General features: G+C 32.7%; 2 protein-coding genes across 5 annotated transcripts; both read left to right on the forward strand.

The window, feature by feature from the left end:
* The first annotated feature begins 20,908 nt into the window (after positions 1 to 20,908).
* Positions 20,909 to 222,459, forward strand: LOC143255389 (cell adhesion molecule Dscam1-like). 4 transcript variants are annotated; one of them, XR_013030583.1, is made up of 37 exons: positions 20,909 to 21,709; positions 86,634 to 86,972; positions 97,788 to 98,111; positions 100,683 to 100,844; positions 102,008 to 102,154; positions 105,200 to 105,320; positions 106,478 to 106,662; positions 108,917 to 109,189; positions 110,345 to 110,752; positions 113,932 to 114,093; positions 118,633 to 118,914; positions 126,015 to 126,134; positions 129,720 to 129,893; positions 133,337 to 133,484; positions 136,930 to 137,078; positions 137,820 to 137,951; positions 138,379 to 138,546; positions 139,141 to 139,211; positions 139,898 to 140,135; positions 141,108 to 141,245; positions 143,698 to 143,859; positions 148,055 to 148,194; positions 148,637 to 148,790; positions 149,596 to 149,710; positions 149,946 to 150,100; positions 153,733 to 153,828; positions 158,296 to 158,478; positions 158,882 to 159,181; positions 160,879 to 161,082; positions 167,923 to 168,123; positions 169,682 to 169,806; positions 172,881 to 172,950; positions 175,634 to 175,873; positions 177,142 to 177,334; positions 181,086 to 181,225; positions 195,737 to 195,863; positions 220,383 to 222,459. XR_013030583.1 is itself a non-coding variant. In XM_076510968.1 (36 exons), the coding sequence occupies exons 2-36, from the start codon at positions 86,909 to 86,911 to the stop codon at positions 220,409 to 220,411; spliced, it is 5,973 nt and encodes a 1,990-aa protein (XP_076367083.1). In that variant the 5' UTR covers positions 20,909 to 21,709; positions 86,634 to 86,908; the 3' UTR covers positions 220,412 to 222,459. The 4 variants fall into 4 exon arrangements, 3 of the variants coding, with proteins under 3 accessions (XP_076367083.1, XP_076367082.1, XP_076367085.1); XM_076510968.1 differs by lacking the exon at positions 195,737 to 195,863; XM_076510967.1 differs by lacking the exon at positions 220,383 to 222,459 and having other exon boundaries at positions 195,737 to 206,450.
* A 14,358-nt stretch (positions 222,460 to 236,817) lies between these two features.
* Positions 236,818 to 243,523, forward strand: LOC143257963 (serine protease HTRA1B-like). Its single transcript, XM_076517023.1, has 3 exons — positions 236,818 to 236,976; positions 240,403 to 240,523; positions 243,195 to 243,523. The coding sequence occupies exons 1-3, from the start codon at positions 236,912 to 236,914 to the stop codon at positions 243,357 to 243,359; spliced, it is 351 nt and encodes a 116-aa protein (XP_076373138.1). The 5' UTR covers positions 236,818 to 236,911; the 3' UTR covers positions 243,360 to 243,523.
* Positions 243,524 to 243,793: the final 270 nt, after the last annotated feature.

Below are 243,793 nucleotides of genomic sequence, written 5' to 3' on the forward strand. Positions count from 1 at the left end.
GAAAAGGGCTTTTCACCAAAACAAACTCAAATTAAATTAAACGAGAACGAAAAACAAAGAAACAAAACAAAAACTCGGCAAATATTTCGCTACATAAACAGTAATAAAAAGGTGATTTTAAGGGGATAGGAACAACATAGAAAACATGAAATAGTATCCAAAGAGCTTAAATGCCAAGTAAGATCAGCATTCCGTGTATGTGGATGAGTATTGCAAAAAGAACGTCAAATATAAGACACGAAAAACGTTTCGAACATTTTTAACAACTGACAGTTAGTTGTACCATATACTGTTGAGTGTTATTATTTTTTTGTTTTAATGAACTTGTAAGAATATTGGTGGCAAAGAACACGGGATATATTACTATTTTGTAATGCGTCTTTGTGATATGATATTAAAATAGGAATTACTGTTATTAAATATACTTTTATAAATAGTTGGTTCGGTTTGTATCTTCGTCTTTTTCTTTGCAATATTAAAAAAATTTAATATACAATAATGTAAAACACTACTAAAGATTGGGCTTTCTTGTCCTTCAGTGGCACACGTTGTTTACGCACTTACAATGATAGAATCCGGGTTTCGATACCTGTGGTGGGTAGAGCACAGATAGCCTATTGTGTACCTTTGTGCTTAACGTCAACCTAAGGCTTTCTTTAAAAAAGTTTATTTGTTTGTTTTAGAGCAAAGTCACGTTGCTCTACCTATACACAGCCTATACATCCGTCTTACTCTCCATCTGCTTGAGATATGCAACGGTTGAACGACAAGTATGAATTGAAACCGTATCTTGTTGGCCACGTTTTCTTACAGACAATCATTACTGATAATGTTACGTATTGTAACTTTGATAGCTTTTGTCACTTTAGTTCATGTTCGTGGATTCTAACGTATTATGAAATGTAGCATTTGACTTAACATGGCGAAGATATTATTTTCCCGATTGTCCTGATTCATCAAATTATTCCACATTCCTTTGTTTTCCAATGCCAATAAGAATAAGAGATATTAACGTCTTGAAAATTTTAAATTTACGATCTGAACACATTTTTATGACCCGATAATATGAATATTTTGCGTCGGAGAGGGATGCTACATACTCCTCCCCCCAAAAAAAGCGATTAGTATATGGTAGCATCAGACTACCTAATTAACACAAAACAATTTAAAATGAGGTTCTGATACATTCCATTCCCCTAATACTTTATTTTAGCTGCGGTTGTTACATAACTTACCGATATGAATATTAAAAATTGTTTGAGCAGAAAGTGCTCAAACTTCAACAGGTGTGTAAAATTCACAAGCTTAATAATAAGTAAAACAATAAAAAAACTGCAGATGACACTTGAAAGATGACTTTGTGGAAAATATACACGTACTTTGGGATATTAAATTTGTCGTCTAAGCCTACTCATCAGTTCGAAACTATTACGTCTGTATCAAGAATATAAAATCTGACATTTCATTCTGGTAATCAGCACGAAGCTATTATATTTATTACTGTATGAAGAACTATGAAATTTAACACATAAATCTGCTCATCAGTACAAAGCTGTTATGTTCATTTCTTTATAACGAGATACGAAGTTTGACGCCTAAACCTGTTCATCAGTCCGAGGCTATTATTATTATCTATATTTTTGTATAAAAAATGTGAATATATTACCTAATCCGTCTTGTCCATCAGTCGAAACTTAATTTTTTTTTGTCTTACTGTCACTTGATATGGTACACTTCTTCATTATTTTATATATCTGTTCTGAATAAACATACAAAGGCAAAGCGTTTTTTGATATAAATTTCCAATCTGGGCTTTTGCTTTTAACTTTTAGTTCAATAAACATTTACGTTTAATGCACGTTTGTATGATATGATTAAACAATACTTATTATTTCTACTCTTAATGGTCCCCAGTAGAATATCGGTATGTTTACGGCCTAACAATTCTAAAATGCGGGGTTTAACTCTCCACTGTGGACACAGCAACTAGCCAATCGTGGTTTTGCTCTAAAACGAACAAGAACAACAATCTACATTTAATAACTTAAATTTTTTTAATTTTAAAATTATTTTAATACAATATTTACTTAAAAACCGATATATCGTTTTATGAAAACTATCCGTCAGAAAGTTATTAAACACAAAGCTACACAAAAGGTTATCTATTTTGCGCCCAGCAAGGTATTTAAAACATATTTATACAGTTATACACCCTCGGTCTAATTAATGAGCAAATGAGAGCCCATTAAAAAGGAAGGATATTACAATTACTCTATCTGACGTGTTTCCCAGACTGCCAGAAAGGCAATAAGTTTGACTTGTCTTGGTTTGTTTTGAATTTCTCGCAAAGCAACATGGGGGCTATCTGCGCTAGTCGTCCCTAATTTAGCAGTGTAAGACTAGAAGAAAGGCAGCTTGTCACCACCACCCACCGCCAACTCTTGGGCTATTTTACCAACGAATAGTGAGATTGACCTGTCACATTATAACGCCTTCACGTCTGAAAGGGCGAACATGTTTAGTGTGACGAGGATTCGAAGCAGCGACCCTCAGATTACGAAATTGAGTGCCTTAACCACCTGGCCATGCCGGAACTAAGCCGATAGGAGTATCGTGTCGTAAAGCCATGTTACAATTGTATGAATACATCGTCCGTTACGATACAGTTTATGTATCTTCATGAAATTTGGCAAGCTTTCTTTGAACAATATAAGCCTTTTGTGCAGAAAAAACACAATTTTTTAAATAAATTATTTTGCTCAAAAGGAATGTTTTAATATATGAAGTTGTTGTTGTTTTGAATTAAGCACAAAGCTACACAATGGGTTATCTGTGCTCTGCCCACCACAGGTATCAAAAACCGGTTTTTAGCGTTGAATTTCCGCAGATATACCGCTGAACTACTGGGGGCAATATATGAAGTAAAAGCAGTTACTGCTCCGATTATATAACAATTTTCACGCAAAGATTAAAAATAATTTTTTCCATCTAAAAATTAACAAATTTACGTATATAATCTCCAAAACCTTCGAAATAAGTTTCCAATTTTTCTTCGATAAATGTTTATATTTTTTTGCTAAATTCATAACCATAATTTTGTACGAAGTTGGTCAATTTAACCAGCTTCGTAACCACTGTAAAATTCAAAGTAAATCAAAAGTATCCTCCTTTTTCTTTATAGAATTACTTCATATTGTAGCAATACTCTACATTTGTTTACATTAAATAACTTAAAGCTCTTAACATTATACATCTATTATATTGTCAAGTCTGTTAAATCTTGTAACAAAATGTTGGAAAATTTCTTTATCTAGATACATATCGTAACGACTACTATCGCATCGTATCAGCCCTATTATTTGAGTAGGTTTTCGCTAAAACAAATGCACAAAACATATGATAAACATCAATAAAATAATGATTTATGCTAGAAATTAAAATATGACAAACGATATGGTATTAAAAAATTAGCAAACACACGGTACAAGTACAATGTTTTAAAATTTCCACTAAAGTTCGTTATATATGAAAATTCTAAAACAATGGTTAACTTTTGTAGGTCAAATCTCAAAATGTTTAAATGCACAAACTTTGAAGAATATTTTTACTTACACATATAAGTTGGTAAAACTGTTCTAAACATTTAATATGGTCATTGGCAAGTGTTAAGCTTTGAATGACCTAAACAATAACAAAACCCTTATATATATGTGTGTGTGCATGTGTATTATTCCTGATTCTTACAACAGCCGGAAATTTGTGGACATAGGATGTAGAATAGCAGTTATAGATAAGAGAAAAAGTAAAAGAGACACGAATTTCAATAACAACAAACAAACAAACGCGTTATTGATTTGATTAAATAGAAAATAATGTATGGACTGGCTGATCATTTAAAGAGCTTTGGTGACAGGGATATTTTTAAATAACTCAATACAAACAAAAACACTATCATACCTAAACACTGACAAGTTTTATCGTATTTTGGTTTGCAATATACACTCAGTGGCTACCTTATTAGGTACATCTGCTCTTTGAAGCAAATAGCCAAACAACGAATCTTGTGACTGTAACTCAGTATATGAAGCACGCAAACATGGTCAAGAGGTTCAGATGTTATTCGACCAAATACTAGAGTGGGGAAGATGCGTGATCTAAGCGACTTTCACCGTGGAACGATTGTTGGTGCCAGACTGTTGACCTGAATTTTTACGCTCTATAGTCTTCAAAGTTTACAAAGAATGGTGCGAAAAACAAAAAACTTCCAGTGAGCGGTAGTTCTGTGAGCGAAAACACCTTGTTAATGAGACAGGTCAGAGAAGAATGGTTAGACTCGTCCAAGCTGACAAGAAGGCCACAAATACTCAACTAATCACTCTTTGTAACAGTGATGAGCAAAAGAGCATCTCTGAACGCATAAGACGTCGAATATTGTAATGGATGAGCTAAATCTAAGAACAGGAAGATGAAGCTACTGTGAGATCACCAAAACTGAATGATTGAAGATTATAAAAACGTCACTTGGTCTGATGAATCTCGATTTCTTCTGCAACATGCACATGGTCATGTCAGAATTTGGCATACATAGCATGAATATATGGATATATCCTGCCTTGTGTCAACGGTACAGCCTGTTGGTAGCGATGTAATGGTGTGGAGAATGTTTTCTTGGTACACATTAGGCCCCTTAATACAAATTGAACATCATTTGAATGCTACAGTGTACTTGAACGTTGATTCTAACCATCTGCACCTCTTTGTGGCACAGTCTATTCATTTTTCAATGACTACTTCCAGCAGAATTATGCGCCATGTCACAAAGCACATATCATCTCAAGCTGGTACCACTAACATGACAGTGACTTCAGTGTACTGAAATGGCATACACAGTCCCCAGATCTCAATCCAATAGAGCACTTTTGGGATGAAGTGAAACGGGAGGTTCGCAGCATGAATATGTGGCCCACAAATCTGCATGAACTGCGTGACCCTAATGTTTTCAGCACCTTGTTGAATCCATGTCGCAAATAATTCAGGCTGTACTGGATAGATATACCTGATAAAGTGACCATTGAGTATACATTAACTTTATTTAAATAAACGAAAGTGTGAATCAGTTTTGCTCGAAATGAAAACAAATTACTCACAATCACCATATACTGGGAGAAACACTGAAAATATTAAATCAAGACTTAAACAGTGAGTTCTGGTTCTCTCAAGATCAAAAACGAATATTGTCGAAACACAGAAGCCAAAACTGCTTTTACAATTCACTTTCTCCCTAAAAGTTGACAAATTAGAATATATGTGAAATAAGAATGTGAAAGAAGCAGTGCTGCCCCACTTACATAAGGTATACAGAAGATTGAGTAGTTATTTTAAAGTGATTTTAAATAAGCAAATCTTTAAGTAACGTGACAGCAACGCCGATATAAATTAGCAGTGTGACGTCATGTTGAGAACTACATTTTGACATATATTGGCGTTCCTAAGCAGTGTAATGCCATGAAACATTGGTCACTTTCTGGGAAGGGTATATAATGTCTTTTTCTAAGCAAAATGACCCCCTCCCAGTCGCACAATCTGCGGACTCACACCGCTAAAAACTGGGTTTTGATATCCTTGATGGGCAGAGCACAGATAAACCATTGTGTAACTTTGTGTTTAATTCCAATCAATAAAGCAAACTTAAACAAAATGTTTTTACACTCAGGTCGTATATACGATTGTGAATTTGTAATTTCAAAAACGGAGAAACCTCTTTTATTTAATGACATTTGATAAAAAGGAAATATGGGTTAACTTGGAGTATCAGAACCACTCAGAAAGAGACCTATGAGCTGTACACTACTTGTTGTACGCAAAGTGTAGGTTCTTATAACATGCAAGAATTCATGAATACAAAGCTGAGTGACAAATACCGTCTAAATGCCCCAGTCAACAGTACATAACATAATTCAGAAGGAACTCCACCCGGTATAAAAATAGAAATAACATATTTACAAATCGCTTCCAAGGTACACGTGTTCAACCATCGCGTATCTCAAATAGCTGGAGGATGAAATGACAATTCATGCTAATTCGTTGTAAGACATATCAGTCAAGTCACTGGATTCAGCGTTTATGGTTTCTGTGTGATTGGACAGGAGCTGATAAACTCGTCCTTGTACTCCGTATTTTTCACGGAAGGCACTCAAGGAATAGTAGAGTGCTCTTGACATGGCAGTTTTATGACGAAGCTTTTTTGCAAAGGAAACTACTTTGTTGGGGCATGGCAACGTTTCTGGATATTCAATATAACACTGCAATTACCAATAAATGTAAAAAGAAAATTAAATTTATGAAGAGACTCAGTATTATTTTTTTGCTTAGTTTTACTAGGTTGATTCTGGTTTGATGTAACTATTAAAAAGCAAAGGCTATCATAAAGTAATGGTTACTGCATATAATATAGTTACCATAAAGTAATGGTTACTGCATAAAATATAGTTACCATAAAGTAATGGTTACTGCATATAATATAGTTACCATAAAGTAATGGTTACTGCATATAATATAGTTACCATAAAGTAATGGTTACTGCATATAATATAGTTACCATAAAGTAATGGTTACTACACTTACTAGAGCTACCATACAGTAACAATTAAAAATTATAAAAAAAATTATTTAAACAAGAAGACGTGTAATGGGTTTAAATCGCTAATCTTTCCGATAAATAGTCCAAGGAAGGGGGGATTACTAAATGGAGTTAGTCTAACTTTATGGATGAAAGTAAAATGCAACTATTTACGATGAAAATTATTTTCTTGTTAAATTGCAAATGCGCACAATGGGCTATCTACACTAACTCCGATTTATAGATTCTCAATATTTTCTATTTCCCTTGAGTTAAAGGAAATCAAGAAGTAGGCTCGTATGAAAACTATGTTTTTAAAACCACGGATTACAAACGAAAACAGACTATAAAAAGTGAAAAACTCATAAAATATAACTATAATCAGTTTAGTATTTATATATTACTAAAACAATTTTAAGATTTATGGAGGTATGTAGAAATATAGTAATTCAAAACTTATGAAGGGTTGAGAATGAACATATTTAAACGAATTTATGATAAATATAATAATATAATTTTATAAATAGGCTTATTAATAAAGTAGTTATGAAACTAATTATACCAAGCTCCATTAAGGACGTACAAGAAGGAGAAAATGAGGTTTTTTAGAATTTTTTCGAATACGTTTAATGCCTATTTTATAAATTTCGAAGAAATTATCATAAACGAGAGTAAAAAGGAAACCAGCAAAGTATTCAATATAAGTAATAAGGAAACTAGCAAAGTATTCAATATAAGTAATAAGGAAACTAGCAAAGTATTCAATATAAGTAATAAAGAAATTAGCAAAGTATTCAATATAAGTAATAAGGAAACCAGCAAAGTATTCAATATACGTAATAAGGAAACTAGCAAAGAATTCAATATAAGTAATAAGGAAACCAGCAAAGTATTCAATATAAGTAATAAGGAAACTAGCAAAGTATTCAATATAAGTAATAAAGAAATTAGCAAAGTATTCAATATAAGTAATAAGGAAACCAGCAAAGTATTCAATATAAGTAATAACGAAACTATCAAAGTGTTCAATATAAATAACAAGGAAACTAGCAAAGTATTCAATATATGTAATAAGGAAACTAGCAAAGTATTCAATATAAATTGTTTGTTTGTTTTGGAATTTCGCACAAAGCTACTCGAGGGCTGTCTGTGCTAGCCGTCCCTAATTTAGCAGTGTAAGACTAGAGGGAAGGCAGCTAGTCATCACCACCCACCGCCAACTCTTGGGCTACTCTTTTACCAACGAATAGTGGGATTGACCGCACATTATAACGCCCCCACGGCTGAAAGGGCGAGCATGTTTGGCGCGACTGGGATGCGAACCCGCGACCCTCGGATTACGAGTCGCACGCCTTAACACGCTTGGCCATGCCGGGCCGATAGGAAACTCGCAAAGTATTCAATATAAGTAATAAGGAAACCAGCAAAGTATTCAATATAAGTAATAAGTAAACAAGCAAAGTATTCAATATAAATAATAACAAAACTAGCAAAGTATTTAATAGAAACAGGAGTACCTATTGTAATGATGAGTTTGGAAAAAAAAAGGAGAAAATCCAGGATATGATGGAAGATATATTAGTAAATATTCAGGACAATTAGAATTATGATATAAGTTTATTGGTACATTTATTTACAACCTCTGCAGTTAAAATGGTAAATTTCCAAATGATTAAAAAAGCAGTAGTAATTCCTATTTGTGTATATACACTGTATATGAAGATAGGAATAATGATACAAATTACTAAATAATTTGTTTTGTTATATTATCATATTTTATTTAAAAGTAAAATGGGTTGTTAAATAACTTGAATATCCAAAAACGTTTCTGACCATCAACTGGATTTAGAGTTAAACACTGACCAATTATTATTAAACTTTATCTATAAATATATAATTCATAAAATAACAATACAGCAACATAGCTGTTTTGTAGATTTAGAAATAAACGCTTTTGAAATGTTGTGATATTAAATATTAGTAGCTCAAATAAAAAATTCAAGAGTAAGAGGTATTGTACTTACATGATTCAAGAGCTATTTGTTAAAACATTATTTCATGTGGTTAAAATATATAAGCACTTTAATAATAAAAAGTTAACTAAGCATGGATTACCTTCAAGTCTTGTGCTTCGATCTGTGTTACTTACAATTTATATAATTTTTTTGAGTTAATGATAAATAGTAGATTTAATACATTTGCTGATAACAGGTCACTGACCTCCAACTTTACTCCTATTCAAGAATCACAAAATATAAATTCTCACCTACAAATAGCAAGTAACTGTTTAGTGAAAATAAGTTATGAATCAACGTTTCTAAAACAAAATGTATATTTTTAAGTTTAAAATTAAAATAATCTTCACTAAAAATGAATGTCGAAATTATACCAAATGGGATAGTTAAAGCTATAACCAAATTTGGCTTAAAAACTGGTAAAAGAATTTGGAAACAGGGCGTGGAAAGGATTAGTAGATAATTAATACATTTGTTAAACAGTATCAACTTTAATATCAAATGACATTCTTTGCAGGATAAATTGGTAAAAAAGTTACTTTGAGTAAACACAAATATGAAACAGCTTTTAATAACTATATTTTATTCAATATATATATTTTAATGAGACATTTATTTGTTTGTAAAGCACTATTATTCCTAAACCAGAAAAATAATAAAGTATATTTTAAAAAATAAACTTAGCTTAAACAAATCTCAGCATTCTGATATATAGTTAAATTAGTTAGTAATTAAATAATGTGTGTGTGTCTTTCTTATAGGAAAGCCACATCGAGATACCTGCTCTGTCCAATGAGGGGAATTGAACCCCTATTTTTTAGCGTTGTAAACCCGAAGACTTACTGTTGTTCCAGAGAGAGACTTAAATAATGAATGATCATTTTTTTGTTACTTAGCTTCAAAGAATTTTTTACTATTAAGCTTAAGAAATGGAAGCAATATAGATAAATTCAGTAACAGTTCTAATGTTGTACATTGAAAGGTAGGAAAATATAAGATTTATTTATTTCAGTAAAATAATCACTTGTATTGTTTAATACATAAAATCATAACTAATTAAAATATTAATATGTTCAAGTTATTCTTTAAATGTATCTTATTTTAACAAATGGTCTCGATGGATAGACCGTAAACTTATGAACTTATAACAGTAAAATAAAAAGTTCCATTATACGTAACAGATACAGCAGATAACCTGTTATGTAGTTATATACTGAAACAACTTTTCTAACCCAAATGGGTATTTCTGTTCTGGGGTTACTTATACTTCTATATTTTAAATTACTAAAATACTTAAGCCTATTTTGTAAATTTAGTATGTTTTTTACATTTTATTGTATTTTGATTGTCTGAAATTATGAAGTAAAATTATGCCTTTAATGCTTATAAATTTTTAATAACATTATATGTTTATGTAGATTTACAAAGATACGATAAAGAAAGTGCAGTTGTTAAGGTTTCTATTTATTCCAGTTCAGTTTTTTAGCAATTTCAAAAAAAGGTGAAATTTCACTTGGTTAATTTAGTTTTTAGCTGCCTACGCCATCTCTGTGTTAAGAATTTCTTATATGCGTGCTTGTTTCACAATCCAACCAGACACAAAGTTTGCTCTAATAGTTTTGTTACAACGTCTGCTTTGTTGCTACGAGCAGTGCTCTCTCTCTCGGGTTTCGGTATCACATGTACCCAAGAGAGTCGGGTGCTCTTTGACCTCTTCCTCCTTCCTTTACTTATGTAGTCTGCAATGTTTGGTGTTAGTTATTGCTTTTTGGGTCAGAGTGGGCTTAATAACTCCGACCCTTTTTCAGGACAATGTACATGTACTGGTATACATATATAGATGTTCTTTTGCGCTATCAGTAAGATGTCTAGTTTGTTGGTGGCCCTTTTTTATTTTTAAATAAAAGAAAGAGTTCCGACGAATTTTATTATTTTTATTTATATTTTTGTTATTATATATATATATATAATTTATTTATTTATTTTTATGTTTAAAATATATGTTGATTGAGGAGAGGTGTTTAGGATTATCTTCATCATATATGAGGTACCTGTCTAGTTTGCATAGTAATTCATTTCTCATCCACTTTTAATCAAAATACGTTATTGTGCTATGTAGGAGTCTATCTGGTACGGTTGGTATGTTTGAATATTTATGTATAAAAACTGAAGTGATGTTGCTCTGGGAATTCTATATGGTTTTGTAAGGAGTGTGTTTTGGATTGTTTGTAGTTTGGTTTTAGTTGTTTTGTCACTTACAGTTATCCATGCTGGAGCTGCATAGTCGATTGCTAGTCTAAAGCATGTTTTGTCAATTTTTAGTATGTTATCTATTGTTGCTCTACTATTCTTGCCAGTTAGACTCCCAGTACAGTTGATTCTTCGTCAGACTTTACTTTTAATTTCGTTTACGCGGTTAATCCATGTTCATTTTGAATCAAAGATAAGACCAAGAAATTTTGCTGATGTGGCAGTCTGAAGTAGTGTTTCATTCATACATATTTTAGGCTGTATTTTTTTGTATTTTGTCAATTTTGTAAAGACGACAAGTTGTGTTTTTGCTGTATTTATTTTATTCTGTATTTTTGACAGTATTCGCTTATTCTGTTTAGTTGCGGTTGTATGTTTGTGGCTGCTATTGTTGGTGTTGTGGCACTTTTCCAGGCCATCACATCATCAGCGAACTGTGAGGAGAATCCATGATTAGGATCCTTCAATGGCATATTATTTACATACATGATGAATAGAAAAGGGCTAACCACCCGTACTTGAGGGACACTAGCTTCTGGAGTAAATTACTCAGTAAAGGTACCTTCTACATTTATTCTACATTTTCTATTTTCCAAAAAGTTAGATAACCAGCGAATAATTCCACGCGGTAGTCCCATTTCATTCATACGGAACCGTAGACCATTGTGCCATACAGTGTCGAATGCTTTCTCAATGTCAAGAAAGCAGGCTACAGTGCATTGTTTTTTGTTAAAGCCACCTATTATTTCTTCAGTTAGTCTGACTAAGTGGTCAGTTGTTTGTCTAAATTTCCTGAATCCATTTTGTTCTTCTGGTAATTTTGATGTTATCTCCAAGAATGTGAAGAGTCTATTACTGATTATTATCTCAAAAATTTTACCTACGCAGCTGGTCAGGCTAATTGGTCGGTAACTATTAGATTTATTTGCTGGCTTTCCTTCCTTATAGAACATTAATATATTAGCAAGCTTCCAAAAAAACTGGTATGCATTACGAGCAGTTAGTGGCGCATCTATACTTTCTTTGATTTCACGCTTAAGGTGAATTTCGTTGTGATTAGTCGGTTCAGTAGACACGTTGTAGTGCTGTGTAAAGCTCTCTCTCGACGTGTGGGCTGTGTAACTCATAATCCCCTTCCCCCAAAAAAAACACAGTAACAGACTATGTTGTATATGTCAAAAGGACGCACAGTTAATTATAAAGAATGCCCAAAATATAAGGACATCGAAACTAAAATCTACAGTATACACAATAACTCAATACATACTGAAACAAACACAAACAATACGGTAGAAAACTCTGACAGAAAATCATCACAATTACTTACACCACAAATACACAACACACCCGTACAGACAAAAATATACACTTACACTGAGGCAACACGATCACAACCACTGAATCAATAAACACTATAACACTAATAAATAATAAATATTATTACACCACAAATACACAACACACCCGTACAGACAAAAATATACACTTACACTGAGGCAGCACGATCACAACCACTGAATCAATAAACACTAATACCAACTAAACAAATCCAGAAACAATTTAACGGTTCAAGTGTACAGCAATACAAAAATGAAATCACAGAAATTCAACCAACAAACATACTTGAAATCGAAGCAAATCCCATCTTTGAAGCAATTAAAAATACATTCTTAGATTTCATACAGCAGAACAGAACCACAAAAATAGTACAGATATCTTCCATTTTAAATAGAAAAGCTAAAACCAAGTGTAGAAAATAAAAGTCACCCCATTCTAGAGCCTCGTCTACACTGGCCATAGGATAACTTTCATAGACATGAACTTGAAAAGGAAAGAATAAATGGAAAATAAAATAAAATAAAATAAAATAAAAAGGCTATAAGCTTCAATTAAAATAATAGTCGAAGAGGGAAGATGAGGTCAGATATGCACCTAATCCTTTCAGGTCCACAGAGAACCTAAATTCCAATGATGATTGGACGACAGTTTCTACTTTCTTGCTGTGATTAGCTAGGGAAACGAGTATATTTTATCGAATCTCAAGACAATTTTGTACTTATAAATTTAAGGTCCAAATATATTACTCTTTCGTCTTCTATGGCTTCTGTATTGGATACCGTCCAGCTACAGTGGTTAAGTGGCGCCCTATTGAGCTATCATGTAGGAGAGTTTAAGTTCATTACAATTAAATAACCTGGTAGGACAACGGTAAGTTTATGGACTTAGAACGTTAAAATCTAGGGTTTGATGGTGGACATAGCCCAATGTTCTAAAATAAACAATTATTATTAAACAAAATATTACAGTGCTACTCACAGTACTGTAAACATTTACAACCATTAGTTCATTTACTATAAACATTAACAACCATTGGTTCATTTAATATAAATATTTACAAATATTATTTCATTTAATATAAATGTATACAATAATTGGTTCATCTAATTTTTTTTGTTCATGTAATGTATGCATTATGGTAATTCACGCTTTTATTGCAAGTTCAGTGTTAAGATAACATTTTCATTAAGAAACAAAGTAAGGTTTCCTACATTAACAAATTTAGTATTTATTCGGTATATATGGCTGTGAAATACTGTAAAGGCAAAAGGTTGTTGAATATAAAGTCTGCCGTTATATGATGGGCCACGATAAATTTACAAACTTACTACATTGAAATTTGGAGGTTCGATTCTATTCGATGGAAGAAATGCATACAGCCCATTAATCGTGTACCCTTGCGCTTAAAAGAACAACCTTTAAGTTTTTAAGATTCATGTTCTGTCAAAAGCTGAGGTTATAGATTTTCTCTGAGCAGAGTGAATTGTTCTTGTTTAAGCCTATTTAGTTACTCGAACCAACAGCTTTTGTCAGAACAGATCCGATAATCCGTAGTGAATATATATATACATGTACTTTTATTTCTTCTCTACGTCTATGTAATAGGACTAACAAAGAAAAATAACTTTGACAGGTTTACTAGTGAATATTTCATTACGTTTCAGGTGTCGTGTTTGTTTGTTTGTTTGTTGAATTTTGCGCAAAATTAAACGAGAGCTATCTACCCTAGTCGCCCCTAACTTAGCAGTGTAAGACTAAGGGGAAAGCAGCTAGTTACCACCACTCACCATCGACTCTTGGGCTACTCTTTTACCAACGAATAATGAGATTTACCATCACATCATAACACTCCAACCCCACAGCTGAAAGGGCGAACATATTTTGGTGAGACGGGAATTCGAAACCGCGACTCTCAGATTACGATCCAAGCACCGACATCACCTGGTGGTGCCGAGTCGTTAGGTATCGAGAGTTGCCAGTGTTGCTAATATTACACTAATGAGATGCTCTGTGTATCTTTGTTTATGTGGGTTTTCTAGTTGATGTTTTCGCCCTTTTAACGTCACTTAGAAAAAGATTACGCGAGAATAAAAATAAAAAAGAAATATTCGAGTTGTCAAGTTCCAACGTTTCACTGTGCTGTTATTCATCGCAAATGTTAATTATCCGAGATAATGAAAATATTTTTAAATTACTAGCATGTGCCATTCTGCTCATTCACACAAACTGTTTCTCTTCTTTTACATCTCAAATTCTAATTTCTCAAATTTCATTCACTACGATAGTGTTCTGTATCATGTTGTGCAGACCACGATCTCGACTATTTTCAGGATATAAATAAATAGTGTAGTTGTGGGTGTCATGTTGGTTACAAAGTAATGTACAAACAAGGTTGATTATTTTCAGGATACAGATAAATACAGTTTTTATGCTTGCCATGTCGATTATAAGGTCATATTTAACCATGTTGATTATTTTCAAGATATAGCATTGTAAAGGATGCCACTTTTTCAGTAAATTTAAGACCCGAAATGCAGAGTGCGTTTATTGTGTCAGTGGAATCCTTGATTAAGAGTCTGGATACATTGGTTGTAGGATATAGATAAACTGCGTTATTGTAGGTGTCATGTTGGCTACTAGGTAATACATATTTTTACACATATACAGGAGTTACACACACACACGTATATATACATAGATAAATATTCCTTCTTAAGAAAGAGAGACCAATAAAAGCATATATTTCATCAAATGTTTTAAAGTTGTAATACTTGACTGATAGCTATCATTAAGGCCTGGATTTGTTTGCCTAGATTTCTAATTAAAATAATCATGTGCAGTGTTATTACTGCACCTTCTGTAAGGCATTCAGGAAAAAGAAATGCTGCTAAACTGCGGGTCTGTGTTTTAAAAGTGTCACTTTAATTTCCCGAGTTAGATTAGTAACGAGGACTCAGTCACGGTCACTGGGCGATCAAACAAAGGGCTCTAGTTTAGTCACTAAGGGCTAATTAGACATAAATGTCGTGAGAGTTAGAATTTATGTGAGGTTATGAGACATTTAATTGTTTTTCTAGCATCACAACACTGAATACCGTATTATCATCTAAATGAACCGAGCAAACTTCTCACAATTTATTCAGTTTAAAGAATATAAAATTAATTTCTTTGCCTAGAAGCATATCTTTTTGAAATGCCCAATCTTAAGAGAGAATGCCACAATTATCACTTTATTCCCAATTTATTTGTCTTCAGTTGTCCTCTAGTCACCCCCTGGCACCAACATTGTATGTGTGTTATTGTATTTTCCACAGGTTCTAAGTAGAGTTTTTTTTTTTAAATTGATTCTCCAATCATTGATATTGGGTTGGTTTATTAATTAAATTTGATTATATATTCTTTCATCTCTAGTCTAATGTTCATCTTTCATTTTAATATGTAGATCAAATTTCTCCAATTTGTCCCCTTTTTGAGCATTTAGTTTTTTTATTGCCCAACGAGTTCTATGGGGTGACTTGGATTGTAGTACCTAATAGACTTTAGCTAAATGTTAGGGACAAAAGTCTCTGTATGAAGTCGAAAAAAGAAGCCACGTTTTTTGTTTTTTTTCTCTTGCTGTCTTCCGCATTTTTAAGATTGTGTAAGCTATTTTCATAATACTTAAGGCTTTGGAATGCAGATGTCTTTGCTTCTAGTTTTAGATTTATTTTCTATCGCTTCAGTTAAATTTCAGTCTTATCTTTAGTTTTCAAGTGTTTCTGATTTTAAAGTAAAATATTTCCATTTTTATTCACAATCATTGGTATTTGCTAGATTTATTGATATTACAGCTTATGTGGCTTCAAATGTAATATTATTAATTCTGAATAAGTTTCATTAGTTAAATTTCTTGTATTGTAGTTAGCAAAGACCAGTTTATCTTTGACTCTTCATTTAACATGTAGTCATCCAACAAGTGATAACAAGTTTATAAAATTACAGAACTGAACCATATGCAGTTTTAATTTTTAAACTGCCACCATAGATTTCATCCATGGATATATATACATGTATATATGCTAAAAATCAAAGAATTATTATAGAAGTATCAGCCTACTCTTTTAAGATTTACTTTCCACAGATGTAAAAGAGGATCCTTCCAGTTTGGTTATTGCCACCCTAAGTCCCCCAAGTAAGAAAACTACAAGCACATGAGCGGAATTAATTAAGCGTAGTTTATCCGTAATACATTACAACTTGCTTGTAAAGCGCTTTTTTAAATCTTCTAATTGTATATATGTATATATACATATATAAAGCTGCTTAATTCTATTCAGAATTCGCAATGTCCCTTGCCGAGCTATGGGTTTGATAACATGGAAGCAAGTAAGAAGAACACATAATTTAGTAGAAGTAGGCCAGGAGTTTAAAAATTAGGCAGTTGTTAATGAACATGCAATATGATGTTCACGTGTAAGTAACAGCGATCACTCAGTTATACGTTGTTAAAAAAATCGAGAAATGAAGTAAAAGTTTCTTTTTTATGGATTATATATAAATATATCATAAATTTCATTTTTTTAGTTCAAAACAGATTCAAAACTGTAATCGATTTTCGTACTATACTTAGGTCAATATCACATTCCCTTTACGTGTGTAAAAATAGTCATTTGAAAAGAAATTTATATCAAGGTTGTGACTGAACGTGTATAAGCGTCAAAACAGACCTCAAACATGGAGTTTCGACCTTCTTATAAAAAATATAACAAGGATAAAATGACTCATCCTTTGAAAATGTGTCCATACACGTTTTTATTTTAAGGGCCAGGCGTAGTTTAATGGTTAAAATGCTCTGATTGCAAATCTGATGATTTATGGCTCACAATTGGTTACAGCAAACTTACATTCTGCACTTTTGGGCCGTGGATGTGACATAAGAATGAGAGTCAAATTTCACCATTATGTCAGGCAAGGAAACCACAAAGTTAGCGGTGGATAATCTTTACTATCTGTGTTACCTCTAGCCTATCAGGTGAAAATTAAATATGACTAACGCAGAGATGCCTTGTGTAGATTTGGTCGAAATTTTAAAACAAACAAAAAACTTGCTTTCTAAGTTGTTTTTTCCTTTATTCATAGTCAAAATCGAACCATTTGAAGTTGTTTCGTAATGTTAACATGATTATAATGCTCTGAGAACACCCTTACAATGTCTCATCAACAGATAACTTTTGATATAAATCGTAAACAAAAGAAGAAAAATGTCTATATAAATAGACGTTATTACGCAAGTTGATTTGATGCTCGTGTTATTTGATAGTTCATTTTACTCAGCGTTGTTTCCCATATTATTCTTGAGCGAAGTAGTGGACTAGCTGAATTAAATCAAACACAGTAAAACAAATCAAGAGAACCTTAGTGCGGAACGTTTTCACTTCAATAGGTTATAGCATTGGATCTGAAAAAGAAATGTACACTCTGAAACCAAAGGGCGCTTTTATGTTAAACTACTGCGAACATCACAGAGTCAAAGCAAATTTTACATTAATTATTCGTGTATTAGGGTTAGAGTATTCTTTGTCTTGGTTGGTTCCCGACCTATCCACTTTTAGCACGCTCGTTATGTTTAATCATTTTTATATAACATCAGAAGGTTGGTATTTAAGCTGTATTTCAGCTTTCTTTAAATTCAAAACTAATTACTTTACAGTGACGTTCATTCCTTAAAAAAAACGGTACATTTAGGAGCAGCGTATGTGAAGATTTGCGAAAGACTAACCACCCTAAATAAGTGATTGTTAATTTCTGACTGCGGGAGGGGCAACTCCCCCTTGAATACCTATCGTGAACAAACAAATATCCTTCCCAAATAAAATGTCCCCTACAGAGCATTATTCTAACAAACCTTAAACTATTATACAGTATATTCTACAGAATAACTTATCCAAACAAAATACTCACGAGCCACCTATGATGGTACTGATAAATATTGTTAACTGTTCGTAATACTACTACAGCCTCTGTCTATGTTAATATTGTATTAATGGTTCATGTTACGATTCACATTACATCACATGTCTACACATTCTGTCTATGGTAATACATTGTATTAATGGCTAATGTCAGGATTCACCTGGTAAGCTTATATATTCGGTGTATGGTAATAATATATTGATGGTCCATGTTGGAATTCACCTTACATCACGTTTAAACATTCCATCTATGATGACAACTTGCTATTTAAGTCAGAAAAAACCTATAACTTTAAAAACTTCCTTGCTCAGAAAGGCACGATTTGTCAAATTCTACATACGTTAATATAAATCCGTTTTTACTAGTCCTATAACTGTGTAAATGCAAAACATTTTGTGTATTACCCTGGGTTCACTTGTATGACTTGCAACAGTTCAATTTCCTTTGCACGTGATGTTAACCATATTTTTTACAATAGCCGAAGATAAATAAACCCTCATCTAGTGTACATTGTACTTTAACTAGCCTCCCCAGCTAGGCAAAAAGACAAGTTGGTTGAGAAATGATCGATACGCCAATCTGCATCACGCGAGGCACGTGTACTGGACAGTTGTTGTACTTGTGAGCCCCTGTACATCGCCCTTCACCTCTTGACTAGAAGCTATTGAGAGAAACCATTTTTGAGAGTTAAGAATCATCAGGATTGAATCGTAAATTAACCGCTTATTATAAAGAAAAACTAATCGCTGTCAAACCAGTTAAGAGATTCGCTAATGACTGTATAAGGTCATCAATAATCTGTGAACGCCACCTGATGGTCTTTAACATAAAAGTGCTTATTAATATTTTAAAACTGATCGGAATGTACTTGTGGTGGCACTATGTATGCTTTCAACTTTTAGAGCCGCATAGCAATAAGTATCAATGAGCCACCTAGCACCATAAAACAATATAAACAATGAAGTCACCTAGTACCATAGAAAAAGAAAAATTAACACCATAAAACAAGATATGCTTTGAAGCCATCCAACATCATAGAACAAGATATGGCAGGAAAACAACTAGCACCATAAAACAAAATAAACCACGAAGCCACATAGCACCATAGAACAAAATAAACCAACACCATAAAACAAGAAATGTCATGAAGCCACCTAGCACCATAGGACAAGACATGCCACGAAGCTATCCAGCACCGCAGAACAAGATATGTCAAGAAGACAAATGGCACCACAAAATAAGATAAACCATGAAGCCACCTAGTACCATTGAACAAGATATACCACAAAGCCATCTACAGCCAGAGGCGGATTATTTATTAGGTACAATAGGGAGAGTGCCTAGGGCCTACAAAAATTATGGGTCCTTGAAAATTTTCCTTAAAAGCAAATCTTTCGTTTAACTTATATAGCTGGTAGGGCCTAAGAACAGAAAGGGCCTAGACCCTATGATCGTCTTGATTTAGCACTGTCTACAGCCACATTGCAAGAAATCTTTTTTTTTTGTAGTGTTAGGTGGTTCTAGATATTTGTTAATTACCAAGTTACCGGAGGGCACATGTTTATCACCACGTTGCTTTGGTTAGTGGATATCTAGCTAAGTGGTCTCTGGTTGTTTCTTGATACTTCTTGATTACATGGATAAATTATTTAACATCTAGGTTTCTTTTTTTTTGTAAATTAAACCACTTAGGTTTAAAGTGTTTCTATAAAACTTAAAGCTTCTTTTATAATGTTTGTCACCAAACGTCTGAGGTACTTCTTTATAACACCATCCTTAACATTGTAAAATATTAAGTGTTGAACGCTAGGGTCTCCGATTTTTTAAAATCACTTAATAGGCTTTGTTTGTTTGTTTTTTAGCCCAAAGCTACGTTTCATTATTTATATTCTTCTTTGTAAAAGTCAACACTTAATAGCAAAACTCTCTTTTATAAAGATAATGTTACACCAAAACCAACATTGTTCTTTGAAAAATTAACTGTTTAACAGCAATGTTATTCTTTTATGAAATTAACTAACATTAACATTCAGCACCTGCTTCTATATCAATGTATATTAACCACAAACGGAAGACCTGGTGTACGGTTAAGAGGTAACTAAGAACATGATTTTTAATGTGATATTAATATAGATATTTTAGTCACAGCGTAAAACTGAATGTTCAAAGGTCAACGCACATATTCAATCCTTATTATGTATAGCTAATTTTAGTGTAATTGATAAGTATCTAGAATCGGTTCAGATGGTTATCACCTCCTTACTCCATAGCAGTCAAGTTATAATTTTAACCACAAGGTTATTCTGCATGGTCAAGGCTTAGTTAAAACCTAGCAAAACTTCAACGGCAAGTCACTAAGCTCCAATAGAAAAATTAAATACGACGATTTTCTTCTACAATGCCACATAAATCTTTATGACCAAGCTTGATTTGTCTATAACTAACTCTTTGAAGACAGATTATAGGGGTAGCTTAGTTCTATTATTATTACCGAGTTTTCACACGGTGGGCTTGAATAATCAGAATGCTTAGGTAAATTTGTTTTGTAATTTGTAGCAATATGAATGGTGAAATGTAACTGTGGTCTTGTGTAATGTTGACTGTGTTCCACGACCGTGTTATACTTTAATAACTGAGATTTTCAACCACACAGTGAACAATCGATTAATTCTGGATACTTGCCAAGCGGCTTGTTTGCAGAATAATGACGTAGAAATGCCACATCTGAGCTTTCAACGCATACCAACTGTCCACCACGTCGTCTATGATGTCATCAAAGGTTGTTAACTCGTGTTAACTCTTCTGTGTCTTTTGTCTATTTTGGGTGCGTGTGCGCGTTAAACGACGCTTTACAACGAGTGGCTGGCGCCATATCTATTTTATATAGAATCAATGATGACGAAACGTTCTCCATACGGGTGTTTCCTTTCTCAGCACTGTAAGAAAAACGGGATTAGAAGCGTCCGCCGTATAGATTCTCCAACCCTGGAGAGTATTGATTTATCTTGTAGCTCGTTGTCATGGCGCATGACAGTGAGCGAACTATAGACCGTTGCCAGCAACCACCAGACAGTCTCAGAAACTGGAAGCAGAGAGACTTTCAAAAACTACAACTTCTGCATCTGACGAACTTGCTGAATAAAAGCGCAGAGACTTTAGGATCTAAAGAAATCGGTTTCTATTATTCTTCAGCGAGGATCGTAGTCAACCCAACTGCACAGCTCTGGTCTGTTGCGTATTGCTTTCACGAACCCTGCTCAAGTTACATTTGCGCATGTGCAGATCCCGGAGCTAGCCGAAGCTGCGACGGGCGTGTGAGTATGTGTGGGGGTAGAGAGTTGTAGGTCAAGCGAGACGACGTGCAGACTCCGGCCTTTTTGCCGTAAGTTTTTCCCTGACCATTGGCTACAGTTGCTCCTAGATATTTTTTTTTATTATTATATGGAGTAACAGGAGAAATGTTTCATCAAGGCGACTGAATGTCTTGACGTGGTCTGGAGACAAGGTGGTTGTGGCAAGTAGCGAGTCTAACAAGGTAAGCTTTACCGGGTAACATATTGCAGTTGGGTGAATTGGTGACTACCTCAATATGGTAGAACCTGCCGTAGATTCTTAACATTTAATACGGTATGATGCCCTCAAAGAACGATACCTGAAGATGTTAAACATAAGGCATAGACAACATACATATTTCTGCATATATAACTGTTTGGTGTTTATTGCAAAGCGGACGGGTTTTTTTTCCTTCCACAAGGTCTTAAAACATCTTAAATGCGCGAATAAAAATAAAAATAGTTGAATCTTATCAAAATTCCTGTTTAATTACTATTGGAATGTGTACTCTAACGATGAAATCATTATTACACAATAATTATTTACTACATTTCCTGGTTTTCCATTGGTGCACTAAGGTTTACCTCGTAATAATAGCGTAGTGCAGACGTTTCTGAACGGATGGTAACACTGTTACATTCTGACTTCACCTGGTAACAACAGCGTAGTGCACATGTTTCTGATCGGATGGTAACACTGCTATATTCCTTATTTCACTTTGTAACAATAACGTAGCACACACGTATATTATCCAATGGTAACATTGTTATATTCTAAATTCACCTGGTAAAAATAGCGTAGTGCGGACGTTTCTGATCCGATGGTAACACTGTTACATTCTAACTTTACCTGATAACAATAGCGTAGTGCAGACGTTTCTGATCCGAGGGTAATACTGCTACATTCTAACTTTACCTGGTGACAATAACGTAATGCAGAGAGTTTTGATCGGGTGGTATATTTTAAATAGAAGGTAACACGAGTGTAGTTCATACGTTTTAATCAAGTTATAAAAATAATCGTTTAATGTGTAGATAATAACATTAATGTGGTGTAATGTGTTTTAGTCACATTATAACATTAGTATAGCTCAATGTGTTTTACCCAGTTGGTAACACTAATGTAGTTTAATGTGTTTTAATCATTTGGTAACACTAGAGTCGTTTAATGAGTTTCAATCAGATGATAACACTATTGTGGTTTAGTATATTTTAATTAGTTGATAATACTAGAGACATTTAATGTGTTTTAACCAGTTAATAACGCGAGTGCGGTTTCATGTTAACGTGTTTTATTCAGATGATGGCATTATTATAGTTTATTGTGTTTTAGTTGGGTCATAACACTGGTTTCATGTTAACGTGTTTTATTCAGATGATGGCATTATTATAGTTTAATGTGTTTTAGTTGGGTCATAACACTGGTTTAATGTTAACGTGTTTTATTTAGATGATGGCATTATTATAGTTTAATGTGTTTTAGTTGGGTCATAACACTGGTTTCATGTTAACGTGTTTTATTCAGATGATGGCATTATTATAGTTTAATGTGTTTTAGTTGGGTCATAACACTGGTTTCATGTTAACGTGTTTTATTCAGATGATGGCATTATTATAGTTTAATGTGTTTTAGTTGGGTCATAACACAGGTTTAATGTTAACGTGTTTTATTCAGATGATGGCATTATTATAGTTTAATGTGTTTTAGTTGGGTCATAATACTGGTTTAATGTTAACGTGTTTTATTCAGATGATGGCATTGCTGTAATTTAATGTGGTTTAATAAAATAATTCTAGAGCATTTTAGTAGATGGTAAAATTGGTTTATCCTAGCTTTTAACCACAATTTAAATATGAGTTAGTTCATGGATCAAACTTATATAAGTACAATATCGCATTTTAACTAGTGTTTTTGAACTGGTAACATTAATTCTGTCTACCTGACATTTAACAGAAAAATAATGCTAGTGATAAGGATCACACAGAAGTTTAGAAATAGCACTAAACGGTATTGTTTATCTTGTTCTGACTATTATCTTAGAACAGGTACAATTTAAATAAATTAAAGAGGATGATATGGGATACGAGGAAGTTTAAAACTACAGTGAATTCGAAACGGTGATATCGCTAATGTTTAATAAATTTTAATAGAAAACTTATATTAGTGAAACGTATTACTCTGAAGTTTAGAAGCAAGACTACAGTGCCGTGTACTTATTTCTAGTGAGACTACTCGATCGGGTAACACAAGCATTTGTCACAATGTTCACAGAAAAAAAAATTCTACTTTTACTGTATGTTGAAAGACTATGATTCTGTGCGATGGTGTATCGATTTTTAGCTACTTTTACAATGGTATATGGTTTCCTTGTTATCTTGAACGTTCACGTCGAATATAGACTGTAAAATGCGAGTTTTGCTTTTTCGTTATTGTTGTTTAAAAGATACCTGTTATCTGAATTAAGTAGTCTCCATTAGCTTGTGATGACGTGAAATTTGACCCCAACGAATTACTTAGTCCATACACTATTAATATAGAAACTGTGGCTGTAGTAGCGTATGGACTTAACGAGACTGTGTCAAATAAATTAATTCCCATGAAAAATAAAACATTCACTAGTGAACGTACCAATTATTTTAGGCCTTAAATATATATCTGTCTTGTGAGGAAAAGTAATTAACAGTGAACGTCAATTTTTTTGTAGTGCATCATCAGGGGGCGCTTTTAAGTACGAAGTTATCTTAAATAAATAAAAATAAAATAAATGATAGAGATTGTTTGTGCTTTGCCCACCACGGATATCGAAACTCATTTTCTAGCGTTATAAGCCCGCAGACATGCCGCTGTGCCACTGGAGAGCAAACGATAGAAAATCGAACTAATGTGTATAGTGTTTGTCTAGGTGTCGTGCCATATCGTGGTTAATATTTGTAGAAATGTTTTAAAGATCTTTACGGGCATATTAAAGTGTATGACGTATTGCTCACGGAATCATGTTACATTAAAATCAACTTTGACATCTTTATCCTATGTCTAGATAACTTGGTCAAAATACGGTAATTATTTCTCCTGTGGCTGTATGAATAAATGGAACTCATTGTTACATAATAAACATTTCTAGAGCTCGAATCATAAGTTTCTTTTAATGAAATCCATAAAACATTTCTAGGTTCTAATATCAGCATAACATCGGTACTAGTGTTTCTTGCTTACACGATGTTTACTAGTGTGTTACAATGTGTTTATTTTTAAAAAAAGTGATAACATAAGAACACAGGAGATTGAAAGAGATAACTGATAAATCTTTGAGACAAATGATTAATAAAAGGTAACACGAGAGATGACCGATAAAAACTAAGCTAAGAGAAAACTGCTAAGGTAACACGGCAAATTACTAATAAAAATCAACATGAGAGGTGGTTAATAAAAGTAGCCTCAAAGAAAATTAATCAAATAACACGACAAATGGCTGAAAATGTGTTGTAAGAGATGACTGCTAAAAACGAAACTCAAAGAAAAGTGATAAAGTATCGTGACAAGTTACTGATATAAATTAACATAAGAGATTGGTTATAAAAGTAAACTCAGAGAAATCAGATAAAGTATTGTGATAAATGACTGATAAATGTAACAAAAATATGGCTAATAAAAAATAACATGGAATGATTGATAAAAATTAAATGAGAGCTGACTGGAGAAAATATCTGTTTGTTTCGAATACCTTGGGTAACCGTCTCTAATTTAGAGCTGATACACTAACTAGGGAAGAAAGAGCACCTTTTGAGATACTTTTAATTGTCTCTAATTTCGAACTGAAAGTTCAGCACACTAACCATTACGAAAAGTAAAACTGAAAGGCAACTGATGTGAAATAAGATGAGAGATCAATAATAAACAGTAACGTGAGAGGTGGTTGACAAGGCTAACATCAGAGATAACTAGTAGTAGGGTTTATAAAAGAGTGGCATAAAAGATAATTGATAAACAGAAATGTAGGAGATGGTTGATAAAAAGTAACGTGAGAGATAACTTATAAACAGTAACGTGATGAATTATTGATTAAAAGTAAAGGACAGATAACACTGCACAACAACTGTTTTGAAAAGTTTTTGCTGATTGTGACAGGCACCTGATGGGTATGCACAAATATAGTTTTGGTTTTGCTTCATCACGTAGGAACTCTGAGAAATAGTTAACTGTTTACCGGCAATAACGTATTTAATTGCGTTTATGTTTCTAATACGCTATTAAGTTCAACATAATTAAAAGTGTTTTGCTCCTGATTTTTGTTTGTATTCAATGTCCGGTGCATCACGTTGCAGTGTCCAACAGTAGTCAGCAAGCATTGACGGATTCCAGTTGCCTTGATATCGTTTTTCCATTGTAGCAATGTCCTGGTGAAACTGAAGATTTCGATGAAACAGTACGTGAGCAGCAGTCAAAAATCTACAAGGAACACTCAACAGTGTTCAAGAAGCAAAAACTTTGTTGTGCAGTGTAATTGATGATGGTTATATGATAGATTATTGATTAAAAGTAACAGAGAGATGGGTGATTATGGGTAATGTGATAGATTATTGATTAAAAAGTAACAAAGAGATGGTTCATAAAGAATAACTGGAAAAATGGTTGGTTAGATGTAACAAAGAGATGGTTGATAAAGAGTGACACGAGAGATAGTTGCTAAATGGTAGCACAGAGAGGGCTGATGAAGAATAACTTCAGAGATAACTAATAAGCAATAATGTAACAGATGGTTGATAGAGTAACATGATAAAGTATTATAAAGAAACATCAACGTTTAGCTGTTTTTTGTTTGGCTTGTAGTTAAGCACGAAGCTACACAATGGACTATCTTGACCGTGCCCACCACGGGTATCGAATGCAAACAAAAATGGAACTTGGAAGAGGTTTAGTTTAGAGAGAGAAAAGTTTGAAGAATTCTCTCCCCAACAGGGGTGGATAGGAACGTTGTGGTTCCTCTTCGTCCCCTCTCGTGAAAGATTATTCAACTTTACTTGGGAGTTTGCCTTTATTTTATTTTAACCTGTTAAAGGTGAAAAAGTGAGGTGGGGAGTTTGAAGTAACGCGTGAGAAGGAAGATCTGGGCAAAAGCGGCATAAGGAAAGTAAGCCAGGCCAGAGCCTGTGACGGGTATCAAATTTCGATACACTTACATAATCTGTACACTTACCGCTGTGTCACTTGGTAGCATCTAAACCAAACGTTTAAATGGTGAGGTGATGTTTACTCAGGTTTTGTACCCATAAGGTCCTGGCCCTGTTTAAAACACATGCTTTTACTTATTTTCTAAGCTTTATAATGATTAGAAACTAAGCTAATATTATATATTTTTTGTTCGATAGTTGATATGATTTATGAATGTGACACATTAAATTAGCCTACATACTTTTAAACATAAGCGATGACAAGATATTCTCATCACAACCATAGCCTTCAAACCCGGAAAAGTTTTTCTCATATTGCTGCCTGAGCAAGAGAAGCTAAAAATTGCGTGAATAAACACATTTTTTCAAGTAATGAGAGAAGGAGGGAAACTGTATACGCAATATGTTTGGATTAAAAGGCAAACGGTCTAGTAATTTAAAATTGGCAGCAATGTTGGTATAAGTCTTTCATATTCTATTTCAGAAGTCAGCAAATTAACTTAGTAAAAAATGTATTCATTATTTAAGCCACTACTTGTTTTCATAACTCACTTTATAGTTTGTTATGCATGCGCAAGCGGAAACCAGATATTGTTGAATTTGAGAAAATTGACCATTTTATCACACAGTAATTCTATCCTATTCGAAAATCGTTTAACGTGCAGTGATAAAAATTAGTATGAGTTATACTTTTATGATTTATGATGGGAAACTTGACTTAAAAATCGCGCACTGTTGAAAATGAACTGGTGATTTAGGTGATTAATACAGCCTTATCACTATTTTCTCGTTTTAAAACTTTAACAACTAAAGAAAAAAACATTGTATTTTGGCGAACGCCGTTGTTTCGTGTATTTTTTTTTTAATGAAGCACAAAACTACAGAACGGGTTATCTGTGCTCTGTCCACTACGAGTATCGAAACCAAAGTTTATAGCGTTATAAGTCCGTGAAATTACTGCTGTTGTTTCAAAAACTGTCGCAAAATTAAAATTATTTGTGAGAAAGCAAATTATTGTTTGAATGGTTCGGACTATTCGGTTTGTTGAAGAAAGGTTAGAACTGCAGGGAACATTTCATAAGATTTGTTTCTTTTAACGCTAAGTCATATTGAACTATCTGCTTTATGTCCGTCGCGGACAATGAAATCCTGGATTTTAGAGTTGCAAATTCGTAAACTTAACGCTGATCCGCTTGGGGGTCCGTTTTATAAGAGCGTTTCGGAATAAATGTGTTGTTTATCAACGATGTAATTTTTATAATTAAACATGTACTTTATCGAAAGGATTTTTACATTGTGCAAATTTCTTACTTTCAGTTTTTTCATTACAAATCGTGAGATCTATTTTAAAAATTCTTAAACGACTTTTTCATACTGACAGAAACACTTCAAACTGGAAAAACCTTCATTAAGTGCAAACCTTATGGTACAAAGTTGTTTGTTTTTACTTTTTCCATAAAATGTATACCACAATATTTTTACATAAAATGTATACCACAATATTTTTACATAAAATGTATACCACAATATTTTTACATAAAATTATACCACAATATTTCCTATCCTCAAATATGCAGATTTAAGTGCCAAGATCACCCTCTTTCTACCTCATTTTGTTATCAAATTTTAACTTTTTTTGAAAATCTTAGTTTGTTACCATTGAGACAAAAGAGCTTGACTTTCAATGTGATTTTAACCTTTATACCATACTGACAATAATCTAATATATGACCCTTGAGGATACTCTATTTTTATGACAAAGTTGATCAAAAAAGTGGAAAACTTTTTGAGTTATACTGTTGATACACGAACAGGAATGAAATATATATATATTTAGCCATATATAATATAATATATATCTTATATAAAATATATATTAACCATATAAATATGTATATATATATATGTTTCTTATATCTTAAAAACAAGCTGAAAAAAATTAAACAAGAAACGCTGCACTAATTGAAAAGATTCCAGGGTTTGTTTGTTTGTTTGTTTTTTTTTCAATTTCGCACAAAGCTACTCGAGGGCTATCTGTGCTAGCCGTCCCTAATTTAGCAGTGCAAGACTAGAGGGAAGGCATCACCACTCACCGCCAACTCTTGGGCTACTCTTTTACCAACGAACAGTGGGATTGACTGTCACATTATAACGCCCCCACGGCTGGGAGGGCGAGCATGTTTGGCGCGACCGGGATGCGAACCCGTGACCACCAGATTACGAGTCGTACGTCTTAACACGCTTGGCCATGCCGGGCCCGATCCCAGGGTAAAAGCTATAATGTGGGATTATGAAATGTATCCTAGATTTTGGAGGTGACTGCAAGTAGAACCCACTTTGCGGTGGGCATACACCGTCTGTCAGTCTTAATCTCTTTTCGAAAACTTTTCAAATCTTATTTCACATCGAATTTTATATATTTATCCAAGTTATTTATTTATATTATATATTATTTAACTTATTTATGTATATTATATGGTTAAATATAAATATATGTTATATTTTAGTGAAAATAAATACATTTTAATGAAGTTAAGTAAGCAAAATCACAAGGAAGGATTGCGTTAAAAACAGAAAATCCAAACCTTTGAATAATTATATTAATTTGTTATAACTTAAAAACAAGCCGAAACAAAAATAAATTAAACAAAATACGCTGCACTAATTGAAAGATCCCAGGTTAAAAGTTATAATGTGGGATTATGAAATGTAGCCTAGGTTTTGGAGGTGACTTCAAGTAGAACTCACATTGCAATGAGGATACACCGTCTATCAGTCTTAACCTCCATTCGCTAGTCTGACATAAGAAATTAAAAAGTAACAATAAATACAGAAATAGAAATTAGGAAAGATAGATGTGAGTGCTTAAGCCTGCAACGTCCCACATCTATATCACCATTCAGTGTCTGCAAACAGTTGTAGAAAGGTGACTGCTCTCTGAAGTGAAGAAGAAAATTAATTGAAATAAAAAATAAGAATAATAAAATAAGGTACTACCATTTGGGGATAAGTAAGTTAAAAACTTAACTCTTGAAATTAGTATTCCAGCCCCCAGTATAGTAGAAAGGCACTAATTGACAGTACAGTAAACGAACTATACCACTATGAAGTGTCCCATCAAGCTATCCAAACAAACTTGTATAACTCCCAACCACCACCAAGTCTACTGTAGCTGTCATGTTCTAAACAAGTTTTTGTATGCAGCAAGGTATACATCCGCATAAAGTAGTGCCAAAATGGGTTATTTTTAGTTACAAATAAGATAATTTAACAACTTGGCTCTACTTTATGCGGATGTATACATTGCTGCATATAAAACTTGCTTAGAACATGACAGCTACAGTATACTTGGTGAATGGGTGGTGGTTGGGAGTTACACTATCAGGTTATCCCGTAAGTAATGTCCGAAAATTTGATACAGAAAGTGCATCATCATTTCGTCTTTGTAAAAGGCTTTAATGACTAAAATATGTAGTAGAACGTGTATAGAAATGTTCAGATAATTAAAATAAACTAACCCAACTCCACTTTTTCAGATCATTAATCAGATAAACCCTTATGAAGATGGATGTGTCTGAGGAGCACATTTGGCATATAATGCTTTATGTGTTTCAAAAAGGCAATAGTGCAACAGAAAGTACACGAAACTTTCAAGGTATTTAAGGTGCGGAGTCTTTCAGTGAAAGAAAATGATGAAGGTGGTTTCAGAAGTTCAGGTCAGGTGACTACAATTTAAGTGATGCGCCAAGTTCAGGTCGTCCTGTTGAATTTAATAATGACTTACTGCTGGCTGCACTTGATGAAGATTGTGCTGTAATAGTTGAAGAACTAGCACAGAAGGTTAATTCAACCCATTCAACAGTTCACCGTCATCTGCAACAGCTTGGAAAGGTGTCAAAGCTTGGAAAATGAATCCCCCATGATTTGACAGAAGCCAACCTTAGAGCAAGAGTGGACATTTGCACTTCTCTGCACTGTCATGAACGTAACTCACCTTTTTTGGACAGGTTAGTGACTGGAGATGAAAAATAGATACTTTATAAAAATGTTAAGAGCTGCAGACAATGGCTCAGTGCAGATAAACTGACTAAAGCACAATCCAAAATGGACATCCACTCTAGGAAAGTCTTGTTAAACGTTTTGTGGAATATTGTTCGTATGATCCACTTTGAGTTACTACCACTCAGTCTAACGATTACATCAGACTTCTATTGTCAACAATAGAATGTTGCACTGAAAGAAAAAAGGCCGATTTTGATTAATCGTAAAGGTGTTGCGTTACATCAGGATAATGTGCGGCCCCATACAGTAAAGATCTCATCTGCAAAGATTGAAGAACTAAAGTAGGAAAAACGTCCACATCCTCCCTATTCTGCAGACCTTGCCCCATCTGATTATCATCTATTCCGAAGTTTGCAGAACTATCTTGATGGAAAATAGCTTGGGACATATGAAGATGTCAAAACTACCCTCTATACATTCTTTTCCTCCAAATCCCAAGAATTTTATAGAAGTGGCATTCAAAAGCTTGTGAATCGTTGGCAGGAAGTAATTAATGTTAATAGAACATACATTATTGATTAAATAACATTAAAAACGTTTGAATTTTTTTTCACTTTTTCTGAACCTAAAATCGGACATTACATTAGGGATGACCTGATAGTTTTTCTTTCATAGATTGTTTTGGCAGAATATTCATGATGAAACTTTGTAGAATGGACGGTAACTGCCTGTTGTGGAGACACAAGTATAGAGGACGACGTTTCGAAAGTCTTCCGCCTTTCGTCTTCAAGTCCATAATTTGTTTGGATAGCTGGATGGGACGCTTCTTGGTTGTATAGTTCGTTCACTGTACTGTCAATTAGTGCTTTTCTACCATACTGGGGGCTGGAATGCTAATTTAAAGAGTTAAGTTTTTAACTTACTTACCCCCAAATGGTAGTACCTTATTTTATTATTCTTATTTTTTATTTCAATTAATTTTTTTCTTCACTTCAGAGAGCAGTCACCTTTCTACAACTGTCTGCAGGCAGTGAATGGTGATATAGATGTGGGACGTTGCAGGCTTAAGCACCCACATCTAGCTTTCCTAATTTCTATTTCTGTATTTGTTGTTACTTTTTAATTTCTTATGTGAGACTAGCGAATGGAGGTTAAGACTGATAGACGGTGTATCCTCACTGCAATGTGAGTTCTACTTGAAGTCACCTCCAAAACCTAGGCTAATTTCATAATCCCACATTATAACTTTTAACCTGGGATCTTTCAATTAGTGCAGCGTATTTTGTTTAATTTATTTTTGTTTCGGCTTGTTTTTAAGTTATAACAAATTAATATAATTATTCAAAGGTTTGGATTTTCTGTTTTTAACGCAATCCTTCCTTGTGATTTTGCTTACTTAACTTCATTAAAATGTATTCATTTTCACTAAAATATAACATATATTTATATTTAACCATATAATATACATAAATAAGTTAAATAATATATAATATAAATAAATAACTTGGATAAATATATAAAATTCGATGTGAAATAAGATTTGAAAAGTTTTTGCTGAATTCGAACTATAGGCTGAGCATGGCCTAATTGTAGCCTATGTGGATAATGAATCAAAGGATTTATGATTTGTGTCCCGTTGCATGAACGTCCTTCGAACTTTAGGGTCGTGACGCATTATGAGAGTGAGGCTCAAATTCCGCAGACAATGTTGTCCCAAGGGTTGGCGATGGCTTTTGTTGACCAACTGTTTTCTCTCTACTAGCCTGTAAGTTCAAAATTAGGAACGACTAGCACAGACAACCCTTGTATAGTTTTCCGCGAATATTTAAAACAAACATTTCTTATGTTTAGAGTTTAGTCAGTCACTAATATTAACAAAAGTCAATTAACCTTTAAATTACCGAGTTGTTTTTACGCAGTTCACTACCAAAGGATGTCACATGTTATGTTCTATTAAATAATCTTACGCTTCAACTTCTTTTGTTTTGAAACACACAAGTGAACTGCACGATGGGCTATCTGTTATGTTTTCATCACATGAATCAAACAAGTTTTAGCGTTAGAATATTTCACGTTTATCGCTGAGCTACGGGTGGGTATGCTACAACGCCCAGTGTAAAGAACTGACCAAAATATTAGGTTTGATAACTCGTTTCTTGTATAAAACACAAAAGTTATTAGTGTGTTTAGTTATAATGTTGATGATATTTTTATTCAAGTCTTTTTGTGTGATTCATATGCTGTTAAGGACCCTGTAGTAAACAAAATACAAACCGAAAGCAGTCCGATGCATAATTAGTTGAGAAAAATGTATGTAAAAAGCGATGAAATCTGTATTGGCCCATTGCCCATTCGTTCATTTTGTTTATTCTACGAAATAGCTTTGACATTTGGTCAACCTCTTATATTAATAAACTGAGTGTTGTAGTTTCGGTAGAACTTGTTGACAGCTTGTGAGACGACTCTTATGAGGACAGTTTGTTTGTTTTGAATTTTATGTAAAACTACATGAGAGCTACCTGTGACAGTCGTCCCTAATTTAGTAGTGTAAAACTAGAGGGAAAGCAGGTAGTTCTGCCGGTTCTCAGGTTACTCTTTTACCAACGAATAGCATCATATTGTAACGCTCCCCATGACTGAAAGGGCATGTTTGGTGTGACGGGGATTCGAACTCGCGACCCTCATATCACGAGTCAAGCACCCTAATGAGCCGTTTTGAGCAGATAAATTATATGAAACATATGTTATAAAATCATTTATTGTATTTGTTTGATTCAGATACAAGAGGAACACTACAATCTAACAGTGTGATATGACTGTCACTTTTATAACATATTTATGGCCACAAAGCTGTAGAATGCATATTTTAAGCAACGGGATACAAACAATTAATCCTTCTACTCAATCCAAACACGCTACAAGTTTCAAAAATAAAATTAATTCAACGGCAATGTAAGTTGAAATAATTAAGTACACGGAGAAGTGTATGAATTAACATATTCTATCCCAGACTTAGAACCATTCTCAGTTATGTTAGCAATCACCCACAACCTAAAATGTCAGCCTCAGGCTCATCTCGCCGTTCTTAACAATGCCTTAAGCATTTAGTAAAATGAAATATTTTAAACGTGTATTTATTTCTTAGCTGGTGGCCCGGCGTTTGACTCGTAATCCGAGGGTCGCGGGTTCGAATCCCGGTCGCACCAAATATGCTCGCCCTTTCAGCCGTGGGGGCATTATATGTGACGGTCAATCCTACTATTCGTTGGTAAAAGAGTAGCACAAGAGTTGGCGGTGGGTGGTGATGACTAGCTGCCTTCCCTTTAGTCTTACACTGCTAAATTAGGGACGGGTAGCACAGATAGCCCTCGATTAGCTTTGTGCGAAATTCAAAACAAACAAACAAATTTCTTAGCTGTGCCTTGCGTTACGTAAGTCTCCCAATGACACAGCGACATGTCTGCAGATTTACAGCACTAAAATCCGGGTTTTAGTATCTGTAGTGGGCAATGTACTGATAGTCCATTGTGCAGCCTTGTGCACAATTACAAACAAACAAGGTTTTTGTATGCTTATTTCTTAACTGTGCTTTGCTTTACGTTTATTTTAGATACAGTTGTGTGTTTATATCGCTCATCTGCTAATTTATTTATTAATCTGTTCCTCCATTTATCTTTCTATTGGTCTGCTTAGTTATCCATCTATCCATATAAAGCCCTAAAGAACACAGTGGACTATCTGTACTGTGTCCTCCACAGGGCTTGAATACTGAAGTTCAGTATCATAAGTCATCAGCGGAATGCTACACTGTGTGTATAATTTTTATATCTTATTAAAAGAACCAACACATTTAGGTCTTTTTTATTATTATTATTAAAAATGTCCAGTTCGTGTTATTTATGTTTGGTATACTACGTACCCATTTCATTTGATTTGCCTGCACACAGAAAGATTTGATGTTATCGCTTCTAATATTTAAGTTATATCAAAATACAAATTCTAAGCTAGGAAATAGTGTTATCTTTCTTTAGAATAAGCTATTATAGCTCGGTGTCGCACTTCGTTTCAACATACAAGACCAGGGTGCTCCTGTTAAACTGTTCCGTTTCAGTAACCTCACAATGCGTCTAATCATGACACAGGATGCACCTCTTATATAATTAGAATAGAAAATCCTATTTGTAGGGTGTAACCATTCAACAGAAACAAATGTTCATCACCCAGAATGTACTGTCCGTGATGTATCATCGCGCTTCGATTATTATATTTGAGCAAAATATTCATCCTATCTCACACAAACTGCTTCCATTTGCTCAGCGGTAGGGTTGCTGCCTTTAACACCAAGAATCGAAGTTGACTACTCATGGTGGGTACAGCGTAGAGACATTTTATAGTTTTGCGCTTAAAAATAATATACAAACTCAGCTTTAAGTTAAGACATTCAAATATTAAACCATTAAAACTTCAGACGTGGAAAATGTGAAATTACCAGAAACGTTTGTTTGTTTGGAATTTTACGTAAAGCTACACTAGGGCTAGCCGTCCCTAATTTAGCAGTGTAAGGCTAGAGGGAAGACAGTTAGTGATCATCACCCACCGCCAACTCTTGGTCTACTCTTTTACCAACGAATAATGGGATTAACAACAATATTACAATGCCTTACGACTAAAAGGGCGAGCATATTTGGCGTGACGGGAATTCAAACCTGCGGCCCTCAGATTACATGTCGAACGCCGGGCCTACCAAAAGAGTACATGATTGCATAGAACCAGTCCTCTTCGTATAAAAGCTTTTTTTTCTTTTTTTTGTAAAATGTAGAAGCAGTTTTTAACATTTCCTCAGTTGAATTCTTAACTCATAAGTGAAGCTTAAAACAAAGACGTTTCAATGAGATATGTATGACCTATGAAAAAGACATTGAACGAATGTTCTAAATATCCTCATAATAATGCATGGTATGATATAGCAGTATAGATGTCATCATCTAACAAGTACGTGAGTTTATTAATAATATTATATTTGTATAACACGAAGAACAAAAAAAATATTTCTTACCCAAATATACAATTGCAGGTAGCTATTCAATGAAGGATAAAAAAAATTAGTCCCGTAGAAAAATAAATAAATAAAAGCTTTCTTTCGATCTAGGTGCATCACTATCAAAAAGTAAGAAATATGTATTTAGGGATACAGTTAAAAGTTTCTCTGTAGTGTATTGTAACAAGTTACCTTGCCTAACTTTACAAAAAAAATTTTTTCATTTCGCGCAAAGCTACATGAGGGCTATATGCGGTAGCCGTCCCTAATTTTGCAGTGTAAGACTAGAGAGTAGGCAGCTAGTCACCACCACCAACTATTGGGCTACTCTTTTTAAAAACGAATAGTGGAATTGACCGTCACATTTTAATGACGTCACGGCTGAAAGGGCGAGCATGTTTGGAGCGACGGGGATTCGAACCTGTGACCCTCGGATTATAAGTCAAACGTCTTAACCCACCTGGCCATGCCGGGCCCGCCACGAAAAGAAACAAATCTTGGAGAATGTGTTGATATGTTTACGTTTATCACTTTCTATTTTGCACACACAAACATATACAAAAAGTTCATAGTTGAGATAGAAGCTGGTGGGTTTAATCTTAATATTTTACATCCAGGTTCCATCCTCATTATTTCGTCTTTTTTAAGTACACATTTTAAAGTATTTGGCCTTGCCCAGAAGCAATAACAGAAAATGTCTCTGAATTGTAAAACATACTATCAAACCTATAGTACCTGCTCGACATTTTTATGATGTATATTATAATAATCTGTTATAATAAAATAGCTTGTCTGTATGTGTATGACAGCCATATCTCAAAGACAAATTAACCTGGAAACGTGAGTTTTTTCACGCATGCTAAGATAATCCCTGGGTATTACTTTATATTTGAGTAAACATATCTGGCCCATATTTAGCCCTAATAATTTTGCCCAATAGCGCTTAATCACCACAATACTGCTTCCTGAAAGTCTATAGAAAAGTATCATATTTTTCCTAATTTTCGCTTGCTGAATGAACAATATTCGTAGGTTTTCTATCAAATACTGTTTTATAACACAAACATGGGAAGACAAATAAAATACAAATGTTAGAATGTAAAAGGTTTAATTGAACAAAGGTTTAGAAACGACAATAGAGAACAGGATGAAAAATATTAACCAGAGAATATTGGAGAACGAAAATAGAGAGCAACACAGGGATAAAAGAAACAAATCTGAGAAGATAAATTAAAACAATAGTTGAATTGAACTGAGACTGGAAGTGGCAACAGAGAAATCAGTTAAAGAATTGGCACATTGGGTTAACTACAGAAGTTTGTTTTTGAATTTTCCGCAAAGCAACACGAGGACTATCTGCGCTAGCCATCCCTAATTTAGCAGTGTAATGGACGGCAGTTAATCATTATCACCCACTGTCAACTCTTGGACTACTTTTTTATCACGGAATAGTGGGATCGATCGTCACATTATAATGCCCTCTCGGCTGAAAGAGCGAGCATGTTTGGTACGACGGGGATACGAAACCCGCAACCTTCAGATTAGGAGTCGAGCGCCCTTACCACCTGACCATGGTGGGTTTACTACAGAACTAATTAAGATAATGGAGACGTTTGACTGGTACATTGAGACCTCTGTGAATCATGAAGTGACGTTAGAAACACGCAGTGTCGCGTATGTATTTTATGCTTGAAAAAAAGAAGTATTAAAAATAAAATAAATAGTTTTGAGTTATTAAAACTTACGCTAAAATTTGTAAATGACATAAGTGAAATTAATAAGAAGAACAATTTACTTAATTTAATTCTCACCATAACGATTGTTGTCCATAAAAACTTATCGTCCAGACCACTACTATATCTCTTGCATTCCAGCCGGCCTGATGAACCCTGATATTGTTGAAAGCCCTATCCTGTATAGGATATGATAGATGTAATGTGATTTACATATTATAACTTATTTTCCTTTGCTTTCAGTCATAGGTGTCTTGAAACATTAAACATCATTATATGACCACAACTGAAGGTGTTACACTGTTTAATTTAATAGAAAGTAGACTTGAAGATGTCTTTTAGGTTCTTATAATCCATCAAGAGCTTTCCCTGAATCTACTAATCTTGTGTATTATAAAGGTACGGAGTTAGTTGTGTAAGGCGAGAGTTAGCTGTGTAAGGCTAGAGTTAGTTGTGTAAGGCTAGAGTTAGATGTGTAAGGCTAGAGTTAGATGTGTAAGGCTAGAGTTAGCTGTGTAAGGAAGGCTAGAGTTAGCTGTGTAAGGCTAGAGGGAAGACATCATCACCTACCGCCAACTCTTGATCTACTCTTTTACCAACGAATAGTGGGATTGACCATAGCATTATAATTCCCTACGGCTGAAAGAGTGAGCATATTTGGTGTGACGAGAATTCTAACCTGCGACCCTCAGTATTGATGATGACGAGAAATCCACTTGAAGTAAAAATGTATTCTAAAGACGGATGGTAAGGGTATTAAACTTTAATTAAAGTAAAGTACAGAACAACGTTTCGATCTTATTAGGTCATCTTCAGGTTAAAAAAGAGAGTTTGCAATCGTTTTTGTTAAACTGAAGATGACCTAAGAAGGTCGAAACGTTGATCTGTACTTTACTTTAATTAAAGTGTTAATACGCATACCAGCCGTCTTAAGAATACATCTCAGTATTCAGTTTCTATACCTTAACACAATGTTCAACTTAAAGGTTTGTTGTTGTTTTTCTAGTGCATAATCACGGGAAATCGAATCCCGGACTTTCGCGTTTTATAAGTCCACAAATTTGCTGCTACTTTAAAAAATATATTTTTGTTAAAAACAGTTCCCTAGGTTTAAAGATTCCTCCCTTAACGACCATTGTTATTAAAATTATACATAGTACCTAAATAAGATTCATACTACATTTAACTTCAAGTAATCAGTGATGACGAGAAAACCCACTTGTAGAGAAAAATATATGTGTGAAAACGGCTTGTTTGGGTCGAGAAATTTTGTATGTAGAGGAGCGAACAATGACGATGACCGAAGAAGGTCGAAACGTTATTTGCTCCTCTACATAAAAATTTTATCGACCCAAACCAGCCGTTTTTACATATATATTTAACTTCTAAAATACCGAACATTGATTTGCCTCTTAAGATGTTTTGGGATCATAACCTTATGGCAAATCTACTAAGGCCGGCCGTCCCTAATTTTGAACTACTTGTAATAGGGCAAGCAGTCCTATCAGTCAGAAGCGCCCTCTCACCCACTGACTATGATAAGGGATAAAATATCATTATTATAATGCACCCACACATTATTAAAATTGGGGAACATTTTGTGTTATTAACAGTAACTTCTTAGAACAGAAAATAAATCAAATCTATCGACATTATTCAGCGAGATTAATGACACATGGCACTACAACATACTAGCTCCACGTTTATTTCGCTTAACAGATTCAACAACTGCGGAGTATTAATAGTTATTATATATAAACGCGAGAGTGAGCTAAACAGCTTTACTTGTTATTATACATTTAGATTAACAGCTGCTTAAACTGTTCTTGAATTTCTTATAACATTTTATTACATTCTGCTGCACATAGGTGGCGCAGCAATATTTGTAATCACCTTCATTCGTGTGTCCATTTTTTCGATGGTGCCATGTATTCCGGTGTACAAGACGATACTTTTTACTCTTAAAACAATTCTTGATTTTACCTTTCGTCTTAAACACAGGTCAAAGACAGAATTCCAATTAGAACTCTCCGGTTAACAGCACATTTAACCAAAACTATATTGTTTGCTTTATTGAGTATGTTAACATCATGCCACCAACATGGTTACAATAACATATTTATATTTGTATTATTTATCTTGCTTCTTCATAACTAGAAGTTACCTCATGTACTGGTTACAATTAATCAGGCGATGGTTATTTAAATGTATTTATCTCACCCGTCATACTAAAATATTGATACTATTGCATCAAAAAATGTTAGTTTCTGTAAAATATTCTAATTTTGTTAACGTACTTTTATAGTAGATCACTGTATCCTAAGGTTTCATATTTTTTGTAATAGAAAAGTAGTTCAACTGTGATGAAAACTTTGTAAACTTGTTTATTACATGCTTGTGACTCAAGTTATACTGTAGCATTTGAACATGAAGAACCACATTTGTGGTAGTATTGATTACCCTAGAGCGCAGGTTAGAACATTTTTTACAATAATTTCCTAGGATTTCTTTATAATAGTAACATCTTAGACTGATTTGACGATAGAGACCGTCCTTCAAAGAAATACACTTAATTTACTCGAAAAATCCAGGGTTGCCTGAAACGTGGTATTGTCTCATGTATACTGGGAAATACGGTATGCTAATAAAAGAGAGTAGGAGCAAGTAATTCTACTTTTGGAATAATATTGTGAGGCGTTATGTTTCATATTATTCAAGTCTAAAGCATCAACGAGAAGTCATTCTTCATGAAATTATTCTATCTGGTAACACATGAAATCTAGAGTAATTTCATTTTCATCTGATTGAAAACTCATACAATTATGTGTTGTAGCAGATCAAGTTTATAAGATTTACATCTTGTAGGTGCCAGCACTTCTATGTATATTCTAGGCAAAAGTAATAATATAAAAATCCTAAGTAAATATTGCTGAATGCAAAATCTAAAATATCATAAATTTATCCCTTTACTCTCCAACTAGATCATTCCATATCAGTAATGTTAATAATGTAAGTAAAGCAAGTTATCAAATTTAACTGTACAAGATTTCTAAGCTGTACTACCACAGATGTTTTTACTATTACTTACTGACATTTTTCAAGTCGTTTTAATAAACCTAGGAGGAGGAAGAGAGCCAAAATATGTTAAATATATTAAATCTCGTACAGGTGTATAGTAGTATAATTAAAAGTGGGGTTTCGCCCATCCCACTTCCTACACCATTGTTATACTTTCCTTAAAATTGGGGGCCCGGCATTTTTCTATTTCACCCAACTTCATAATCTTATATCGTTTTCTGTTATCTTATTGGTATTTGTTTCTTTGTCTAAATATATTAAAATGATTCAATTATATGTACTTCCGCAAAACGTACATCTTTGTATAAGACGCACTTATATTTTCAAGGCTATCTTCAGGGAAATAATATTTTTTACAGTTATCATTTATTTATTTGTTCAATATCAGCATAATCTTTTATTATTCTTTAGAATACTTAAAAGGTAGCGTCCATAATAAAATAAAATATGGTTGTTTCATAAAGTTACATCAAAACATTGTTCATTCATTATGAAAACTTTCAAAATCTTCTTTTGCATTACTGAATTCACTGAAAACACGTTCTGAAAGTTCACTGTCACTTGTCCTCAATCAGTATCATCTTTGCTGTCATTAAGACAATTGTTCGCGTTAGCTGCCATATATAGTTTTGTGCTGACAATTACTGTCAGTTTCCAAACTTGTATGTTTTTATTGTGATCTTTATGGATATGACATTCTAGTACTGTTAGTACAATGTCTAATTTAAGTTAAAGAAAGAACCTTGTAACGGAACACTGTCCTACAGTCGTTTTCCATAATAACCCATTTTCTTTAGCCTATGAGAGAAAGAAAACAAGCCCAGGGAAGTGTAAAGGTTGATTGCGCTAGTTTCTAGTCCTTGCTGTACAAGGTACGGTATGCCAAAGGAGGCTTAAAATTTTTGATCTTCGATGTACAGGACGCAGGGGTTTTTGAGAACCCTTATTTTTGGAAAAAAAAAACTGCGTCTTATACAACGAAAAATACGGTACGTGAAACGCTCGTACTTATTCTGTTCAACTGTTCTAGTTTAGCCGAACGCGTTTACAGCCGAATTTTTCTCTCTTTTATGGAATTACCATGTTGCTAGTGCTGCATAATTTTTATATCTCTATAAAAGTTATAGTTAACATACAGTACACGTTTGTAGTCTTTTACAATTTCCATTTGTTTTCAGTATGTTAGAAATACTTTCACGACTGTAATATAATTGGACAATATAACTTCCCTTCATTGTGAAGTATTATTTCGTAAAGTAGCTAATTTATTATTATATTTTAGTTCTGATCTATATAGTTAGTTGTTTTTATCAGAAGCTATTAAAGTAAGTAATTTTAAAATATTTTATTTATTTTATTTGAATATGGCTTTCTGTGTCATGACGAGCATAATACAGCCTATCTACTTACTTTGTTTCATCCCATTAGGCATTTTAGTAATATTCATTAATTGGAAATTTACTCACCGCTGAAGCACTTAATAATAATTATTTCATATCTACTAAATTGAATGACTGAAACAAACAATCATATCAATATCTTAATATATTAGTCAATCATTTAAATGACCCAAAATAATTAATAGTATGAATTATAGTCGTAATTAGTCAAACAAATAAACGAATTAATGAATTTTTATAAATTAATAAATTGTGAAGTAATTAAACATTGAATCACAGTACTAAATATATATTCACATTTATTACTGGATGAATTATATCGTTTGTGAGCTTAATGATTAATCAAATTAACGAAAACATTACTAGAAACAAAGCAATCAAATGAAGACATATCAGATAAATATAATAGAAACTTTTTTTCATTATGAAACTACTACCACAAAATCATGATTACAAATAAGTTAATAAACTACATAATTAATCATAGTATCAATACATAAATGAATTATTTAAATGAATATCAATCAAATAAATTATTTCTTAATTAATGAAACAAGGAAATAATTTTACCAAATAACCATGTAAGTAATTTCATAAATCAATAGAATATGGGATACTTTAGTCAGTAGCTTAAATAGTAATCACACAATGAAATAAATATATCAGTCAGTGATATAAATCGGTTAGTGAGGTGAATAAACGAACGATTCAATGTAACATATGAAATAATTAGAGAAATAAGGAAACAGATTAAACTTGTATACTGTTAAAATATTAAGGAATAAAAGCTTCAATGAATTATTAAGAAATTTATTATTTATTATTTAAATAGAATCAATTGGTTAAAATGAATATATCCAGCACTCTATATCAATTACAATGGTAAAATACTCAGTTAATGAATTAGTTAGTCCATGAATTTGATAAATAAACTGAAACTCACATAGTCGATCAAATTAATGAAAATATCATTTAATATAGAATAAATTTAAAACATACAAAAAATCAACAATTCAATTTATCAAACACTGCCATAAATAATCTAAATAAGTCCCTTAAAATAATAATTAATATATTGAATAAAAATCTTGATGTTCATGCTTAATTTGTTATTCTTTTAACTAGTGAATTAAAATAAGAATGAATAAAAATTAATTAAAAAATCATAGAATCAGAGGCAACGATATATATTATCTGGATATGTTTATTGATTATTTGAATAATCCGTATTAATTATTATCTTACGCATAATTAATCAAATAATAAAATGTATTTCATGTTAAAGTAATTCATTCGCTGTTTTACATAATAGTTGCGTTTGGTGAGTTATTTATTACGTTAGCTAAATTATTTATTTATTGAATGAGTTTTTGTGCAGCTTCCCTTTATCAGTTGATCTTCTTATTTCGCCTGCATGACTTGTCACCTTTATAAATTGATTTGGTTTTATTTTCAAATGTTTCCACGCAACTGATTTTATATGTATTCTCTCTGATTATCTGTATGGCTTAATGACAAATTCAACTTGTACGAGCCATTCAGTAAACAATGTTACAATCATTTCATTTAATATTTCTGTGACTGCTTCTTGTTAATAAGTTAGTGATTGGATTGAATCCTCAATAGGTTTGTTTGCATGAAATTCTTAATTTATTCGATACATTGATGATATTTTTCTTACTTACCGTTCATTTTAGATAAAATTGATAAATAATTTATTCGTTAATATTTGGAATGGATTTATTATTTTCCATCACTTGTAATTCATCATATAATTTGAAACATTAGTAAAATGTGTTTCATATTCTATGTATCGAATTAATGATATGGTATATCTAAAATTTGTTTTGATAAACAGTACAATACCAAGCAGTTATGTTTAATGTCTAGGAGATTATTATGATAAGCTTAATAGTTGATAACTTACAGATACGAAATGATGAGTTTAATATCAACTATCTTGAAGTTATTGTTTTGTTGACGTTGTCTTGTACATTTCCTTGATTTTTTTCCTGAGGAATGAAAACTGGACAATTTCGTTTTAGTTGTGTTATGATTATAGTGAAGCTACGTAATCGTAAAATGGCTGGTAATGCTTCTAATCTACATGTCTTCTTCTGAGACTGACTAAACGTGATATTGCAGATTTTGTGCTTAACGTCACAAAAGTTATGTATTACATACAAAAAATCTCCACACTGATACAAAAGATAACAAATCACTAAAGCATTTTTTTTTTCAAGTGCAGAAATGTCTGGAAATTTTGATTGATTAGAAATATTTTAATTATTATGTTACCAAACAAAATAGACAATTTTATTGTCTGTCAGCTGCAAATACCTGTAAAGTATGGCCGGCATGGCCAGGTGGTTAAGGCGCCCAACTCGTAATCTGAAGGTCGGGAGTTCGAATCTCCGCCACAACAAACATGCTCGCCCTCCCAGCCGTGGGGGCGTATAATGTGACGGTCAATCCCACTATTCGTTGGTAAAAGAGTAGCCCAAGAGTTGGCGGTGGGTGGTGATGACTAGCTGCCTTCCCTCTAGTCTTACACTGCTAAATTAGGGACAGCTAGCGCAGATAGCCCTTGTGTTGCTTTGTGCGAAATTCAAAAACAAAGAAACATGTAAAGTAAGATTTTTTAAGCCAATGAGAATAATTTAAATAGCTGTAAAGTAAGATTAATAAAGACTGTAAAACAATGAGAACTGTTTGAGGAAGTGAGCACCACTGACATTTAGAGATTAAAAAGACCTGACAAGATTTTGGAAACCACACCGAATTTGAAGAAAGGTTTGAAAAATTAATAAAACTCCATTGACAGACTTTCAGACAAATAGGTAAATGAACAGCAAACTATACTAATATAAACAGACTAAGAGACTGATAAACTGAACAACCAGTTATAACAATACCAACGTACAACAGCAACACTAGTCATATTTAAATATACAGATAGTTTCAACAACAATAAGGACTGGATTCCATCTCTGGTATCTGTAGACATCACAAGTCTACATGGAAAACATTTCTAAGTTTTTCTTACGTTACAGGCTGATTGTATTAAACTTACACTTAACGGCATAAAATTAGTTCTAAAAACAACTGTGAAACAGAAGATTTAAAATGTTTTGATAAAAGCCAAATTATATTTTCTAAAAAGGCTTAATTACGGTCATGTGACTGTGGAGACGGAACGCAATTCTATGAGCTTCTTTGTTTTTAAGTATAAAACTATAACAATGTGCTACTTTTGCCATACCCACAAAGGGCATTGGAGCTTGATTTTTGGCGTTATGAGTCGTCAAATTTACCGCCCAGCCACCGGGGAACGTTTTTGTGAGAGTTGATATAATTATGCCTCTTAATAAGTGTGGAAACCTAAAATGACGTTTAAATTGCATCATTTTTACGAATCTGTTTTGTTAAAAATATATGTGTAATTAAAGAAGGTAGAGGAGATAATGAGAATTGCTATTGCCACTGGTACAAATAGTGTTAACAAACTACTCCGTGCACGCATATCAATGATATTTCTACACATATATAAAACCATAGCTGCGATAATGTGAATAATACACTTTTTTAAAACAGTCATACAACTAAGTTACGTTATGGACTATAGCATTAGAAAAAAATTAACTGTTTCAAACTGCATTACCGAACAGTATTTAATTTTTAATTTCCTATGATCACCAATCGAGAGTGGACTAAAATATTTTCACACTAGGTGATAACTCTGGCCATCGTAATCTTAAATAAAACACTTCTATCATTGTTACATTTTCGATGGTGCGAGACTATTTTAATTGATTTTATTTATAATTTGGCGCATCTTACTGTCTTAACGAACAGATTCTATAAAATAAACGTTAAGAAAGTTAATCGTGCATTTTATTCTCTACATTGACGATTTCTCTCTCTCTCTTGTTTCCCGATTACACAATCATCATGAAACAGATTTTATCAAAGTTTAAATATTTATTCTGGACATTTGATGAAATAAGGAACAAGATTGTGAATTATGCCCCTTATTTGATTTTTTTTTTGTAATTACATTGTGTTTACGATACATTATTTCACAACACATAATTCCAGATAGAGTTCTTTAAGATAATCCAGACCTTACATATTTCTAGAAGATAGTTCATGAAACTCAGTTCAGTCGAACTACATATATTTACCATCAGTTAGTTACTGAAATTTGTCTTTGTCTACTCCTTCTGGTTGCATGTGTGTTCTACAAAAGTTCGGTCATGTTTATTCATTCAGAGTTGAGATGGTTTTTCATTTTTGCATCTAGGACCTGGCATGAGTTTGGGAACAAACTACTTTATATTCATGTCATCTGGGCAGCACCAGCAAGGTTGGAACTAACATGCAAAGCAGATACTTGAGTCAAATGTTGGTTGCCAACTAAATTAATTGTTGGAGACATCAACCAGGATTGGAATGTGGAGTATCAGTTTCGTTTTTATCAGTTGTTCAATTAAATAGTTTTACTAATGACATTTGATACAAATTACGTTACTTTCTGCAGGAGTTTTCTTCTCACCTTGAAGCCATCTTCTTACTTTTTAACTCTAATACGCGCATCTTCTCTTTATGTACTCTGAGAAAGACCTAAAGACAAAATCAGCGAATTGAACATGCAATACATCTGCTTCTGGATTATGTATCGTTAACAATTTACATTGTGAGTTTTTAAAAAAATCATTTAGTGAACTGTGTTTTAATGTAGTTTCATTTTATTGGATAGCCTAATTTTTAGTGCGTAAACTACAGGATAGGTCCAGTTAAACAACTTATGATTTCATTGGCTGACACAAAGGGTGTACATAAAGTTAGTACAGATTCAGTCACTGGTTAATTTTTTGCATTTTGTACACTTTTCGTACAATTAAAAGGCCGAAACACTTATAAGTATGATTGATCTTGACACTTTAGCACAAACTATATTTTTTATGTAAACAGTATATTTAATTATCGCATTTCTTAATGGCATGTTGAAAATGGATGTTGGTTAAAAATGGTGCTTACATTAAAATATGACTGCAAAAGATGAAAAATGTAGCCTTCGTAGGATCCAAGTAAGAATATCGTGATAGACAAGTTTATTTGTGTAAATATGGTTAAAAAAACAGAAAGTCTGTAATCAGAGTGCTTTAGACATTTCTTTATCAGGGGACAAACTGGGAATGACAAGTTAAATAAAGTGTGAAAAAGGTGGAGTGAAATCATGTCTTTAATTGATTTTTTGAACTTACAGTTTAACAGGCATCATGAATATACTCTGTGACAGTTTCCTTACAGATGAAACAGATTCCAAAGCTACTGTTTATTTTTTGGTCGTCACTTGTACGCAAAATTCCCATTTGATCGACCCTTGACGTATTTATATAGTACTGTAGATGAAACAACGATAAATTGTTCTTAGTACGATCTTGCACAAAACCACTACTAAGCCTTTTCATAAACGTTTTTAATGTTTTCTAACCCTTTACCGTTGAACAGGATGTAACGATGAGGATATGTACTTCTATCAATACCAACAACTATTCTCAATGAACTAAATGTTTGAATTAGAAAATTAGTTGTCAAACGTCATTATATAATCGCTATTTGTACGCAGTGGTAGATATCTGGTTGTAAGTTGAAGCAAAAACATTTGTTTTTTACAGGAACATAAGTTTATCTTAATAAACAAAACAACAAACTTAAAGTTATTTATATTATATATAGAAATATATGCGTACGTCAGTTTAATATGTACAGTAGGCTATTTTCGTTGTACTCTCATAGTGATAAAACCCCTCATTTTAGGTTTATAAGTCCTTAAGATTACCGCTGAGCCATTGAGAGGAGTTAATGAAGGAACAACGCTCTAGAAACAGATATATTTATTTATTTATTTGTTGTTAAACACAAAGCTACAAGGGGGCTATCTATACCCTCACACTGCAGGTATCGAAATTCGCTTATAAACTTACCGCTGAGTCAACATGTCTACATCAAAGTAACAACATAAAGTTTTGCAATTTTCTGTACAGTCCATTTGCATTAATCCATGTAGAAATAAAGACTTAACAGTATAAATAAGCACACTCGTATATGGTGCAAATTTAAAATAGTTTCTGAAACTTCTAACGAAACGTGCAGCAATTCGAGTACCTTATGACTGTGTGATTCTGAACAGTTTACGTTTTGTGTTAGTAACATCTAAGAAACTATTCTCACTAGTTCTGGTTTCCAGAGTTTAGCTTTTGAGTTACAAATGTTGTGGATTACACGCAGGCAGGTGACAAGATCCATATAACACAGTTAGCAAAAGTCACGAGCATCGAACTGTGAATTATTTTCAAAACCGAATGTAATGTTGAAAATGGCATGAATTCCAATTGGTCCACTATTATATAATTATAAAAGCTTTTTTCACTAAGTTAAATGTAGATGAAGTTAATGACCTACCTTGTGAGTGTGAACATAGTTTATTTATTGAAACTTTTCAATAACATATTGTTACTGGTAACTTCGAAATTATAAAACATAAAATATTAAGTGAACTACTAAAAAAAAAATCTAAATATAGACTAGCCAAAGAAGGTAATAAGAATAATATTCTAAAATCTATTGGAAACAATATTGATGAATATATTTTAAAACTTAACTATATTACATTTTATCCACCTAGACGGTTTCTGATAAAAGAAATGACAGTGCACAAACATTTGAACTTATTAACCAATCTAAGGATATAGTAATTAATAATTTCATATAAAGCTTATAAAAACTTTATCCTAAGCAAAATTCTTATACGGTTTTAAATTTTCTATATGTTATTTCCAAGTTCTATAAATCTCCGATTAAATTTAGATTTATTTCTAGTTCAATAAGAACAATTATTAAACAACCGGCCATTTTATTAAATAAATTATTTATTATTTTATTTGATAAAATTAAAAATACAAGTGCTAGTAATAAAAAACATATTTTTCGGAAAATAAAAAACCAAGTTTAGAATATTTAAGAAATTTTGAACAAATAAATAATATTCAAACATTTGATTTCACCACATTGTACACCAAAATTCCATCAAAATTGTCATAAGTTCATTAATAGAACAATTCTGTTATTGTTTCATAGAACTGGAAGAAAGAAAATTTAGCTCCGAAAACATAAAGGATATATTAATATTCAGCATTTGCAATAATTATATATTATTCAATAATCAAATTTGTCAACAAGTAATAGCAGTTCCAATGGGAGCTAACTATTCTGCTTCTATTGGAAATGTATATATTTACTTTTATAAGAACAAATTTATCAAAAACTACATGAGCACAGGTATTTTTGCTTTAACTTACAGATACATAGATAGTTTAATTAGCATAAATAATCCTGAAATAAATAATGTTATTAACACTATTTATCCGTTAGAATTAGAAATTGGAAATACTTCAATATCTAACATAGAAGCACATTATTTAGATTTAGAACTTAAAGTAATTGATAAGGATAGCAATATAAATATTTTTATAACAGAAAATAAGTTGCTTTTCCAATATATATGTACCCTCTTTTAATAGTAATGTACCACCATACCTTTCTATTACAAGCATTATAACTTCACAATTATTCAGATTCTGTAAAATTTGTAATAAATTACAATATTTTATTATTGATGTTGGAATATTGGTACAAAAATTAATATTCAATGGATTTAATAAAGAAACTTTAAATAAATTATTAGTATATTCTGTAATAAATATAAGAATGTATTAAATAACTATAAAAAATAAAAATTAAAAAGATTTTACTAAAAGTTTCTAGTTTTTAGTTGTGAATAAGGGCATTGAACAGCTTGGCACTACTTTACGCATCTTACGACATATAAAGACTTGTTTAGAGTATGAAAATAGATAGTTTCAGTAGACTTAATGAATGGTGGTTAGGAGTTATAATAGTTAGTTTAAATAACTGGTTAGGTTTGTTTGGGAATTTCGCACAAAGCAACTCGAGGGCTATCTGTGCGAGCCGTCCCTAACTTAGCAGTGTAAGACTAGAGGGAAGGCAGCTAGTCATCACCACCCACCGCCAACTCTTGGGCTACTCTTTTACCAACGAATAGTGGGATTGACCCCAACATTATAACACCCCCACGGCTGGGAGGGCGAGCATGTTTTGGTGCGACTCGGGCGCGAACCCGCGACCTTCAGATTACGAAGCGCACGCCTTAACGCGCTGGGCCATGTCAGGCCAACTGGTTAGGCCCCTTCATACTAGTATAATTCATTTGCTGGTCTACTTTAGTGCCTTACCACCATAATAGGGGCTGGAATGCTAACTTCATAAACTTTTTGTTTAGTGCAGCGTTTTTTATTTTTGTTTTGGATTGTTTATATATATATGGATGGATGGATATTATTACAGATTTATAAATTTTCGAGTATCAATCTAAATCTATATAGATAGCCATCTCCGTATACGAGGGCTGTTCAAAAAATACGCGGACTGACGTCATAAAACAAAATGTACTTTATTTAAAAGTTACAGGTCTGGAACCCCTTCAAAGTACTCTCCTCCCCAACGCACACATTTATCTCAACGGTGTTTCCACTTGTTGAAACAGTCCTGGTACGCTTCTTTTGTAATGTCCTCCAGCTCCTTCGTCGCATTTGCCTTAATCTCGGGAATCGTCTCAAATCTTCTTCTTTTCAAAGGTCTTTTGAGTTTGGGGAACAAGAAAAAATCGCAAGGAGCAAGGTCAGGTGAGTAGGGGGGTTGGGAAGAACAGTGATCGAGTGTTTGGCCAAAACCTCACGAGTTCTGAGGCACAAATTTCGCAGCAACGCGGTGCATCTTCAATTTTTCGGTCAAAATCTCGTAACAAGATCCAACTGATATCCCACACTCTTCAGCAAGCTCCCTGACAATCAGACGTCGATTTGCCCACACCAGGGTGTTGATTTTGTCGACGTGTGGGTCATCAGTTGACGTGGAAGGACGTCCAGGACGCTCATCATCTTCAATGGACTGTCGACCATCCTTAAAACGTTCATGCCACTTGAAACATGCCGTACGCTTCATCACCGTAAGCCGTGTTAAGCATAGCAAAAGTTTCAGTTGCAGATTTTCCAAGTTTAACACAAAATTTTACAGCAAATCGTTGCTCCTTCAGGTCATTCATTCTGAAATCCGCCAAACGAAAAAATCGCACTTTACTTAAAACCGCGTAGCTAATACACAAATGAAGATATCTGCAATCGGGAAATGGCGTCGTAATCAGCTGATCTGTACGAACCTAGCGTCACCAAGCGGATTCCCCTGGAACCAACTGGAGCCGCGCAATTCAAACAGTCCGTGTATTTTTTTAACAAACCTCGTATCTTGAGTAACCTATAATACACTGCATATTTAAATGCATTATTCACCATTTTTAATTAACTTTTCTTAACTTTAATGTGTAATTAAAAAGGTTTTTGTGAATTTTGACTGTCTGCTTCTTAATGTTTCATCATCTAATCTATTAATTGTATTTGTGTAAAACTGCTCAATTTTTTCCAACAATAAGTTAACAGAGCAACATGAAATAAAGTAGTTTAAAGCAAAACAATTAAGTTGGCCAACTCAGTTTATTGACATTTGTAATTACTCGAGTTTTGAAGATAATATTTAATTAATCAAAGAATGTATTATTAATAAAATAATTAAAGCTACAAAATGTCGAAGATAATTATATCTACATTTTCTAAACAGTATATTAATTTTCTACAACATTAAAAAGACTGACATTTACAGTAAATGTAGATTTACATTTAGGATATAGTTTTAGTTGTGAGTACTTTACCTAGTTTGGTTGAAATTTCACGCAAAGCTGCACAAAGGCTGTCTGAGTTAATCGTCTTCAACTTAACAATGTTAGGCAACTAGTCAACACTAATTTTATCGACGAATAGTGGGATTGACCATTAAATTGAGATACCAGAATCAATTAATTCACTAATTAATGAAGAACAATATTTAAATACTACGAAACTGAAAGCATGAATAAATAAATAGGGAACATGTATACAAGTTTTCATGAAAATATATACTAAATATTTGAAGATTAAGTTTCTTGCATATCGATGAATATAAAACCTACAGTTCGTAGATAAAGATGTGTAATAATATGAACTCGAGGGAAAATATATAAACAACATATAAAATTAAAATAATACTTTTCAAAACTTAAAGTAATTTATTAATTATAACATTCCTAAAATGAAGAATGATATAGCAGGTTCCTGATTACTTGGAACTGTGTTTCCCTGGTTTCTGGTTTAAAGATAATTTCTCATGAAGTTGGATAAATTTAATTGAATATAAGATTTTTCACTGACATGTTGAAGTAAAAAAAATAAATCGGGGACTTAAAAATGACTCGAATATCGTTTTGCAAATTGTTGTTTTTTGTTTGTTAGTTATAAGTGAAGAGATCAAGACAACTTTTGAAAATTCCTTACAATAAAATATGATACTATGTCTTTCAAAGGCATAAATTCCTAAAACGTTTAAGAAAAAATGATATTTTCACAGTCTGAATTTTAAACCTTGTAATTAATATGTATGTTCATCATTTTTTTATAAGTAAAATTTTCCTTTTTTATGAAATATTTGATATTTTTCTCCAATTGGTAGTATAATAACTAAAAGATCTGTGCAAAGCCAATATCTCAATTTTCAGCTGATCGAAGTTTTGGTTACTAAAAGTATGGTGTGAACAACAAAGGTTTATTTAACTCTAAGACTGAAAGATGTTCATATTTATTGACAGAATCGTGTAAATTTGTTAAGGTTGAAAGTAGGATATTATCTTTAAAAATACTATTTGTCACTCGCTCAACTACGTGACAAATTACCTTCGTCAAAATTACCTCTAGAATAATGACCTTAAACTATTTATAAATGTCTAAAAGTATCATAAATATAAACGTTTTTAATAGTTGTTCTATCACAATAACAAATTGAAAGGTTTTAATGTCTGATAAATGTGATTTAGCGCGTTAGGTACTTTCAAGTGTACGTTTCTGTTCCTTCAAAATATATTGGTCTTTTCTTTAGTCTTTGTTTACAATAGTTTGCTCCGGTAGATGGCGTTGTTCATTATTCTTTGAAAAGGCGTATGATAATAGATTAAATCACTGAGATTAATAAGTCATATGAGAATAACCTTTCTAGCCACATGTACTTATACTTACTTCAAAACTGGTTTGAAATTAATCGTATTTGTTGTTTTGGTAAATAGTAATTATGTTGATGTCCAACATTAGAGTGATAAAGGTTACGGAAGAGCAGTGCTCAATAACTAGACAATATGTATATTAAAATTAATTGAAATATCTTCTCTACAGCTTTATACAGGGTGAGCCAAAAGTAGGTGGACAGTAAAAAAAACATTTATTTAGAGATCACGTATACGTACAACTATATGTAATAAGACAATTATATTAATGAAAATAAAATGTTATTTATTAACGCAAATGCTCAAATTGTTTTCCTTCTTGATTTACACAGCTTTGAAGTCTACCTCCTACGCTTCGACAACCATTTTTGCACAAGTCACTCTGGGCATTAATTTCTTGAAATGCATCTCTTATGTAATTTTTTAAATCACCGACACTTCTTGGTTTTTGACTATAAACCTTTTCCTTGAGTACTCCCCAAAAGAAAAAATCCATAGGGGTCAAGTCCGGTGAACGTGCCGGCCAATCGATTGGACCTCTTCGACCAATCCATTTCAATGGAAATGTTTCATCAAGATACTCACGAACTCCTTTGGAAAAATGTGGAGGGGCCCCATCTTGTTGAAAATAAAAGTCATGTAAATTAGGTTGTTGCTGTAACTGGGGAACAACTTGATTCCTTATAATTTCGAGATACTTATCTCCTGTAATTGTTCCGTCCAAAAAAAAATGGTCCATAAACACCAGAACTTGAAATACCACCCCAAACATTGACACCAGGCTGATTTAGCTGTTGTTCTAATGTTAAATGCATGTTCTCACTATACCAGTAAACACAATTATGTCTATTGACATGACCGGATAATTTAAAAGAAGCTTCATCACTCCACACAATGTTATCTAAAATTCCTGGGTTTTCTTCAATCTTGTTCAGCATAATTTCACTAAATTGCAGTCGCCTGTCTGGATCATCCTCAATAAGCCATGAATTAGTTGTGGTCGATAGGGTTTCAACCCAATTTGCGTTATAATTCGCCTAATAGAGGTTTGTGGTATGTTCAATTCCATAGAAGCTCTTCTGGTGGATTTGTTTGGACTTTGAACAAATGCATCGGCAACACGTTGCTTATTATTCTCTGTACAGACTGTTTTGGGTCGACCAGTTTTCGCAGCATTAAGGATTGAGCCAGTGGCGTCGAATTTGTCAAGGATACGGTAAATGGTTTGTCTTTTTGGAGCTGGAGTATCAAATGTTTCAACCCACTTTCTCCTTACGGTTTCAGTATTTTGAGATTTCCAATACTCTTTTAACACCCATATTCTTTTATCTGTATTTAAAGTATTTGACATTATGGGTTCTATTAACAATCTAAAAAAAAAGAAAACAGATTAAATTAAAACAAATGTAATTATAAAATTGTAATTATATAACACAAATAATATAGTTGCAACATAGTTATAATATACAATTGCATTAATATAACCGATACATAAACCTATTCCAAATGCTGTCCATCTACTTTTGGCTCACCCTGTATTAATCACTGCACTTATTATACTTTGTATCTACATTCTTATTTCATTTCAAAGAACGATGTGTATACTTTTGGACTACACTATTTATAGCTACACTATAGGAACTATACAGTATTAATTATTTAAAGTTATAAACTATACTATGCAACATTAATTATTTTACAATATAAAGTATACCACATTACAATACGCAAACCATTCCTCACTACATCACATCTATTTCAACTCTATATTAATTACATTGCATTATACATATCACAAAACACTATGTTAACTACACTACATCGTGCATACTAGAACATACCATATTAACTGCAATGCATCACAAATATTACAAAACAGTAGTATACTACATCACATCATACATATTATAAAACACCATTAACTACATTACAATACTATGTTAACTATACACCATATCACACACATATTATTAATCACTATATTTACTGTGTTTCAATACATCACCAATACACTATATTAACTACAATACATATATTCATAACATATATTACAACATACTATATTAGCTGCATCACATGTATTACAACATACTATATTAGCTACATCACATATATTACAATTCACTATATTAGCTACATCTCATTACATGTGCACATATAAATATATTGTAAAACATGTTAACATATTGTGTTTGTTAAAACGGAACATAAAACTATTACGATTTATAAGGAAAAACCGTTTTATTACCATTTGAAACAGCATTTGCACGTGTAAGAAATTATACTCATAGTCCAGCAATGTTCATAGTGACAGCTAACAGAGCAAATACCAAATCGCCTTTGGTTATGATGATGATAAACTGACTGAATGATAAATGTCGGTTAATTAATAAATTCATATGAGAGTTACAGAACACCGAAAGAGTGCTATCTTTGTTTTTGTATTGGTAAGTTAGAATGGAGGAAACTACTCAAGAGCACGTGCCGTGAACTTTTGAGCAACTTATGTTTAATGGAGTTGTGGGATTCCATTATCTCTGTTATAATACATCCACAGTTACAAAGTACGAGTCGTGTTTTTGTGGCAAAAGATTACAAACCATGAACCCTCGGACTTACAGGTGGACTATGCTAACCATTAAGCTACGCCTGCTCCTCCCATTAAAACAATGATTTACATGTTACAACTTCTTTCAAATTTCAACAAAGTTGAAAGTGTGCCATTCTGTTTACTTGTAAAATAAATCAATTTTTACAAAGATATTTTATAAAAGTTTGTGAGATGTTATTGATTGTGTACAATAAAACTAATTCATTCTAACACTGAGTAAAAATGACAGATATGATTTTGAATTTTCCATATGTAATTTTGTTTAAATATCGTTGGCTGCAAAAGTAGATAACTTCTCTGATTGGTAGTTCAAAGAAATAATATAACTGATACCCAATTGTACTAGGCATATAAATACTCGACAAAACTGTAAATACCAATGGCTGTTATTATTTATATACATAAAAACTAAGTATTTTAATACGTCATTAAACGGAGGTTACAAAACATACAGCAAAAAAGCAGTAATTCACTTAATATACTCTATGGCCATTCTTATACATAGCTTTAATAAATAGATAAAAACTTCAATGTTTAAAAATGCACAATAATTTATCATATAAAGTTAAAAGTAAAGCATGCAATTAAAAACTTAACTTTTTTGGTGGAAAAAATCCACAATCTGTTTGTTTGTTTTGTTTTGGAATTTCGCACAAAGCTACTGGAGGGCTATCTGTGCTAGCCGTCCCTAATTTAGTAGTGTAAGACTAGAGGGAAGGCAGCTAGTCATCACCACCCACCGCAAACTCTTGGGCTACTCTTTTACCAACGAATAGTGGGATTGACCGTAACATTATAACGCCCACACGGCTGAAAGGGCGAGCATGTTTGGCCCGACTGGGATGCGAACCCGCGACCCTCGGATTACAAGTCGCACGCTTTAACACGTTTGGCCATGCCGGGTCACCCCACAATCTTCAGGAGACAGCTTGCTTGTATAAAAATTAAATTTTCTCTATTCTTTTCTGGCATCCTCAAGATGGTGGAACTTGTTCCCTACCAAAACGTGTAGTTTTAGTTGTATACAGTTTTTAAATGTATATTTTGCTTTTAACTTTATACAATAAACGATTATGTATTTTTAAACGTTGAATTTCCTACTTAATTTTATGAGATATTTTACCCGATTACTTTCTTGTTTATATTTAATAAACTCAATCAACTTGATGCTCTCAGTCTACTCCTTTGTACCGTTTTGTAGACATTCATCACAGAACCAGTGACTGGCTCACTGGTACAATAAAGTGATTTTGTTCTGTTTTAAAGAAATATTTAAGATAACATGTTTTTTGGTTTTTCCTTTCTTCACAATTTTGTCGTTTATTCGTTTCACTTGTTAGAAACTAAGGGGTTTTACTCTACGAAGGAGGGACCTCTAGTGACAAAGATTTATCAATAAAAAGGAAATGACTTTGATTCATGGTACACCTGGATAGGATTTTACTGCAACAAAAATAGAATAACTTTTCGAATTAATAAGCCTAGGAAACTGCATTAAAACTCAGTGTTATCTGCTAGGAAATGGAAACAGAATAAATACAAACAAAACAAACTGTGTATTCTGGAATATCAGATAGGCTTATAATTGACATTTTGTTTGCTTTTTTTAATTAGTCGTTTTTACGGACTTTTAATTACAGTTGCGCGTAAAAACAAGAATATTTCAGATCTGTCTTTTGTACACAAACTCATTAGTTGAACTGGACCTACGGTAACTAAAGCAATACTATAATATTATTGAAGGAGGTCGAACACATCTAGGGAAAAATATTTTTTAACAAATAGGTATGCCATATATTATCTGAGTGTGGCTTAAAACATAGCTGCCCACACTGTAGATTCCAGGGCCTCATTACTGGCGTCCTGTTGTTGCAAAGGTATGCTTGCAATTTGGGGCTTAGGTGTGAGAGAAGGGTGACAGTAAAATCTTACTATTCGGTCAGAAAAGAGTAGTCCAGTAAGTGTTGATGGCTTTCTTTCATTTCAAAGTGAGAGATGGATACGCATACACAGGCCTCGAGTAGCTTTCCACTGAAATTCTAAAAAAACAAACAAACTTATGTAGCACAAACATCCGTTTCTAAAACCTTATGAATGTTTGATTTGATGAAAACGTTTGTTTTAAACGAACAAAAAGCTAACAAAATTTGTGACTGAAACTAAGCTTCATAAGAAGCTGTTCAAGCTTCTTATAGTTTGTTAATATCTGTGTTGTTTTCTCGTTATAAACTATAGTATATTCTGGTTATATCACTTCCAGGGTTAAGTATAATCAACTTGCTTTAGTTATGAACACTTGGTTTATGTATCTCTTTCGAATGACTGGCTGTTAAGAGAACTTTGTCGATTCTGTTGCGATAGTTGTTGGTGTGTTAGTACCTTACAAAACGACGAGAGTCTTGCCAAATCAACGATTACGTTACGTTCCGAGTGTAAAGTTGTGGCGAGTGAAAAACGCCATGCTGGCAACAATTGGTCTCAGTGGTGCGATATCCTGACTTAGTAAAGTCGCAATCATTGCACAATTCATTGACTAAATGGTTTAATCCGATCGTTTGAACTTTTGCTGGAATGTACACGTTTGAACACGTAATCACATAGATTGGTAACCAGTGGTGCAGAAGGGTACTTTGAATATTTTTTACCAAAAATATTCTCGCTTCGTGCATCGTTATACTTACTCCCATTCCTCAAATTAAGTGCACGAAATTCTCTAGTTTTGTATTCGAAGGATTAACTTATACAAGTAAATAATGTTCTTGGTACAGTAGGATAACGTTAACACTATAGTTTATTGCAAAGAAAAATGGGAAGTCGGATAAACAAAACTTACTAGAGTATAAGTTTGTTTGTGGATAAGTACAAAGCTACATAATGGGCTATCTGTACTGTGTCCCATTTTTAGCGTTATAAGCCTTCAGACTTAACTCTGTGCTAGAGTATAAGAATGTAACCAGAGTAAAGAAACTCTACTTCTTATGATAATGAATCTAACTGAAAGATCTGAACTAAAAAAGTGATTGAAAGTTTTATCATTACAAATATTTCCATAAAAAATATAATGAGTGCAGTATATATCAGATCGATATATAAAATACTATAACACTCATTCGCTATACGGAAATATTACATGACCCCTGCCCTAGAGTGGTAGAGGGTCACATTGTCGTAATACATGTTAGTAATATTGTAGTGTAATCATAAATCACTTTATCACGTGCCCCCTGCTCAAGAGTGGTAAGGGGTCATATTTGTTGTAATACATGTTTGTAATATAGTAGTGTAATTATAAGTCATTTTAAAATCATCTTTATGTTTTATGATGTGTGGTTGTGCTACCCACGCTTCGGAATTACTGCTATTGAGGAGTTAGTAACTTTGAAGAAGCTCTTATCGTTTCTAGCATTGGTGGTTAAGATACTCAATTCTTAAGCTGAGGGTCCCGAGTTTAATCCCTTTTAGCCAAGGGGCGTTATAATTTAATAAAACAAAAATGAAACACAAAGAAGCCACAAATTCTAACCAAAGGGAGCACAACGAAACAGCAGTCTAAGCACATTATATAGAGAGGAAAGACTTACAAACCCCAATATTATTCAATAATTAGTATACATAAGTCTTTAGTTTTTATTCTTTTTTTGTTTTTCTTGTTCAGAACTTGTGTAAAGCCACACAAGAACTATTTATTTATAGTAGATGAAAAGCAACCGGCCAACAGCAACGATATTCAATTCTAAGATCATTCATATGTTATCGTGTAGTGTGATTTGACAGTCATCTTCATCGTGCCTCTCTCCTCCAAGACCTGGAAGTGAGAAAGATGTGTTTTTTTTATTGCAACGGGTCGCGAATAATAAATTATCAGATTTACGTCCCCAGAGGAGATGGTGTGTTTTAGTCATTTCTGCCCTTCCGCAACAAGAATTACGACCGTTATAACATAAGTTTTAAACCTGGTTTTATTACGTTAGAAAGTGTTATAATAATTTTTCCGAATGTAGGAAAAAAGGATAATATACGTGTTTTTATATTTAATCAGATAAATAAGGACTTAAATTTTGAAGAACGATTTTCAAATTGTTTACCAAATATTTATAATAATTTAGTTTTGAATGAAACGTTTGGAATGCATGAAGTTCAATAAACGTAGTTTTTAATCGACTCATCAGGAACGTTGATTAAACAGGACGCTAATAACAACTTGATACAAAGTTCTCTCTTTGTTTAAAGAACACTTAATACGGGTGCAAAACATTAAACATGCGGCGTTAAGCCTAATATTCTAAGTTATTGCACGTTACTCAACTCAACCTGTACGTCTATCAACTTGTTGTTTATCATTGGTACTTACAACCTGAACACCACTTTATGTTAAAATGGTCAGGTAAAAAGCCATTACGATTCAGGTACCAATGCTACATATCAAACCGAATAATGAGATTGACTTTTACATTTATAACGTTTCTAAGCAGTTTGCAGTGGCTCGATCCTTTGACCTTCCAATCTACAGCTGACACTTTAGATAATCAACAGCACAAATCGTCAGCTCTTGGGCCACTCTTATCTTATAGGAAAGTGGCATGTGATTTATTAAACATTGTTTAACACGCTACATCCCCTCTCATTATTATTCGGACATCCCTTGCACATGTAATTTGGCTCAATACTGCGATTTAGATATAAAATCTATACGTGTTGAATTTTATTCACAAGTAAAACGGAAAAACTATGACGGGTTATCAAAAGAGTAGCATCAATTTCCGTATTGTTTTGTTAACATAAGTTAAACGGATACATGCGTAATCAATTAAATGCTAATAGAAATAGTAGACACAGCTACAAGATTGTTATATAACGTTATCGAACCCCTTACAATGAAATAATTTTGTTGTACAGAAGGGTGTATTTATATCTGAGTCTAAATAACTATTGGTAATTCATACACACGCTTACTCGTATTTCAAACTCAAAAATAATAAAATAACTAAACGCGACAAAAGATTCAGCCGAGAAACCGAATAAAATTACACTTATCTTCTGTAGATACCACTAGAGTTTGATACAGACAGAGCCGAAGACACAAGTCTCGGAGCTTATGGGTGAAATAAGACACCAGATCAATAAGTGTAAAGTCTCAGATGGCATGAGCCTCTACGGAAAACACAAGAGAAACATGTGTAGAGCAACAGGGCTCAGATTAAATTGGTTTACCAACACTTTTAATGGTAACAAAGGAAACTCTCAACAACTATTACTTGTCTCACATTTAAAAAAAGAAAAATCAATTCAAGTTGTGTCACTGGGACTGGCTGTAACCATATAATGTGTCCGTGTTCTGTTGGCGTGCTCTCTGTATTCTGTCGACAGCCTGTCTGTGTTTTGTTGAAGACCTGTCTGTATTCCGTTGACGGTCTATCTGCGTTCCACTAATAGCCTGTTTGTTTTCTGTTGACGACATGATTGTCTTCTGTTGATGGCATGTCTGTGCTCTGTTGATAGCCTGGGTTGTTGTTTTTTTCTGTTGGTGGTCTCTGTTCAGTTGAAGGCCTGTCTGTATTCTGTTGACGGTCTGTCTGCGTTCTAATGAAGGCCTGTCTGTGTTCTTCGTGATGACGAGAAACCCACTTGAAGTAAAAGTCTATTCTCAAGACGGTTGGTTTGGATATTAAAACTTTAATTAAAATACAGAAACGACGTTTCGACCTTCTTAGATTTGAAACATTTTTCTGTATTTTAATTAAAGTTTTAATACCCATACCAGCCGTCTTGAGAATACTGTGTGTGTTCTGTTGACAATTCGTCTCTGTTCTGTTGCGAAATACGAAAGGAATGTAATATGTATTTGACAATGATGAAAATTGAATGGAAGTTTTGATTGACTCAAATATTACTTTTGTAATCAAGCAATGTTGGATTCGCATCATTTACAGTTTCACCAGAACGCAAATCCTTAGATCGGCTGTTAAAATCTGCAAGATGTTAAAAAGAAACAAAATAGTTTCAGGAGACGAACGATGACAACAACAGGAAACACCAAGAAGGTCACAACGTAGGGTTGTTTGTGTACTATCATCTTTTATTCTTAAATATTCTGAAAGGGAATTAATTAAATGAACTATTTTCACAAAGACAACGTTCACATATTTTCATTTATTGCCTTTTTAGTCCAGCGATTTCAAATATATAAAAAAAAATGTTACTATTTTTATTGTACGGCAAAACCATGAAGTTCGGATAAATTTGTTTAACTTTTTCCTTCGTGGAGGAATTGTATGAGTTTTGATTAATATACTTTTTAATTTTTTTTCGTTGCATATGTACATTCGTTTGATGAAATTGAACATTTGATTCAACGTTTCATGTTTTAGAAATAATAGCAATAAGCAGTCAACGCAAACATTTGTTTCAGAAATATCTGACTAAATTTGTTACCACTGTACACGTTCCTTTTGCAATTGTATTCGGACACCACTTGAACGTGCAGCATGGCTCAATAAACATTTTAGAAAGCACACTCCCTTGTATTAGTAATAGGGGTTCTCTTAAGCACATGAACTACCTCACTAAATGTGCTTTTGTAAGCCCACTGCATTCACAGTATTCAAACATCCCTTGAACATGCGACATCTTTCACTAAACGTTTCAAAGGCATTTAATGTTGTTTGTTAAATTTCGTGCAGTGGGCGATGTACGCAATTCGTCTCTAATTTTGAAGCGATAAACTATATAGAAAAGGCAACTACTCAATATAGCCTACCGCCAACTCGTGATCAATTACTTAATCTCGCCAAAGTGAGGAGCGAGATTTTTTAGGTAGTAAAAGGAAGACGAACAACAGAACCTCGAATCCACAGTCCAGGACGCCAATGAATGGGCCACGCTCGACCTGGGAGCTCAATGCGTATTCCTGTATAGATACACCAATAAGATACGTTGATAAGAAAGAAGTATGCGTGGTTAGAAGAGCATACCAAAACGAGAAAGGCATCTCGACAACAAATTCATTTCGAGTTCACTGCAAACAGTGTAGTACGTGTGACTGGAGACACCTGTGAGGTTTTGACACCAGCATAACAATTTTCCCGAATCAACTATATTGTTAGATACTTAGAAATAATTTCTGGAGTGATGACAGCCACTTCAACGTGATAATCGAAAATGAGATTGAAGTAGAAGACTCTTTTAGTCACTACCACGTGGACATTTTGTCCTTTTTGTAGTTGCAGTGATAATGCATTGCTCTTACCCAATATATCCAACACAGAATGCGTGTATGTGTTTTCTTATAGCAAAACCACATCAGGCTATCCGCTGAACCCACCGAGGGAAATCGAGCTCCTGATTTTACCGTTGTAAATCCGTAGACTTACCGCTGTACTAGCGGTAGGAACACAGAATGGTGTATTTGATTCATTTCGCTATTCAAGAGTTATATTCGCTAGCTGCTTATAATTTTAAGTGATAAACACCACAAACTCTTGGGCTACGCTTTACTAATGAATAACAGAACTCAAGGTGACTTCATAATCCACCCATAATTAGAAATGCGGGATTTTTACACCACCAGACTATGTGAGGCACAATAGAAGATGTAAAATTGCAATTTGTTGTAAGAATTTAGGATTTTTCTTTTGCTTGAAAAATCTTAGGCATTTGAGAAGGAAGATTTCTTAGTACACTGATAATACTTAATAGTATCTGAAAAAGTTTAAATGTTATTTATTTTGTTAATGCCCTCTTTCTTTTGAGCTCATCACCCACGTAAAGTATTGTTTGCTTGTTTTTGAATTTCGCACAAAGCTACTCGAGGGCTATCTGTGCTAGCCGTCCCTAATTTAGTAGTGTAAGACTAGAGGGAAGGTAACTAGTCATCACCACCCACCGCCAACTCTTGGGCTACTCTTTTACCAACGAATAGTGGGATTGACCGTCACATTATAATGCCCCCACGGCTGAAAGGGCGAACATGTTTGAAAGGATGCGAACCCACGATCGTCAGATTACGAGTCGCACGCCTTAACACACTTGGCCATGCTGGGCCACCCACGTAAAGTATAATGACTGCCATTCTTATAACGCACCCAGTACTTTTAAACACACATTTAACGGTTTTGCTGAGGTAAAGAACATCTTTGCATTTCTTATTTTATTATTAATGATAAAAAACGGCAAAATTGGTCTTGTAAGAACGTCTTAAGTAATCAACTCTAAAGGAAAATACCTATTAAAAATTATTAAATTATAAAATAAGTACCGTTTGAAGAGTGAAGGAACAGAGCATGATAGGTGATGGTTACTTTTAAATAATTATGTAGGGTAACAAAAGTAAAGGATGGATAAAACAAAAAATGGCTTCGTATTGTAGTAATACATCTAAAGCTACTAATATATCTTATTAAGAGGATGAGCTCAGTAATACACACATAATATGCATTCCTAAAATAGCGAGTGTATCTGATTGTGGATCTCAGATACCATGGTTCGAACCCACTCGCCGCAAGAAATCACTCCAAATTTTGGGCTGTGAGAGATTTCAAAGAGTGACGATCAAAAGCCACTTATAAATTAGAATAGCCCCAAAATTATCGCGTGATGCTGTTGACTGGATGTCTTCCTTCTTATCTAGCGATTCAAAATTTGGAACAGAACCACAAATAGCCATTGTGTAATTACGAAAATTACGAAACAAAGAAAGCAGAAATTCAAACATCTTCTTGAAACTTAATACAGCGGAATAGTTTAATTAAGATAAGTGTAAGTTTTATTGAGCCCGCTATACCTATATGGGGGCCTGGCATGGCCAAGCGCGTAAGGCGTGCGACTCGTAATCCGAGAGTCGCGCTCGCGTCGCGCCAAACATGCTCGCCCTCCCAGCCGTGGGGGTGTTATAATTTGACGGTCAATTCCACTATTCGTTGGTACAAGAGTAGCCCAAGAGTTGGCGGTGGGTGGTGATGACTAGCTGCCTTCCCTCTAGTCTTACACTACTAAATTAGGGACGGCTCGGTGCAGTGGGCTAACAACCTACTCACTTATATACCTGTTGAAGAATCCGCAAGCGATTGCGGCCCTATGTTCCTTGATGGAATCTAATGGTGATAACTAACTAACTAACTATACTTATATGGCCGGAATGCTTTTGATACGTATTGTGTAAAGAATAATAACCTTCACCCTTGTTATACACTAGACTAACACACTGTTTATAACGTATGTGGCGACGTAAACAATAGATTCACCTTCTAAAATTTAGTGTGCAAAAAATTACTTGTTCTTGTTTCGTATAGTTATTAACGGACCAAATACGCTATGGTATTTTCTCCCTTCGAAATGACCAGTTTCCTGAGGTGCTGCTCACGTCTGCATATATTGATTTTGACGTAAAAATCAGTTACTTAAATGGGTTTTATACTAGAATCACTGCTCTGACCTCAGCTGCTTACATCTATGTGATGATGAGTTTTATTCTAGAATCGGTGCTTCGAATTTAGCTGCTTACATCTAGGTAGTAATGAATTTGATGGCTGTTGGGCTTATATGCTACGACATGGGCTTGTGTATTAATACTGTTTATCTTAATTGTAGATTATTCACTTGCTACTTTTTACTCTGTGTATTAATACAGTTTATCGTAACTGTAGGTTGTTCACTTGCTACTATTTACCCTGTGTATATCACTGTAATATGCTAATAACACGCTTTGCCATGATGGTGTTCTTGAATCAGTAGTATTGAAAAACCTAGTTAAAGTCACAAACTTCAAGAATTGAAATTCCCTTCAAGCAACATTTATAGGTGTTGATTAGTGTCCTTTACAGGCTTGAGGCTTGGTCTTCTCCTGTGGTACATTTCGTAATAATCAAAACATTCAATACCTGAGACTTCGGTCTTCCTATACTGTTTTACATTATTCTTTTGTCCAGTTTTCTTCATCGTTTCATTTATATACATATTTAAAAATATCTTGTATTCTAACTTAAGATTTTTACATTAACGATTCGTATTCACAATGTATTACCGGATGCGAATCGTGCACCCGTAGGTTCACATTCCGGCTCGTTAATCACTTGACAAAACCGACTTCTTTCAATAATCATAATACTCATTACTCAAACTATTCAGATATGTAACAGGTTAAACTTTACCAACCTTCCTCGTCTTTGTTTCAATTAACCACCCCAGTTTCTGCTCGAACCTTCTGTCTGGTAGTTTTGTATGGACAGAGAAATGTTTCCGTCACACAATTACGTTTTGTAATATCTGATGCGTTACCACTAATATTCCTTATGATTTTAATAAGTCGGGGAAATTACTGATTTGTTCACGTTTTTGCTAGTTCTGATCTCTGACTCCTTTACTCAATTATTCCTGGTAATATCAGATATATAACTACTTCTAGTAATTTCTGATTTATTTACACAACTACTCCCGCTGATCTCTTTTATTTATTAACACAAATACTCCTGCTGATCTCTGATTTATTTATTAACACAAATACTCCTGCTGATCTCTGATTTATTTTCACAACTACTTCTGGTGGTTTGTGATTCGTTCGCACAGGTAGTCTTGATTTTTTATTCTTTTACATAGTTATTTTTCATCGTCTCTGGTTCATTCACATGTCTATTGGTGATCTCTAGTTCGTTCACTTACCTGCCCCTAATGACCTCTGAGATATTCACACAACTGCTGCTGGTGACCTATGATTCAGTCACACAAGTACTTATGGTAATCTATTATTCACTTTCTCATCTACTACTAGTAATAAAAAAGAATGTTTCTTTTCGCGCATGTTGGTGATTTGAAGAAGTGAAAGAATAATTCATAATCTCGATGTAACATTCTCATCTATTAAAGTTTCTCTCAGAACACGTAACACCTTCACAAACGTTCTCTCTTTAATAATATGATATGCATTCTCGATTTAGCCTCTTCTCAATGTGTGAAAGAAATCGGTATCTGGCAGACCTTCTGCTACTACGCCAGAAAGCTTATTTCTATCCATTACAACCATGGATCCAAATCGTTAATCGTTTCTTGCCGTAACAGAGCAGGTAATTCAAATGGAGCGTTCACCATTGTTCTAAACAATCATATCGAACAACTAGCGGAACAACGTTCAGTCGAAAATATAAAACGTTCCTAATCTACCCGTAATGTGTTTGTATGCAGTAATCTAGCAAAACAAACGTTTGAGTCCTCCCAGTGGAAATCGGTATTTCCAGTACTGAAGATCAGATGTAGTAATTGTACTTTATTAGAAGCTGCTGGCGATCTACATCAAGAGCCTGACTGCTGTCCTGTTGGCTTGACTTCATTCGGTGTAAGTCTTAAAACTATGTGCACACCTTGAGGCGGAATGAAATTTTTGAGGCTTGTCACCGAATTCAGACATGACACACAGTCTCTCAAACATAGCAATCTTCGGGTCAAAGCTCACAAGTCTATTCGTTTAATTTCCAAATAATGTTCAGATTAAAACACTGTTATTGAGGAAGACAGGAGTTAAATAAGTAGTATTATTACCCAGGGTTCTTTGATGAACTTGGCAATCCAGATAAATGTTTTTCTGATCTCCTTGCTGTACACTGGACATTTTAAAGTATGTTTTTATTATCCTATACACTAATCATAAAAGCCATTACCTGTTCGTAACTCTCCCTTTTTTGGGTGTGTGCGTGTTTTCTTATAGCAAAGCCACATCAGGCTATCTGCTGAGTCCATCGAGGGGAATCGATCTCCTGATTTTAGCACTGTAAATCCGTAGACTTACCGCTGCACCAGCGGGAGATTCCTTTTGTTGGTAATGCATGATTTTCTGTTGGTAACGTTCAAACTGGGTCAGTGGTTTCTATCAAGTGGAAGTTTTGTCTACATTTGGAATAACAATTGTGTAAAACATATTTTACGTTTAATTTCTTATTCTTTCTAAGTAAATAAAATCGACAAATTGAAACTCCCAGTCAAATGGGAATTGGTATAAGTTTAGTTTAATTATTAACTTTCATGTTTATATAAAGATATTACAACATTAGGAAAAATACATTAACATGGTATTCTACATAACAATTTGAATTATCTGTTAATACTCAGTTAGAAAGATGCTTTAGTAACACTAATTGGTTGAGTGAAATTGGTTTGTGAATGACTGATTGATTTTGTACTTATTAACAATTTTAATAAGTAAAAATATATTAAATTAGTTACTATTTCTTGGAAATACAGTTAAATTACTTTTCAAACGAATTAACGCAGGAATAGGAGTTTTATAATGACTTCTACAAATCCACGTTTAGACTAGTAGTTAAGAAGCCTGGAAACGGTCAAATTAAGTTCATGTGAGATATTATTATAATGCAGGGAAGCGAATCAAATGCAAAATAGGAAGGCTTCCGTTGTTCTTAAGGTAAACAAGAAGACTTATAAAACTTATAAGTAAAATCTCGAATGCATTAGCTCGAACGGTTTGGTTTAAATTAAAACTTTCAATTTGGTATATATATATATATGTATATATTAGATACAGGAGAATAAATTAAATTAATTGGCGTTCAATGTATAAATCACGTGCTTTAAGTTTTAGTGAATACAACTTGTTGAAATTGTTTATGGTCTTTTCATATTCTTGTACATTCTGTAGAGTGACTCGACACTCTCTATCCTACTTATATTGTAGGATAAATTGTATAACATGCAATGAATGAAATGCTATGTGAGGCTGGAGTTATATTCATGACATTGTCAACAGAGGCAAAATGTGTATTTAACAATGAAACGTCGTTTTATGATTACAATGTATCTAAGCTTTATAATACCTGTTACATATAGTGCTGTTCAAATGTACTGAACTATCCGATTTCTTTAACACTTCTCTTCAGAGTCATCATCTGTTTTAGAGTCGTAATGCTTGTAGGTACGAATGAGTTTCATGGACGATGCCATACTGTCCGATTATTATATAAACGGCTTTACAGACGGTCTGGATATTACATCAGTTGTTTTTTGTCTATAAATACAAATTCATACTGAGAGTCAGTTCAGAAGCCTATCTGTTACAATGTGTGTGCCATGCTACAATGGCCAAGGATTGCGAGTTAACTTTTGACAAGGCAGTTTGCGGGAAGACTAAATTTAACCAGTCTACTGTGAGCTGCTACGTGCAGAAATATAGAGAGAAACTTGCTGTGTGGAGTGGCGAGAAGAAAGTTTTCACACCAACTGACGATCGTTTTGTGAAAATTATAAGTCTGCAGAATCGTCGACTGTTCTCAGATCTCAAAAGAACATGACAGAAAACTTCAGAGGTCACTCTCACTGCGTGTACCATCTGGTCTCGCCTGTGTTCTGCTAATCTTCCAACAAAACGACCAAAAAAGACCCCCCCTCCGACTAACAGTGTGAGGAAAATGAGGTTCAACTAATTAAAGAACATGCTGATTGGACTGAAGTGACCTTCTCAGACGAGCCAAAGTTCAACTTGCACGGATCTGATGGGAAGCACTTGATACAATGTCCATGTGGAGAAGAGTTTCATCCAGTGTGATTTAATGCAGCTATGAAGCATTTCTAGGGGCAGATGATATAGGGATGCAACTTTAACCAAGGTGTCAGATCCCTGCATTTTGTTCCGATTAAAGTCAACAGTTTAAGATCACTTGGTGGAGCTGAAAAGTGCACATTCCAGGATGACTCTGTTCCATACCACAGGACTAAAAAGGTTGTTAATATTCATGCACTAAATGAAATAGACGTGAAATACAGAAGAAACTTCACCTTATCTGTATTGAAAGCACATTTTTGGTTTTATTTCACTGCTGCAGTTGAAGAACTTTCTTGGTAGGGAGAGAATAAATATGTAACACTGGGTAGGCAACAGCCCAGATATGGATCCAATTGAAAACTACTGGAAGATAATGGGTAACAAAGCGAAAGAAAAGAAATCCAGAAGCAACATGTAACTGCAGGAAGCTCTAATACGAGCGTGGCATCAGATACTCACCTCTGCCTACATTCAATCCCTTTTGTACTCTATGCCACGGCCATATACAGTTATCAAGACCAACGGGGGGCACAACCAAATATTAATATAAGAAACAGTTTCTGTGATTACTTTCATCAGTTATATTAGTGGCTGGCTTTATTTTTATATGTAGGTTTTCTTACTCGAAGAATATTTTCGTATTTATTGATGATCTCTGTAATAAGTTCGTCGTAGTTGGTTTGTTAACAATGCGTTTGAATGACTGAAATATGAATTAATTTACACCAGATAATGTCCACAAGTGTTTTAAACTAGCTCTCACACTTCCACAGTAAACAATATCGTAAACAATCACGGGAACCAAGAAAAGTGTAAAAACATTGGATGGTTCAATAATTTCATCCACCACTGTAACTGTTACCTAATGCTCACAAAAAGGAATGTATTATATATTTAACGATGATGTTATAATATTACATATTATAAGCAAAAAAAAACAACACAAATGCTTATGTTGTTTCTCAAAACAGTGGGAAAGTATCATAGAAATAGGCTTTATTTGGTTACGTCCAGATAAAACAGTTTTGATATAAAAGACAAAAGGCGGAAATCACATTCAATGACCTTTCTCTGTTTGTCATGGTAGTAGTTAACAAGCATACGTTCTGTGTTAAAATGGTGTACAGAAATAAAACATGTAATAGCTATCTTCATCATTCATTCCTTCTCGTTATAGTAGGCTGTGCGTTGTTATTGTACTAGTAACGCAAACCCAAAGATTACTGGGTCGCAGTCTGTTTTAACAAAAACACGCTCTCGATTTTGATGTCGCTATAAGAGTGACTGCCAAAACCAAGTATTTGATCAGACAAGAGTAACTCAGGCGCTAATATCATTCATTAGTTGCCTTTTGTCTAGTCTCTTTGTGCAAAATAAGGGAAAGTTATGTTTGTGTGTGTATTTTTCTTATAGCAAAGCCACATCGGGGTATCTGCTCAGCCCACCGAGGGGAATCGAACCCCTGATTTTAGCGTTGTAAATCCGGAAACATACCGGTGTACTAGTGGGGGCGAAAGTTATGTTAAGATAGCCATTTCTGCAGCTTTTCAAGAAATTAAAAAAAAACACAAAATCTCTTGTCTTCTCTCCTTATTTTATATCAACTTGTCCCTCAATGTTTATCTCGTTTCTCCTTTATACAGGTTTTTTCTTTCTCTCCTTCTTCCATCATGCCGTACCATACTCTAATAGTTTTTATGAATAATAGTAAAGTTGCTCAAAATAATAAGTAAATAAATAATGTGGTGTTTAACTTGCCATCTTTAAATATGATTTGTAATTACTTATATGAAATTGATCATAATTATAATTCACTTGCTTAATCTGTCACACACCCTAACAGCTGTTGTTCACGAAAAATGGTGTTACCCCTGGCATGAAACAAAAGGTTTCGTCGCCACCAGATGTGGCAGATATACTGTGTTTGTGTGTGTGTTTTCTTATAGCAAAGACACATGGAGCTATCTGCTGAATCTACCGAGAGGAATCGAACCGCTGATTTTACCGTTGTAAATCCTTAGACTTACTGCTGTACCAACGGGGGGCAGACCCAGGGTGGTTGACATTATATAACATATAACATCATAGGTTTTTAGAATGAAATCTACTAACTTCTAAAAATTCACTAACAAATTACTAATTATCTAATTTAAAAATATATTTAAATTGATAGACTATAAGACTTTGAACTGTGTAGCAACATTTTAGGTAAATAATGATATTTGGCTGTTTATCTCATTATTTTACCGAAAATATAAGATCAAAATATATTTCAAGAAAATTAACGGTTTTACCTCCTTTTAGAAATTAAGAACAAAAAATAAAAATATTTTATATATAAAATTTATTTTTAGTAATAAAAACTATTAGGGACATTCTAAGTTGTGGAGTTCTTTTTTTTTTTTTTAAGAGTCTGTGCTATAGATACAAACATTGTAGCATTCATTTCCAGAGAGAAATCTTTTTAACTTTGTATGTTTCAACAAGAAGGAGGAATGAAAAGAGACCAAACACTAGCGACTAGGAAATCTTTACCTTTCAGTAATCAACGAACATCTAGTACTGCTTGAAGTCACCGATAAGACATTAAATGGTCTTTGTGATGTGACGTAATCGGTTTTCAAGTCGCTGACTTTTTTCGATATCTTCAAATTTCAGTTACAATTGGTGATACTGAGAACAGTAGTTACACGGGAATGCAGCTGTGATTTTCCCCACATTTCCAAGTTTATAATGTATAAATAGGTAATTGTGACGATTACATTGCTCGAGATTGCGAACACTTATTTCCATGTTTTTAGGGTTTTGTTGTTTGTTTGTATTTTTTGAAAATTACTGTCGTATAGCACTGAGCTAAGAAATATGCTACTGAAAATAAAAATATTTGTTTATAAGTCCAATGTGATTGTTTTGTAGATATCCTGTAAATCTTCATGGATGTATTCACTGCCAGTTCCTGAAGTACTACACAACACAACTCTAACCGTATTATCAGGACGACTGACATGGGTATTAAAACTTTAATTAAAATAAAGTACAGAACAACGTTTATATCCTCTTAGATCATCTTAAAGTTAACAGTACTCAAAAACGTGCAAAGGTTTTTTTTTCTCTTTGAGTCTGGTTTTCATTTTTATGTTTGTTTTTCCAGTATAGAAGTCATGGCAGTTGTAACATTGTATTTTATAAATTATGTTTGTGTTTGTCAGTGTAGTTTTTACATAGTATGGACTTTAGTTTTGTACATGGTTTTTGAATAAATTTGGTGATTACCGGAATGTTGTGTTTTGTTATAAGTTTTTCTCCAAATGTTGGCTATTTTTTCGCTGATATCGGGAATATATGGTATGCAGCAGGGTAAAGTTTTGTAGTTTGTTCTTTCTTGAGATTTTTTATTGTTTGTTTGTTGTTGACAGTGTGGGTGATCCAGGTGTGTGTGTGTATGTATGTATAATTTTTTTCAACGGTTTTTGGAGGAAATGTATTGATGTAAATGAAATGAAGTGTTGTTTTATTTTGTTGATTTCGTTAATTTTATCGGCTGAGCAAATTTTGTGGCTGTTTGTTTAGTTCCTTATTATGTTGAATTTTTGTTTTGTTTCATGTGCTGAGTTCCAGGAATGTGTAGTCTAGTACGGGTGCTTTTTATATGGATTTCTGTTTTAAATTGTGTATCGGTTCTTGATATATGGAGGTTGAGAAATGCTGTTTGGTTGTTTTTCTCGTGTTCACAAGTGAACTTGATGATAGAGGTTTATGGTTTGTTTGCTTGTTTTGAATTTTGCGCAAAGCTACACGAGGGCTATTTGCGCTAGTCGTCTCTGATTGAGCAGTGTAAGACTAGAGGGAAGGCACCTAGTCATCACCACCCACCACCAACTCTGGAGCTACTCTTTTATCAACGAATAGTGGAATTGACCGTCACATAATAATGCCCCCCCCCCAGCTGACAGGGCGAGCATGTTTGGTGCGACGGCGATTCGAACCCGCAACCTTCAGATTACGTACGGGTCGAGTGCCATAACCACCTAGCCATGCCGAGCCGATGAAAAATGAAAAATGAAAATGAAAAGGAAAAAATATTTCATACGATAGATTACAAACCCAGTTGTTGGAGGGGTCGAGCGTGACCTTGTAGTTAACCTATCCAAACAGAATGGGTAATGGTTCGTTATCCGTTACTACAAATGTTTGTCCCGTGCTTTGGGATCAAGGGTACACTATAAGAGTGATGAACAAATCCAACTATTCGATCAGAAAAGAGTGATCTTAAACGTTAATAGGGGGCTATTCATTATTACAGGGAAGTAAAATATAACGGGTGAACAGATTTTAAACTAGATTAGTTGTTATTAATGTTACAAGTAAAGGAAAAACGTTTTAAAAATAAAGTAAATGTATAGATGGCTTATGTCAGTCCTTTATAAATAATGTAAACAAGATAATATGAGCGGCATTTTTATCATCCGTACACAATAGTGCAGGCACACAGTGTAGCAGAATGTTAAAAAATAAAAACAGGATAAATTAAAGTTAGTTGGTTATTTAATAGTTATATGTATTGTTATATGTTAATTCCTGTCTTCGTAATTATGCAAGGATGTTACAAATGCTATCCATAATATCGTTTTTGTATAATTTTAAAAGGATTGATATTACTCATCCAGACGTTTTTATCAGTTTCTTTACTTCTTTGATTGTTTTTTTAATGCAGTGTTTCAACAGACACAGAAATGTTGTATTTTTAACAAACTATTAATAGAATGAGGTTTCAACTGTGATATTTGTTGTTTATCTATTTCTGGCTGATAATTACCGTTTCTCCATGTATTTACCTGGGCTTTTAAAGGAACACCAAATGTATATAAGAAAGCTAACTTTAAGGGGTAGTGATAACATTGTTTACGCTAGAATTACGATCTTTTAAAATTATTACTAGTTATTAATAATACTTATAAAAGCAGATACTCCATTTAAAACTATGTCATCTCAGTAAAACTGGTTGACACCGTTGTTTTGGTTTTTGTATCATGTAATAAAAAAGAAGCAGAAGAAAGAAGAACAAGGAATTAAAAGTTTTTACTGATATTTACACACATTCCTAGGACTTGTGACTCAGTTTTCATATATATGTAAGACTAGAATAATAAGTATTGTAAATATAGAAACAAGTGTTTAATATATCGATATAATCACCCTAAAGTTATGAGAAAGTTATGACTGTTTTAATTTGAGACACAGAAAAACAAGCCCATGATAACTTTTAATACACATCACCTATAGGGGAGCTAAGGTAAAAATAGTACCTTATCAAAATATGATTCCTAGTAAACAGAGACATCTGGTTGAAAGTATTAGTAATTCGAATAACACTACTGTATAAAGGCAGAGCTGCAAAATGGGATATCACCGCTGAACACACCATATAAATCGAACCCGAATTTTAGCATTATGAACAGTCAAGCTTACTAGCCAGTCCCTCGGGGAAGGGAGTGACTCTTTTAACTTTACTTAATGGATTTTTATTGTTCATTTGTGTTCTAGACTAATTGACATTTGCCGAAATAGTTACTTTGTGAAGTTATAAGGTATACTGTTCATAGAGTACAACGGTTTAAACTGTCATGTCTACTAGTAATAAGTACGTTTTTATCATTAGATCTTTCATGTCATAACCACATTCAGCCGTGCTTAGTGATAACTTATATCTGTTTAGTATTTTAATGCACTGACATTTTCACTTCGTCATCTGAAAATTTAGTGTAAGACTAAAATGAGAAAATAATATTTCGGCGAAATGTTACACACACACACGTGTACATGTTTGTTTGTTTCGGAATTTCACACAAAGCTACTCGAGGGCTATCTGTGCTAGCCGTCCCTAATTTAGCAGTGTAAGACTAGAGAGAAGGCAGCTAGTCATCACCACCCAACGCCAACTCTTGGGCTACTCTTTTACCAATGAATATTGGGATTGACCGTCACATTATAACGCCCCCACGGCTGAAAGGGCGAGCATGTTTGGCTCGACCGGGATGCGAACCCGCGACCCTCAGATTACGAGTCGCACGCCTTAACACGCTAGGCCAGTGATGGCGAACCTATGGCACGCGTGCCAGAGGTGGCATGCAAGGCCACGATTGCTGGCACGTGATAGGATTCCCGCATCTTTGCTAAGAAGTATGTAGCGAGCTAGGTAATTATGAGAGGTGGCATGACCTGAGAGCACTAGGGTTCAAGTACTTCGATTTTCAGGGCCTCCTCGTGGTGCAGAGGAGGCAATGCGCGTAAGTGTAGCTAACACTAGAACTAGGGATATTCCCGGTAGGATCGATGAGAAGGATTGGATATCGGTAAAGCCTGGGAAATCGTTGTTCCCAGTTTAATGCGCCTTAACGTCAGCCCTTGTCTCTACTTCGGGTTAGATTAATACTATAATATATCCCAGGGATATATTAGGGATATTATCCCTACAGGTTGCGTGTCGAACCTTTTGAACGACGGGGGGTGGCATCGTAAGTCATTACATCTATTCGTATTGATCTTCAACCAATATGAATAAATAATTATATCGGTTACTTATTATTCTGCAGTCATGAAGAATTATACAAAAAACAGAAAACTTGTCATAAATAATTCTTTGTAATTTTATTGAAAATTTGAATATAATACAAACTAAATGCAGCTAAAAATGCAAAACATTATAAACTATTGATTAACTTGAGAATATTTTTCAACCAATCGTGTTTAGTTTTAAATTTTGCACTCCACATTATCATGGCATTAAAAAAGCTACATTAACGAAACGGGACAATTTAATTTGTTTAAATATTTAACTGTTCTTTGTTTAAGTAAATTTTTAAAAGTTTGTTTCATTAAACTTTACTTTTGTGTGTTTAAGTTATACCAAAAATAAATGCAAAGAAGGCAAAGCTAATGGATAGTGGACGATTATTTCAAGAAAATTGGACAAAATTATTTGGAACCATTGAACGCAACGGAAAAGCGTTATGTATTTTATGTGGTGAAAGTGTTGTGTGTCGTACTTCAAGTGTCAAACGGCATTTTGAAACCAACCACAAAAATGTTGCTGAACTTGATGAAACAGAAAAGGAGAAATTTCTTGCAAACGAACTGAGGAAATATCATTCTCAATGTCTTAATCTTGGAAACTTTCTTTCTAAACCTAATCAGTTGACGAAGGCCAGCTTTCAAATTTCATTATGTATCGCTAAACATGGTAAGTCTCTATCTGATGGAGATTTCATAAAAAACGACTATGTTAGCTGGAAGTGATTCCCTTTTTTAGTGATTTTTCAAATAAACGTGAAATTTTACAACGAATCTGTGAGGTACCACTTAGCAGAAATACCGTGAAAGATCGTATCTTACGTATGGCAAATGATGTCAATCAACAACTCAGTACTGATTTACAAAAGGCTTCTTGTTACTCCATGTGTTTGGATGAGAGTACGGATATAAATAATCATGCAAGGTTAGCAGTAATTTTGCGTTATGCTGTTGGTGACTCCATGAGGGAAGAATTGGTAAAACTGATTTCTTTACCCGGAAGAACACAAGGAGTAGATATTTACAATGCTGTGATGGAATGTTTTTTGACACAAAGTATTAAGCCCGAAAAGACAGTTTCGATCACTAGTGATGGAGCACCATGTATGGTTGGGTCAACATCTGGTTTCATAAAGTTGTTTGAGAACAAAATAAAACATCAAGTCATCCAGTTTCATTGTATTATACATCAAGAAGCTCTTTGTGCAAAAGAAAGTAGCAAAAAATTAGATGATATACTCAAAGATGTTACAAAAATGGTGAATTACATTATGACTCGTGCGCTTCATTTTCGTCATTTTCAAACACTTCTTGACGAGGTTCAAGCACAATATAGTACTTTAATTATGTATAACAATGTCCGATGGTTGAGCAGAGGACGTTTTCTGGAAAGATTTATTGCTTGCTTGAACGAAATTAGATTTTTTATGCATGAAAAGGACAAGACTTTCCACAGCTCACTGATGTGGCTTGGCTTAATAATCTCATGTTCTTTACAGACTTTATATCACACTTCAATGCACTGAACACAAAACTACAAGGAGTAGGAAAAACAGCAGAAAGAATGTTCTGTGATATAAAGGCATTTGAGAGAAAATTGCAAGTTTTTGAAAAAGACATCGAAGGTGGGGAACTCAAATATTCTCCAAATCTGAAAATGCATTTAGAAAACTCGACAACGTTTGCGGACTGTTCCTTAAGCAAACAGGAAATCTCCAAAGAATTTTCAAGCATTATCGCGGTAGCGAAGGAGAATTTTAGTAACAGATTTATGCAATTTCGAAAGATAGAAAAAACTTTGTATTTTCTTACCTTTCCCGATGAAACTGAATTTGAAGATCTCGATTTTTCCTGTTTACACTGGTTGGGTTTGAAAACTCTAGAAATGGAGCTGGTAGAATTTCAGGAAAACTATACTTGGACTAATAAATTCTGTGCCTTGCGTAAAACACTTGAGAAAATAGAGTGTGGAGGGATCTTGGAAGAAAACGTTGCAAAGAGTTGTGAAAATGAAATTCTTAAAGTGTGGAATTCTTTGCCAATTAATTTTAAGTCACTGAAATTACTTGGAATAGCTCTTCTTACTTTGTTTGGATCATCTTACGCTTGTGAGCAGCTGTTTTCAACTTTGAATTTCATCAAATCAGACAGAAGAAACAAGCTTACAGATGAACTGAGTGCTGCATGTGTTGCTCTCAAATCAACAAAATATAAACCATCAATTAACAAGTTATCCGAGTGTTCACAACAGCAGAGATCGCATTGATTTAATAAAATTCAAGACAAAATATACAAATTTTAAGTCAAGGCTATTTATTAGTCTCATTGAAACTTTTGTAATTCGACTTTTTTTAAAATAAAGATACTCATCAAAGAGTCGGTTTTTTATTGGAAAGTAACTGTCATTTTTATGAAAATCCTGGCACGTTCGGATAGACAAAATAGTTTTGGGTCACAATTGAGGCACGCAGTCTCTAAAAGGTTAGCCATCACTGCCCTAGGCCATGCCGGGCCACGTGTACGTCTGTATAGAGTTACATTTAATTTTTTAAAAGAGGGGGAGCAGTAAGAAATAAACATCCATCACCAGGGGATAAACCATAGGGTGGGTCATTAAGTAATATGTTCTTTTTGAGGTAAGTAAGACCCAAATGTCGTTGGGAATACCTCGTATATATGGTTTAACCTCAGTTTTGCTGGTCTTACATACTTAAAAAAAACGAAGAGGGAAAGTAAGAAAAACAGAGCAGATGTGAGCGTTACAGCCCACGACGTCTTTCTTCTTTACTATCTTTGCTGTCTGCAGCCAGAAACGCGAACATGGCTGTTAACACCACTCTCGCTACATTTGAGTAACAGAAATTAATCAGAAAAACAAAATACAAAACATCAATGGGGAAGACAATAAGAATGTTCTTGAAGCTGGTATTTCATTCCCTAGTATGAGTTTGGTCATAAAAACCAAGATGTTATGGTATCATTGTATCAAACCCAACGTTTTGTTTTAATATAACTTTCAGTTTCCACCTTTCCATGCTACAATCTGGATCTTTCATACATGGTTATAAAAAGACCCTGGTCTTATGTAGGAAAGGTTATACGACCACGTTACTTCACCTATATAAGATATAACAATGTTCAGATAAGGAATTATAATATATATATCAGCAAGAAACTATATTTTTACGTAAATATTTTAAGAAAATCCAACTGAACTGCACCTAAATCTTTAGTGCTAATATAAAAATAACGGCGGATTAATTTAAAATGCTAATACATAAATAACAACACCTTGAAAATTTTACTAAACGCTAAAAACTGAAAAAAAGTTAACTTTCAAAATCATTGTGCTCCAATAATTTCTTTTTAGGGTTAAGAATCTTTGAGCTAGTAGTTACTCAGTTAGGTTCCCCAGTGCATCAAAGATAAATTTAAAGAATCACAAAGCTAAAATCTAGGGCTCGATTCTTCGCAGTGGCCAAAGCAAATATAGCTCACTGTATAGTTTAATTCATCTTCATTGTTTAAATCTACACGCCTATAATATCAGTGACGAATGATTTGTATCATTTGTTTTAGTTTCACAGTATTATTAAAACAAAGTGTTATTAAACTTTTTACATTTTGCTGCTTTTATAATGTTAAATTGTTCCATTTCATAGTTATTTGACAAAAGTTTATACACGTGTCCAATTATAATGGCATAATACTGGGTTGATTATCACTAAACCTAGCATGTACCCTTCTGTTAGGATTTAATATCCTTCCTTCCTCCCGTAGTGTCACCACCGATTGCCTCTATGCTTTGTTCATCGTCGAACACTTACATCATCTGGTACTCCATAACCTTGTAGGCTTGTTAAAAGCTAGCGAAGTGTTTCTAGTGGAGCTATGGTTGTGAACAGTAAACAGGTGCATCTGTACTGAGTTTGTTTGTTTTGGAATTTCGCGCAAAGCAACACGAGGGCTATCTGCGCTAGCTATCCTTAATTTAGCAGTGTAAGACTAGAGGGAAGGCAGCTAGTCATCACCACCCACCGCCAACTCTTGGGATACTCTTTTACCAACGAATAGTGGGATTGACCGTACATTATAACACCCCCACTGCTGAAACAACGAATATGTTTGGTGCGACAGGGATTCAAACCCGCGACCCTCAGATTACGAGTTGAACGCCTTAACCCACCAGGCCATGCCGAGTCTCTGTACTTAATTATACTCTTCTAATGTTGCCCCACCCCAGAAAAGAAAAGTTATGTACTGCTGCACATAAAATAAATAGTAATTCTGATGCCTTTTCTTTTTCGCAGTACATAACGTAAAGCATATCAGTCTTTTAATAACCCTGACGTATTTTTTCAGAGTACGTAACGCAAACTAAAGCATATCAATCATTCTGTAAATCCAATCTTCAAGTAAAACAAATATTTTGTTTATTTTCTGACGTTTCGGCTGCAAACATTCATCAAGGTTCTCAGCTGTCGGCATAATGAGAGTTTGAAGCCGAAACGTTGAGAAATAAATATATATATATATATATATATTAAATTCTTACAGCGGAGCTTCACCAGCAATTGTAATCCATGGGTGAAAATGTAAATCCGAAACGTTCTGATATAAATAAAAGGAATATTAAAATATTATCGCAGAGCATCACCATAAAATATTTATACTCCGTGATGAAAGCATACATTCGAAACATTGTCTCCACGCACACAAAACTAAAATAAAGATAATACCATTAGTTCTCGTTCCATACACTAAGTTAGCGATTTAAGTTTTGCCAGAAGTAATTTTACGTTTAAATGTTAAGGTTTACTAAAGTTGTTTATTTCTTAGCCACTAAATTAGTTTCGTAACGAGTGACGCGTCAGTTTCCTTAGCCTAAATCATCGACTATGTGAGTAATCGCTCTGAACCTAGAGCTAACGGGAAAATAGCGTTAAACGAAGGTAAAATATATTTATAGTTATATAACAAGCTTTGCAATACAGTTTAGTTTGTTAAAGAGATCACCAATCAGTAAATGGTATCAATGGTGTTGAATTTTGCGCAAAGCTACGCGAGGGTCATCTGTGCTAGCCGTTCCTAATTTAGCAGTATGAGACTAGAGAGAAGGCAGCTAGTCATCAACACCCACCGTCAACTCCTGGGCTACTCTTTTATCAACGAATAGTTGAATTGACCGTCACATTATAAACCCTCCACGGCTGAAAAGACGAACATGTTTGGTGTGATGGGGATTCGAACTCATGGCCCTCAAATTGTGAGTCGAGGTGTTATTGGTCAACATACCTGGCCAATTAGAGTTTAAACTTGTTAAAAGGTGTATAGAGAGCAAGTTAATGAGAATCCGAACTTAACGGGTTTATAACGTGGGGACAGTTTTCGTCCCACTGTCGGTTAATGTGCGCTTTTCCACGCATGTGTAACGATGTTAAAACTACGCACGCTCTTTTAATGGCTTTTTCACTCAGCAGGAAAGTTCTAACAACATGCATTCAGCAACTGGTGTATCTGGTTAACGTTCATACGAGCCCTGTAAACTTGGAAGCTAATAGTAACTAAAAACGTTTCACCCTAGAATATGTTTGCAACAGTAACGCTGTAGTCTGCAAGATTGTCCTAATACAATGACATAAACACTATTTATAATGTCGCCTCTTTATAGCAATCACGACTACTGATTGTGTTTCACAATGAATATCAACCCGACAAAAACACTTTCACGAAGTGTCTCAACTTGATAAATAAACTTCCGCGAAGCGCAACTCAGGAAGTTATATTTTCACGAAGAGCTCAACCCGTAAGTGGTACTTTTATGCAGTGTCAACCCACAAACAATCTTTAACAGAAAGTGCCATCCAAACAAGAGTACTTTCATTCAGCATTTACATTCATGCATTTTAAATAAAAGATTGGTCTTAGCTTATTCCTAAAAAATGCTTAACTGATAAAAGATTGGTCTAACCTTATTTATAAAAATGTTTTTAATTGATAAAAGATTGGTCTTATCTTATTCATAAATATGTTTTAACTTGTAAAAGACTGGAGTTACCTTATTCATAAAATTGTTTCAACTGATACAAGATTGGTCTTACTTCATTCATAAAAATGTTTTAACTGATACAAGATTGGTATTATCTTATTCATAAAAATGTTTTAATAATACAAGATTGGTCTTATCTTATTCATAAAAATGTTTCAACTGGTAAAAGACTGGACTTACTTTATTCATAAAATTGTTTCAACTGATACAAGATTGGTCTTACTTCATTCATAAAAATGTTTTAGTAATACAAGATTGGTCTTACCTTATTCATAAAAATGGTTTAATTGATAAAAGTTTGGTCTTGCCTTATTCATAAAAATGTTTTAACAGATACAAGATTGGTCTTAGCTCATTCATAAAACTGTTTTAACTGTTACAAGTTTGGTCGTACCTTATTCATAAAAATGTTTTAACTGCAACATAAGATGTGTTTCTTCAAAGTCTTATGACAAAGAGGCCGTCCACGCATACAGACATTTTCATGTTTATATCCCAAGGATAGAGACATGAGATATCTGTATCAGAGGAACGACAAGATCTACTTGTAAGAAAAATAGAAGATATCCGAATCTGTAACATACCAACCAAGTTACAAAAACCTAAAACAATATACAACTTTTGATCAACCAAAAGTTTCGGCTTTCTAGTTTATTATTTTTTTACGTTATCGTTTGGTGAACTTGTTTGTTTAAGACATTTGCGTAAAGTTCTATAAGGGCTACCAAAGCTAACCGTCCCTAATTTTAAAATGATAGGTTACAGGAAAGGCAGCTAGCAAATAGCAACCATTTCCAACTCTTAAACTAATTTATTGGAATGTTGGGATTTGACTGTTTCTTTTATGTATCATCTAGGACTTCAGTGTTAATTGCGTTTATTGCGACAAAGGTATGTGAACCATAAACTGTGGATTTACAGTCCGAGATACTAAAAACTTGGCTTGCACAGTACCAGTGAAAACAAAACTCATTGCAAAACCAAGAGTTTTCCGTAGAATAACAGATGTCAGCAGTGAGTCTACAGGTTTAAATCGCTAGAAATCGGGTTTTGATACCCGTAGTGAGTAAATCACAGATAAACTATTTTGTAGCTTTATGCTATACAACTACACAAACGAACTAAATATTCAATAAAAATGAAATACAAGGCAAAGAAAATAACTGTCTCCTTTAGCGGGCGTGTTACAGATGTATTCTTCCATCAGTGATAACCTTGTTGCTGTAGAAACAACTGACACTGATTGGTTTCTTGTTATTGTCAACAGGATATTTCTGCCTGCATGGACGTGTAGGTTTTCTTTGTAGGACTGCGCGGATTGAACTCCGTTTGTTTGATTTTTATCAATGAGCTCGACTGAGTTAGACAAATGCCTCTTATGCTCAGTAACATCAGACAAAAGAAAGACGAGCACTAAGCTCTCAATGAAACGTGAACAGATGCGATACTTATGACGCACTTTTCAGATCTGTAGAACCTTGCTGTGATGTGTATTCTATGTTAACTATCTTTTTTATTGTCTATTTTTGCTTGATAATTTAAGTATAACAAACAATTATTATTCGTTCTAGACTTTCCAATAATATCAGTATTTAATAATGATTAATCGATATCACTCCATTTACCATTGAAAACGGTAATCGACAAAAATAGATACAGATATTTATAGCTGATGCTATTGACTGTAGTTTTTAAGGGAATTTAACTTATATACAAGTTAATATGCCCTATAATGGCTCAGCGAAAAGTCGGTAGGCTTATAACTCTAAAAATCGTGGTTCATTACCCGCGCTGGAGAGTACACAGGTAGCCTACTGTGTACCTTTGTGCTTTACAACAAACATACAAGCAATTAAAATGTGTTCTTGATATAACAAGATAGTAAATAAACCAAATAGTTCTAAAGAGTAGGAAATGTTTCTGTTTCTCCAACGGTCGTCGCCCCCCGCTAGTACAGCGGCAAGTCTAAGGATTTACAACGCTAAAATCAGGGGTTCGATTACCCTCGTTGAGCTCAGCAAATAGTACGATGTAACTTTGCTATAAGAAAAACACACACCCACACACCCAACGGTCGTCTTTTGCTGTCAGTAAAGCTCAGTCGAAGAATTTTTAAACTCCACCCTAGACTATGTTGAGTCGTGCAAACTATTCTGTTAAGTGTAACTGTTCTTCTCTGGTCGACCTGGAATTGCTTTGCTGTGTATCGACTAGAAAGGAAAAGATGTACTTTCCACTGCAAAAGTCGAAATAGTGTGATCGATTTTTGAATGTTGGACGAGTGTGGCCTCGCCTTTATTGTTATCTAACGCAGTGCAGAAGAGAAGTATTTTCTATTTAAAAAACAGACCTGAACAGTAGAATACAACTGGCCAGTCAATCAATGTTTTTAATATTGGAATGCAAATATTGAGAACATGTGAATGTAAATCAAATTATTTTTAGAATCCCCAGAGGCTTCAGATCAGAATTAAAGGTTTTCTATTCTATAATTTCTATTCTTATGTTTCGCTCACTTTTATTTCAGAACAGTATTTTTATGATGCTTTTCTTTTACTTTATTTGGATATTTATTGTCATTCCAGGGATTTATTCAGTATTTAACTCCGACGGGTGGCTACATGATGGGGCCTGCGGTATTCTTTCCCAGAAAATGTTTTAAACCGTACGAATTGTACATATCTGATTCCAAAAGCTCATTCAAAATAGGGGTGTTGGCTAACTAGAGATTACAATTTGTAAAGGCCCACAGTTTGTAAAGAGAGATGTTTTAATGAAATTAATGGCCATCAGTTTCGTAATAATAAAAACTGTTTAGGTGTACTCTTCCTTTACAAACTATGAGCAAGAGCTACTAGTACATCATAAATATATTTGTAATACACCCCTTTGGGCGATAGCTAATAGTATATTGTAGATATACTTGGATTTTGTTCATTTATAGTGTAAATAATTGTATCACATAAATGGTTTTGGATTATATTATTTTGGGTAGTAGATAATATTATAATATACACTGGTTTAGATTATAAACCTTTGGATAATCGATACTAGAATAATATAAATAGATTAGGACTGTACTCTTTTGGATGATAGATAATAGAATAATACAAGTAGATTTGGATTATACTCCTTTGGATAATTGATAGCAAAATAATGTAAATGGATTTGGATTATACTCTTTTGGATAGTGTGTAATTAAAAAACCTATTAATGACAGTGAAGAATATGTCAACCACACTAATCAGTTATATCCATTGCCATACGACACACTCAGTACTGGTCTAGGCTCTATTGATACCTTTGATTGCATAAAAAAAACTACTATAAATGGTGTGAAATAGATAATAGTATATCACAAATATATTTTGGTTATACTCCAATGGATGGTATGATTTTAGTTAAAGGGTTTATTAAGTATGGGATTAGTCTGGAACTCTTTACTAGGATGCAACAGGAATCTTTCAGGCTTAATAGACAAAAACTAAAGGTTTAGTCACAGGTGTGTTTGTGTGTGTGTTTTCTTATAGCAAAGCTACAGCAAGCTATCTGCTGAGCCCACCCAGAGGAATCGAACCGCTGATTTTAGCGTTGTAAATCCGGAGACTTACCGCTGTACTAGCGGGGGGCTTAGTTACAGGCATGAGGGCACTTAAGTTATTATCCTTTGTTATCACATACTACTAAAGTTTTTATAAACACTTTTATTGAAAAATAAGCTTTTATGGATAAGTAAAATAACTGTTTGGGTTATTAATACACCGTTTTAGAAATCTATAGGTAAAGTTCACCACGGATTTGCAAATCCTTTAAAATTATCAAGAACTAATGAAAATTAGTTATATTCACACATCATAGAATGTTTAGGGTGCTATCTGTCATAAATCAGATGTTACAATTAATTTTAAATTGCTAACAACGAAAACGATTTTCTTTAGTTTATTAGTCTGTCATATCGTTTTCTTCGTGATCATATAACGTGATTCGAGATAAACTAACCACGAGCAATAACGTTTCATAAATAGATGGAATACGAAAGGTTTATATATTTCATTTCTTAACAGAGGAATATTATAAAAAAAAAGAAGCATTTTCTAGAAGGCGCTCATGTATTAAAAAATGCTAACCCTACATAACATTTGAAAACAAGGAGTTGCACAATCGTAAACAGTCTATAATTTGGTAGCTTTTTCTCTAGTTTTTAGTATTTTAGAAATGTTGATATACTAAGATTACGAGTAAAGACTGTTAAGTTTTGTTGCGGTGTCAACGATTTTGCCAAAATCTACCGACTGACACTAAGCTCTCTCACGAACTTTCACCCCAAAATGACTAGCTTCACACGCACAAAACATGTAAAATCAGACACCGAATAAAGAATACTTTTGCAAAGACCAGTTAATTTCAAGTCAAATATCGGTTTAATGTCAACATTATTAATATACTCAAATCAAATTGGATTTACTTCCCGAATTACGTACCAAGAATTCTTCTTTAACAAGATAGCCCAGCCATATTATAACTATAAAACAACCATTTACCATTTATTGATTTCAACTTCCTCAACTACAAAGGTTATCTTCTTTACAGGTACTTAACACATGGAGTTATTTTCGAATATTAGGTATTATACGTTGTTAATAATATTATTTATCTTCTCATTTCAGGTCAAGGAACAATTTTTTATATATATTTTTCTTTTTTTCCATGTAGAGAGTGGAAAGACACCATCTGCCTGAAACCACGTGATCTGGCTTGTCTTCATATCCCCCTTACGCCGTCGCCTGGGATGGTACGTTGCCATGGAGACGGCGACGGCTGTAAGGAAGCTTCTCGTATGTGGAATCTAGTGCCGGGCACCTGAACTGTGGTGCCTGATCATTCTGGAAGGAGAAAAATAGCTCGTTACATTCCAGTGACTTGACACCACGACTGCAGTGCCCTCTAGTGGTTCAGCTGGACACAATACTCACTCCTTATGCTGAATCATGTGTTGTGTGACGTTTAATGACCTGTCTTCGTTTTTCTGGATATTGTTAGTTTTTCTTCAAGGTAAGCCATGAATAAGTCTTCAGATATACTGTCAACATAAAGAAATATTGTTACATAAAAGAGATTGTATCCTTTCCAAAAAAAATATGAAAAGGGAAACATATCTTCTAAGTGTAACATACAGAAGAGGAATTCGACAGTTAAAAAAAAAAAGCTCTTACGAACACAGGTGTTCTTGATTTATACTCAAAGATAGAGTTTGACACCATATTTTGTCACATATATCTAACTGTCAAATCGTACTGTCTTCTTGGTAAATAATTAATTGTTGCAGTATACATAGGGGTCATCCAACAAGTGACAAAGTTTTATTTATTCAAAATTAAGCTTATTGTTTATTTGTTCAAAATTAAGTACAAAACTACACAATGGGCTATTTGTGCTCTGCCCATCACGGGTGTCGCAACCCACTTTTTAGCGGTGTGAGTACGCAGACATACCATTGTGCCTTTGGGGAGCAAAGTTAAGACAAAAGCACAATTCTGCATTATTTGAACAAGATAAACGTTATGTTAGTAAATATCTAGCTTTTTAATTTGAAAATTCCCCTCTCCAATTGGAATATCGGTATGTATGCGAAATTACAATGCTACAGTTCGAGTTTCGATACACATAGCTTTCAGAACACAGACAGCCCATTGTGTAGAATTTTGCTTAGTTACAAACAAACAGTTTTTTAAAAAACTTCATTTTTTTAATCGGGTCGCCATAATATTTGTTACACTTCATTCTCAGAAGCTCTCTGCTGGTATAAGTCTACGGACTTACAACGCTAAAATCAGCTATTCGATTCCCTTCGGTGGGCTCAGCAGATAGCCCGATGTGGCTTTGCTATAAGAAAAAACACACACTCGTTCTCAGAATAAAAATTATTGTTCAAACATAATGTGTTATGACAGCTTAAAATGAATGGATGAAATTAAAAAAAGATAAAAAGATACAAGAAACACACCATGACGTGTAGTGTACTAGAATTGGAAAGCGGTAATGATTGGTTAACTGTTTGTGAATACCGAAATGAAAGACCAATAAAGCTATTTCGATAACTTAATTTATGATGTAACAATATAACTTTAAGTTACATATAACTTTAAAAGTAGGCCTATGTCATTGTAGAATTTTGGTGGTTATGCCAACAACGAGTGTACTAGAAAACTAGCACTAAGCCTACTTTTTCGTGGATTTTTGATGGGTATAGTACCTACACGTGTAGCAGAAAACTGTGCTACACCAACTTTATCTAGAATTTTGGTGGGTATGGCAACTTCATGCGTAAAAGAAAACTTTACTTGGACCACCTTATCCCGGTGTCATCTGTGGCAGATCAAACCTAGAGCTCTCAGATATCCTGCATTAAAGTCATTTTACGAAACACGTCATGTGATAATGCTGTCAAATCGTACTCTGTCTCGACTGCATTGCAATTTCGAAATAATCTGCTATATATATTTAAAAATACATTTTTTACTGTTTTGTTTTCATCAAATTAGCAACTTATTTGATTATAGGAAATGGAGTATTTATATCATCATATTTTCAATCACATTTATACACGAATAAGGTTTGCACCAACCAGATGGCGTTATAATGAATTATTGATTTGAATGCTTATAAAATCCGTGAGCTACTGCCCAGTTTACCCGTAATGTAGAAGAGCTTGCAAAGCCTAGTTTTTCATGTTTTTCACATAACGTTTGTTTGTTTTGTAGTTAAGCACAAATCCACACGATGGGCTGTCTGTGCTCTGCCAACCACGAGTATGGAAACCCGGTTTCTAGCGCGTAAGTCCGTAAACATACCTCTGCGCCATTGGGGAAACCTGCACACAATATAAAAACTGTTTGTTGAATTTTACTTCACAAAGCTATTCGAGGGCTAGTCGTTCTTAATGTAAAAGTGATAGACAAGAAGGAAGGCAGCTTTTCAACAGTGCCAACTCTTATACGACTTTATAGTTGGATTTGCCGTCACTGTTATAGCATGCCCATGTGACTTCAAGATTCAAAATGCTTTTCTGTGGCAAAGCGGTTTGAACACTGGTCTCTCCTATTTGCAGTTTGCGCTAACAACCAAGCTACGCCGTTATTCGTATTTAATCCACGAATTATAAGAGCACCGAGTGGGTCACAGTTCACGAAACATCGGTTTATTTGTATCCAATTTCATTGCATTGCTAATTTCAGGAAATTAACTGAAGATATAGTTATTGGTTCGTCAATAAGCCAAAGAAGACACATAATAGCTCCTCTTCTCCACGCTCCTGATCTCCCCTCGTACATGGTTTAAAAAAAAAAATCCACCCACTGGTAGCAAGGGCTTACGTAGGGAAGGTGATGAAACAGCACAAATAAGCAAGTCCAATTATTTTCTATCTACTACTGATAAATTTTATAATTTTTCTATTGTACATATAATAATTTGTTATTGTATGAAAATGTATGCCAATATTTTTTGTATATTTGATAAAATAATTTAAAATTTTTAATTAAGCTTTTCCACCAAAAGCACTGAAAATCAACTTTTTGTACTAATATATTTATATGATATCAATAATTGTATATTACTGTACATGTTAATTATTTAAGAAGTTGTGAACTCTGTCTGTACATTTGAAACGTAACACAAATTTGCTTATCAAAAATATTAATATTACTATAATTGTTAATTATAATGATTGTACACAATTTTACGCAAAATAATAATAACTAAAAGGATACACTAAATAATAACAAAAGGTTTTCGGAGTTGTTAAATTAGTCACTGGATTGTCTTAATTGTGAAAATATAAATCGATTTTTTTTTCTGAAAGCTTCAAAACGTTTAGTATTTATTTGTTAAGCCTGGATTTCTTAGATAATCTAATCTCAGAGATTAATTTTAAGTTAATCAATCCACTTATAAATTATAAATTTATTATAATGTATGTATTTTAAAGAGAACTGATCACCGTTTAATTGTTCTTCTACTCTGAGCTACAGGGAATTCAAGGGCATTACAAACATTGCTTTACACATCTCAGCAAAAAATTACTTTTTTGACGGTATACATTTATTGCAATACATTTTTGTATTATCATTCGTTGAGTTATTTAAAATATCAGTGGTGGTAAGCGGTAATAAATGATCTTCGTATTCCGAAAATTGTTTAATCTCGAAGTCTATTTTCAAGGAAGGACGAGTTCAATCTACGCTTTCATCAACGTGTGTTAGTGGGTTATATTAATCTGCGAGAAATCGACTTCTTATCAGTAATAATGAACACAAGTCAACCAAAGAAAAATAAACTGGATTTATATCACAGTGAAAAGTATGAAACAAGTACTTGTTTGTGTGATAAGCAGTACTTGTAATTACCTAATGTTAAAGAAAAACTACGTTTTACAGTTAATGTTGTATAGATAAAAAAGCACATTAAAACTTTCAACTAGCAATAACTCCGTGCATAGCTTCACCAAAGGTAGCCTTCCTTAATGTTCAAGTGATATGCTAGAGAGGATACTTCTATCTAATCAGATAGTGGTGTTTTGTAGCAAACCCACGACCCTCGAGTATAGAGCGTATTTACTGCACCAGGATACGAACAGTAAACCTTCGAATTCATAGTTAAGGCACTTTAATTACTAAGTTACGTCTTGCCTAATAACAATAGGGTAGTTTCAGTTATAAAATTTGTAACTTAGACATAACGACACTGCATCCATCTCTTTTTTTTTTTTTTGTATTGTGGAAAATCTTCATATTTTAACAACAACGATATCGATGGGTCTTGTAGAAACTGTTGAAATTGTAAAATAATTTTAATTTGTAATGTAAAAACACACAAAAAATGTTTTAATATTTGTAAAGGTAGCGCAAACTTGAAATATAAATTTTAGTTCGTTTGGCCTATTATTATGACGTAATGCTGCGATTATTTCTATGACGTAGTTACGCAATATTATATATTCACGTAAAACATTTTGGAATAGGTTACAAAATCTATCGAAGTTTAATCATCTGAAATTAAACAAATTACATACGTTGAGATGAAGGATATTAATTGATTTGATAATAGGCAACTTAGAATATTAACTATGTGCTTAAATTCACACTAACACTGCACCAAGTTAAAATTATGCGCCTACCTACACATTTTAAACGTAGTAACAAAAATTATAATAATGGTCATGTAATATAAGTCAGTACAGCTTGTAAAAAAGAAAAAGCGTTTCACAGGATGAACTTTTTTAAGTGTTGGTGAAAACTTCACAAATATGAAATTGAATCATGTGAATTATTTCCTACGGTTAACAGAATTTCAGGTTAAAAACTGTGACGTTTCTTTCCATAAGAAGTGTCACTGTAACAATTCTGTAACAGTTTAAGGTATGTTAACATACTTTTTTTTTAACATTTGCTAAACAACCTCTTTTAATACTATAAACAAAATTTGTTAAACGTTTTACTGATAACAAATTATAATAAATAAAATGAAAAACACGCTGAAGTTGACGTTAACCTACTGAAGAGGAAGAATATTGCTTCATTATATTTTGCACCACTGAGCAGATCTTCAAAACTCAGTTCCTGCAGTTACTCAGCGATGATAGGTTAGATTATGAAAACGAAGTAGAAGGAGATGGAACACTGTATCGTATGATTTTCCTTTATCAAGTGATCCTCCAAGTGAAACTTAATAAAGGATTCGATAATAATGACAAACGACACACATTAAACTCATTCTGACGTACAGAGAATAGGAACAGATGAATACCTTTACGATTTGTGCTCGGGACGAAAGAATGCGGCTAAATTCTGGGGCAATCTCACAACGCAAGAAACCGAATTTCGATATGTATGGTGGGCAAAACACAGATAGCTAGCCCATCATTTAGTTGTGTGGTTAACTAAAAACAAGTAAACAAACACTAGTTATATGTAATATATTTGAAATATGTATATTTTTGTAGGACTACATGTTAAGCCTATTTTTTTTCCAAATCTTATTCCTTACAGCAGTTTAATATAAGAACTTTTAATGTACAGCACAGGTATTTCAATTTTTATTTTGCTTACGTCATTATGACAGTGGTAGGTTCACCGTATCAACTAAATTACAAAAAAAAATAAAGTACGAGTTTTAGTCTTGACGTCAGTTACTCTTACAGTTTTAGAACAGGCATATTATTAGTCATAATTTGTTTATACTTAGAAATAAATATGTTGGTTTAATAATAAAATCTGTTCTACGAAACGTTTTATTATTTGTACTCAGTTCGTGTAGAAAGTGGAATTTTATTTATCTGTTATAAATAATATATTGTGTTATTATCATTAAAGGATATTAATCTAGATTTAGCAAAATGTGTATGACCATCTGGTGTGAGATATATATGACAGTAGAATCAAAATATTTTTATGAAATGATTTGTAGCTGGCACTTTATTGGTTCCGATGTGGAAATTTGTACAAATAATTTTTCAACTGCCGAGGCTCAAACTTAATTAAAACTTAATTTTTAAATTCAATAGGCCTGCTCGAGGTGCGATAGGGAAATTGTATTTGATATTTTGAACGTACATTTTATTATGTGAAACATGAGTTAAACGGCCAGTTCAGTGACTATTAATGTTTTGGAACAATTGTTGCAAATTTACAAAGCCGTTGGTTAGATAGAGGGAAACCAGCCAGCACTAATCGTAGCCCTTAACTCAATAGTAGGGTTTACTATTTCTTCTGCGAAGTGCCGAAAGCTGAAAGTGTGAAGAATTTTCAGTGGCTTGAACCTTGGATTTTCATGTCTGTCGTCTGGAAAATTAACAAGTTAGCTACGCCTTAAAAATGTGATGGAAAAAATTATAGTTCGATATCCAGAAATTCAACACAAATGAAATTAATGAAAATTTGTTGTCAGGCATATTTACGTGACATATCCGAGATGAAACAGTGCATTATTTAGATTAGTTAAAGAACTACGAAAACTTACAGAAAATAGGCCCGATTCTGAGGATAGGCAACACAAACGGTTGACAAGGGTGCTCAATTTTCGTGGAAGCCAAATAGTAGAGGCGCAGCACTTTCGACGGCCCTAGCGTAAAATGGTAGCTTTGAATTTCTCTTACTCTTGTGAGACACTGTCTGTTTTATCAATTTTTATAGAAAAAAACAACAAGAAACGAAAATGAGAAGAATGATTAGTTGACAGTATAAAATGGATTATAAAATATATATTATAATATTGGGGCCACATTCATGTTATAAAATGGTTTAAAATTATCGTGAAATAAAAGACATCTTGATGTTCAACATTGATCGATTCAACTGGTTTAATAACTGCACTTATAAATACACTTAGAATTAGTAAGTTCAATATTAAGCAGTAAAAAATAGGTCGGAGAGCACGATCAGTAATATTGAACTACTTATCAAATTATGTCTTATAAGTTTCGACACTAACTGTTCTGCTATTGTTTGAAGATTCGCTAACAATCTTTATCTACAAATACAAAGTTTTACTTGATGTTAAGGTCGTAGTTCATACTATTAATTTGCTAAGGTCGAAGTTTATACTATTAATGTACTGTTAAGGTCTCAGTTGAGACTGTTAATGTACTGTTAAATCGTAGTTCATACTAGTGATAGATATGGTAACAAATGATCTGTTAGTTTTTTACTACTATCTTGTAGGAAACTAGCTTTAAATAGCTGCAAATCAAATATTCGTCACCAACGAAACCGACATGATAAAAAAAAAGCCTGTTTCTAAACCTTAGGATCAAAATAACCCGATCCTCCAGGAGAGATTAACACATTTCTTTACTCACCCATCTCACTCCGTTACGGACCTTTGGATTTTGCTAGATAGAATGTCCTCAAGAAGAGATCTGAAAATTGGTCTGTTTACGCAATTTCATTCAATCATGGCATTTTTATTCAGCCCTTGAAGTCCTTAATATAGTAAGAGTTGAAATTATACCTGTGTTCCATTAAAATTGTAGGTATTATATCTGAGGCTTGTACATTAGAGAAAACTTTAATAATAATTGTCACAGGTAGCTTAACACGGTGGCTTCCAAGTCTATTTGGTCGATACTTTTCTGGGTCCCACTAGTCATTTTACAGTTACTTCTTTTATGAAGTGTGTATATGTAGCCGTAGTGTCCCATCCAATAAGTGGCCTTTAAAAAGAAAATATAGCACGACTCACCGGTGGATCGTGTGGAAGCCAAGTCGCAAAGAATAATGTGCAAATTGTCACAGATAGTTTAATAGTTGCAAGGAAGAAAGTGATAATTGTCAAAGGTAATTTAACAGTTTCAAGGAATAAATTACAAATTGTCACAGGTAGTTAAAGAGTTGCAAGAAATAAAAACCAAATTGTCACAGGTAGTTTAGCAGTGACACGGAAGAAAGTGCCAGTTGCCACAAGTAATTTAACTGATGCATGGATGAAAGTGCCAATGTCATAGGTAGTTTAAAAGTTGCAAGGAATAAACTACCAATTGTTAATGGTAATATAAAAACTGCAAGGAATAAAGTGTCAAGTGCTACAGATAATTTAAAGGTTGCACGGATTAAAGTGCTAATTGCCACAGGTAGTTTAACAGTTGCAAGGAAAAAGTTATAATTGCCACAGGTAGTTAAAAGCTGCAAGGAATAAAGTGCCAATTGTCACAACTAATTTAACAGTTTCAAGGAAGAAAGTTTCAATTGCCACAGGTAGTTTAACAGTGGCAAAAAAATAAAGTGCCAGTTACCACAGTTACTTTAATATTTGCAAGGAATGAAGTGTCAATTGCCACAGTTAGTTTAACAGTTGAAAGGAAGAAAGTGTTAACTATAACAGGTTGTTTAACAGTTGCAAGGAAGATTGTGCCAAAGTAACTCTTAAGTTAGATCTTTAACTTAAGTTTTTTCCTTCCTACAATTCTATGATTTGTTTGATCATCGAGAAGGGAAATGTGATTCTCCAAACATTATATTCTCCTGCAAAACTTTTCTTTCCCTCAAAGGTGGGGCGTGGTTAACATACCAGACTGAATCCAAGGGTTATTGTTAATGTCCCGCTGCCACAAAAACACGCTTCACACGGTGCGCCCGTAGGTGCCTTATAAGAATGACTGTTCAATTAGAATAGCTCAAGACGAGTTATTTCAGGATTTGGATTAGTTAAAGAAATACGAAAATTTGCAGAAAATACTCTCAGCATTAAGGACAGGCAACATGGGCGTCTAACTAGGATGCTTATTGAAAATATAAAATAGCCCGCTGACTAGGATTCTTATTGGATATGTAATATAAACGGCTGACTAGGTCGTAATCCGTACTGTTTATTTTCTGTTAAGGTCATAGTTCATACTGTTAATAACTATACATACATAGTTATACATACACGCACACATACAAATATACATATAGTTTGTTTTTTGAATTACGCGTAAAGCTACATGAGAGCTATCTGCGTTAGCCGTCACTAATTTAGCAGTGTAAGACTAGAGGGCAGGACTCTTGGGCTACTCTTTTACCAACGCATAGTAGGATTGACCGCACATTATAACGCCCCCACGTCTGAAAGGGCGAGCATGTTTGGTGTGACGAGGATTCGAACCCGCGACCTTCAGAGTCGAATGCCTTAATCACGTGTCCATGCCGGGCTATATGTATACATACTGAGCTGTGCAAACTCGAAAGAAGTTTCAGCAATAAAGAAAAACTTAAAAAACAGATACTCTTTAAGTAAACTAAGTTTATTATTACCTTGATAATACGTTTATATTATTTTTCTGGTTATCTGAACAGAGGCGTAGCTAGGATTTTCAGCGCCCGGGGACAAAGTCAGTTTTCGCGACCCCTCGTGACAAAATGTAAGCCATAAGGGGTCCGTCATTCCTAATTATGTAACATCAATTTGGCACCCCCACCCCCGATGCTGTGCCCGGGGACAGATGTACCCCCTTGCCCCCCCTAGCTACGCCACTGTATATGAACCGGGCTAAAAAGGTGTTGAAAAGTACGTGGTTGTATTTCCTTAGTTCGTTAATTGTTAAATATTTTAAAACAAAAGAGATAATTTTGGAATACCCTGTTTATATATACCAAAGCTACACAATACCTAACAACCTCGAATGACAATATATTATGTTATTTAAAATGTCGTTCATAATTCAATTAATTTACTAATTGCTACTGGGACACCCTATGTATTTTACTTGTAGTGTGCGAAAGATTTATTCTCATTCATATCGCTAGATCATTATACTGATTATTGTCAGAGTCAGAAACATAAAAAAATATTGATATAATGTAATATGCCGACCTCATCGATAGTAAGCCTCTTAGTGGCTTATAAAATTCGGTTGCGACACCCGTAGTAGGCAAAGCATATATAGCTCTCTGTGGAGTATTGCGCTTAACAACAAACAAACGGTATATATATATAAAACTAGCAATGTGAATTGGAAAACAACACACCAACTGACAATTTATAAAAACTGGGTCCAATGGCAATGTATAATTACCTCGCGTATAAATTATCAAATTCTTTCACAATAGCTCTTACATTAAAAATTAAGTGGATTATGTTTTTGCGTGTCATAGCTATATATGTGGTTCTGTTTTGTTTTATCCCTTATATTATTAAAATATTTTTATTCAGTTGAAAAGGTTCAAAAGGAGGTGGTTCGATAATAGTTACCATATGATAAACAATACCAGCGTTTTTTTGTACTGAGAATACAATACTGTTCCCTGCAAACAATAAACTTTGTTGTCGAGAATTTTTTTTTGTACATAAAAGTTAAATTCAACAAAGTTTCGGTAATGAAAAATTTCACTGGGCTAAAATATACCTTAGAAATATATATAAAAGTTATATTGGAATGACTTAAATAAAGAAAGGTAACAACACATGAGCACATCAAACCTCTCAAAATATTGTGAAAACTTGACACACACACGGGTATGTTTGTTTGTTTTTTATTTCACGCAAAACTACAGGAGGGCTATCTGCGCTAGCCGTCCCTAATTTAGTAGTGTAAGGCAACTAGTCATCACTACCCACCGCCAACTCTTGGGCTAGTTTTTTTATCAACGAATAGTGAGATTCACCATAACTTTATAACGCCCCCAGGGCTGAAAGGGCGATCATGTTTGGTGTGACAGAGATACGAACCTGCAACCCTGTGGGCCATATCGGACCCACACGTGTATGAAAACGAAGATGCGCCACCTACTGGCTCAACAGAAACCACCAATTTAACATATACAGCTTCAATTACTTATAAACCGTTATCAGATTTATTGGAAGTAGCTGATGCTCTTTAACTGATGTTGAAACTTTGGATGGCGAATGTAAAGGACCTTGTGGATATATGCATCGAAAACATCGTATTTTTAGACTAGAGTTGCGACTTTTGTTGATATTCCCTGAACAGGTACAGATGTTATTATAAAACGAAGATAAATCAAATAACCACCATCATTACATTGCAAAAACATTTTAAACGTTTTTATTTATTAAGTATTTCCACGTATGCTTTCTTCGAACAGCTGGCTTTTGTCTAAAATAGTTTGCCGTGAAAAGCTACACAATAATTTATATTTTTGTCTGAGTGTGTGCATTGAGTTAGAACGAGTTGCCTTTGAGGTTTTGCATGCAGTTAATTTAAAGGAGTTTAAGGGAAGTCTTAATAAATATGTGAATGATAATAGATGAACTTGAGTGTTTTGCTTTTATTTTAGAATTTAGTACAGTGAATGTTGCAGCCTAGATGGACCAACAGGACCCTTGATGTCCTTAAACTGTTGGATAATAAAAATAAATTTCAACTGATCATAGGTTTCCTCGAAGCACTAGAGAAAAATAGGGGTCCTATGTTTATTTCGGAGCCTCCACCTCAAGTGGAGTTTCTCAACACGTCGGGAGCGACTGTGGACTGCTTGGCGTATGGTAGTCCTGCACCCAGGGTGTTCTGGCGTGTGGAAGATGGTAGTCCTGCTCACGACATTCCAGGATTACGGAGCACATTGCCCAACGGAACTCTGGTCCTCTGGTCGTTCCGTCCGGAGCAGTACAGCCAAGAAGTACACTCAAAAACCTACGTGTGTGTGGCTTCCAACTCCGTGGGAACAATCCGCAGTAGAAACGTTCGAGTGAGGGGAGGTAAGTATATTTGTAAGTTGAATTTTCAGAATGACAGACAAAAATATTTTCTGCGTTTTAAGCTCTGCTATTGTCCTGGGCTACGCAAAGAGGAAATGCTGGCCAGCTTCCTTTTTTTTTTTTTTTAATATCGCGCAAAGCTACACGAGGACTATCTGCGCTAGCCGTCCCTAATTTAGCAGTATAAGACTAGAGGGGAGGCAGCTAATCATCACCACCCACTGTCAATTCTTAAGCTACTCTTTTAACAACGAATAGTTGTATTGATCATCACATTATAACGCCCCCACGGCTGAAAGGGCGAACATTTTTGATGTGACGGGTATTTGAACCTGCGACCCTCGGATTACGATTCGAGTGCCTTAACCACCTGGCCATGCCGGATCCCTGGCTAGGTCATAGAGGAAATTCACTTTTATACTTCTCAGCTCTAAGTTTTGTTCTGGGTGGGTCATACTAATAACTCATTTCTGTACCTTCCAATTATAATTTTCTTTTTGACGGGCCACTTTATGTGGGTGGGTATGTGGATTTGGCATTTTGTGGCGCAAAGCAACTAGGCTATCTGCGCCGCCACTTTAGGTAATTGATATTCGTAACTTCCAATTCAAGTTCAGATTTATTTGGGGATAGGTTATTAATTCCTTTCAGTCGGTCTATTTCGTTCTTAATTTTTCAATAAGAAAGTGACATCAGTTTCACTTTACAGCTTCTGTTCTGGTTTTCACTTACGGTTGAATCGTTTAAGCATATTCTCATTCTGAATGTTTATCAGACATTCAATGGCCTGATTGAACCTTATTAGTCCTTCATATTTTTTGTTAAACAACTTCTTCAATGTAGTTTAGTTGTGTATCTTTGTAAAGCAATAGGGCTGCTTTTCTACTTCTGCAATTTGAAAATTTCTGTGGTCTAATCCTCGTCTCCTATTAATTTTATACGAAATACCCCCCAGTGGCACAGTGAAATATCTGTGAACTTCTACCACTAGAAACTGAGTTTCGATACGCATGACAGACTGAGCACAAATAGCCAATGTGTAGCTTTGATCTTAATTACAAACAACAACGAGAATTATACGAAAGAGTAACTTAATTTTTTTTTTTGGTAACCAAAACTGTAAACTAGCGAAAAACAAAAACGAGAGACACCGAATTTATTCTTAAGTTTACAATGCACCACAAAGTTTGCTAACTGAATAATACGGAATGATAAGTTAAGAGCATTAATCCACGTATTCTTAAAATACGTTGAAAAATCTGGGTTCTTTCCATCGTGAATAAAGTACAGTTCACACATTTACGCGTTTTTAGTACATAATCTATAAAGCAATCAGTTCCAACCTTAACTCCTTACGTAGCACAGGATTTTGTTTTTGGTGCTTCGTGAGATTATTCGTGGCTCTGTATCTCACATTCAGATCGATTGAAGGAACGGCTTAAGTTACTCCTCGTTCTTTGACCCTTTTCGAGGGCCATTTGTAATAAGAAAAAAAAAGAGTGACTGAATCAAGTTTGTTATCTTAATTGACCAAGAGTCGTGCCAATGAAACTAATTGTTAGTTTAGTAGGCTATACACTTCAGCAATATTTTCAGTTAGAGGAGGGATTTATTGTAATAGTTTTATTCCTTATGGTAAAATGAGGTTCGAAGTCCGGAATTAAAGAATTGTCTGAATCGTGCTATTAACACGAGCTAAAGAACAATAGCAATTCAAACGTAGAATTTTTACGGGATTGAAAGATTCGGTTGTTGTTTCTTTAAACAATTCAATACAGAGAAAAATAAGTGACTGAGGGGTTCATTGTGTAATAATCTGATTAATGGTGGTACAGATCATGAGCTTAAATTAAGACCTTCACTAAAGTCTAAATATGGACTGACAAATCCTAAACAGATTACTAACGATGGATAGTCTACTTGTTTAAAAACTGGATACATTAACCCTTTCGCCACCATGCACTTTGTATTCCTGGCAACCACTAAAAATTGGAAAATCTAACGAAATGCTTATGTGGAAGATCCTTATCTAAGTGGTGGGTGTGGTGCTTATGCCTCTATGGTAAGTAACGGGATAAAGAGATTTATGACACAAAAGGGAAGAATAGCAATGCCCTGGGTTAGCTGTTCCAAAGGTGTGAAATGTTTGCCTTATTATTTAAAACAGAGTTGTTTTTCACCTGAGAGATTTTAGCTTTATCAGCATATTTAGAGATAACTCCCAGATCTAGTAACAACGATCTGCATAGGATCGACCACATATATACACTGGGCCAAATATACGGAATAATTTCTGGAGATAGTTATAAGTAATGATTACAATATTCTAAGGAACGCGCAGAAACAGATTGTTGTTTGTTTAACGTAACCGATCGAATAAGCGATAAGCTTGAGAGCTTATAACGCTAAATTTCGTATTCGATGGACACAACATAGATTGCCCGTTGTGCAGCTTTGTGTTTATTAACAAAACAAAAATCTATGACTATATAATTAATAGTTGAATTAAAACATTTTAGTCTAGTACAAAATACATAATAAAATTTTGTTTTTCTCTCTGTCCCTCATCAGAAGTTAGCCAAGAATATGCAGCTCAAGTCTATGATATTTTTGTAGTAAGAGGGAATACAGCCGTTATCACGTGCCACATTCCTATGTTTGTTAAAGATTACATCACAGTGACGTCATGGATCCGAGGGGATAGCGATACAATTACATCAACATCACAAGAAGGTAAGTTTTGTTAGTTAGGTTAAGGTTTTAAGGTTTTTGCCTTTCGTGCAAAGCTACTCGAGGGCTATCCTCGCTAGCTGTCCCTAATTTTGCAGTGTAAGACTAGAGGGAAGGCAGCTAGTCATCACCACCCACTGCCAACTCTTTGGCTACTCTTTTACTAACGAATAATGGGATTAGCTGCATATTATAATGCCCCCACGGCTGAAAGGGCGAGCATGTTTGGTGCGACGGGGATTCGAACCCGCGACCCTCGGATTACGATTCGAACACCTTAACCCACTTAGCCATGGCGGGCCCTATTTGTTAGAAAAGCTAATTTTTAATAAAAGTATAACGACTTTTACATCGTTTACATTTATTGTGGATTACTTAATAAAATGAATAATGAAGATTCTGTTAGGACTAAAAACTTCACGATTTGTACACAAATCAAGAACAGTCAAAACTTAAATGAATACGCAACCTGAAATGTGCATTAATGAAATTATTATTAACTCACTGTAATGAAAAAAAATTATTCGGGTCAAAACCATTTTAACTATACGTAATGGTAATTCTTACGTGTCAGTTATGGTAGAGGTTAAGGGAGTATTGTTCACCAAGGATACGAATCTTCACGTGTCAGTTTTGATACAGGTTAAGGACGTATTGTTCACACAGATATTCATTCAATCTTCGTTTAACTGTGATGCGTGATTACATGTGTGGTCTATAACAACACAAGAAAACGCTTATGTTAACCAAAAGTGTGAGAAATATATGAAGAAAATATAAAATAGCAAAAAAATTTGTCTACGTTTATTCATATGTATTATTTTGCTGATCATTGACGTACCTAAATACTAAATGTAATGCTGACATAATATAGATTTATATGTTTTATAATGTGCAGAGATTTTAATTTTAAAATGTTACTTTTAATTAATAACATGACATTGAGACACATTCCGTTTCGGTAACCTACTAGTTACCTAATTTTAAGGGACTCACACTCAGATTTGGAGAGAGCGTTCTTAGGCTGGGGGAGGCAATAGCCTCCTCCTGTTTCACACAACACACACAGACGACTTTATGATTTAAATACATTTTAAGATCATGTTTTGTGACTTACAGCAAAGCTGTGGGGCGTAAACGCGTTATTTAAGAGTTTTGTTTTGTAGGCGGAAGGTATAGTGTCTTCTTCTTCGGGGAACTACATATCCGTAACGCTACAACACTGGATGAAAATACCTATCGCTGCCAAACAACTCACAGGATCACCCAGGAGCATAGACTTAGTGCAACGAAAAGCACTTTGTTCATTAGAGGTATTAATATTTGTATATTGGCAATAACACTGATATTATAATTTGGAACGAAGCATAACAATATATATTTATGAACAAAAATGACTGTGATAACGGGTGATACGTGATTGTACTATAAAGATGTTAATTATGTGACATGTTTAGAAGGTACATATATTAAATACGTGTAATGTAATCAAAAAGGTAAAATATTAAATATGTGTAGTCTTCAAGATAAATATTTTAAATATGTGTAATGCAGACTAGAAGGTAGAGTTATTAAATATGTGTAATGTAGTCTTCAACATACAGATATTAAATGTGTGTAATGTAGTATAGAAAGTGCAGATAGTAAATATCTGACATGTAGTCAGGGGCGTATATTTTGTACACCCGATGGGGGATATGATTTTTGCAACCACTTATGTGGACTGTTCAATTTGCAAATTGATAATCTCTGATTACGTGAACCTGAGAGCTGTAAACATGTCTTTGAGAACTCTTGAAAATTACACAACAATACAATCTAGCACATAATTATTCATACTTTTCATTGAAGTAAAATTCATTTAGTCCTCTAGTCTACATGTTCCAAAACGTGGACCTCTTTTGTAAAGATCTGTTTATGAATTCTTTCATAAGCTCTTCTATATTTATCTTGTCACCTCATCTTTGTGAGTGTGACAAACTGCCACATGGTTGAGACGGCACTGAGACATAGTTGACCTTAACCACGTCTTCAACCGTCTTAATGCAGAAAAGCTGCATTAATCCAGCTGGATACTGGATATACAAGCAAAATTTTCATGAGAAGAAACACTTCACTAAACATCTGCTCTGCTGTCTTGTTTCATGTATTTTACAGTAAGCATCTTTCGCACCTTTCAGAGATACTGCTTCTGTTGTTCCTTTGAACATGTGCAACTGAAACTCGAGCCGTTGTGCAGAGATTTCTCGATAGAAGTTTATAACCGAGTTGTCAATCTTGCCAGATGTGATCATGTTCTCAAGTGCCAGCCAGATATTGCCTCAAGTCATTGTTGTCTGCATTGAATCTAATGGTCAGATGTTCTATGACTGTGTACACAAATTTAAAATATTGGCTTCTGTAGTAATCTCTAGCTGTTGCAGAATGGTGTGCTGAGCCATCACCTGTGATCCTTCTGGATGGGGGGGTCTGCGAATGCGTGGTAGTTCAATAGGCACCAGATCTAGGGAAATTATCTTTTTCTCAGCTTCATCAAATATCTTGTAATTTTCCTCTGTTTGCAATTCCCGCAATTGCTCAACTGTCATTGCAGATGCTTCAATCATGCCAGATACTGTCGCTGATTTTGCTTGGAATGCACGGTTTCGTTCCTCTAATGCAGCTAATGGATGCTGAGCCATCAACAATCCTAAAAATGTCTTTCCTTTGTCAAATCTGTCCAGCAGACCTCGTGCTTACACTGCTACATCTGATTTTTCATTTGCTAATTCAGACAAAGAATCAACAATGTCACTGTAATGATCATTAGCACGTGCAATTGGAGATAGGCGGCACAACCAGCGTGTTGGACACAGTGGATGGATGTATTTAACTGGACCATTGTGACTGTCTGACGATACAATATTTCCAAAGATTGTCTTGTATTTGCCTGACCTCTGAAGCAAGACCCCAAGTTCATGTACCCACTGGATAAAATCTCGAACACATTCACAAGCTTCAACTGCATGTTGCATTATTAAATTAGCCTTGTGTGCTCCGCAGTGATAAAACAAAGCTGAAGGTTGCCAGCCATGGGAACTCATTAAACCATTTTCCCTGGAAGTTGATATTTTGAGATTTTGCTTTCTGTCGTGGTATTAGTTGTGCGTCTGGATGATATGGCTTTCCACATTGTATCTGTGGAGTGTCAGATTTTTCATTACTGAACAAACTTGTTTCACAAGTATCTGGTGGTTCATGATGTGCAATAGTTGCACAAGCATTTTCGGACTCGTCCTCTGATGAACATGGTATTTCCTCTGTAAGGCAAGTTTCTATTTCTTTGCTTGAGGTTGTTGGATTATCTGCATTGTCACTTGTAGTACTTACTAGTAACTGGCTTGCAGAACTGTCTGATATCGGAAAGTTTCAGACGCTTGCTTTTCATAATTGGAATCTGTTTCCCAGATGACTCAACAAGCTAAAATACAGTCTTTATTGAAAAACTTTAACGTACAACGAACGAAGATAGAACAGAATGGAAGTAAGACTGAACTGTACAATGTTTTTAAGTCGAACGCGCGAACCTCACAGTGACTACCGATCCGACTGACCGCGGCATCGCTGGGAAAATAATGTGTGCTAGTTACAACACAAGTAATTGCAAGTTTCTCAAAAAATACTTAAACAATCACAAATATATTATATTCCTGTTGTAGCTCATTAAAAGGCAAACACGTTGTGATATAATGTCTATAAGCACGTCTATTAAATAAAAATACCTAAACAAAAACTAGCAATACAATTCGAGTAGAGGCTGCAGGCCGTTGAAATCGCTCCTTTTGTGTTCTAATTATACAAGAAAATACAATATTTTTACTATCTATGATAAGAGAATATATTGTTCTTTTACCATAAAGCACCAGCACTTTATTAGAGGACGGTGATAATCTGAAATTTCATGGATTAATGAGGGCCACAAACACAGGTCTAATGAGCCCTGTTGTAAAATCGAGGCTCAGACTAAAGGGAGCGGAGGGGGGTGATGTAGGGCGCATCAAAATATTAAGTAAATGTATAGAAGATACAGATATTAAGTATGTATGATATTGTGTAGAAGGTACAGATATTAAGTATGTATTATATTGTGTACAAGGTACAGATATTAAGTATGTATTATATTGTGTACAAGGTACAGATATCAAATATGTTTAACGTTGTATAGAGGATAGTGACGTATAATTATGAGTATGGTCAAGGATATTTATATATTCAATGGATTCGTACATGTTATGTTAATTTGCAAGTGTCTTCAAAGTACCTATAAATGTTTAATTCCTGTTGGGTGTTTTCATTTCTTAAACTTTCATTTCTATTAGATTCCAGCGGGACAATGTCTCCACGAATCAAGGACAGTCGACAGTTGTCGATTTCTGCTATGGTGGGTGAGTTCGTGGAACTTCCCTGTGCTGCTCAGGGGTTCCCTCTTCCTAGATACAGGTGAGAACTTTAAAAATTGACTAATTCAGTGCTCCACACAAATCACTTTTCATTTCTTGTAGATAAGTTTTGTACACATTTGACGAATGGTAAATAATTACTGTACACAGTTCACTAAATATGGGTGAAAGCTTTATGAAACTTTAAATAATGGTGAGTGCTTTCAAACCTGACTATTTACAAGTGATCGTTGAACATAATTTCAATAAAAAGGTTTGGCTAACATATTGTGAGTAACAAAGTATGGTGTTAACTGTATAGGTCATGTGACTTTTAAAAGCGATGAAGCGATGATTAAGCTGTAACCTTGTTAATAACGTAATGCTTAAAATGAGGTTTCTCTTACGAGTCAAATGTAATTTATAATTTTTTACTATTTTTGAGAGTACCTAAACTGATTAAAATGTAACCAACGTGATTAAAACTTATCGATATAATATAATAATAATTTAATTTAATGCATAAAATGATGCAAAAAGATAATAGTACTAAGTTTCGTTTTTTATTGTACTCCTCTTTATTACAAGAATACATAGTTTTTCAGACTTTGACTCAACTGGTACAATGTAACTTGGTCACAAACCTTATATAATATACTTCTTGTCAGTTCTTGAAGCTGTTTGGAAGTTCTACTTTTACATTTTCAAACTTTTTACTTTTTCTCACTCTGTTTTGCAGAAAGTTAATTAAAAATTTTCCCACTTTAGGACACATACAAATGTGTATATATTTTAGTGTCAATTTATTATAGTATTTACTGAAAAAGAATATTACTACAGTGTATTTTAATTCCAGGTGATGACGTACTTACTCACAAGCGTCTGTTATTACGGTGTACTTTATTACCAAATGATGACAGTATTTACTTACAAGAGTGTGTTATTGTAGTGTATTTTGGTGCCAAATGTGACGTATTTAGTTATAAGAGTATTTTAATTACAGTGTATTTTAGTGTCAGGTGATGATGTATTTAGTTACAGGCATGTATTACTTCAGTGTATTTTAGTGCAAGGTCATGACGTATCTAGCTACAAGATTGTGTCACTGCAGTGTATTTTAGTGCCAGGTGATGACGTATATACTTACAGAAGGTTGATATTTCGTGGAGACATTTTGTTTCCTTGCATTTTTGAAATTCATTGAAAGTCTTATTATAGCTGGTATAAGTATACCGGAACAAACCAGTCCCATCTGACTCCAGTCTATCTTGACCCTCGAACGATGCAGCTCAGTGGATCTCTCATATTCCACTCAGTAACACTGGAGGATGCTGGGAAGTATGTCTGTGTGATCAGCAATAGTGCAGGGGAAGAAAGATACGATATAACTCTGATAATCAGAGGTAAGCGGGCCTGGAGAAAATTGTATGGTGACCAGATAATCATGAATTCCGCAACTCAGGTTTTATATTTTAAACTTCCACAAAAATACAGCACTGAAGTTCGTTACTTTCCACTGTGACTAAGTCAACAATATGATCTAATGCTGAGGCACATTCGTTTTGTACAAGGTCTTACTTGAAGTAAATAACGTTTAACACAGAATATGCTGTGACTGGCTACTTTTTGAGATTTTTTATTTTCTGCTTTATTTTACGTAAGTATCACAAACTTTATTTTCTTCTGAGATGTAACATTACATTCCGTTGTTTCTGGTCAAAATCTGTTCAGGTATTAACATTCGCCTTGACAGAGCCAAGCGATTCGATCATTTGTAAGGAGTTTACATAAACTTGGAATTAGAAAGATTCACAAATTGTAGCCTTACTGTAGCTGTCTATCTGTTAGAAGGCATAAGTACGATGGTGTTAACAAACTGTGGTCAAATGAAGTAAGCAGACATTTCGGTTATTACTCTTCTATAATCTTCAAAATGAATAAATTCCTGACTTTGGGGCTTTAGCAACCGACTCGTTATGTGCGGATCATGGGTTCGAATCTCGTCACTGAACATTCTTGGTTTTCCATTTGTAGTTACGTTATAATTTGAAGATCTATTACACTATTCATTGGAAAAGAGTAGCCTAAGAGCTGGCGGTGGGTAGTATCGGTTATTTGCTATCGTTTTGGTCTATCAATTCAAAATTAGGGATGACTAGCGCAAATGGCCTTTGAATTACTTTGCGTGAAATTAAAAACGAATTTGAATAAAATCATGACATTAAGTGCCTGCACTTAGTTAGACGTTCTAGATGAGTATGATGTGCCCACTATTGAACCCCTTAATTCTGCCATTAGGTTTGTTTTTTTCCGCATGAAGCTACACGAGGGTTACCTGCGTTAGACGTTCCTAATTTAGCGGTGGAAGACTAGAGAGAAGGCAGAGTCAACACCATCCACCATCCTTTTGGGTTACTATTTGAACCCCTTAATTCTGCCATTAGGTTTGTTTTTTTCCGCATGAAGCTACACGAGGGTTACCTGCGTTAGACGTTCCTAATTTAGCGGTGGAAGACTAGAGAGAAGGCAGAGTCAACACCATCCACCATCCTTTGGGTTACTATTTGAACCCCTTAATTCTGCCATTAGGTTTGTTTTTTTTCCGCATGAAGCTACACGAGGGTTACCTGCGTTAGACGTTCCTAATTTAGCGGTGGAAGACTAGAGAGAAGGCAGAGTCAACACCATCCACCATCCTTTTGGGTTACTATTTTACCAATGAATAGCGAGATTGGCCGTAACATTATAACGCCTTTACGGCTGAAAACGCGAGCACGTTTGATGGAAGTGGGATTCAAACCCGCAACCTTGAGATTGCGAATTGGGCTCCAAAATTGCCTGGCCAAGCCGGGCTCTATCATTACGTTTCATTCCACTATGTTCTTAAGAATGAGTTTAGAACTCGGTTGTCTTTGAATTTGGTCTGCTTGCTGATCCACAGCAGGTTGTAAAAAGAGATTTGAGCCTCTGGTGTCACTTTTCTGTTAATAAAACCCGTCTAACTGACGAGGCATTCTGGGAAATTCCGATAAATTTAGATCGGAAGCAAGATTAAATAGCTGAGGTTTTTGTACTGAAAAGTTATCAATTAAGATTTGGAAGTACAGAAAAGCCAGCCTAGATAAAAGCAGTGTTTGCCTATTGTAGCCAATAAAGTCATGACCCATTTTTCGATAATGTCTCTATCGAAATTTTTTTTTTAACTTTAAAACGCGTCTATTTTCATTCATCATATTTAGCATGTGTATCTTTAGAGCCTTCAGTTATTGTGATAATAATTATATTACGTATTCATTCAGTTTTACTTACCCGTTGACACAAAAACAACAATTTTAAAAACTTTGTTAGTTACTTCAAACTTACGTGATCAGTCATTAGTTTGCCTAAGTTTTTGCTGAAGAAAAGATATTTTTTCTTTATAATTTTAAAGGCTGAATATCTATATATGCTTTTAATTGCTTTACCTTTGTTCTTAACAAATACGTCATTTTAGAGCTGACTTTAAAGATTTGCTCAATAATTTTGTTGATTAATTGGTCTGATTTGTTCAGTGGTGAAAAGTTAATCAGATTTCTAGTTTATAATAACAGCAATAGTATAACTTCGTAAAGGATGTTCATATTAAACTATACTAGTACAATAATACATTTCTTTCAGCCCATCTATCCGCACAGGTGCAGCCCCAGGAACAAATTGTTGATGTAGGAAAAGTAGCCACTTTCAATTGCTCATTCTCTGGTTACCCAGTAGACATTGTTAAGTGGTACAAAAATGGGGAGCCTTTGTATCTGGAGGACATTAGAATTCAAATGTTGTCAAAGTTTTCTGTGTCATTCAATCCTGTTCAAAGGGAAGACAAGGGCATATATCAATGTGTTGTGTCCAATGATCACGATTCTGCTCAGGGAACTGCTCAGCTTGTGTTAGGTGGTAAGTTGTTCCTTGTACTGGTGTTACTAATAGCTTCTGGTTGTTTTAAAGGCATGATTTTACACAGGGAACTGTCAGACATAGTGTTAAAATATTTGTAGAGATGTTATTCTATTAGTTTTTTGGTTTTGTTAAAGCAAGAATTCTGCACAGCTCTTGTTAACCAGCCATTTTTTTGTTTTTTTTATGGTGTCGGTAATGATATAATTCTGTTTGCTTTGGTTTACTCTTAATGCCAATTATTTTTCTCGCATATTAACTATTTTCTTATAATTAATTTGTTCGAGGTACGGAAATGTTTTTATTATTATTCCTTCTCACACGTAGTTGCATTTTATAATCTAAACTGACAAATAATTTTACTTGTTTTCCTGAGTGGAATGTCTCTACCACAACAATAAACATAGTTCCTTGTGTTTTTCGTTTGGTGATATGGAATTGATACACTTATTTATGTATCTTTTTGTTGTGTTTTGTCACTAGGATCATTGACTCGGACTATGTCTGCGCCTATATTAATTATTACAACAACAATATTACGTTTGTAACTTTCATCACGGTATTTATATCCAAGAGACACAAGTTTATTTGTCTTGGGTAAAATTAGAGGGAGAAGACAAAGCTTTACGTATCCTACAAGTAGAAAGATACATCTAAGTTATAGTCAGGTATGAGTTAAACTGTGAAGACCAGTATGGATATAAGACCTATTAGGTCCTTCTGTATGGCAGATACAAGAAAAAGACAATAATATAACTTACAACAGCCCCCTCGTTACTCTTGTTACACAGCCCCTCGTAGCAGCATCCTAGGAGGAAACGTACAAGCAAATAGTTTGTGATAATCACATACCTTGCCTACGGTAAAAATAATCTAAAACTTCGAAAGGTAAGGCCTATGTAATTTTTTTTTAATGATTACAGTATATGCTGGGTTTGAAAAGTCAAATATAATGATATTTTTATAGCCTGGTTACAAGGTACTGGAAATAATGTGCTTTGTTTCATTTTAAGACGGGCCTGTTTTTTGTGTTAAAATATATGTAAGTTTGCTGTGATGCCTATGTAGGGCAAGATCCTAAACTTTTAAGCTTGTTTAAATTGTTTTTATGTCTATCAACCCAGGCATTACATTTATTTATCTTTTTATTGACAGATGCCGAGCCTGTTTTTCATTTTGTATTTTCTAAGAAAACACTTCAACCGAAGACATTCCATTCACTAAAATGTGCTGCTTTCGGCAATCCGCTGCCTCAAATAACATGGACACTAGATGGCGAGCCTCTACGAGAAAGTCAAAGCCTTCGAGTAGGCGACTATATCACACGCCAGGGTTTGGTGGTGAGTTATGTGAACATAACTTCTGTAGCAGTGCAAGATGGTGGTGAGTACAGGTGCCGAGCAACCAACTCGGTTGGCAGAGTTGCTCATTCAGCTAGAGTCAACGTCTACGGCCTGCCTTTCGTCCGTCCAATGAGTGATGTGTCAGCTGTCGCAGGGGAGAATCTTCATCTCCGTTGCCAGGCAGCTGGATATCCAATCAACTCAATTACATGGTACAAAGGTAACTCAATCTTTTGCTGCTGGATAGAAATGTATGCTGTGGTTAAGCCCGCGCTAATACAATTCCCCTCTGTCAAAAGGGGAGGTTCCAAGCCCCCATCTAATAATGCTCATCTTACAAATCTTAATTTTATCGATTTGTCTAATCTTACATTATAATATTTTGTAGTAAAGGTTATAGGCCGAGTGTGGGCTAACTGTTAATATGCTCGAACTGTGAATGTGAGGGCTCATGGTTCAAGACATTTTGGCGGAAAAAAAAACGCGCTCAGCATTTTGTATATTGGATATGCTATAAGAGTGACAAGTCAAGTCCCATTATTCAATCATACAAAAGTGGCCAAAGAATGGCAGTGGCTGTTTTTGACTATCTGTCTTCCCTCAGTTCTATCAGTTCAAATTTATGATTGGTTGTGCGCGAACAGCCCTTTGTGTGGAACATTTTAAAGCAATCCGACGAACAAGAAAGATCGAAATTGCCAAAAGTTATTTTATGCTGAGAGGAACCCCTAATATTTAAAAAAAATGAATATCAAAAGCCAACTCAGCGAGATGTAGCACTCCACTTACACCAATTGTGCTGATAGTCGTATCGTCATCAAACAAATATTTCCAACAAAAATCAACTGTAATTAGACTCAAAATGTCTCAGTATTAAAGTTTTTATTGCCACTTTACCAACCAAGAAATAAACCCACGTTCAACACACAAACCTAAACAATAGACATAACGTTTCTGGGTCGCGAGTTGAATCTCCGTCACCAAAACGTGCTCGCGCTTTCGGCTGTTGAAAAGTTATAATATGAGGATCAATCCCACTATTCGTTTGTAAAAGAGTAGCTCAAGAGTACGCAGTGGGTGGTGTTGACTAATTGTCTTGCCTTCAGTCCAGCTTCAAAATCATTGACGATTAGCACAGATAGCTCTCAAGTAGCTTTGCGCGAAATTCAACAAATAAACAAACAAATCGCTTCTGGTTTTACACTCAAAGAAAAACGAAGGCAAGTATAAATTTGTCACTTTTCTAAGTCAGCTAAATACTGAAAGTGTCCACGTCCACACTTATTTCAAAAAAGATCCGAAAACTCTTTGCTCCACGAAAAATGCAAACAAAAGATACTAAAAATACAGCAAAATATAAATGAATAAAACCGTATTACCTAGTTTAGTTCAATTATTTATTTTATCTTCCTTACCATGTAATAAGAAAAATGATTCAGCTCTTGAATTGTATTGAATTCCAAGTTTGTGGGATCTGCAATGAAGAACATCAAAGTTGTTGAGTAAAATAAACTTAGATTTCTTTAAATCGCCGGTGCTCAGAAAAACCAAATCAACTCTCAAAGGGAAGTTCTAATTAGGCATTTAAAATAAAATGGTGGTTTGAAGATAGCATTAACGATGAACTTACAAAAATTATACAATATTTATTTTGTTAATTAATCTTCCGGTCAAGAAGTTGTTCATTTTATTGGTAGTCATCAATAGCAACTGAACAAAGCAATACATTAATAACGTAGCTAACCACATACACACTTCTAACCTGGAGTAAGTAATACACGGAAAAAGCATTAAAAATTAGACACACTGACTCATCACTCGCTATAAATCTAACAATATCTTATGAAATGTAGCCACCTTGGAAGATTTATGTTAGTCCTAAACCACTTACAAAAATAACAATGAAAAATTATCTTTATAACAACTAGTCTCCACTCCAGTGGTGTTACAGATATTAAATGAAATTAGAACTGCAACTGATGTTACGGAAGTGATCATAAACCTTCTATAAAATTAGAACAGCAACTTATTCTACAGAAGCGGTGTCACAAACCTTACATAAAGTTATGTCTGTTACCAAACCAAACGTCAAATAACAATACGTTTTTTCTTTTTTTCTAGACTCTAAGGATTGTAAATCCAATTTTTCCAGAGGTTCTTACCAGTTGTATCTATTTTTGTGCGTCTCTTAACAGTTTTTCGTTCATTTTTTTCTTATGCTTCTGGTTGACAAACTATCAAAATGTTATCCTGTATTGATTACATTTTTACTGTTTCGTGTTACTCAGATGTGTCTTGCATCAAATATCGCAAAAATAATGTGAAATTAAAGTTGTGTGAGTGTGTGAATAAAAAAGTGCAATTAAGCGAAAGCAACCTTTCTTTTTAGGAAGATTAAAGTTTAAGTCATTAGATATAAGTGTTTTTGTTTTGTCATTCACGTAAAGCTACATGAGAGCTAACCGTTCCTATTTTAGCTAAGAAAGGCTTGAGAGAAGGCAGCTAGTCATCAACACCCACCACCAACTCTTGGGCTACTCTCTTACTAATGAATAATGGGATTAACGGTTGAAAACGCGAGCAAATTTGTTGGGATGGAGATTCGAACTTGCGATCCTCAGATTGCGAGTCAAGCGCCTTCTAACTATCAGGTCATTTCGGGCCTAGAAATAAGTAATTCAAAATAATAATTGCTACACTACTACAGACGTACGAGTGATTTCTATTATGATAAATTCTAAGTACAAGTAACAAAGCAAATTCATCAAACGAAAAATACTGCCAACGTGGGAGTAGACGAAGGTTCGAGACGGTTTGGCACGTTCTTAACGATTGTCCTGAGTTCCATCCAAAAGCTCCCGATGCTGAGTCTGTTTGCTTGTTTTCAGTTTTTCGCCCAAAGTTATACAAGGCTGTCTGCTCATCGTAATGATCTGTACGTTTCATCTAATAAAGCAGCAAACTGATAAATAGTCAATAACACCATCAGTCACTCATCACGTACGCACGAGCCCAAATAACTGTGAGAACTTGTGACCACGGAACGCGAGCCATGAACACTAACCATTAAGCCACGACGATCTGTGAAAGGAAATAGAAGTCTTCCACTGAGTAATGGATGAACGACTCGACCTTATTATGTGCACTGTACACACATCTAGAGGTATTGTACCTTTAACTCAGTTTTGACACAAAACAAAACAATATAACTTAAACAGTTACAATATTTTCAACTCATCCCTTTAACATAACTTTTTACCATATTGTTGAAATTTTTAAGTTGTTTGAAATGTGTATCAACATTATCTTATTTTAATCTACTTTTGATCTTATGCTATGTATATTTCAACCAAACATGAAGAATGAACGTTTATAATTGAATAATTCCCACTAACATAGGTCGTATGAAACTGCCTATCAATCTGCGACAGGAGGTATTTACTAACGGGACAATACTGATTCGTGACGTCAGCCGAGAACTGGACGATGGTCTCTACACCTGTCGAGCGACCAATGACCAGGGTCAGAGTGATAGTGGGACTGTCAGAGTAACTGTAATGGGTTTGTACAGATACTATTTTGTTATTCATTTTTGTATAAAGTTCTTAGTTTTAGTGCTAATATTTACTTACGAATAATTTTAAAATTATTATTGCGGGTTTGTAAAATTTTTAGCATATTCAAATTTTACAAGTTCATACAGTCGTAATTATACTGTTTTACTTGTTCAGATGGTTTCCTAATTATGTTGACTTACTACTGGCAACCTTACTAAGATATCAAGGGTTCAGAATAAATAAACAGCTAAAAGAATACTTGCAATGATGACAATGAACCAGGCTGAGACTTTAAGCATTAGAATGATAAAACTTGTACCCCTACTTCTATACGATATAATTTACTAATGGGATTATTTTTATATGAATTACAAGTAGGGTAAGAAACTTTCAACATAATTCCTCAGGGAATAACTAGCACAAACGTTAAAGTTAGCACTTTTGTTATGAGCCAACAAAGATTTAGGCTTCACTACATTTTCTTAAAAACTTCCTTTAGATTCCACTCAGGAACATATTTATTTCAGAAATGCCCTATCAGTACGTTACATTTCTTTACCAAAGATGTTTATTAAATATGCTTGTTCTTCAGATCATATTTTTTTATGGAGAGGCCCGGCATGGCCAGGCGGTTAAGGCACTCGACTCATAATCTGAGGGTCGTGGGTTCAAATCCCCGTCACACCAAACATGCTCGCCCTTTCAGCCGTGGGGGAGTTCTAATGTGTCGGTCAATCCCACTATTCGTTGGTAAAAGAGTAGTCCAAGAATTGGCGGTGGGTGGTGATGACTAAATGCCCTCCTCTAGTCTTGCACTGCTAAATTAGGCACGGCTAGCGCAGATAGCCCTCGAGTAGCTTTGCGCGAAATTCAAAACAAACGAAACCAATATTTATGAAGAAAAAAAAGAATATTTTAAGAAACATTTCCACAGTATACTCATTAGACACTGCAGTAACTGACGGAGTCATGCGGAAGTATATTGGTAACTTATAAAATTTAAAAAAAAAAGATTTTGTCAATCCACCCTTCTTATGAGTCCCCCGCTCGTACAGCGGTAAATCTACGGATTTCCAACGCTAAAATCAGGGGCTCGATTACCCTCGGTAAACTCAACAGATAGCCCGAGGTGGCTTTGTTATAAGAAAACATAAACACATACACCTTCTTACGTTTCTCTTTACAAATATTGAAATACATTTTTTACTCAGTTGGCTACTCTCTCTATTAACGATATTTTCAGTAGTAATCCCAATAATACATCACAGGTTCGGATAATTTTCGTGATTTAAACTTGTCCTAAATATATATATATATATACATGTATATATTAAGCAAAGAATTGAAAACTCTTTAAAATAAATATATACCAATAACTGTTTGTGTTTCTATTCTCCATCTGCAGTGTGTACATACATTTATTATTAAAATAAAATAAAATTCTTGTTAAACTTATTTCTATATCAGTTATAGTGTACTAACTAATCATGAACCATAAAACAGGATCCTAGACCCTGCTAATCGCAATATTTATATATAATGCTAATACTGTAAGATACATTAATTGTAAATAGATGATAAATCAGCACCGCATAACAATAATGAAATTAAGATAAATCAAAACGATTTATAATAGACGTAAATTTTAATTTTAACTTCGCAGTTATTTGAATGTCGATATGTATCAAATTTGTTAGATTTGCCAACAAGACTGATACACACAATTTTATTTCTTAACACAAATATATTTTAATATATGCACAACAATATCATATATAATAACGGTTATTACTGATATTGGATTATATACAAGGGTTGTACAGACTTACACTCTATATATCTGGTCTGGAACTGAATCTTTTATCGACGTTCACGGAGAGTAAATTAATTCTTTGTCGATACAACTTTACACTTCTCTTGATCGTGAACTAGCATGAAGCATTCATAAGTTTTCATCGACGACAGTATATATAATGTCTTCGTAGAAATATTAACATCCGAAGTAATTCACTGGAATTGAACGGTTCGTAAAATTCGAAATTTATACACGTTCTTGGACAAATTCTGTAATTTTCTGATTAATAAGCCTTAATCACAATTATAGCTTCTAAGATCTAAGATCTATAGCATTCTGAATGTAGCTGACCATTAATAATAATACTGTCTCTTGACGAGTTGGTTTTTATGCAGTTTAAGGCGAGATTCTATAGCATTCAACAATGTTCGAAAACACACTAGCATTTTGATAGAACAAGTATTGTTGATTCTTACGCTCAAGAATCTTCTACAAATTTAGAGAGCAGGTTGGACTTGCACAATACACATCCAACAATATATGTCCATATTTGCAATAAATTATTGTCTTAAAGTTCCGTAAGATGTAGATGTGTGGCCAGGTGACGTATAATGATGAAATCTCAGCAAAGGTACACACAGCTAAGAAGACTTGGCCACGTTTCAAATAACAGTTCCCATTTAATTGGTTTTGAAAGACTACACATACATGCCTGCTTTCAGTGTATAAATAAAACAATGTAAGGGAACAGCCTTCACATCGGAGCCAGGTCATCTTTTTGTTCTACTTCTGTCAGTTAAGGTTCTACTGTATAAACGTCACTAGTCCAAAAGTAACCACGAGGAAGCACCATGATTGCCGGCAGGTCGTGGAACCAATTTTGAACGCTTGTACAAGAAAGCTCGTAATGCGTTAAAAGCAGTGTTCTAAAACAAACAAAAAATATACGCTTTTGTTTCCAAGTAACAGTTGTCAAAGCTCACACCCTTAAGACTTTCATGTTTGCAATTAATTACAAAAAGCTATTGTTGTTTGCCCTTTTTCTAAAGCGTCAAATCAATTTCACTTTTTCTATGCATTATAAATAAATTCATAGTACAAAGACTATACAAACCGTGATTTTGTGTGATTTCTTTATCCATTAGAAATGTGTTTAAAATATTTTGTATTTGGTGAACGTTGTGCTAGTACAGGGTTTTCTGCAGCAACAAAGCTGCCACACTTACAAGTGAAAGACACTAAATAGTTCTGCCATTGATTTTTCGCAAAGAACAAAAACTTATTCCTACATTTAAAAAATTAAAAAAAGTTTCATACCAAGAAATTATTACAAAGTCACTACCTGGTAGATTTAATTAGAAACGCTATTTCTGAATGTATTCAAGTGGTTTCTGTGTAAATGTGTAAAGAGTCAACTGTTGTGTCTTAAAGTAAAACTACAACAAAGTGTAAATAAGGAAGATGGAAAGCAGTTTTTAAATATATTACTTCGTTATAAACAAAATGTGGCACAAAATATATGTTTACAAAATATAAATACAAAAATTCCCACAATACTGGCCGGTTAAAATGATGTTGTCTGTACATTTACATTCCCAAAAATAAAAACATACAATTTTTATATGTTTAGTTGTCATACATATAGAAATAAATTTGAATGGTTTATTACAAATTGTGATTCAAAATAGTACATATCAGTTTCTCTTGTTCAGAACTAAATTTCATGAGACAATTAAAAAAACAAATATTTTTAAATCTTAAACTACTAAACGTAGACAATTCATTTTAATGAAAACAAATGGTATAGACGATTTCTATGTTTAAAGAAAACAAAGTCATTATATGCGTAAAGAATCCGAAAGTACTTTCATATGATTCAGGGTAACAACACATTTTATCTAAACACGGACACTTCTTTATCTTTAGGATAACGACATATATTTACATCTTAATGAACATGAAAACAAAAATATTTGCGAATTATAGTAAGCAAAACAAATCTAAGAAAACTCCAAATATTACATCCTAATTCTGGGTAACGAATGTACGTTTCATCAAAAGTGACAGTTATCTCGCTGATTCAAAAATAATAGATACATTTATTTAAAATTTAAAATTGTCTTTAAAAATAACAGATGTTTTTATTTACAACTTACGGTTATTTCATTGTATTTAAAAATATGTGTATTTACAACTCACGGTTATTTAATTGGCTTTACAAAAATACAAAATTATTTATTTAGAATTTCGGTTATTTTAGTTGCTTTTAAGATATAAAAATGTATTTATTTACAACTTACGATTATTTAAATTGTCTTTAAAACACAAGTTAATTTTTTACAACTTACAGTTATTTTAGTCACTCTTAAGGACATAAAAATATATTTACTTACAACTTAAGAGTTATTTTAATTGCTTTTAAGGACATAAATTTATTCCTCTACAACTTAGGATTATTTCAGTTGCTCTTAAGAACATAACAAATGTATTTATTTATAGCTGACGGTTATTTTATTTGCCTATAAAGACGTAACAAATGTATTTATTTACAGATTAGTTATTTCATGTGCTTTTTAAGGACATAACAAATGTATTTGTTTACAAATTATGGTTATTTTAGTTGCCTCTAAGGACATAACAAATTATTTGTTTACTATTAATTTTATTTCTTTGTGGAACAACGTTAAAATATAAAATCGATTTCTTAGTGAAATTCAACATGGACTAAACAGGTTTTTCACGTTCCAGTTCGTCCTGTGATCGACCCATTTTCCTTTCCAAGAAACATCCAGGAAGGTATGCGGGCGAGACTGGTGTGTACGGTGATCAAAGGCGATCCACCGCTAAGCATTCAGTGGTACAAGGACGGCCAACCGTTACACCAAGGATTGAATGGGAAAAGAACAAAAGATGAGTTTTCAAGCGATTTGTTTTTTTCTAACGTTCAAACTCATCACAACGGAAACTATACTTGCAAGGTCAGCAATGCAGCAGCGTCTGTGAGTCACAGTGCCGTACTGGTGGTGGACGGTGAGTTGACACTGTTCTAGCGTTCACCTGAGAAAGTGTTCCGTTTCAATGTGATGTTAATACACAATTAAATGTGTTATTTAAATATTTAAAGTTAAATATCATTCTGAATATTATTTTAGTTTATCATATTGCTTCATTAAACTGAATACAAGATCAATCTAATCTTTAATAAATAACATTCACGTTTAGTTTCGGTTTTAGTGTCCTAGAGTTTAAAACAAGCATTCTGCAAGCAATCCTTCTAATCATTCCTTATTGATTTCCTGGTAACGAAATTCAGTTGCTGTTAGTTATTTTTAGACCATTTATTTATTGTTTTTTTTTTTTTGTAATTTCTTATTCCTAGTTGTTTACACTGACCTTTCATCTTACGGCTTGATCAAGTTACTTGTTGTAGAGCGGGTAACGAGTTATTTGTGCTCTACCCACTGCACATATCGAATCCCGATTTTTAGCTTTATAGACTAGAAGACTTGGTTACATTTTATTTATAGCAGTTGTAAAACTTAATCTTGTTAAAAGTAGATTGGGTCAAAGGTCAAAGTTAACGACATAGTCATGCCATGTTTTGTGGAATTTTTATAAAGGAAATCAATATAAATAGTGGTGTTTTTCATTCCTAAATGCTAATTTAATTTTAATGGGTGCAAATAATTTAAATGAATCTTAACAAAGTTAAAAGATTGTCCAATTTTCAAGTATTTCGAGTGTTTCACGTTCATTTAAATAGCACGAATCCATTAAATTAACGCAAAAGTCGACATATAACAAAAGTGACGTTGGATTACGTTATGGACAAGACACAGCTTAAATAATCATCGATTAAGCACTAGTTTAATGAATTATTTCGGACTGTATGTCAACCTAATATTAAGCAGAAGTTCATTTATATATTGTTCTAATGGGTGTGTCCTATTTTAATGACTTTGAAAGAAGCGGTACCTTTAAAAATCTTCCTACAGTTTCTAAAATAAAGTATTGGCATAAATTGAAAAATTTGTTGCTTTTCAATTTGTTCTGTATGACAGAACCTGTCACCGCAGCTAGGAAACGTTTCACATGGCATTTTTCGATAAATAATAATAGTTTGCTTGTGGAGAAGTTAAGCGTAAAGCAACACAACGGGCTATATGTGCTCTGCCCACCACGGGTACCGAAACCCGCGTTTTAGAGTTGAAAGTCCGCAGACATACCGCTGTGCCACTGGGGGACTTAGACCCATTGAGACCATCCCTCACAAACAAGCAGACTGCCCTCGAGCGAGAGACTTATCAGAGTAGTTTATGTTGATCACAATTTTTGTGGCCTTTATGTAAACCACATTAAACACACAAAGTAGAATCTTTGACGTCATCCAACGAAATAATTTGTTCTGGCTACAAAAAAAAGTGTACAAACTCCTATGTTCATGTTGTGGATTCAACCAGAAATTTTAATTGGTAATACACACACACTTTCATTATTTTATCTCTACCGTAATACAGTTTAGTTTGAATTTCCTTTGATGTTTATTCTTTTTTCTTAGAGCTCTCCATGCTATCTGTATCCTCGAGTTCTCTATATTTTCTTTCTCTTCGGTTGATTTATAACATTAGTCTTGCCAGATCTCTTTTGTTTGCCTTCTCCAAATCCCGTTCTCTCATCTATTACTTGAAAGCCCATTAAATTAATAACCACCCCGAGCAAGATTTATCTCTTCTACAGAAAAACCATATATTTGGAGTACTTTCATCATCACTCATTATTATTATTGTTATAATAATTTATTGGTTAGTCTCTGTTTGTTTGGAATTATAGACGTATCTTTCTGTCCTCTCTTTTTGTTTCTTTTAATTTGCTAGCATCTGACGACTAAAGTAATTTTGTAGTTACACACTGCACATACACAATTTTAATCTAACTTCTTTTTAGAGGGAAAACTAGAAATATTAAATGAAATTCAGGGAAAAATTGTTAAACAAAAATTACTAAAATAAACAACCGTTTGGATATTCACAAGATGAAAATCACCTTTCCATGGAACTAGTCACGTACAGAATTCTAATTATTAATTAATTAATCAATTCTAATTATTTGCTTTTAAGAACTCCTCGGTCTGACCTCAATCTACCCTTTATAAACCCTTATGAATTTGTTCTTCTGAGAATTAATATTTTCTTCTGAAAAAAAATATCAAACATAAAAACACTTTCCTTTAGAATATTTATAAATCGTAACGACCGTAATGAACTTGGTAAATTTTTTTAAAATTCTAATAAGAAATTTGAAAAATACTTGTCAAATTTTCATTCACATTTTACGTTTTAAGTTTGTCATTTTCTCCCTAGTAAACATTGTATCGCGCTCGCTCGCGTGCACACACACATTTACAAGTATTCACTGAGAAATTCCACGTCCTGGCTCTGTGATTTGAGAAATTTTTCTTGAGCTACATTGCAAAATAAAGAAAATAAAGGCTAACCATTTGAATTTTTCCCAGAATTTTGAAAAACTGTTCTGAAAGTAGAATATTATTTCTTGAATTTGACCTCAAGTGTTAAGTGAATGATTGAATTTCACGAGATGGAGGTTTGGAGATATAAATTGAACAGTTTTTCTTTAAAGTACAGTCCATCTTCCCTTAACAATTTCATATCAGTAGAAGTCCCAAATAAATTAAAATTCTCAAACAACTCTATCTACGGGAAGGCAGACTTCTTCAACAGAGGATCAAATTCCATCCCGATGGAAACCTGTATGAATGGCTTAAACCATGAATTAGGCTCTAACGAATTATATTTACTCTTTAAGTATCAAGTGGTAGTGTTTTCTGGTAGTACGTTTCCTGGGGTTTTGTTTAGTAAAGAACAAACAAGTTATTAATCAGGAATTCCAGCTACTGAGTTTATAAACAATGGCAAAATGATCATACAATTGTACGTTTTTATCAAAGTGTATTCATATTTCCTACATTGCTTGTCAACATTTAAACTTTTAGGGGTCCTGTTAATAAATGCATTTAACTGGTGAAAAAGCCCTCCAGTAACACAGTGGTATGTCTGCGGACTTACATCGCTAAAAACCGGGTCTCAATACGCATGGTGGGCAGCGCACAGATAGCCCTTTTGTGCAACTTTGTGCTTAATTCCAAACAAACAGGTGGTGAAAAATATATCTGCATAATGAGTACGTTACTTATGTTACATTTTGACAGCTCTTGTTTGATAACAGAATTTTAACACCTGCCTTCCTTAAAAACTCTTTTAAGATGTTTTAGTAATGCACTTCTTACGAGGTTCACATTAATAAGTTAAAAAAATATAGGTAACTGGAACGTTTTATGCGAAACAACAAATAAACATTTTATGTAAAATGTGGGAAAATCACTAGTATAACGTGACGTTTGTTGGAAAGTCCTCACTTTTAATAAGAGGGATGAAATACAGTTCATTTTACTGCATCTGACATTTCTTGGAACAGCTGAGTGGAGTTTCTGTAATGTTATGTACTTGTGCTATCTCATCAATTTATGGCAGTCATCGACATTTTCATCTATAAGGTGAAACACTGTAGATTCACAAATTAAGTTTATACGTATCCAATCAATATTTGCTGGGAAAGAGGATGTGGAAGTTTTGTAGCCATATGTGTCAGTGTCATCTTGTTTTAGTAGAAATTATATACGTTCATCAACAGAAGAAGGTAGTCGAACTGGTACAATTAAGTAACAGAAGACATATAGACTGTAAATTTCGTTGGTCAATCCTACAATAACTAACGTATTAATTTTTATCTTGGCAGTGAGTATAAGTAGAAACTCAAACACTTTTGTCCTACAAAACCATTGATTTGTTTATTTGTTTTGTTTTAAATTTCGCGCAAAGCTACTCGAGGGCTATCTGCGCTAGCCATCCCTAATTTAGCAGTGCAAGACTAGACAGTCATCACCACCCACCGCCAACTCTTGGGTTACTCTTTTACCAACGAATAGTGGGATTGACCGTCACATTATAACGCCCCCCACGGCTGAAAAGGGCGAGCATGTTTGGTGCGACCGGGATTCGAACTTGCGACCCTCAGATTACGAGTCGAACGCCTTAACCCACCTGGCCATGCCGGGCCTACGCGACGTGTTGAAATGAATGAATTACCACAACTTTCTCCTCATACCTTCCATAAAAACACTGCTCTTCTATAGTTGTTGTAAGCCCTAATCTGACTTGTCAGTTAAACAGTAACTTTGACTTCGGTATCTACTACCACATTTTTAAACAAACCTTAAAATAGTATGATATCAGTTTTAGCCTGGCAGAAAATATTGGTCGAGACAAATTACAATTCGTCCGATACTCACTTATAGACCACTTTATAATAATAAAGGTGTGCCAACATTCAGAAAGTTACTGGAACGATAAATCTATTTTGGCTTTTATGATAACAAACTCCAAATGCTCGTTTCCTTTTGTAAATAAATCGCCTGTCTTTGCTCACTAAATAACACTACCTTTGTACCTGATGCTATAAAATTGACTGTATAATGTGGTTTGTTTGGTTTCTTTGGAATTGCGCACAAAGCTACTCGAGCCGTCCCTAATTTAACAGTGTAAGATTAAAGGGAAGGCAGCTATTCATCACCACCAACTCTTTAATCAACGAATAGTGATATTGACCATCGAATTATAACGCCCCCATGTTTGGTGTGACGGGGATGCGAACCTGTAATTACGAGGCGAGTGCCTTAACCACCTGTCCATGCCGTATGAAGTGAATCTCTCATTTTAACTTCATAAACCATCAAACCGCTAATCCACGGATGGTGAATAATATATGTAACAATTTTTTCATCATTATTAAATAAATCACATGTAAACTAGTTACAGTAAATTAAAATTAATTACTAAACATAGAAATGTAAACAATGATCAGCACATTTTAGGAATTGCCATTAGGAAAAGATTTCAACAAAATGTTGAACTTTGGGAACTAGGCTTAAGAAACGACTATAAATTAGCATACTTCAAAATTTGTCTTTATGAAAGGAATGTCAGCAAACTTTAGGAAATAACGATCAACAGACTTCATGAACTACCTATAGAATCATAGAAAATAATCATATGTTAGCAAAACTGCTAGGCCTGGCATGGCCAAACGCGTAAGGCGTGCGACTCGTAATCCGAGGGTCGCGGGTTCGCGCCCGCGTCGCGCTAAACATGCTCGCCCTCCCAGCCGTGGGGGCGTATAATGTGACGGTCGATCCCACTATTCGTTAGTAAAAGAGTAGCCCAAGAGTTGGCGGTGGGTGGTGATGACTAACTGCCTTCCCTCTATTCTTACACTGCTAAATTAGGGACGGCTAGCACAGATAGCCCTCGAGTAGCTTTGTGCGAAATTAAAAAAACAACAAAGCAAAACTGCTCTTAATAAAAAATGTGTACGTTAGAAAACTTCAGAAACGGTTCTGAGGAATAAAATTGAAATTTTTCAATTGGATGGCATGTCAGCTTCACGTTGGCTCAATTTTCAGGAAATGTAATCGCAGATGGACGTAGAAGTACCTACAAGGACTATCTTTGAGCCAAATAACTGGGTTGTTTGTAATTTATGTAATGCGCATATAGCTGAAAGTCCGAAGTGTGTTCAGCGAAATCAACTCTTTGAACGTCCAACCCTTCGATCCCGGCACGCCAAACACCTGGTCACGTTCTCTTTTGGAATCAGGCATAAATATTAGTCGTATTTTTTAATGTTACCGTTTCATAATGTTTTACCGATATATATGATTGGTTTGTTATCACATGATGTTACATCATCGGTCAACGGAGAACGCGTTTTTATGTATCTATTGTCAGTGGAGATGAGTACAAAGAAGTTTCATTAAGAATGCATGATCTAGTGGTATATGTTCATTTTATTACTTAAGTAAAATGGTGAGTTTTGGTATTTTGTGATAAATAACATGCACGATCTAATGGTATATGTTATTTCTTACTAAGTTAAAGTGGTGATGTTTTTGTATTCTATATAAACATTAGCCTATCAATTTATCAAAAAACGTCTGCAAGTAACTGAATTTGTCTAATTGTTCGTAATTGAGTACAAAGCTTCACAATGAGCTATCTGTGCTGTGTCCACTACGGGTATCAAAACTATACTTAACTTCAAAGGGCCTGGCATGGCCAAGTTGGTTAAGGCGTTCGACTCGTGATCTGAGAGTCGCGGGTTCGAATCCCCGTCTCACCAAACATGCTCGCCCTTTCTGCCTTGGGAGCGTTATAATGTGACGGCCAATCCCACTATTCGTTAGTAAAAGAATAATCATTTTTACTCTAACAATGTTTTATACAAAAAAAAAAAGATTAAGAGTAATGTAAAATTCTTTGGTCCACATCACAGACTTTATCATAATAAACAATGGAACTATCGCTCCCCTGAAAACACATGACGCTCATTTCTGAGATAATCTTTCACCAAATATGTTCACCCTTTCATGCGCGGGGGAGTTGAAATGTAACGGTCAATCTTACTGTTCGATGGTAAAAGAGTAGCCCAAGATTTGGCAGTGGGTGGTAATGACTAGCTCCATTTTCTGTAGTATTTCACTGCTAAATTAGTATTTGCTATTGAAGCTTTACGTGAAATTCAAACCAAACCAAACTAAGATAATCCATGGGTCATCTTGTAATTTGATAAGGAGAAACTTTCGTTTGAAATAGTTTAGGTCGTTCATGGGCATGTAGTGTTTTTCATTTTTTCTTTACACTTTACCTATAACACATTATACCATCCTAATTTCTGTTTCTGTTACAAGATATTAGTTAAAAGTATAAACACACCAAAAATAAATTATTTTTGATACACAGATTAGTAGGTAGTTGTAATAAGTTGTATAATTTGAAGGTTATTAAGAATGAACTCTTCATTTCACTACGAGTAAGAACAACTCATTAGAAAGGAGCATCTAATAACTTCCATGTTGGAATATATATGTATCTGAAGTACTGATTATTAATCTTTTAATATAGGTTTCCACAGAAAAGTACTAGCCTTAATACTACAACAAGAAAATATTCACATTAAAAATACAGTTTCAAACATAGGCTTTTCTTCGGTATTTACAGTACCACCGAAGTGGGATGTGGAGCCCAGAGACACAGCAGTTGTTGCTGGTCAGAACGTCAGAATAGACTGCCTTGCCAGTGGTTTTCCCTCACCGGTGGTAACGTGGGAGCGGAAATCTGGTAATGAATAACGAAAAACTTGCATGCTGTTTAGTTAATATAGATATACACACACAGTGTGGCACAATCTATTGAATATCACCCCAAACAAAAATCCATAAAGATTCATATAGAAAAATAACCACTGTATATGCAACAACCATTTATTTATCTCAGTACAAAATTTTGTATAAAAGCATTTTCGTCACAAGCACACAACTTCACTAGAACTATACGTGAAGGTTTGATAACATCTCTATTGATGTATATATTTATAAATATAGTACTGAAAATACCGAGTTCTTAAAAAAAAAACTTATTATTTAAATAAGAGGTACCACTTTTGATTTATAAAACATTACTCTTTATATCAGCACAGTCCAAACACTTTTCACATGCAGTACTTCCATTTTTCAAAAAATGTTCATTTCTTCTAAATTTTTCAATAAGATTTGAATACTACGATTAGTAATTCCTAATACAAACAGTCGCCTTTAGGGTGGCATTTTTGCTTGCATTTGTAACATTCCATACCGTTTTTATGTGAAATGTAAAAAAAGGTTGGAAACTTCTACTGAATAGACTATCTAAAACTAGTATGAAACTTAATTTTTACAGAGTGTCATTACAAATTTACTTAAAACTACAGGGTGTCATATGTATAACATTCAACACTATAATTTTACTTATGTGAACACAACTAGAAGCTTTCGATTTTTTGTTTTAATCAAAGCTCTAGAAAAGTAAGCAAAACATAATTGTTATCATAGGGCCCAAGCAGAAGAAAATGCTTCGATGATGGAATCCAAATAATTCTTTTACATTTTTTAAATTTATCTCAATAAAATAGTGTAAACCACTACTGAAACAGTATCTACATAACCTATACAACTACAGTATTGCAACATATACAGTACAGCAACTCTACTGCAGTGCATACAGTGTAAATATTACAGAAAAATACAACAATGTATATATTTTCAATGCAAACACTACAGTTAGAATATTGTACTCTTAATAGTTTCAATGTAACTTCTGCTGAAGTAGAGGATATTGAAAAAGATAACAAGGAGATTAAATCAGCATGGGTCTCTGTTGCAAGTTATATGGATAAATTGTCCTCTATTGGAATCTGTTATAGTTCAGCTGATCACATTCTAATGAGTTAAAGAATGCATTTGCTAATGAGGTTTCAATCATGATGGATTTTAAGCATACTGATTGTGAAATTTAGTATTAAACAGTAAAATAAGTTCTTCAAAACTGCACAGTTTTAAAATGATACAGCTCTTGGCCATGTAATATTTTTCCAAAGGTATTAAAAATGATGAAGCTCCTAGGCCAGATAACATTTCTCCAAGGGTATTAAAAGAGGTTAAAATGAAAGGTTAAAAATAATATAACTCCTGGCCAGATAATATTCTTCCAAGAGTGTTAAAAGAGGTCAAGGATAAGTAAGCTTCTTACTAAGAGTTTGTGAGTCATTTAGTAGTGGGTGAGTAAGTACCAGAAGAATGAAAGCTGGCTAATATTACACCTATTTTTAAAGAAAGTGTCAAGCATTGTACAGTTAATTATAAGTCAGTTTGTCTTACTAATTGGTCATAAACCTTAAAATTTTGTGTCAGAAACCTTTTTTTCTTTCTTCGAGGATACCACAGCTTCATTGCAGAGGTGTTGATGAGTGGGAACTTGCTATACCCAAAGGTTTTTAACAAAAAGCCATACATATAAAAGACTATTCATAGTAACAAAAACTGTGTATGTAAAGATGAGATAGTTCAATCAATCAATGATTAGTAGAGAGGAAGCAGAGGATTATAATAAATGCAGTTTAGTTAAGCTGGATTAATCCAGAAAGTGTGGACCATCTGAACTCCAGGCTGGAACCCATACTCTTTATGATAAATATTAACAATATTAGTTAGGGGGGTGGTCAACAGACTTGTGAAGTGATCAATAGATTGGTCAAGTTTGCTGATAATGTTAAAGTAGTGGGTGTATATAATTGCATGGAGAATGTTGTCATTTTGCAGAGGGATGGGAACTATGTAGTGAATTGGGCAAATAAATGGTAAATGACTTTTAACTATGCTAAGTGAAAGGTAATCCAGTGCATTCTCTATTATATCTTGACAAAATGAAAAAAAAGATGAGGATCTCATACTTATCAATTTATTTTGAAGTCTAACTCTAATTATAGCTATAAAAACCCACAATTTTCTTATATTACCCATGGATCACACAAAATCTTATTCTGTAATGTGTAACTTCTAACATATAAAGCTTCTTCCCAGACTAGACTGCACAATTATTCAATGAAATTGGTTTTCCCAGGAAGTTTTTTACTTTCCCTAGACTTTTGTTTTTTTCTTAGGGAGTTGGCATTTTGGAAGAAAGAAGTTGTGACGTAAACACAATTGCTCATGTATATACATGCCATTTAACTATGTTGAGTGAAAGGTAATGCAGTGCATTCTCTATTATATCTTGACACTGTTTGATTAAGGCATGATGCTGGATCTGTAATAAACCATTATCTGGTCATAGTCTTTCTAAACTCATAAAACACGGTCAATATGAACAACCTGTATGAAGTACTTGACAAACATGGGATATGATTGAGGTGTTTAATATTGTTAAGGGAATTCACAGTGTTGGTGTATCTTCTCTCTCATACTTAATGGTGAAAATAATAAGACTAATGAACAAAAATATAAATTTTGGCAGCTTTATTTTTCTAATAGGGTAGTTGACCTTTGGAACTGGTTGCATTCAGATGTAGTGAATGCAGTAAACTTAAGAGATGTTAAGGAAAAGCTTGATAAATGTTTTGATGAAAAATATTGGCTTTGATATTTTAATTAAGTTTATTTTAGTGGATGGAATGGTCTAGACAGACCATTAGATAATCTCCATAGAAAATATAACCTGCAATGATAGTAATTAAATTTTTAGACACAGGATAATTAGTGTAATCTCTCCAAGCAGATTAAACCATGTTGTTAGTGATTAAGTGTTTAAATGTATGATAATTAGTGTAATCTCTCCAAGCAGATTAAACCATGTTGTTAGTTATTAAGTGTTTAAATGTATGATAATTGGTGTAATCTCTACAGGCAGATTAACCCTGTGTTTAATGTGATTAAGTGTTTAAATGTATAATAATTATAATTATTGTAATCTCTTCAGGCAGATTAACCTGCACTGATAGTGATTAAGTGTTTAAATGTATGGTAATTGGTGTAACTTCTACAGACAGATTAACCATCATTAATAGTGATAAGGTGTTTGAATGCATAGTAATCAGTGTAATCTCTACAGATCAGTGCAGTGAAACTTTAAAAAATTAGAGGAGCATGCTATGGATATTTATAAAAATGAATAGTTTCTACTTGGTATAATGGTATAAAATAAGATTCTACAAATTTGTGATAGACTGCAGTTTTAACTTTGTATGATGTTATAAAACAGAACTCTGATAGACTATTTTTTACACTGTTGAACAGAAAATCTTCATGCAGCAGTTCTCAAATCTACTGTTTAAAGTGTCAAGGTAACTGTAACACATAACAACATTATATATCAATCACTTGTTTCCTGTAGGAAACATTCCTGGGCACTACTCTGCCATTGCTAGTGGGCCACATTATGAAGTATACCCCAATGGCTCCCTTCTCATCAAGGACACACAGCCAGAAGATGGAGGATTCTACTCATGCCAGGCCAACAATGGAATTGAATCGGGTTTAAGTAAAGTGGTCTTCCTTACTGTTCATGGTAAGATAGTTGACACAGTTGCTTATAAATAATTAGTTACATTATAAAAAATAAAATCATAAGAAAAATCTAACACCTACCAAGAACTTCTGTCCACCTATATACAACCACCAAAACTTACAAATGTAAATGTGTAAAAGATATTTAAGTAAAAGTTCATTTAAATGAAAAATGTGAAAGATAAATCCTTATTCCCTTAACTAGAGCTAGTCTTTTTTAACACTGAAGTGTGTTGAGAATTCACCAGAAACTCACTGCTGCTCCTGAATATCATGAAAAGTTGTTTAAGCAGTATACTATGGAATTTTTAGTTTACAAGTTTTTCATAAATGTCAAACAATTGCTAGGTTTTATGTTATAGTTGACAACTATATGTTAAGTAGGCAACTTCTGAATTCAAATAATAATCTATAAAATTTAGTTGACCTCTTATATTTAAAATATTGAATGGTAAATATATACAATATTTGTACATTTATCACAATATATTTGAAAAGTATTCTTTGTATAAATTATGATAGCATTTCAATACTTTTAACATTTTGAAAAATTATTATATCAGCTTAACTTAGGTTTAAAAAATGAGTAAAATACACTTTTATAAATATTAATACCAAGCCATTTTTGATAAAATCCAAAATAACATTTATTTTTGATAGGTAATGCTCATTTTTTGAAGAAATAATTTTATGTTATTCCTGTGGTAATTTGTGAAACTCATCTTTAGTAGCCACAATATTATCAGGGAAAAAAATTAAACATCCCTTTGAACACATAAATATGAAATCTTTATGTTACAGGAATTAACTTTTTTTTGCAAAAAAAGTTGTATTATAATTTTTAAGAAAAGGAAATGTTAATCGGACATTGATTTATTAAAACCTATCAAGAAATTACAAATAAATGGAGTTTAAAATAAACATACAAAAAAGAGGAAGAGTTTTCAACTTATTCCTTTATGTTGTCAACTTATTCCTTTATGCATAATAATTTATTGTGTTAGAAAACTTAGATTTTTTTAAATGAACAAAGACAAAAATGAAAATATTTGATTATTATATACAGAAATGCATTGCTGTCATGTTTTTTGATGGCAAACTATATTTGTCAGTTGAAAGAAGTATAAATTATTATTTATCTGTTTTACATACTAGTCAAAGTACAGACATTAATCAAATCTAGTCTACAAACAGCTGAGAGCTCCAGTATTAATACTGAAGCTTACTTTACATAAGATGCTGTTGAAAAACAGAATAAAAAAAAAAAGACTATGAACCTGATATAAAAAATTATGCACTAGAATATATGATACCTTACTTCTCTTATACACAAAAACAACTGTGGTAAGGTGAGAAAATTTGTACCTGTATTTTAGGTAGGTATGTCCAATGGCGTGTGTCATATTTTTGTTATTCACTATCCAACAGACAGCAGGTGATAGGCGAGTTCATTTGTGGGAAGAAAATGCAGTTTGGTTTGGTTTGAATTTTGTGCAAAGCTACATGAGGGCTATTTGTGCTAGCTGCCCCTAATTTAGTAGTGTAAGACTAAAGGGAAGGCAATTAGTCATCATCACCCACCACTAACTCTTGGGCTACTCTTTTACCAATGAATAGTGGGATTGGCCGTAACATTATAATGCTGCCATGGCTGAAAAGATTAGCATATTTGGTGCGACAGGAATTCAAACCCACAACCTGCAGGTTACAAGTTGAGTGCCACCTAGCCATGCTGAGCCTAAAAATGTAGTCCAATTGTGAAATACAGTGAATATAAACAGTTAAAATAAAGAAAAGTTTGCAATTTATAAGATTTTAACAATGTGACTGATTACACTTTATTATGTTAACATGAGAAATATTACAAAATTACAAAATAGTGAATATATTATACCTACTCCCAGAAACAATGTGTGCATGGTTTTGTGAGTGAATTTGTGTTATATTATGTGTGTGACTGTTACAGCTACAGTCCAGCATGTATGAGTAATTCCTATCATAAGTTATGCAACGTTTGAGAATTACTTAGTGTAAGATTACTTAAAGATTTGTTTATGTGTTCTTGGGTAAACTTTTGTACTCACACATAATTACTTTTTCTATTTCTGAATAGAAATGATTATCAATTTTGAAATAAATTTCCATGGGAAATCAAACTGCATTCAGTTATCTGAGTAATTTTCACAGCTTAAGTTTATAATTTACACAAAGATTATAAAAAACAAACAAAATCTTAGAGAGATTTATGAAACAGACATGAGCTTAATATAATGTACTTAATTACGTATAACATACTTCTGTCTACTGCAACAGAATCTGAAAGGCAAGTTATGCAAAAAAACTACTCTAATCAAACAACATATAAAAAAGTATAGTGATGGACTATTAAATGTAATGTAATAAACCATAGTTAATTAAGATATTATTGTCATATAAAACAATGAAGCAAGCAAAGGATGTAGTTATATTATAGGGATTAAAACGCTGTAATATAAAACAGGCTTTGTGTATTTGAACATATATTTTGAATTTCTTAACACTGACAATTAATCTAAAAGTGAGTGTTATTTGCTGCATTTGTTAAACCTTTGTTAAAAGGTTAAACTTGTTCTTAATTTGTATTATTTCTTATTTGTAATTTTACATCTTTAAAATATTGAAAATCAAGATATAGAAAATAAAATGGACAGGAATCTTTACTTAAAGTGTCAACTAATAAGTTTTCAAATGTGTTTGAAATAACATCATAAAATAATTACTTCTAAAAAAGAAATGTTTTAATTTTTTTATTTAACTTGTTATGCTGATTAGTTTATACCTAGATACACCAGTCAACCTCTGTCCAGTCATCAATAATTAAGTTTCTAAGTCATGACATTTTTTGTTTTCAAATTTAGAACGTTTTTTTTTACCAATTGTGTTTTTCATTCAAAAGTGGAAGTATAAATATAAACACAAATCTATAAAAATGTAAATCTATTTCTTTCCAAACCCACTATAAAGTTTGTGCATGTATTTAGTTTAATTGGAATAAATTATATACCACTAAAGAAACTGACACATCAGTGAATATATTTTAGAGCTTCTAGAACCACTGATCACATATCCATGTTGTCCAGCAGAGTTAAACAAAACCTGCTGAAGAAGTTATAAAAGAAAAGATACAATTGTTTACTAAAACATACTAATGAAAGGTAGTAGTTAAACTTTTTCACCATGTTAAGTGTTTCTGATTTTCTAATTTTTTTTTTTTATTGTTGCTTAAGTTAGCTGCCAGCTGTATGAGACCATTGTGTGTGTATGTATTTGTGGCCCAAGTAAACATTGGTCATCCCTTTGATTCAGTTACATGTGTATGTCTGCTACAGTCTTGTTTCTTACTGGTAATGATTTGCAGTTGCTGTTTATTGCTATATGCCATATATAATGTATGTTCATATTAAGTCCCGCCACGTTTTGAAACCAAGTTCAGAAGCAAGATGGCCACCAAGGGAAAGGAAGTCAGAATGAAGTGCCGTGCTACTGGAGATCACCCCATGACTATTGTTTGGAGTGTCAATGGCCAGCATCTGAATCCTTCTGACAATTCAAGGTAATCCCAGAAAAAATAATGTCCATTTCTTTCAAATAGTTATCATTTTTTATTCTTTTTCTAGAGCTTCAAACCTGAATCTATTTGAGTATCTTTCATAAAGCTGGAAAAAAATAAAAGCTTGAAATTATTATCAGTATAATGTACTATGTTTTGGATATTTTTATTTGGATTCTCATGGCTTTGTTTCAGAAGAAGAATTTTTTTTAATTCAATGTTTTAATCAAAAACATGCCTTGCATATTAGTGAAGAAACTAGTTAACAAATCACAGGTATGGACTGGTTAATGAGATGTTTTAGAACTGTTTCATCAGTTATTGTCTTCCTTATTATATAGTTACTAATATTTCATGATTTAAAAATTGTGTTTCACAGTAACAAGATTTTTTTGTGTGTAATCACCTCTTAACAACAAATGTGTTTAGACAAGGCAACTTTAACTTTATGTAGAATTTTAAGTATCACCAAACCTAAAACAACATACTTGATAAATTCATTTGTAATTTAATGAAATTATTTGATCATACAATGTTGCAATGGAATAAAGTGACATAACTTAAATAATTGATTTAAGAGAATTTTAGAAAAACGTACACTTAATCAATGGTTCTCAAACTGTGGGGTGTGAGAAATGTCAAGAAAATGTTTCATCTTTCAGGTTCTTTGAGGGGAGGGCAAAATGTATTAAATAGAAGAAAAGTGGGGAAAAGATCTAAAATGTTTGAGAAACATTGAGCTAAATAACAATAAAATGATCAATGAATTGGTTTTGTTGTTAGATATTTCTAATTACTTTTAATACAAGCAGGTTTTAAAATCAAAGTTACACAGCCAACATGGCTTAACATTTACTAATACACTCAATAGAATGTTTCTAAAAATGTGTAAGTATGTGTATGTTATCAATCATATTTCAGTTTGGATAAATGATAAAAAATAAATAGACATGTCTAAATGAAAACACTGTGTAATTTATTTTCTCATCATTTCAAGCACATGCCTTTCAAAGACACACCACTTCCTGCCAGTTTATTCCTTATTATTATTTCCCAATTTTTCTTCTCACATTTCGAGGGCAAACACTCATTCAAAAATAATTTAATGTTGTTTCTAGAACACAAACTAGATTAATGGTTCATAATTCAGATTTTCTCACAGAAGTGTTTCCAAGATTTAGACTAGGATATTTACTCTTATTTTGACTATTCAAAAACCTCAAAGTTTACAAAACAGCTTGGAGATGTGGACTTGTATTTGTCAAAAATGAGTAACTTACTAAGTGCCAGGTTAACCAACTAATGAGCCCCAAAAATGGGTCACTAACTCTACTATATATATATTTTAAAAATTATTACCTTTATCAACAATCAAATTCATAACAAAATTCAAATGTGTGAAAATCATTATGTTGTAACTGCTAAAATCACTGAAATAAATGTGAAGCATTAAAAAAGGTAGAATTTCATTACACTAGGCTTGTACATTCTTTAATTTGTTTTAATTAAGGGCTTTATTAAATTATTCATTAAAAACAAAATTATAAAATTATTTAAACTGAAACAAAATATTTTAACTTAATCTCAGTATAAAAATATGTAGAACTATGAATAATATTTACAAGGTCTACAGACTGTCTGTTTTAAACTTAGTTAAAGTTTGAAACTCGATTAAAAACAACTTTTGGTAAAAGCATGAAACAAATACAATCAAACATGAACAAAGAATATAGTGTGATATTTTTTATTGTTCCAATGGATAATCCAACAAATGAACAAGATTTAAACCGAAATTATATAAGTGAGGATAATGTTCCTTTTGTCTTTCAACTATTATGGTTTAACATTTAATGAAACATCAAATGAGAACCATTTTAATAGTGGTGTGTTATTCAATTTCATAGATAAGGCTTAGGTTACATTTTCTAAGTTGGTTTGTTCATTAATTGTCAATTAAAGAAAGCTTTATAACTATTTAAGGCATTTCTGTCAAGATATTACAGGAGAAAGAAACAAATGATACTCATCTCTATCTGTGATTACATCATGAATGTTTCAGTTATATAGAAGTGGAAATGTAGCATATTTTCAATAATGTTAAATAACACAACTAACTTTTATGCTACTAATCAATTACTTTCAGAAAAATGACATACACTGCTGTTTAAGAAGTTATATTTTGATTGGTGACAATGAAGGATGAGAATGTATATTATTGATTTCCACTAGAATCTGGCAGTTTCATGTTTCAAGAGTGAAAACCAAAAACGATAATTTTTGTCACAATGAAAAATAAAATCTTTATAAGATGTTTCAGCCATCTACTTTTGATGATTCATCACCAGAGCTAGTATGAACAAAATTTTGGTTTTTACTCTTAATTTAATAGAACAGAATGGTCTTGAAAGAAATTAAAAGTTTCATGTGAATTAGTATATTAACAGTTATATTTTTCTTCTTTCTTTACTGTGAATATTTAAAAGCATGAATAAAAAGCATTTTATTTTCACATGAAACTTTAGCATACCATGATTGTCTCCAGGGGAGTTCATACATGATGTTTATACTGCTCAACATACACAACAGTCCTTCCAAAGTGTGATACTGTTATTTATATTTTATATAAAACAATAAAAAATACCTTTAACACAAATTTAATTCAAAGCTTTTTTTATTGATATTGGTGAAGTGTTATGCATTTCATCCTTCTTAAAATTCTTTCCAGCTTTAGTTTTCCATTAATGCAGAATTTTGCAAGAATCACAAATTCATGTTGGGTTCTTTTCCACACTCAGTTTCCTTGATTATTTTTTATAAACACAATGCATCAATACATTAATTTATAACAACAAGAAATCTTTGTTTAACTAAATATTACTACAGTTAGCATTAATATTCTGTGAATACAGCTGGAAAAAAAAACTTATGAGTTCAGATCTTGTTTGAAAAACTAAAAAGCATTCTTTGGATAATTTCTAAGACTACCTTAATTATTCAATAAATTTTGAATATTTTTGAGTGTTTTGACAGTACAGTTATATGCTTTAAGGTTTATTTCTCTTAAAGTCTATTATCTTTAGCATTTTAAGGATTTAAGTACATTCATATTTGTTTATATCAAATCAATAAAATCATTGTATAATTTTTACCCCCAATGATAAACTTCAAGGGTATATATTAATGTCAATCTCTGTCCTCTTAAAAATTAACATTTTGTGCTGCAAATCTCCTTGGATCATAACATCAGTGTAAATCAAGAATTTAAGTTTCATGTCTATTGTTATAATCAAAAGCCAAATATATTTATCTACTGACAATTATAGAAATTATGAAATAATAAAAAACAACCTTTAAAATAAAATTTCAGAAATATTTTCTGTCAGTTAATTATCTGGATTGTATAAAAGGTTAAATGTTAATTAACTAGCAAAACTCTTTTCCACCTAAGATACAAGCTTCGAGAACAAGTAGGCAACAAAGAAATTTCATCAGAAATTACCATCCTAGCTGCGGATAGACAAGACTCAGCAAATTTTACTTGCCTGGTAAAAAATTCTTTTGGTCAACATGATACCAGAATCATGCTTGTTGTACAAGGTTGGTGGATGTTATAGGTATTATATTTGCTGTAAGCAAAGATTAAGTTGTAGTTGTACAAGTTATGTTTTAAAAAGATTGGTGTTAGATTTAGAAATTGTTTAATGTCAAAAGTATTAATATTTCAAGTGAACTTAGGATATAACTGTATCTCCATAAAAATGAAAAGTATTTTTCTTTGCAACATTTATCTTTTACCAATGCTATAAAGCTGGCAAGTTATGGCACTAGAACTATTAACTGTGTCTACATACTCTTTATATAATCATAAATATAAAGTTAGGAAAAATAAACAGTTTGATTGTATGGAAAATAAAATAATTTTCTCTCTGACATACATATTTGTCGATTTTAGCAAGTCAGTTTATTTATTGTAATTAACTGATACATATGTTGCATATGAGGCATGATAGACACAGGTGGTACATACATAATAAATAGTAACTACTATTTTAATGGCACATGATTTCAATACATTTGACCATCACCACACTATAAACAGTATGCCATTGTAGGCAGTGCTGTCATTTCTTGGTTTCAAGACAGTGTTTGGGTATTTATTATAAGCACAGAGTTTTATAGTTCTCTAAATGAGACAAACCATATTCTTAAGTGTAGATTTAACATGTGGAATCCATGACAACATATTTCATATTATTTATCACAAGTGGAAAACTATAACTGTTTTAATATATTTTTAACATAGTAATGATATTTAATTATTGTTATTTCTCTCTATAGAACCACCTGATATGCCAAGGGAAGTTAAGGTACTGGAAAAGAAAAGCCGCTCAGTTGTAATTGGATGGTCAGTTCCATTTAATGGAAATAGCAATATAACAAGATACCTCTTGCATTGTTCACCAAGTCAAGGTAAATCAGCTTTAAAAATAAATTTAATAATAGGATTAATATTCATTCCATAAATTCATTGTCCATTACTTCTATGCCTTTTAGCACTCTCTTAAAGCTTTGGTTGCTGGATTGTAGTAGTCATCAATGTTCCAATGAGCAGAAGTAGAACATATGTACCAACTCCAAAATAAAACAAGCCTTTTGAGCTCACCAAATCAGTGAAACATGTAGCAAAGGGAATAAGTAATTAATCATCACATTTCTAAAGTTATAGTTTAATAAAGTTTTTCTCTCTTGTTAATGAAATACAACATTATATACATTAAAATAACCCTTCATCCTCAACAAAATATTCCTGTTACATCCTTCATCATCAATATAATTTGTTATTTTTTAATGTCATATTCTTGTTGCATCCTTAATTCTCAGCAATTTTTTTTTCTAGAAAGTTGGCAGAATCACATAATCAACCTGACAGTTGACAGAACTGAGAGTACAGCGAAACTGAAAGGGCTGAGGCCTGCTCAGTCTTATAAATGTAGGGTGAGTGCAGAGAATGGTGTTGGAATTGGACCATTAAGTGAAGAAGTATCTGTCATCACAACTGATGAAGGTATATGCTTCTCTAACTTTCACAGAGCCTGATAAAACACAAATATAGCACATAGTTGTTCTCACTTGTTAAATAAAATAATGTTGATGAAGGAAGCTAACATGTATGGTGTGATTCAGGAGAATAAAGAATTTTTGCCTTCATTTGTTTCATAGTTTCAGTTTTTTCTAATGGACTTACAGTGCAATGCTGATGTTAAAAGTTAAAGCATTTATATATGAAAGGATTATAACAAATGATCATTAGTGTGGAAAACTTCTCTGTTTACAAGTAACATTTACATAAAAAGAAATCCTAGTGGCCTTATCAGTAATGTTTACAAGAAATAAGGTTCTAGTGGTATATATGAAGACTAGTTTTGGTGACTATATCCGTAATATTTACATGAAGTAAGGTTCTGGTGACTTTATATGTAATGTTTACATGAATATTGGTTCTAGCAAGTTTAATTGTAATGCTTTGATTTATTGTAATGGATCCACAAAAAAATGCTGTTTATTTATTTATTTAAACATAGTCAACTTACAATATTAGTTTTTTCTGTATCTATAAATGTTTCATATAAACCTACTGGATTTTGTTTTTAATTTCCAGTTCCAGGTGGTCCTCCTCAAGGAGTAAAGGCAGAAGCTGTGGACTCCCAGACTGTTCATGTTACATGGCAGGTTTGGACAAGCCTATTATGATAGTATTCTTTTCATTTGTTTCAAAAAATTTGAAAGCAATCCCTTCTTGAAAGCTCTCAAAAGTAAAATATTTGTAGATATTAATATCTTGAAACTTGTGTTCATCATATTTTACACAAAAGACATAACTGGAATTTCAATTAATGTTTAAAATATAACTGTGTAAAAACAAAAAAGGTTCATTGTTTCTTTTAATGAAAAGTTGAACTTCATGAAGAGATTATAAATACCTGAATTACAGCCAGTATTTTTGGTAATTGTGTTGATGCTTGTAACAAACTAATAATTGTTTCACGACATTTTTATTTAGATGTAAAGGTTACTGAACATCAAATTAACTTGCTAAAAAACTCAGTGTTAAAAATAATATAATTTACTTTAAATTAAGAAATATGTGTGACTTTTTGTTTTGCTGAATATTTTATGTCTCAACATTTTTATTATATGCCTAAATTTATCAAGAGACAATATCACAGAGTGTAAACTCAGATACATATTCAGATTTTAGCTTAAAATCTGTTTCTTGTTGTATGTGTGTTTGTGAGATAGTGACATCAAACAGTTTTGATGAATAATGATAAAAAGCCATATAATTCTAATAATCCATGAGAAAAACAAAGATGAATACATTATAATAGCAAACACTTACTCATATATATTTTTAGCCACCTGAAAGGGAACTGTGGAATGGACCCCTAAAGGGGTACTATGTGGGCTATAAGGTACATAACTCTGATGCTCCTTACCTGTATAAAAACTTGGAAGTGGGAAAACACACACGAGAGGAGGTGGTACTCTCACAACTCCAGAAGTTTACAAGCTACACAATCTTAGTCCAGGCATATAACTCAATGGGTGCTGGTCCTCGATCTGATGAAGTGGTGGTTCAAACTCTAGAAGATAGTTAGTACACTCATTTTAATAACTTCAGTTAGTTTTGTTTGTTTGTTTTTAAGCACTAAACTACACAATGGGCTATTAGTAAAAATATTTTGTACTTAAAAATAAGAAATATGTAAAACTTTCTCCAATCTAGAATATTTTATGTCTCAACAGTTTGATTATTCACCTTTATTAATAGACTGTATAACAGTGATAACTAGTATAACTTTAAATTATAGTTTTAAAGTATGTTTTTTGTTTTCCGTGTGTTAAGTTTTTGTGGGGTATTGACATGAAATGACTCATATAACATTCAATAAACAATATGAAAAAACAACTTCAAAATGGTGTGCAATATTTATTTAAAAGATCAGAGGAGCAAAAATAAACAAATCAATGACTAAAATGGTATGATAATATATTAAAACTATGATTAAAAAGTTTTTCAAAACCAGATAAGATCTTAAAACATTCTGTTCCCTACATTAGTCAAAGGTATGAATAAAAACAGATGTGGATGTAGAATAAAAAGCTCCATAAAAACTATTGTGAAACTTAGAGAAAACTGTCCAGCAAACAGTTTATAGCAACTGTCTCAAAAGCTAAGAAGTCTAATTTTTTATTTTATTATTGTTATTGAAGTTGTTGTTCTGCATTTACTTTTATGGTCATTTTTATTGTGCAAGTTATGCTTTGTTTTATTGAAAAAAAACCTACTTGAGATTCTAGTTTCACATATAATTTAATATTATAAAGATTTACTTTAACACCAATCAGCCACTTTATGTGCATAGCAAAAATACAGATATATAAAAGGACTATAATGTCTTGTTGATTGAGTTTACATGGTTAAAACTGGCATGTAAATGTAACTATTGACATGAAGTAAATTTTTGTTTTAAATAAAGGTTTTAAATTTCTTTTTAGATTTCTAGTTCATAAATGAGGTAAATCAAACATTCTGTTTCACTCTCTCTCTTTTTTTTTTTTTAGTTCCCAGTGAACCTCCCCAAAACCTCCAATGTTCACCCATGACATCAGAGACTCTCCTTGTCAAGTGGGAAGCACCGCCCCTAGACAGCATCCATGGAAAGTTGCAGGGATACACAATCCTCTACAGACCAGTGGAAGGTACTGCTCTCTATCATCTACTTTAGTCAAAGGCAACTATAATACGTTTCTCTAACCCTCCATTATAATCACATTACTGCTTACATGATGCTACACTGTAAAACAGGTAGAATGTGATCAAGTTGTATGTGTAGTGTACTTGTTTTGTGGGACCAGAAAATAAAGTTTATAAGTAATATTAATAAAAAGAGAAATTGTAGAATAAATTACGTTGTTTCATTACAGTTTGGAATCTAATTCAAAAAGATAATTTTCCACCAAAGTGAATTCAACTTTCTGCTCTTGAAGAAAATACTATCATATATAGTTTACATAACTCAGTCACTTGCATGTTTTTTTTTTGGGGAAAAAAAAGAAGCCAGCAAGTGAGCCTATTAAAACACAATTTACAAGAAGGAACACTGTATAATAACCTTGCATAAAAGAAAATGTATTTCATTTTCTCTTTATAGTTCTTACTGTGAACTTACACACAAATTAACATGACACTGCCCACATTCAGCTATGTCAAATATTAGGTTTAACTAGTTTCATAATAACAATGTTACACCATGAAAGCCTTGCACAACTTATTTCTATAATCACAGAAATAATGAATGCAACAAGTGCTTTTGGTTTCACTGTTTTTAATAAACCTTTATAGTTATTACGCCATTAGAAATTTTTTTTAAATAAAAAAGTTTGTAACAGAGATGAGATTCCAGCAATTTTGTTTCAAATGTACATATCAGAAATTAAATACTGTTCTGCAACTTTTAATTCAATTATAGGGGAGGAACAGTGTCAGCAGACTAAAGATCTGTTTTTGTACTCGTGGGTTTCGAGAGGGAGGTCAAGCTCTCGGGGACAGTTATGTCACCAGGCCTCTTTTTGAAGTCTTCATAAATTCATAGTACATTCATGGGTGTATGAAGAATTTTTCTGGTGGGTGGAAGCCAAATGTATTGAAAATTTACATTTTTGAGGCAAAGCAATTTCCCACAGTACTGCAATTTTATCTTAACTATATTACGAAAATGAGAACACATTATTCTTTATTCCATATTTCCCCAGGCCCCATAATTGACCTTGGGACCTGGGATTGTAGCCCCCTCCTTCAACAGGCATGTTTGTACTGATACCCAAGAAAGCCAAGACTATAAGAGTATGGCCAATACACAACTACTAGATTAACTATTCATTCTTCAAAAGCTTTGCTAAAAGTAATTTTCAACAGAAGTAAACACAAGGCTGAGAATGAGCTATCAGGAGATTGAAGTGATCTTAGGTTGGAGAACATGAGAGACCTTTTATTTTAAAATAGTTTAGGTGAAGGACCAAATAATAAGAAGAGAGAACTCTTTATATGTGCTTCAAAGATTGCGGAAGATCAAACAGCTGTCAGAGTTCTGAATAATTTATACCGAAATTAGGAAGCAGTGACCTGACATAAGGCCAATCCTACTATATGTGTTGGAGATGTGGATGCTACCTTTTGAACAAAATATTACATATAACCAGTCCAACTGTATGGGGTGGAGACATAAACTTTACCTGTTGACTAAAATGTTACACAGGGCTAGTCCAACTGTATGAGATTGAGACATAGACAAGTTAAGAGAGTGACTGCTCTGAATAAGTGATAGTTATAACTAAGTTTATTTTTAAAGTGCAAAGTTTTAGTTTACTGGTATACACAGTGGTGGGAAAATCTAACAGCTTACTATGGTTCTTAGTAAAAGCATTTAATACAACAGAAACAAAATTGTTTCTTCAAAGTACTTATTTCATATTAGTATGGCTGTATCAGTACATATGTTACATTAGTTGTAAGTTAAAAATACATCAATAATGTAAGAATGGTATCTGACACAAGCTGATATCTGTCAGCTTCCTAACTCCCACATAGATGAGCAGAATGATGAGTACAGAGGGTACTGTAGTCTGGTATCAACAATCTTAAGATTGGTTTGATCAAATTCACACAAAGTAATTTTTGCACATGTAACTATCATTAGAATGTTATTACATAAGTTCAGTTATACAATCAAAACTTTATCCTTACCTACCTATGAATAAAAATCCAATAACCTGAGCACTTTTGAAAGATGGATCTTTCTTCTTCAGGGGCAAACTGAGAAGAAGAAAGATCCACCTTTCAAAAGTGCCTAGGTTATGGGGTTTTTATTCATTTCTCCACGTTTGTTTTTTTTTTTTGGCAAAAATAATTTGGTGGGAAAAAAGTCAAAATATTACCTTTATGCAAATTAATATTTTGAAATTCTTAATTGAAGCGTTTTTGTTAACACATATTAACATACAAAAATCTATATGTAATTACACAAATTAAAAAAAAATCTGTTTTATCATTCTGTTCAACTTGATATTGGTAAGTAGGAAGTTAAATGTCTTTAAGTTGCTGCACAAGTCATCATTACCTTTCCAAATATTATTTATATGTTTAATATTACAGAAAAACCTGCTACAGGCTATGAAGAGAGAACAGTAACAAGGGAAGAAGCTAAACTAACTCATCTGCAGAAATTTACAAACTACAGTATAGCTGTGATGGCTTATACTCAAAAGGGTAGTGGGGTAAAGTCTAACCCCATTTTCTGCAGAACACAAGAAGATGGTAATGTTAGTTTTAATTTTTTGCTTCCTTGTACAGAGAGAATTTAATTTTCCTGTACCAAATCAAATGAATAGATAAGATATAGCATAATGTAGTAAATACAAATCTCTTTTCACTGTTGTTCCTTTAACAAAATTATAATGATGGCATGTTATCTAAAATACTTTCCAAATCTTCAAAGTTAATAAGTTGAAAAACGCCTTACAGAGCCAAATGTGGCACAGCAACAGAGTTTATTAGTATTTTAAAATATTTTCTCTTTTTTTTGCCATATTAAACAAGGCATAAATATTAAAAGCCAAAATGTAACTGGACTTACACTGTAGTAATATATCAACATGTCTAATTAATCTGACAAGCTGATAATAAAGTTTTATGTTGTGTTTGTGACAATATTTAGTTATTTTGGAAACAGAACTACACATATAGTTAAAGACATAATCATGAAAAACTAAATAAACTGTTTATTTAGTTTGATCTCGATAAATAAAGTCATACAATCAAAATCCATAAAATATTTTATTTCTGAACATTAAATTATTTCTTCACACTGTCTCAGTTTATCTTTAAGCATACATTTATTCTCCTGGTTGATAACAAATTCAATTTTTTTGTAATGGAAATACATTATATTTGACAAATTTTAGTAATTAAACAATATACTGCTATAACTTCAATATTTAACTGATGTATATATGATAAAAACAACAACATAAAGTTAGAAGAGATTCAATGTTTAGGATATTCTCATTTACTTTCCTGAAACACTAATGTATAGAATTCAGTATGTATTATACATGGATCACCAGAATACATGTGGTGTTCACTCTGTGCTATACATGAACTACAATAATACAAATATAGTGGTAAACATATTTATATCAATTACTGATATAGTGTTTAATGTATATCATACATGTATTGTGTTCACTAAGTATTATATTTGAATTTCTAAAATATATAAAATGTTCAAAATGTATTATACATGAGTAAGTAGAACATGTATAGTGTTCACCATATGTTACACATCAGTTACTAAAACGTGTATAGTGTTCACCATATGTTACACATCAGTTACTAGAGCATGTATAATGTTATGTATTATACATAAATTACTGGAATACTGATATATAGTAATCACTGTGTATTATACATGCATTACTGGAACAAAGATATAAAGCTAACTATATGTATTTTATACAAGTTAATGTCACACTGATATAGTGTTTACTATATGTTACAAACATGAATTACTAGATATGTATGAGTTAGTGGAACACATATACTATTCAATCAAGACACACTCTAATGTCCCTACAGGACACATTGTGTGCTATTAATAGGAGTGATAGTTTAGCAATTTTCCACTTTCTGTAGGTCAGGCTATGGTAATTCAAAATACCACACACTTTCAGTGGATTTACTCTTCTGGTCCCATATTTCAGAGCAACTCATTAACTAATATATAAAATACAAATTCTTCAATTTTGGTTGAATTATTTCTTTTTTTCTTCACACTGAAACTGTGCAAAGTTAATTTGGTAGAAAAACATACTTTAGTGAATTGTTTCAAATTTGGTACACTGATAGATCTTTACATCCTACAATTAGGTGTCAGATTTAGCCTAAACATAAGCCACATGTGTAAAATTATTCAACAAAAACCACTTAAATTCTGTGCAAAAAGTCACATGAGCTATCAGCATAACATTCTTAATACATCTTCACCTAAGAGTAAAAATGGACAGTTTTTAGTTTTTTGTCATTCAGATTAAAGTCAGCTGATTTAGAGCAGTAAAACTATAAGTTGAAAGGATGAGCAAATACATAAGTATTAGTTAGGATACACAAGTTAGATTAACAGTTTATAGCTCAAATTTTCAAAATAATCTTATGAGTGGACAGCTGTTACTGATTACTTTATGAAACTTTTCAGCACAAATTTATTAAATTTTATGAAATTATCCTTACTAAAATGCATTTAGCTTCCTGTAATATTAGCTTAAGCAATTAGCATAAATAATGATGCTTGGTATAGTTGTATCACTTGCACGAGGATGATGACAAAACACTACTAATCCAAATTCTATGGCATTAATATAAAGGAAGCTATTAAAAATGTTTTAGAAAGAAGTAACTACCATCATATATTTTAAGGTACCTGATTAGTTCTATAAAGTAAAGGTCTGTTGTGAATAATAAGGTTGCAATCCTAAAGCTGATGTAGGTTACTTTTTTACTTGCTGTGGTTCGTTGGTTTGTATTGACACAAAGTCATGATATTTAATTTAAAAACACTTTAGGTGTGAAAAAAAGGTGCAGCAAAAAAAAAAAAAAGTGGACCTGTGACTTGGCAGCCAAACTGGTAGCTATAATTATTGCATTGATAAGAACTGTACAGCAAATATTCATTCCTTATTTAGTTGGGCCATGTATTTTGTTTTACACACCATCATATCCCAAGTTGAAGTACTTCTAATTAATGTGAAAATGAAGAAACTACTTTATATTTTCTAATGAAAAGTAACTTTACACAAATCACATTGTCAAAAAGCATCACATCTTCTTTTTTCAGACTTCAAACCTACAAGTTTTATTTTTAACTGAAACTCTAAATATTTTTTATGAAAAATACAAGAAAGAAAAATTTAGAATATACTCATCAACTTTTAGCAGTCTTGCTTTCAACAAAGCAGATTAAGTCATATTGTTTTTAATTTTGTATTTCAATAAGATTTTGAAAGAAACCAGAGACATTTATTAGAAATTTTGGTTAGAATCATGGGTGAAAAGGCTTATGAAAATTGGGAAGTGAATATGTCTATTTATTATAAAGCTTATTGTTAAAAAACATGATAAAGAGTTTTTATAATAATTGCACCATTACTTAGAATAAGGCTAAACTTTATGGAAGTGACAAAATCATCATCACAGAATTTGTAATTAAAGTACATCTTGTCACTATAGTGTACACCAGTTATTGTCACTATATTGTAATCAGTTTAAAAGTACAAAAATTGCTCTTTAAAGTTAGAGTGTGTAGAGTTAAGCCTACATAATACAGAAAAAATAATTAATGTAACTAGGTATTTGAATATTACAGTTCTACTAAGTATTTTTTTAATCAAAGACAGCATTATGTTATTATATGGGTGTTAATAAAACACTTGAAAATTTTCTTAATTGAAGTGTCTGGCAGTATTCTCATGGACAAGCATTTATGAATAATTTACAAGTTTATTTTGGATAGACCAGCTATATTCTATGAATCAGTAGGAAAACATCCAATACTTTTGAAAGGAGTTTCAGTTTAGGTCAGAGTTTGAAAAACTGAAAATTACTCCAATTTTTTTTTGTAAATTCACTAAGAATAATTAGTTAAAAGTTCTGGGTTGTTAAACAGTGTGCTCTGAGAATTTTTTAGATTTGTAATTAAATTACCAATTACACAGCAAAAATCTATTGTTATAGAATGAGTTTTTAAAGACAACAGAACGTTTTGGTATTTACTAAAATTATTTAGAAATTCAAAACTCTATATTGTGAAACATGATGAAATGACTATTTTTCTTTTCACAAACAGTATAAAAGGTGAAATGGAAAACCATAAACACTTCTGTGCTGTTTCAAACATTCTCTAATGAGTTTACAACTGTTCAAAGCAAGTTATGTCACTTACAAGGAGTATTGGATTGGTGAAATGTAATACCCTTGTATCACTAGGTCTGGTATCCACTTACAGGCAGTGTTAGATTTATGAAATATACTACCCCTTGTGCCACCAGTGGATTCATGAATTCACAAAATATAGTACCTGTTGTGTCATTTTGTCTGATAATCGTTTACAAGCACTGTTCAATTCATGAAATGTAATAACCTTGTGTCACTGGGTCTAAAACTCATTTACAAGCAGTGCTAGATTCATAAAATATAATACCACTTGTGTTTCTAGGTGCTATGATAAATATTACGATTCACTTTTTTTTTTAGAGGAAAGAACACCTTAAAAATTATTAAACTTAAGAAATGTGTTTGTTTCAAGAAACTAAATTGTTTAACAGTAACTAAAAAGTTTCATATTATATCTACATTTAATTTTTTGTTTTATTTAGTGTTGATTTTTATAAGTATTATGTACCATTGGAATATTGTTAAAGACTGTTTACAGTAAATCCATACATATTAATCATTACAGCACCAAGTGCTCCAGCAGATATCAAAGCTGTAGTTGTGTCTAAAGATACTATCTGGGTTGTATGGAAACCTCCATCACGACCAAATGGAATCATAACAAATTACTCTCTTTTCTGGCGGAGTGCAGCTAATGGCCACAAGGTACACAAATTTGCTTAACACAGTGTTTTACTGATAATTCTGTCATTGATAACACAGTGTTGAAGATGAGAAAAAATTAGGCACTGTTGATTATACACAATTATTTTCTTGCCTAGTTTTGATTTCAGGTTTAATTAAGTTTTTACAGTTTATAAGAAACTGTGTACAAAGGAATACAAGACTGATGCACCCTGAAAATACTTGGATTTAAAAATTCGTTATTAGTTGTAATGCTAAATAGTTCTTAAGAATATCTGGACAGTAAGAGTAAAAAATATGATTCCACAAACTACAAGTATATGAAAATTTTGTGCATTATAAAATTCAGTTGTAATATCACATTACGTCAATAATTTTAACCCACGTTTTTTAACCCTATTGTTCAAATTATACACAAATTCTAAGAATTTTAAATTATTTCCACCAATTTTGCTTTTCACAGAATGCTACTGTCATTCCGGTTCAAGCTGGACAACTCGATTACAAAGTCTCTGGTTTTCAAGAAGGTTCAAGGAATGAGTTCTGGGTGACTGCATCAACAAGTAGAGGGGAAGGTGATCCTACCCGAGTTGTATCTCAAACAACAACCAGAAGAGGTACTCTAGTTGCTCACAAATATTGTAATTATGGAATTAATTATACCATCCAACTAGTAATGTTTATAGAACATCTTGAAACAAACATTTTCTCTTTGTGTTTTGGAAGATAACAACTAAAATTGATCATTATTATTGCTTTGGTATTATTTATGACTTCCTGGTATATTAACAGTGAGTCTGAGGCCTTATAATGTTAAAAATTAGATTCTGATACTTGTAATTAACACAGCATATATAACTTATTCTGTAGAGTTATGCTTCACAACAAATTTATCTACAGTTACAGAAACAATACAACAGCATTACAAAAGCACTGTATAAATGATATTTAATGTATAGTTTTGTCCTCATATTTCTTATATTTTATGTTTTCTACAAAATACAATTATTTTCTATTCCTGAAGACGAGCCCAGATAACCTATTCTGTAGTTTTGCACTTAAGAACAAACAAAAAATATATTTACAAATATAATACAATAGGATTACAAAAACACATATAAATGTATTTTAATGTACAGTTTTGCACTATGTTTCTTAATTTTGTTTTCTGGGAGAGACAATTATTTTTTGTTACTGTAAAATTTACGATCACAAATATTTCTCTCATATCCTACTTCTTCATTGCTAGTATGTTTTACAGAGAGTGGTTATTGCCTCAAAAGGCCAAATGTAAATTTCAAGAGTCCTTGAAGCCATTTAGAATTGGTTTGTGTTATGATTTTTTATGTTATTTTGATAGTTCTGCTTAAAAAATTGACACTTTGTATTACCAGGTTTAATTTGTGGCATTTATATTTGTAGTCCCAGCAAGGATTATCAACTTTGGTCAGGCTTTAACAGCTCCTTTTGGTGGAAAGATCTCTTTACCTTGTCATGCTGTTGGCCATCCAGAGCCAGGACGAAAATGGACAATTGGGTAGGTATTTCAACTTTCAGTAACAGTATTTATTCATGCAAGGCTCATGTTTAACATAGCATTGTACAATAGGTATATTATAGAATTAAAAGCGTCAATACAAATGTTTTAATTATGTGCACCAATAAATTTTGCATCATATTCATTTATTTGATTAAATATACCTGGACAAATTCTCATGGAAGTGGAAGTGATGTAAAAGATACATTTTGATTCAACATTTGTTTTATTCTAGGAGTAAGCCATTTGTTAAATCAGAACAGATGGAAGTGCAGAAAGATGGGTCACTATATATAAGAAAGCTTCAATATCTGAATACTGACAACTATACCTGTCATGTACACAATAAGCATGGTGCTGATGAAATTACTTATTCTTTGAACATGCAAGGTACAAATTTTATCTGTCGTATTTTGTTTTGCTGTAGCTTAAGAACTAGGAACAGGTTTACCACTAATTTGATATCCAAACCAGTTTAGGCTGGTATATGTGTCTATTTGAGTAAAGTGTGTGTTAAACTTAGATAAAACCAGTTTTGTCCGTGTTTTAAGATTACTTTTAAAAACTAAATAAGCCATTTGTAAGAAGTGGGCACATATTTTATGGACCTGTTTGTGGAGAATGTGTCACTGTTAATCTGGAAAAAAAGTAATTTATTTTTGCATGAATACACATGTAAAATGTGTTTCCCATGCTGTCAGTATGTTTATTATGAAACTATCCCTTCTGCTGGTATGCTAAATATAGAACCATTCTCATTACCTTGCATGCTAAACATAAAACTACCTCCATAGTGCTACTTACATTAAACATGAAAATAATTCCCATACTGTCAGCATCTAGAATTGAATTAACTTATTTTTGTGTGAATCTGTAAGTAAAATCTATTTCCCACACTGCCATTATGTTCAACATGAAATTAACCCACACAACCAGTAATCATAAAATTATTCCCCCACATTAAACATGAAACTAATCCCCAGTGCTGCCATTACAATAAACATAAAATTAACCTCCATGCTGGCAGTACAACAAACATGAAACAACTCCACACAACTGGTACAATAAACGTTAAATTAATCCCCAAGCTACCATAAAATTAAAAAAAATAAACTAACCCCATGTTGCCAGTACAATGAACAAAGAATATTAATCTAGACTTTACCAGTAATTTAAACATGAAACTAATCCCCATGCTGCCAGTACATTAAAATAAATTAGTTGAGCTTTGGTAAAAACAAAACCTTCACTATCAATAATTAACAATTAATACTGAAATTATGATGTGAAGCATCCTTGGTATTTTATAAATTGTTTTTTTTATCACAGTGATTATTTTTTCCCACTAACTGTATGTAAATTTATTTTTAATTTTTTGCTAAGTCTTTTTTTCATGTGCTTCATTATACAAATTACTTTTACTGTTCAAATATTTTCCTTTACTTTAATGCAGTAAATAAGCCACCACAGTACTGAACAAAACTAATAATTTAATAATAGTAGTTCTTTTTTTACACTACTTACAAGATGTATTCAAATAGCTGCCAAATAATTACTTTTTGTTTCTCAATTTTTACCTTAATATACATATATAAAAGATGGGTGGTGGTTGGGAGTTATACTAGTTACTTTAGATAACTGAATGGGGCCCTTCATACTAGTATAATTTGTTTACTAGGCTACCAGTTAGTGCATTTCTAACATAACGTGGTTGGTATGCTAACTTCAAGAGGTAAGTTTATTTAACTTATTTACCCCCAAATGGTAGTAACTTATTTATTTTATTTTTTAATTAATTTCTTCTTCACTCTGGACAGCAGTCACCTTCCTACAACTGTCTGCAGGTAGGGTGATATATACATATATATATATGGGACGTTGACGGCTTGCTCTCCTAATTTCTATTTCTGTATCTATTATTTTAATATTAATTTCTATTGCTATTCCTTTATTTCTTTATGTGAGACTGGCAATTAGAGGTTAAGACTGATAGACAGTGTATCCTCACCACAATGTGGGTCCTTCTTCCTCAGTAACCTCCAAAACCTAGGGTACATTTTATATCCCATATTATAGTTTGTACCCTAGGAACCTTTCTGTTAGTGCAGCATTTTTTATTTTTCATTTTAGTTTTGTTTTGGATTGTTTTTAGTTATAACAATCATATATATATATATATATATGTGTGTGTGTGTGTGTGTGTATACTACTTTGACCAGTTGCTTATAAAACAAGAACACAGCATTACCTTTCAACTTGTTTTATTTATTATAATAATATAGAATTAACTGTATTTTAAGTCCTTACATGAAGCATTATGCCTTTGTATAATGTTTCAGCAAGTTTAAGGTATACTTAATGAGTGTAGTGTGAAAACTAAATGCATTTTCACACAACTTCTGACTTTAAAAGCATTTAAGAAAATGATAACCTCATTTGCTTGGAGGATAGCATTTAGTAATCTGGTTAAATATGCATGCTGGATCTCCATTTAGACACTAATGTAACAATAAATAACACAATGTAAAGAAACCAGCATTATTCTCAGAACTATTCACAATGATAATGTTAAGACAATACACAGAATATATATAATAATGAAGGTTGAAACATTATCAAGAGATGAGTATAGACAAATCTGCTGTATAAGTCAATTTACTTAGTTAACTTTGGGGAATTGTCTTTTTTATTAGTCAGTATAACAAACAAAAGATTTTTCTTAATTCAGGCTCAGTACACAATAATATACTTAACAAATTTTTTTAAATATTTGATCACTAGCTAAAGTAACTGGCTGTGCAGGGATTATCAGATTGATATACACAATATCCAAAAATGAATTTACCAAAATAAAGATGAATAACTTTATTGTTATTTGAGGTAATAACAAAAATTGAATATAAATACAAATAGTAAGCTTGCAAGTTTTGTTTTGTTCTTGTTCCTTTGATGAACAAACAGTTACTGGAAATTTTGTACTCCAATTTGCTTGAATTGTTAAAGTGTTTTTAAACCAAACTTTTCCAGAGCATTGGATTGGTAGGGGAGGACTTGTGAAATGATCTGCTCATTCACACAACTTAACCCCTTTAGATTTTCATTTCTGGAAATTTTTTTTAAAACAAAGGTCTACCATAACAAACCAAAAGACCTTTAAGAACTGAAAAATGAAATATGTTGATCCATATCTACTGTTGTGTTGGAAAATGTTTTCTCAGAATTTGAATGTAGAATTAGATTAATATGTAGAAAATTGGAAAATATGGGGAAGTACAATAACTATTAAAACTAGAATTTACAAGCCTACTATTTGTATTTATGTTTAGTTTTTGTTGTTATTTCAGATAACAATAGTTTATCAACTTTATTTTTGGTATATTTATTTTGGACACCCTGTACATTTAATTTCATAGTTTAAATACTTACACTAAGAGCAATATTAGGTTTTACTTTTGTTGCTAAGCAGCATGACATAAAAGCCACTGTTGGAATGAATGTTCACCAAAATGCACTGGCTTTTCTATACATTAAAAGTCAGGGTATACTATAGAGCACACACACTTATGAATACATAATAATACTCAGGTTCACACCCTCAAGGTTTACTTAGTATGGGTGCAAAATTTCAGGTTTCCAGGTTATTTTCTTTTGGAGCTATGATGGTCACACACACACACAGAGACATGTCCTTTTTTTTATTGCAGATACATCAAATTTGTGTATATTTATGTATATATACATACACAGACATACTAATAATAAGTATTCTTGTAATTCATGTATACAATACATAGCAAACACTACATCATTATTCTAGTAATTCATGTATATAATACATAGTGACACACAGTATATCAGCATTCTAATAATGTGTTATAGTATTTCATGTATAATACACGATGAACACCATATCAGTGGTCTAGGTGCACAAAGAGTTTTAGATTTAAGCTACAATCAGTGCAGATTTCTTAATGTTTTGATTTATTTATGAAGTGTATATATAAATATTAATTCCAATGCAGCACCTTTCCAAGGAGTGGAGGTGAAACTTCTGTCATCATCATTAACATCAGCCAACTTCTCCATATCAGACACTTTTATGGAGGGAAATGTTCAAGGTATACATTTTTGTTATTTTTAAAGCAAGTATTTTTTAAGATAATTTTATAAACTTATTTCTTCTCAAACTAGTTTTTCTGTTATTACGAACTAAGCTCAAACTTCCTTGATACATTAAGTACCTCACTGACACATGCTCTTCACAGTTTAGCTACTGAACTGCTGCAGATTAGATAGTCTAATAAGTATTATTTGACCATTTCTAAATTAGTACCTTTTTATAAACATGTGAAATCTAAGTAGCTTCCCATGAAATATACTGAAATTAATAATTTTGACATAAAAAAAATATCACAATTAAGGATAATGGCTTTTCTTCGTTAGTATGGTTGGTAAAAATTTGCTCAAATTGTACTTGGAAAAAGCTGTTATGGACCTTTTGTAGCCGGTATAAGATGTATCACTGACACTGAAAAGTTGTCTCCTTAACATATAGGATGTACTAATTAATATAGTTATAAATATCTTATAAATCATTTAATTAAAGTAAAAGTATATTTTTATACTCTTTAAATATACATATATCACTTAGTATTTTAGTGGTTAAGACTAACCATCAGGGTTGGTATTCAAACTGTGTAATTTTGGTTAGTCACCAGTAAAGTCACTGAAGTCTTATTATTAATTAGTTACTAAACATTGTTCAATTAATAGATATTAATTAATAACTAATTTTATCTTACGTATGGCTGCTAATCTACTACACTCTTCAGAAAGAATAACCCAGACAAGCAAATAGCTCACCATCCTCTCCACCCAAAAAATTAAAAATCCAAGATCAAATTCAGCCAATCAGTACCACCACAAAAACTGTCTCAATGATAGCAAATTTGTAGTTGAAATGTAAGATAAAAATTAGTTAGTAATTGGTATCAAGTAATAAGAAAAAGGTAACAAAATAATAATTAGATTGAAGTCACTGTATAATCTATAAATTGTGATGGAGATTGATATCAATCTACACAACTTTACCATAAGTACTTGAATTTAAACTAAATTTTCATAAAATATAATTCAGAGTTTGAATCAGTTTTATTAATTAATAGACCTAGTAATTTTCTGGTCAGTTCTTACATGCATAGTGTGGATGTAATAAAATATTGAACAATTCTAAAAATATTAGCACCCACGAATGTTTAATGGTTTATGCCTGTATATTATTCAATGACCAAGAACATTTCGTAGTACAGCTGACCAATGAGTACCTCTTATGATGCATCAAATAAACAACTTATATATTTCTGAGCCTTGCACCTATGTTTGTAATATCTGTTTGTGTAGCTTGAGAATATTTCATATAACTGTTTAGACATGTACCATAAGCTTCCTGCATTAAAGCTCTGAATTCACTAGTTTTTACCTTTTCTTGATGCATCCTTATCTTAAAAAGGGCACTTATTTGTTGGAAAGTGTTCAGAAGAGGGCTTGTAGAATACATGTGATGGAAAGATTGTCATACTAGGATGGATTAGGATTTCTGAAACTGTTTTCTCTTGGAAAAAGTAGTGGTAGTACGGATCTTTTGAGATGCTAAATATTATAAAGGAAATTGATTATATTGATGCAGCTTCATTTTTCATAATTAACAAGAAGAATAGTAGGAGTAGGGGGCATAAGTATGAACTTTGGAAGTGTAAGAGTCATCTTCAGCTAAGACAGTTTTATTTTTCTAACAGCAGAGCTGGTCTTTGGAATGGGTTCCTTCAGACATGATAGAAGCAGTTAAATTAAGAAAAGGCTTAATAAATATTTGATTGATGAGGGTTAGCTTTGAGTGTATTATTTTATTTCAGACTTTAGTATAATGGGGAATGGTCTAGATCAGGGGTGGGCAACTTATTTTTCATAGTGGCCACAACTGTGGCTAATGAAAACAACGTTGGCCACACTATTCAAACAAAAAATTGAGAGATATTAGTTTAATCAAAATAATTACATTTCAACTAACCTTCAATGTGAAAATTGATGAGAGTTTTCATCAACAAGTTTTGTGAAACTTGGCTTAATATCTATGCTCAATGAGCATCTTAGCTCTGCCTCTACATTTATGTTAGTAAGCTGAGATTTGCATCTAGACTTGAGAATATATAGCATAGAAAATGTTGACTCACACACCCATGTGGATCCAAACATGGGCAATAATTCTGAAATTGTTATCTCTAAATTTGGAAGACTCTCATTTATCAGAATAGTGAGCCACATCTTTCTGATAGAACATTTTTGTTTACCTTTTATGTGTTATACACTCTGCATGGTAAGCATCTCATCTTCAAATCCAAATACAAAAAAGATGTAATTTCCTTACTGAAAGTTCCTAAGTCAAATTGAAATTGATCATGCAAAAATTCAAATATCAACTTCAAATTTTTAAACTGGGAGAAACATGATTCAAATTTTTGATTCAGTTTACACAGAGATCATCTTTAGCATCAGAGAAATCATAGTCCTTATTATTTTCTAGAAAACTATTCAACTTTGCAAAATGTGTAAAATCATTCTTTTGTAATTGTTCCACAAGGAGGTTTAGCTTTAATTGAAATTCCTGAATAAACTGTGATTGCTTACTTATTATTTTACCTTTTCCCTGAAGCTTCATATTCAAATTATTCAAGTGAAACATAATGTCACACAGAAAGTGCAAATCACACTGCCATGACAAAGTTTCAATTTCAGGGAAGTTTTTTTAATCTTACCTTTTCCAACAAGATACTCTCTTGTTTGAGGAAAATAAGGAAGTAAATCGTTCCAAGACTTTTCCTCTACTTAATTATCTAACAATCAGTGACTGTACTGATTTTGCAAATGTAGGATCAGTGAAAATACAGTCACTGCTTTTCTTCAAAGACTCAAAAAAATGTCCATGGATGAGAGAGCTTCCACTTCTGACATAATTCACAATTTTTACAACAGTGTACATCAAAATTTTCAATTCATCACTTTTAGACATCTGAGAACACAAATTTTCCTGATGCAAAATGCAATGGAAAGATGGCAGCATGAACTTCACATTATTTTCAATTAAATGCTGCTTAAAAAGAGAAACAAACCTGAATTTTGCCTCAGTCATGGGGAGAACACCATCTGTTGTGACAGAAACCAGTTTTTTAAAATCCATATTGAATTTGTTGCCATTTCAAGAAATTTTTCAAAAAGGTTTTTTCCACATGTTCAATCATGTAATCCACAAATGCCAAGCATTTTTTCCTTTACTTAAAGATCTGAAGTTTCATATCGAACCTAAAATATCAACTGTAGAGTGTCACTAACATCTAAAGAAAAATACAAACAGTCTTTTAGTTGTTCAAGCAACTGATTTTCTATGTCTTATGCTAATTCTAGCATTCTGTGGACAATTATTCTTCCACTTAATTGCAGATTATTTACATTTTGAAGAATATCATCTTTTATTTTTGAATCATAATTCTCCAACAGAGTTTCAATGACCATAATCAATATTTCTTTTACAAATTCAGCATCAGAAAATGATTTCTTTTTTGAGCTGGAATCCAAGCTATTTTATAGCTAACTAAGTTAACTAGTTCTTTCGATGATAAAAACCTTTTAGGCCTCCCTTTTGTTCATGAAGTTGTGCTTTCAGATGGCAAGTTTCATTTACGTAATTTTTGCTATCAACTGGAAATTTTACATTAAATTCAATGTAAAAATTGTTAAGGTGTTGGTTAAGGTTGTATACTTCATTATTCCTGAACACTTTGTAACATAAAAGACACACTGGCTTATTATTTGCTTCAATCACTACAACTTTCAATTCCCAACTTTCATTAAATTCTTGTTTCTTCAGTCATGTGCCATTCTCTTTTCTGTAGTAATGCCAGAATCAATTAAATTGTCTTTATGTTCTGAGTGTTCATCATCATCTGGATTCTTTCGTTTTTGAATTATCCACTTATCCATATTATGGGATTAAAAACAAAATATATTTAAACACTTGAAAGTTGCACAATAAAAATATGTTTGCAAGTGCATGCAAATCAATGCACACTCGATAATAAACATCTAAACCAGACTGATGTTACAAAATAGGCAGAGTCTGTGGCAGTGATGAAGCACGTGACGTTAGCGATGACATGGAGCAGTGCAGTTGCTGATTACCAAACTTGCAATAAAAAATAAATGATGGAAAACATTGATTCCTAAACTTGAGCTGGCCACAGCTGTGCTATCCACTGGCTACATGTGGTCAGTGGCCATGAAGTTGCCCACCCCTGGTCTAGATGTATACCTATTAATAGTAGTATATTTGGGTAACATGCTACATTTGTGTGCTTATTCATGATGCTTATAAATCAAGGTTTGCCAATTTATTATTATATTATTATAAACTGCTTCCATGCTCAAATTTGTATATTATTATTAAAAAATAATAGGTTTTGGATCAGAATGTTTTAAACTGTAAGCAAAAACTAATAATATGGACAAATAACTTTTTTTATACTTCCTTTAAGACTTTAGTGTTCATTATAAGCCAGAAGGTGGACAGTGGAAGCAGCAGCATCTTGATGGAAGAGAGAGACAGTTCACTCTTCAAGGTCTCCGGTGTGGAACTAGTTACAGACTTTACTTGGTTGCTTTTACTAGAGAAACTCAGAAACGTAGTGAACAGGTCTTATTTAGGACAGAAGGATCAGGTGAATCCATGAGATGATATTTAAAATATCTTAATTGTACATTCACATGTATGGATTGAGAACATACTACATGAATGACATATACATCATTACTCTGATGTTTAATCTGATACAGTCTAAGTTTCAGAACTCTTGAAAGCATTAAGTTCACTCTGTTTTGGCTAAGTAGATATTTGAATTTAAAGTTCCTGCTTAGTGAGAAGATCATCATACTTTTATAATAAGTTTCAAGACTTTCTTCCTGGAGCAAGATATCTAAAAACAGTTTACAAATAATGTTTTTTTTCATTAAAAAAGACGTGGACATGTAAATGATGATGTTTGGGTAACTCATTTGGAGAGACAAATCACAATCCTGATGGGAAAATACTGTGAACAACTGAAAATTGTTCTTTTATTCTAGCTCCTCCTACACCTATTAAAGAAGAGCTGCTTAGTGCTAATGCTACCCACATACTCATACACTTATCTGCTTGGGAAAAACGACAAAGTTGTCCTGTGACAAGAATGGTCATTGAGTATCGACTCCAAAGTCAAGACCAATGGATAACTTTCATGGACAAGATGACCCCATTTCACCAAAACCACGTGGTTATTCCTGATCTTAACTCAGAGACCTGGTACGTTGTTCGAATATCTGCTGATAGCGACATGGGCTCTGTGAGAGCAAAGTATGATATCAAGACCCGAAGACAATTTGTTGGTAAGGTTTTTGTTATCAAGAAATTAGCAAAGTTATAAAAGAAAACACAAACCCACAGTTCCCATTACCTTCTCAGTATACAGGCCAAAATTACTAGAATCAACTTAAAAACAAATTTCATCAAGTAGTATGTATGTAGATAGGTTTTCTAATAAAATGTGATTCTGTCTATCATTATTTATACAGATTTTAAAAATACACTGGATACTACCTACTTATTACTAAAGAATACATGAATACTTATTGCTTATGAATATGTGAGTATTTATTACTTAGAATACATGAATACTTATTACTTAAGTGAAGTTTATGGGTATGTCAAAGTTATATGTAAATAAACCCATTTTTAATAACCATTTTACTCTTGTATAATATAATGTAGACATATTGTTGTTTGAATCTTTGATTTTAAGCAATGTATCAAAGTGGCTAGAAGGATATAAGTGTGGAAAAACAGCATAGATGAAATTGTGTAATATTTGTTCTAGCCAGCATATAATTTTGTTGTATGATATTTACCTAGTTAGTATAGTGTAAAATGCAACGACGCTATTCACATTGTACTGAGAAACAGAACCATCAGCCATTCATAATATTTGAATGTGTTAAAGATATTGGTTTGGAAGTTAATCTGCATACAAATGTTGAGGCTAATAGAATTAATGTTAAATACTCGTCCAAAAGTGGGCTTGTTTGTACCTTTCAAATATCATCAATCAGCACCTCTGGTTAAAGCAAAATGTCTCTCATATTTACTTAGTAAATTTATACAAAAGGAAACCAATATTTGGCACTCATAAGGTTAAATGTACATTGCTTCTGATGTTTGAACATGGACAATCTCTCCAGACAACACCAGGTTATGTAAGCCAGTCTTGGTGAGAAATTTTGTAGATATCCAGTTTTTATTTAAAAACAGGGTGTTTGGAAAGTCATTGTGCACTTATATATTTACTAACATACAAAACTGCACAGTGACTTTCTGAACACCCTGTATATTTACAAGCCCAGTAATACCTTAAATTGTTCTAGTTTATACCTACCACATAAATTTAGTTGTTTATTATTAACTACTCAGTGCTAACACAAATCACTAAAAGACACCATACTTGTTATTGTGAGTTTAACAGTAACTGAATGGAAATTTAACCAAAGAAAAGGGTTTTCCTCTCTTACTGTAATATATTCTGTTTTATATATAGATACTAAATTATTACTGTAGGAGCTATTCACATATATACAATTCCTAAACCACAAGAATAGCACTATCGTGCAATTCTTTCTGATCTAGGCTGTTTATTACTCAAGTACATGCCAATTACAGTTATAGGTTTTACCAGATATAACTTCTGTTGTTATGTTTTTTTTTAATAATGAGTGTTAAATGTTTCCACACTGCAGGCTTTTTATATTAATTTGAATAAATTATCTTTTCTCTTGATTTTTATGTTTATTAAGCTGTTGCATTTTTTAAATATTTGTAATATTTTATACATACACACAAAGAACAGATATGGTGAGATGACTCTCATTTTCAAGAGCTATAAACACTAATCTAATTTGGAAATTAAATTTATTCATTTACACTATAACCAAAGTAACAGAAAAGCATAGTAATAAATCAAATATACCTAATGTGTAAAAGCTCTAAAAGAATCTGTTCTTTTTCTTGATAATATGTACTCTCTTTTGTTTAGCCTTTCCTCCAGATTCCAGTAACCCAGGCCATGTTTCCTCATCTACATCTTTTTTTGAGGATACCACTACACTGGTGTCTATGGTTTCTTCTGTTGTGGTGCTTATTGCAGGAGTTATTGCTGTGGTATGCCTTGTGATGTACAAGCGTAGACGAAATAATAACAACCGCCATCACTATAGACCCACTAGAACTCAAGCTACAGGTTTGTTCATCTAATTTTTGTTTTTAATATTGCAATGCAACAATTCTAAAACATAGCCATTTTATAATGTTTAATGGATGAATGTATATACTTCTGTATAGATAGTGTGGAACAACTACACAACAAAACTTATTACAAAAATTATTTAAATATCTCATTATTAGGTCTTGGAAATAAAACTTTATATCAGTATATTACATTAGTTGTACATTTATAAGATTTCAGAGAGAAAAATAAGTGGTATATTTTAGACATATTACAGCACAGATTCAGTTTGAACACATCACAATGCAATGAAGCAAATCTCTCATGTTGGACATCAATGTAATTTTTAGAAACTGTGTTAGTAATCTATTTAATCAAAAACATCTTAGATGAATAAAAAAAGGTGTGGCCAAAAAAGAATTGAGTGTGTAACTTAAAAGGAATTCAATCAAAGTTAGTAACCAGACTGGAAGCTACACTTATAACATTGATAAGAATCTTTTGAGCAAATATTTATTTATTAGTCAGACAGGCTGCATTTTTGTTAAACTAATTATGATGGGTAAAACAAAATATGTAGCCTAGATAAGAAACTAATGAATATTTGCTGTAAATTATCAATGCTATTAGTGCAGCTACACTTTGGCTGTAATTTTGATTTAATTCCTGTCAAGTGCTCATTTTTTGCCACTTTTTTTATACACCTAAGATGGTTGTAGTAAGATGTCATGACGTTTTGTCAATACACACCAACAAACTAGGGAAAACAAGAAAGTGACACTCGATAGTAACACATATTAGCATTTGGGTCACAATCCTATTATTTGGTACAGACCTATACTTTAGAGAACCAACCAAATTCTTTAAATACATGGTAATAGTTTTCCACTCTAAAACAGTGTTAATAAGTTCCTTTATAGTAACACAATGGAAACTAGATTAACAGTTTCTAATCATCACTTATATGCACACCACTCTGTACAGCTCTATCAAACATCATTATTTATGTTAATTACTTAAGCTGATATCATGTGATGCTAAATATTCTTAAGTTAAGAGAATTTCATAAAATTTAGAACATTTTTTGCTTAAAAGTTGGCAATCAATAATAACTGACCACCCATATGATTCTTTTGAAAACTTGAGCTAGAAACTGCTAATCTAGTTTGTTTGGCCTAACCAATATACATGTATCTGCACATGCTTCACTCTATAGTTCTACTGCTAAAAATCAGCTGTCTTTAATCCAAATGACAAGAAACCTAGTTATTATTTTACTGTATTTAAAATATATTTCAGACAGGTACTTGCCTTTTCTCACATGTTTTGCTATTCTCATTCAGTGCTGCCCTCTAGATGCAAAAATATACTTGCATGCCACAAGCCTTGAGCTCTCGTATATCTCGTGATCAACATGATTTATTGCATTTCGCATGTAAATTATTATGCAACAACCCTCCACCAATAGGAGTACCACACCCTCTCTTGATGCACATGATTCCCTCTATTCGATTCTATTGAACCAGTACTTCATGGTCAATGGAGATAAGTATTTATCACAAATATATTTTCATTATAGGAAAATAATAACTTTTTATGCTCCACATTACCTCCTTTCATGTGTATAGCTAGAATCCCACATTGAATAGACAGAGGAACTGGTGCAAGGGATATAAATAAGTATCCTTTGAAGGTGCAAAGAATGCCTATGAAGTGTGATCCCTGTTGGAAGAGGAACACACATGAAAGACTGCACCACTTATATTCCAGGTATACTTAGTGCCAAGTATATAAATAGGTGTTGTGCACATGGGAAGAAAGTGGGAGAAGCACAAATAAAAGGGTGAGAAAAAATGGGCAGAGTATAATCTGAACCACAATATACCAGAATCTCAATCCCTGTAGAAGACCCAGCTACAGGAAAATGTGGAAATCTAAAATAGACGTGCTCCAATGTGTAGAGTAGCTTGGGTACAAATGGACCATATGTAGCCAGTCAAATCCAGTCCAAAAGCAAGTGGCATTGTTATGACAACTTCAGATACCAGTTAGGAATTGTATCCACACTGTCATCATCTCAAGTTGAGTAGAGCAGAATTATATACTAATTGAACCAACCTGCTAAACAGGGCATATGCATACAAAATCACAACCACCCAACTGAATTATGACCAAAATGAATGTACCAGCATGTTGGTTCACATCAAACCAAATCCAATCTGACTGGAACCCCACAGCATAAAAGTAATTTCAGGTAAGGACATTTCTCCAATGCAAAGTACTCATGGGAGAAATTATAACCTTAAAAACATCATCATCCTCCAGATAGATCCACACAGAAATCAGAGTGCAGAGTGTATGCATCATTAACCTCCAAGACCCGCTGCAGAGAGGTGGATAATATGAGATAGAACTATGAAATTGGAGTTAGGATGAGTCACCACAACCAAAATATGTATGACAGTTTATGTTGATTGGTCAAGCTCTAATCCAAAGCCACTCACTGGAAAGTGACATCCAAATGATGGTAGGACATGTGATCCCAACTGAAGTGGTAAACTGCATTATCACAGACCTACTCTAAGGCAATACCATCCTCCAAAGTTGGAGTATAACATCAACCTGAGAGTCCCACCACACAGAAGCAGAATGCTTCAGTAAACAATATACAATCTCACCTTAGTAAATATAGAATTACACAGAAGCTGGGTACAACATCAAACTCTGAGACACACCACACACAAATGGACTTCCTTTTTGTGAAATATACACATCATCATCCCCTGAATTGGACTGCACAGAAGTTGGAGTGAAATGCCAACCTCCAGGACCCACTGTAGAGAAGTGAATCTCTTGTAGAAAACATAAGCAAGCTCATCCTCTGAACAGAATTGCAAGAAGCTCAACACAACATCAACCTCCAGAACCCACTGCATGGAGGTGGAGCATGTGAATGGAGGATCGAATGCCATTTTCACCAGCGAACACCACTACCCTGCACTTGACTGAATAGAAGTTATCACATTCAATATGACTTTTCCATAGTCCATCACCCCAGCACCTCAGAACTGGAAAGTAGCAAGGACTGTCATACACCACTAGAAGAACAAGGAGGACAAAACACAGTACAGAGTCCAAAGGCACACTGACACCAGAGACAGTGCAGCAAGTAACCACAAAAACCATATTTTGAAAAACAGATATATTCAGTCAAAGGAATGGGCAACTATACCCTTCTGCTTTATCCATACAAGTCCACAGGTTAGTACAATCTGGGAAAGGCATATTAATGAAGCAAATGTATCACAAGGAAACCTGCAAGTGATCTTTGAAATGCACCTCCTCATCAGTGTGTGTTATTGGCCATACAGTGCAGATTTGAGAAGTAAGCAGCATACATGAATAGGCAATGCTTTCCACTAAGTGAGATCCTAAAATAAAAAAGACATGCCACTGAAAGGAAAAAGTATATGTAGAAAAGATAACATACTCAGTCACAGCCTCACCAAAGTTTGAAGGATGGTGTCCACCTGATCAAAATAGTGAGATGAACATATCATATATAATCCACATTTCTGACTGCAAAATTTCCAATGAACAGAAAAGGTGGTAAGCCAGGGAAAAGGAAAGATGCCTAATCTGATGTGAAGTTATCTATAACAGATTTCAGGAAGAAGGGAAGAACCTGCCAATCTAATTAATTGCCAAACCTAACTTGTAAGAGTAAGAAGAAAAAGGTTATGTACAGAAGATTGTTGCCAGGAAATTAAAGGCAGGAACAGGAAACACGGAAAGAAGCCATGTGATAAATATAACAATGAAGAGCATGAATGGGACTAAGATGCCTATCTAAATCCAACCAGAAGTAAAGATAGTAAATAAATGAAAATAAAATTGGTGAGAAGGATGAATGTCTTTCATGAGCCACCAAAGGTTTGAAAAGAAATTATTGATCTGAATAAAGAAAACATGTGAATGGTACTGTGTGTATGAAACATTGATGGCAAAGATATCACACCAATAATGTCCACAGACTAAAAGAAGTAAGTACAATGTAAGTTTTAAGGGATAGGTGAAACAAGAAACATGAAGACAAAGGTTCAAATGGAGGAAGTGTGAGGTAGTGAAGAACAATATTTACATTCCAATTTGAAAGATCCACCCTACAGTGTTTATGGATCTGGAAAGAATGAAATAAAATGGAAATGGTAGGTAAGAAAAACACCATTGCTACAATGAAAAATATAAGGTAGCTCAAAAACCAGCTAGGGAAAAGCCAGGTTACAAAATCTGTAAGGAAAGAATCCATGGGCTATAAAGGGTTAAAAACCCAACTCAAATACCAATTGTGTAATGGTAAAGGTGCCATTTATATTGGTAAACCTCAAGAAAGAAAGGGCAAATAGAACATGCTGAAGGGAAGTGACATACCTAAACAATCCATACCTCCTAGCCAGGAACCTGATAAATGCCAGGCATGAAGCTGGAGGGTATGAAGGATGGAAGGAAGGACTGGTGACTGAGGTAGTGTGAAGTTGAATGAGATGAGGAAACCAAAGTTATGCCAGCTTGTAAAGAGCAATAAGAAGTGCCTTACATGGAATGGGATGGATGACCAAAACTGCTCTGGGAATAAATTGGATGGGAGAATAAACATAAAGGAACTGATTGGTCCAGTTCTGGCTTAGAGCAACCACAGCCAGGGTCTGAGGATGAGGAACCAAAGACCAAAAAAAGTAACTGTTGAGGACTTTGGCAAATGCATCCAACTGAGGCATACCCCACTCATTGTTTAGCCACTGGATTACCAGAGGGTCAAGTCACAACTCTGTAAGGTAAACCTTGTCTAATCTGCAAAGATGATCTATCATGAGGTTGAAAGCATGCAGAAGAGAGCAGGTTAGGTGAAATGTCTCCAACATGTGAATCCAATAAATGAATTCTAATGTTTGACTATCTAGAGAATGTAAACAAGTGCCACTTTGTAGTTGTAAAAAGCTACAACTGTACAATTTTCTGAATCGATCATGACAAGTTTGTTCTTCACAAAAAGAAGAAAATGATCCAAAGCATTTCTTACTGCCAAAAGCTCCAAAATGTTGATATGGGAAAACCATATGTTTTGATATTACACTAAAATAATAAAAATGAAGGAAAAGTAAGCCTAAGATGAACTGCAGCTCTGTAAGACATTCTTTACTAACTAACCATTTACAGAAAGTACTTACATTATTACTGTAAGCTTAAATTAGAAATAGTTATTAAAAAGATTCTAGAATTTAATGTAATTAAATGTATTTTATTTTCTCTTCTTTATTATCAATTACTGTTTTATATATAATGCAGCTAATTTTATATAAAAGTCCAACAAGGAGTATGTTATTTCATAAAACCAAACCAAAGGTAAGTATTCATTGAGCCTCAATCAGCAATTGAATATCTTCATTCGTCTTGGGAAACTGTTAGTGCTAAACCAATATACTAAACTAACAATGTGAAATAATGACCTTAAGTGTAAATATATAACTGTATATATGAAAAATTACAAACAATACCATTAATGAAGCTAGTTTAAAAAAGAATGGAGTATAACTTTACATACAAGACACACAGAAACCAGCTGTTGTGTTTTTTATTTGATGTGCTGTTCCTAGAAAATCATATTGCCAGTATTCACCAAATTTGTATAATGCTTCCTAACAATGACTAGTGAACACTAAAAATCCATTAGTTGCCCTTGCACTGTACTTTATGATTAGCATAACATTTGTTATGAATGGCTACAACATATGTTACTGTTTGTGTACAGAATCAATGGTAAGAGAGTGCAGTTAGAACACCTAAAAATAATGTATATAAAAATTTCAGATTATACCAATATCAAAGTTAGCTCAGTAAATAGTAAAGATTTTAATCTCGTATTTGAAACAATAAAATTTAATGCAATAATAAAAAAAAAGAGGTCACTAAATATACTAGATGTAATATCTATAAACAATACATCTTCCATAGTAATGGCAGGAAGAAAAGTTGAACTTTTCTTATCAGCTGAACTGTGTAAAAGATAATGATATATGTAAGTGATCAAAGTGTTGAAGTTACTTAACCAATAAATATCAACAGTGTTGGATATAATAACTGAAAATATAAATGGTTTTCAAAATATACGTGGATATTGAGGTTTGTGGATGGACCATCAAAGACTTGGGAAAGTTTTGGTAAGATCACTGAGAATCAGTGGCAGGGTGAGAAGTGGTGTGGGAAGGGGAGGGTTGCCCCCAAGTTTGGGGTGTGTCAAACTAAAAACCAGTTTACCCAGAATTTAGTTGTTCCCATAAGACTGAATTTTATTCAAATGTTTTAGCACTTGATATCAAATATCATGCTTAGGGAAAAAAAAACCTTGGTTTTCACTCTTAGATTGTTTAAAATACACTGACAACTCAAAGTTGATAGGAAAATTTAATACTGTGAATATCTGAGTTTTTATGTTGTTTTTTTTTGTGGGAGTGGGAACAAAATATGTATTGTTCCATTGTTCCCAAGCTCCAGACACCATCACTATGTCAATCCAAAGGATTTTTTGAAAGATTTTAAAAGTATTTCCAAATGTCTTCATGTAAGATGTATTGAATCATACTTTTGAATGACTGTGTAATATCATGAATATTTTCATATCTTAAGAGTGACAAAACTGTATAACAAACATCCAAGAATGTTAACAGAAAAAGCAACCTTATGATAAAGAGTAACTGGAAACATGTCACAAATTTACCTATAATTTTTGAAACTTTTTTCATTAACTTAAGCCACAAATTCAGATCATTTGCTGAATAAATTATATTTTTCTGCAAGTATCTTCATCGAGAAGTGATGTGGCAACCACAACAGCCCTAATGTCTCACACAGAGAAAAAGTCCCAACGTTCTGAAGCAAGTCGTCAGAGTCACAGCCGTGAGCTCCCATCATATTTTTCTTCTCCTGTTAGAAAAGTCACTCCTTCGAACAATGTTGCTCAAGCCAAGCAACTGAACAACTCTCCCTCAACAAGTCATTGTAAGATTCCTTTTTAATAGTTATACAAAGTCTTCCCATGCATGTGTCTTAATGATTCAATTGCCATACATATTTGTCCCATTAATAGAAGCATACTAAGAGGTAATTATAATAATCTTTGATCAAATCTAGCTAAAATTTTTCGTAAGCCAACTTTAAAAGCTGAAAGTTTAATGGATATCAATAAATAATCAACTAAACATAAACTTTTCTGTGTAAGTGGTATATAAATAAACATATACTTTTTTGTGCAGGAAGGGTACTTCACTGAACATTCAATAATGCAATGTTGATATTTCTAAATATCTACATTTAGGGAAGTTACTTTTGTCTGGACACTTTTCAATATCTTTGAATAATTTGATCATTTAGCAACAGAATCATTCTTGTTAACTATGCACTTGGGGGAACTTGACTACATACCTCACCGTAGTTACTTAGGTATACCAAAACACAATTTCCTTTAGTCAAGTTTTATTTAAGTATTCTGAACAACTTTTACATTTAAGTTTATCTTGTTATACTATTTTATATTGAATGTAATAAACTGTTAATTGTTTGTTGAATTTTGCACAAAGCTACTCAAAAGCTATCAAAACTAATAGAATTCACATTAAGTGTGTAATAAAGTGTCATATTATAATGCCATATGGCTGAAAAAGCAAGCATGTTTGGTAGTGGAATTCAAACCCACAAATAGTGAGTTGAGTACCTTAACCACCAGGCCATTCCAGGATGTAAACATTTCATATCAACAATATTAAGCTTATTAAAGTTAATAAAAATATAAATTGTAACCCAAGTTCTGCTGCACAGAATAATATTGCTTTAAATGCAGTTTCTTCTTTCATTGAGGTCAGCATTATGACAAACATATCATAATCAAAAACCACAAAAGAGACTTAATAATATTTTGGTGATTATTAAGATACATAGAGAAGTGATAAAAAGACAATCCTATATTTCACAAATATTTCATATATTAACAACAAGGCCATAATGTATGGAATATATTAAAATGTAAAATTATCTATATTTTTCTCATTTCTGTAACTATAGAATTTCACAAAATACCAGTGATTTCAAGTAGTATTTATATTAAGATAAGTATTATGTAAGAAAATACAGTTATAGAGAAGTGGGTTAAAAAAAACACAACAGACTGAATGATTTATTATTATAAAAAATAACTAAGTCCCTTAAATATAGGATTTGCTGTAGTTTTCCATTTGATATTAATACAAGTTTAGTTGCAAAGTCTGATTTGCTGACACATGTCAGACTTTGCAACTAAACTTGTATTAATATCAAATGGAAAACTACAGCAAATCCTATATTTATATGTACATGTATATTAACATCTACAGAATGTCAGTGTAATTAATTGGCATTATAAAACAGTTTAATACAGAAAGTCAAATTTAATATTTATGTATTTTCTACATTTTATCTTTTTTGGTACATAAAGAAAAATGTTGAACATTTTATGTATTACATTCATTTAATATGTTTGTGTTAAGTATTTGTTGACAATGCTGCTGTATTCTTGTTGTTACAGATTTTGAAGATGAAATAGCTCCCTATGCAACTTTTAGGCTTCCTGAAGAAGGGGTACATAATGAAGAAACTGAAGAATTTAAAACATTTAGTGTAAAACATGGGGAACCACCATATCTAACAAAGGTATTCAAACAATAACCCTTTTTGTTGTAAATCAAAATTTTTTCTTTCCTTTATACACTGCATAAATTGTAGAAAACTGCAAACTTAAATCCATTACTAAAGCAGGGTTCTTATAACTAGCTATCCATGTTTATGCTAGAACTATAACAACAACCTGATGCATTGTTTTTTTCAGTTGAGGAACTTAAAAAGAGTGAACTCAAAATTACAAATATCTAATGAGGAGGCAATGATTTAAAATAAGAGTGGAAACACTGCAAGAATCCTTCTAGCAGTAACTGATAAGTCTTTTAGGAATTTTTAGAAATATGGTTTGTTTATTAATTGTTAAATAAAATTGGTTAACATTTGAAGAGAATTCATCTAAGTGCATCAAATGAAGAACAGTTACAATCATTATGCTGAATGTTGAAAGTTAGCAAATCAGCACTAAAAAAACAAGATATAAAATGTAGATAAAAATTATACTTGACAGCATATGTGCTTAATCTGCTCATTATATATTTAAAAACAGCAGTGCACAAACATAATTTTAGATCATTTCTGGTATTAAATGAAAGGCTGTGTGTCGACTTGTTGCAAATAATAGATGAGTTCAAAGTGCTATTTGTTTTTCACACTTCTGACTAGAAATCTTTGATTGATAAATTAAAAGTAATGTAAAAAAACAACTTTAGTTTAGAATAATTTACATCACAAGTATTAAGAAAACGTTACATTTTATGTTTTGCAGAATTATTAATCAAACATACTGTAGACTGTATAAGATTAAATTCCTCACACCATGCACAAGTAAAATAGGTAGCCTGTAATTAATTTCTTTTGAAATTTTATGTTCATTGTATCTAAATAACCTAATATAGAAAGACTTTAGTATAGGAAGTTAACACTTTGTGTTATAAAAGTCTTTGTAACCTGTGCCATTAATATTTATACACTGTATGTTGTGTGCCAAATCATGCTGCCTATGCTAATTGTATGTCATGGATAAAAATGGTTTGTGTCAATTTATTCTATGAACACAATTCTTCATAAAGTTCACTCATGTTTAAATTTTAAAATATACCGCACGACTTTATTTTGACTCATTTAGTGAAACCTAACAGTTTCTTACTTGAATAAAACACTACAGTCAAGAAAGTTTTGAATAAACAACACTCATTTTGTTTGTTTTTAATTTATTAGTAATGAAATTTACTTAATTTAGGATGTTTGGTGTTCACGTAACAAACCAATATGCAACAGTTTCAAATTGGTGCATCAAAAGTGACACTGTGAGGAAGTATGAAATAGCCAAGTGAAAGGTTGGCAAGATTCTTCACAAAACAGTTTACTTAAGACCAAAATAAACAGTTAATAAGCTTCTTTTTCTCACTTGTGCTAAAGTAATGCTAACTAGATGTGAGGACTTGATAACTGAGAATAACTGTATTCTAATTGAATAGTTTATTACGATCTAGGGTATTGACTGTAAAAAGCCATGTTTCTAACTATTATAAACATTCCTTCAAAAGAAAAAATTGTAACATTCAGGCCACATTAGTTGCGGTTAAGGCACATTCTTCCGTACATAATAGGTTTAACATTTATTGATTAACTAGACCCTACTAGAAAGTGTATATACTTAAATAGATAGTCCAAACAAACAAGATCTATACTACAGCTTATAAATGTGGTAGAGTCAAAGAAATAACGAAATTAACCAGGAAGAATTAAAGCTACATATCATGTATATTCTTCTTAGTAAAAAAAAATCATTTTGGAAAAGTAGCCTTATGGAGGACGTAAAGTGTTGTGATTTTACTAAATTATTCAAGGAATAAAACATCAAATATTAAAATCTTTTCTGACTCTAGGTGACAGATCTTTCTCACAAAGTTAGGTTAGTGTTATGTGCATGGGTAGGTTCAAAATGTGCAAGTCATAACCTTTTATAGAGTACCACTCAACACAATATTACATACTTGATGTCAGGGTTATCAACTATTCTTTTTATGTTACGTTACTAACACAGTGACACTTCATGGTAGAGGAGAGTAAATACCAGTTATAATATACAAAGATACTGAAAAACAGATGTAAATATTCACTTCAATAGTTCTAGAGGTTAACTAAATGCAATATGCAAATTTTATGATGGACAAAAGTATCTTGATTTTCATATAAACATCATCTTGCCTCTGATGTGCCAGAGTCCAAGTTTGACTGACGTTATAAATTCACAGACATGTTTCAAGTGCAAACACATCTATAACTCATCTTCTTTTGGTGTACAACAGACCTGTGCATTTTACTAAAATCCTGCCACCTTTATACAGATACACTTAGTAAATTTAGAATTATGGTCAATATTCCTTCCCCTACATGGGTTAGTCTAATCCATCAAGCCCATGAACATTCAGTTAATATGTGAACAGTTTAGCAAGAAATGTATGTTGCATTTAATCATTATTACACTTTTTACTATGATTATCAGCAAAATAATAATAAAATTGATTTACAGGTATTGAACCTCTGGCATCAACTTGGTATATCATTTCATATATTTTATCACACCTTCAAAATTACTATTATGCAAAAGGTATAACTGACATACTGCTGCCCAAGGCACTACACAACTGTAAATTTAAATTGTTTAAAATTATCCCATGGTGTTATATGGAGTTTTCAAATGATACTTTCTGACAGGCAGGACACAAGCACATGCCCAACAGGCAACTGCTTGGGACACTCACATTGGGGAATTAAAAATAATACTTAAATAGATAATGTATTTATTAATTTTTATTTAACACAAAACTGTGACAAATTATTAATGTTTAATCCCTTACATTAACTGTTTAGCACCTAACTTAAGCTTCCCTTTCAAAATATTTAAAGGCATGACAAGTTTTCTTAACAAACATACAAGCAAAATATACATTGCTGGGCTGTATAATCTGATTGTCACACTTGCATTTAACCAAAGCCTTCTTTCTTTTTTCTTCAACTGACTTTCTTACAACTAAAAACATCATAAATACATTTGCATGCATTTTAAAATAAATACATTTATAATTCTTTCCTTCATGCAGGCAAGTCTTGATCCTCCAAGTAAAACTGGGAAAGGAGGTGATGAATTTTATAGTCATAGCCAATGTACAGGTAATCAGAATATGCCAATATTTTATTATTAATATTATAACTGTGACAAAATATAAAATGATTTGTTAAAGAAATTTAACTATTGGTAGTTACACAAAAAGCTTCAGTCATAGTACTTGTAAAATTAATAGTTACTTGAGGAACTGTATTTATTAAAGAGGATATTTTCATGATTTTAAACTAGCCAATTAAAACTATTTATTATACAAATAATGAAAAAATTAATCTCTTGTTCATGATTTTGCTATTTAACACTTAAACCTTAGTACATAATCATTCAGTAGAACTGTCAAATTCTGCAGTAGTTCAAATTTTAACACCAATTTGTTATTTAACATCTTCTGTATATACTTCACCATCATAATCAAGTCTGCATTACTCTGCCTCAAGTGTGTTTTACACAAGTGGCCCTAAGTTTCTTTTAAGATTATGTTTAGAAATCCTTCAAACCTGTATTCAGATATTTTCTATTCTACCTATTACTTCTGTTTAACATTTGCATTACCATTAGTAAAAAAAACACTTTAAAGATTTTATCACAGATACATGTTTTGATATGGTTCCCAGTAATTGTTATCTTATACACGTGTTTTCATATGGTACCTAATGTTTGTTGTCTTATACCTGTGTGTTCTGATATGGTTCCTAATGTTTGTTGTCTTATAACAGTGTGTTTTGATATGGAGTCTAATGTTTGTTGCCTTACATATGTGTGTTATGATATGGTTCCTAATGTTTGTTGTCTTGTAACTGTGTTCTGATATGGATCCTAATGTTTGTTTTCTTATACCTGTGTGATTTTAGGCATTCTTAATGTTTGTCATGTAAAAACTGTGTGGTTTTATATGGTTCCCAATGTTTGTCGTATTATATCTATGTGTTCGTATATGAATCCTAATGTTCCTTGTCTTATATCTTTGTGTTTTGGAAAGGTTTTTAATATTTTTGTCTTATATGTGTGCATTTTGACATGACTCATAATGTTTCTTGTCTTATACCTGTATGTTTTGATAAACTTCCCAATGTTTGTTGTCTTATATCTTTGTGTTTTGATGTGATTCTTAATCTTTGGTTCTTAAGCCTATGTCTTTTGAGACAGTTCTTAATGTTTGTTGTATAACAATTTTGTGATTTGTTATTGTTCTTAATATTTGTTTTTTTTATATGGATCTTAATGTTTGTTGTCTTATATTTGTGTGTTTCCATTTGGCTCAAAATATTGGACACTTTATACCTTTGTGTTCTGATATGAATCCTAATGTTTGTTGTCTTATACCTGTGTGTTTTTATGTTTCCTAATATTTTTTGTGTTATAACAGTCTTTTGATATGGTTTCTAATATTTTTAACTTACATCTATGTTTTGATATGATTCCTAATGTTTGTAATCTTATAACTGCATTTTGATATGGTTCTTAATGTTTGTATCTGTGTGTTTTGACATGTATCCTAATACTTGTTGTTTTAGAACTGTGAGTTCTTATATGAATCCTAATTTTTGTTGCCTCATACCTATGTGTTTTGTTATGGTTCCCAATATTTGTTATCTTGTACCTGTTTGTTTTGATATGGATCTTAATCTGTGGTGTCTTATACCTGTTTGGTTTGAGACAGTTCTTAATGTTTTTTGTGTTATAACTATGTGTTTTAATATGGTTCCTGATATTTGTTGTGTTATATCTGTGTGTCCTTATGTGGATCCTAGTGTTTGTTGTTTTATGTTTGAGCATTTTGATGTGGTTCCTAATGTTTATTGTCTTATATCTATGTATTTTGATATGGTTCCCAACATTTGTAGTCTTGTAACTGCATTTTGATAAGGATCCTAATGTTTGTTGTTTTATATGTGATTATTTATATGAATCCTAATTCTTGTTGCCTTATACCTGTGTGTTTTGAAATGGCTCCTAATGATTGTTGTCTTCATTTGTGTGTTTTGATATGGTTCCTAATGTTTGTTGTCTTATACCTGTTAGTTTTGATATGGATCCTAGTGTTTCTTGTCTTATATCTATGTATTTTGTTATGTTTCCCATGTTTGTTGTCTTATATCTGAGTGTTTTGATATGGTTCTCAAACTGTATCATCTTATACCTGTTTGTTTTGAGACAGTTCTTAATGTTTGTTGTGTTATTACTGTGTGTTTTGATATGGATCCTAACATTTGTTGTCTTACATCTGTGTGTTCTTATGTGGATCCTAATGTTGTTTAATATTTGTGTGTGTTGTTATAGTTTCAAATGTTTGTTGTCTTATATGTGTGTATTTTAATATGGTTCCTAATGTTTGATGTCTTATACCTGTGTGTTCTGATTTGATTCATAATTTTTGTTGTATTATACCTGTGTGTTATTATAACAAGATGTTCCTTCTTTTAGCATCACATAAAATGCATAAAACCTTAAACTACACATTTTTATAAATTCTTATCTCAGTGTTTATTTTCATTCTGATAGCTATCAACTAGTTTTATATCAAGACCTATTGCTGTTTGTTCAATCTTTCAATAGACTAAGATTTTATTTATTAGCAGCTTTGAGGGCTTTCCTTTGTTAGTCACTAATAGTCAAAACCATATTTCAAAAGTTTTATCCTGTTACTTTACCTTATCCTCATTCAGGAATTGTTCTTATATCTCCTAGTTCCTGTAGTTTTATTTCAAAGTTACCATTTGTGGGTTACAGCTCCCAACAGTCATAGCCTTACCTCAGGGTCTTCCAATCAAGAAGAGCTTATGCGAGCATATGAATATGCTCGCCGACACCCACCCCCTTCCTCCAATTATGAGCAAACCCGTGGTTTAAGTCATACCAGTGGCACAACCGAATCAGAAGCAACTGATCCAGGGATTCGTCAGTTCACAGGGTCTCCTCCTAAACCCAACGAACGACGCCAAGGTGCTTGTTTTACCCCAGGCCTTCCGAGTAAGTTAAAACATGTTGAATTGTACATGTTGTATGTAGTTTTTAAATTGTATGACTGCACTTTTAGATATCTGTATAGCTAAAATATGGACTTAAAATTTACCATAATTCACAGTTCACTACATCCTGCTCACATTCTGAGATTGCTCCCAAGTGCAAATTATTTTGAAATAATCTCAGAGAAAGTGAGTAATTCTTTATCAATTCATGCATACTAAGGCAAAAATAGCTGCAAAAAAAAGACCATGACAAATTTGATCAAGCATCAACCTCTTTTACAACTATAATCAAATTCAAACTCTGTCAGGAATTCCCAAAATGTCACATCATCCACATCATCAAATGAGTTTCATTTTAAAAAAAAAGGTAAACCAGTTTCTAGTACCTGTATTTTACATACATCTATCTGGACCAAACATCATAAAAATGTAATTATCTGTTGTAATTACTATATATAGAGACAGACACACCCACAACAGTCATACCTAAGAACTATCTATATTTTAACATAACTTACAGCTTAGTACATCCTATTCACATATAATATCTAATTACGTACAGGCAACCTATACTAAAATTTTGAAAAAATTACAAATTTACATAAATATACTGATTTTGAGAGGAAAAATCTGACACAGTTAGGAAAAAGATAAGCTAGAAACTGCCCTCCATTTTTCCCATGCAAATTCCTCCTCTGATATGTCGAAGATATGATTGTGCCATCATGATAAACACAAAAATGGAAAGCATTCTTTACAAAATGCCAGAATCAACAACATAGGAAAGAAAAGGATCTGCTACAAATAAATTTGCTTTAGGTTGACCTTAAAATTGCTAATCACGTATACACAGTTTAGCAGCCTTACTATATCAAAATAAATTGTCGTGATGGGTTTTGTATAACATGAAATGAGGACACCAAGATGTCTGAAAAAAGATTCAAAATCTACATATGTATATATTTGTATAAAAGATGTGCTTCTTCAAAGTTGAACTACAAAAATCAGTGAAAAAAACAATACCAAACAATTTTGTTGTAGAAACTCAAATAATTTGAACTCACTGTGGCAGGTTTACCCATGTTTAAATTCTAAAGTTTGCACTTACTTTCAAAATATAGTATGGTTCTCAAAAATGTTATTATAGAATGTGTATGCTACTATTTTAGATGAGGAATACCAGAAAGAAACAGTCAACTATTCTAGTTTGTTTGTTCCACACACTAATCTTATATCTTTCAAACATGTAAGTCTATGTATCTCTAAAAGGTAGCACACCAGTTACGAAGCGTAACAGCAGTTCCTCAGATGAAGTTACCCCAGTGAACAGTCCACCACAAACGCGTGAACTAGTTGCCAACTTTGGAGCACTGCCCCGAGACAAAAGCCGCCAATCCTGGGGTGGAGCAAAAAGCCGAGCCCAACCAGCATGCAGAAGAAGTTCTAAAGGAATAAAGAAAGGGTGAGTTCTTTTGTTCAAAACTGTTAAATACTGCATGAATATAATATGTTTATATACAATCAGGACCAAAGAGGAACATAATAAATTTGTGGCTGCACATGGAAACATGACAGAGCAATAATATAAATCTTCTTTCATATTAACTTATAACAATCTTAATCATACCTTAAGAACACAGGCAAAAGCCTGCTGAAAAATATAATTAATTAAGAATGCCTTCAATGTGAACACTACAATATTTGATATCAACTAAAGTGATTGTCAGCTACCAGAGAGTATAAAGGAGTTTCTCAAAGAATTTATAACAACACTCAAATGAGAAAAAGTTTCAGCAAAATTCTTGTACCACAAAATAATTATAAAATGGAAATGTTTTCATTTCAAAGTTATTATGTTTATAGTAAAATTTGTTAATAAACTAACGATAGAGGTCCATTAAAAAATTAATTGCAAAGTCTAATTTAAGATATTAAAGGCTGCCTTGATGGCCTATTCACTGAGGTCTGTAAACAAGGGGAATTATTGCAAAAACCTTCTGAGTTAGGAAAGCATATTTCCATTTTTATTATTTGTGCATTAAGCTCCACTAATTTCTAATGCATGAAAATTATAAAAATATTACAGTCTTGAATTAAAATCAAGCCAAAATGAATATTTAGGTAAAAAAATTACAATTTTAATATTAATTATCAGAAACTTCATTTGTAATTCTTACATTATTAAAAATTAGGATTTGATCTGTTGTGTTTTTGTTTAAGCTCCTGAAATATTTTCACCAGAACACTGATATACTATATAAAATTTTTCATTAGAATAACTGTGCATAATTATTATTTGAAGTATGTGCTTATGTTTGGTAAAACCAATAGCATTCATATAAAGATGTCTAAAAAGGAAAAGCAAACTTTGACCAAAATTCATATAGTAATGATTTTGCAGTCTACAAAAAAGCCATTAAATACAGAAATAGTGTAACTATTAATAAAACAGTCATTACATTTGTTGATCAGGATAGGAAAAATAATTATGCTCAATGGTAAATTAGTAAGTGTACTATTATGTAGCATGTAAACAAAAAAGAACTACGTACAGCTGACAACTCTCTCTGAGTCAAAAGCAAAAATGTAACAAAAGTTTTTACCAACTAAAGTTACATAATAATTATTTCACTAAAAATGAAGAAAATAATTTAAGGTACACTGATAATACTTTTTAATGTGTGGCACTCTGATGTATCTACCCTACAACAAGATTGATATTCAACTGTTGTATTAAAACATTTATGGATAATAAACTTATACTCATTCTTCCATGCTGTATAACTGCTGTGCTAAAATTTAATTAAAAGAGATTTATTTATTTAACTTTATACATTGTAATTTTAAAAAAATATATATCAAATTTTGATTTTGGAGTGATTTCAGCACTCTCCAAAAACAATTGTGTTTTTGGATTTCCTAATTTTGTTTAGATAACTGCATTCATAGACCCCTATGAAAGAAACATGAAATAGTTTTAATCAACACTGAGCCATTTTAAATCTTGTAACTTCAACCAAAGTACAGTTTTATCAATTTTAGCCAACCAATGCTACCCATTTATGTCAATGCTGCTATGCCCATGTAAAATTTGATGACATTGTCATTTTCAGATGACAATAATTCACATAGAACAAATTACATTAACATACCCCACATCTTCTTAGGTTCCTGTTATTAAAACTGCAAGGATGTGCATTATTTAACTGACTCTTTCAATACACTTTATAAAATTTGTTCATCAACTACTTATTTATGTACTGTTCTTCAATTAAAAGAAATTGCACTCTAGTAATGGGTTACTTATTCTCATCAATGCAACAGGTTAAAGGATAACAGGAAGAATATCTGACTAATTACTTCAAGCAATATCACTTGTCATTGAGATATGTAATCATTGTATTATTAACACTTAATGTTCCATATGTGTATTTTTCTTAAGTTTTTTTAACAGCTAATTTAAAAAAAAATATCTTGGATTACATTCATTCATCATTTGTTTGTTATGGTTTTCACATCTGTGACAACTTAATTTCCAAATCAGAGTGTATTAACAACCAACTCAAATTATCACATATTTTGATTTACCAAATGCATTTGTATATGGGGTGATGCACAGAGAAAATGAAGTTTTGCTTAAAATCAAGACTATGTATATTTTGGAGGTTAAAAAAATTTGGTCATCTTTATCAACATCACACTTGTATAAATTTCCTTATTAATTTTCTAAGAAAATTAATAAGGAAATTTATACAGAACACAGTTCACACTTTTCTATTGTTATAATTTGAAACTGTTTACAGAAGTTATCTTTACACCTGTCGTTGACATGAACATATAGAGAACAATAAATGTTAAGGTGTTTAGAACAGAACTTTTGATCAACATCAACCATTATTCATCTAAAGTTGCTATAGTGAAGAAAATCAAAATAGAGTAGGAATTTATATTTCAGTCAAACATCAGGATGTCAGCTTAGACAGAGTAAAGTAAAGTGGTTTGTACTGTAGCAACCTATAAGTCAGTTTTGAGAAGCCATAGTAATCTAGATGCATGATAAAAGCTTAGCTTATTAATATGTTGCTGGAAGAAAAGAAGTTTGTGAACAATATAAACCATAATTACAGCTCTGTTTTGTCATTTTATATTTAAGTTGAATTATATGTTTCAGTATTATAAAAAATTAGCTAAATTTTGCCAGAAAGTTTGCTGTTGTTGGTCATATTTACATTAGGCCTTATCAGCCTAAATAACTACATGAATGGACAAGGAAAACTGCCAACATTTTACAACTTACTGGATACATTAAATGAAACCTTTTGATTAATAACTTCTTTCCATGTTGTCTTGTTTATAATTGTGGTATTTAATTTTTATCATATGTCGCTAATTGTAAATACAGTAAGTTTGTGTGTTTGTGTGTGATGTTTGTGAACCAAAACAAAGATAAAATTCATAGTTTTATAAAAGAAAATTCTATTAGAAAACTACAAGAAAGTAGGAAGGCAAAACTAAACAACTGAAATCTATAACAAAGGTAAGCCTTTTAATCATTTCTTAAAACACATTACAATGAAATCTTTTCAAAATTTCAAAGTTGTAAATTCATTCAAATGTGGCATTTTTTCATAAGCTACATAATTTTTAGAAAGTTAATTTCCAGTTTCAAACTATTTCATCATCTGGTATTATTTTCTTCAGTGCAATAAAAGAAGCATACAACAGGTGCATATATTCAATGCCCCTGGATGCACTAGAATTAAACACACAATGATAAAAAAAATACTTGTAAAAATTGAAGAAAAAATTTGGATTTATGTTAGTGTACAGAAAATAGTTGTGTATGAGAGAGAGAAAGAAATATTCTATTATAATAAAACAGAACATAAACTTCACAAAATAATAAGGTCAGCAACAATACAACACAGAAGATTGGTATTGAATGATCACAGACACAAATTACATTTAACTGATCATATCATTTAGCAGATGTTTAAAACAACCACACTTATTCATGCTTTACAACACAGCTTGAGATTAGTAATCAATAGTGTAATGTACACCTCTCAAGAAGATGGTTCGGAAGAAAGTTGTTTAGAATAATAAAACATGTAGATTGTTAAAAATTTGGTCTATAAAAGCATATCAAAATTGAAAGGTTCGATAGTATTGTTCAGTATAACTACCAACTGAAAGTAAATAATTTTTTCTAGTCTTTCTAGTGATGAGAGTGACAGTGAGGGGACGATATACACGTTTAGTCAAGCTGACACAGTAGTTTTACGAGGAAGCAGTGGGAACGAACTCTCTGAGACAGAATGTGACTGGGATCGGCTCACTAGGTTTTCTAGAGGTGGGGTTCTTTTCCAAGTTTTACTTTGTACCACAGATACTGCTATAAAATTCAAACATTTATTTTTAAGCTTTGTAATCACTAGATGAAAAGAAAAGAAACTTACATTTAAAATCTCCAACACTTAACACTCTTCAGTAAATAGTAAAACAGCTCCATAATTACTGTGCACAACAAAATCTTGCTTTTATAGCCAAGTGAAGCTCTAATGCTAAGACTACTTGTGTAAGGTAACAAAGAAGTAGTTATGATTTATGTAGTACATTTAGCTGTTGGTTCCTGTAACAGTAACAAAACAATGTTACATACTCCAAGTAGCAATGAAAAGGTAAGACAACTCCTTTACTAATTATGCTGTTGCAGACAAGATAATTAAATATCACAGTAAGTCAGACTATTAAATATAATTCATCTTAATAGAACATTAGTGTCAATAACACAAGTAGAGTGGAATACTATATACAATTCTAATTGGATAGATAATTGTATTTAATGGGGTGGTCCATATAAAAAAAATAATAATGTTCAGTAAAATCCAAACAACACTGCTATGATGTTTTAACTTTGTCAAAATGAAACAATGCCATATGGTATTAAAATATTCAGTATAAGCACAGTATCATTACAAACTTCAACTATAGTGCAGACACTCCAACATAGCCTGATCCATGCAAAACAGTAGTTCTACTTTTTAAGTAATACTTTACAACAGGACTTACCTCACAGTATTAAAAACTGTTTTAGAAACATACGTATTCTGATTATACTAAATACAGAATTTTCATTTATACTACTGTTACAGTAAAAAATATACCTTATATTTATATATCAACATACACATAGTTTTGCAGAATGGTTGAGATGAGGTGTTTGTATTACTGATGGTATAACTGTTTGGACTATTATTTTCCTCTTAATTATGTATATTATTATTTCCACAGTTATTTGACTAATGGATTCTCCAGCTTTCATCACGTGTTATATCAGACATTTATGTATATGTTATAAGCAGAAAGCTTTTTGTAGAATTACCAGGATTCAAACCCCTGGAACTTTGTGATCCCAAATGTGGGTACTCTAAAATTTCTGATATAACACCTGATGAAAGCTGGAGAATCCACTGGTCAAATAATTGTGAAAATAATAATACACATAATTAAGAGGAGAAGAATAGCTCAAACAATTATATGATTAGTAATACAAAAACATACTCAAACATGACAGAAATACCTTAATTTTGAGTGGCAGTACAGTTAAAAATATTTCTCAGGAACTGAATGTCATTACCCCATACTTTTCTTTCTTTTTCTTCAGTAAATACTGTTATTAGAAATTGCAAATTCTTGCAATAAAAGTTTGTTCTTGACTAATCCAGTAATTAAAGCACTTTCACAAAACTCTTTATGACTTCTCTGAGATGAAAAGATGCTCATTACATAGAGTTACAATTCTACGTAGTAGTATATTTATATTTTGGCATATAATTTTGCTAAAACAATAAATACAAACTGTTGATCATAATACATATTGTAGTGTGAAATAATTACTTTTGCACACGTTAATAGTTACAATTTAAATAAACAATTGCAATTTGCTCAGTATTTCAGGATGTTTGAAAATCTATTTTGTTTTAATTGCACGAGCAACTGTTATACTGTGTATTAACAAAATTACCATTTTTAAAGTTGTGTTTATTGTACACTTCCACGTGAGATCAATGTAGCATACATAGAAGAGAAAATTAAAATAAAAAATGAATATATACAAGTTTTACTGTGAACCTGAATTTAAATTTACTCTAAAAACTTTCAATTTTCATACAAATGTTCAAAGTAACTCTTTCCACTTTTGCATCTGCAACTGTTATGAACCTAGCTCAGACATTAAGTTTGTAATTATTACATAGTAACTTAACACAATTTTTTTATTTATATTTAGTCATCAGAGAAATACAGATTAATTTATAAATGGTGATTTATTATGGTAACAGTGGGGATGGGCCTTTTCTCAACTACTACTACAAATGGTATTTGTTTAAATACCAGGTAGTCAAGTGGTGACTGTAAAAGTCCTCTGGAGTTGAGAAAGTTTGTTTCAAGGGAAATACAGAATCAACAAATTTGGGAAAATAATACATTTATTAAACATTAAGATCCAGCCAACAAACTGACATAAAATAAATATATGTTTCCTTTACTCAGGCACATCTTTCAATTCAAAAATGTTCACTTAAGTTAACTAACTGAGCAAACAAATCTTGTTACATGTTCAGATAACTTATCTAATGGCGAACTTGATACTGAGAAAGCACTTTAATAAGAATGAAGTATGTTAATCAATGTTTTTTATTCACTGTTCTTATGAGGGTTTTAATTGCTTAAAACATGGATTAAGCCAGTTCACTATATTATGATGAATCTTCCTGTTGCATGCCTACCTTAGAACCCTTTTCATAAAGCTTGTTGTGTACTCTGAGTTCATTTACTTCTCTAGTCAGACTAACTTTTAGATATTAACTCTTGAAAAGGGTTAACAATTGGCTTGGTCAAGCAACAGCTTCTATACTCCACTCTTTCACTATTGAGAACCAAGTTCAATCTGGCTCATGCAGTATGAGGATTTTTGTGACTTTCCTCTCACTTTTTCTTCATGCAGTTCTTTTCAAAGATTTCTTTAGCATATATTCACCATGTGATTGCATCTTGCACATCCTTCATAGTTATGCAATAAAACCTGATATCTTCCTTTCAGAATTTTATAATTTATTATTTAATATATAGCTTAATACATGCATAACAAAATGAATTGCTTCTATAATTTGACTCCTTTCACCAAATTAATGTGCTCAATCAAAATAACTAAGTGGTTGCACTTGATATACAATAATTTCTATATCTGTTAGGATATTTATCTAAATATCACTTGTACTAATTAGGAAGACAATAATCTGGTATCATTTTTAACAATCAGTGTACACTTGTCACACACATTTAATATAGTACCACTTTCCAAGACTAACACTTAACTCAATTTATAAGTAAATAAGAGAACTTAAATGAGTGAACTGATTTTTTTACCAGTCAAGACTGATGTGATTTTCACTTCTTACAAACTCGACTTCAGTTTCTGTTAATTTTTCATAGCAACATTCTTGACTTGCACATTAAGTACAATAAAAGAGGGCCTCTACTCTACTCTATTCAGTAAAACAGTTTGAGCTTTGAATAATTGAAGAGATAATAATTAAACATAATTAAACAACGTCTGTTTCAAAAGACCAGATATTATCACTTTAAGCCTTAAAAACATATTAACTGTAGAATTTCAATTAGATGAACTGAAGATAAGGTCAAGTATGAAAATGCCTGCTATGCAATGTTTACCACATTTCTTGACTTCACCCATTTTAACCTTTGATCAGTCTCATGATTTAACACTTAGTATTTAATGTATCTGCTCAAATAGACAAAGGCATTTATTTCAGAAATTGGCAATTCCTTCACATCTCATCACAATCATGACATTAGTCAATGTCTTATCATGGCGCATGACACCAAAGACCCATGCCCTGTGGATTTTCAAAGGCACATCATTAATTAATCTTTCAATATGTGGTTGACATTATTAGTGTAATTCAGGAACAAGAATGATGGAATACTGTAATCATGTAGCATCTATATGGTTAAGTATGAAATTTCAAAGAGGGGAGGGCTCCATTTTGTGATACACTTTAGACAAGAGTAACAGTTTTGGAATATATATATATACAGAAAGAGAGCTTGGGGCAGAAGTAATAGGTATCACCTATGTCTTGTACAATATTTTTTTAAACAAACATTAAGCATGTCAATGCACGTATTGTAATTATTCTTCCCACAATACATTATTACATTTTTTGCAAACATATCATATTTTGATACTAACTGAGTATAATCATGCATTTAACTTACTGTTTTATAGAAGTTCTGTTACAAGTGTTCTATGGCTGGCTTTATCACACCTGGCAAATGTATTTGTATACTTTGCTCTGCATATGCAAACATATCACAGGCTCTCTACCACACTCTCTTTTGTTGAAGATGTTTAGTCAATTACTGATGAAAAGTTATACTCTGTACACAATTTTATTGTTACAGAAAAAAACTCAACTGAGCTTGTACACTGTATCTGTTATTGGTAGCATGTAATGCATTTAACACTTTTTATTAAAGAATGAACATTAAAATAAATACGTTTTTCATAGCAAACTATGCAAATCTTCTACATAGCGTAATCTACATATTTCTAGCCTGTGAAAATATTTCAGTAAGTCACATTTCTATGAACACAACTAGGCAAAGTAAAGAGTTCAAATAAAGATTACCTCATGTTTATAATTATATGTCAAAAGAATTCAAACATACATCTCACCCAAAACTAATATACTTAGAAGTATGTGCATCTTTTGTGACATTTAGTGTGTAGTGCATCATCTGTTAAGCAAACCTGCTGAATAATGCAAAAGAAGTAACTGATTTATTTAATAGACACTTATGGTGCATTGCAAAGAACATATCTATTATTATTTAAAGCATGCACAGAAATTTATTAATGGGGTTGAATAAGGTAAAAATTTAGATATGATATGTTTTAATGTTTTTCTGCTAAGATTTGTCTGGCTGGTAGTAGTGTCACATACATATGATGTGAATGTGTGTCTTTTAAAGTAAACTGCTTGAGGCATCAGTGCACAAACTGGTATGTTCTAAAACCTCATTCCCTTGACTTCTCCATTTTAAGTAATTTATTTCATCAGGGTGCAATACTACAAATTCTTTCATGCTATACCTCAGTTTACAACTTATGTACTATTTTTAGATATCAAAGAATGTATAATAGGTGTATATGGCTTGTTATATATTTGCTAATTTTATCCATATAATAGCAAGGCACAAAAAATGCAAGGAAAATGGTAAATGCAAGAAATATAAGGCAGGTCTAAAACTGTATTTTAATGTGTGATATATACATATACACTGCTACACCTTTTAACCTTTGAGGTGTTTGTAATTTTGGCTAGAGCTAGCCAATTAATGAAATTTGATAATTGATTAATCAATTGGCTCATTAATAAATTACATTCAGCTAACTGCTTATTCTCACCAGAGACTTGGACAGTTGGAATAATTGAAAATGGAAATAATCAAAAACCATAATTTCAACTGATTATTTACTTTTGTGAGTCGCAATACTAATTAATTAAACTTAAAAACCTTGTATTTACCGAAAATGATGAACAAAAACAATAATGACAATATTTTAGCTACTTGAATAATTAGAAACACTCACTTAGATTAGATGATTATTTCTGTAACTTATATTACATAACATTAATTGATGTAATCTATTAACTGAGTTAATCACCCAGTCCTAATTTTAACAGAACAAAATAATATCATTTTAAAGTATTAACTATTACATTATTATTATTTGAGCTGTCACTTACACATTTAAGCATTCTAATTATTTCTGAGAGGGAGAATACATCTAACTTCATTTATAACTTTTGATATCCTGTACAAAAAGTACACTTTTAACATACTGCACTTAACTACTCTTTTAATCAAAGTAAAAACTCAGTTCTTAAGTTATTAATTGTTAATTTTTATGTTGTTAACTTGTCAACATAATTTTCATGTTTATTTGTCTTAAGTAATTACTTTCTCACTAACACTCTCTTTTAGTCTAAAATAGCTACTTAGAAGCTGAAAATGAAACAGCAAAAATTACTGGTTATAAAAAATTTTTTTTTTATTTCAACTTTGTTTTTAAAGTCTTCAAATTATCTAAAGATGAAAATATCAAAGAAAATGGACTCCAACAATTACTATAGAATTAATAGTAAGTTTTAATTTCATCACATGAAAACAATAAAACTTCTCCAATATTAAAAAACTTAATCAGTCCTTTTTCTTCTAAGCAAGGATCAGAAATTTTGAGGTCTTACATTGACACCATGCAAAGATGGCTTGAACAAAACAAAGGTGGTATTTTTCTCATAGATACAGATCATCAAATAACAAATAATATGGTAGTTACCAAACAGTGTGAGTACAGGTACAAAATAGAAGTAAAATCAATTACATCTTTAAGGGAAATATTATACTTAGTTGATATAAATGCTATCAGTTCTTCCACTACGACTTTCAAAATAAAATCATTGAATTTGATTTTCAGATGTGATAAACAAAAATTGAAAAATATTAATATGTGTAAAATGAGAAGTACAAGGTTTCCACAAGTTGTTTAAAAATATGATTCAGCATAAATTTGCACTGTGTAAAGTTATTACTTCTATGTTTCAGTTAACAATATAAACACAAGGGCATAATGTTTTATGGAACAGAAGAATAGAACATGAAAAGAAAACATTTCTGAAACTGTATAGAGTGAATGTCTTTTTTAAATTAGAAATTCCTTATTCTGTAAAAAATTAAATCTATGATTGCTCTCTATAAACCATCCATCTTCTTAAAGAACAAAGATAGATGAAGCTTATCATCTTAATGATAATAATGTTATCATCTTAATGATGGGATAAAATGAGATAAAAGAGATATAACTGATTTCCATTATTTGGCCAGTGTTTCACCCAACAATTTGTTACATCAAGAGAGAAAAAATTATACATAAGTATGTGTACTATACTGAAGTTAACTGAGGCCTGTTTTATATATTGTAAATCAATGTGAAAATTTGAAAACCACACTACAAATAGGTTGAATCAATTGCACTATTAGATACCAGTTTATACTAATTTATATCACATAACTTTAGGTTCTGAACATCCTTTACACAATGTAGAGCATGTGTCAACTTACTAAGAGTTGTTCACTCTCCGATTCTCCATGCAATTTATTGCTATGTGTCAGGTGTAAGTAAACAAGTTTTGATTTCCTACCATAAACCAGATATCTTAGTTGCAGTTGCACTGAAAAAAACTGTGTATATCTTGATTGTGTGAAAATGCATTCGAGAGGTAAGTTCTTGTTTGAAATAAATTTTAATTCTAAAAATTATCATTTGAAATCAGGTAGACTTACATCTGAAATACTAAAACTAGAATACTCACAATGAGATGAAGGATGGAGCTGGAAAAAACCATAAGAACCACTAATTCATGAAAAACTGAACTTTTGGGCAAGAAGGTAACAACATAAACCACACAAATTCAGAAACACAGTAACAATCAATGAATTGGATTCATGAGAGAATGAAGTGAAGAAGAAAAGTCTCATACAAGATTATACCAAAATGAGAACACTCAGAAAGGCATTCTTCTCAACTTGGTATCTCATCATCAAAAACACCATTTAAGTAATATACAAAAAGGAGAATCATGCAGCTTATACAGAGCCATTCATATTCTCAGGTGTGGTCAAAATTGGTGGCATAACAAGTATTTAGAGTCAGAGCACAATCATTGCCCTGTACCTTTAGTGAAAGATTTTCTGAGGAAAGATCAATAATAGCTAATGACTAAGTGTACCCATGGGCTAAAGTCTTTTATATCCTCATTTGAAGAAACTGATTAAGTTACAAAACAACTCTAGTCAGCCAGCAGTCAGGGAAAAAAAAACTAAGCAGACTCAAGGATGTTCTTTGTTACTCCAAGACAGTGCAATAGGGACACTAAAAATAACAAGAAAAGATAAAAATAAAGCTGTTCGGTGTTTCCATCCTGGTTCAGGTTATAAGACATCATGTGGGTATTTAAATCCTCGCTCAAGTTATGAGACATTGTATGGGTGTTTTCATCCTGGTTCAAGTTACGAGACATCACATGGAGAACAGCAACTCATCTCCAACAATTCCAAAGGTATGTGTAACATGCATGAGTACTAACTGGACAAATATATTCAAATTCAATGAAGTTAACAGCATAACTATAACTATGAAATTCCAGATTATGGTGGAAAAGCTGATTTTATGTATGTTCTCAAGCATACACAGTTAGTCCTGTGGATGGGATGAGGGTGAAGAATTCTAAGTAACATGATAGCAGAAAAGCAACTCAATAAGTAAAACCTTTTCATATGTCAAAGGTCAATACATCTGATTTGAAATTGCAGGCTTGAGAGTGTTGGATTCAAAATTAAGAGAGACATCGATTGCTGCATATATGTTTATTGAGGAAAATAATGTACAAAATATTTTAAAAGTACAAGTAGAAAATAATTCTTGAATAAAAAATATAATAAACACTTTATTAGAAATAGCGGTCAGCAGCCATAACAGAATAGTAAACAGATCTGTTAAGTGCTATAATTGGTAGAGCACTCACCTGGTGAAAATCCTGTGCTTAGAAGATACAGAAAACTTGGCACCAAACTATGGCTATCCCATGACCCTGAGATAAGGTACAAAGATGGGTCTTGTTTGTAATTAGGGCCACATTTGTTACTTTGTTAAAGGTGCCTTACTAGCAATCATTATTGTGTTAACCTTTTAATTTAGATGGTACTGCACTTGTATAGTGAGTTAAAGGTCCTGGGTTCAGGTTAGAACCCAGATGATACATAAATGGAATTATCATAACAAAATATGGATAGTAATAGCAAAACAGTGTTGACCATATCAAAATAATAGTGTTTTTTTTTCAAATACGGAATAGTTCTTCTTTTTTACTACATTTATTCATATAATTAAAATTTCATCAAAAATACATTTCTGAGCATAAAACTCTCAGTCAGTTATTTCTCTGTATAATGATGAAAAGAGTTTAAAAACAGTTACTTAAGTACACTCCTATTTTTGTGCTGTTCAATTTATTTTTTTGTTAAAGATAGCGCTGGAACACTTTTAATAAACATTTGACAATAATTACATTATTGTACATATGGTCCCTAATTTTTTAAAGCACATTCATAAATGTCTACTCATCTCCAACAATTCCAAATAGTAAATACTATGCAAGATTGTTATAAAAGCAATGGTGAATCTTGTATGTACATTGCATTTTTAAGATTATGAATTGACTAGTATGTGTGTGAATTAAATTTGGAATGAGTATTTTAAAAATAGTAGTATTATTTGAAAGTTATAATAAATGAATATTAGTTTTATATATCAAAACTAGCTACTAGTTTGATACTATAGATATATTTTAATTAACATATGCTGTTTACAGAACCAAATTACAGCAGGGACTGGTGCAGTCTCAGCTCCAGGCCCACTCACAAAATAAGCCCCTGACACTAAACAAAATGGCATGCATTGGATAATATGTGCATTTTCACATTAACAAAAGTTCAACATTTGATTAAAAAAAAAAACAGATAAAACATGTGGAGCTTGATATTTGTGATAGGTATAAAAATTGCATAGGTATAAGATTTTTATACCTATAAAAATGCTATCTCTTGTATTCATCTAATACAAGAGAATGTATTAGAGAGAAAATGTTACTGAGACATATACACAATTTAAGACAATTCTGAAATACTATTAATATGATGATAGCTGGGTACATCTAAAGCATGAATGGCCATAATATGTCTAGATATGGGAAAGGGGGTGAGGATGAAACTGGAAGGCTTTGTTACACTCTATCCTAAAGTCAAATGTAGACTAGGGTATTATGTCACTGGTACCATAATTTGGCTGTAAATTGTGATTGTATGAACCAATTCATTAACAAGCCCATAAATCTATTAGATTAATAAATTTATCAACATGATCACTTTGTATTTGATTCACCATTCATAAAATTAAAAGTTACTACAGTGGTTGGAAGAAATCGAAAGCTGAAACAGAACAGGACACAAAATTGCAAAGATGTATTAGCAAGCTGCAAAAATATCAAAGAGTTTTGTCCATCTAAGAAACTGATTAGTAGGGTGTTTGTATGTCTAGAACTGAAAGTAAAAACTTGGGGAATGAAAAACCTTAGGAAGCGAGTAGCACTAGTACATCAAATGGTGAATTGAAAATTTCTCATGGTGAATGCAAAGAAACACAATTCTCGAATGATTTAGCACAGTGGGCAGTCTCTGAATCTTTGCAAGAATATTATAGTCAGAATGATGTTATCAATTATCAACATATCAACTGTGATTTTAGTGTTTCAGAGAATCCTTCAAGAGACACTGAACTATATCACTATTTTTGCTTGAACAGAAGAGGCTATCTTTGCTATTCAACAACAACTGGCAAATTATTTTGTGTTTATTGCAAGTTATTCATGACAATGTACAGTACAGTGCATTTAATTATCACAAGATATACCAATTAGAAGCATGCAGTAAGAGGCTTAAGTCATCCCAAAAACAGTCTGCTGCATTCAAAGTCCATCAAAATATAATAAAGTTTAGAACTGTTGGTGAAAGCATTGACAAAAGCTTAATGCAGCATTATGAATTTAAAAAACAAGTACTGCCACCAGGTTTTCCAATGAGTAGTTAGTGTAATTTCAACACAAGGTATACCTTTAAAAAAAAAATAGTAGGTTCTGTCAACAATGGTAATTATCTTGTAAGTTTAGAATTATTATTTAAGTATGACCTGTTTCTCACAGAAGACATTCAAATGAATGCCAACAATGGAAGGAGTCACATTTCCTACCCATCACCTATAATACAAGATTATTAAAATCGTCATATCATCACCAAGTTAAAGAATGTGAAGTATTATTCTGTTAGTGTAGACTCAGCTTCTGATATTTCATATACTGATTGGTTTGCACTGATATTTTGCTGTGTACTACCTGATTGACCTGTTCGGTTTTCTACAAGAACAAATTTTCATAAAAGATTGTAGGGAGCAATTTCATGATAATTCATCAAATACACGCAGCAAAGATATCAGTATGCAGATAGTAATCAAAAAGGAAAATGAGCTAGCTGAGTACACACCATGCTGTGCACATACACTGAATTTTGTGGGACAAAGTGCACATTTTCTGTAGCTTTCACGTGGAATCTTCTCATAGAAAGTTTCAAACCCTAGGTGTACTAACACTAAGTAGTTTTCAGATATATACATTGGTCTGCCCATCATGATGCAATAAATGCATTTCAAAAAGGCAACAACTTTGTCACAGAGGTTCTTACTGACATGTCTGCAGCTGTATCCCAAAAACCATAAATGTGTTTGGAGACAGATAGACTTCCTTCTATAATGAACCAGTTACAAAAGGAGTGCTTGTTCATGTATAGTCAACAATAGTGAATAGATTTCACTCCACTAGCAAATGCTTACAAGTAGCACAGATGAACTTAAACACTGCAACTAACATGTTGGTGTCATTCAACCCCCACATTAAGGTTTGATGAGTTTCAGGAAGAAAGTAGGAAGCTCTATAAATGTAATGCATACAAGCAAGAACATAAAAGAAAAATCAAATGAAACAAGAAGTGATGTTGCAGATACTGAACTGACACCTTCAAATAAATTCAAAGTAAAGATATTCCTGCCTATAGTTGACAAATACTGTAAAAGAGAGAGAAACTGCACAGAATCTCATGCATTAGAGGTTTGGGTTCTATCCAGTTTGACCTTGTTCACTTCAGATAAGTTATGCACACATACTTCAGCTACTTGAAGTTTATCCAAGACACCTAGAGCCAAAATGCTGTGATGAATTCATTCATTTCTCCTCTTTGCTTTCAAAGATTTCATTCCCAAACATCAATGAAAGTTTAGAAGTACAAATGCATAAATTTGTAATGGTCTATGCTCAATTGAATGTTTTCTTGAACGTGTCAGTTGTTTTACAAATATACTTATATTTGATGTTAAGCAACTTTAGAGGAGAATGGTCATTCCTTACCCTCAAATGGGCCAAAACTGAATTGCAATCACATATGAGTCAAACATACTTAACGTATTTTCATTTTTATGTACTAAAAGTGGTAAACTGAAATCATGTAATGTTTCTTCTGTCATTGACAGGTTTGCCTGCATGAAGTCCAGAAAAGATCATCTGTGAGACTGTGAGTTGTGCACTTCACAAAGAATAAAAATTATCATAATGTTACTTGCTTGTTGCATAATGAACTAGTGCGAATAGGTCCACTAGAAGTTTTCAGCTCCAGGCCTCACAGGTCCTTAATCCAGCCCTGGTTGTTCAATACTACCAGTACATAACACTAAATACTAATTTAAAAAATGTGATATGTTGCAAAGTACACAATTAGCAAAAAAATTATCTGGTTGTAATCAACCAAAAGTGTTGTATTCTTCCTGTACTTTTGTGTTCTTTCAAAATCATTATCTCTGTGACTGCATATTTACAGAGTGTTCGGAAAGTCACTGTGCAGTTTTGTAATCATGTTTTATTCAGTCTATTTCAAGCCAGCAACTGATAGTGGTGTTTAGAAACAAAATAAGAAGAATCCAGGCCTGTATTGATGCCAACGGGGGTCACTTTCAACATTGTTTATAATTGTCATTCATATTTACCTCCTGTATTCTATATTGAAAAATGTCTGTTAATAAATATATAAGTGCAAAGTGGCTTTCCAAACACGCTGTATATACACACTTTAGTTATTATTTTTTTCTTGCATTTTTCTAATCTAATTACTATTTATTGTTTTCACAACAGATTCAAATAGTTACGTTACTGAAGAGTTTGACATATTAAAGAACTTAAACCATTTTTTCCAACTACAATGTGCATAAAGAAATTTATTTTTTTATTTTTTTTGCAGTTACAGTTACATTATAATTAGTTGAAATCATTAAGTTATATGTTTTTTTATTTACTAGCAAATGCCTTCACACTAATGATTGCAGGGTAAATAAAGTTTTGTGTCAGGTTATGTATATACACACACACTTTTTTTATCCACATGTGAAACTCTTCAGCAGAGATTCAATCTCATAGGCAATGTACACTGCATCCCCACCACTGGGTAATTTCAACAAATACCCATTTTTATTTTGGTACATTTTCTATATTTCCACTTTGTAGTTTGTCCACTGTATCATAGTTTTACTTGTTTGTTTTCTACACTCAGATATAGCATGGTAATTATTAGATAACAAAAAGTAATTTCTACTCTTATTAATCTTGAGTATATATTAAAAATACTGAACGTTTTTGCAACTAAATCATGAAAGTTCAGCTTTAAGATATTTTTTTATTAATGGATTTATCATGAATTATATTTTTTTATAACTACATACCACTTTCTTTTAAATAAGATGACTACCTATATATCCTAAGAAAATTCTGTTTGTGCATCATTTAAGCTAGTAATTTTATGTAATAGACAACGTTCAACCATATTTTTGTCACTTAAGATACATTTTCAATGTTTCTTTTTACTACTTTTTATTCAGTTGAAAGTCACTTTGTGAGAGTGATACATAGAAATGACACTACCTAGACTGTTTTCTGCTGTCCATGCAAGCATGTTATAATAGCTAAAGCACATACATTTTAATATATTATTCATAAGTTGATCTAAAAAAATTAGTTTATTGTTTTTTTACCTAAAAATCATTTTACTTGCATACATGTAAACAAAAAGCAAAATTTCAAACATATACACATAAATATCAACTAGTTTCACTTGAATTTCCAAATGGTTTAGATCTTGTGGGGTTGGAGATTTCTTTACTACATGTATATCTCAAAAAGATGGACAACTTCTCGTCAAAGCAGAAACACTGTAAACACGTCAGTTTGTGGGTTGGTTACATAATTTGTTTTACTGTAACAAACTAACTTTACACTGGCTCCCTTATAGCTCAAGTAGTACATATTTCAGTCCTTTTATGTGGAATTTCTTGGTTCATCTACCATTTTTATGGATTCTTACATTTCCATTATAATTTTTTCAAAAGAGCAGAAATAAATTCATATTTTATTATATACAGTTGGAGTTCCAAATGGCTAAGAACTGCTAGAGTATGCACATGACTTTGTGTGTGTGTGTGTGCGTGCTCAAGGACTGAGGGCAAGTCTTATTATGGGGAAAGTCCTGGAGTGACTAGGGGTTTGATTTGAGGTTCATTATTAAATAGCTCAGCTGATGAAGTACTAACTTCTAACCAGAAACTATAGTTTGAACCTTCAATAACAATCTATTCCCTTATTTCATGTAATTATGATTTCAATTGGTTTACTTTCCAATTATTCTAGTTGGGTATCAATTACCTGTAATGTGATCAAATCATTACATCTGATTTAAAATGAAGCTAATTACTGTGCTTATAAACCAAAAAAAAAAAAGCATGGAACAGTAGGTTAGAGTGCTCTGTTAACTCTAAGAACTAAAAGCATTATGATCCTACTGGGCTAAATTGGCCATTTACAATTTCAATCCAGTGTAAAAACTAAAATTTCATCTAAGTTACTACACACCTTAAAATGATCATACAATATTTTACTAAAATTTTTCTGTGATTTTAATATTCCTAATTTTTCATATAAGTTATTTATTTCACATATCCATAAAATGTTAGTGGTCTTCAAGTGTTTTAAATCGAGTGGAATGTTTTGTTGTTTTCTGTTTCATGCAGGTCCATTTCCTCGACGGCCCCCTCCACGCACCACAACAAAGTCTGATGTCATCGACTGCTAGCACCTGCAGCATGGAGACTTAGAAATCATCCTGTCTCAATGATTAGCAGTTTAGCCTCTTGTGCTGTAAGCTCATATAGTGGCAACTCTGCACAAAGTGGTTTTAATTTCAGATGATAATTTATTCCTTCTGTCTTCATTTTGAAGCCCTTCAGGATTATTTTACTCAAATAGTTTCTTTAATCTAGCTTGTCTTCACAGTACTATCGACATCTGTATCAGTTTTAGAGAAGGAAAGGTTTCAACAAAATATCGTTAGGAATATATATTGCACTACAGTACTTCCCAAAATGTTCCAGCTTTTTGTCATCAAGTCCATAATGGGTATTTATCCATGCTCTGAGGTGTAATATATCTGAGATTCCATAGTCAGTTAATAACCGTCCTAATATTTTCTCAGTTTAGCTATATACACCTATCCTAAGTAAAGTGTAGACATTCATTCCTGATATTTGCAAGATTTCATCAATTGCATTTTTTTCTTTCCTCAGTCTTAAACATCCACAAATAAAAAATACACTATTCATAAACTGACTGAAATCAAACTTAAAACAGGCCCAATTTATAAGATAAAATAGCAGCAGTCTTGACCACAATAATCTTACACTTTTAAATTATTAATGAAAGTACACTTCAAACTATCAGAAAAGATTTTTACAAGAACCAAAACATTGGAACTGAACCAACCACCCACTTGTATTTTAAAACTATAGTAATTACAGGCTGTTTTGTTGTATACTTAAGAGAACAGATGCGGTAGATATCATGATTTCTCTATAATCATAATGCAACTTGTAATTTTTCCAAACTGAGGAGTATATGGGTAAATACACAATTGCATAACATTTTTTGTGCCCATACATATGTATTGTATAACCATGATACAGTAAGTGACTAAACAGCTTCAAGATTCTTAAGTTGGAAAATCTGGTATCAAAATCACTAGAAAATATAAAACTTTAACATATTTTTTAATACTAAAATAAAAATATAGTAATAATATTATGGATAATATTTTAGATTTACCAGTACAATATCAAATGTTAGGACTATTCACTAGTTAATACCTGTTAACTGGTATTAGTTTAAAGAAATAATTAATTTTTTTTCATTATATTGCTATTATAATAAATTTTAGTGGTAAGACTTAAAGTTTGTAAGTATTTAAACTTCCATAAGACCATACTTTTTAAAAATGTCATCCAAATGTTCCCTACTGTGTCTTCCATTGTTGTATGGCTTCAACATCAACTTTAGTTTCCATCACTTTATAACCAATGCTGTTTCAATTGTTTAACATTTAATTATAGTTCTTGAATTGCATAAATATGTCTTTACACAGTGGGTAATGCTCATCTTTTAAGGCTTTAGTGTGATTGCACTTAGCATTTATAGCATTACTTTTTTTACACACTGTAAAAGTTTCAATAATTTTAAACCACAACTTCCTTCTTCAGCACATATAATTTTGATAGCACATACCCAGCTATTCAGAGTATTCAGATTGTTTTAAACTGCTTTTAAACATTATTTTTCAACAAACAAATATTTCCTCAAATTTGGCTTCAGCTTCACTTGATTTTACTTTCTAAACATCAACAGTCATATATCTAGTCAGTCAAATGAAATGGCAAGTCTGAAATCACACTACCTTCTTACAAATACAAAACCAGCAAGGTATAAGTGGCAAAACACCTAATTAATATTATGGTGTTTTACAAAGACCCACAGTTAATAGCACAAAAACGTACCAATTTAAATAGTCACAGCGCTGACTTAAACTCAGTATTCACACTTATTTTTATTAACTTAAATTCACAGACACCAAACAAAATTACAATCATCCACACTTTGGCCACAAATCTTTGTAACTCAAGATTCAATAGTTATGTAATAACATCCACAAAAGTATACATTCATAATTGATTACAGTAATTGTTGTGCATCCTTTGTTATAGCTAAAAAAGTCAACAATCACAGCTGTTTAAAGTTAAATGTATGCTAAAGAGCTCACAGTGATATCTGGTTACCCTTATGAGAACGAACTGTCATATTTGGTTGCATTTATGAGATAATATATTCATACCCAATTACAGTAATAAAAGTATGAAGTAATAACTAATTACACTTACATGAATCAAGAGATACTAGATATATTCATACCTAATTATAATAATAAAAGTCAACAGTGATAACTAGTTATACTTACATGATGATCATACTTAGCTATGAATTAAGTCAGATTTAGTTAAAATGGCAAAATTCAATACATTTAAACTCACAGAAAAAAATTTATTTTCATCTGCCATAAAATTTAATCTAAGTTTTAAACAGACAAATATTTATTCCATAAAGCATTATCCATGAAAATAACATACCTATATATATATATATGTGTGTGTGTGTGTGTGTGTGTATATGTAACCATTTTCATTTTCCTGATTATGCAATAATATTTAAAATTGTCAGAATCCTTTGCTTGAAAATATTTTTTGTATTCCTATAAACAATAATTCAACATTTCTGTGGGAGATGGTATTAAAATTAGATAATTTAAATATTTTTCATCTTTTTTTTTTTAGTTGAAGTAATTATTTTAAAAATTAAAACAAGAGAAATGTTGCAGTTAACATGATTCAGAACTTCTACACTAAACTACAAACTTGTTTATTCACAAGTGCCCAAACTATTATATAAAAAACCAACTCTTTATGTTACCGATTTTTGATTAGCTGTTCAATCCCTATGCCATTTTGAATATTGGTAGGAATTAACAACTAGTTGTGAATGTAAGTCTAGGCTTCCAGAATCTGATAAATTATTGTTTTATAATGTTACTTGCTCAGGACTTTGAAACTCGCAAAGCAAGGAAATTGGGAGATACTTTTACCAGTTATATCAACAAAGAAAAATTGTTTCACGAATAAAACAATAACTGCCCAGCCCTTGCATAGAATCAAAGTGATATGTAATGAAATATGGCAGGTCTCAGTTGTCCAAATCAAGGCATGAAAAAAGGCCAAAATTGAAGTACGGAACAACTAATTTTGTCAGGAACAATGTCATAAAGCAAACTAACAACATAAAGTGTTTCACGAGTTTCTTATTATTTGTTAAACCAGTATAAGTTGTTTACTACTGGAATGTGCCTTGATAAAGACCTATGTGTTACCTGCCTTAATTAGACCATCTGCTGTTGCATTGTTTAGTGATACTGTGTGAGAAAGGTACTTCACAATCCACATGGGTGGTTTTGATATCACTGTTTAATTATTATGCTTTTGCATTTCATATAATATGTTACATTTGTGCATCAGTCAAACATTTATTGTTTAATGGTTGTACATTATTTACAGAATTTTTTGTTGAATAGATAATTTATTGATGTATTATTATTTCCAATACCAACTTTAGTTAAGTGTTTAGCTCTACTGCAACATTATATTATGCTTCATTTAGGTGACTGCCTTACTAAGCATAATGTCAGTTTTTATATCAATTACTTCTATGTTAGTGGCTAGATTATGTCAACTGTAAACAACATATTTAATTTTCCAATTTGTTGGTATACTTACTTTGTCACAGCAAACAGCAGGTGAAGTATCATTTTGTTTTGTTTTTGAGATGAGTCAAAAGATATATTTCCCATATGGAACTATGTTCAAATATCTTGGTATCCTCAAATTAGACATGTGTAAATACAGAATTCTATTTAGACCTACCACCTACTATTCATAAACTCACTTGTGAATTATTATAGCTTCCCTATTTGTGTGTGTGTGTTTGTGAGCACAAACCTTCTTTTTAATGCCTTGAGACAACAGACTTATTGTTTACATTAAGCCTTAACATCACCCTCAAGGTTCAATTCAGTGTTTTAAAAGGGCAGGTGCAAGAAATGTGGTGCTAAGTAATGCTCCATCAAAAGAGCAGCATTATATCCAGTACTGGTTAACACTGTAGGTAACCAAACCAATATGAGAGTGGCATTATCTCTAGTATCGCTTAACGCTGTAGATAAGTGAATCAATAAGACAGTGCTATAGTATTCTTTAACTTTGTGAATAATCAAATTGATAAGAGTGGCATTATCTTCAGTATTGTTTAATGCTGTATGTAATTAAATAGATAAAAGAGTGGCATTATTACTATATAACGAAATCACTAAGAGCATGGCATTACCTTCATTATGGTTGAGCACTGTAGGTAACCAAATCAATAAGAAAGTGGCATTACCTTTAGTATTGTTTAACACTGTAGGTAACCAAATCAATAAGAAAGTGGCATTATGTTTAGTATTGCTTAACACCGTAGATAGCCAAATCAATAAGAGAATGGCATTACCTTCAGTATTGCTTAACACTGTAGATAGCCAAATCAATAAGAGAATGGCATTACCTTCAGTGTTGTTTAACACTGTTGATAACCAAATCACTAAGAGAGTGGCATTATTTTCAGTACTGTTTAATACTGTAGGTAACCAAACCAATAACATAGTGGTATTATCTTCACTACTGTTTAACACTGTAAATAACCAAATGAATAAGAGAGTGGCATTATCTTCAGTATTGTTTACAACTTTAGATATCAAATCACTGAGAGAGTGATATTATCTCTAGCATTGTTTGAAACTAGATAAACACACTGATAATATTTGTATGTTGTGTACCTCAAGGGCAAGAATCTAGATTCTTACATGTTCAATTTTAATATATCACTGAGCAAGAACCAAGGTCACCATATGCAAAAACCAGTTTGTTTGCTTTGTTTTACTAAGTTATTAATGTTGTTCCTAATCTTTAGAGTAAATACTTTAAACAATAAAGATTTATAGTAAAAATACTGAGGAACAAAGTGAGAAATGCACTCCCATATAGAGTAGCCGAATACAGAATACCTATGTTCCCACGTTTACTATAAATCGATTTTAAAAATGGAAAATAAGATTAACTGTATATAATGTAGTATGTTTTATTGTTATTATAAGATGTATTGTTCAACAGGAAAATTAGTTTACAGTGTATTGTTGTTTCTCACATAATTTAAATATTTGTCTATTATTACAATATCACATCTTTGTTTTTATTAATAGTAAAAACTAGTTTGTTTTAATATATATTAAATGGTTCAAATTGTAGAGATCTTTTTTTTTATAATTTTTATCATATATTGTCATGAAACCTGTCTCAAATGATTATATCACTGTAGATTATTTTTCTGTTACTCTAGTTCATTGTCATAACAGTTTTGTTAGTGTTAGTTCTAATGTAAGTTAATGTCTTGTTACTGTCACAGCACCTGTTATACATACTACATCACCAGCATTTCTAATTTTTAATATCTAAATATTTATTGCATTGTAAAAGTGAGATGTGTGTTGCTTGATATAATGATATTTTCATTGGCTATTTAACAATGATACAATTCTGGACCTTGTCATTACACTTTACTATCTTCTCTTCCCTTGCTGATGTTTTCCATTTCTGTTCAATGTATTATTTCAAGATTTTATATTGTATAATGTTTCGCTAATTATACAATTGATGTTACTGTTGCACTGAACTTTTAGTGTTATTTGTTATTATTATTAGGTTTTAATGTCTGGTTCAGCATCTAGCCTGTTTTTAAATATTTCTATCTTGAAACTTTAATTTTTATTAACGAGTTTATAATTAGGTTTTTTTCATCCTGTGCATGTGCCATGATTTGTTTTATTATATTTACTCTAACTTTTATTTTTACTTTTAATCACTCATAAATATTTCTAAAGCATATTCAATTTATAATTTCAGGTTTCAGTAACTATTGTATTGATCAGAGGACCTGTGTTAATTACTTCCTGCCATACTATGTCCCACAAAATATGTATACAGATTTTCTAATTTGCTTGTCATAACTGCATGAATGATAATTACAGTTTTATATCAAGCTTCTTCTACAGTCTGGTCTGCTATTAGCTACCCTATTATTTTTCATAACCTACTGAATTATGTTACTTTACTTGATAAAGTACTGCTGTCTGAATTCATTAAATACTGTAGCCTCTGATCAAAATAACATCACTGAATCATAATTAACTCATTACTTATGTATATCTTAAGATAGAGAATGTATTATGAATTAACATTCATCCTTTCTTCTAATACTTGTACTAAAGTATCCAATCATTTACTTTTTTCTTATTAATCCTTTTCTTTCTCTTTATTTTGTTGTAGTTACAAGTATCATAAAGATCCACATACAAATAAAGCAACAAATAAAAGTATTATTTAAAAAATGTTAATTTCCTAAGAAAACAAAAAAGAAATGTAAATATCTCCACTTAGAAGCTTTTGTTTCTTATTTTTTACATTTACTGTTACATAATCGTTTACTTCATTCCATTCTAAAGATGTTCATTTAGTTGTTTAGTCAAGAATAAGATTTAATAGTTAGTACTAAATGGTGGAAAAAGGTTTACTTAATCTGACCTTTCTCAATATTACCTAAGATAACGAAGCTCCTTTTACACATGGTAATTTATGGTCATATGTATTTATATTAGACAGTGCTTGTTGTTGAAATATTCTGTCAGTTGTAAGATAGAGTACTGGTAATTTCTTAAAGTATTTTTTACCTCATTTATTGGACTATCTTGACAATTAGGGCTCTCCAGTCTCCATATCATATTGCTTGAATATTTACCTGCTTCACAGAGGCTGCTGTAGTTTTCCATGGTCTAATTTTAAAAGTACCTGTGTGGCTTGTATTGATGCAGTTTTATCACAACGAAGCAGCTGTTATTATTGATCACATGCTTGCCATCTTTTGTAAATAACTGTAAAAAACAAACTGTTTGTTGCCTATCTCCAAGAATGAAGGTCCCAGTCTTTTTATTTAAATTTAAACTAACTACAGGGGTTTTCAAACAGGTTTCTAAAAACATGTACATATAGTAAGAATAAAACATCTCTGAAAAACAATACTTCCAACTGTAGTAAATATTTTAGATAAAACAAACTAGGCTATAAAAAATGAAGTTTCTGACTTCCAGATAATACACAGGAAAACTAAGTCATTTAGATATGTTACAAACGTGTTAGTTTCACAAATGTTTGAAATCTCTTCTTGAAATTTATAACTACTGACATGATAGTATTCCATAAACTAGCTATTATTTTAATTATACACATGCAAGGATATGGAATAAAATCCATTTCTCATTAGACAAAGCAGTGCTGCCACACTTTATGTTTAATCCCCAAGTTGACAAAAAACAGTAAAGTTCATACCTACATGCTATACACATCCAACATTTTACACCAATGTAAAGAGAAATGTTAGAATTGGAAAATTGAGACTTGTCTAGTTGGTGCTTAAACATGTCACGATAGACAACCCTCAACTCATTCATGCATACACATTACAATGACACTTACTACTAGGTGCACCATTATGTGCAATACTTTAAACAGACTAATACTAATGTACATACAACAAAATAATTTTCAAAGTTTTTTTTGGAAAGTACATGGTAAAACTGCTTATAATAAAATGCACCCAAACTGAAAAAAAAAAAAAAGTAGGGCAACTGAAAAAATGTGCAATCCATGGATATTTTCACACTAAAATGATAAGCACAACAATTACCTATTGGCTTCAGAATTACCTATTACACCCCAACAGTATGAATTTAAAATCTGATACATTGAAAGCTTATAACAGAGAAAATTATAAACTGAAAAGTGATAAAGATGTTTATTAAAATGAAGCAAGTTCAAACACATTAGATTAATAGTTGAAAAATTAATATACATATATATATTGCATTACCATTACCTGTCAACCTGGACAAATCATCATAATGTCATATTTAATTCATTATTGTTTACATGTTAATTCAATCACCTATTAACAATTAATACAATCAATAGTGTGAAAGCTTATTTATATATATATACATATATACACAGAACATTTGTTTTGTAATCATTCTTTTAGTTGCTTGAATTAGGGACACTAAAGATACTTTTTATCCTAAAAACATGGTTTAAAGTGCTTGAATTAGGATACAAAGAGTGCATTTTTTTCCCTACCACTGACTTAAGAGGTATGTTTCCAATACTTAATCTAGTTGCAGAAAATTTAATGTAACTGAGGCATATTTCAGAATTTAAAAGAACTAGGAAGACAAGAGGGAGAACAAACTATTTGATTTAACACACTTGACATCAAAACTTGTACCCTTCAAAAGCCAACTCCTGAATACAAGGTAAAGCATTTGACTTAATTTACCCCCACCACTCATAAGCTAGTAATGACATTTACACTCATGTTTTCTTCTATCTCACCATCTGAACAAATTGTTTTCTGAAAGGAAAACAAACCCAATGTGATACAGCAACAATAACTTCTGGACAGAGTTGTAATTGGTTTCAAATATAATTACAGATTATCGGAGTTAGAAAAAAAGTCAATTCCATAAAAATGTGAGTGACAATATCTATCAACCAAAATTTTATTTTGATGTGACCTAAACGTTAAAGTCTGAATATTAAGATATCTTAGCATGATTTATTTTCTGAAAACATGAGATATGTGAAGCAGAAACTACAGAGAGATCTAAAATTAATAATGTTTTTTAATAACTAACACCTTTCAGTAATACCTCTCATTGCCAGTATAAACTTGAAACATACAAACTGTTTCAGTTAAGTATGTGGACACTTTCAAATGAAAGAATAACTGTACACAGGTAATTATAAACTGGTAAATATACAGAATTTAATTGATCTAAGATGTACACTAGAAAGCCTTAACTCAAAAATGTGTGGATAAAAGTAATTACTCATTTATATTACCCAAAAATAACATTTACATCCAAACAAGTATTTGACACTTCATGAGCCTAATGCTTCTAGATAGTTTGGGATCATTACTTCTATTAACTTGGTTGGTGTAATTTAATAATGTAAAAAAGAAATTTTGACACACAAGAAAAAAGATAGACAAAACTTCATTACTTCAGGCAAACAACTGTTTAGAAGAACAGAAAGAGATTAAATAATACAAGAAAGCATTAGTGCTAGCAGTAACATTATAAAGCAAATACATATGAAAGTAGCAGTTCAATGTAAGGTGATGTTTAAGTATGCATACAGTTATGTGCAAAATGTAAGAAAAAGAATATAAACAGTGCTGTTACAGTCAATTTTTAAATTTACTTGATTTCACTATTTAATGGTTCCTTAACCATTCTAGAAAACTATTAATGATAGTTAAACACATTTTTACTATGTTTTGTTCTCTTTTTTTGGATAGTCATAAAATGCACTTAGTTAAAAAGTGGTGGATATGATGGTGAAAGCATAATAGTAAAAATAAAACAGTTTACTCAGAGCATGCTTGTGAGACAACAAATAAAAGTAATATTTGCATGTCAAGTAACAACAGTTTGTGCTGATAATTTACACATAGTAGCAACTGATTTACAGAAATTAAAATGTAACAGTTAGGCACCATACCCAAGTTAACTTTGTGAATGCAAAAACACACTCAATTTTGAAGTTAATTGCTGCAGTGCACTGTATTATACATCATTACCACAACCTAAATACTCCTGGTGTTTCATTTCACACTCCATAATATGCATTCGTGGCAAGTTCCCTATTAGATGACATTATTATTGTTTTTGGAATTAAATAACCACATGTCAAGCAGTTAAAAACAGCAACTTTATATAAGATTAAATGGGATCTTCATTCTTAGATGAACAAGCAAATGATTGGATGCTTCATTTGAGCTTTACAACTAAAGAACTTGGTAATTTGAACTGACAAATCACAGACAGTATATACCATAATATTCATTTTATGAATGTTTATTTTAAATAGTGAATGTCAAAATATCATAAAATAATTTATTTTCTAAAAAAGCCTGTGAAATACAGCAAAATACATGTGACTAATAGAAGTAAATTTTAGACAGTTGTTTGAAAAATGTACTTTGGGAAAAAATAAATCATATAAATTGTAAAAGTGATAAACTGTTAAACAGTTACAGACAGACTGAGAACACACACTAATATTTATCTATACTACTCTACAATGTAGAATGACAAAGTTTTACCTATTCAGTTTAAAAATTTTAGCATGCTAGAGATGTAAGTATACTAAGCAAATACTCAAGGAAGCAAATCTACAAAATTACAAGAGACTACTGATCTGTAGAATTAGCAAATATGTGTATACATATGCAGATATGAGATTCATGTAAGAATCACTGTTGTTAATAGGATAACACAAATAATATCTTGCTTCCTGTTCTGCAAATCATAGACATGTAGCTCTTGTTTGTTAAACATATTACAACATCACCATAGTTATGTACATTAATACTAAACAATATTCAGTGGAGGCAGTCACTGTAAACAAAATGTATCTCACAGTGATACTGAACAATACAGCAGCAGTAAGTCTCCAGTTATGAAGGGGCTGGTAGGTGATGTATTACAGTGTTATGTTCAAAGCTGCCATTAAGTATAGTCTTCTTTTGTTATTGTTTTCTCACCTAGAGCATATCTATCCAAGTACAAAATGTATGGTGTACAGTCCTTTACGACTGTAATCTCATACAACTAGACACTTTTCAAATGAAATGGTGTACAGAAGAATAAGCAAATAAAGAATTACTAATAAATATACCTTGTTTTGTGTTGTTGTCACAAAACGTGAAAGAAAAACATCCTGAACTGACAGTTTCCTCCTACATAAAACTACTCCACAATGTAATGATATTATTCAATCTAAGATGAGTAAAATATATATGAAACACCTAAGCAACAAAACAATGCTCAAGTTATAACTAAGTTTATGTATTATATCTACTTTTACTACAGTGGAATACTTGGCTAAATTATAGCCCATTAATTGATTACATGTGATTAATCAATTAGTATAATGTTCCTCAAATTATATTGTATACAAGCAAAAACAAGTTGTCAGTGAATACTGCCACAACTACAAGAAAAAAACCCAGATGTCCAATACTTGAATATTTAGTTTGAATATTATTATGACAAACAATATAATCAGAATATTGACTTTAAGTAAACCCCCTTTAATCCTTCTTAATATAATCAGAATATTTACTTTAAGTAAACCCATTTTTATCCTTCTTAATATAATCACAATATTCACTTTAAGTAAACCCATTTTTATCCTTCTTAATATAATCACAATATTCACTTTAAGTAAACCCATTTTTATCCTTCTTAATATAATCAGAATATTTACTTTAAGTAAACCCCTTTTAATCCTTCTTTTCTCAAAAGGAGATCATTTTAATCTGCCTTCATACCCCAGTAGCCATTCTCTAAAAACAAATCAATTTCCTTCTTAAAATTAGGAGCCTAAGGCTGAACACAATAACAATTATAATTTAAAAAAACTTTTACTGAAATTATCCACTGCATGTTGCAATGTCTTATTTTAATAATTCTTAGCTTTTTATCATGTAGTAATGATGATTTTTACTGATATCATTAGCATCCTATACATACAATCGTGTAAGTCTGATTACTATTTTCCTAATTAGTTAATAATTTAAGTATATTTATATTACTGTGTGATCCAAAACACTGCTTATGAACACATGAAGACAAGTCACACAAGACAACCAAACAGACAACATAGAACAAATGACATTCACATGCTGAGCAGCAAATTCAACAAAGCACAATTAGACTGCCAACTCCATGGATTTGTCTAGAAAGCAATAGTAACAAAAATGGTAACTTTTTATTTAACTTGACAAATAAGTATTTATATACCTTAAATTAGCAAAAATCTAAGCCATGTTTGCAATTATTAACATAACACAACGTCACAAGCCAATCAGCAATAAACACCTTGTACAAGCACGTGACATTATACATTATCACAAAACTTGGCCAAGATGACTGTAAGAAGTGTCAGTAGAAAACTTTGTCAAGTTATTATTAACAGAAGGCTAGGCATGTGTATTGGTAATAAGGATAATGATTATTTACTAACAGTTGGCTGCATATAAGCAATGAAACAATGCTTCATAATAAATATATGGCCTAATCAGATGCTGGTTAATTTACATCCTGAAATTCATACACGTATTATTCAAGGACAATAAAAAACCTATTGGTTTATCTAGACCATCCCATCAACTATACTTATCTCTAAAATAAAACACTGAAAGCTAGTCCTTATATCATTCAAATATTTATCAAGCCTTCCCTTAAATTAACTGCATGTATCACTAATCTTTATTGCAGGTGAAACATTAAGATATAATTTCTACATAAACTCGAGTTTAATTCTGTTGAAGTTGAGAATATTAAAGATAATAGCAAGGAGATTAAATTCATTTGGGTTTCTGTTAGTCAATATAAAGAGAAAAGACTTTTAATAGGAATTTGTTACAGATCATCAGATGAAACTACTGAGAAACTATAATGATATTAAGATTTCAGCTGTTAATTAAATCATAATTATGGGTGATTTTAATTTCAGACATATTGATTTGTAAATGCCAGAGTCAAACCATGAGGGAGAAAGATTTCTAGAAAATTTTGAGATGGATTTATTCACCAATTGGTCAAGAAATCTACTAGAAATAATCTTATTTTAGATTTATTGTTAACTTCTAATACAAAAATGGTTGAGATGGAAGAAATTGCAGAACATCTAGATACAAGTGATCATTGTTGTATTATGTTAGATATTTCACTGTATATGGAGATCAGGAGTAATGATATTTTGATTCCAAATTTTAAAAAAAGGAATACAACAAAAATTATCTGTTGTGAATTGGGTAGCTTAGTTATTTGGAAACACTGAGCAAGTGTGGAAAATTTGGAAAGAAAATGTTCTCAATACTTAAAACAAATATATATTCCTTAGAGAAAGAAAAGGTTAGTTGCAATTAAAAAACTAGGTTGGCTTACAAAGGGTATAAGAGATAAAAGAAAAGCATCACAAATTAAAGAAACTTAAATTAACTGGTAACATGGAATATTTATAAGATTATAGAAGATCAAGAAAATTGGTTAAAATGGAAATTAGGGCATCCAAAAGGATGTTTGAAAAAATTGGCTGAAAACATAAAAATCTACATTAAGGAATTTTTAAAGTACATGAGAGGGTAAACAATATGTTAGGATGGGGAGAGGACCCTTATGAGAGGACAAAGGAAAGCTTGCATCTAATAATTTTGAAATGGCTGGGTTAAAAATTCTGTTTTCTTAAGTTTTAGTAATGAAGTCTTTAGCATTATTCCTCATCTTGGGCAACTGATAGATGAATACAAAGTTTAACAAGACAATTGGAAGTTTAAAGAATGATACAGCCCGTGGGCCAGATAATATTTTCCTGAGGGTTACAAAGGAGGTCAAGGATTGGATATGTTACAATTTTGTGTAAGTCCTTGAATAGTTGACAAGTACCAACAGACTGGAAATTAGCCAATGTCACTCCTATCTTCAAGGTAATAGAAGTTGTCCCAGTAATTATAAGCCTATTAGCCTTACATCAGCTGTGAGATACATTTTGTAAAATCTCATAAAAGATACTTTGCAAAGTCATTTAACAAAGTTTAGAATTCTATCAGATAATTAACACAGTTTCACTGGGGAAAAAATCTTGCCTTACAAATCTTTTGAAAATCTTACCGCATAGGTTGATAAGGATAAGAGTATAGATATTGTATATCTGGATTTCCAGAAAGTATTTGACATAAAAGGCTTTTAAAGAAACTTATATCTGTAAGTGTGAAGGATAAGTTAATTAACTGAGTATATAGAAGAATGGTTGAATAGAAGAAAGCAGATGATTGTTATAAATGCAGTTCAGTCAAACTGAGTTAATATTGCAAGTGGTGTACCTCAGGGTTCAGTCTTAGGACCATTGCTCTTTTGGTTTATGTTAATGATACAGATCAATGAATGGCCAATAAATTATTTAAATTTGCTGACTGTGTTAAAGTCTTGGGTTTTCCTGGCTATAAAAAGGTTGTTGTTGCTTTACAAAAGGAACTACACTATTTAGTGAGTTGGGTAAATATGTGGCAGATGAGTTATAATAATGACAGATACAACAAAATACATGCAAGTTATCTTAATTTGAATTATAAGTATAATTTGAATGGGAATAACCTAAACAGTGTCATCTAAGAAAATGGTCTTGGTGTAGTGGTTGATCAGTCTCTGAAGCCATCCAAACAGCATACTGTTGCTAGTGGTAGGACAAATATAATTTTATGTTGTATCTACAGAAATACTGAATACAAGGCTAAAAAGATTATAATTTCAGTGTATAAGTAACTGGATAGGCCAAATTTAGAATAATGTTCAATCTTGAGCTTCTTACATCAGGGAAAGACATTGAGTTGTTGAAAAGGGTTCAGAGGAGGATTACTGAAATGGTACCTGGGATGGAGAATTGTCATATGAGTAGAGATTACGATCCTTTAAATTGTTTTATCCCAAAAATAGAAGAGTTAGAGAGGATCGGATTGAAATGTTAAAGATTGCATCATCATTTTTCATATTTAAGAACAGGAAGTACAGAACTATAGAACACAAATATAGATTTTAGGAAAGTTAGAAGCCATCTTAAACTAAGACAATTTTATTTTTCAGATAGAGTGGTTGGCCTATGGAATGGGATGCCTTCGGATGCTTCTGGAGGCAGTATGAGTGAGTTTATATGACTGATAAAGACTGGGTTTAATTTTTTTAATTAATTTATTTAATAGTTTTAGTTTGGCTTAGAGGGTGGGACAGCTGAGATGAACCAATTAGTCCCTTGTTGTCCTCAAACATTATTTTAAGTTACTACTTACACTATTAGGTGAGACAGTGTCTAATATCTGCTTGCCACAACATTACCACAAAATCTTAATGTAAATACTTAGTGACAGTTTTGTTTATATGTGGTAAATAGGAAATGTCAGTATAATAATCAGTAATTACTACATGAAGAATGTTACAAGTATATTTGTATATAGCTAGAATACCCCAGTATGTATATAGGTATATTTTAATTTACCTTAAGTTTTAAATCATTGAACAACTTGATTTTAACCTACAAGAATCATGTCATTAAACAATTCTTATTACCATCAATAAGTATAGAGCAAGTAGCTAATACTTCATTACCCCTTGTGAAACATTACTCATGTTATGAGTTACATAAATTTTCAATGTCACACAAACAATACATAAGTTAAATGTTGATCAAATATGACACCTCACACTTTCTTCCTAAGTTCTAATATTGGTTCTCAACAGGATACTCTAATACGAAGTTTATAAGCATGTTCATAAATAGGAAACACTATTAACACGGTTTTGTGTGTGTGTGTGTATTTTACATTTTTATTATTGTCATTAACCTGTTTTAATATGAATCAGTGATGTCGAGAAACCCACTTGTTGAGAAATTTATATGCAAAAACGGCTCGTTTGGGTTGAGAAAATATTTTACATAGAAGAGCGAACAACGTTTCGACCTTCTTCGGTCATCGTCAGGTTCACAAAGAAAGAGGTAACTGACCGGAAGCTGACCACATGTTTGAAAGGGGTTGTGTAACTGTGTGTCGAAATGTAGAGGGCGGTATTAGATGTTTGAATATATAATTTTATTTATTTTATTATATTAATATAGGTATAAAGGCGTTCCTTTATATTGGTTTATTTTGGGTTTAAGTTGTTGTATAAGTAAGGCTTCTTTAATTTTGCGTTTGTTTATGTTTGTTTCTTTATTTAGTATTTGAGTGTGTTTCTATGGTTATGTTGTGTTTATTTGACTTGCAGTGTTCGAAAACGTGTGAAGGTGACTTTTTATGTTCTTTGAATCTGGTTTCCATTTTCCTACTTGTTTCTCCAATATAGAAGTCGTGGCAGTTATCACATTGTATTTTATAAATAATGTTGGTGTTGTGTTTGTCAGTGTAGTTTTTACATAGTACTTGGTTTTTGAATAAATTTGGTATTAACTGGAATGTCATATTTTGTTACTAATTTTTGCCAAATGTTGGTTATTTGTTTGCTGATGTCAGGAATATATGGTATACAGCAGTATATGGTTTCGTGGTTTTTTGATTCGTGAGCTGTATTTACTTTAGTTGGTGGTTGATTTTGCTTTTTGTCTAGGTGTGTGCGTATAATGTTTTCTACGGTTTGTGGAGGAAACTTATTGATGTTGATGAAGTATTGTTTTATTTTGTCTAATTCATCGTTAATTTTATCTGGTGAGCATAGTTTTATGGCTGTGTTTATTTGGTTTCTTAGTATGTTGAGTGTTTGTTTTGTTTCATGTGCTGAGTCCCAAGGAATGTATAGTCCAGTATGAGTGATTTTTCGGTGGATTTCTGTTTTGAATTGTGTGTCAGTTCTTGTAATTTTGAGGTTAAGAAATGATATTTGATTGCTTTTTTCCTGTTCACATGTGAAGTTAATGTTGGGATGTATAGAGTTAATGTGATTGAAAAATTTAAGTATGTGTTCTGTAGATTTGAATCCCGCAACCGTGTCATCTACATATCTGTACCAGTATAGTGGTGGATGTAATGCTGTGTTAATTGCTTGTGTTTCAACTTGTGTCATAAAAATATTGGCTAGAACTGGTGATACTGGGATAAAACAATACTTCATCAACATCAATAAGTTTCCTCCACAAACCGTAGAAAACATTATACGCACACACCTAGACAAAAAGCAAAATCAACCACCAACTAAAGTAAATACAGCTCACGAATCAAAACCACGAAACCATATACTGCTGTATACCATATATTCCTGACATCAGCAAACAAATAACCAACATTTGGCAAAAATTAGTAACAAAATATGACATTCCAGTTAATACCAAATTTATTCAAAAACCAAGTACTATGTAAAAACTACACTGACAAACACAACACCAACATTATTTATAAAATACAATGTGATAACTGCCACGACTTCTATATTGGAGAAACAAGTAGGAAAATGGAAACCAGATTCAAAGAACATAAAAAGTCACCTTCACACGTTTTCGAACACTGCAAGTCAAATAAACACAACATAACCATAGAAAACACTCAAATACTAAATAAAGAAACAAACATAAACAAACGCAAAATTAAAGAAGCCTTACTTATACAACAACTTAAACCCAAAATAAACCAATATAAAGGAACGCCTTTATACCTATATTAATATAATAAAATAAATAAAATTATATATTCAAACATCTAATACCGCCCTCTACATTTTGACACACAGTTACACAACCCCTTTCAAACATGTGGTCAGCTTCCGGTCAGTTACCTCTTTCTTTGTGAACCTGACGATGACCGAAGAAGGTCGAAACGTTGTTCGCTCTTCTATGTAAAATATTTTCTCAACCCAAACGAGCCGTTTTTACATATAAATGTTTTAATATGAATTTCAAAAACAAGAAATTTCAAACACTAACTTTATCAAAAGAAAACGAGTTATCATATTTCATTTCATACCCTCAAATTTAACGCGTGTGGAAAATCACCAAATATATTTATCACAATTACCGAATTAATATAAGTTAAGAATTATAACAAATGTGAATTATATAGAGCTTGTAAGTCAACTTACACAAATAGAAATTTTTAAACGCATATATAAAACAACAATAACTGTATTTCATGAACTTAAAAGCATTACTTCAAAGTTATGGAATTTGGCAAATGACTATCGAGGCTTCAATCTGGAAAAAAAAAAAAAAATCACACACACACATATACTTATCGTAAGTAACTGAATACTGTTATATTCCAATAGGGAAATATTTATTGGATACCTTTTAATTTTCCGTTAACAAAACTCTTTATTAGTTTATATGTTGAACATATTCTTTTTTCATTGCACTTAGCAAACTATTTATTATTGAGTTGAGCTTACAATTAAATTGTTTTTTTTTTATCTTTTCACGACTAGCTGCAAGTATAATTTACTTACAAAACAATTTAAATACTTAATGTATGTATGGGCCCGGCATGGCCAAGCGCGTAAGGCGCGCGACTCGTAACCGAGGGTCGCGGGTTCGCGCCCGCGTCGCGCTAAACATGCTCGCCCTCCCAGCCGTGGGGGCATTATAATGTTACGGTCAATCCCACTTTTCGTTGGTAAAAGAGTAGCGCAAGAGTTGGTGGTGGGTGGTGATGACTAGCTGCCTTCCCTCTAGTCTTACACTGCTAAATTAGGGACGGCTAGCACAGATAGCCCTCGAGTAGCTTTGTGCGAAATTCCAAAACAAACAAAATAATGTATGTATGTGTTTTCTTATAGTACAGTCACATTGGACTATCTACTGTGTCCACCGATGGGAATTGGACCCCTAATTTCAGCATTTTAAATCCATAGGCTTATCACTGTCCTAGCGGGGCACTTAAATACTGGAAGTGAAATGTCATTATATATGTGACATAATCATATTGTGACAGGGAACTATCAGAACTCAACACACTGAATTAATTAACGGTTATTAGTTCGATTTCTAAAGTCAAATAAAATACCATAAAAACAAACATCGGATGACCAACAGGCCTAATTCATGGAACAAATCACATTTCCACACAAACATCCAGAAATGTTAACTTTCACAAGTTGAGCTTCCAGGCAATTGTGTTCCATGCCATTCTTATAGTTGTTGCTGATGAACTTCTGCATCATTTATAGTATTAGTTGAGAATTTCTGCAGTCTTGTCTCTTCCAGGGCGCTTGATTCGTAGGCTGAGGGTCGCGAGTTCGAATCCCCATCACACTAAACATACTTACCCTTTCAGCCGTGGAGACGTTATAATGTGACGGTAAATCGCACTATTCGTTGGTAAAAGAGTAACCCAAGAGTTGGCGGTGGGTAGTGATAACTAGCTACTTTCCCTTCAGTCTTACACTCATGCGTTAAGGATGGCTAGCGTAGACAGCTCTCGTGTAGCTTTGCGCGAAATTAAAAAAAACAAACAAACAAATAATCTTTCATATTTTCTAATAGCCACTTTCATTGTATGTTGGGGACTATACGAACAGATAAGAAATTTAGAATAAAATTACTAGGAAAAAACGCAGAAACAAAAATTATAGTTTTAATTACAGCAATGACTCTGTTGGATACCTTTACAACATCTCAGGCCACAACAGACAAAAACAGAAACTATTGAACAAAAGAAAGTATTTTTCATTTGAAAAAAAAAAAAAAGCGTTTCATAAGAAAATTTCTGAAATTTCACAACCTAAAATATATATACAAATACTTAAATAAATTATTATTTTTAATTACAAACTAGAGAATCTTTGGAAAGTGTATACTAAATTTCATGCATTTAGGTTAAGTATTTTAACTATTAGATTTTGTTTTTGAATTTGGTTTTGAATCTGCGCTAGCCGTTCCTAATTGAGTAGTGTAAGACTAGAGGGAAGGCAGCTAGTCATCGCCACCCACCGCCCACTCTTGGGCTACTCTTTTACCAACGAATAGTGGGATTGACCGTCACTTTATAACGCTCACACGGCTGGGAGGGCGAGCATGTTTGGCGCGACGGGGATGCGAACCCGCGACCCTCAGATTACGAGTCGCACGCCTTAACACGCTTGGCTTTGGAAAGAGATAATTTAGGAAATCCTCGCTCTTTAAAAATTAAGAATTTATCTTAGTATAAAATATGATATTTCGATATTATATTTAAACTTCAGGTAAGATTAGTCTGTTAATTTGTTCTTGAATTTCGCACAAATCTACTCAAGGGCTATATGCGTTAGCTGTCCCTACTTTAGCAGTGTAAGACTAGAAGAAAGGCTTATAGTCATCACTACCAATCACCATCTTTTACCAACGACTAATGAGATTGACCGTTACATTATAATGCCCCAACATCTGCAAGAATGAGCATGTTTTGATGTGACTAGAATTCGATCCCACGACCCCCAGATTACGAGTCGAGCACCCTAACCATCTGATTATTCCGGACCTTTCAATGAATATTGTGTGTGAGCATTACCAGTTACACACAATAGTTATTTTTATCAGCTACTAATAAGCCTCGTTGTTATATGGTCCTCTTTGACTTCCATTTTCACGTTAATACGATCTTAGTAATGCACCAGTGTTGTTACCTTTGATGTAATAATGCATTACATGAGAAATTGTAACGATCAGACAATTACATTCCCGAAATACAAAGTTCAAGAACAGCGAACCCTGATGACAATTAGTTTTGGGACTGAAATCGCTTTTCTGTTTCTCTTAGAGTGTTATTTACCAAATACATACTGAATTTTTAATTTGAACGGCATCTAGTTAAATGCAGACTTATCCCTACTGTTCAGGTATAACTGTCTAGATTTAAATTACTGATGCAAACAAACCAGAAACGCTCATCGCTACTAATTCTTTGAACGGAATAACAGACTTGACTCTCACTTTTACAATCTGCTCACAGCTGAAAGTGTAGAGCATATTCAAGAACCTCATAACTTTAGTGGTCAGCACAACATTAAACAGTAGACCCTGTTCGCCCTACATACATACATCTCTGATGTCGAGAAAACCCACTTGTAGAAAAAAATATATATGTAAAAACGGCTCGTTTGGGTTGAGAACATTTTTTACGTAGAGGAGTGAACAACGTAAAAAATGTTCTCAACCCAAACGAGCCGTTTTTACATATATATACATACATCTCTGTTGTTTAAATGGATTGTATAATTCCTTTACGAAACTTGTGAATAAGAGAAATCCAGATCCAAGCTAAGTTTACTTGGCATGCTTGCAATATAACTTGAGCAATGGTGATGTATTAGCGCAAAATCTCTAGTAAAACGTAGCACTAGGTTGCCAAAGGGCTTGGAATATCCTTTGCTGCACAACAGACTATCTGTGCTCTGCCCACCATGGGTATGGAAGCCCGGTTTCTAGCAGTGTGAGTTCGCAAACATACGGCTGTGCCACTTGGGGCCCTATAGTTGCAGAGACACTAAAGGTAAACCTATGAAACCTAAGAGGTGTGGGTAGGTTGTTGATCTTTTGTCAGCAATATAACCTTTACTTATTTCGCTTGTATGGCACACCGCCATTCTTTCTGTTACCAGCCCAAACCGTTCCATTTTAACAATTCTTTTTAAATTTTTTTAATTCTGGGAAGCTTGATTAAATTTATAGCCAAGTACTAATTTTACTCGAGGGATCAAAAAATGTTTCCTGGTTCAGTGCTAAAACCTCTGAACTCAAACACGTCAACAGCTAAACTTGTAAATAGCAAAAACTACTTAACTGGGGCTCAAATACCAACAAAAAATATTGTAAAAAAATAAACTGAACTGGCAGCAGAAATGCCATTTTAGTTTTGTATTTCTTTTTTTTTTTTTTGGAGGGGGGGGGGACAGAGGCCGCGAGTAAATCTCTCTCTGAACGAAGAACGCTACACCATGGTGGAATCATAAGATGTGCATAAACGAATTGGGAAGAGAAATAAAATAAAATCGGCTGCACAATCAACATATTTTACTTCTGTGTACAGATAAAAAAATTAACAAGTGGTATGAAACACGGGGGATAACGACCTCTTGTTACCTCTAAGTGGCGTCCCTGTCTAATATTTCTTGTCCAACTGTTCATTATACAGAATCAGATTTAGCCAATGGTATTCTATCTGTTCGTGATGATCTCGTAATATTAAACTGTGATTTTGACAGGTGACTTAACCATAAACTCCAAGTAAAATAACTGTCCTTTCACTTCCTTCTGAAGACCTGAATTTTGAAAAGGCGTAAATAACAAATATAACATTTTATTTTCAGATTATTATTCTATTATTTTAAAACAAAATGAATGAATTGATGAAGCGAGACTTAAAACAATTTGCAAAAAGTCGTGTTAATATTCTGTAACCCATCTCAAACATGATTCTATAAATGTTCATAAATGAAAGGTAAGTTGAGAATTAATAACATTAGGTCTTAAAAATTATAATGAGGCTACTCTTATTCATACTGTGCTTACAGTAATGTGGACTAACGTGACCTAATACTGGCGTGCCTAACTGCTTAACCAAAGGTCTAACGTTGAAGTCGTGACGTACCGCTAAACACGTTCCTCAATTTCAGCTGCGAGGACGCTGTAACCGTAATAGCGACACGCTATTTGAAAAGAGCAAAACAAGCAGGGAAGGCTGTTCCCTATTTCTATGGTCAAAAGTACGAAGTTTGTGGTTTCTGGCGTGGTCATTTAACCCATATGTCGTATAAGGAGTCTTTCAGATTGAAAATACGAAATACAATTTTAAATACTTTACAATAACGAAAAAAAAGTTTAATAATGCGTGTTGTGTTTTTCTTACAGCAAAGCCCCATCGGGCTATCTGCTTAGCCCACCGAGGGGAATCGAACCCCTGATTTTGGGTTGTAAATCCGTAGACTTAACGCTGGACTGGTGGGGACGGTTAGCAATGCATGGGAAATATACATATGCGAAACATTCAAAACAAGCAATAAAGACCGGGAATTGCTTTAGAAGTTATTATATAAAATTAATAAAACTTATCAATGAGCCAAGTCAAGTCCTTCTTCTAATATCCATATAACTTGAATCACCGTATTTCTACGGAGAGATCATAAAAATAATAAGTGATATTTTACTACAATCTTGTGATTCTGCGTAAGTCATGGAACGTACAGCGATGTGAGCCTTGAAGAGGAATGAATACAAAGAACGTTACATTAAACCCGCAGCTTGTTTCATTCATTTGTGGCCTTCATTTATTCTGTCTTTTGGGCTTTGCTATTGCATATTTAGTCTATTAACCCATTCACAATCAATAATCCAAGGTAAAACTAATCAGAAAGGATCACGGATGACAGAGAAAGTTATTCAGAAGATACTTGTATTAATGACTTGCGACCTGGAGTTCAAACAGGGCAAAACAATCTCTCTCTGTCTTAAGGCCCGGCATGGCCAGGTGGGTTAAGGCGTTCGACTCGTACTCCGCGGGTCGCGGGTTCGAATCCCGGTCGCACCGAACATGCTCGCCCTTTCAACCGTGGTGGCGTTATAATGTGACGGTGAATCCCACTATTCGTTGGTAAAAAAGTAGCCTAAGAGTTGGCAGTGGGTGGTGATGAATAGCTGCCTTCCCTCTAGTCTTACACTGCTAAATTAGGGACGGCTAGCACAGATGGCCATCAAATAGCTTTATGCGAAATTCAAAATAACAATACGTTTCTGTGTTATGATTCAGGTCATTAGCGGTCCTGGTCCTTTGATTTGAATGTCAAATTGGTTTACATAAGGGGTTTGACCTCTTTCGTAATCCTAGTTTAACCACTTTCTGCCAGATCTGATAAATAACAATTTTTGAGAGACTGGAACATTATTAGTATTGGTGGAGAAAAGTACAAAACAAAACGACGAAGAGCTAAATTGATTATTACGTATTATTAAACAGAGTCAAGCAAGAAGTGGTAAGGATAAAATGCCTACGGCACTCGAGATCTAGAAGAAGCGGGAATACTACTGCCTTAAAGAGGTGTATTCGAAATGAAAAGATAGCCACTGGAAAAAAATCTTCAATTATAAGAACAGTCAATTAAGACATAATTTATGATCCCCGAAGAGTCTCTTTTATTCGTAACTTTTTCACCACCACCCAAAAAACCCTGTGAGATATTGTGTCACATCCATGAGTGAGTAAGAACGTGATTACATATACTCGGTTTCTTATTGGTTACCAAAACTGTATGCTATTTTGTGTGTATGATTAATCCAAGATACTTAGTATTACGTCTAGAAAGTTAAAGTTCGTTGAAATTCGTCAAATGTTGACAAATGCAGTATATTATCTATGGATCCTCAAGAGGAAACGATGAAAAATATTATATATAAAGGATACATCTAGTTTATAGATTTAAGACCACAAATCAATCAAATTAGTTCATAAATTAATCCTTTTTTTGCGAACCTAAACAATGATATAATCCTACAATGTTGCAATAACTATACAATCACTATAATGAATTAGTAAAGAACAGGTTTCATCATACTGGTGAAAAGTTTTCATATCTTATTAAAATCATTCACGCCGCGCACTTTAGGGACATGGGTGCGTTATAAGAGTGAAGGTCAAGTCTCAATATTCAATTAAAGTGATTATCCTTCTTGGAAATTAAGAACAAATAGTACAAGAAATTCATGAAAAAACGTGTTCTAAAGCAAATATTTTGTAGTCCACTTATTAAAATTCCAATGTATGTATTTTTAAGGTGGCAGTTAAATTGGTGTAAACGTTTAACATGTAAAGCATGCAATAAGTTTTTCTTACCTTCATAACGTGCTGTTTCTTAAATCTGTTCATGAAATAAAATACATACAAATATTGATGTATTTAGTGTTTTGATTTGAAAGTACAATGATTAATACTGCATGAATTGGTAAGAACAATTTAATCGGTACTGAACTTCACTTTATTATAGTTAAATTAATCTGCAATCTCAATATTTGTCATGTTTATATGTATGTGCGTGACAAGCAGCAAGTAGGTTATATTGATATTTCTATTTTTTAGGGAGAAGAAAGAAAGAGAGTGATTCTTGAAAAAGTTCTCTACTGTTTTATAAGTAAGCATGATGCGGTATAGACAGCGAGAAGCGAAACTTCTGGAGACATTGTCATTCATGGTCTCAGATAACTCCAAATAAATCAAGATTATTTAATCTTGTCACAGTTCAGAAAACTAAAACAACTTAAGATCTCATTACCTTAATGGTGTTGTTTTACGGTTATAAAAACGTATTTTCAACTTCTTGTCCTCGTTCAGAAAGTACAAACAAACGAGTAATTGCACACTGTTGTCGTTTAATAAGGTGAAACAGACCACCATCACATGTATGTCGTTATTATTAAAAAGTGCAAGCAGCACTGTATTTTCCAAAGTTGTTTTCATTATTTGTTAAGTCCAAGCAAATTAGGAACTTGTTCTCATCTTAATGTTGTTGTTCACTGTAGAATAAAAACAAAAAACACGAGAATTCTATGCCATCTATAATTCAATTGATTTAAGACACCAAGATTCGGTGTCACCTTGATAGGGTTCTTTCATCACAGTCATAGGTGAAACACATCCAGAAAGAAACGAAACTATTTCGATGTTTATTTATTGGTAATAAATAATATTATGGATGATTTCTCTACAAAATATTTACATATTTTTACGCATCGAATTCCTCTTTTTATTTTGTTTTTAAATTCATTAACACTATTTTCTAACCTCTATCACTCTAACCATTTTTAGATATGTTTTAGCGATAAACTAAATGTAAGTTACTAAAATTTAATTATCTTGAAAAAAACGTATCTTATCTTTCAGGTTCTTCGGAATGGCATTAGTGTAATTTGACTGATAAGCATTTTAATAAGAATGAAAAAATACCAATGTTTATATAAAAAAAGTAACTGGAAAATGTAGTATTTGTTATTCCTGTCCTATACAGTTAGTGGATACTATGTTTTGTCTAAATGGTTTACTTCTTTGTTTAAGACACTGCTAAGTCAAAATAATAATGATAAAAACTGCACAGGGACCAACCAGCATTGCAGTTTTTGCTGATATTAAATCAAATTTACAGCATATTTGCCACAATCTCCAAAGTATACAAAATTATTATGATGCAAAAAAATATTATGTAGTGACAGATACAGAAGTACATAACTTATTTTGTCTCTTTGGCTTAATCCCTAACTTGAAAACTGCCTAATTCGACGCCTTTTGTCTCGCATAGTAACGATGCTCTAATTAATAACAAGTGAAACACCTATCTTATTCAGAATGTACTACATTCCCATTTTTACTTCAGCAAATTATGCATGGAATTTGTTGGATGAAAAGCTGTATAAATTGTGTATGATTACAGGTAGTAGTTCATTTGCCTGTCCGTTCCATTGTCAATAAATTCTGATTTATATCTATGAACGAATTGTGTTTTGTCAAATCTAAATAATTGTTGGTAAGCCTAATATTAACTTAGCTAAAGTCCATTTTTTGTTCATGTTATTAATCTGTTTTAGCAATAACCCTATGTTTTATTTTAGCAAAGATATTCAAACGTTCCTAACAATAGTATCATTGTTTAATATTAAGGATTTGTGATTACTAGTCTTTCGGTAATATGTTAAGAAATAACAAATCAGTTGTAAAACGTTTTGTACTTATGATAGAAAAATTGCAGAAACAATATTATAGAACATTTCAAAAACTTAGCTTACTTTGGAATTGCATTATTTTTAGTTAAAAATTAAACGAATTTATTGTTAATCTGTGCCCCCTTGTGGTTCAGCGGTATGTCTGCGGACTTACAACGCTAAAAACCGTTTTTCGATACCCGTGGTGGGCAGAGTACAGATAGCCCATTGAATAGCTTTGTGCTTAATTCAAAACAACAACAATTGTTAATCTGCTATTAATGTAAAAAGTCAAGTTGTGAAATTGTGATGTAAGTTTTTCTGGAGCTAATATTTAGGTACTTTTTATTCGTCGTAACAATATATTTTTTATTAATAAAGTTTTACTGAATATTCTCAAATAAAAACAGATTTATCTTTTGTTTCTTTTACATTAAGGTTTATTTAAGGTAATCAATAATGTTGATGTAAGTTTTTCTTGAATTAATTTTTGTTCATCACAACAATGTACAGTTTTACAAAATATTATAAAATAAAAACAGATTTAGCTTTTGTTCTTGTACATTAGTCTGTTTAAGGTAATCAAGAATTTGAAAACATTTCCTAAGATTAACTGTGTTATTTAAAATATGTTAATTTATCAATTTTGTACGATTATTTTTGTTTCAAAAAATATTAGTAGCTATTAAAGGTATATGAGAATTTTAATTTTTTTATTTATCCATTCTTTCCTAATTGTTTTACTAATACGATATGTATCGTGTAATATGGAATATCTACAATGTAAGCTATTTATGAAAAGTTTTTATTATTAGTGAACTTCATAAGAATTTTGTGTAACTGTATACAATTCAAACGTTCCTTCACTTTATAACTAGTCAAATTAAAAAAAGTTAAAGTACAGAGAGTTTTCTGTGAATGTCTCAACTAGAATACCAGAAGGGCTTTCTAAAGTGATCAAAACATTTCTCTATGTTTTTCTTCTGATTTTTGAAAGGTGAACTGTCATCCAGTTCCAATAATGGAATATAAATCAAGATCAAATAAAGAAAACTTATTACAAAACAATAAAATGTTTATGTTCTTTTAAAATGTGGATGAGTAGTATTTAGGATTCACAGTTTGCTGTAAACGAAAACAACAATTAACGTAAATGTGACTGTGATGAAATAACTTTCACAAACTAGTAATAAGATACATCTTTTGAAGTATATAAATAAAGTATAACATTAGTCATGTTGCTATATGTGAGAAAAAGTTTTTTTTATCGTATTTCAATTTTATTTTGGTTTTATCTACAAAAACAAAATAGCATAAGTTAATGTGTTTCAGATAAAATCATTCCAGATTTCCTAGAATAATTTTCCATTCGTGAATATCTTTTATTAGTTTTTAATTTTTGAAATAACGTCGTTTGAACATAAAAAAAAACAGTTAACCATATATTTTTAAACATGTGACCGTTATCCTTTATAAACAAAACAAATCTCACTCTGAAACAATGTGATTCACAGCCTCAAAAAAGATGATAGATCAGACATACACACACACACACACACACACTAGTATAGTTATATTTAAATATATTTTCCAGTGGTGCCATCCCTTAACTCAAAGAAGTTTTAACAACTCATTCGCTCCATTAACCAAAAATTCACTGTTAGTGTTATATTTCAGTTTTAAATTACTATTATTTTAAATTTAAAATAAAAAATAATGTATTTTCGTGTGCTTGTAGTGAAATATATAGTTTTGTAAAGAAAGAAATCTAGTACACAAGCCTTCAAACCTGTATGTAAATTGTCAGCTATTTGATAATAGGTAAAAAAGAGAAACTGTGAATTACGTTGACCAACATATTTCAGATTTGTAATGTAAAGAGTGAAGCTGTGAATCACGTTGACCAACTTGATTTTTCAGGTTTGTAGTGTAAGAAGTGAAGCTGTGAATCACGTTGACCAACTTGATATTTCAGGTTTATAGTGTAAGAAGTGAAGTTGAGAATAATGTTCTTTACTTATCAACTCCTACAAAGAAGTTGCAGATTGAATATTGATTGGTGCAAGGGTAGAGGTGAAAGTAAAGACGATAACGTCATAGTATATATTTTTACTTCTGTATTTAAGTTGTATTATATACTTTTTTAATGTTCTGAGAAGGATATTTATTTAAATCTCGAAATAATATACAATAATTTCATGCTTAACTTTATAAATTGGTTTGTTCCTCTAACGTTAAAAGTGTCTACACAAATAGTTATAGTTAACTATTGCTCTTTTATTGATGTTTTCACAAGTCTTTTGCTAGAGCTTGTTTCTATCTGGATTGGAACGTTTATGTTTTGAACTTCGTGACTTTAGAGCACAGCTTGTAAATGAACTTTCTTTATGCGTAAACCATAACCTCTTCAGCAATTATCTTAAACAGATTTCTAACTCACACTAATACTGTCTAAGTGGTCCAACTCAAACTTTGATGTTAGGAAATACAAAGGACAGGAGAGGTTGTCACGCGACCAAACAAATTAGTACATGTTAAAACTGGTAGAACAAAATATCAGTAGCATTTAAAGGTCTAGAATTAGAAACTTTTGAAACATACATCTTTTTTGGTAAAATATGTATTTTCTAGTTTGAAATGATATTTATGAGACTTAAATCATGTCATATTATAGGTATATATTAAATTTTTGTTGAAAAGTCAGAAATTGTATTACTTTATTACATTTACTCAAAGCATCTAATCCATTTTTCCACAAATTAACATACTTTATAACCAAAAAAGTTGAAACATCATAACCTTAAAAGGGACCTTTAGTTATAAATCATTTGATATTTCTTTCATGTTTTATAAATCCAAGATATTTACTTCCTTTGTGAACATGACGATGGCCGAAGAAGGTCGAAACGTTGTTTGCTCCTCTACTAGTGCTTTCTCTACTCATACCAGCCGTTTTAAAATATATAAATATATATTTACTGTTTATAGTTACAATTACAATGTAAAATCAAGGCTTAACAAGCAAAATGAAACATTTTAAAAAAATATCTGAACTTCTTTACCTGTTTAGCTTAGTCTTTTATGATAAATTACACCCCACGATATCAGTTTATAACAAATATATTTGAATAGTTAATACGATCTTCATTTATTTTTGGGTAAAACTCAGTTCCGTCATAACCTTAATACATGTAAGTAAAATCACATACTTAACAATCATACTGAAATATCAATTAACAAAACTTCAAGTTAGAAAAAATACGAAATTATCTATAATTTATACAAATGATGTGGATACATTCCACTTTTAAAGTTTTTAATAAAATCTGTAAGATTTTGTGAAAAAATATATCAGTTTTATTGTTTTTTTGTGATAAAAGATATAATCTACAAAAATTATTCATTCACATTTTTATAAACATATCAAATTTACTGTTTACAGAATATAATTTACCAAACAATGCAAGATCACCGACTTGACAAACCTACCAAAACATTTGTTAACAATATTTAAAAGTATACACAAATATACTATAAACATCTTAGCTTACAAAATACAGGATTAGCTTTCATACAAAATTTGTATATTATGTTCATATTACTATTCAGCTAGACTTTATAGTTTTCACTTGTGTAACATTATGTAAAGAAACACTGAATTTATCACAAGATATCTTAACATAGATTTTGAAAAAATGTTATGGTAACATGTAATGTATTATATTTTACACGTACACAAATAACATCAAATTTTATTATTCATTCAATCAGTTACAATCAGTGTTCAATCTCAAATGTACCCGATTTTGAACATATACAATCGAAGCCTGACTAAATATCAAAAGTTAGATAATTATGTGTCTGGCTTAACCTTTTACGATACACTTGGGAGATAAGATAAATAAACATTTTAAAAGATTGCTGAAACATAGACGAGATATTATTATTGTTTTTTTTTTACTTAAGGAATGAAATATGTTAAGAAGATGAACGCTAATTTATAGTTTAAAAAACAAAATATTTTATGTTAGGTTGTCCAGAAATAAGTGTCGTTTTTGAACTGCGAAATTTGGAAAACTATAAACCAGTGTTGTAAAAAATAATTTAATTAAAGTATGCATCATTTGCTTCAACACACTTTTGCTAACGTGTAACGATACTGTTTATGCCCCTGTTGTAGAAATCGGAGTTTCTATGGTCAGTGAACTCCGTGGAAGCATCTTCTGCAGCTGCCTGGTTTTGAAAGCATTTATTATTTAGAAAGTTGTCAAAGTGCTTGAAAAAATGAAAATTTGTAGGGGAAAGATCTGGGGAATAAAGTTGGTGAGGCATAACCTCGATTCTCAATTCGTTCAAGTTTTGGAGCGTCATTTTTGACAGGTCTTATAACGCCGATTTTGTTGATCTTTAGTCAGCTCATGAAGAACCCACTTATCCAACTTTTTCGTCTTTCCAGTTGTACTGAAGTGTTTGGCAATGCTTCATATGCTTGTGTCTAGCCTTTCTGCAAGCTCACATACTGTTGTGCGAGAGTCTGTCTCAACTGGTTCTCTTAAAGTGTTTTAATCTAAGGATAGTTTCCTTCCACGACCTTCAAGACCTTTATCTCCATGTCGAAACCTTTGAAACCAACGCTGAACTGTACATTGAGTAACAGATGCATGATCGAATGCCTGGTTGATGCTTCGTGTAGTTTGGGTAGTTTTTCGTTGAAGTTTGAAGTCGTAGAGTAAAATCAGACGAAAGTCCTTCTTATCCATGTTACCTTAGAGGAGGTTGCGAAACTTACTTTGAGTACAGTTGAAACAGCAAACAATTAAGATACCTTTCAAGCGACAAACGTTGGATTAAACCAACCAGTCAACCAACCAATGATAAGTTACTCAATATTCCGCTTCTAAATGTCATCGTGAGAATTCCGAAATTTGTTTCAGGACAACCTAATAGTACTGAGGGTAATGAAATATTCATTGCCATTAAAATATATTTCATTTTTTAAAACTGAGGATTTGTGTCTCAAGCCTTCAACGTAGCTTTCAGCATCCAAGACTTGAAGATAAAATTAAAAAGGCAATCGAGATTGCAGATAAAAATATGATGAATAATTTAATTCTTTAGCTTTATAATTAAAGATATTATTCATATTCTTGATCTGTGAGCGACCTAGTTGTTAGCGCGTACTGTAGAAGTCCGAGATGATGGTTATGTTGACTAACTTTCCTGTTGTACATTATGTCAAAAATAGGGTCGGTTTTATAGGTTTGTAATAACAAAAGAGTGAAAACAAGTTCGGCTTGTCAACTGAATTCTAAAGCAATTGAATTGGCCTAAGTGGGCTTTTAGCAACAAGAAGAAAACTGTATAGTGTTTAACATACAACTATGATCTCCACAGTGTGAAGAGATTTGGAAATACTTTTAACTTATTTGGATATATCTATTATTCTAAAACAAACGGAGTAAGCGCTGTTCGTTTATTGTTCGAATTTATCACCAACAAGTCACAAATACGTACTGTAGAAGAATCCTTCGGTCCGCACACCTATATATACTACCAAAAATTAAGTTCTTCTAACAATTTTTTTTAACAAAATACGACGTGCTCTTCACATTTATTTAGCAGATGAACAGTATTATCATTGACGCTAACCAATATTTCTTTATCTGCAATTCAGCGGAACGAATATTCATATCCCCCATTTTGATTACAAAGGCTTAGCTCGAAAATTAAACATAAGAAACGATTTCAGATAAAAAAGGGCATAAGGGATGATACGATTGTTTTTGAATTCTCCTGTAAGTGTACACAAAGGGCTATATCCTCATAAGCGTGTCTAATTTTGAACTGATAGTTTCTAGGGAAATCAGGTAATTAATAGAAGTTGCCGCTTACTTTTGTTTGGCTGAATAGTGAGATTTGATTTTTATTCTTATAGCACGTCTCTGACTCCAGATTGCAGAGTGTAATTTTCTGATAAAAGGGTGCAAACCATCAATTGTTTGATTCACAAATAGGACAAATTAATCAATAGGTTATACAACTTATTTATTAGTATGATAAAAGCTCATTTTAAAACAAAGTTAAAAAATTGACTATTTGTGCTGTGTCTGCCGCATGGATTGAGCCTCTAATTTGTGTGTTATAAGCTATAGAAATTATGAGAAAGATTTACGGTATACATCATTTCCAACATGATAATTAAACAATGATGACAACCGTGAAATATGTACTTGTATGAGATGCATTTACGTAATAAAAACTGACAAGCTCGAAATCAGTCTTAAGATATATCTTCCAAATTATCTTTTACAACAAACACACTGTTTCAACGATTCTAGAGTAATATAACCCGAACAAGAAAAATTTACCAGACAATTGTTAATAAAGATCATTGATAGTAAGCCAACTTTCAAGTTAATTTCTGCTTCCAAACATAATGGTTTACCAGATGTAGAATAACAGAGTCAGTAAGTAACATATGAAGTTTCTTTACTGTCTCAGACAACCAGTTTAAAAATGAGATATTTCAAGGAAAAAATCTGGTGTATAAATATATATATATATAACATATCTATTCATTTTGTTAGATTCCATGGGCCACTAAGAACATGCATAGTATTACTATTTTCAACTCTGAGTTCAGATATCATTTCAATAAAAATAAAATAAAAAACGCGCATTGTTTGTTTGTTTAGACACAAAGCTGTCTGTGCACTGTCCACCACGAGTGTCGAAACTCAGTTTCTAGTGGTGCCATTGGGAAAAAATTAAAAAAAGACCCTCATGTAATATTTTCCACCTCCCCAATCTTGGACTGTGCTAATCTAAACTACCACATATTTTCAGTGGATGTTTTCCACTGGTCTGTTACTTCACATAGATATAATATCACCATTTTTAAATGATTTTTTTTCTTTCTCTCTCTTCCTTCTCACCAGTCCCCCGCTTGGTACAGCGGTAAGTCTTCGGATTTACAACACTAAAATCAGGGGCTCGATTCCTCTCAGAGGACTCAGCAGATAGCCCAATGTGGCTTTGCTATAAAAAAAAAAAACACACACACACCTTCTCACCAGAAGTACGGTTTGGTTTGTTTTGAATTTCGCGAAAAGCTACACAAGGGCTATCTGCGCTAGCCGTTCCTAATTTAGCAGTGTACGATTAGAGGGAAGGCAACTAGTCATCACCACCCACCGCCAACTCTTGGGCTACTCTTTTAACAAAGAATAGTAGGATTGACCATCACATTATAACGCCCCCACAGCTGAAAGGGCGAGCATGTTTGGTGCGACCGGGATTAAACCTGCGACCCTCGGATTACGAGTCGAGTACCTTAAGCATCTGGTCTGTTCCGAATAATATGGTTACAATTCTAAAGCTAATGTTGGTTACTATCGAGTGTCATTTTCTTACTTGCTGTTGTTTGGTTGTGTGTACTGACACAAAATCATGATATTTTATTAAAAGCGCCTTAGGTAAAAAAAAGTGCAGCAAAAAAGGATTGAGTGTACAAATTAAAAGATTTCAATGAATGAATTTAAAACTGGCGGCTGAACTAGTAACTACACTTATAGCGTTGAGAAAATTTTACAGCAAATATTCATTTAATAATTAAACAGGTACCATCGTTTGTTCAATTTAGGGTATGGTGGTGGGTAAAACAAAATACACGGCCTGGCTACTGAGGAATAAATATTTGATACAAAATTATTATCAATGCTATAAGTGTAACTACCAGTTTGGCCGCCAATTATTAATTCATTCCTCTATGTCGTACACTCACTATTTTTAGTCGTGCTTTTTTTTTCACACCCATGGTGTTTTTTATTCGATTATACATAACGGAGTTATAAAATTGTTTTGAGAGACATATGGATCATCTTCTTCAATTATCATTTAAAAATTCTGAAACATTCTGAAAATGTTGAGTTCGTTGTACAAGTAACAATGTGCACTAAATTAACTGGTCATAAACTAATACACGTGTAGCATTTCATACACATTTTCATGATACTAAGGTGACAATGTGATGTGGTTTCACAGATAATGTTATTGCAGTCCTGGATTACCCAATAGCCAGATTAAGCGCGTGCTTAAGGCACCAGCAAAACAGGAACATAAAAAAATTAGAATTTTCGAAAAAGAATTTGATATTCAATGTTTCAAAGAAAGCATAGAAGTAGTCATCATTACAATCATAAAATCTAGAGAGAAGCTATTTTAACTTCAGGATACATCTAAGTTTTATTTCTAAAGATAAAACTTTATTTTACGGTTTAGTATTGTTTTTATTTTGAATTACATGTATGTGGTACATCATTATATTTTCAGTGATTTGGACCAATAAAGTTCTTAATCCAACTCTATGTTACTGAACCACATTTTTTGAAGAACCATCAACACATGGATGCAATCCTAAACAGTCAATACCGCACAATATTGAATAAAGCTTATAACCAATGTTATTGCTAAACTGTAGCAAGAAAATGTGATAAACACAACAGATTTCATGCAGAATGATGCCCTTCCACATGATGGTGTTAGGTGGAAAAAAAATCTTGTGGGAACACTTTTAGGACAAAATAATTTCACGTGTCTTACTTTGCGAGGTCCGGCATGACCAGGTGGTAAAGGCACTCGACTCGTAATCTGAGGGTTGGGGATTCGCAACCCCTCGAGTAGCTTTGCGCGAAGTTCAAACCAATGGTCACATCCAAACTCTCTCTTTCTTAACCTGAAGATAACCTAGAAAGGTCGAAACGTTTTTCTCTCCCTATCAATAAAAGTATTAACACCCATATCACCCGTTCTGAAATACATTTTTTATTTCGAGTGGGTTTCTCGACATAAAGAAAACCTCACATAATTCTAGATTTCAACGACGCAGCTGTTCACGAAGTAACCAGCATACCAAAGAAGATGCATGTTGTTGCTTTAAATTGCAATGTTCGTTGTCACATGCATACAATAGCTTCTGATTCGGAGAATCACATTTTGAACGGTTGCTGAGAAACTAAAAGAACTTTGAAGTAAAAAGTCGATGTTTTACTTAAGTTTATTATTTACTTTTCAGACTATTAATGAAATTTGAAACTTAATTATAGGAAACGCATTTCAAACTTTGAAAAGCCAATGCACTCCCTAAAAAAGAATTTGCTACAATGGTAGAACAGTATATATATATAACTGAACCCTTTCTTCTCTTTTCTTCAACTTCTTTATTTACCAAACGTTTCTTTACTTTAATTATTTAACAGGTTTCATAGCATCACAGCATAAGAATGATTGAACCAATAAAACAGCTGAACACCTTTATTAAGTAACAAATTTAAGTTTAAAATAATATGAATTTACAAATTTTGTTTTTCAATTGCAATAAATAAATATATATGTACAGAGAGAGTATATTTGTTTTTTAATTTTGCACAAAGCTACACAAGGGCTATCTGCGCTATCCGTCCCTAATTTAGCAGTATAAAACTAGAGAGGAGGCAGCTAGTCATCACCACCCACCGCCGACTCTTGGGTTACTCTTTTACCAATGAATAATGAGATTGACCGTCACATTATAATTCTCCAAATGGCTGAAAGGGCAAGTATGTTTGGTGCGACGGGGATTCGAACCCGCGACCCTCAGATTACGAGTCGAACGCCTTAATCCACCTGATCATGCCGGGCTCAGAGAAAGTAAGAGAGAGCGAAGAAGGGGTGCATTTTGAACTTTCTAGTTTGTAGTTCGTTTACTACTTTCAAATGGAAATTAAGACAAAAATACTCTTTTTTTGAGTATGAAAGTTATGAATGTACAATTATAAATGTAAAGAAAAATTCTGACTGATGTGTCCTACTTTCCCGCTTTTATTTTTGGTAGAATCCCTTTACCTAGAACACTGTTTCATAATAAAGAACTATAAATACATAAACGAATGCCGGCATGGCCAGGTGGTTAAGGCACTTAACTCATAATCTAAGGGTCGCGGGTTCGAATCTCCGTCACACTAAACATGCTCGCTCTCAGGAGTGAAGGCGTTATAATGTTGGTATTCATGGGTAAAAGAGGACCCCAAGGGTTAGCAGTGGGTGATGATGACTAACTGTTGGTTTATATTGCTCAATTAAAGATACTGATAGCCATCGTGTAGCTTTGAGAGAAATTAAAAAATATATTAAACAAACACCATACAAAACAAGTGAGTTTATTAAAAAGACAACTGTCAAGATCTGGAATTCAACGAAACTAAAAGTTATATACCAATTTTAAAAAATGCAAACTAAGTCATCACCTCAAATTTACGAGATTTGCTTATTTTAAGTAACATTAATCCCTTTAACAGTCAATTTATTAAACAAATCATACTCTTTACTAAGACGATCACTGTTAGAGTGCTTAAAATTTAGTTTTAGTTAAACTTTGTGGTAAAAATTTAACTTGACTAACTAATTCCGTGATACTTCAAGCACTTATACGATTTAACTGATCCAACTTTCATGAATTCTCATCGATTTTGAATGAAAACAGACTTTATAACTGATTACTTTTCGTTCATGTTATAAAGTTTAAATCACATGAATTTAAAATTGACAACACAGCAAATGTAAATATCAATAAATCTTATGTGTAGGGGTTATAATTTCAAAACTAGCGCAGATAGCCCTCGCGTAGCTTTGCGCGAGGCCTGGCATGGCCAAGCGTGTTAAGGCGTGCGACTTGTAATCTGATGGTCGCGAGTTCGCATCCCCGTCGCGCCAAACATGCTCGCCCTCCCAGCCGTGTGGGCGTTATAATGTTACGGTCAATCCCACTATTCGTTGGTAAAAGAGTAGCCCAAGAGTTGGCGGTGGGTGGTGGGTTAGTAGCTCTTCTGAAGAACAACAGTTAATTTTTATTTTGATGTTTTTATTATTTAAGACAGATACCTGACATTGACACTTTGATGCAAGAGTGGTCACCAGAGTTTGAGAACATGTTAAAAAATGTAATATAAGAAATTCTTGTGTCATAGCTGTTATGATTACTGTAATTCTGAACAAATAAATTTTTGTCTAAAATTCTGTAAAATGCATTGATGTATTTTATTCTTATTTGGTCACTGTTATTTATGGAATTCATTAAGAAGTCATGCATACTTCTTAATATACTTCTTAATATATAAGAAGTATACATGTATACTTCTTAGCATACATCTAAGTGATAGAAAGAAATTGATATTAAATGAAATGTGAGATTGAATGAAAGAAAATAAACAAATCAATATTTTAAATAAAAGATTTAAAGAAGCATGTTCATCTCAATATCTTTTGTTCAAAGTTTCAGTAAAGTATGTTCACTTGAGCATTAGGTAGAGATCATATGTTGTACATATGAAGAAATTAGTTTGTCAATAGAAACAATTACTAAGTTATTACAAAAGATATTTCAAGTAAACATGGCTGTGGATTTCATATAATATGTACAAATATATGAATATATATTTATAATGCCTTATACATTTTATGATTATTGTAGAATAAAGTATAGAGTTAATCCTTAATATATTATTTTTGTTTTTTTTATAAAGATAATTAATACGAGAGATTATTCTGCAAAAAGTTGCATAAGTTAGCCCAGACTATTATGCATATTTTTAATGTAACATTAATTAGAGTGGTTATTATGCCATAGGCTGTAGAATTAATCCTTAACAAACTGTTCGTTTAATTTATTTATACCATTAGCTATGAACAACAGATAAAAAAAGCATCTAATAAAAGCTTATTTGAACTTAATATGATTACGTAAACAGACAACATAACTTCTTTTTTGTTTTAATGGGTAATCTAATGAAGCTTTGAATTAGTTATTACATTAATATTGTTATGGTATTAACATCAGAGATTTTCAGTATTAGATTCTTATAATGCTGAAAAACTGCAATTAAACTTATTTTTTATTCTTTTGTTTTTAACAGCTTCCTATTGTCAGTTAAGATACAAGAATATGAAGCAATAAAAAACAGATTACTAGTTAAACATCATTCCAAAACATCTAAAAATTGTACAGTAATGATGTTTTATCTGACTTTGCAGCTCTTCTGGATGTACCAGTTTACAAATCCATGGTCTGATTTCGTCATGTACTTTTTACATTGTTTTCCGAGTTTCACAATTTGCAGGGAAGTCATTATTCATAAAACGTTTATAACTGTTGTCTACACATTCATAAACTGATGTTTTATTATGGACTTCTCCTACCTTTTTTCTCAATATGAATGACACATTTGCTATTCTGAGACCATTTTAAAGGTCACTGTGTTTTAGAATAACACAGAACCAGAATCACACTTGTAGTCTTCCCAACAAGTAACACAGCTAGAATCATGCTATGTACTTATAAAATTGTTCAGAGTGGTGACACTGCTCAGTTGGCCAGATATACCTCTTTGTGGTGCTATAATTAAAACCTCTCTAAGCAAACCAAAAACCTAAAGAAGCAAGCCAAAAATATAGAATAAAAATAAATATTCCGAAAAACAAAGTAATACTATCTACCAAATTAAATAAGCTAAAAAAAGATTCACCAAAGTTATACATGAACGGATCACTTTTACAGACTGCTACCTCAGCTAATTTTTTAGGATTAACTTACGATACCAAATTAACGTGGATACAGCATACTAACAATATCCTGACTATGATCTGGAAAAGAGCAAATTATGAAAGAAGCCTATCGGGCAAATCGAGACACATCACCTAATAATATAATAAAAATCTATAAAACATACATCAGACCCATTATAGAATAGGCATGTCCAGCCTGGTTAAATATAACACAAACTACAAAGTGTACAAAATTCAATCATAACCTCAGCTTACAAAGTACCCTACAGTACTTCAACCACATTTATGCACAAGTATGTGAACTTGATAGTATCTGATAGACTCTTGCATAATACACTAAATTATTTTAATAAAAATTGGCATAAAAATGATTTATTGTGTGATCAAGACAGTACCTCACTCCAATGAATATATATTTAAGAAATAGAAATCAAGCTGGCCACCATGCACTAGACGTTTAGAATTAGTATAATATTAATAGTTTATAATTTATATATATATATATAGAGAGAGAGAGAAAAATAATAATGAAAAATAAAAAAGGCAACTCAAGACAATATAAAAGGGCCGGAATACTGTGGGTTACTCTGGTCCTAAAACACTACAACTACAACATAGTAGTAGCTGAAATGAAAGTTAGGGATGGAGGACGAGGTCTTTTGCACTTGACCCTCCTGGGTATCTAAAATTTCCAACATACTGAAATAACCACAAAGAAGAATGAAGTGAGTTTTTCTTAACTGTATAAAGTAAACTTAACGATGTCTGTCCTTCGCAAACCAGTAGAATAAAACACATCATTTCCGCTGGTAATATCGAAAAACAGTGAACCCAAACAGGTTAATGAAGGTTTTAAAGAATTTGTTTGTTGAATTTCTCATTCCTAATTTTGAACTTAAAAACTAGGTGGAAGCATTCAAGAAATGCTATATGGCTACTTTTGTCAGACCAAACACTGGGATTTGACTGTCTTTCTTATGATGTACCCTCTATCCCAAACTGAGTACGATTTTTTTTCTGAAACAGAAAGTGGGCACATGACTTTATTTTCACAGTCCAGTACACTGACCATATCCTTTACTGTTTATTGTATATACTGAATTGTATTTCTTTGTAGTAAGAAATGAATCAACTTTGTTAATAGCTTATCGCATTCTTACCTTGTCCATATTTGAAATATTTATAAAGTGTTGGTTCGGGCGTGGCCTAGAGGGTTAGAACATGATGTTACTGAACACGTTTCCTGTTTTCAAATGTGGGCGCGTTATAAAGGGTGACAGTCAGTTTTGTTATTTGTTATTTTGTTATCGTACAACCTCCAGTTCTGAATTTAAAATGGCTGTGTATGAACCAGAGAAGTTCATTATCCGAAAGTTATGCATTTCAAGTTGAAAATGTATAGATATCAAATCGACATCCTTAGTTCTTATATATGTAAGTTTTTTAAATATATAAAATCTGAACTGAACTTGAATGGCAGAATTTGACAGCTTGGAAAAAGAAACTTGATAAACAACTTAAACTAAACAGTCAGTTATCAATTATGAACATCTGTATGTCTTTCGTCTTAGGCCCGGCAAAGCCAGGTAGGTTAAGACGTTCGACTCGTAGTCCGAGTGTCGCGGGTTCGAATCCCGGTCGCACCAAACATGCTCGCCCTTTTAGCCGTGGGGGGCGTTATAATATGACGGTCAATCCCACTATTCCTTGGTAAAAGAGTAGCCCAAGAGTTGGCGGTGGGTGGTGATGACTAGCTGCCTTCCCTCTAGTCTTACACTGCTAAATTATGGACGGCTAGCACAGATAGCCCTCGAGTAGCTTTGCGCGAAATTCAAAATAACAAATAACTTTCGTCTTAAAACAACTACAAGTAAAATTCTGAATTTAATGCTAGCCAGTGTATTCAATATTTATGAATTCCAGGTACATGTGTTCACCAGGATATTATTGTATAACAGCCTTCATAACAACGACAACTAAACGCTCTGTTACGCTCAGAATATTGAATCCGCCTTTGCAAAAATTTCTCTTGTCCAACATACACATCAGTTTAACTTCCGTTTAAAAGCCCAAGATTACACACCACCACAAAGCAACGCCTGTTCTATCCAGAGAATTAAGCACGATATTCTTTTCATACCTTGTGAAGTATGCTGCTGACTTCCCGGATGTGCACGATGGAACTCTGCCATCCTGTTTAGCCGAGTTTATGGAATATGAACAAACGTATATTCAGTAAAAGTTATATAAGTATACTGTGTGAACAGCCAAAAATATATATTCTGGTTTCTGTTGTGGTGAAAAGTAAAACGCTACAAAATGAACCAAGGGCAAATCTTCATGTTTTCCCTACTATTGGTTTACTGTTACTTTCATTTAATCAGGTAATTACTATATTTTTCTATTATTTTTTTACAAGATTGTCTTTAACTTTTTATCATTGGTTGACAAGGAGATAAAATATTCTTGTTTCGTCGGTGAATTAAATACACGTATTTTTTTTTTTATATGAAAAACACGCCTACCATTTACAAAACAGAAAAATTCGGTCATATTTAGTTATATTAGCTAACACGGCCTATTAGTTAACGTGTTGGACTGTAAATTCGGCTCGGCATAGCCAGGTGGGTTAAGGCGTTCGACTCGTAATCTGAGGGTCGCGGGTTCGAATCCCGGTCGCACCAAACATGCTCGCCCTTTCAGCCGTGGAGGCGTTATAATGTTACGGTCAATCCCATTATTCCTTGGTAAAAGAGTAGCCCAAGAGTTGGCGGTGGATGGTGATGACTGGTTGCCTTCCCTCTAGTCTTACACTGCTAAATTAGGGACGGCTAGTGCAGATAGCCCTCGAGTAGCTTTGCGCGAAATTAAAAAACAAACAAACTGCAAATTCTAAGGTCTGTGTTTCTCGTAACATTGCCGCCAAATTGCGCGCAACCTCTCTGTTATAAGAGTAAATGTAAAAATCCAACTATTCGATTAAGTTAGCCCAAGAACTGACGAACGTTTCTTTTCACTGATAGTCTATCCGGGAATCTTGGGTAAGTGTTCGAAACTGAGAACGGCTAGCTTTGTAGGAATATCCGAAAACAAACAATCTTTTGGTTATGAATTATTATTAATACCCTAGGGTCAGAACCACACACACACAGTATTTTCTTTTTCGTGGGGGTTCCGAGAGGTGTAACTGAGAATACAACATCTAGCAGTACACTAGACTAGACTTTTCTTAGTATGAACCATTTCAATTTGACAAAAATAACTGTCTTGGTCAGAACAACAAACTAATTGTATCGACACTGCAAAGAAAGTTGCAAACGATATTCGGTTAGGACTAGAGAAAACTATTAGGCACAGCTTTGATTATATAAATGGTATCACTAGTTTAAAAACGTTAAATACAACTTTAATTATCGGACTCGTTCGCAGAATGTTTCAAAAAGGGTTCAAATTTATGAGATCAAAAGCCATCACATATTGTGCAAAGCAAAGTCAGCATGCTAATGCTATGTAGAATGGGGAGCCCCCCCCCAGAAAATTCGTAAAAAAAAGAAAGAAAAAGGTGCTAAAAGATTAAATCTGGAAACAAGTTTACACGAAATATAGCTTAAATAATTACACAACTGCTCCAATAAAATCCAAAAACATTCAATGAAAAGTAAACAAAACATCATTCTGTGGTAGCAATGCGTGGGAAACATGAGTATAAGTATCATAACTACGTACATTTTATTATAGTAAAGTACTGCACTAGCAACATGCAGGACAGTTATTAATTGTTAAATTATATTACTAATGTAAACATGTACTCTATTTTTTGGATAACTTACAGATATTCCCGTCGCACCAAACATGCTCGCCCTTTCAGTCGTGATGGCATCATAATGTTACGATCAATCTCACTATTCGATGGTAAAACAGTAGCCCAAGAGTTGGCAGAGGGTGGTAATGACAAGCTGCCTTCCCTCTAGTCTTACTCTACTAAATTATGGACGGCCAGCGCAGATGTCCCCCACATAGTTTTACGCGAAATTCAAAAACAAAAACAAAACAAACTTACAGACAGCTTCAGTGTTGATAGCAGTGTTATAATTATCATGTATTAAAGTTTGGAGCACTCAGTTGTTATTGTTTTTTTTTTGTTTTTTTTTCGTTTATGCACATCTCAGGTAATTATTCAACCAGCGGATCACAGATACTGAAGTATTTTATTTATGCTGCTTGCTTTACTTATGGTTAAAATCTGAAGGAAAGATTACTGATAATGTCGTCAAGAGATGGAATATTTGCTGTTTACTTACAATAATCCTTTACGAAACTATATATTGTAGTTGTAAGGAATGGTTAATATTACTCACAATAATTCTCTACGAAACTACCGTATATACTGTATTTGTAAGAAAATACTCATCTACGGAACTATATTCTGTATTTATAAGGAATGGTGACCGTTCACTTAAAATATCCCCTCGGATTTACAGCGCTTAAATAAGGGGTTTGATTCCCCTTGGTGGACACAGGAGATAACCCGAGGTGGCTTTTCTATAAGAAAAATACACACATGTACTTACAATATTTCACTATGGAACTATATACGGTATTTGTGAGAAATGGTTGCTGTTTACCTAAAATAATCCCATATAGAACTATGTAGTGTGTTTGTGAATTAGGTTTGTCGTTGACTAACTCGTGAAATGCCTGCATTGATATCAAATTTGTTTACAGTCATATATCCAATACCATAAGCAGCTGCGCTAAAACTGTATAAGCACCTATTTTTTACATCATAAAACTCATAAGTAGTACAGTGGTATTTCTGCGCACTCACACCATTAAAACCCGGGTTTCGATACCCGTAGTGAGCAGAGCACAAATATCCCATTTTGTAGCTTTGTTCTTAATTCTAACCAAACAAACATCACAAAAAGAGTGAGTTCGGTAGAACGACCCTGGGTGTAATTTCACATATTTCGTTGATGTGTTTGTTTGTTTGTAATTAAGCAGAAAACTACACAATAGACTATTTGTGCTCTGCCCACCACGAGTATCGAAACACGGTTTCTAGCATTGTAAGGCTGTAGACATATCGCTGTGTCACTTAAGTGCAATTTCGTTGGTCCTTTCCTGAAAAGAGTACATAAAGATAGTATTTTAACATAACACTAAAATTATTTATGTAAATATATATCAATTTTGTCAGTTGTTTATCCGGATTCTAAACGAAAATAATGCATCCAGAAAAGAAATATTTCTTACAGAATATTATGTAAACGTATAATGTTACTTTTTAAACAGTGTATTTTATCACTTTTTGAATAAAAGGTAATTTTGTGTGTATGTGTGGAAAATATATTTTTTTTAATTTTACAACAAATGGTGTCACACATAAACCTCTTGACGAGAAAGAGGTAATGTATTTTATCGTATGTAGATTAGAATGTTTTATGTATTTTATCGTATGTAAATTAGAATGTTTTATGTATTTTATCGTATGTAGATTAGAATGTTTTATGTATTTTATCGTATGTAGATTAGAATGTTTTATGTATTTTATCGTATGTAGATTAGAATGTTTTATGTATATTATCGTATGTAGATTAGAATGTTTTATGTATTTTATCGTATGTAGATTAAAATATTTTACGTATTTTATCGTACATAGTTGAAATATTTATTTTTTTGTGGAAGTTATATTTTTCCTTTAATATTTTGAATAGCTAGTGCCTCATATATACATCTTGAACTAAATCTCTTGCGCTATACATTATCTTATTAGTTATGCCTATGTTTTATGTGAATTTTCAACATAGTGGAGACCAGGATGATCCATGTGTTGCACTTTGTGAACGTTCTAACTGTCCTCAGATGACAAAGCCTTGCAAAGCTGGAGTAACAACGGACCAATGTGACTGTTGTCCGGTCTGTGCCAGGGTAATGTAATCATACACTATCAATTTTAATAATTATATTAAACCAGATCCTAAAATTCTTGGTGAAACCTAATTTATATTAGGTTGAGGAATAATTCGTGAGCGTTTTTAAATAATTTCATTCAAGCATTACATGCAAGACTATACAATACTTCAATGCATGAACACATTACACCCAAAACATTTATTATGATACTTTATTTCATGTAATACCTAGGTATATAGTATGCATTGTTGTAAACGAAATTGCAAGAAATTAAATGCGAAAAGCAGATGGTGTCGAAAATGCTCGATTTTGTCCACTTGACATTCCATTTAATGAGCTGAAAATGAAAGCAAAAATTAAAGACATATGAAAATCAAACACACCATCTATTAGAGCAAAACATTATCTACCAAATGACATGAAATATTTTGCGAAAGCGTTTCATTTATGAATATATTTTTTTAACTTGAAAAACGCTCACGAATTATTCCTCAACCCAATAGTTCCTAATTAACAATAATAAACCTGTAGGTAAGGGTACTTTGAGGTTGAGATAAAATGCATACTAATTACTTGAATTAATGATTATTTATTTGTTTTTGAATTTCGCGCAAAGCTACACGAGGGCAATCTTCGCTAGCTGTCCCTAATTTAGCAGTGTAAGACTAGAGAGAGGCAACCAGTCACCACCACCCACTACCAACTACTCTTTTATAAACGAAATGTGAGATTAGCCAGGGCTAAAAGGGCGAACATGTTTAATGTGACGGGGGTTCGAATCCTTAGATGTCGCGCCGATGAATTAATGATAGAAACGATTAAATGTTATAGAATATTTTTGTTTTGTTTGTTTGTTTTGAAATTTCGCACAAAGCTACTCGAGGGCTATCTGTGCTAGCCGTCCCTAATTTAGCAGTGTAAGACTAGAGGGAAGGCAGCTAGTCGTCACCACCCACCGCCAACTCTTGGGCTACTCTTTTACCAACGAATAGTAGGATTGACCGTCACATTGCTTTCAGAGGCAGTTTGGAACTAGGTAGTGAGTGTTGCAACTGAGGACAGATAAATTTTACGCACTTCAGTACTCGGCGGTCCCGTTGTGTGAGCTTGTGTGACCTACCGCTTTGTACCACGAAAAGTGGGATTGACCGTCACATTATACGCCCCCACGGCTGGGAGGACGAGCATGTTTAGCGCGACGCGGGCGTGAACCCGCGACCCTCGGATTACGAGTCGCACGCCTTACGCGCTTGGCCATGCCAGGCTCGTTATAGAATAACACATATGCTTTCAAAATGATAACATCACACGTGAGAATATAATATGTTTTTGGATTACACCAAAAAGAGGCTGATTAAGTATCTTAATCAGTGATGACGAGAAAACCCACTTCTAGAGAAAAACATATATATGTAAAAACGGCTGGTTTGGGTTGGGGAAAAAAAATATCAACTATTTTTTTAACTTGAAAAAATTTATCTGCAATAAATAACTTAACCTTATTTGGAAAAGTAAAGTATCATCAAAATGTATGTGGGTAGAAGTAATAGGCAGAATTTAAATTTGTGACTCATGTTTATCCGACTTAATATTGTGCTTTTCCAAGTAATAGTCACTAATCCTCATATAACTGGAAACTGGACAGAGCACAGGTAATCCATAATGTAGCTTAGACTGGAGAAAATTAAACCCTATATGATTTATTCCCTATTGACTCAATGATAAATTTAAGGGTATAGCGCTAAATATTGTTGTTCAATCCCTGTAAGAGACACAGTGCAGGTAACCCAATTATTGACATTTTATGCTAACTCACATAAAACTGACTGACTCACATTTTCTACCGATAGGGTCTAAATATTGCATCATACGATGTAATTTTATGTTTTGTCTCTCACGACACAATGTAAAAAAGCTGACCAAAAATTTGGGTGAAATTATTCGCTTTCAATGTAGAAAACATTTAAATCCGCAGCGGTAACTAATACGATTAATTGTCGTGTTGTTAGTATTTTTTGTTTATTTTTTGCTGTGACTCAACGACTTTATGGATACGTTTTACTAAACTCTTTTAATAACCAGTGGTGCTCATCAATAGCTCCCATTAATAGTGAACAATATAAAACAAATCAGTGACTTAAGAATTAATTAAACTACTTATGCGACTTTCAAACACAGTTTTATTTATCTTTATGGAATACAGAAAAAGTATTACTGAAAGTAAAATAATTCCAAAGCTAAAAGACAAACAAAACAAATCAGTTTACTCCTTTCTTAACGATTATCTACGTGTAACTAAATTCGCAAATGATGTTCAAATGGAAATGCTCCTTCCAGTGGTACAAACTGCTAGAAACCAGGTTCCGATACCCTAGGTGGGCAGAGCTCAGATAGCCCACCGAATAGTTTTATGCTTAATTCCAAACAAACAATCAATCACTCAAATGGAAATATCATGGTAATTGAATTACACGAACGAAAAGCAACTTATTTGAAATGTTTATTGTGCATAAAGGTAAAGAAAACGGTTGAGATATATATATATATATAATTATACACACTTTCTGTAAAGAGTGTCCAGTTCGATAAAATAAATAACTAAATCAGTTTAGATTTAAAAGTATGTGTTAGTGAAAAATCATGTTTCTTGTATGTATACTTACTGATACATAACGTTTTAAAACAGGCTGAAGGAGAAAAATGTGGTGGCAATAAGTTGATGAACCTCGGAAAGTGTGGCGAGGGTCTGTACTGTGACACAACTAACAATCCAAATGGCATTGGAATCTGCAAAACGCCGTCTCCTCCACCTGTGTACAAGGCGGAATACTTAAATGCAAAGCAAAGATAATTTGAAATACTTTTCTCTCACCAACTACTATGATGGCTCAATACTAACAATACCTTGGTTAACCTTGTTGTATTAAGTTGAATAATAATAATGTTAGCAATCAGTACCTCTATATAGTTATGAGGACCTTGATGTAATAAAAGCATCCACTTTTTTGACTATTACTTTAATTGTCGATTTTTAAAGTCAATAACAATTCGTATCATTTATGAACTTTTCCAAACTAGACACATATAATGACATCTTTAAACAAGTTATACTTCAACTACCCAACTATAAACGTAAACGTATGTATATATGCACTAATATATTAATGTCTGTTTAATATTATTTTAGTAGAAGGTTGATAACATTTTAAAGCAGGTGTTTTAAAAAGAGGCTGGGTTTAGTAAAGCATACATTTTTAAAATACCGTAGGACAAATAAATGTATTT

The sequence above is a fragment of the Tachypleus tridentatus genome, chromosome 7 (genome assembly GCF_004210375.1).
Source record: "Tachypleus tridentatus isolate NWPU-2018 chromosome 7, ASM421037v1, whole genome shotgun sequence".
Classification (NCBI taxonomy): Eukaryota; Metazoa; Arthropoda; class Merostomata; order Xiphosura; family Limulidae; genus Tachypleus; species Tachypleus tridentatus.

Excerpts from the sequence above, each read along its gene's own strand:
- LOC143255389 (XM_076510967.1), top strand. The coding sequence starts at position 86,909 with ATGTGTTGTGTGACGTTTAATGACCTGTCTTCGTTTTTCTGGATATTG. Across the intron at positions 153,829-158,295 it reads TATGGAGGGAAATGTTCAAG|ACTTTAGTGTTCATTATAAG; the intron begins GTATACATTTTT and ends ACTTCCTTTAAG. Across the intron at positions 158,479-158,881 it reads ATTTAGGACAGAAGGATCAG|CTCCTCCTACACCTATTAAA; the intron begins GTGAATCCATGA and ends CTTTTATTCTAG.
- LOC143257963 (XM_076517023.1), top strand. The coding sequence starts at position 236,912 with ATGAACCAAGGGCAAATCTTCATGTTTTCCCTACTATTGGTTTACTGT. Across the intron at positions 236,977-240,402 it reads TGTTACTTTCATTTAATCAG|TGGAGACCAGGATGATCCAT; the intron begins GTAATTACTATA and ends TTTTCAACATAG. Across the intron at positions 240,524-243,194 it reads GTTGTCCGGTCTGTGCCAGG|GCTGAAGGAGAAAAATGTGG; the intron begins GTAATGTAATCA and ends GTTTTAAAACAG.